At 33.3% G+C, this 243,793-nt stretch overlaps 4 protein-coding genes across 6 annotated transcripts; 2 read left to right on the top strand and 2 right to left on the bottom strand.

Annotated features, from left to right (window-relative positions):
- Nucleotides 1–959: 959 nt before the first annotated feature.
- LOC143923099 (tyrosine-protein phosphatase non-receptor type 13-like) lies at nucleotides 960–198,303 on the bottom strand. 3 transcript variants are annotated; one of them, XM_077446606.1, is made up of 14 exons: nucleotides 198,167–198,303; nucleotides 197,523–197,568; nucleotides 24,998–25,550; nucleotides 16,175–16,276; nucleotides 12,564–12,811; nucleotides 12,278–12,416; nucleotides 12,074–12,169; nucleotides 5,021–5,128; nucleotides 4,661–4,935; nucleotides 4,249–4,584; nucleotides 3,973–4,175; nucleotides 3,682–3,888; nucleotides 3,411–3,599; nucleotides 960–3,332 (listed from the first exon to the last, which is right to left on the bottom strand). In XM_077446606.1, exons 2-14 carry the CDS (start codon nucleotides 197,531–197,533, stop codon nucleotides 2,248–2,250), a joined length of 3,552 nt encoding a protein of 1,183 aa, XP_077302732.1. In that variant the 5' UTR covers nucleotides 197,534–197,568; nucleotides 198,167–198,303; the 3' UTR covers nucleotides 960–2,247. The 3 variants fall into 3 exon arrangements, with proteins under 3 accessions (XP_077302732.1, XP_077302733.1, XP_077302734.1); XM_077446607.1 differs by having other exon boundaries at nucleotides 16,175–16,273; XM_077446608.1 differs by lacking the exon at nucleotides 197,523–197,568 and having other exon boundaries at nucleotides 16,175–16,273; nucleotides 198,167–198,301.
- LOC143923100 (uncharacterized) lies at nucleotides 9,200–11,249 on the top strand. The gene is made up of 4 exons (XM_077446609.1): nucleotides 9,200–9,377; nucleotides 9,672–9,764; nucleotides 9,979–10,169; nucleotides 10,246–11,249. The coding sequence occupies exons 1-4, from the start codon at nucleotides 9,263–9,265 to the stop codon at nucleotides 10,747–10,749; spliced, it is 903 nt and encodes a 300-aa protein (XP_077302735.1). The 5' UTR covers nucleotides 9,200–9,262; the 3' UTR covers nucleotides 10,750–11,249.
- Nucleotides 198,304–200,256: 1,953 nt separating the features above from the next.
- On the top strand, nucleotides 200,257–205,089 carry Rassf (Ras association family member). The gene is made up of 10 exons (XM_077446695.1): nucleotides 200,257–200,401; nucleotides 201,159–201,253; nucleotides 201,331–201,507; nucleotides 201,587–201,793; nucleotides 201,871–202,923; nucleotides 202,997–203,145; nucleotides 203,234–203,448; nucleotides 203,883–203,992; nucleotides 204,072–204,181; nucleotides 204,254–205,089. The coding sequence occupies exons 1-10, from the start codon at nucleotides 200,266–200,268 to the stop codon at nucleotides 204,312–204,314; spliced, it is 2,313 nt and encodes a 770-aa protein (XP_077302821.1). The 5' UTR covers nucleotides 200,257–200,265; the 3' UTR covers nucleotides 204,315–205,089.
- Nucleotides 205,090–206,092: 1,003 nt separating this feature from the next.
- Nucleotides 206,093–222,580, bottom strand: LOC143923182 (hatching enzyme 1.2-like). Its single transcript, XM_077446733.1, has 4 exons — nucleotides 222,087–222,580; nucleotides 220,275–220,495; nucleotides 217,990–218,177; nucleotides 206,093–206,931 (listed from the first exon to the last, which is right to left on the bottom strand). Exons 1-4 carry the CDS (start codon nucleotides 222,348–222,350, stop codon nucleotides 206,531–206,533), a joined length of 1,074 nt encoding a protein of 357 aa, XP_077302859.1. The 5' UTR covers nucleotides 222,351–222,580; the 3' UTR covers nucleotides 206,093–206,530.
- Nucleotides 222,581–243,793: the final 21,213 nt, after the last annotated feature.

Here is a 243,793-nt window from a genome sequence, read left to right as displayed (position 1 = left end):
CATATAATAATCTATATTTAATTGTTAGATGAGAGGATATGTAAACAATATGTTTAAATATAAGATATTATTGTTTTGTATAAATTGTACTTTAGTTGTTTTTTTTCTCCAAAAAAAAATTAATGCAAGTTTAATTATATTTTTTATTGTACATAAATACCATTTTATTTTTTCGAATTAGCTGTAAAGAAAATTTATGAATCATATTTTATTATAGATATAAACTAAATAAAACTTTTATTACTTGAGAACATTTAACAAATCACAAATAATCTACAATTTATTTATATTACGTAGATAATCTATAATAAAATTTATTTATTTAATAAGGAAAATTATTACCAATAAATTTAATATTAACAAAAATATGCCATGTTTCAACATTATTATTTTATCTAACGCATTTAGACATATATTTTTAATGTGACAAATGTCTTTTTTTCTGACATTTAACATCCAGATATTTTCACGAAAATATCTACAACACTAAATACAAATACTGCCTACAGGTTTATACCGATTTCGTTACTATTTCATGAGAATCTATTCATACAGTAAATACATATATGTATGTATGACTAACACACAATTTCCATTTAATTTCCAAAATAAATTTTCCGTATTTATGAATTGCTGAGTATCTGATATTATAATTAAATCGATAATTACGTGAATAAATATTTTTTCATATTAAAGTTACTTATAATGATTCTAAAACAGTAATATGTATAGACAAGATGATGACACACACATTACAATTAATTTTGAGATTAATGAGATTTAGTTATTGTACAGTATAGATATAAAAATGGTAACATTTATTTTTACGACAGTGAATAACAATTTAATAATCAGTAAATTTCAAACAAAAACTTCATCCTGATTAATGTAGCAATTAATCAATGAAGCTGTATGTTGAAAAACGAGAAGAAAAAAATGGAAAGACAAACAAAATTGCTATAATTGCCACTTTAATGCACTATGTGAATGTTTATTTATGCTGATTGTAATTCTAATTATTAAAAATAAGATATAATCAGCCCCTTTCCAGGACAGGATGATGTAATAATTTTAAATTACAATTAAAAGTCACATTATATATTGAAAATTAAATAGGTAGTTATAGCATTTCATATTCACAACAAATTATAAATTTCGTTTATATTATATAAATGCAACAAAAACATATTACAATATAAAATATGAAAAAATATAAAAATGAAAAACATGTACACTATATGTATATGATTATAATAATCGCTATGCATATTTTTAATTGCACCATATAATTAGTTACAATTAATCGTATATAATACAACTATAATACTTAAAACAATTGTTTAAACTAACAAATGTAAAGCACATCTTTGAGACACAATTTTATTTATTCATAATTCATAAGAAATACAAAATGGAAAGGAAATCATAACATTTTTCATTTGTAAGCATTCATTGATGAAAATAATGAATGGACAGACAATATACACACGGTTAGGCTTCAAAATGATGTATTAAACATGTACATATTAATACCGTTGAATATATCTTAATATAATTTTGCATAATGGTAACAAAATCAAAAAAATATGATATATTATACATACAAATGTATATATGTATGTATGTATAACAGTTGAATTGATTTTTCAAAACCATACATACATATTATGAGTAAGTGTACATATAATACAAGTCGTTTATTGAAATAAATTGCCTAAAATTAACTTAACCGATAGTTCTATCTACACATTAAATAACTAAGATGATGCATTTACAACGATGACTTCACATGTTATAAAATGTTTGATTAACTTATTGTATTGGCACTTGAAACATTTTAGAGAAATACTAGGAAGCTCTCAGTTATTGTAATAACACCAAACAGAATACCCTCAGTTTGTTTTAACCATTCCCTAAACTCAATGGCATGTAAAAACATATATTTTAAGTTGGTCCTTGTATTGTCAAATTTTGACAACATTAGCCCTACGTTATAAAATAAAAATACTACAATTTTGCTATGAAAATACAAATCCATCAATAAAAAATTGAAATGCTACAAAAACGTTTTGTTTTTATAAAAATGTTATGTACAACATTATATACTTCATAGCTTCTGTTGTCAAACATTATTTTAGGCCATGTCTTTAGACTAAACTACATAATAAGTATCACAATGTAAGCAATGTTTTAAGAAAAAAATTAATTTAATGCCTATCGATATGATTTATTCAACAATTCATCGCTCTATATAAATATTTGCTCTTCATCTGAAAATGAATTTTCATAAACAAATTGGTTCAATTTATCATTATCATTTTCAGTACTTCTTGTTATATTATTCAAGGCAACTTTTGATGGAGTTACAGGATATTTAACATGCCCAGCCCACTTTCTACTATAGGCTGCAATTTTAGGCAATCCCTGGTTAAGTTTAGATTGAAAGTCATTTGCAGCCGATATGTTTTTCACGGGTGTTAATTTAAGTTGACTGAGAGAATTCGCATTACCGACAATACTCTGATTTGCTTTTAATACGGTGATGTTATCACAAGACCGAGTTCTAAAATTAAAACCATCTTCGACGGAGCTAATAGTGGTGTCCAGTGTGGTGTCAAATATGTTTACGTCGGAAGGTATATGTACACTCAATGGCCTTCGTTTGTAATTTTTCACTTCCCGATGAATCATGCTGAAAGAATTGTGTTTAACTCTATGCTTTTTCGAAGGCGTACTCTCAGTAGAAGAGGAATATTGGTAAGCATCGGGGCTGTCAAGAACTCCATCTGATGTGACATTCAAACTTGATTGGGTCCGTTCCGAATTCATATGTCCACCCTTAACACTAGTGTTCCTTTCAATATTTCGTTTAGTAAGAGCTAAAAGTACGTTTATTGTCTTCAGTGCTTCAACATTCAACATATCATCGTTTAATTCTACATTTATTCTTTGCGGTTTGGATGAGCGATCAGACTTTTCGCTGGTATCGCTCTTTGAAACGTTGCTTTTATTTTTTTGATTATAAAGTGATAGTTTAGAAAATGAATCTCCGTTTAGTAGCTTTGCAACAATATTGGAATCCGACAACGGCAAACTGCTTTTTCGAAAGTTGACAGATGGACTTTTTGATTTCAATTTGTCTCCTGCATTCACAGTCTGCAATAAGATTATTTCTACATTCTTCGGAGCGTTCTGAAGCATGGATAAAGCTCTGTTATAATTCAAATTCAGCAGAGTCTGTCCGTTTACAGATATTATTTGATCACCGGGATAGATTTGTTTCAATTTATATGCAGGACCACCGGCAGTTATCGATTTAACATAAACATTTCCTAAAAACAACAACATACAAAGTTATAAACGATTCAATATAAAAGCAAATAAAGAGATAGTTGAATAAAAATCCTAACCATCAGAACCTTCTGCTACTTGCATACCCAAAGCACCGTTGGTTCCCCTAACAAGAGACACTGTTTTGAAATGTCTCTCCGATTGAACACATCCCATTGAATTCAACCTGTCTTGCAATGATGAGTTCATAAGAGTCTCATCATTGTGAGGTCTATAAGCGAAAGTGTTATTGTTTGACTTTGGAGATTCTAAAATATAAACACATTGCTTACTGTAATTCGGTTGACTTAAAATAAACTATTATATTAACACAATCAAATGTAAATGTACCAATAACATAAGCACTACTGATATTAGCAGCGCTTCTGGTGACGTTAGATGCGTAGTTCCGTTGAGGTAAAATGTTCATTCTATTAACGTTGCACGTGCCGGGTTTTTGGTACCCGGATGGATCATCTGAATCACTGTGCACTGATGTAAGATCAACATCGGATTGAACCAATCGCTCAGGAGAAAATGTAACTTGATTCGAATGATCTTCAAAATATTATATTAAGTACATAATTATTAACAACACTGATTGTTTAATTTAAATAAAGGAATAATTTTATGAAAGCATACCTATATGAGAAGCATCCAAAGAATGAAATTGCTTATGATGGATAGCTGTGGAATGATTAGACCCGTTAAATACTCTCGTTCCCATTTTCACACCCAATCTCCTCGGAAGGCTGCAACTTTCCGGAGATGATAATATTTCAGAACTACTGACATTAGCATAATCAGTGCATTTGAATTCTCGAGAACCACATTGATCTTTTTCACTGCAATAATACGAGATGATTAAATTTATTCATTAAATTTTTATACAAAAAGAAATAGTATTATAATAATTACCAATCAGAACCAACTGTTTTAAGTGGTTTTTCATTTTCTTTGTTCTGAATTTCTTCTATTTTATCATTTTGTTGAAAGTATTCCATTGCATTGTTAGGAACTTTGAATTTTCCTCGTACCGCTAAATTATAACTGTCATGAAAATTACTACAATCGTTCATCCATGCATCTTGAGGTCGTTTTTCTGAATTCAGTTCAATTTCATTTGGCGCTCGTTTACCGCATTCCAAAGGTATACTAAATTCATCAGATATATTCAAAAGAGAGTTTATATCGGCATGCAGTCGCATATAAAACCGATGATGCAAAGAAGCTAGCCAAAAAGTGAAATAACTCCTGTAATAAAAAAAATCATTGTATAGAAACGAAATTAATCAACCAATACAATACATACGAATAATATGAAACGGACTTGTTTGAATCCAACTTCAGCTTAAATTTAGAACCGGATTTGCTTGAGTTGCCAGAACCAGCCTTATTATTTGGCACAACATACAAAGTCCGTTTGTTATAGTATAGAGTGTGTATATGCTGCCAGGCCAAACTTTGTAAAAGAACTCTACTGTTTGTATTACCAATGTAAGTATCTCGGGGTAGAGCCGTGATGCAGGTGTTGCGCGAATACAATATCATTCCTCGTGGCGATATGGAAAGCCACACGTCACGTGTAAAGCCATCACTTGTTGCCTAAAATGATTAAAATTGATTAAAATCATTATTTTTTGATTTGAGCACTATTAAATGATTAAAGGCAAAAAAATGAAGAGGTTACCCAAATGGCTGTATAAAAATGAGAGCCGTAATCTTTGAATGTTTGGACGTATGATATAAATTTTTCTTTTGCTTCATCAATTCTTACATTTTTATGAGATTCGTGAGCCTGAAATAAAGAAAATTGATTTTATTGATTTCATTTGCATAATAAATACAACTAATAAAAATACTGCAAAATTGGAATTCAAGTGGTATGAATAAAGCAGGGCTGTAGAGTCGGAGCATTTCAAACGGAGTCAGAGTCAACTTATTCCAACTCCTTTTTACTACTTTTTTTAAATTCGTAGTATTACAGTAGGTGTCAACTAGAATCTCTAATTTTATTGAAGTAAATCCACAAATAAATTGAATTTTAATAATTTTTTACTTTTTCCAGCTATCTCGCAATCTCTTAGTATGCAACAACATGGTTTTCAGAAAGGACGCTCAGTTACAACAAATTTACTACTATTTAATGATTTCGTTACTAATGCCATGAACGATCGGTCTCAGGTTGATACTATATATACAGATTATAGTAAGGCATTTGACAGGATTGATCACGATATTCTCCTTGAAAAACTTTTACAGATCGGTATTCATGGTGATCTCTATAGATGGTTCACCTCATACATTACACGTCGATCACAGGCTGTCTCATTAAATGGATTTATATCGAAATGGATGAATATTCCTTCTGGTGTTCCACAAGGCTCCCTCTTGGGACCTCTATTATTCAATATTTTCATCTTCGATATTGAAAAATGTTTTCAGAATTCAAATGTACTATTATTTGCTGATGATATGAAGATTTTCAAGAGAATAGACAACCGAAATGATACTTTGGCCCTACAAGATGATTTGTTCAGGCTAGAGGCTTATTGCAGCATAAATAAGTTGGAAATTAATGTAGCAAAATGCTCCTGCATAACCTTCACCAGAAAACTATGTCCAGTTGACTTTCCTCATTCAATCAACGGACATAGACTCACAAGGGTATCGGAAATTAGGGATTTGGGAGTCTTTTTAAACTCTGATCTATCCTTTAGTAAACATATTGACAATGTTGTAGCTCGAGCGTCGAAGGCCCTCGGGTTCGTCATCCGGTCCTCCAAATGCTTTACTTCTATAAAATCATACAAAATACTATATTGTGCATACGTAAGAAGTATTGTTGAGTTTGCATCCCAAGTTTGGAACCCAGAGTACTCTGGTGCAAGAGACAGATTGGAGCGCATTCAGAAGAGATTCTTGAGGTACGTCAGTAGCCGTTTTGGATTAACCTATACTTCCTATGAAGATGCTTGTAGGTGTCAGCATATACTTCCTCTTGTCAAAAGAAGGGAGATAGCTGACATCTCAACAATTTTGAACATCCTTAACGGCTCGATCGACTGTCCTCAATTATTGAGCAGACTATCATTGCGTGTACCAAATAGAATGACTAGATGTAATGAGCTCCTTTACATACCTAATACTTTTTCTAATTATGGAAGAAGCTCATTCATCTGGCGTGCAAGCTCCACCGTCAACACACTAATCTTAACAATTTCTATGTTTGACTTATTTAATATTAATGCTATACAAGCTAGAGTAATTATTGCAAATTTGTTTTTCGATGATTACTTTTAATGAAAATTTACGATTGTGATTATGAATTTTTATTTTGATGTATTTATTTTGTCTTTTTGTTTTTTGTTATATATTATATTTTTTTTATTATTTCATAATTTTTATCATATTATTATTCTTATTATTTTGATATTTTTATTATACTGTTATTTCTATTTTTTTTCTTTTTTTGTTTTCTTTAACTATCTTACTCTATTATCATTTTTGTTTCTTATTTTAAATGTTTGAGCTTTTCTTTTTTTTACCTATATGTGAAAATTATTAATGGTTTACTTAACATAATTATATTTTTTTTACTATCAATCTATGTAACTTAATAAACTGTAAATTTTCCAAATAAATAAATAAATAAATTTCTTTATAAAAAACATATATTTAAATTACATTATAAATAAAATAGTTGAGTTTATATATTTTCATATGTTGTGGCCAAAACCGATTGTTTCTTCTGTCTTATATTTATTTTATTGTAATTTTTTTTATTAAATTGATTTGTTTGTGTCTGAAATTCAAAAAGTATATACATTCATAGAAATGCACACTATGAATACTTTTTGTTTATATTTTGAATAATTAATTAATCAATTGAGACATCTATGTATTTAGACTTGTACATAAATCAAATTCAGATATTTTGGCAATTTGAGGAACCGTTTCAACAATGAAAATCAGATAAATTGGCAAAATCTTATGAGAAAAGATCGACTTGGAGTCGTAAATATCCAAGTCTAACCAGCAGTATTAAAGATTGGCACGGGATCGAGCCCACTAATCTATCGGTGCTAAACATAAACGCAACCACCGAGCCATGCTGCTGACATATATAATGTATCAAAGAATACTTTCCATTCTTGCTGGTTACGTGCAATTGCTTATCTTTGCTGTGCTAATATGAATAGACCAATCGATTCTGATTTTATCAGTTACATCTAAATACTGTTATCAGTGAGTAGACTTTTAACTGGTTTTATGTTTCACTAAAATTTCGAATTGAAGTTGCAGTTAAAACTATGTCTGTGGAATTTGGAGTCGGAGTCGAATCATAAGATAAATTCGTAGTCAAAATCGGTAAATTTTGAAGCGTCTTTTTGAATTTAAAACTGAGTTTTGAAAAAAATTACTAAAATTGACAATTTTTGAACATGAAAAATATTCTACCACAATTTTTGTATGTATTCATTACAAGGTTTTTGAATATGAAAATGGAGGAGTATAATTACTGAAATAGTTACTGCAGTTTTTATATTGAAAATGTATTATCCTTGCCTTCAAGGAAACAAAGTTATCAATAATTCTACATCTAAATCTAAGAATTGTGTTGCATTTCTCTTAATTAAAAATACACATAAATCATTCAATCTATCCTTAGCCTTGAGATCTTAAATAAATTTTGACCATATACAGCAGGGGTGGCCAAAGCGTCGACCGATCGACTGCGTAGCCATTCCTAGTTCCCCATAAGATACAGTATAATCGGTTTCATAAGATACAATATAATTTTTTCCATGGTAAACTTACAAAAGTGTATCCAATTTGTTTCCCTTTCATACAAATTATTTCATTATAGTTTTTTCCATAAGAGATTGCTCGAAGTTTTGCGCTCAAAGATTTTAAATTCAGACGATGTAATGGATGTCGCATTGAAAATAGTTAATTCAATTCGTAGAATAGTTTGCAAATACGGAAATTCAGAGCATTACTAGAAGAATGCGAATCTGATCGTGGGAAATTACTATTGCACACTGATGTAAAGTGGGTGAGCCGTGCTAAGTTTTTAAAGATTCTTGGGTATTTTACCTGAAATAAAGGAGTTTAGCAACAGCTAATAAATTATATACTCAATTGAAAGACGATAAGCGGGTGCATGATCTTGATTTTCTTTCTGACACTACAGGAAAACTAAATCAGTTAAATTCGCAACATCAAGGAAAGAACAAAACATTGACTGACATGACAAGGAGAAAATTTTTCTCCTAGAAGCGTAATTGAGGAGAGGGGATGTAGAACAATTCGAAAATATGGCAGCTAAATCTAAAGATAGAAACTAATCTAAATATATAATCAATATGCTGATAAGATAACTCTGTTACGAAATGAGTTTATTAGAAAATTTAAAGATATTTAAAAATTAGAGGATATGTATAATATGCAAATGCATATTAACATGCAAATAGAAGAAATTTGAATAAAATTAAAATAATTTTTGGATGTGAACCAAATACTGATTGAGGACGAAATCCTACATCATTGATTGCTATTATTGAAATAACTTAATATTGAATTGGTATTGGTATTATCAATGTTTATTTTCAATTTAAACTTATATTTGTGATGACAACCATTACACATTTAATTCTTACATTTACTTGTTTTTGTCTGATCAAATAGCTTGATAGAATACCAGGACAACTGACTGATAAACTGGGACATGAGGCCACAGATTTATAAACCGGGACATAGCCCCACCCTAGTGTTACATCATATGTACGTATTATATACATATAAAAAAATAATGTATGTATGTATGTGCATAGATATGTTATCAGTGTGATAAAAATTCATCTTCAGTCATTGAATTTTACTCAGTATCAATGATATATCCGATTGGGTCTTACAACTTTTCAAAGCAATGGCACCATACGATAAAAAAAAAGATTTAACAAAAAAAATTGAAGAAAATAGTTATATATATAAGGACAATATAAATCAAGGAATAGTGTACATTTTAAACGAGTTAAAAATAGGTAAGCGTGTCCAATGTGCATGAAACAAAGCATTTAATACACAAAGTAAGAATAAATATAAAAAAAATTTTGAATAATTGATTTAAATTTGTCTATAGCACCTAAAATGTAATGTATTTTTTTTTTAATATAAATTTGTATGCCCAAACATGAATACGGCAATCAAATAAAATTATGTAATTATTTTTATAGTCGAATTCTTTTTTATCAAGCAAAAATTCACTGAGACGGAAAATCATTATTGATTTTTTTATCTATTATAAACAAGTATAAAACGAATGCTTATAATTTCAGATATCCAGAGCCTCAAAAAAAACTTAGAAAGTTTCGGTTTCATCATCAAAGAATTCAAAACCCTATTTGATTTTGATCTAAAAATAAAAACAGGTAAAAAATGGAATACCATCCTTGGTTTTGGAATGAGCCAATATGAATCATTGAAACTATTTAATTTAAATAACAAAATCAAAACTGATAAAAACCATTATTTTGGTTTTGTTTGTATATTATAAATATATTATTATTTTTAAGTGCAAAACTGCAGTACTTTAATTTAAATGTTATAATGTTCTAAGCATGTACAATTGTTATTTAATTTTAGACACAAATGATGAAATCAAATTTTATTTTGATTTTTGTACAATTGTAATAACTATTACCGAAAAATTGATATCAAATGAAACAGAAATATATGAAAGCAGAAACTTGGAAGAAATCGAATTGATTACAAAGTTCTATAACAATAATTGTAAAGCTTTGAAATGTAAACCAAAGTTATTCTTTTTCTTAGAGGTAAAATTTATAGTGAATTTTGTAAATATAGGATTAAATAATATTTCTTTTATAAAATACGAAATATAAATTTTAGGTACCACCTAAGCCAAAATACTCTGTACAAGCTAAAACAGAAGAAAAAGAAAGTGACGGTTCGATAAGTTATGAACTTCCCAATCAAACAGACCTTTTTGTTTATAAGCATTCATCTCACAAGGCAGTCGAAGATTTATGTCAGTTGTTCCAACGATTGGGAGATACTAAAAATGCTTATTTTCCAGATGAAGTGATATCCCATCTGTGTACTATGACTAAGAAGCCGACTATATATGACACGCTTATAAGGCGTCTATACCTTGATAAAAAAATAATAACTGTAGTGGATAATAACAACTTGTATCAGAATAAAAAGCTCAAAATAGCGATAGATCATATTGAGGAAGTTATTGGTAATGGGAACAAGGATTTTCAACAATTATTCGATGAGTTAAAATTATCGAAAACCAGAGAAAGTATTAATTCAGATCCAAATTGTGATATCGAAAATAGGGATAAAATCTATAAAAGAGTAGAGGATGCTCTTAATCCAAACTTGTAGTTAATTGAAATGCGAAGTGTTCATACTATGAGTGTTTCTGTCATTGTGTTAGCTTTTCATCCTTTCGCTTTTTGGGATTGGAAGCAAAAGTATGTGATTTGATATACATATGTTTGTCAACGAATCACATAACACAAAATATAGTAAGTTTATAAATATATGTATGTGTGCACTAGGTATGTACGTAAGTACATATATATGTACATACATAGGTGTATGAACAATGGTAATATAGCAAAAATTAAAAAAATATTTTTAATTTTCTGAATGGTTATTATTTAAGAGATTGTATTCTATTAATAAATTGTAAGCAACAAGAATTATGATAATTGTTCTATTAATTATGATAATTATTCTTATTAATTATCTATTATTCTAAGAATTATGATATTTTTTATATGTATCAAAATAATGGTTTTCTCTTAAACCCAGTTATAAGGGAGAAATAAATAATTATAGAATGACTTATTAACAGAGTAAAGATAATAAAAAAGTAGTATAAAAGACTGACATTTTTAAATTTAATTTGGATTTTTAAAATTGTTTGATTTGGTTTTGGTTTTCAGCAAAATCATCAAAACTACATTTTTACTGTGTCTATGTATGTACATATGTACATATACATATGTATATGTTTATAGTAACAATAGATTCAGTTTTGTGCTCATGCAAAAATTCTAACTTGAGATTTTGACTGATTCGAACTCAGTATTGATCACTGATCACATTTTTATGGTCAAAAATATAATGTGTGTGTATGCAGTACCGTTGGTAGTCCCGTGCGGGGAGTGCAATGACACCAAATTGCTCAAATTGAAAAACGCTAATTCGAAATATTTGTAGTATGACGGTTCTCGAGCGGCTACACGCCTCATTGCAATTTCTGTATATATACAGCTTTCTGTATATATACAGCTTCCGTATTTATACAGCTACCGCAAAATCTGTCTGGGGCAGCTATATACCTATATAGCATCAAATATGAGCCATAATTGGCTTTTGTTCAAATTCCAGAGAAATCGGTGTATGTATCTAAAGGTACGAAAGTAAACCGATTCAATCAGACGGAGACGCAATCCAGAAACAACTTGTGAACTTATTTTCTCTTTTGGCGCTTTTCTCTCGTAAGTAATAAAAATTAACAAATATTAATAATTAATAAAAAATATTTTTTAGGTGACACTACCCCTAGCGACGTCACTGATGTATGTCTATGTATTTTGGAGATTTTTTGAATACTATTTTATCGGTACCGGTCGTATCAGTTACTGAAATGCTTATCGATACGATATAATTTTTTTATATAAAACTTGGTTAAATTCACCTGTTTAACAAGAAAACGAACTTGGTTATCTTCATTGGAAAATGATCCTTCAGGTAAGTAGTGTTCCAATATAAAATAATCACCAGAAGCATGTTCCTATAAAAAGTTTAAATATGACGATTAATTACACTCTAGATAAAAAATAAACAGATAAGATTAATTTTTAAATGAAACATTAGAATTTTATATATTTATGTAACTCACTCTGTGTGAATAGTTTCCAAATTCAGCTTGGAGTGCATATCCAGCAAGTTCTACGAGTTGTGGCAACTGCAATGTAATTTGCCCCTCGACAATGGATCGTCGAAGTTGCAAATAGACCCAACTTCTCCATGTACCACCCCTGGAATCAAGTTGACGAAAGTTATGACTTATGATACATTAAAATCTCACACAACTACACTCCATAAATATAAAAACATACCACTACACATGTGCAAGAAACACGTTTATAATAGCGTTTATTTAAACACGTAAATATACAACTTACCTTACGGCCTTTGAAAGATTTGCCGGCATGAAAAATTTAATCCTCAAAAAGAGTGTGAAAGTTGTAATTTCCTCGTTGACATTAAATTTAGCACCGCTTTTCCTTTTGAGCGTGTTATATCCACACCAAAGGTCGGGTGCGACTTTTTTAATTCTGTAATCATCAGGCAAAAATATAAAGTCTCCTCCAATCACCGCCGATATTCCAAGCATAAAATTATGGTCAAAACGCTCTGATTGTATTATGGCCTGAAATCATAAAATAACAATTTAGATACATCACACTTTATACAGTTCAATTTTCACACAATTATGTCTAATAGTGCTTAATTAAATAAAAAACTACAGGAATGTTTAACAAACCAGCAGCAGATCTAGTAAATAGGGGGGGGGGGGGCTCAAAGTGTATTTGAAATTTGAGGCCCCCACTTCAGTAGAAAAAAATGCTATCATCGTTTTTTAACATGCTTTTCAGTATATGGTTTTTCGTTAGAATTTTACAAAACCATATTTTTTTTTATTTATTTACCATATATAATTGAAACACTAACAGTTTTTGGAATAAAATAGGTACTATTTTAAAAGACTATGTAAAATAGGCCTAAATTTCATTTATTATTGGCTTACAAACGTATGGTGGAGAGTTATAATAATTTTTGTAAGTTGTAAATTTTCGTAGCAAAGACCCATATCGGGCCCCTGAGCGAGCGCTTATTTTTTTAATGTATGATAAACCGCCGCTGATACAAACTTTTGGATCTGGTAAAGGTATTTTATTCCTTATATTTTTAAGATTTGCTTCACGATCCATTTTAAGATGTTTTATTAACATCACATTATCTCATAAAAAAATAAGGGCTATTGTTTTGTGTCGATATACAGCTATAGTGTCGTTACTTTCATTGTTTACTGTTGAATTTTTGACATTACATATTCATGATAGTTTCCAGTCATATATGTAATATGGTATATCTTATCGACGTTGATACTGCCATCTGCCCACGTCTCTGTTTCCATATCTTTCTTTCCACTTAGGGGATTTGCGGCTCTACCGGTCGTCAATTTGACACCAGACATTGCTTGCATATACATTTAAGTTTCAAAGCACATGACGATATTTGTATGTAGATTTATTTATTATTACATACATACATTATATTATATGTGCCATGAGAGGAATTACCCCAAGGAGACACATATAGTTAAATTATTTTTTTTACATTAGTACTATGTAACAATTTATCAAACATAACAGTACATGAATACAAATAGAGACATCTATGGACAAGCAAAAAAAAAATTATATACAGCAAATGTTTTATAAGATTCAACAAATTCAAGATGCTAATAATTCGAATTTGCGGGAAACTGATTGGGAGGATACTGATTTTTAATAACCACAAGACCTCACCAGCAACGTATTTGACCGGGACTCAAAACCACGACCTACATATCTACAGGTATTCAATAGCTCTACCAGTGCACTACGCTGAAGATATGTAAAAAATTAAGCATATTCCATCTTCTAGCAGTAGAACGGATCTGACCACTGGGCCTTCTTCCAGTTTGTAGCTGGGAACTATTGAAAAAGAACCCATCCCAAAAAATGATAGTAAAAATACTTACAAAATAGCGTAAAACTACATACCCTGCCCCTAATTAAGAATTTTAGCATATATGATAATGTCAGTATCTATATTTTTGTACTTTAATTTTTGCATAAGTTTCGTACAATACGGCAGACTGATAGCAACCCACTCAACTACTCATTATTGCTACAAAGGGCCGTTCTAATTCTATTCAACAAAATAAATGTTTATACAAACGTTAAACAAATGATACGTAAATTTTTTAAACGTTATAGTATTAAACCAGCATCATGGAGTAATGGCTAGCATATAACGCTTTCAAACAAAGTGGTCACGGGTTCGATTCCCACTGGTTGCTGCTGGCCAGACCTTGGATATGTGACTCCAAGTCGATCGGTTCCTATCAGAGTTTGCCAATTTGTCTGATTTTCATAGAAACGGTTCCTACAAATAGGCATCCCTGTCCAATTTCGCAAAAAAATCGTGTTATTCAGCATCTCGATTGTTCGCTGAGTAAAACAATGCTTCTATACAATGTTTGGACATAGATGTCGTCTTTAACACTATGGCGGCCGCTGACTCATATTTGTATCATGTTGGGTGCACAACGCTTAGTGACCGCTGGTACACATATGTATGTATATGATTTACGACTGCGCGAACTGTTTCAGTCCGCTGATATATACATTTATTTTTTATCACGTTTTCGTCAATCGTTTGTGGTCGATACAATACACGGTTGATACAATTTTGTATCACGTTTTCGTTTATGACGAAAACGTAATACAAAATCAGCGGACTGAAAAATATATTCTGCGCGAAAAATATATTCGCGCAGTTGTGAATTACATATGTATGTATCAGCGGCCAGTAAGCGTTGTGCACCCAACATGATACAAATAAGAGTCAGTGACCGCCATAGTGTGTAAAATATATAACAATTATGTATTAATTGATATTTCTTGATCTGTATAGTACACTCGTCGCATTGGAGCGATCTGTAATGACGAGTGTGCATGTTTTATTAACCACTTTAAGGGTACAACTCGAAATTAATTTTGGTTTTTTCACAGTGAAATTTAAAAATATCCTGTGATACTAATGAAATTGAAAAAAGTCAATATTTTTCGTTAGTTTGTGATATATTCAACAGGTAGTTTCAAGGGTTGGCACTAAACACATGATAAAATAATCGAATCGGTTTTACAAACGAGTGGCGATTAAGTGGTTAAAAAAAAAGTATATACATATGTAAATACATTTATATATTATAAATTTGAAATCATATTCGAATAGTGGTGATATAGTGGGTAGCTGGGTTTTTCCAATGTGGTGAGGAACCGTTTCAACAATTAAATCAGATAAATTGGCAAACTCTGATAGGAAATGATTGGCTTGGAGTTAGGGATCTCAAATATTCGAATATTGAATAGTAAGTAGCTTTAAATTATTTATTTGTAGTTTTAAGAATTTCAAGATATTATTAAAATTGTAAGAGAATCATGATCTGTAACATCAAATATAACTAAATGTACTGTAGATTGAAAATAAAAAAATAATTCCGTATAAAAAGTATTCGTATATTCGGATTTGGGATCCCTACTTGGAGTCACAAATATTCAAATCTGACCAGCAGTACTATAGAAATACTTTCGAATAAATTCTTTCCAAACTAGGTCAACCCAGGGCTTAAACCCGGGGACCTCTCAGTGGTTAGTATTAACGCAACCACCGAGCTATACTGCTGGCTAATGTATCTTATTACGTTACATTCATTATGTATATACATATGTATTCATGTACGAATCACCTCCAAAGCACACTGTTGTGATTTGGGTTCAAAGAGCTATCTATATACGCGCTTTAAAGTAATGAACAACGCTGGTTTAAACTGAGGTTGAAAGGAAAAGCTGGCGATTTCGAGAACGGATGGTGCTTATATCTAAGGATTAAGAGTGAAAGAGGGAAAGGGATTTCAAAAAAAGAGGCTTAGCGTGTGTTTTTCGACCAAATAAATACTTGCCTGAAATACTTCGCCTGCTGTTGCGGTGGCTGGGTCACATGCCACATCGATTTTCTGGCCGTTAAGTAGAATAACAACAACGGTCCGTCTCTCGCTGGGCTGCTGAAACAGACGGTGTTCGGCAATCAGTGGAGGTCGTCACGAGGGAAAACCCCTCTGGGGGATGTTCAAAAGCCGAGGAAAAACGGTTAAGGGGTGAGTGTTGGCACGGCGAAAACGGGGGCACAATAGGCCATTAACGGCCCTAGAATCAACGGATAATTCATTTGCTACCCATCAACGACCGCTGCTTGCACTACACAAATTTTGTTATACATGTATGAAAAAGTATGACGTCACATAATAACCATTATCCAACCGGGGAGTGACTAAAAACGTCTACTGTAACTAGCATATCCATACATGTGTATAAAGGAAAATTTTACAAAGTCCAGTCTCAGTTTCTAACAGATTAAGCAACATTTTCACACCAAAGTATTTGTAATCGTGTGAAGAAAATATCTTGCTATCGTATGATTTGACGTACATATTTATTTTTTGTAACTCAATTTGTCTTGAATTTCTGGAATATTTTATTTTATTTCAAAAAATAAATACTACAGTGACTTGACAGGTAGTCCCAAAGCGTCACTGTGGTTATAATACAAATAAACATATATAACATAAAAAAGCATGTAAGAAATATGTACATATAATAAAAAAAAAAACAAATAAATAATAATGTGAATTATGTATATCGTGCTATGTAAGTAGGATGTGTTCGACCAACTCAACATAACTGGCATTAAAGAGATCCAAGGAATGTGCCAGTAAGTTAAGGAGTTGAACAGCTGTCGAGAGGGGGGAGTTCATGAGCACGTTTGCTCTAGCCCTAATTTGCAACAAGATATCGTGTTTACGTAAAACCCTATGATTTTCCGGGGCCAAAAATTTTAGCTTCTCCAGGATAGCGGGATTGTGAGTCTCTTCTCTTAATAATTTTATGAAATGTTTCACAAGAAATAAATCTCTTCTCTTTGCCAAGGAGTTGAACCTCAAAGATCATAAGACAAAGGCACTAGGGTACAGATATGGATAAAAATATAAAAATAATCTTCAGATATAAAAATATAAAAGAGCCTTGTAAAAATCTGAGGAATTTTCTTTGGATTTGTCCCAACATCAGGGAGTAACGATCTTGATAAGGTGATATATATTATATTATATGTAATATTTTCTTTTTGTTGGGTGAACTTACGTATGTATATATGTATGTTTTCCAAAAAGGTAAACCAATGTATTTAATTGAAAATTAATCTACTTGAGCTCATCTTTGTTGTGAAGCCGCCGCAGTTATCTTCAACGATGAGAACTTTAGCTATTAATGTTTGGTCAACCCTCTCCTGTTGCAAAGTGTTGTTATGTATTATGTACATACATGTATCTATTAACGAATAGAATGGGCAATTAAAAATGGGTAATACAGTATGGGCGGTTAAAATATGCAGTTGTACAAATTCAATTTATTATATATGAGGAGTATCTTAGATGTAAACAGGTATACTATATTACACTAGAGGTAGCAATAAATTAACCATACAATATTATATAAGTAATATTGATGATTTCTGGTAGCTGTAAGGCAACACTTCGGTATGAATATGTAAATAGTTATTTTTATTTCTTGTGTATGTATATGCATGCATGTGTATATATGTATATTAATATATTATTATTTGTATGATTGAATATAATTAGCTATTATGCTACATCTCACATAAATATATTCAATAATAATTCTGAATTGTAAGTGACATTACAGAACGCTAATTTAAATCTGTAGAGAAATTATAAGTAATTTTTAATAGAAAACCCAAATTTTAACTGTTAAAATGAAATTAATATAAAAAGATACTCTCCGTCAAAACGTGTTCAAAGTCAGACTGACAGAAGCAATTCAAAACAGGGAAAATCCCTATATAAACAATAAAGGCGACACGTATAATCCAGCTAAACTCATAACAATACAGATAAGAAACTTGAAAGAGGCTCTGAGCAATCTCTGAATACGGTTTATCCCAAAGATTATTACGAAATCTAGAAAACAACAGAAATATCAACTTAAAATGAAGGGTGTCTTTTCCGGGTCAAAAGTATACATTATTAATTTGATTTTGTCAAAATTGGGGCTCGGCGAAAATTAGTGGACCCAATTAACCAAATAATAAATCCGAAAGATAAATCTAATAAAAATGTGAATAAAGGTAAAATATTCAGCGCGGCATTTTGTAAAAAGATCACATATAGAATTTTCTCCAGCCGGATTCTCGTTATAACGAAGTTCAAGCTTGCATTTTGAAAACCTATATTGTAAGCGAGAAAAGTCTGAAAACTGAACATTGTAAGATGTAAGCGGAAGTGGGGGGAAATCACGCCTTGAGACAGGAAACGGAAAGAGTGCACAAGACTAGTGTAACACGATAGTTGGGTAAAAGGAATAAAGTTAGACAGATATCGTTTACACAGATATTCTGATCGACATTATTATTATATTCGAATGTATAATGAATCAGCGAGATAATAACGCAGTTATTCAACGTCGGAAAAATGAATAATATAACGATCAATTTTCAAGATATAAAACCATTTACTATGATTTAATCAAATAGCTGCATTAATATATGGCGCGTCAGTCATAGTTAAATACGATAATTGACGAGCGGCTAATGAAACTGGATCAACGGTTTTCGTTAATAAAATAATCCATCAAAATGTATAAAACAATCGGGCTCATAATATTTATAATGGTACAAGATTGTTCATTATGATGTAACATATAGTGTTTCAAAAACCCAATTTGAAATCAATATATAGGTGAAATTTTTACTACTAAAAATTTTAGCCACTAGATTCTTTCTCTGAAAACAGCACTTAGCCTCAGTCACTCGCATGATGGCAATGTAAGCCGTATGGAATGCTTCAGAACTGGTCTTATCCACAACTTAACCACTTTATCGCCATAAGCGCATCGGTGCGCGCTCCATCGTATTTAAGGATATGCCTCGAAATTAATTTTGGTTCCTTCACAGTGACATCTAAAAATATCCTGTGATACTAATGAAATTGAAAAAAGTCAATATTTTTCGTTAGTTTGTGATATATTCAAGAGTAAGTGTCAAGGGTTGGCACTAAACACATGTAATAAAATAATTGAATCGGTTTCTACAAATGCGTGGCGATTAAGTGGGTAATGAAGATTTCAATTATTTAATTTTTTACTGACACATTGCCATACATCTTAGATGTTTGCAAAATACCAAGAATTGTGACCTCTATGAACTGGGATGTGGTTTTGGACTCTTAAATTTTCTCTTCAATTGACATTTCGAAATACAATGACGACAGAACAGCCAAAAGCCGACCTGGTTTGATTAGTCCACCGTATAGGAGATACATATTCCACTTCCTCCCTTCCCCCTCTACGGCACCAAATACAAGTAAGTAGCTTTTCCAGGCTACTGTTGTATATTCTCAAAAAAAATCATCACAAACATATTTTTGATGGGTATTCTTTTATCTGCAACAACTTCAGAATTGAAAAGCTGGTTTGTTTTACTGTCCAATAGGTCCTCAACATTCATTTTCAACATTACATTTCGAAAGTTTCAATTTTCTTCCGTTCGGCTGCCTATAAAGGTGCAGACACAGAAAACATATAGGCATATAGAGAAAACAAGGCTTCTTACTAAATGCATTTTTGTAGATGTTTTAATGCTCCTATCTTAATGTAAAAAATGCCTAAATGTAAAAAAATACTAAAGAGTCACCTCTTCTTATGGGTTTCAACAAATAGTGTGTTTCCTACAACCATTGATGGAAAGTTGTGAAAATTTTGCTTGTGCCGCTATCTTGCGAGTAAATAAGGCTAGGGGCTGTTTGTGCTCTGAGACAACTAGTGTAAATCATTTGAAACTAGAAGCTTCACCTTCTCAAGTGCTAAAAGTTTAATTGACGCAGAGATATAACGATTTCGAATCGGGTCTACCTGTTTGAAATACTTTGAATACAGAGTGTAAGAAAATTTGCTTCGTGAATAGAAATTTCAGTGCACTGCGTAGGTAACATGTTGGAAATATTATATATATATATATATCTACTTGGGAAAGGCGGAATAGCCGATGGATTAAATTTTATATTTTAAAATGATATAGTTTCTGTGGTATTAAACTTGTACATATATATATATATATATATATATATATATATATATATATATATATATATATATATATATATATATATATATATATATATATATATATATGTATATTTTTTAAGTCATATGTAAATAGTGCCGACGTGGTGGATAAGACGCAATGGCGGCTCGTGCATATGGGTTGCGAGCTGCAGTCCTCCTAGTACATACATACAAACATGCTATTTTGTTTGCATTTGGTCAATGTTCAACGAGCTACTACAGCCTGAATCATCTTTGTAACCCCCTATTGGGAATTACGCCACGGTTACGATGGTTTTGCCAATGTGACGAGGAACCGTTTCAACAATGAAATCAGATAAATTGGAAAACTTTGATAGGAAATAATCGACTACAGATAAACAGCACTACCGATAATACACGGAATAAATTCCTTTCGATCGAGGTCAACCCACGGGATCGAACCCGGCAACCTCTCGGCGGTTAGCATTAACGAAACCATCAAGCTATGTTGCTGGCTGATATGTGTATGTATTTTTTCACAAAAGGTAGAGCTAATATTGAACTGGTAAAAATATACATTTCATATTGATTGTTAATAACTTATATATAAAACCGAAACGGCGTGTGTAATGCGTTTCTGGTTGGCTGAATTGGTCAAAGACGTTTGTGATTGGTTGGTCGTTAAATAATATTCATTTGTTTACAAGGCTCTTTTATGTTTCACTTCGCAAACGACTGAGCTAAAATTCCTATAGTCTTCCGATCGTTTTGAAACGTAGCCATTTTGGGCGTTTTCGTCAACGATGGAAATTTCAATCGATTTTTATAGTTCGATGGTGAAAAATAATCGTAATAATCTCGTCTAACTTTGTGATATTTTTGGATACGGTGACGTTTAATAGGTAGTTGCCTTATTTGTTTGACTTTCCACCACCCACTCGTTTTGTCGGATTTTAATTGTTTAAAAGCCTATAACTTTATCGTTTTCACACTATATCTTATAAACATTGCATTATAGGTTCTCATTATCTCTCATATATATTTTTACTTCACTCATTGGTTATATAATGAATGTTAAAATGTTTATATTATAATGGTGATTCGATATGCTTGTTATGGCCAAATACGACAGGCTCAACTGTCATTGTGACATTTGTGACTAACATCTCGCCGTACGAATCGGTCGTTGTTTTTTTATTTTGTTTGCAACTCGTTGACATGGAATGTTTTTCGTTAAAGTATGCACGTTAATTTCGATTTAAATAAATTTAATAAAAAAACAAACGAAGACGATAATCTCACTGCCAGACTACATTTCCATTTCAAGTTACTTTTATTATATCGGTGCTAAAACGGAAGAGACCTTCAAAAGTGGAATCGAGCGAAGCTGGGCAGCACCACTAGTATTATATAAAAAAAAACATATTCAAGGAAGGAAATAGTTCGACAGGGGGTGTAAAATTGGTGTAAAATATACAGAAGCTATCAATCTTTGTCGTAGAAACGCCGATAGGATCTTGTTTCACTTTTATTACGCATGTGTTATCTTCTAAGTATCCATAAAAGAGAAATCAATCACTCAATTCAGAAAAAAGCTCTTTTTATTCGTGTACGTACATATGCACATACATACAAACATACATCCGTGGCAAAAGTAAAACGAGTACTAGTTTTGTAATGGTGTTTTGGTTTACGTTTGAAAACTTTTATGATATGCAAATATTACATGGGACATATGTACGTACATATTTCACAACACAAGCGTTTGCTAAGGGAAAACACGCATTAAAGTTGCGAATCTATTTTAATATTACACGGCAATATAAGCGTGAAAGCCTTTTTAAATCTAACGCGGAGCTGTAAACGAGCTTCGGTTGAAATTTCACGCTGTGCATTAACGAGATAAAGTAAAAAGTATAACTTTAAAATCTACACTATAGAGTGGACCGTTAAATTCGAATCGGCGGTCGAGAGCGTAAAAGTTTCACTAATTAAAACATGCAAAAGTTTGCAAAAATTCATCGGAGTTTTACATAAAGGCATATATACCATACATACATGTGATATAGAACATTACACAAAAAATGCACATATTACGGTTTTAAAACAATTATACGACATATATAAAAAGGCGGATGGGGGCTCATCGTTGATCCGAAATTAAAACGTTTATTTAATCGTCCGCGTGCATGAAAATTTCCGCTTATCTTCCGCGTCGTAATCCCTTCTCGCAGCGAAGTAAAAATAATCCCGCCCTTTTATTTATAAAATAAAGCTGTCAGCTTTGCAGGCTCACTGGAAAAGATTAAGGCAATTAAGTAAATTACGCCCGCAAAATAAATAGTATCTGTTTTTTTATGTAACGCTTGAACGCGTCGCTAATGCTTAGAACAGGTGACGTGGTAGATCAACACCGTTTTCTAATGTTACACATTTTTTTGTTCGCGGATCGTTTGACACGATGGTTTTCAATCAGGGACACCATTTGGGGATACGTGAAAAAAGAAAACGGTGAAAATTTTCCTGAATCGATCCCACAAACTTCCCTATTATGTATCTATATTCATTTCCAGGAAGGTCGGCTGGATTGGGCGGATGAATTCATAAAGAAATTTTTTGGTATGTTACGGAAGATAGGAAAAAATGAAAGGGGAGTGGAAATATTTCATATGAAACGCCTCTATGAAAATTCTATGGTATTAAAATGAGCGATTTGATTCGATCATGAAACGATCCCAAAGGATTTTGATGAAATCGATTGGAAAAGGTATCTTCTTTTGGAAACCTCAATTATGTTGTTGTTGTTGTTGTATGTATATATTCCTAGAACCCTATGAAATCTAGGATAATAATTTAATTTAAAATAATTAATTTGCATTGAATTAAAAGTTGAGATAAGTCGAAACATAGTAGAGATAATGGAAAATGTTTCTATGATGATCCTAGTACCAAGTCGACGAGTATAGAAACGGAGAATTCATTTAACACTTTGCAAGCGGGTCACGAGAATTGTCGTGTTTGAGTACCCGACCGTTGACAGCGGGTCCCGAGAAAACCCGTGTTCCAAAAATATATTTAATCAACGACATCTATGTAAACTGGATATATACATGATAAAAAAAGAAATCCGTTTTATATATTTTCTCACGTGGAACCATTTAAAATCGTAACATGTGTTTGACATATGTCACACCTGTATTTTTTATATCTTTCCCGTGTTTCTTCCTATTTCACCCCAAAATGAAATCCAGATGTAGTTTTTCATGAGACGTCCACCTTTTCACTACTTTTGGTTGCTTTCGTGAATTTCAATTTTAATTAATCCCATATGAATTTAAGCGAGTATCAAAAGTAATCCGCGATATCGCGAAAATATGCCTGCATTGGCCTATCAAACGGTCGCGCGACTCACCCGCTTGCAATGTGTTGAGAATTGATGTTTCGCAGAGGACCCCAAATGATGATAGGTTGCCAATTTGTTTGGAACCGTTTCAACAATGAAATCAGAGAAAATTGGCAAACTCTGATAGGAAATGATCGACATGGAGCCTATATATCCACGGTCTGACCAATAGCAACGGGCCAGGGATAGAACCCATGACTCCTCAGTTGATAGAATTATACACTAACCACTGAGCTATGTTGGAGATAGGTGTCCAATTTGTATAGAACCATTTCAACAATGAAATCAGATCAATCGGCAAATTCTGATAGGAAATAGTCGACCAGGAGTCTCATATATACAAGGTCTGGCCAGTAACACTGGGCCAGGGATAGAACCCACCCAAAAGGATAAATGATTCTGTAGTACGCGTACATGACCGGAAGAACAGCGATATCATTGATGATGATATATCGAGAATTGATAAAAGATGGCGATGATTGATAAATCCTGGAACAATTCAGAGTTTTCCTTTCAAGATAATTTATGTGGTATAAATAAATTACCCTGAAAGGAAAAACCTGAATTATTGCAGCATTTACAAACTCGATATTAAAAATTCGATACAAAATCAAAAATGGACATACAATATCTATGCACTAAGGCATCGATATGTAGTCACTTCCATAATACCGTTTTATACTGTACGTAATTGGATGTAAAATAAGTAAGATGGTATACAAAAACTACTCTGCTAATCTGCTAAGTTACAAAATTTTAGAGGGTAAATTGTGAAATGAGATAAGGAAAATATAGGTCTCCGTGACGAGCCAGAATGTTGAATTACAGAAAACACAAATATCGGAAGGCAAAGATCGAAAATCGATAGATCTTAAGTCAAAAGATAAAAAAAGGGTGCATGGTAAACGGCACATACTCACTTAATTTGCGCGAGCAGGATACAACAGGAACAAGAGGAACAGGCTTTTCCTCCCGTATTAATGTGTGTGCGCAGAATACGGGAGGAAAAGCCTGTTCCTCTTGTTCCTGTTGTACTCTGCTCGCGCAAATTAAGTGAGTATGTACCGTTTACCATGCACCCTTTTTTTTTTGATCTTTCGACTTAAGATCTTTCGATTTTCGATCTTTGCCTTCCGATATTTGTGTTTTCTGTAATTTAACATTCTGGCTCGTCACGTAGACCCGGAAAATATGTCTTTGATAAACACTAAAACTAATTTACCGAAATCGTGGTGATATCCAATCGCTTGCTGGGATGGGTAGCTCTCACGATGAACTCAGGTCCCACACATATATCGTCGCTTTTCCCATGGAAACTGTTGACCTTATACAACCTGGAGGCAGCTCTCTGTACCGGTTGTCTCCTGACTTTGAGCCTGGAAGCAGCGCCAGCGCGTCGCACGTTGCAGTCTCGTTTGGGAAAGGCATTAAGAGAATTCGGCTGATACGTCTGTCCTTCAATCTGGGTGCTGGATACGAGATCAATGGTGGAGAAGGCGTTGGTGAGTCCTCCTTTTCGAGGCGCGATGAGGGACGAGCTTGGCTGGTCGTGCAGGTCATGCTGACTGGCTGAGAGTCGTTGCCGGTTAGGAGGAAATATCCTTGCTGGTGAAGGCAATGGCAATGGGACACCATAGTGAGGGGTGCGTGGGTGGGCATGCACCTGTAGGTCCGTGTTGGTGCTGGCTTCTCGGGTAGTTCGCACCCCTGCTACCCCTGTACCGGTCACCCCACTGGAACCTGCCGAGCAAGAGCTGCGACCCGAATCTGCATCGCTGTAACAAAAAATCCAAGTTATAGAAAAATAGATTTCAGTGGAGTAGAAACAATTGGACCAGTGGTTACTAAACTTATTCGGAAACTAAGTATCTGATGATTTGGTATCCAAAATTTTGTAAGAGCGCAGACACATAAATACATATAGTTTTGCACATGAAAAAAACGCGAGCACACCTATGTATCTTATTATCTGTGCCAGACAAAAGATTTTCAGAAAGGAAGTTGAGATATTAGTTCAGTTGTAAATCGCCTGTATGTACATATATGTAGTATCGTTTGCTACGAAAATTATTGTACCAAGCAATTTACTAAGCGATTTATAACTCGATAAATTGCCCGATGAGTAGTTCTTAATTCCGTCAAATTTTATCTTCAAATGGAATTTTTGGTCTGAATTGGGGATTTCAATTTACCGTCAAATTTTATTTACCGGTAAACGGTAAACAATTTTTACAAGGAAAATTACAAATTTTATTCTATGTTTCACTTCGTTTATTGATCTGACACTATGCCTACATTCTTCTGATCGTTTTGTAACTTTGCAATTTTTTCTCACTTCGTTAACCTAAATTGAATAATAAATAATTTTAAATTAATTTCAGGTAAATAAACTCATAAATATGTACATTTAAGTAAATTCGTAATAATAAATAAATTTTATTTTTATCTTTTTGGACATTTAATAGCGAAAATAAACAAATTCCAGACTACCTAATCCAGAGTACGCAATTGTTAACGATTTTTAATTCAAATATGCCTGTATATGTACTCAATTCGCGATAAAAAAAATTACGATAATTACCGGTAAATTTTCCAAACCGGTGTACCGGAATTGCAAAAGCTAGTTTGGATGGGTCTTGAATCCATACAAACTTGTCAATATCATCTCTTTGGGATATTTTTAAAACTACCTACATATACATATTTGACAAGGTGTAATAAATTCTCTTTAATAAAAAAGATTTGGATTAGATGATTAGTATTTTGAAAATTAACCCGACTGAAATTTAAATAAAACTAAACTACATATAAAGGATAATATTTTGTCATTTTTTTATAAGATAATATCTTTCAGGAAAGCTCGGCACGTTGTCGAACATTGTCCCATCACTTTCCTCAAAATAATCTCTGAAATTCGTTGAAATTCCGGTCGGATGTTATCCTTCAACTCCTGGAGAGTTTGAGGTCGGTAAATATACACTTTCTCTTTCAAATAGCCCCACGGGAAGAAATAATACGCTGATAAATGTGACGAGAGTGGAGGTCAGACAACGTCTGACGAAACGAAACATGACATGTTTCGAGAATATTCTCGGATAACCAATGTATGTACATGAATTATTTTGCAGTATGCACCCATCCAAATATAACCATTCTTTTAAATGTTAAATTGTATCAAATGTCTAATCGAATCCGCCCCATACTATGCTACATACATATATTCAATACTACATATAAAATGTTACAACACACGTAGATAAAAATATACATTGAGAAAGTATGGAGATTTTCGCACATCTGTCCACAAAATGAATTGGTTGCATTTTAAATATTTGAATGTACATACCTACACACATCAGCTGATGATTCGTGAAATAAATGTAAAGTAAAGAACAACGATCGAGTTAGCGTATTTGCATGGTGGTTTCGATCAGGGCGTCTCGGTCATAAAACAGCGTAATTGATGGCTTATATAATTACGCAAAATATTTATTATGGCGAAACTCTAGTTACGAGGCGAGGGATTAACAATGTTCAATTTGAATGACAAATTGCACATAACGACTATACAGCGCAAAGTTACTCCAGAAATTGCTTCGGCCGTGAAGGTAACACGGTCGGTATCTAAATTTCCCTTTTTTGCGGCTTCTCCTGATCGCATAAATCTATCGGCTCTTATTATTTGTACTGACGCACGAAAATTTGCAATTCGCACGATCGATGGGCTAATTTATCAGTAAACGAGTTAAAATTGAATAATTGTATTCACAGCAGGTCAAAACTACGAAATTTTCACGGGGTAAATTACAATTTTATCATCCAACCTATAGGATTGGAGTTATCTGTAGATTTTTCATTTCCAATATGCAATTGTCCATATTCAATGCCTGCTTTCTTTATATCTAGAGGATACACGACACAATTCTAATAAGATAATTTGAGTTGGAGATAAAATTAACAGGTTAACACGTTCAAAATGAAATTAACATATTAATTAATATAATTATATTTTATAAGTATATATTTTATATACATATATTTAGCCAGCAGCATAGATTGGTGGTTGCGTTAATGCGAACTACTGAGAGTTTGCCGGATGCAATCCCGTGGTTTGACCTCGATTGAAAATAATTTATGTCGAGTATTATCTGTAGTGCTGCTGGTCAGACTTGAATATTTGTAACTCCTATCTGAGTTTGTCTGATTTATCTGATCTCATTGTTGAAACGGATCTTCATGCACCCATTATGTCACCACTATTTGAATTTGATTGAAATATGTCCATTTTAATACCATATATGTTGCTTAGGGGCAACCTGAATACAGCATCATGGGAAAATATTAAAATTTGCTCCACTGGCTTTCCACCGTTCTTTCCCAAAGTACAAATAAATTTAAAAAAAATAAATGTCAAAATAGTGCTTATTCAGCACTGACCCTCTTGTAAGAGTTGCTGTTTCTACAGATGAATAAAATAAAACCTACCAAAAGGCATCTCTGAATGATTTGGAAATTCGGCGAATTAATTTGCAAAATCGCATTGATTTATACGTTAAGCACGATGCAATATAGTGTGGTATAAGTGAAAGCATTTTAGCCCTGACTCGATTATAATAGAAAATAAGTGATATACGAGTATGTATGTAAGTTCTTCCATTCTTGTTTGCAGTATGACTTATTGATTTCAATTGGTATTTATTTACATTTTATTTTCGGTAAATATCGTTTTAACAACTAAAATAATAGAATATAATACAATATATTAATTAGTTCCATTTTTATAGCTTTGTTTAGTCATTATTGAGACAGCTTTACGCAACAAATAATTTCAACGTCCAATAAACGAGGAACGGGCAATAAAGTTAACTTCACTTTACGACAGGAAAGGGATAGCGGTCACGCGAAAACTTTAATGAACTAAGGCTAGAAATGTCTTAAATGAATTGGAGAACGAAACGGACGCAGGGTGCGACTCGCAAAAGGAGAAAACGAGTGGAAAAGCGTAAGAGAGTTGAGGAAGAGTCGCGATGAACGGAGATAACCGGGTGCGACGCAAGAGCACCATTAGTTTCACTCTCCCTGTGCGAATGGGCAATATCTCCTCTCAATTGATGGACGTTCTCCATATTAAAAGTATAAGTGCAGGGGCGGGAGTCGCTCTGCAAAAAAGGGGGACAAAAGTGTTATTTGAAATTCCTAAAACGCGACAGGGAGCGGCCAAATGAGAGAAACGTCAACCCCTCTCCCATCCACCCAACAGCCCACCCATCCGCCCACTCGCTGTTGCTAGACTTCTCGATGAGAAAACTCCTTAAATAAACATTCTAGCTCCAGATATCTTTTATTCATATTCACGCAATGTCACACTAAACGCTCGCTCCAAAGTGAAACTTACCGCAAATGTAGTCTAACATTACCGCATTAACTTATCGCGAATTGCACTACGACAAATCTATGTATGTATGTATTTCTAGCATAAGAAAAGAGCTCAATACAAAATAAATACCTACATATGTACATATATTTATATATGTCTGTAAAAATTTATCCTTGAGAATTACACCACAAACCTTGATGGTTATTTAGCTGTTATGTGTGTAGATTTTGCGTAAGGAAGTTTCACTTACATAACCAACAGTGTGGACTTATATTATGCTTTCGAGCAGAATGGTCACGGGTTCGAGTCATACTAGTGGCTGCTGGCCAGACTTTGGTTTGTGACTCCAGGTCGATCGTTTCCTGCCAGAGTTTGCCAATTTTTCTGTTTTCCATTGAAACGGTTCCTGAAAAATTGGCATCTTCATTCCTGTCTCTCTCTCTCTCTCTCTTGCAAATTTCAAGTTATTCAGCGTCTTGAGGGTCGCCGGTTTGTATAATAAAATGCTGCAAAAATTTCTCCATAGATGTCACTGTGGATGATGTTCGTATAAATTCGAATTGTATAAATGTTTATATTTGCAATTTACATAATGTAAAAATAGATGTCATATATGTATATATGTATTTATACGAGTATGTAAGTGTTTCTTGATCCGTATAAGTATACTCGTCACTTTGGAGCGATCTGTAAGATGAGTTTACATACATAATCGATTTTATACATGTATCTATGTAGTGTAAAATACACGGTCGAATTATTTGGTGACAAAATTTTATTGCACGAATGTGTAAATGAGAAAAAAAATGAATATTCTAATTAACCGAGATATTTTAAGTAAAACCTGATTTATAAACTCAGCAAATTTAACCATAATAAACTGACAGTTTTTATTGTTGAATACTTGCCTCACTGTGCTATAAAAAATCCGCTAGCCACTGTGCTGGACACCAAGCGTCCATTTAAAAATGTGTGTTTTAAGTTAAAATAATGTAAATTCTGCAAGGTTCCTTATGTAATTAGCTATCGAAGTCGTTTTATCATGTATTCAATGTCGAATAATGTTTAATAAGTGGAAAAAATGAATAAAATAACGGCTGAAACATTCTAAGGCAGATAGCATTCATACGCTGACCGTTGAGCGCGGCGTACTAAATAACCCCCTTTCTCTCGCATTTATAAGGCTGTAAATATTTCTGTAGATATTGATCGATGTTTAATGACATAATTCGAATCATAGAGGTTTTGATGAGAAATAAAACAAAATATTAGTCCTGGTCACTCGCTATCCATAACAGTGCGGCAAGGGTTAATGAAACGGACGAAGTATTTATTATACAGGTATAATGTGAATAGACAAGAGAAGTATTCGAAAGGTACATTATGACGACATTGTGAAGAAGTGAAGTTTAAAACATAATTCCGTAAGTCTGAAGATGACAAAGAGTACACCTAAATACATATATGTATATTGCATCAAGTGGTGAGAATTTAATATTTAACTATCTGAGACTGGCGCGATAATTACTAGTACAATCAATGATGATGATGAATAAGATCCAATTCACCATATTATTGATACATTGGTAGTAAATTGAATTATATTTTTCAAACGATTTCCAATACGTCGACTCTAAAATTAGGCAGGTTAAACTAAGTCAAACAAAATTAAAAATATTTGATTATAATTTGTAGACATCCATCAGGAAGTTGAACGCAACAAAACAAAGCGTTAATAAGTATCGATTAATTGTCCGAAACAAGAAATAATTAAGATTGACTCACTTAACAATATATATAGGGGTATATATTAGGGGTACCGGAAAGAAATCCATTTTTTTGCAGATCAACTTGAACATTCAGTTTTTCATTTTTTTTGCACATTTTACTCCAAAATATAATCTCCTCTAATTTTCATGACTCTTTACCATCTTTTTGTCGATATTTCAATCCTTTTCTTGAAAAATCTTGCTAGTTTTGAATTAATAAATGTTGATAGTTGGTTTACCACATCACTCACGCTGTTGAATTTTTTTCTTCTTAATGTGGCCTCCATGGTAGAAAATCGTAAGAAGGAGCGAGGTTTGGTAAATGAAAAACCATATTATGGTTTGAGGTATAAAAAAGATAGCGTTTTTCCCTGAAAAATGGAAAAAAAAGCCACGTGTTCCATCACTCTTCTATTTAGTGCGTGCAGGACAAAAACCATTGTTTGTTTTTCCGATTCTTTAAAATGTTCCTATATTCTCTTTGATAGTTCTGTGGTAATTTATAAGTTTCTGTGATATTTCTATAATTCGATAATTGTTTGTGGTTATTAAAAACATACATAGAGTAAAAATGGATTTCTTTCCGGTACCCCTAATATATATATGTATATATGTATATGTATATATATATATATATATATATATATATATATATATATATATATATATATATATATATATATATATATATGTGTGTGTGTGTGTGTATATAGAAATAGTAAGTACGGTCTTACTTAAATAGAAACCAAGAAAGCCTATTCAAAAATTTACTTCATCACATTTGCATAATCAAAATTCATAAGCGATGTCAAGATTTATAGAATTCCGATAATTCATAAGATATTACTCCACATATACGAAGTAATAATATGTATACATCGTTTTTCCCACAGTAAAATAGAATCGTAAACATTATTGATTCGCCCCAGAATAACTTTTTTCAAATTAAACGTCTCAAAGATATATGTCAATAAATGCAAATTCAAACATACATACATACAGCAGATTAAAAATATAATTTAATACAGCAACTAATTTCAGATGAACTTTATATTTACTATATATGTATGTATGTATGTATGCAGATGATTTTGTCAGGGACCACAAAGTTCGCCATTGTGTCTCAGTTTGCTGTGAAGAACCTAATTGTGAGAAATAGGAGAACTGCTCAAGAGCACTGTCAAATTAAACAACACTAGCACCAAACGCAATTAAATCCCTTGCTGCGACATTTCGAGTACATTCGAACGTAACAAAAGCAGATATTTGTTTCAAACAAAGACGAAGACTACAGCAAATTGAAAAAAGTTATACAAGTGTATTCCAATCTTTCACAAAAATTAAAGTAAAAATCCAAAGCCGAAGTGGATTAATCCATTGCATTTAAACGTAAAACTACGGAACTTAAGAATAAAGAATATTTTGATTTATTTAAAGAAAAGTTTATAAACAAAGTCTAGAGATTTGTTTCTCATATGGTGTGGTAGCGTCGCTCGCTACAGTGGATTTCGTAGTCGGAGATTTATTATTAGACTTATCTCTATTGACGATTCTAGGTCTATTCATACTATAGCATACGAGGCCCGGCAGCCAGAAGCATGGTTCGTTGGTTGGACTTTTGCCTAGCTCCGAGAGTTCGTCGGGTTTATTGAACGAATTTATTCCGAGTATATTATCTGTAATGCTGCTGGTCAGACTTGGATATTTGTGACTCCAAGTCGATCGTTTCTTATCAGAGTTTGCCAATTTATCTGATGTCATTGTTGAAACGATTCTTCCATTAAATTAACTAAAAAAAAAATCCTATATTTGAGTATGATGTATGAACAATAAAATTTATGTACAATCCTTCCTACCTACTATGTCACCACTATTTGAGTATGATTGATGTACAATTCAATTTATGTACAATTCATAGAATTCAACGATTTGTAATAAAAATGCTGCATTGTTTTTATTGGCCAGGAAGGCGCATTGGGGTTTACCTGTAAGGCCTCCCTGGTATATATGTAAAATAAATAAATATTACGGAACATACATATGAATGTGTCCATATTGAATTTACCAAATTATACTTTTCGTACTCGTTTTATTTTGCAGTTGCCGGTCTGTACTGTGCCAGAATGAATAGACCTGTAAAAGGCGACATCTTTTCGTGTCGTCAATACCATAAATACATAAAATGAGCATTATAAACATTACATTACTCTTAAATAGTGTTAAGAAATTACTTATATGGGTTGGTTGGGTTAGGAAGAACTTCGTCCAATTACACTTACAGAATCGTCCCTCGTATATTTCGGGCCATGTTAAACGAAGCTTGTATACTATAATTGGCTAATGGCATTATAGTCAAACAGCTTGAATCCGAACAATGTAAACAGTGAAGGGTCCTTCTCGCGCCGAGGACCCTTTATGTCCAAAAGTGAGAGAAGTCCCGTTAACACGGAGACGCCATCGATTTTTGTGACAGATGACAGCGAAGTAAGTTTTAATCGGGGAGTTCCAGCGGAGTTCGATTATTATGAAACGCCGAGATGTCTGCAAATATCTCCTAGCGCCAAGTTTAAATCGTTCCTTGGATATCCGTATACGTAGATGGGTATTATTAATAGCTTCGGATTATGTTCGCGTTGAAACTTTCGCCATGGCTGTGTATTGACCCATTCTCGCTTCATGGGGAAACACTGTCCGTAGCTTTGAGTCGTGCATTTCGCTTGAAAGTCTTCACGGGCGAGCTGCTGCGGATTTAAGAGGTGAACTATTGCATATGCATTAATCCGTCGCATTATAAATGAAGTGTGCATAAAATTTTGCTTTGATTTGCGAAACTGCATCTGAAAGGGTTTTGATTTTTTTCAGGGCAAGGACTCCTTTCGAAATTGGAAGAATTAAATTTACATTATTACATACCGTTGATGTTCGGCGTAAATACTGAAATTGTCTGTATTTATTTGGTCAGTAATTTCGTTTGAATTGGTTAGAAAATAATAGATCATGGGTGCTAATTAATTGAACTTTGATTTTAACCATATTCATTTTCATAAAAATAATGTACAAATATATCGCACGATAAACAATTTTTTTCAACATTATTTAAGTGTATTCGACATTAAATAAATTATTCCAACATTCAAAAAATATATTGCACATGAAAAAAATTATTATCACTGGAATTAGTTTATTTAAATTTATAAATCACCAAGTCGTCAGTATTTTTTAACCATGTGGGCATTTTCTATTAAAACTATTTTTTATGATATCTACTTATGCTGTGCTTGTTTTTATTTTTGAAAAAAGTATTTTTTTTGCCTTGTTTACATATATTTCTTCGAATAGAATTAGTATTTATAAGTTAAGGTGAACCTAGTGAATAGTATATATTTTACGGTGTAATATATGTATATGTACATATACATACATACATATGTATATTACATATTATTATTAAATCTTCGTAAGAGCTACTGACCATTTATTTTTAAAATGACCATTTGAATTGTTGCCTACCGAAATTATTTTAAAAAAATGCGCCGCAGTCATCATTCTCAACTGAATTTTAATACGAAATCTTATATATAAAACCGAAACGGCGTCTGTAATTCGTTTCTGATTGGCTGTCATCAAAGTCGTTTCCGATTGGCTGGATTGGTCAAAGACGTTTGTGATTGGTCGGATGTTAAATAATATATTTTTTTCGATTCAAATAAATTTAATAAAAACACAAATGAAGATTTTTTTTTATGGTTCGACGGTATTATCACTACTAGATCATTCCATTTACCGAGTGAAGCCGGGTAGCACCACTAGTGAATAAATAAAAAACGAGAATGTGGAAGGCCGCGCAAGATTAAAGTATTAGATTTTAAGTTAATGTTGAAAAACGGAGGTTGTGTTAAACATATTTTTATACTATTATTTTTAAACTCAACGAGTTATTTTTGTCCCCAGACATTTCTCCTTTCCCTATCCAATTATCTTTCCTTCTTCACCTGGGCGATCGATACGAATACCGAATCAGGTAAAAGTCGAGTATATTCACGGCACGGCAATACTTGAGTACTCGCAAAAAGCAGCCAATCACAGGAAGGAGCGGGTCAACCGAGCCTAGCGGGTCCGCCTCGTCTAGAAACCCGACTTTTACCGTGTCTTTATAGCCTTTTCTTGAATGAATGCTGTATTGCATTCAACACTGTTGGAACGGGTATTGTGAATTACCAAACATATTTATGTATTGCTTGCAACAATCAATAGATTAGCGCTAGCTGGATTTGCGAGAGATGGGAAGGGGTTAGTGCCGATTTTATTGGGATCGTCACAACAATTAAGATAGATAAATTGGCAAACTGTAACAGCAGCGATAAACGTACTCGTAGTCATCGAGAAAGTTAAATATTTTTTTCGATCTCAGCCGGGATTTGAACTCACAACCTCTATACAAGTAAACAACCGCTTAAGCAGTAAGCTAGCTATCAATATGCATTTAAGTATGTATGTATCAATTGACCGGACAAAGGCGGTTAACGCATGAGCATGCGAGGGTCGTCGAGTTTGCGGTCGACTTTTGAATTCGTTCGTCTAGGTTCGCTGCCTAACAATGTGCCGCAATTAAAATATCCAAGGGCGGTTTTTCTAAAATGCAATTTTCACGGTTTGAGGGCGAAGCCGCTTGAATAAGGGCGGTCGGTTTTAATAATCGTAAAAGGAGGGCGCGAAAGGCGGGGCACGCGCGACTGAGCTCCTATCCTCACAATGCGAAAACGCGGTTGCCGGGACAACCCTGAACGTCATCATGCAAAGTGACACTGCATAACCCACCCACCCCCTTCGCTTCATAAGAAAATCCTCGTCACTGAAAAGTGTCCACATGTGTATTGTCTTGCGAGGCTCGATGAGGATTCTCGCATTTTCCTTATTAACGCTCAACTTTTCATGCAAACATATGGAATTGTTAGTAGTGCTTACATACATGCATGTTTGGATTAGGCTGAGAGTCAGATGGTTATTTATTAATTTATTACAATTATGAATGTTGCATTGTATGTCATTTTTTTATTATATGTACATACATACAAAGTCAAAAACTGAACTTAAGTGCTCCCGTTGTCCAACGGGTTTCTCGAATAATCTGATTTATTGGTGAAATTCTGACTCAGCCGTTATGTATTGAGGTTCTGTAGATAAGATGAATGATCAGTTCAAAATATATGTAAATGATTTCGCCACAAATCAAACGATAGCTATGACATGTACATATATATACATGCCTCACGGATGATGTAACATAGTCAATGGTAGATACATATTTATATTTTAACATAAGGAATTAAATTTTAATATCTATAGAAACTATTAAGACAATACAGCCGTGTATAAAATGTATTAAGGGGGTATTCTAGTCTAGAGAGACAAATTTTGGGCGTTTTTTAAAATTCAATAAAACAAAAACTAAAAACAATTTTGGTATGCATTTTTTTATTATATGTTTATTAATATTTCAATAATGCATAACAAAAATGAAAAAACATTAAAAATTACAGGCTGGTAAAGTGGGGGAGGTAAAAAAAGGGTGCCTCCATCTTGACACGATTTCAACCCTTCTAGTCATACGAAAAAAAAAAAAGATTCTTAATTAATAAGAGTGTCGCTATGGTCCGTACCACGGAAAAAAATTTAAAAAATTTTTCGCGAAATGGCAACTGTTTGAAAAAAAATTTCATTTTTGGGCTCAAAGTTTTGAATTTTTTAAAAATATTGAACAACAAATTTTTTACATAATTCTGGTACGGACCATAGAGGGATATATAAAAAAGAACCACAACAAATTTTAAGTTAATTGGTCCATTAGAACTTGAGATATCATGTCAAACTCGTTGGAAAAAGTAGTTTCGAGAAAAACGCGTTTAAAGTTTCGGGTAACGTTACGCGCCGGTTGGATGCCACGTCACTAAAACAGCTATATCTCCGAAAATAATTTGAATTTTGAATTTTGAAAATCCTCTTAAGAACATATTCTTAAAGGTTTAAACTTTGAAAATATGAAACAAAAAAAAAAATAGATTTTTTCAAATTTCTAGACTAGAATACCCCCTTAAGGCACTTGTAAAAAATGCATTTGACCGAAAATATACATTAATTATACATTCTCTTCTTTGAGATTCTAATTATTTAAAAAAAAAACGAAATTGATCCTTTAACGCAAATCAGTGTTGTGATTTCGTAGCGTTGTTTTTATCGTTTCCGTTTCCGTTATTTTTTTTCTTTTAAATGATGTGCATCTTTTTTAACTGAAAAATTCCAAGAATACGGGAATCGAGATTTTTTTATTATCAGATTATGCTAATACAATTTCTAGGGTTCCAGAGAGATAAAAAATTCCAAACCACTTAAATTGTCGCGATGTGCGGTTCATCGACATTATGAATACAGTGAGATTGATTTACTAAAAAAACAATCAAAAACAGGAAGAATAAGGAAGAGGATACTGTGTCACGATCTCATTTTAACGACCATGACTTTCAAAATCTCAATAAACCTTTTAGCTAGCTGTGAAAAGGGAATGAAATATAAAAATTTTCTTTGTAGAACGCAAAAAGCAAAAAGAAGCTGGATTATGGGGTTTCGGAACCAAAAATTAGCCATTGCTCTCTGAGATAGGCATAAATAATAACCAGCTCAAAGAAGAGAAAGTAGGATAGAACAATAGAGGAATTCCTAGTAAGATGAAATGCAGGTAGTGGCTGTTTCAAATAACTGAGTATATTAATGAAACGTAAAGGAGGTATGTAAAAATCAATAACGGTCAAAAGAAAATTTTTACAAGTTCACAAGGCCTTTTTCCACGGTTTTAGTACAATATGTTAGGTATAAGAAGTCCAGAGGTATGTATGTATGTATGAAAATTAGTTTTGTAAGAACGTCATCAAAGTCGGATGTACTTAAAGATAGGTGTATGAAGTTTGAAATTAAAAATCGGATAAAGTTTCCGCTTTTCAAACAAGCCCCCGAAACGGAAAAATTCATTGAAATATTGTTAAAAAATATTAAATTTGAAGGGGACCATTACTCTTGAAAAATATCATCCAGATACTGAAAAGAGGGGAAGAACTTTTCGGTCGAAACTTTCAGCAGTGGTGACGCGAAAAGTCGATCTTGGCAATGTAAAAAGAGAAGCTTTTTCGTAAGCTCTAATGTTCACGGCCGGTAAGTGAGCTTTTCGCAGTTACAAGAACGTGGAAATACCCGGAAATCTAGATTAAAAAAAATGGATGTCAAAACTTATAGGTGCTACATGCGGAATCGAATTTTTTTTTCGGGAATTTAACGAAAGTAATATATAAAAGCGACTTTAGTTGGACGAACAATTTCTTCAAAATTAAATAGAACGAAACCCAAAAATAGAAATCAATTACAAAAGACTTATTCGATTATGCACGCTTCCGAGTGAACGTTTAAAATTCGTTTTTAAAATGATTAATGGGATAAACCGAGGATATACGTAATTGGAAATAATTTGATTTCACGATTAATGAATTTTCCATCTAACCCGTCAGTGAAATAATTATAAATTGACTTCCAAATAGCTAAATTCTTCGGCGAATTGCCGTTCACAAACATTTTCCAGCGATAATGAAAAAAAAACGTCACAAGAAAAAGATTCCCCTTCGACTATACCGACACAAGGTACAAATGAGAAATATAATATGTTAGAATAAATTTGTCTTAAACATGTTGCAATATTTCACAAAAACGATGTGAATGCCACAAAAAGTGAAATGATTAATGAATGCAAACAAGATCACCAAAATGTGTGGGTTGTATGAATAAAACATCGAAGCACGAAACATGCTCATTCTCATTCGTCTCTTGTTCTCCCACCCGCATTTTCAAAATAAGAAATTTTAAATTTGAACCGAAAAGTACCATAATCCATAAGACATTATATATATGTATGTATTTATACATATATGTAAACAGCTTTAGTTTATAAAAAGTCAATAAAAAATAAAATGACAGCATATTTTTAAACAATAAAGTAGGTACATATATATCATATTAGAGTAATGTACGAAGGCGCATTGGGGTTGCCTGTAAGGCCTTCCTGGTATGTGTTGTCATGTTCCAATGAAAAAATTAATAAATATCAATGCAAAGAGAGACGAATAAACATGATTGAATCGTTACATCATAAAATACGAGCAATAGTAAAATGGTACACGTATAAAATATTACGCGTAGATATAACATGTGACAAGAAGTACATACATAAATACATAACATATTTGACATGTGATTTGATTTTCGTTCATATTAATCTTAGCAAACCTTAGCGAGCGCACATCACTCTTTTGACAATATTAGATTACACTACAGAATATTTCCATATTTCCGCACGATTTTTCCGAATAGCGCCGTTAAATGACTAACACGGTCCATAAAGTAAACGTATTGAAAATTGAAAATCTGACACACTCTTAACAGCGTAGAAAAATGATCAAAATGTGAGAATTCAAAACACATCTCGCAAATATACAGGCGATGAGAAGAATCGCACGCACCATATAGCGATACGCGAATGATAAATTCGATACGCGATTTTACAACCTTATATTTGATGTGCAAAACTATAAGTCCGTTGTGATGTATAACGATACACTTTATTTTGATGGCGTATGATATTTCCTTGTCAAAAATGTTAGTGAGAATAGGTAATGTCGCTTTTTACGGTTATAGCAGATCGATTCTGTTTTAAGCGAGAAGAAAACGTCAAAAGAATATTGCTTTGATTAAAATTTTTAACTCTCAATTTTATATCAATTATAAAATAATGTGTAAAATAGGTTATGATCATTGGAGCATTGGCTATTTAGAATAGACTGCAGATGTATTGGGAACATAAATTTAAAATTACACTTAAAACAATATATATATATATAAATAAAAAAAAAGTTTTAAAAAACAATCAATTATATAAACCACTTTTATTTCTATTTAATTATTTGACATATTTTGTTTTAATCTTTTATATGAACTTTTTTGTCAGTTTGTATACAAATTTCGTTGTATGACAAGAATTATTAAAAATATTTAAATTTAATAAATTGAATTTCTGTTTGAAGAAATGGTATTTCGAGCAATGTAACATTCGGTAAATTGATTTTCGAGCAATTGTATCTGAGACATTTATCAGCTACTAATATTATGGTAATACAATTGAATATAACGTTTATACTAGAACTAGTGTTGTACCCGATGAAATATCATCGTATGGGTTTTGGCATATTAAGTTATTAAATTTAAAAAAAAATAAAAGAAATGTGTCGATCCTGTGTTCGATTCGCACGCAGTCGAATTTTTTTCAAATACCTTTTAAATATATTTATTTTAATATTTAATTGTTAAATATGAAAAATAATGGTAAAAACTACCTACCTACCTACATATAAACAATATAAAACACCAATGGAAAAATTAATTAATTAATTAAATAAATTTTCAATACATTGGTAGCAAGCAGTATATATAGAAGTTTTTTCTTTTGTTATTATATTCGTACGTTTTGTTGGAAGTGGTTTAGCTGTGACGTACATATGTATGTATGCCGAATCAAAACGACTATTATAGTACGGCGAGCGTTATCTCAAATACACAGACAGACACAGACAGAATAACGATAATATACATATATGTATGTATGTATATGATAGCTTGTTCATAGCAGTGCATAAAGTTTATTTTGCAATTTTCAAGACGCTACCGGTCATCGTTTGTCCGAGTTCAGATTTAATTAAACAATTTAATCAAAATGTCTACACACAAAAGAATCCCTAGACAATTCACATTTCACCATTTTATATGGCCAAAGTGTTAAAAAATCAATGTGGACCAAAAGAAGTTCTATTAGACTGTCCGTTGTAAGCGGCTTTGTAGACGAATGTGTCCGAATAGTGACCGATCAAAACTACGAGAGTAATTCAAAAGAAAAAAATACAGAAAAAGAATACCGAAGATGTTGAACTTAACAACTTCTACATATTACAGGCGCCTTAAGTGAATATTCGAATACGTATTGGAGTAAGTATTGTGAATATTTCACAAAAGAAATATACACATGTAGAGATACTGGTATTCTTAAAGTCTCATTCGTATTTTAGAATACATATGTTCTCGTACGATGTTAGCTGTTATTATGTACGATGTTAGCTGTTAGATGTTAGTGTTAGTTCGCATACAATATTAATCATTTTTAGTTGATACGATTCGCAGGTTTAAAATCTTCAACGCAGCTTCGGATAATTAATTATAGCAGGAAAGAGCAGACTTCGCAGACAGAAATAGATATGTTGATACCAATTGGTTAGAAATTAGAAATTAATGCGTATACGAATGATATATTTACATATGTATGTATGTAGGCCTTACTGAAACATTTTACGTCTTATGGCCACTTACAAATTAATTTTCCCACACTCTGAAATGCTGGAATTTAATTAGAAAAATAAAATATGTAACACATTTGCGAATTAATTATATTACAAGATTGAACTATCCAGTTTTCGAGACCTTCAGCCATTTTATATGGCAATAAGGATTAGTTGAGGGCAAATTCGATACCGGAATATTCTTAGTATTCTTAATATTGAATTATATGTAGTACATAAATAGCCTTAAATTACACACGTACATTGTATATGCATGAAAGAAGTAATCTGAAATTATACTGCAATCGATCAGTTTTGGCGAATTTTCATCATATGAGCCGTCACATTTGAAAGTGGCTGAAGTCCATTTTCAGTTCCCAAAACACTATTTCTGTTTAACTTAATTCACAAATTGTAATCATTTATTTTAATTCGATATGTTTGAAATCTTGGAAAAGCAGAATATACGTATTACAGGCCACCAGTATTTTTAAATATTGTTAAAAGCAAAACATTATATTAAATGTTTTGCGAGATATTTCTCGAAATGCAGAAAAGTGGACTTATGCCAGTTTCAATTATAACGGTTCATATCATGTTGATCAAATAATCTTAGAGAGAAAGAATTTGAAGGTTAAAGCAGAGGTATCCAATTTACAGACCCCAGGCCACAGTTTGACCAGAAAATTAATCTCAAAAATATTAAAAAAAAACCGTAAATGTAAAATATTGTAACATAGAGATTGTAGCTCTTCAACCACTAGTTTAATAGCACTGATCAGCTGATATCACGTTCGCGCCAAAAAGACCTCGCCGTATGAATAAACCGTGTACAACAACCAATAAGGTCTCATGACCCATCAACTAATGATCTATCTGTGCTGAGAGTACACGTTATGTATAAATATTCGTCGGATTTGTGCCGTGCTTAATTCGGAGCTGGATTGTCAACGGAACAACAATAAACCACCTCTACCACAACTCACTGCGTCTTTCACTCCGATTTCGGAAACCCCTCTTCACGTCCACATTAATATATGTATTTATATGATAAGTCCAGCAATATTTTTGAATAATAAATAGGATCGGCCTTGATTTGGCCATCCTAGTAGTCTCTTGTCTTAAAATGTTTAGAGACCAGGTTGTATGAAATTTCATCAAAGATAAAGAAACCTTCTGTTGATTCGGCATCCCAATTTCGCAATATTGATTATTCAATAGAAAGCTTTTGATCAATGTGTTATTTTAATACGATATACGTACGAATGGATTTGAAACTTCGACTTTGAAGTCATTATAAATAAGTATAATACTTGACATCACAATTCCGGAAACCTGATTATTCAATAGAATGTTTTTGTAAAATGTGTACTTTTAATGACGATATATGTATGTAAGTGCGAATGGATTTGAAACTTCGGCTTTAAAGCCAAGAATGCTAAATAAAATCATATGCATATAAATATATATGTATGTATATGATTAGAATGAAAATAAATCAAAAGAGGAATAATAAGAGTACGACTAGGTATGTGCCTATACATATGTATCTAGCTAGACAAATAAGTTGCTAATGCTTGAATGAGAGCAGGAAAAATGGTGAACCACATGAACCGAAGAAAAAATGTGGGGAGAAAAGAAGATTTAATTGAATTGAAATAATGATTACCATAAGATACATACAGGAGATCGGCCATCAAGGAACAATATAGAAGCAATTACACGAGTTTACACTTCGGAGCTTGTTTAATCAATAAGCGTACGCTTTGTGTATGGATAGCACCTGAAACTGACTGTAGACGGTTAATTACCCGGTGAATAGAGCAGGTGAGTTCGCCCGACATCGAGTGATAATAATATGCGAAGATCATATCACGACAATTTAATTAAAACACCTCATTGCCTCCTACCGGCTAACTCAATATCGGCCATATGTACATATATTCACAGGCATCTCAGGCACGTTTGATAAGTACAAAAGCATGATTAGTTTTCACACCCACGCCTATTTTGCTCAGCACAAGCATCCGCTCGAAGTGCAATCAACATACACACAAAATACCTACATATTATACAATGTGTAATGGAATACACGTCACTTGAATAATTCATATCAAAATAGTGATTTTAATATCGCGTTTTACGTTAGTAGGAAATGTGATTTTGCATATCTAACGTGCGTACGAATTTACGGATTCCTTTTTTTGTGGAATTTCAACGATTTCTTCGGCAAGTATGCGTCCGTTGTATTGTAGAGTGAGTGGAGGGGGGGGGGGAGGAGTGTAGATGCGAAAGACGCTTTTACAATATTATAAATCAAGCTATGTCGATTCTTTTACATATGTATACTATACGAAGGGGTACTCAAAAATAGCCGGAATATCAGTTTTAAGAATCGCGTGTTTAATATATATTTTTTAATCTAATCATCTTCAAAGGACTATGAAAGGCCATCTTTGTCCTAACGTTTGTTCCAGTTCTCAAAGTACTTCTGGAACTCTTCAACTTTATACTATTTCGCGCTTCCATCGTTTTTTAACTTCAATTTTTTTAACTTGGCAGTTTTCTTTTCATTTAAGGGAACAAAATAAAGTAAAATGGTAGCAAATCAGCCGTGATGCGAGACCGAATCATTTGTTTGCTACAATTCCGTACTTTTCCGATGCATAATGATGCACAATTGCTTCAAAACTTTGATATGAAACTATCGGTTGACTGTTTGCCAAAAAGTCATAATTTCAGAATTGCTTTGAGGTCTGGAAAAAAGCACATAATTTTTAGAACGAAAATTCCGGATACAATATGGTACCAATATGTATATATATGTATGAGTTTATGATTTTATGTGAGGTATCTTGTGTATGAGAGGTATGCCTGAAAAACATTAAACTGCTCCAACATAGCGGAACACCTTTTGACACATGTCTAGTGAGCGAACACACGCGTCTCGAACACGAGTGGGTGTAGACGAATAAACAAACTATCAAAGTTACATCACAGACGACAATTACCCGAAGAATTTAATGTCGCAAGTGCTATCGGTGTATTTAATTTGAACTCCGAAATGTTTCTCAATTATTTGTCAAATTAAAATTTCATCCGTGTCTCATACATTATGTTATACACCGCGTGATCACTACGAATTCAAATGACTGAAATGCGATGTTATTTATTAAATCAAAGTGAATAAATTAAACATCTTTCAAATGTATTTATTGTTGCTAAGATTATGGCTTAAGAGTGTGAGTTTCTTCCGAATGTGCGTGCAGATTTGTATGGCTGTTAAGTACCTACATAAATACATAAACGGAATGTGTATTTTTGTATTATACTTTGAGAGAAATCGGATTATTTCATATTAAGTGATATTCAAATACATAAAGGTGAGACTGTTGAAAACAATATTTATTATACATAGGTTTTGATCGTTTCCAATACAAAATATGAACATTTAAAAACAAAACGTTTCCATTATTTTTTTCTACGTCAAATATTGTGTTTTAATTTAAATTACTCAATACTCAGTGGACATAACTAAGATCTAGTTAGTATTTTTGGACAATTGTATTAGCCACACATACTGATATAAATTTTAAGACTCAATTGTGTATGCAGATGTTACATTCCAAGTGAATAAACTAGTAAGCTCGTTCATGAACATACTAGTTTGTTCATACAAGAACCAATATGGCCAAGTATTCTCAATCGTTTGTCCCATCATCTATGTGTGTATAATACATATGTAAGCTTACTCTGGGTTGCAATATTTTTAATATTAGCGGAAACTTATCCTATTTGAATAGGTTTTACCTTCTGAATACGGTGTTTTTCAGCTAAAGGTCTTCTAACACCGTTTGTGAACAAACTAGTATGTTCATGAACGAACCGGGGTGAACACTTCGACTTTAACATATACACATTCTGTATTAACAGAAGTTTCTCCACGTGGCTTTGAATAAACTAAAATTTCTAGGTCAAATATAATATGTATATTTAAATACATCCAAGTATAAAATGAGCGGAATAAGCGACGAGTAAATGAATAAAAAAAATGGAATAAGTTTTTTTATCAATTTATTTGAAGCTCCCAGACGCAACTAAAGCCACATTATCTGTTTCCAGCAATGGATGTCACACCAAAACGCTGGAGTGGCACAAAGCCCTTGAATCTCCTCGTATGAATGCCTCGGATTAAGGTGAGATGAACAACACGTGCCCCGTAAGGATAAAAGAAAGTAAATACGAGTTCTTTTGTAGAAATGAAAACAAAAAGGAAAAAACGAAAAAAAAAAAACATATATAAGAGGACAGATCTTAATTTGTCACGTCACCTAAATTAGATTTCGAAGATTCAAAAGTCACATGCAAAATAAATTAAATAATGATTCAAACAGAAATGAATTTATAAATAAAATCTAGAATTGAGAAAAGGCCCCTAAGGGCAATACAGCCTTTCGTCGTTTGTTCTTTGTCCTCTGAGTAAATGTGATCAAATATTGACATGTATGTTTGTATATGTAAAAAAGAAATGTGCCTCAGATCTGCCTTTGAGGACAATAAAAATTGTTGTATTTTTTAATACGCACTGTAAAGCATTCAAGCATTCCGAATACACATTTGAAGGTTATCGAAGCAAAAATTTAATATGCCATAATTTCGGAAAATATCCCTTTCGATTAAATCGAACGACGAGCATTAATATGTCGTAACAGTAAAAATGATACGATGCAAGAATAAATTTTATCACTTTTGGCACTCAATCACATAGACAACAGGAGAGTGCTTGAATAACATGTGCATAGGTGTGAATAAGGCGACACATAAAATACCTCAACAGAAGTAATAAAAGGCGAAGACATCCATTTCCGCGAGCATGTAGCAGCGTAAATAAAAGTCGTCTCGAAAGAAGAGTATTAAAGAAAAATCCATGGAAAAACACCCACATAATAGGGATAGAACGAGTCGAAACACTGCAACCAGTCCGGAAAATATAATTTGATAACGTAAATTTCAATCGAATATCTACAACACTACGGGAAAACTTTGTGAATGTATTTTCAAAAATATTTTATGTCACGAAGTCTTAGTGGAAAGCAGCACTCGAAAACATACTCATATCCAAGTATACCATAAGGACTTTAATTTATCAAGTTTGTATACTCGCTTAATATTGTAATTATGCCCAAAAATGAAAATAAAATATGATATATCCTTATATGATAAGTCATTTCACAATGGAAAATGGGGGGGGGGGGGGGCGTAATGGAGCGTATATACGTACCTATATATATGTACATGTGTGCGAATTCCGTTTAGGTAGTAAACACTATTGTGTCGCACATCCACTCACAATATTACACAAAAAGCCAACAATATAAGACCGACATCTTTTATTCATTTTGTGGAAAATGCACGCCACACAAATTTTGAGGCTTTCGGTTGAATTTTTATGAATCGTTGAAAAAAATTGACGTCGGTAGCATACGTCGAACGCTTTCATTCTTACTGTCCAAAAATGTACGCACACGCAATAAATAGCACTCCATGAAAACATTCATTTGGAATCAAACTGTGATAAACCGCTTTTGGGTACTGTTCCGACTTTTGTAATGACGTGTGGCAAACAGTCTTATTAACTGATTGTCGATTGGCATTATTGACGAGTTGGCATTAGTGTCGGCCCAAGCGGAAATACGCGACGGTCGACAGAGTTCGAGCAGACGGCGTACGGACAACTTGTGTTCCGTACGCTCCGCTGAACCACCACGTGCAAATTTTACATTTCAATAAACTACATCAAACCATTATCGAAGTCTTTTCCATGATGGTCACTTCGAACCGGACACCAGTAACCTAGGCCACAACACCAAACGGACAAACCAATAGGAAAAAACGTGGTCGAGAAAAAATGGATGTCAATTAAGAAATCGGTATCGTTCCTTTGTTACTATCCATACCTTTCCAATACTAATAACATGTTTGCTTCTATTTCAGCAATATATTGATTGATGTACAGAGGTACATGACCGCGTGATTGACGCAGAAAATATATAAATAAAAACATAACCTACAAAGACGCATGGGACACAGAGGTAATCCAAAATTATCGGAACGATCACATAAACATCGTAAAGGATATTCAAGTAAGTGAATGTATTCAATCTCAGGCAATCTGTTCAAAAGGCAATCATGTGGGTAGGTCAGTTTTTAAAATATGTTTTAAAGTATAACAATTAATTAACGCGATTGTATAAAATAATATCGCGCTACGAAGGAATGTTTCATCGGTCGCATCGAATTTCGTATTAAAAGTGTAAAATCAGATGTAGTGTAAAATTAGCAAAGCACGTGGGGAATTATACTTGTAGCCCCAAAGTGGCTTAAACCAAGTACATACCGGTATATTCATATCGGTAGATCTTTGTTTCTTAATGTGTGTAGAAACACCCTTCCCCCCCCCCCCCCTTCCACGATAAATGTGGAATTATACTTGTAGCCCCAAAGTGGCTTAAACCAAGTACATACCGGTATATTCATATCGGTAGATCTTTGTTTCTTAATGTGTGTAGAAACACCCTCCCCCCCCCCCCCTTCCACGATAAATGTGGAATTATACTTGTAGCCCCAAAGTGGCTTAAACCAAGTACATACCGGTATATTCATATCGGTAGATCTTTGTTTCTTAATGTGTGTAGAAACACCCTCCCCCCCCCCCCCTTCCACGATAAATGTGGAATTACACTTGTAGCCCCAAAGTGGATTAAATCAAGTACATACCGGCATATTCATACATCGGTAGATCTCTTTGTTTCATAATGTGTGATGAAACAGTGGTGATTTAAATTAAATCACAAGACTTGTAGCCCCAAAGTGGTTTAAATCAAGCACCCACCAATTTAGGGTTGTTGTTTCTTCCAAAATATGTTGGATAGATTCTGGTGATAATAGTTAAAGTAGAATATTAAGATTCACGGTTAATCATTGAATATTATTACCTTATCTCTACGAATAGTTCAATTGACAGCTATAGTAGAGAACAACTGTATTTATGAGACGAAATAGTGCAACTTTCTGAAACAAATGTCAAGTGCTGAAAACGAGGAAATAGAAGCTTCGACTTCCAAGTCGCATAAAGGTCGAAATCCAACTAGGGACGTAGAACCTATTAGAGACAGGTCAAGCTCTAGAATACATCAGACTCGAAGTCAGACTCAATCGATAGAAATATTAGCGAAGGAAAATAAAGTAGAAGTTATAATGACGTCAATAGAATTAAGGTATTCAGGCGCGGTACAAAGACTAAAAGGAAAAATAGATAAATCCTCCGAATTAGATGAAGGACAGTATCAAACCATTAAAGAAGCATACGATTATGTCCGAAAACTCCATTACGAATATTTAGATAACCTTACAGACATACCGAAAGCGGCCAAAATAGACGAAGAGTACGATGCAATTACAATAACAGTTAAAAATCTTAAAGCAGCATTAGATTGCCAATCCTTTCAAGATAGTAAACTAAAGGTAGAGCAAGCAACAATTAAATTTGCTAGAGATAAGTTACCGACGTTAACCATTCCCACATTTCAGGGAGATCCATCTGAATGGCAATCGTTTCAACAAGCTTTTAAGAATATAATAGGAAACAAAACGGAATATTCGAATGTCACGAAATTGCAATATTTGCATCAATCCTTAATCGGTCCCGCTTTGGCAGCTGTATCAGGTTTAGATATTAGCTCAGACAATTACGAAATAGCTTGGAGTATTTTAGACAAGCAATATAATTTACCAAGACTTAATCTCAAAACTAGGATTAATTCACTTTGTGACTTAAAATTAATCACAAGAGAATCACATATCGAATTGAGAAATCTATTGAATCAGGTAACAGTGTGTATTAAAAACATTGAATCGTTGGGTTACGCGAGAGAAATTTTAGATCCATGGGTAACATGTTTAGTTCTAAGGAAATTACCTTTTAATATAGTAAGAGACTGGGAAATATCGCTGGTTAGCAGAGAAATGCCACCATATGAAAGTTTAGAGACATTCTTGCAGAATAGATGTAATGTATTACAATCTACTGCATCTGTAACTACGGTGAAGGAATTCCCTCATAGTCGTCAAAGAATCATGAGAACTCATGTCGCGAACAAAAACCCATCAAGTAAGGTAAACGCATGCGCATTCTGTCGAAATAATCATTTCATAGGCAAATGTGATAAATTCAAAGCAAAATCCAGTATGGAAAGAAATGAATTCGTTAAATCTAATAACATGTGTTTTAAATGTTTAAATTCATCGCATAAGATAACAAATTGCAAGTCTAACTATAATTGCTTAAGGTGCAAACAAAACCATCACACTTTGTTGCATCAGGACGATACATTTAGTTCCAATAATACGGGAAGGAAGTCAATTAATGCTCATTCTACTCATTTCTCTCAAAGGGAGATAATTTTACCGACGGTACAAGTAGACATTATAACGTCCAATGGAACGGTCGTTAAGGGTCGCACATTATTAGATTCCGGCTCACAAGTCAACTATGTTACCACATCTTTCGCTAAGAAGAATAACTTCAAATTAGAGAAAATCTCTCAAAAAATTGTAGGTATCGCTAATCAAGAAAGTAGCATTCGTCACATCACCAAGGTGACCATAAGGTCTTCAACCACTAATTACTCAACCAAAGTGTTGTGTTTGGTATTACCAGAAATTACTGGCGAAATTCCAACTGTGAAACTGGATCAACAGTTAATTTCAATACCAGCGGGAATCAAGTTATCAGATCCCCTTTGGAATAAACCGACGCCAATCGATTTCTTGCTCGGCGCCGAGATTTGCGTTCATGCTATGAAAGCAGGAACCATCCAGTTAGGAAAAGGTATGCCTATCTTAAAGGATACCGAATTCGGATGGACAATAGTTGGTCCATATCCCGAAGTAAATAATGCTCCAGGGAAGAGCCACATAGGCTTAAGTCAATTAGACAGTCACATTCAAAACTTTTGGATGATCGACCAGGTTCCTATGGTAAAACATCAATCTCTTGAGGAGAAAAGATGTGAGGAACATTTCCAAGCACACACATCACGAGATAAAAACGGTAGATTTTGTGTAGCTTTACCATATAAAAATTCCCCGGTAGTATTAGGAAGTTCATTGCACATTGCGGAGAAAAGACACAAAACTTTGGAAAGACGTTTTTTAGCCAATAATAATTTAAAAATGGAATACAATAAAGTTTTAGAAGAGTACATAAATTTAGGACATATGTCAGAGTGTGAACCTCCGGAGGCACATGAGGTTCATTGTTATTTACCTCATCACGTCGTGGTTAAGGAGTCTAGCCTTACCACTAAATATCGTGTAGTTTTTGATGCGTCCGCAAAGACAACGTCTAATATCTCACTAAATAATATTTTGATGGTGGGACCTAGTGTCCAATCAGATTTGTTAAGTTTACTACTCAACTTTCGACTCCATAAATACGTGATTACTGCGGATATTAAGCAGATGTACCGACAGATTCAAATAGCAGAGAAAAATAAAAATGTACAACGAATCATTTGGCGAACAGATCCCCAGAGTAAATTCAAGCATTACAAGCTTAATACAGTAACATTCGGAACTGCTTCAGCCCCATTTTTAGCTACTAGATGTCTAAATCAGTTAGCAGAGGAGAATAGAAACAAATATCCCATCGCTAGTAAAGTGATCGAACGTGATTTTTATGTTGATGATTTGCTCACGGGAACTAATACTATTGAAGCTGGTAAATTATTAAAGGTTCAACTGGAAACCATATTATTATCAGCCGGTATGCCCTTAAGCAAATGGACATCGAACAACTCCGATATAATCACGGATGTTAAAGCTGACGATTGTTCAGATTTTAACTTCTCTAACGAATCACACAAAACTTTAGGTTTATTTTGGAAACCGCGGGAAGACGTTTTTGTATTTAAGGTTCAAACCGAAGTCGAGACTGAAAATATAACAAAAAGAAACTTTTTATCAGTAATTAGTCAGATCTTCGACCCATTAGGACTATTATCTCCATTGTTAATTAATTATAAGATATTAATGCAATCTGTCTGGCAACAAACCATTGGTTGGGATGAATTCATTCCTCAGACAATCTTCAAAAAATGGAAAGATTGTCAATTATCCAATACAGTCATGAAACTTTATAAAATTCCTAGATTGATAATACTAAATAATGTCATTAATATACAGGCACACGGATTTTGTGACGCATCCGAGAAAGCTTATGGTGCTTGTATTTATGTAAAATGTACTGATCAATTGGGAAATTCCAAATGTCATCTTGTGTGTTCTCGTTCGAGAGTCGCTCCGCTCAGTTTTGTAACTATTCCGCGTTTAGAGCTGTGCTCCGCTATGTTATTATCAAAGTTAATGAAGTCAACAATAGACCAATTAACAATTCATATTAATGAAAAATATTATTGGACGGATTCAACCGTCGCATTGCATTGGATTAGAGGAGAGTCATGTAAATGGACCACCTTCGTTGCCAATCGAGTGGCCGAAATCCAATCAATATCTCAACCCATTGAGTGGTACCATGTCTCCTCTACAGACAATCCAGCAGATTTAATTTCTCGAGGGACTCAACCATCAGAATTAAATCATAATTCGTTATGGTGGGACGGCCCTAGTTGGTTGAAATTAGACGAATCACGATGGCCTCGAAGACCTCCTGAGATCACAATAGATCTTCCAGAGAGAAGGGTAGTCACTAACGCTACCCTTGTGAGGGAAAATAATTGGATAGATAAACATTCTCATCTTCCAAGACTCCTTCGAGTTTTATCATATGTTCGTCGGCCACTAAGGAATAAACAATTAAACGTTAAAGAAAATAACGAACCGTCCGCTTTAGAATTAAAAGATGCTTTAAATAATTTGATAAGGTTATCGCAAATGGAATCATTTCCATTGGAATATCGTTTGCTGAGCAAGGGACATCCAATTCCCAGTAGCAGTAAATTAGCTAAATTGTCCCCTCTATTCCACGAGAATTTAATTTGTGTTGGAAGTAGACTTCCTCTGGGAACAACTCTATCAACGTCACCCATTATCTTGTCAAATAAGCATAAACTTACACACATGATTGTCCGAGATGCGCACTTGAAATATATTCACTTGGGTACTCAAGCCTTACTGTCGTTATTGCGGCAGACCTATTGGCCATTGGCCGGACATAATACTGTCAAAGGAGTGGTGCGTTCATGTGTCATTTGTTTCAGAAATAAACCACTGTCACACAATAGATTAATGGGATTACTCCCGCTTGAACGTACCACTGCGAATTTTCCTTTCAGTCATGTGGGGATAGATTTCGCAGGACCTTTTCCTGTGAAGAGTGGTTGCAATAAGAATTCTAAGATAATTAAGGGTTACGTTTGTGTCTTTGTGTGTTTTTCCAGTAAGGCAGTTCACTTGGAACTTGTCGGAGACTTAACGAGTTCAAATTTCTTAAATTGTTTAAGAAGATTCGTAGCCAGACGTGGCAGGCCCAATACGATATATTCCGACAATGCTACTAATTTTGTCGGTGCAAGTCGTGAACTCGTTAATTTAGTAAAATTAATTTACGAACGTCCTCATGAGGAGAAGCTACTACGGTATGTAGCCTCCGAAGGGATTCGTTGGAAGTTTAACCCGCCAAGGGCGCCTCACATGGGAGGGCTGTGGGAAGCAGCGGTTAAATCCATGAAGATTCATTTAAACAAGGTGTTAAAGGCCACCACCTTAAATTTCGAATCATTTTGTACGGTATTGACTCAAATAGAAGCTTGCATGAATTCCCGTCCTCTTAGTCCCTTGTCTTCGGATCCACTAGACCTTTTACCCCTCACACCTGGACATTTCTTAATTGGCAGATCCTTACTCGCTCTTCCAATGGAGGTTAAATATAACACTAATGTCCATGCCAATCTGCTTCAGATACAATTGACCACAGCAGCATTTTGGAAACGTTGGTCGGCGGAATATTTACATTCTTTGCAGTTACGACACAAATGGAAGAAGGACTCGAGCAACAATCTGAGTGTGGGTCAAATGGTCCTGTTAAAGGAGGAACACATGCTGCCAACCCGATGGGTCTTGGGTCGAGTCACTAAATTGTATCCCGGACCAGATGGCAGAGTTCGAGTCGTCGACGTCTTTACTGCCAGCGGAGAGTTTCGTCGGTCCAGTCATCTAGTGGCGCCATTGCCGATTCTACCACAAGGACCACTTGACAGGAAGGAAGATCAGCAAGAGGGAGGAGAAACAGCAGCTTCAATTCCGTCAACTTCGGTAGCTTAGTTTAACCCGAAGACACTACCCCCAACTCATATTACTTATTAGATGTAATCATGAGTTTAAATCAGTCAATGTTAATAGTAGTACTCCGTAATTCACTTTAATTGTGTTGTGTGTATAATTTAAGCTATTTTCATTTTAACATTCGGCAGTATATATCTCCGAATTTAATCTAATCATTTTGTCTTTATAATATAAGACTTGTCTCATGTCATCACTCGGAAGGATTATATCCGAGTTTAAAATAAACTGTTCAAATTTGACAGTTAAAATTAGATTCATGATTTGTTAATGTTAGTCTCCAAGCCACACTTAATGGAGCATCTTAAATTATTTCATGTCTACTTAATTATAACCTGCCGGGAGTCATCTGCAGGTCTTATGTTTCTTGTTATGAAAACATAAGTTAACTCTTACTGTTTATAGTATTTATGTGAATCATAGAATAAGTAAATATTATAATACTGAACATTTCGATGTAACGTAGAGACATCTATAATCATAGTTCGCCTTCATTTCCTGCTTGTAGGAATGAATGAATGACTTTCCAATTTACTTTTAATTTAGCAATGTTTGTGCTACTTGTTGATGAAATCAAGTTAACTTAGGAGCATTACACTCACTAATCAAGTTTAGTTGATCGGTAATAGCTGATCTGTCTTGACAACTGTAACAGTGTCAACATTGTATTGTCTAAGTTAACATCAAGATGAGGAATGCTTAAGTTTTAAACCATATACAGTCCACTCTCTCTTCTTTAAAGTAAACTTATCTTGTAATGCTTATTCACAGCTTCAAAGGAGATTTCAAAAATTTTAATGTAAAGAGAAACAACATTCACCAGAGGTATACCTATAAGTTGAAATATTACTGAACCAATAAATTGATTTTATCCTCACACTGGATGAGGCAAAGGTTTCATTATTCACCCTCTATTTAATTATTTTAAGAGCTATGATTTATTGTAAACGACTCGTCAGTAATGCTGTAACTCTGTAGAATAACTGTATTGTTCAACAGTTTTCCTATGTGGGACTATGTTCCGACTTTTGTAATGACGTGTGGCAAACAGTCTTATTAACTGATTGTCGATTGGCATTATTGACGAGTTGGCATTAGTGTCGGCCCAAGCGGAAATACGCGACGGTCGACAGAGTTCGAGCAGACGGCGTACGGACAACTTGTGTTCCGTACGCTCCGCTGAACCACCACGTGCAAATTTTACATTTCAATAAACTACATCAAACCATTATCGAAGTCTTTTCCAGGTACTTCTCGGAATTTCCCCGCACAATTGTATGAGAAGATTAAATAAAACTTCACACACGCAAAACATGATATTATTATATTGTATGTACATATGTACATGTATGCGTTGCTAACAGCGTAATTTCCCATGCTAAAGACCTATTTGTATATTAAACAACAAATTTAGATTTAATTTTAAGACGAAAAGCTGAGCATATGTACATATATACATATATACACGGTATAACAATGTTTATATAAAATATTACCGGCGATGCTCAACGTTGTTCTGGCTGATGAAAGTTGAAAAAAAAGCCTCTAAAAGAGCTTGGATCCCGTCCAAAACGTAAGGTCTAAGTTGAGGCAATACATACCTACTACATCTACCAAATTTGGTATCTCCAAGTCCAAATCTTTGGATTTACCTATACATAACCAAAAATATTCACACAAAATGTTGAAAGAAAATCATGAAATTGAAAAATAGGCTGAATAATTAAAATAAATTTTCGTTAATGAGCAAGCTATACAACTATTAGAAACATATTAATGCGCAAAAACATTGAAGCGGACGGCATACACATGCTCGTGGTTTCCAAATGGGAAGGGCGTTTCTTCAGGTCATTGTTCCGTTATTTTCCGTTATCGATCAAACCTATGTCAATACAAAAGGTAAAAATATCACCGAAAACACTCAAAGGGGTGAGTTTTGGAAAGATCGTTTTTTTATGCACAGACTAAGTGCTATGCCAGTGTTTTTGATGCATGTGCAAAACTATTGTAGCGTGAACGTGTAGAGGGGTTTCCGAGATCGGGGTGAAAGACGCAGCAGTGTGGTAGAGGTGGTTAATTGTTTTTGATATGTCAGCCTGCCACCTCCAACTAAAACACGGTCCAAAACCACCCAATATTTATACTCTTAACACAAAACAAGTCATTCAGCGAGACCTTGTTGGCTGTTGTACACATGTTTATATGTTGGAGCATTTTTGGCACGAATGCGAGATCAGGTGATCAGCGCTAGTAAGCCATTGGTGGACGAGCACCAATCACATAATCTCTACGTTAAGGGGGTATTCTAGTCTAGAGGCATGAATTTTTTTTTTCAGGTACAATAAAAAAAAACAAAAAATAATTTTAGTAGCCATTATTTTACCAAATATTTATTAATGTTTGAAGAATACATAAAAAAAAATCAAAGGAAAAAATTCAAAATTCAAAAAGTTACAGGCTGATGAAGTGAGGGGTCTCAAAAAAATGGTGCGCCCTGGTTGACACGATTCCAACCCTACTAGTAATTTAAAATCAAAAAAACAAATTAATTCTTAATCCAAACAAATGCTGCTATCGCCCGAACTACGGAAAAGTAAAAAAAAATTTTTTCGCGAAATAGCGGCTGTCTTTTTTTATCAGTTTTTTGACTTTTCAGAATTTATTAAAAATAGTAAAAAATTTGTCATAGTCCTAGTTCGTGCGATAGAGGAATGTATAGAGAAGGCTCACACCAAATTTCAAGTAAATTGGTTCAATAGAACTTGAGATATCATGTCAACCATCTCGAAAAAAGTAGTTTCGAGAAAAACGCGTTTAAAGTTTCGGGTAAAGCTACGCGCCGGTTAGATGCCACGTCACTAAAACGGCTATATCTTCGAAAATAATTTGAATTTTGAAAATCCTCCTAAGGACATATTCTTAAAGGCTTTGAAAATACGAAAGAAAAAAAATCGTTTTTTTCAAATTTCTAGACTAGAATACCCCCTTAACCTTTCCACCGCGTACGACTACTATACATGTCCTAGCGAACATGCCCTCAGCGCGCGAGACACGCATAGATGTCTTGGAAGTTCCAACCTGTATAAGAGCCGTCTATTGTGTTAAAATTTTATAACTTGGTTGAAAATATTACTAAATGTATACTTTACCAAATTCAATAGATGGCAGTAGTCAAAAAAAATAAATATAGGTTGTAAAATTCAAAAAAATATTACCACCTATATTTATAGTCGAAAACGCGATAACAAAATCCGCAAAAAAAGCAGCCGCGTACAGGGCATGTTCGCTAAATTTGGTGACGCGGGCAAAGGGTTAAACTATCTAAAAAACATGCCGCGTACGGTTATCTGTATGTCTGCGCCTTTATCCTACTGTTACGTACGCCGTGGATTGAGCGAATTGTATTTAGACCAACGGATATCTGTTATCGGTTAACTAAATGCATGCACTTACTTCCAAAGATTATATCTGGACTCTAAGTGCATTTAGGCTAAACAATGACCATTATTAGTTATTTCTCAGAATCGGTATGGGAAGACCCAATCTCTTGGAAATACATATCCGAATACGTGACTATACAACAGGTAAACAGATTAGGCGTCCTGAGAGATCTACCCTTTATAAGGCGGTACGTAGGCGATATAATTCATTCTGGACTTAGCAGTGACACTGCGTGTATCTCCTGAATCATCAAAAAATGCTGTGAAACGACTGTTGGCCTTTTACTTGGATCCTCCACCCACCCCTACGCAACACTACTATCTACTTTATCATGTCTTTTCGAAATTACAAACATTGATTTATTATATATGTACATACATGCATACCCATACATATTATATTTATATATAGGTGGCATGCATGAAAATCTCCCCGTTTTTGTCGCACAGCCTTACTTACGTGTGCGAGAAAAACAGGAAGAATTCACGGTACGCCACTGGTATACATATATGAATTTATAAATCCAATTAGCCAGCAGTATGGCTCGGTGGTTGGGCTTTTGCCTAGCACCGAGAGGCGTCGGGTTCGATCCCGTGAGTTGGACCTCGATCGAAAAGAATTTATTCCAAGTATATCTGTAATGCTGCTAGTCAGACCTGGATATTTGTGACAGCAGGTCGATCGTTTCCTATCAGAGTTGGCCAATTTTTCGGATTTCATTGTTAAAACGGTTTCTCCATTAAATTGGCTAAAAACCACCCTACCTACTATGTAACCACTATGAGTATATATGTACAATAAAATTTATGTACAAGTAAAAACTTCATAGATGTCTCGTTAATTTCGAATTTTTCAGTGTCTCTTAATTCAGCGACTTGTGTAATAAAAATGCTGCATTGTTTGTAATTGGCCAAAAAGGCACACTGGGGTTTACCTGTTAGGACTTCCTGGTATATGTATGTAGATTCATGTTTTATTTCATTCGGAAAATTTTCACATGTAAACAAAGAAACTATAACTTATTTTATAACGATATTTCATATAATCACAAAAGAGTTGAGAAATTCCAAAACACAAAAAAGGATATTATATTGAATTTCCAAGTTGAAAAAATTCGCACGCTTCAGAATCAGCCGAGTCAGTTAGCTGTGTAGAGAAAGTTACTTGAAAAGTTAAACTCAAACGAAGGATAAAATAATAGGATGAAGAAAGCTTCTATTTTTAGAAACCAGGCAAAAGAATATATTAAAGCAGTTAGGGTATGAGGAATAATTTAACGAAGGGGTTGTTTCGAGTGAGGACGGGTGGGGTCGGGGGTGGTATTTCAGAAGCGGTATCATATAGGCACGCGGATTAACGCAGGTCTAGATATCTAACTGGTGCTGAATGTGATTTACGAGAGGGGCCCGAGTCGGGGTCCTGCCTTCGATAAAATGAAAGGGCTGTTCAGCGAATGCATTGCTTTGGAAAATACTATATAAAACACAAAGAATCGCGAGTATGAAAAAGGATTTTTCACATTTTCACAGCGCGCCCACGCATAGACGGCCGTCACGGTAACGAACGAAGATCGAACGAAAGCTCGCGACAAAATAGAAAAGCTCCATATGTATATGTACATACAAACACTGGCTCTGTATCTATGTATGTATCTATCCGTATATTCATTTTATTTTTCCTTCATTTTCAATTATAATTTTGGAACATCAAAGTACTCCTTTCAAATTCGTATACATATATGCGTAATATTAAATGTGTGTTCCCTATAAGTTTCCACCCCGTTGGCGTTGCGCTTAGCTAATCGGGACAGAACTTTGCAAAGGTACTTTCGTGGGGTGCTTGAAATCGAAATAGTTTCTCTCGGGTGGAGTACAATTCACATTTTCGTTTCGATTTAATTATATTATGTTTATATGTACTGACAAATTTATTTCTGAGTAAAATAGCATTATTTAAAGGGGAATACATAATTGAACTTTATTTTAGATAGTATTTATTGAGTACATTAATTAACAAATTAACAAACATTAATTCGCCTACTTCACACTTAAAATTATATACTATTCACTTGGTACACCTTAACTTTATTTCTAATACTTTAAACTTTAAAATATGTAAATACTGCTAGCTGAACCCGGCATGCGTTGCAATGCCACAATAAGTCATGCAATTCCCGTTCCCGTTTCTCGATGTGTTTCGATAAGTGAATGTTTCAGTTTAAAATTGATACTTAATAATCAAATTAAATTACAGTAATGATAATTTGTCGGAAAATGCAGGCGGCGAATAGCCGTGTCATCATAAACCAACTAGTAACGAGGTTACCAACGAACACATTTTCTTGACTATACAATAGCGCTTTACTTTTGTGTCGGTAAAATCGTAATTACGAATATTATTATTAAGAGGTTTTTCCAAGTTTTTTTTTCACAGTAAGCTTCCCGAACTGCATATCCGGGAAGCTTACAACAAATCCTGAAAGTTCCATCGTAATCGGTTGAGTAGTTTAGGAGCCTATACGAGACAGACAGACAAACAGACATTAATTTTTATATACATATGTGCGATTTGATGTGTGATATGAATAAATGTAATGTTGAGGGGTAATGGCAAACAGTGGTACACATGAGTAAAGAGCGGACCCAGAGCGCGCTGTTCATTGTTCACATGTTGTAAATGCATTGTTAAAGGTTTGCCGAACCTTTTTTACAAAGCATTTACAATAATGGAACAATAGACGGCGCGCTTCCGGTCCTACCTCTACACATGAGTGTACACTGTTAGGAGTTGGCAGAACTGACGCCAACTGACAGTTGTAGGGTGGAGCGGCGGCATTTTCTATTTTACAATGAAATTGTAAAATAGAAAATGATCAGTAGATCAGTAGCTATTAAAATAGATATATAAGATGCATTGTGAACATAATTTAGTAATAATAAAAAGCACTTAAAAATCATATAATAAAATCTGACAAAACGAGTGGGGGGCGGAAGGGCAAATATATGTATTAGGTCACCAGCTATTGGCAAAGGGTTAGCTTTCATCGTCTCCAAATTTTTGGTTTCTTAAACGCGTTTATTACGATTATATTTCACCATCGCACTAGCGCAAGCAATTGATATCTCTAATGGCGGCCAAACCTCGCAAAATGAAAATGAAAAAATAAATAAAACCTCATTTAAAGGCAGTAAACACAGCTTATGTGTTTTTAAATCATCCAAACCTCATACAAAAAAAGTATTATTCAAAAGATTTAGTTCCCAAATTCAATTCATACACAAATCTAAAATATCGATAAATAAATTTGTGTACTACAATCGTTCATTCAAACGAATAACACATTGGTCTACAAGTATAAATAATAAGAAAATATATTGAAATGCATAGGTATATAAATTTTACACAAAATTGAATACAGCAATCAACACAGTTTGATAAATACTGATCGGGTAAAATAAAATAAATGTAAAGAAGCTTTATTCCAATTTTTAATATAATTGATAGAAAGGTTTAGGAGTTGTGATTAATTTAAAAACCTCTCACTTTTACCGTTAATTTAACTATTGTTTCGGAAAAAATGGCAGTTCATAATAAGTTAATATAATATTTAAATAACATAGCCATTGATTTTCAATAATCTTAGAACTAAGCAATTCGAATGCTTCAAATAAGCCAATACGTACGAACAATGAAATTATCTGAATTTTAAACACAAGGTGTAAACAGAATTACAGAAAAAGCTTATTTTTATTACAACTATAAAAAAAAGTTTTTTTTTCATTCAAAAATGCTCCACAGAGCTATGCCCTGGTGCGCTCACACCATCCGGTACTAAGGAAAATCCACCATTGAATGTAACTATTCGAATGGAAAAATTTCAATCGCACTAAGTACTTTACGATACCTGTTTGATTACGGAGAATGACTTTGCAAAGTTTGGCTCAGAGTACATACATATACATATGTATGTATATATTACAGTGAAACTATTATTGGCAGTGCAATTATAATTTTACCATGGAGATTATAATTTCACTTACTCTAGCAGTGAGTACGAATATAACAATATAATTACAAATTCCCTTCTCAATGTCAGTGAATTTGTAATTCGAATTACAACGTACGAATTCGAATTAGAACGTACTACCAACCCTAACAACATAATCTTAAATAAATAAAACCAACCCTAAGTTAACCTCACCTAACCTTGAATAAATAAAACCAATACTAACTTTTAATAAAAAAAAAACCAATCCTAACTTAGCCAAACCTTAAATAAATAAGTAATGGCTGCTAAGATATCATGATGTGTTTGCTTCCGTATCCAGTCCCACACACGCGGCATCAAAAAAAGCCAAATCGAAACAGATAGTGGACCATGAGGAGAGTGGGAATGGACAGGATCGGGGTTGCGGGGAAGGCGATTTCAGCATCGGAGTTGTGACGTGGAGTGGCGACGCACTGTCAAAACTTATAATTTCACTAATAGGGGTCAGTGAAAATGTAACTGGATATGATTTCACTGAACTATATCCAGTAAAAAAGTAACTGGTTAGGATTACACTGAAACGTCAGTGAAATTATAATTTCACCGTGACATATACACAAACATACATACATACATATAAACATATAAGAGTACGTAGTATATTGAGAAATCAAGACGTGCAAATAATCACCAAGCGATAAATTTAAAGTCTGCGACATTACATGCATAATTTGGCCAGTTAATTGAAAAGTTATACACGTGAAACGATCCGATGGCGGAAAAGGGGTGAGGGGAGGGGAGTGGTAGGTGTTGTGTTTGTCTTGTGTGGATTGTGGCCCTCTCCTCTTGGCTACAGAACCCAGCACGTTCCATCAATCAATGTCCAAAGCCTGGCCCGACCAACGGAGATGCTCCGCAGATACCGGGGCGCTGGAGAATGGCGGGGGTACGTAGTCAAGTAATTAATGGGCCGCATTCAACAATAGGGGATTTTGGAACGACGTGAAAATTCGCCAAAGCGGAAAACGACAGGTGTGTGCGTGCGCGTACATAATGGAGACGACTTCAGTTAAAATCCATTAAAGGAGTGTGCGCCAAAGGACCCGCGGTAAATGACGAAATCGACGCGACTCCTGGGTTATCGTCCTTTTACGATGATGCGGCCGAAATATAAAAAGCCTTTTACGCCGTATAAACATAGCTATTACTCAATGATCGTATTTCTGTCCAATTCGAATTTATATAAAAGCTGCGCGAAATGTAAGGGCGAATTTCGCGTTCAATTAGAATTAGCCTGATAGGCATTCGCGTAGGATAATGTTTGCCAAACTTAGATACGCGTATAATAGATAAACTAAAATAAATGTAATTTAATTTAATGCAGTTTATTACTCTTTCATATAATGAACGATTAATAAACACAACTAACGAATTTGATAGCGATGTGTTGCACACTGTTCAGATGGGTTGCCATTCATTAAATTACATCACAACATAAAATTCGAATTAAACAGAAAATAAATGAAATGTTACTATCATGTATAATAAGCACTTTTTTACACTGGCAAAATGGTTGGTGTTCGTCTTGACAATGACGAGTATATCTGTAGTGCTGTTGGTCAGACCTGGATATTTGTGACTCCAGGTCGATCGTTTCATTTCAGAGTTTGCCAATTTCTCTGATTTCATTGTTGAAACGGTTCCCGATTAAATTGGCTAAAATAAAAACCTCCCTAACTACTATGTCACCACTATTTGAGTATGATTAATGTACAATAAAATTTATGTACAATTCATAGATGTCTCGTAATTCAGCGACTTGTGAAGTAAAAATGCTCCATTTTATGTAATTGGCTATTGGGGTTTACCTGTAAGGCCTTCCTGGTATAAAATGTAATATAATAAATAAAATCGCATGGGTGTTAGCATATAAGTTATGAAATAAAAATGTATTCGATCAGCACGCGGTCGAATTTTTTTCAAATAAATTTTAAATATATTTATATTTAATTGTTTTAATATGATAAAAAAATGATAAAAACTACCTACCTACCCACATATAAACAATATAAAACACCGATAGAAAAATTAATTAGTTAATTCATTCATTAAATTAATTTTCAATCCGCATAAGTATTTTTTATTTTGTTTTTATATTTTTTGTTGTTATGGCAGTGGTTTGGCTGTGACGTACATATGTCATATGTCGGATCGAAACGACAATTGTAGAACGGCGAGCGTTATCTCAGAGAGACAGACAAAATAGCGATATTATATATACATATATGACGTACATATTATTTTTTATTCTATTTTATTTTTAATTTTAATTTATACAATGAAGGCCTAACAGGTAACCCCAATGCGCCTTCCTGTCCAGAAACATTGTACATTTGATACTACATTTGAGAAGTATTATACAAAGCAAATACATATCAACGAATACCCACAGAGATATATATGGTCAAATTTGTAAATTTACAGCATTTTTAAACAATTCAGTAAATACATATTAATAAACATTCAGAGAGACATTTATGGTCAAATTTGTAATTTTGAATTCAGCGAAATTCGAGATTTGTGAGAAAACGTGTAAGGTTGCCAATTTGTTGAAACCGTTTCAATGAAATCATATAAATTGGTAAACTCTGATAGGAAACGATCGCCTTAGAGTCACAAATCCAAGGTCTGCCCAGCAGAAATCTGGGATTTGAGCCCGTGACGACTTTATTCAAAGCATTATATTTTAACCACTAATATATTCTGCTGGTTTATGTATCTGCCATGAAAGGAATTATGTATGTATCTGACAAGAGAGGAATTACCCAAGGCGACACATGGTTATATTATATTTGTACACAAGTACTAACAATTTTTCAAACATAACAGAACATACATATGTATGTAGAATACAATAGAGACATCTTGTATGTACATATTATCAACAAAAATTTTGATACACAGCAAATTTGCGAGAAAGACATACTTGAAGGTAGCATATAATATAGAATTTGCAAGGATATCATGTTTTAGGATCCGTCACAACAATTAAACCACGAAAATCGGAAAACTCGCCAGTGACGTATTTGGCCGAGACTTGAACATACGTATCTACTGAGATGTAATAACTAGAGGTAGGATAGTCACAGTGCTATCCATTGTTCGGCAAACCTTTAACAATGCATTTACAACCTTTGAACAATACACGGCCCCCTCAGGCTCCGGTGACAAGTAATAACTCTACCAGTGCACTACATTGTATATTTATAAATAATATCTCATCCCATCCCTAATTTATTTATTTTATTTTTTACATACATATATAAAAATATACCAGGAAGGCTTAACAGGTAAACCCCAAATGCGCCTTCCTGGTCTATATAATTATTACATAGATACATACATGTAAATCTAAACAATATCGGACATCTATGGTCAGATATTACAAACATCGTATTAATACGATAAATAACGATGAATAACTTTCATGTAACACTACGAATTTTATATTCGATAACAATAACTTAAGGTTCGCAACAGAAAAGCATATCCTGATTAGCACTATGCATATCCTGATTAGCACTATGTCCTGATTTCTTTATCCATATATGAATATACATACCAAAAATCACATACATACATACTGTTATGTACCCCGCTTATCACTCTAGTTCCCACAATATCAAATGTACTTTTCACACGCTCATATACGTGAATAATAAAACCATAAAAATTCCTGTAATAGGATATTCAGATAACACAGGAATGTGCCCAGCCCATAAGATAACAAATCATTTATATAGATCGCGATTCGATCGCATTAGTCAGTCTTCACCATCGACTCCGAGAGAGCAGTCATCACCATCGACTCAGAGAGAGACAGTCATCACCATCGACTCAGAGAGCGACAGTCGTCATCATAAATACTCCGAGAACGCGTCCTCACTTAACGATCAGCACAGCAGCAGAATAAAGTGAACGAAAGTTATAGTGAAATAGTTCTACGTGTCTCCTATTATAAATATTATAGTTCCATTATCTATCGGTTTTCGAATATATCTATAATATAAGATAATTGTAACATTTTAATAACAATAAAGAAACTTGGTTGGTTAACCAAGTAGTAATTAAAATTTAAATAAATATTTCCCTGGAACGTGACAATACATACCAAAAATCAATCGATGAAGTTCTGTGATCGTGAGAAAATTTTACCTTGGGATTTTGACTGATTTGACTTCAGTGTCTATCCATAATCATGTTTTCTATTTTTTTTCTATAGAATGTGTTTTTAGAGATAGTTTGAATATGGGTACAAATATGCTGTAGGTTTGAGAAACATTGAAATGAAGCAATTAAAGGTTCGGGATTTTGTATATATGTACATATATACAGTTTTTTGTATATTACGAAGATAGATCTCTGAAATAGTTTTCCTCTTGATTATACATTCGTTCTTAATACATATTTAGTTGGGTCGGAAAAAAATTGTCGGATAATACCAAATTTGGTCCGTAAAAATAATTTTTATATGAAATTATTTCAACATTTCAGATAAAATTATCGTATTCTTATTTAATATCACAGGTAGGTGTAATTACTGCTCATAACCATAAGGAAAATCAGGTATATTTTACTTCCAAAACCTTTTCAATTTTAATCTTTTCAATTAATTATTTATTGTTTCGTAACTATGGAATAATATACGTGTACGTTAAATAGGTATAATATTTATGTATTTGCTTTCATTGAGGCAACAGCTATTGAAATTACAAGTTTATTTATGAAATTTTAAGAGGTATGAAGAGTTCTTCATGCCTCTTAAACTTTATAATATACATAATATATAAGCAATAATAAGATTAAAATCAAAATGTTTTTCGTATTTTGTATAAATAAACGTACAAAGCCATCAAAACAGCGTAGGGCGTGTAATAGTTGAGAGACACTAAAAGTTTAAGATTGATTTGTTAAAAAATATTAACGTTATAAATTTTAATCAGTAAAAAAATCTCATGTATGTTTTTATTCAGGACGAAACATGATTAAAAATTGATCACTTTTAAATAATTTTATCATATCAAATTACAAAAAATCTCGAGTTCGGATTTTCGCATGATCACAAAACTTCATCTATTGTTACTACCTACATAGATAAAAAAAAATCGGATGTGACCAACCCATGACGTTATCTATGTATTTGAGGAATATAAGAAGGTCACAAAACAAAATTCGATATTGAACCGTACTCATTCACACTAATAGCATTCACACGACAGCATTTTCGATACAAATTGAGCGCAAATGTATGGAAACTTGCACAAGACAAAAGTTCTGCTTCCGGTCGTCGAATTTTGTTTAAATTTACTATATTACTTAAAATCAGTATCAGTATTAATATATATGTATACACAATGAATATTAAGAAGATTAAAATAATTTAAAAGGTCAAAATAAAATAATGAAATATTGTTTTAAAAAAAAATACTGACCAAAACCTTATCAGCTCTAAGTTAGTACATAAAGAATTCAAATATAAATTTTCAGCTTGATACGTTCAGGGGTGTGGACATAATCGCGGTCACAACATTTTTGACCTTTCTAAGAGGAAAAAATCTCACTTCCGGTTTATAAAATTTAGAGATTTTTTTTATTTTCATCACATTGAAACAAGAATAATACTTAATTTTTTTCGTGAAGAACACACGTGTTTAAGGGGTCGAAAAAAATAGTGGAAGAAAAATCGAACAAGAGTAAACTGCCACTTTCGGTGGACGGATGCTTACCAAATGTTATACATAACTTGGTATTAAGCTTAAACTTCTAGATATGAAATTTCAGTTCAATAAAATAAAGGTTTCTGAGAAAAACATAAAAAACCTCGATTCTCTAGAGTAAAAGTACGACTTCAACTTAAATAGCAATACAATATGTTATGCACATGTATGTATATGTATATACAAATCCGCGTTACAATATGTATGTATATAAAATTTTTTTCTTTTATGTATTATTGCATATATTATTGCAGATAAAATATATCTTATTTATCTTTCGCAAATTTGAGTTTATGAGCATCTCGAATTTGTTGATATTATAAAATGTTTCCCACTCTGTCTCTATGATACTGTATTGATTTTGATTTTTAAATGCTTTTTATTATTACGAAATTATGTTCACAATACATCTTATATCTATTTTAATAGCTACTGATCTACTGATCATTTTCAGAAGATCATATTTCACAATTTAATTTAATTTGGTTAGTAATCAATTATTATATTATAGTATTATATTATTCATAGTATTATATTATTCTAATGTTAATCTACAGCATAATAGGAAAAAGAGCTCAAAAACCTACATATTTACAATCCTTATAAATGCTCATAATACATCTAATACATAATATTAATTAAAGACTCTCAAAAGTCGATGACCTAAAGCAGATTATGTTTAGGTGACCTGTGTCTATACCTGAAGGATATAGACATTTTGTTGTAATCACCGAGACTCTTCACAAGTGTGTTAGTATGGTTATTAGTGATTCTGTCATAGAATCTACTGGTTAGTTAGTTAGTAATGTCTGTAACAAACGGAATATTATATATGGCATGCAGTTTTTTCAAGTTAGTATATATGGGTGTATTATAAATTATTTTTAGGGATTTATTTTGTATTACTTGGAGCTTGGAAAGGTTAGTATTCGAGGCGTTATTCCATACAGGTGAAGCATAGGTTAATAATTAATTGTAATATGAGCGCGCGATATAATTTTATTTTATTTAGCGTTGATAAAGAACTATGGCGATTAAATATTAGATATATTGAGGATATACCCCGCATCGCCTTGCATTTCGCTCCCTCAATGTGAGGTGCCCATCTCATTCTTTTATCGAACGTTACTCTTAAATATTTTATTACTGACAGCAATTTCAGACTTTCTCCAGAGGGGATTTTCATAGAGAGCCATCAACTGAGCTTAATTTTTTAGACCAAGCTTCATTTTTGATTTCTTTGATTCTAATTTTAATTTGATATGTGAGCTTATTTATTCATGTTTTTAATGCTGGATTTTTTGATATTTGCCAAATTTTACGGAGATTATTTTAACTTTTTATTAGATTTGCTACAAAGTCAGTTATCTCTAGTTTGTGTTCAATGTATTGTGTCTTAGGTATGTGAAGGTGTTTGGATTGAGTTATTGATTCCGTCAGGTGTATTATGGAGCTGTCGATTTCTGTTTTGTTTGTGAGTGTGGTAGATTTTAGAATAGTTTGGTCATTTATGTACGACTTGAACTCTCGCCAGTTAGCTCTCCCGTAATCCCAACTATGCTTGATGATTTCCTCGGGTTTCCCGTCGATTGAGAAGATTATCGGGAGATGATCAGACGACATGGCTTGAAGGGTATTTGGTGTCGATATTTTTGGGCAGTTCTTGACGAGGACAAGATCTAGTGTGGATGGTTGTGAGTTATTTGTGGGATAGTGTGTGTATGTATCCGGATGAAGTAAGATTGTATCTGTTAGTTGAATGTATTTAAAAAGAGTTGTGTCTTGTTGGTCAGTGTTTATGCAATTCCATAACAGATGTTTGGCATTAAAGTCACCAGCTACCACTACCGAACTACCAATGTTAAATATTTTGTTAAGATCGGATACCAAGCGTTTTTGCGGAGGATTGTAAGCAGATGCACTATGTGACGGGTGTTGTTGATTGTTAGTTCGATGGCGGTTAGTTCTAGATTTTTTAGTGGCGGAGTGATTACGCGACAATGTTTAATTGAGGATTTTATAAAATACTGTATAATCGTTTGTAATTGGCCAAGAAAGCGCATTGAGGTTTTACCCATTAGGCTTTCCTGACATACATATATGTATGTATGTATGTATATGAATAAATAAATAATACAAGTTATATAAATATGAATTTGTTAAATTCAAACGAATCGTAAAATCGGAATATTTAATAGCTCATCTAATATATAATTTGGAAAGAGACCTTTTTTTGTGTGTAACCTTCGTTCGTTGTTCGATGGTTCGTATTTCGTTGACAAATTCGATTTATTTTTTTTCAATTCATAGGCACCGATTCGATTTTTTTAGATTCAAAGAATTCGAAATCCCCGGGGGCGCAGCTGCCGGGGGCGACGCCCTAAGGGTCGCAGGCGCCACTGGAGGCGAAGCCTCTGGGGAGCGAAGGCTCCGGGGGCGCAGTCAATTTAGTTAAAAAAAACAAATGAGTATTTAAATAAATTTATATAAAATAAAACTATTCAGATGAATTTAATAACATGTTTACTATTAGATTAGTCATGTTTAAGTGGTTTATAATACGAATACTGAGCGAAGCCGGGTAAAACCTAGTATCTCATAAACGAGAGAAAATCAAAAATATCATATTTCAAACTTAGTAAAGATTGAAAAGTCTCAATTTTTTTTTGTTATTGCTCAGTGTATTAATTGATTTAAACTTAAACTTGTTGAACTGAAAAATCGAATTTGATACACAAACTTCAAAAAATATAAATTACAAAATTTTATTATATATATCTACATATGTACATATATGCATATATGTCATAAAAATGAAATAGTACATACAATACGAATCAACTGTCATATCGTATATTTTTTTCCGGATGAGGAGAGTATCGTATGTATTATGTTTACTCCGGAAGTATTATTATTCGAGTCTACTCGAGAACTATTCATGATAATATCATATTCTCTTGAATGAATGCTTTTCATTGAATACATAATCGAAAACCATACAAAAATATTTTTTCATCTCTTTCATTTATGATACATTTCCTTCAATATGACGCACTACATACATATGTTTGTATGTATGTACATATGTACATAACAGTCGGCGTGCCTATGAAAGAAGGTGTGTTAACTGTTTTTGAAATACGATATAAAGAAAGGGGAAAAAATAATGCAGTTAACTCATCTGTAAAACGGGCTGTTTAGTTGAAAAACCGTCGTAGAAAAAATCTTGACAGCTTTCCCATTTGACAAATAGATCCGGACGTTGGATGTCGTATATAAATGTAATGTTAAAATGTGTCTCATTAAGTTGATATGGGTAAGAAGAAAAACGAGTCCCCCAACTATGTAATATTGTGCACACGCGCTTATTGAAAACATACAATATTTTCTTCATGATGATACTAAAAAGGACCCATTTTCACAAGACAAAAATCTTAATGCGAACATTAAGAAAATCATGATGTTTTATGTTTATCTTGTACGAGGGAAATAGTATTATGTTCCACATTTACCCATCCATTGAATCGATTAATGTTTTGGGTAATATTCCGGTCAATATATTGAGACGATTTGCCTGTCAGTTAAATAGCCGCTTAGTAATAGACGGAGATCAATCAGGTGGCTTAATCTTATTTGATAGTTTAAGAAAATAAAGTGAACGAACGAACTAAGTAATTCAATTTGATATTCATTAAGTTGTGCTTGTACTTAATGAAATTTAAGTACGTTTGAAAAATTACAAAAATAATGAAATTTAAATTAAAAATAATAAATTCAAGGATCGCACTTAATTGTTCGCTTAACGCTCGATTGCTCTGCGAACTTTATAAAACAAAATTAGCCGTCGACACTTTATATCATATTATATTATACTAGTGTTGTGCCCGTTGATTTCAACAGGTGGATTCGGAAAGGAATTGATACACGAATTAAAATAAAGTTCTGTTACATATGTACGTATGTACAATATGTAAATATAATGTAAGGTAATGTATAGGCAGGCGCACGTATTAATAGCTACATTTTGAGTGCGCGCATTACACGCTTGCCGATTCAACCCCTTCACCCTTTAGAAATGATGAATGAATGTGTGTGTGTTTCTTCGTGGATGTGTGTATGTGTGTACGCTCCCGCACAGCACATCTGATGCTGACGTCAACCGTTCCAAGTCAGGTGATCAATATCAGGAGCACATGTCAGAAGCTCAGGTCCCCACTTCTCCACTACCCCGCTTCTCCTCGACAAGTTCGGTCGTCACGCCACATCCCAATAGCGTATGCTTAAAATGCACCCATTGGCCAGAATGTATCGTCGTTGCTCTAATTGGCCGAATATTTTAGTCTACGTGGACCACTTCACGCTGATTGGTTGTGCGCTTCGTTCGGGTGTATTTATATTATTAAATATCTCAAGCACAACATATGTATACTCCCGGCATTCTAAAATTTGTTTTTTTGAAATCTCCATACTTGTTCACGCATCCGCCACATACATCGCATCCGTTTTTATATGTATTATTATATGATACATTTACAGAAAGAAGCTAAACACCGGCGAGTATAACCAATCTTGCCTCCATAAATTTAATTTATCGTCTGGTCGACGTAGGGTTTTCCACAGCGTCCGTGGCAAGGCACGACACATTTTTCGAGTGAGATTCGAGAGACGAAAAAAAATAGCATTTAACCTGAACGGAGCACACATAAATTCGATAAATTAAGGAAATAAATTGTAAAACAATGCCTCGAGAAGCTTATAAAACACGAGAAAACGCTGTAGGTGAAATTATGAGAGGCGTTTAACTTATGAATAATGCGAAGAGTGTGCTTCTCAGTTCCGTTTTTGTTTTGGAACGCGAGCTCTATATTAAATGCATGCAAGTGGCAGGTAACAAACAAACAATGTTTATTCAGTGTTGACTAATGAACGTGAGACACATACCTCGTCTTAAAGAACCGCACAAATTATAAAATGTTCGTCGAGATGTGCAGAATCATACATATACATAAATGCCGTCATCTCGCTCGGAAGAGGAAGCAGTGGGAAGCTTTCCATTAGTGGACGTTTACGGGCTGTCGAGAACGATAATACTCTCGTAGTACAAGTATAATGCCTAGGTATTATATTTGTGTGTGTATACAATAAGAATATTACGTCTCCGTCTTGATATGTAAAGTAGAAGCTTAAAAGGGTCGAGTCGTCTGGTGTTCCACTTAACAAAACTAAAACGATGCTATTTTTAAATATTAAAATTAGCATCAACATAATCGTAGAACGCGTTATCATATATATAATAGCGCTATTCCATCTGTGTCTGTGTGTCTGTCTGTCTGAGATAACGTTCGCCGTAATATAATAGTCGTTTCGATTCGACATACATGTGTACGCAAGCTTCCAACAAAATGACGTACAATGTAATACGAATAATAACAAAAGAAAAAAAGTTCAATATATACTGTTCGATGCGAATGTTTCCGCTGGGAAAATAGACCGAAATAATATACCGCCATATATTGAAAATTTATTTAAATATTTAATTAATCAATTAATTTTTCTATCGGTGTTAAAGAAAATATAAATATTAAATTAAATATATTTACAAGGTATTTGAAAAAAATTGTACCGCGTGGGGGATCAAACTCATGACCGATGAAACATTTCTTTTAATTTTTTTTTTATTTAATAACTTAATATGCCAGCACCCATGCGATGATATGTCATGGTGAAAATTCACACACATGTGACAAATAAAATAGGTGCAAATGTTTGATGTAGGCTTCGCCTAATTAGAACCTGATAAAAATGAGTACAAACAAATTGCATTGTATTGGATGTGAAGTCGCTTTTAATGTTTTTGTGATAAGTACATATGTACTATAATACATATGTAGTTATGAACCAGGAAATTTTCTGTTCTGGTGAATTTTTCATTCTTATATTTTAATTTTCATCGAGGGGATTCATTTTCATGAATTCCTTGAAGCGTATTTTTAGAATTTTTACATTACTTTACGTTTCACATGGTTTTCGTGTAAGTGGTAATTTTTTATATCTCTTATCTTTATTAAATCACTCTGGGATTTATATACATACATATATAGATAGATACATATATGTACGTACATACATACATACATACATACATACGAGAACGTTAATATTATTCGAATAATAATAATAAACGTGAACTAATGTATGTACATATGTACATAATGACTTTCAGTTTTTAAGATTCCACTCTTCAACTTTTTTTTCACCCCGGTCAGAGAGGTGTAACAATTTCTTTTCACAAGTGGCCAGTTTGAAGAATCAATTTCAATGAAAAAAAGTTGTATGAAAAAAAGTGAATTTTCATTAGTAAATTCGTTAAAGGTACATTTGAAACTCGCTTTTTAAAAATGTTTTAAAATAGTCGATCTCTTGTGTTTTATTTTGTAATTTTGAACCTCTTGCAAAATTTTTAAAACGGTTTCCAGCACATCGTTGTATGTATAATACATACATATGTATGTACATATATGTTTAGGTATAATTTTTCAGCTTTATCCATTAAAAACAATTGACCTATGTACATACATACATACATATGTATGTATGTATATGAAAGGTGGGGAGAAAAAAATCGGTACTAATCGATACAATGTTTCAATGTGGCAGGATTAAGGTTGTTCAAATTAACCTCAAAATATATCACCACTCACTGACGTGCCGTGGAAATTTACATACTGTAATCAATTCCTTTCCAAAACTAGCCGTTGAAATGTCAACGGGAACAACAATGGTAGTTATATAAAACTCACTGGTACTATTACACGAATTAAGTTTTAACTCTACCCCATAAGCGGTTTGGGACATCAAAAAATATCCAATTCAAAATTCAAAAATATGATATGTATGAGTGGCGTACCATAAAAATCTGTTTTTATTGGACAGCCTTAAATGTGAATTTGATACAAGTGGACTCAGTATGACGTCACCTAGTCCCCTTATATCCTACTCGTGTACACGTAAGTAAGACTGTTCCAAAAAACCAGGGAGATTTCCACGGCACGCCACTGTCATCACCATCATCACCCATGAAGGCCTCTTCAACACGCTTCCATTCGTCTCTATTTGAGCAGCTCTCATCCATCTTATTCTACACATTTCATTCAGCCATCTCCCTTGTGGCCTTCCTGCGCCCTTTTACATTATCTCGGGTACCATTCGAGCACTTCTTTCGTCCATAGATCGTCCGTTTTACGTGAGTCGCCGTATACAAACACACATCTTCTAAATAACATAAAATCGTAAGCAGGTATCGATGCTGAATACATATCAGAGAAGATTTCTCACGAGCTCAACAGTGTATTGATACGAGTAAGAAATAGTAATAGTGGGAGTTTTAGGGACTACCGTAAGTTTAAATCTATTAAAAGCGAATAATATAATCCAATAAATGGAGTTTAGCCCAAATGTATGTATGTAACAGGATTTCGTCCTCATTTGAAGAAACGTTTCAGTGTAAAATATTTGAACAACTTTTATGTATGTGGACTTTGTCAAAGAAAGTGGGCATTGTCAAAGAATTTAAGTATTTAAGATTCAAAGTAAATTTACTCGAAGGTACTAGTAGGCATAAAAAATGATTAAGATAAGCGGATATTCCAATGAAACTAATTAAACCTTCAACCTATTAAAGTGGGACATTCATGAATTACACGATGAAATGTGAAGACGTAATAATAAGCATACTATTTCTATACCAGGTGGAGGGGGGGGGGGGAGATATTCAATCTTTTTCCATCCATTATGTGCGAAGTAAATGTCGCGTTGCGAAATGAAATCACCGAGTATTTATTAATAGCAGATGAAAACGTTGAAAGAGAATAAACAACTTTCTTTTCAGCCGGTTCAGACACTATCTTTTCATGTAGTTCCCTGCCGCGTAAAATCCATTAAAACATCTTGACACTTGAGAGATCATCTTGTGACCCTCTTCAAACCGGCGAAATTTGTTCAACGTGTTTTTATACATTATTTTCTACGACACCTATATATTTTTTATACTATTTTTTCATTATAAAATATGCACCACTTATCGTCTAAAATACGCAAACTTTACAGACATACATACGATGATAACAATTTTGACAGTTATAATCTTCGACATGTGGGATTACAAAAACGAAGTGGGACGACTTTAAAATGGCTTATAAAATCTAGTATGATAAAATGTTCGTAAAAGATCGCAGTTCAGACGCAATAAGCCCAAAACAAGCCTGAAAGACGAAATCACAAATACAAGATCAATACGAGCTGTCAGAATTTAGCGTTTAAAATTTGGCCGTAACACGTACGTATGTATGTATGTATGTATGTATGTATGTATGTATGTATGTATGTACATATATCAGCATTATATTATAAACATTTTAACATTCATTATATAACCTATTAGTGAAGTAAAAATATATTAAGAGATATTGAGATCCTATAATTAAAATTCTGAAGTGGTACCTTGTCCAACGGAAATCAAGTCAGAAAGTCGAAATCAGAGAGTTGAAAACAAAGATAGACCAATCGAGTAGAGAGACGTCAAATTCAAGAGGCTGCATTTGGCGGTAGCACACATGTTAAACAGCATTATAATATAAAAATGTTTTTATTAATTATATAATCTATTAGTGAAGTAAAAATATATATGAGAGATATTGAGAGCCTATAATGCAAATTTTATAAGATAGTGTGAAAAACATGAAGTTGTAGGCATTCGAACAATTAAAATCTGACAAAACGAGTGGTTGGCTATATAATAGCCAGCAGTGTGGCTTGATGGTAGAGTCTATGTTTAGCACCAAGTGATCAGTGGGTGCGATCCGCTATACTGCTGGTTAGATTTGGGGGTATTTGTGACTCCAAATCGATCGTTTCTTATCAGAGTTTGCCAATTTGATCTGATTATTGTTGAAACGGTTCCTCAAAATTGGCAAAAAATCATCTTCCCTGTTGTCACAAATCTTCTGTATATATTGTGTATAATTTGTAAAAATTATGTACAAAATCTAATCCATAGATGTCTCAATGGATTAATTCTGTGATTAATTAATTGTTATTTCGTGTTCTTCAGCTTCTGGAAATACAGTGATTTATGTAATAATAAAATGCTGCATTGTTTATAATTAATTGTTCAGGAAGGCGCATTGGGGTCTTCATGTCAAGCCTTCCTGGTATATATCTATGTATGTAAAAAAAATAAATTAAATAAGGCTACTGGCCACTAAATGTCATCTTTTCCAAAAATTTTGTATTCTTAAACATGTTTATTACGATAATTTTTTACCATCAAATTATCGGAAGCGGTTCAAATTTCTATCGGTGACCAAACCGCGCAAAATGTCAAAAGTTTCAAATCGATGGGAAGAATGTAGGAATATTGTCTGAACGATTAGCCAAGTATAACATAGAGAATAAATAAAATAGAAATAGTCTTGGAATAATAAATAACGTAATTTTCTGCACAAATTTCATGGAAAACTTTTGCGATTTAGCATGTTTGTGTGTAAAAATAAAATAATATATGTATGTAGATACGTACAAAGGGATATAAAACAGAGAAGAGAATCCAAACAAATTCGCGGTTCATGAAAAGGGTATAACTTTAGCGAATTTAAAATAAATTTAAGCCGTAATGACTGCGTATATTTATACATATGTATATGTAGGTACGTATGTATGTATATGTATATATTTTTATATTGAAACGCGTGAAATGTCGGAAAAAAGGCTTTAGGTCTGTTTGACGCAATCAGATCAAAGAAATTTGGCGTCGGGGCACTGATATGGCATTCCGGAACCTTATTGTTTTTGAAATGAATAAATGGGAAATTCCGGGTGCTGGAAAGCTCGAATTTAAGTGCACCATTATTCATCATAACCGGGGGGACGACAGCCTCCCGTGCTGGCTACCGTCTTTTAATATTCCCGACGTCCCGGTGACATTTCCTGAAGAAGCAAGGAACGCAATTCACCAGCAAATTAAATACGCAATCAAAACTTCCCCGCGGCATTTGTATAGGACTTCCTAAACCAACAAGCGAATCGCAAAAACGAGCGGATATCGAAAACGGTGACCGAAAATAAAACGTTTCTACCACCACTGTTTTACCAACAATATAATGCAGTGTTCTGTCGTCAAAAGTCAATATTTCGAATTATATATTACATGTTACAGTGAAATTGTTATTGTCAGTGAAATTACAATTTGCAGTGAGTACGGATATAACAGTAGAATTACAAATTAACTTCTTCATGTCAGTGAATTTATAATTCGAACGCTAATGCACCATGCGATGGTTCGGTGATTATTCGCACGTCACTAAAATCTCGATCACGGAACATCTGGCACCCAAAAACTCCATTAATCGAAAGTCAGCCACGCGAAATATTATAATAACGAGAACTACAGTGCCAGATATTCAGTATTCGCGATTTTTGTGTCAATGATTTAATTTTAATACCAACCCACCGTGAATTCGAACGCTAACTATCCAGCTGATATGATCAAGAAAGTCGTATACTTCATGAAATACATAATTATTTCGAGGGTAATATGTGTGTTCCATTCAGTTTGGGGTGAATGTAAAAGCCTCATTTGGTCGTCGTAATCAAAAACTTTATTTTCATAGTACGTAATATCAATCAATCATTGAATCTTAAAGCATTCTATAAAATATGCATTTCACTATCATCTAACTGTCAAAAATTATAATTTCACTAAAAGGGGCCAGTGAATATGTAATTTCTGTAGAAAATATGACTATACCCAGTGAAAATGTAATTAGATATGATTTCACTGAAACGTCAGTGTAATTATAATTTCACTGTAACACGTACAATAATATCGTGTATAACCATTTTTTAAATTAGTATATGGTTTTGAATGTATTATTTTCCGCCTATCGACTGTTGGAAAACGGCATGTTCCCACACTTTTTAGAATCAGAAAGAAAATTACGTTTGAGGAGTAAATAGAAGGCACTTATGTTGAGAGTCGTACTTTATCAAGACAAGAGCCGTATGCGGCTCCGGAGTTGCCGGTTCTCGATCTAATTAATTGGTCAAATACAGAATGTTTCGTTTATAGTATAATATTACGAAGATATAGGTATACTGAAAACATTACAAAAAAGTAACAACTCCAAAGATTCGAGATGAATTAAATTTCGTCACAATTTGATGTACGCGCAATTACCGAGGCAACTGGCAGTTTAACGAAAACGGGATAATACGATGTAGTTTGTGTAGGCAAAGTACCGAATATACGAATCGCTTTATCAATATAAATTATATGTATATTAATAAATCTGAAGGTCACTCCTTTCAATAAGCGTGGATTTAATTTTCACGTCGTTTCACTAATCGAGAACAAACTTTACAAACTTTTTTCATGATCCAGTGATTTCAGTGGGATGATTGAATTTTAAAATTATAATTAAGCAACTTAAACTTTGAAATTTCACTCTCAAAACCAATAATATATATTTAAATCATGTTAATGTTATAAAATATCGTATCAAAATCGCTTACTTTAATTTAAATGTAGCTTCTATAACTTTATAATGAACATTTTTACTACTCGTCATATACATATACATATGTACATATGTATGTATGTAGCCACAAAATAGGGCACTGATAAAGCTATTGCATACCAGTAGATAAGTTGTGGGTTCTACTTCCTACGATAAATCGGAAGTTCTACTTCCGATTGTCGGATTTTGTTTGAAAATTTTTTATTACTTAAAATAACTGGAATTATTATACACATTAAATATCAAGAAAATAAAAATAATTTAAAAGGTAAAAATAAAATTTCATTATTGTTTTAAAAAAAATACTACTTCCAGTTTACGAATTCTGACCAAAACCTTATCACCTCTAAGTTCGTACATAAAGAATACAAATATAAATTTTCAGCTTGATAAGTTTAGGGGTGTCGAAAGAATATTGGCCACAACATTTTTGAATTAATTTCTAAGAGGAAAAATCCCACTTCCGGTTTATTAAATTTAATAATTTGTTACTATTTTCATCACATTGTTACAAGAATTATACTTGATTTTTTTCGTAAAGAGCACACATCTTTAAGGGTTCGAAAAAAATAGTCAAAGAAAAATCGAACAAGAGTAAACTGACACTTCCGGTTTGACGGATTCTTACCAAATAATTTTTATTACATGTACAAAAATTTCAGTCCGATTCAGTTAGCGGTTTGGGAGATATTTGAATTCAAAAAGTGAAAAAAAAGAGGATACCTACATACATATAAGGGGAGGTACCATTTCCGGTCAACTTAAAGATTTGAAAAAAAATTACGCCGTGTCAATAACAATTTTAGTAGCCAATACTAAGTAATTAGTCAAAATCTCGAGTTCGAATTTTCGCATGATCACAAAACTTCATCTATTGTTACTACGTACATAGATAAAAGTAAAAATCAGGATTTCAACCAACGATCTTTCAATCGATAATAATACGCTCTACCGATTCGCATGGTAGTATAACATTTTTAATTTTTCGACATATTTCATGATACTTTCAATAAAATCAATTTTCAATATACATATTATAGTTTGAGGTATAATCTATATACATATGTACATCCATAGATTGTTATACATGATTTCTGAACGGCGCCTAGTGCTACACCACCACAGGCCAACCGTGAAAGGATTTCATTGTGGAGACACAACGAAGTGGCGATGGGCTAGAACTTAAGAACAGCGCAAACATTTCATCGGTTTCAAAACAAGCTGTCCAAGTTTGTAGGAGGAAATTTCAGGCGTGAGAACTTAATCCACTTGTTTGTTATGTAAATAGCTGGGGCCTCGGTTAACTGCATAACGGCGTTGGCGGGTTATAGAACCAATTCATTGCACGAAACGGCTTACCAAGATAAACCGGACAAACAGAGCGTACTGATTTTGCCAGAGTTTAAAGAACTCCAATCGCAGCGGCTGCAATATATATGATAATGACTGGAGCTGTACCAGACAGACAGACATACGTAAGAAAAGCTCGAACTTAAATCAAATGTACACGTTTGAACACGTACATATGTTCGGAAATACCAAAATCTTAAAAATATTATATGTATAATTCAAAACATGCCCAATCGTAAGAAACATGTTACGTCTCTTGAAAGGGCTATACATAAAAGGATTTGATTACAACTAAAGCAGATACAATGGTTTCGTAAATAGAATGAATATTAATGAGACCCATTAAGGTGAACACTTATTGCCACGAAGGATGCTTATAGCGTCGTAAATCAAGTTCTAAGTGCAAAAAATTAAAATTATAACACATTGTCTTGTGGGAAGGACCTTTCGGTCGAAAACCGAAACCGATACTCAATTCACAAACAGATAGAGCTCAACGCGTGAGGTAACTGGTATGATCAGCAACATGGGGTAGACCGAATATGTTATATTTTATTTTTCACATATATATATATATATATATATATATATATATATATATATATATATATATATATATATATATATATATATATATATATATATATATATATATATATATACCAGGAAGGCCTGACAGGTACACCCCAATGCGCTTTCCTAGACAATTAATTACAAATATTGCAGAATTTTTATTACATAAATCACTGTATTTCGAGAGGCTGAAGAACACAGAATTAACAATTAATTTATTAATTAACCCATTGAGACATCTATGGATTTAGACTAGTACATACATACATTTTTACATATTGTACATAAATCAAATTCAGATATTTGTGATAGCGGGTAGGATGATTTTTGTCAATTGGAGCAACCGTTTCAACAATGAATATCAGATAAATTGATTCTAGTCTGTTCATACACGAACAGATTAAATAAATCAGATACTAGTCTGTTCATACACGAACCAATCGGGCCAGTTAAATTGTATAAAAAAAATAAATTGACAAACGAAATAGTTTGTTCATGCGTTTAAGTATTCTGAATACTTTGCCCCAAAATAAGTATTTGCCCCAAATTAAGTATTCTGAATACTTTGTTCTAAAAAATTTCTAAAAATCATCGGAAATGGGAATAAACAGCAACGTTGTATGGCGGTTTTCACAGATTTTCCCATTTTAAATACTTTATGATGTTCTGATAGCTAAAAATTTCCTACGATAGCTGGTGGGAATCTATTCCAAGATAGTTATTGACTTTTAATGCTTATACTAAAACCTGTAGTTCGTGTATGAACAAACCAGTATGTTCACCAACGGACCGGAGTGAGCACTCGGACTGTAACATACATATGTATATGTATGTATGTATATTAAATTGCAATATGTACGTACATACGTATAGTAAATTTAAAACAGATACATATGTCATTTTGATTATTTGTATAGTAAGTAGGATCAAAAAGCCGAATCGGCAACAAGTTGCCGTTTTATTAATTCAATTAAACACAAAACTTTAAGTACAGTGTATATATGTATGTCACAGTGATATTATATTTCAAGTGAAAATATATTTTCACTGACGTTACAGTGAAATCATAACCAGTTACATTTTCAGTGTTGTTTTTTTTTCATTTAAGATTAGATTCTTAGGTTTGGTATTATTTAAGGGTTAGGATAGGTTAGATTCAGTAAGGGTTGGCCCTATTCATTTAAGATTGGGTAGTTAGGGTTAAATTTATAGAGTTAAACGTTGTAAATTCATTGTTTGATACATTTTCACTGCTTGAATTGGTGAAAATATATTTTCACTTGAAATATGCTTTCACTTTAACATATATAACTTATACATATGTATGATAATGCTATGTAAATTTGTTCTGAATTAATAAACTGAAAGAGTAGATAGTGACGGATACAATTATATTTTAAAACTTAAATTGCGTATTTTGTTACAAGGATTTAAGGATCCATCCAAGTAGTCGAACATTCAAATCTAATATGTATGTACCTATATTCCAAAAATGTTTTTAATGATACATAAATTTATTATATACATATGTACTATTATATATAGTCCTGGAAAAAGACTCCGCTTTTGATTTATGATCATTAGCTACCCAACAAGTCTCATATCTACTAATGAGGCATTAATGAAAAGTAATAGTACATAGTCATATGTAGAGACCGGAATATGAAGGGGCTGTTTATTGTTCAAAGATTGTAAATGCATTGTTAAAGGTTTACCGAACCTTTTTTACAAAGGATTTACAACAATGGAACAATAGGCGGCGCGTTTCCGGCCCCTTCAGATTCCGACCTCTAGTCATATGCTATATAAAGTTATAATGAAAAATTGTTTCTAGAAAATATTACAGTAAAAGTAAATGGTTATTTTGTTACGACGACATCAAAGTTTTTATCGTATTTTTTTCAATCCTTGCTTTCTGATTTATGTCGTAAGAATTGCGCTTTTTCGCCAAAGAAAAGTTTATAATATCTACTGATGTGATAGAAATGATATCTGTAAGATATAAAATAATAATAAAAAAAAAATTGAAAATGTATGTTGGAAAAAAGCGATAGATCCTTTATTATAATTTGTTATGATACAATCAGCAGTCAGAACACGCAAAGTAAAAGGAAATTTTTAATGGAAAAAAATTCGAAGTGGATATTAGATGGTATTTAGATGTTAAGTGGAATTTAGATGGTATACCATAAAAAAACGGTATACCATCTAAAAAGGAAATAACGTGAAATAAATATCAAAATCAATAGAAGATAACGGAAAATTAAATCAACGCTAAAATCATACGTTAAACGGTTCCAATTAAAAAAGTGTACCATTTTATATGGAGTTCTGATAATTGAAAATATCTGAGTGAAGCAATAAAAATAAAGAAGGTAGTGCTTTTTTTTTTAGGAAAAATCGTAAATAAAAGGTGTACGTTTCCGGGATAAATCACAACGTAAAACAAGATACATACATCTCTCCGTACGCTGTCGTTGTAAATCCCAATATTCGTTCGGATCCCCTACTTTCGGACCGAATATTCGATGTATTATGTGCGCGTACCACGCAAGCCAACAATCGTGCAAATATTATGCGAGGATGAAAAATCCTGTGGGATATTTACATAGAGGTTGTGTGTCGTCGGGGCGCGCAGCATCCCTATACCCGTCAGCTTAATTGGGGAGCACCACACGGTTGGTTAGGGAAATTTGCAATTTGATCCCAAATAGAACGTCTCCAATCAGATTACGCCGGCTCACTTATTGTTGTGTGGGAGGATGCCAAAATATCTCCACGGAAAAGACCTCAAACGCATATTTTCAATTTTATTTATTCTAATTTTGCGCTCCCGCATAAGCTTCATCGGTAATGTGGCTGCATGTATATTCTCTTTCTTTTACTTCATAAAGTACTTATAAACCAGATATATAGAAAACAATTAAAAGTTCGTATATTATACTATAACATTATTTTCCCACGAAGCAAAATCGATTTCGCGTGCTGCTGCTTCATCATGTGTGAAGTCTCTTGGGAACGGTACCTCTCTTTTAGTTTTCTTGAGTTTGCTGGAGAGGAATAAAAATGATATGACTTGAAGGCTTGATTTGAAATTACTTGGTGAGTAGTAGTTTTGTCAGTTGTTGCAAAAAACGGCATCAATAACACTGTTCGACAAATGACGACTTTTTTTTTTGTTCAGAGACGAGATATGACTTCTCTTATAGATATATGCCCAGTGAACACGAATCTGGTAATAAAAAATGTTGATTGGCTCGAGATTCGGAGATATATGTGTTTTTTAAATCGCGCGATTTTTCTATATCTTGGTGTTGTTCGGTCGATGTCTCAAAATCTGTCAATTTCCTGTTCAAAATGAATATTGGAATCTATAGTCGAGTATTTTATCTTTCATTTGTAGTACTTTTCAGCTTTCAAATCTCTGTAAGTAGTCGTCCAGTTCAAATCAAAAGTCATAAGTACGTATTTTCAGTTGGGATTTTTTCCCACTGTTAATACTATTTTATATTGAGTATTTTTTATTGAAACATGTTTATTGAGATAGTGTTCTGGCCATAGTATTTTTTGTTTGCGTTTAAAAGGGTTGATTGGGAGTGTGCTGAATTTTAAATCGGTAAAATTGCGAGCTAAAAGCTTTAAAAGCTTAAAATGGTTTAAATCAATTATGCATATATGCATTTTTTTACATTTCTAGTTAGAGTTCGATTTCTGGATCATTCAGGTTATTATGATCAAATAATTTATTGAAGCTAGAAATATTAAAAACTACTATATCTTTATTGTGTTGTCAAAGCACAAAATATTTTACTATCAACTAGCCGGTAATGCCTGGCATGACCTTGGTGATTAATAACTGAAATGAAAACGATCGGATAAAAACCCAAATTTAGTCACACGACCAAATCGTTTGCAAGCTAGTCTGAGTTAACGCTCGCCGTACTATAATAGTCGTTTCGATTCAACATATGTACATATGTACGTCACAGCTAAACCACTGCCAAAACATACATATATACAATACAGTAACAAAAGAAAAAATGTTTCCTATGCTACTAATGTTACCGCTTGACAGAGAATTTACCGCCATCTATTGAAAGGGTATTTAATTAATTAATTTTTCTATCGGTATTTTATATTGTTTATATGTACATAGATAGGTAGGTAATTTTTACCATTTTAAACAATTAAATATAAACATTAAATGAAATATATTTAAAAAGTATTTGAAAAAAATTCGACCGCGTTGAGGGATCGAACACATAACTGACGACACATTACTTTTATTTTTTACTTTATCTATGTACGTAGGAACAATATATGAAGTTTTGTTTTTATTTAATAACTTAATATGCCAACACCCATGCGATGATATGTCATCGGGTACAACACTAGTTTTACAATATTGTGCGACATTCTTAAACTTTTACGTACATATAATATGTAGTGGCATTTTAGAACGTATCATACATACATACATATATTGTAAAAATATTTGACAGCTTGTAATAACTATAAAAAATAATACGCAATCTTATATTTAAAATGCTAACCTTACGATGGGGCTACCTGTGTAATATGTATGTACATATAATATAAAATTGTAATAGCTCCCTAAGCACGATCCTGATATATTTTCCGATTCGAGGGCCGAAGTACAGACACGTTAGCCAGGTTTAGCCTTCTAGGGTCATCATCCAGAAACGATCTGAAGGGTGCCGCTACCTGTAAGGATAAAGGAATCCGCGCACCTGATCCGCCTACGGACGCTGAATGCTTATGACGAAAATGGATCTCCGTATAGCCCACCGATGGCATTTTTCTCTATTAAATAATAATAATGCGGGCAAAGGCGTAATCCAAATAAATTACACGCCGAATTAAAACTCGAATTCCACACAATTCCGAACTCGGAACTCGGAATCTTCCGCAATTGAATTTACAACGCGCTATAAAAGCTAGGAGATTCGACCGCGCAATATTTACGGATCGCGCAAAATTAGCGCTAATTCAATTTAGCGCAAAGTTGGGACGTCGCAACGGGAGGGGTGTCGAAAGGGTCAAAATTCAGAATCTCGGATATACGGTTCATAATTCGATCAAGAAGCTGCGCCCCCCCCCCCCTCCCGTTTCTAGAGTTAACAACGTCCGAACCGCAACGGGTTAGATGGCAATTTTCACACGATTTCGTCCAATTTACGATTATTGTAAAATTTCATATTTTGCATTTTCATACGAACGGTATGCAAATTTACGCGATTTAGCTGACTTTTCGTTCAATCGATGACGGAATTTATTAACAGTTAAATTAAATGTTACTACGTGACCTAAAAATGTATGTATGTATGTAAATCGTGTATTATATGTACATATGTATAATGTTATTTTGGCTAATTGGATATAAACTTTCCAGTCATTTCTTGTGATTCTGTCAGTCTCATGAGGTCATATTCGAGTAGGATAATATGTTTCTACTAATTACCTAACACAATCGCTAAGGACCATTTATTATAATTATCCAGCCTCTCCATTTATTCAATCTTGTGATTTTATTTTACCAATCTAAATAAAAAAGTGTAATGATTCAACTATGCATGTATGTTTTACATTATATTTATCAGTTTTGTTTTTCGGAAACAAGAATAGACTAACGATTTTGCCCAATTTTTTCAAATCCTCCAATTCTGACCTGAAAATCGTAAATGGACTGACCTTGGAAAAACTCATTTGGAAGTTAAATTAATTTATATTATAATTTATAGTTATTTTATATACGTAGAAACGGTTGTATATGCGTTTATACTAGTGTTGTGCCCGTTGATATTTTAACGGGTGGTTTTGAAAAGGAATCGACACATGAACTAAATTTGTAACCACCGGCAAAATTGTTATAGCTATATACCTAAATATGTACATATGTATGAGTATTCTATTAATTAAAAATTAATAATACATAGTTTTGAAAGGTACATATTGTATCATCATTCACAGATATTCGCAATCCATGCTGGATGAAACCTGTCCAACACGCTTCCATTCTTCTCTCTTTGTTTTGAGCAATTCTCATCCATCCCAGTACACTCACTTTTTTGATAATGTATAAATTTACATATATGTATATTATTATGTTTGTATTTACACATATGTATGTGCACTACGCCACATCGCATTGCACTGGTAAAATATGCCGCTGGCGAAATCTTGTGGTTTAAAATCACACATCGACCGTCTCCTGTTAGAATTTTCCAATTTTGCTAGCTAAATTGTTGTGACAGGTCCAATAAATCAGCATCCTTCCCCTCAGCTTCTCGCAAATTTGAGTTATTAGCATCTCGAAGTTGTTGAATCTTATAAATGTATTTCTCGCAAATTTGCTATGTATCAAAAAAAAATATTGATTATCCATAGATGTCTCTTTTGTATAATATGAACTGTCGTTTGAAAAATTGTTAGTACTCATAATCGAAATAACCTAAAATATTGAATTTTAAATATTCTAAAATTCAATAATAACTTCTATGTACCTAAATAATAAACAGGTTGATTCAGGTGAACTTGCAAAAGGCGACTACCTAAAAGCGGATTATTCTAAGATGAGGCCACGGATCAATTGAAGTCATATACATACATACACAATACACAAAGTGAGTGGCTTCAGTTGGGAAACTTGACTTGTTTTTCGACAAGTCTACAACAAACTGTTTATACTGCCGAGTAGCCGATCGTATAATAATAATATTATTGTTTGTTAGGATGGCTACCATCAAGCGTGTATCCAAATCACAAAATTATATCTACCTGAACTGATACCAGCTTTTAAATAGCATACAAGTTGCCCGAAAAGGAAAATTTCACACGCGGTGACAAGTTTTACAATTAATCATTAATCAAATAAGTTAGCATGTGGTACAATTGAGAAACAACAATTTACGCAACACAATTGACACAGTTAAAACTTACTCTTGTTTGAGAGACGATGAATAGATTCATGCGTTAAAATATTTAACGTTTTATGAATAATTTATGAGAAGACATACATTAGTCATTACCGGGGAAATCTCCGGAGACTACGACGACCCTTCGCTAAAATGGGTTTGTTTTGGTACACCATCAATAAATTTAAATTTAACCCATTCCAAAAGGACTGTATTTACTTTAACATACTTTCTTCGTTAAATATATGTACGTACACCACACGTGTATATGTTTGTATGTAGTAAAGTATGCTTATTTAGCATTTTTTAAATTATGCACGAGCCAAGGGATGCTGTATATTGTGCACCGGTGCTCTGAATACAACAACCACAACACCGGTCAAATACAAACGATCTACTTAACCTGTAATTATCGCAATCAATCTAATGGATGTGACGTCACATGGCGTCGAATGTGTTGGAAACCCCATGCGATATTACCGGCTCCCGTTACCTCCTCTCTCCCCAACTCCCATCTGTGGAATTTGAGCGAAAGAGCCATTCGGTTTGAATATTAATTGATGTCAAAAGTTTATAAATGTCCCAAGTAGAGAAACGCGTGGACTTTATCGACAGGGATGTCTATCGTTACACAAACATAAACACCACGTGTATAACTTACATTGTAGAGATTTTGTTGGACATTCAAAGAATAATGGATAGAAAAAGTTTGAATTGTATTGTATCTATGAGAGTAAACGGACGATAGATGGATGAAAGAAGTACTCGAATGATACCCGAAAGAATGTAAAAGGGTGCAAGGAAGGCCACAGGGGAGATGAGTGGATAAAATCAGAAAAAATGTTTGGAATAAGATGGATAAGGGCGAAAACATACGGCGATGAACGGCACACCGTGTGCATGGCTCCTCGTCATGGGAGTCTCCTACATTTTTTCAAATGTGGGATATACCGCTATCGATCACAGTCAAGCAAGGATAAATACAAGCATACAATTTGACCGAAAAATGTCTAGAGTACATTGTGGGGCGGGGCGTGCCGGGCATTCTATGAATGACTATTGTCTAAAAAAAATTCCATGAATGATAAGATTATTTAAAAAAAAACCACGTGCCATATTCACCGCTGTGTGATTTCTCCCTAAGAATTGCCCAAAGCAGAAACAAATGGAAGCGAAGGAGAGGCCTTCACCCAGCAGTGGATGGCGAATGATGATTTAACGTGGAAATATTTTTATTATTGTATAAAACAAACCTAATTCAAAAGTTTTTAAATTAAAATAAATTTCACACACTATAAATGTAAAATAAAATTTACATACACACCAGGTTAGAAACAGATTAAGTGTGTGAAATAGTTTATAAAGAATAAGGAGGACTTTAGCTAAATGGCACAGGTAAGTGGGGGTGCAACGTTTCGTAACACGTTTAGCGGCACAAATCAAATTTACTCTACCACGTGAAGGAAGTTTTTACTTAAAAAATTACAAATGAAATTATAAGTCGCCTCGATACAAGAAAATTTGTTGAGAAAAATCATTGATAGAATCGATTCATTCATGACAGGTAGGAACACAATGGGGGCGAAAATTTTATACTTACGTCGTTAAAATTGTACGTGGCATAAATCCACTTTTCTTTATTTCAAAGAATATCCCATAATATATCGCAATAATTATATCGAGGAATTTCACGAAACATTAAATATAATATTTTATGAAAAACATATTTATATTTAAAAATACTGGTGGCTTGTAATACGTTAATTCTGCTTTTCCGAGATTCTGAATTGTCTCATATCGAATTAAAATCAGGGATAACAATTTGTGAATAAAGTCAAACAGAAATAGTGTTTTTGGAACTCAAAATTAGACTTCCGCCACTTTCAAATATATGGCTCATATTGTAAATACATAATATGTAGATGGTTTAATGTGATGTCAAGAGTCTAAGAAAAACATTGCGTGAATATGAATAAAAACATTGTATTCTAGTGGCGTGTAATTTAATTTGCACCGACATTTAGACAGGTTCTAATAATGTTCTTTATTTATTTGTAAATTTTACTTTTTAATATAAAATATCAATTCAAAAAGTTGAGACAGTTAGTTAGTCATTACTTTAGATGGTGTACGAGTTTGCATTCAATGTCGTCGTAAAACATTACGTATTCTGCTAATTCGAGATATTTTGAATGCTTTTTCAAAGAGAAAAATGACGTCTGAAAAAGGACAAAACCGTTGTCTGGCAGTCATAAAATATTTTGACACTTCTTTAGGTGTGTTCTTTCAAAAATGTTTCCACTTCTTTGCACACTAGACAATAATAATTTACACACCGTGTAAAAAAGTATATATATATAGTATTTTTTTTCTGTTCAAACTTCAATGCAAAACAAATGATAAACGTGTAGAGATATACATATGTACATAGTAAAATATATGCAAATTTAAAATTGATGGTATTAGAATCGATAATGCGAGTAAAATATTTCGTACCATGAAGACTTCCATTCCATGCCAGCGAGATGATTAGAATAATTTTCCAATTTCCATGAAACCGAAGTGATAGGAAGCCAATGCGGGCTGGTTCTGTGGTATATGGTGGTTTAACCTCTTCTCCCCCATCCCTATATATACATATATATATATATATATATATATATATATATATATATATATATATATATATATATATATATATATATATATATATATATATATATATATATATATATATATATATATAACTAAATGTAAACCACTGCGCTTCAGATCAAATCCCATTAAGATAAATCTTCAATTAACATCTAATAGCATGAAACTGATAAATATTAAAATTCAAAACAATCACAATTTCCTGTTATGTTCAAACAGATCATTATTTCACATAAGAAATTATAAATATGTAGATATGCATGTATTCTTATAAAGAGAATAAAGTTTGCTGAAGTTTATGATGTGTGGGGAATAAATTCATTCGAAAGAATCCGCTGAATCATCAATATGACGCAGAACTTTCGAACAATTTACGACTTCTCATCCTGAATATGGATTTTCACTTTCGCCGACTGAACTCGAAGGAAGTAAAGCGTTTCCCTCCTAAATTTAGCCTATTACAAGTTCAAAGCCGACTTTATACGCAGGTACAAATCGAAAACCTTTACATACCCTCATATATGTATGTAATATATCTGAGTACCTATGTATGTACGTATAAAATAACGAAATTTGTAATACATACAAATACAAGTAATTATTCAGTGTCGATATCGAACATTTTCAATAGAAAGTTAATATATTCTTAAATTATATTTGAACTTGATCCGAATAAGGATAATACAGAAACGTTTAAAAGTCAACGACATCAAATGACTTCGATATCCGAGCCCATTTTTCACAAAGTCGAAAGCATTAGGCTTTCGGCTACAGCTGTGCCAGTGCCGATTAAGGGATTGGCTTATTAACTCTCCCGAGAAAAGTCCTTTCGAGTAAACACGATGTCTTTTAAAACGATCCAAAATATGCTTATTCCACGAAGAACGAATTTCGAAAGGCGAAAGAGAATAATATAAATTAGGCTCCTCGGATGATCGCGAAAAATTGCTATTCATAAGCGCTGTCATTAATATTGGAATTATTAAAAAAGATCTTCTTGCCCCATAAAGGCGGAATTACTCGGAGGAAAATAAGCTTAAGGCGTATTTACAATAAACCCGTAAAATTAATAAAATCAAATTTTAATATTATATATATATATATATATATATATATATATATATATATATATATATATATATATATATATATATATATATATATATATAAATATATATGTATATATATGTGTGTGTGTGTGTGTGTGTGTACAAATGTACATGTAATATAGAATGAACACTTAAAAATCACTTAAATATTTAGTCTAAGGAGAAGATTTTTAAAAGCTCATAAACAGAAATTTAGCCGTGCGAGTTTTCCAACTCGGGAAAAAAATCAACTTTATTTTCTGTCCCATTTCTTTTCCGATTTCCGTCGAGCAAATGGCATCCGTATTAAGGTGAATAGCGTCAGAGTCAAAGGTCGGAGAGTGATGTAGGTTTGGTCCATTTGGATATGGTCCCAATTGCGTGACGGTAATTTATTTCATTCAATTGAAACACTCACATGTGTCATTTAAATAATCTCCATTTAATCATACCTGCATATATTTTTTATTTTTTACATACATATAGGAATGATTTTTAAACGAGCCGTATGTGTGGTTGGCCAAACTGCTAGAGATAAAGTGTGTGTGGTATGCATGGGAGAGACCGGATGAGTGTTGCTATTGTCACTTGTTGGAGAACAAGCCGGACGACATGGTTATAATAAATAGTTCTGACTGAATCTGCGCTTTTCACTTGGAATCCTTCACATCCAGATCCTATATACATATATACAAATATACCAGGAAGGCTTAACAGGTAAACCCCAAATGCGCCTTCCTGGTCCACATAATTATTACATAGATAAATGTAAATCCAAACAATATCTGACATCTATGGTCAGATATTACAAACATCGTATGAATACGATAAATAACGATGAATAACTTTCATGTAACAATACGAAATATTTTATATTTCAATAATCATCCATAGAGACATCTTATGGATGATTGTTAGAGATAATAATAACTCAAGGTTTTTCGCAACATAAAATTGGATAATAAAGCCAATTTTACAGGAATCGTTTCAAATCAGAAAAATTGACAAATTCTGATATGAAACGACCGACCTCGTCAAACCAAGGTCTGGCCAGCAATGAGACTCTACAACTATAGCACGAGAGAATACAACACTTACCACTAGACCACGCTGCTGGTTTACAAATATTATTTATATGTATATAAATAATATTTGTTTGGCAGCGTCAAAGTGATACTCATCTAGAACCGTTTTCCAAAATATGCAAAACACATTAAAAACCAAATATTAATAAATGCATTAAATTTTAATTGAAACCTGAAACAAATTAAATTTGTATATATACATACATACATACATACAAACATATAATATATACGACATTTAAAAACGGAATCGTGTTACGAAAAATGTTGACTGGTCGATTACAAAGTATGTACTATTTTGTATACATACATACAAATGTTGTTATGAAGAACGAAGAAGAAAATTCTAGGAAAAAAACCAGGTTACTGAATCGCTTTTTGAAAATATGTACACGACTCAACGGACTTATTATAATTTGAGACAATCTATTCGTCCTACGTGTCCCTCTACACATTTCTGGTCATGAATGATCTCTTCTACCAGTCATCATTAAATATCCGAGTTGTATGTAATTCAATTCACACCCTACATGTGACAATACTCTATGTCAACAAAATTGAATCCACCACAGCTCAATCATTATATTGATTTTACCTTTGGATTCGCACTAGTAAAAGAATCTCAATATATGGTGAAGAATTTTACAATTACGAGTCATCAATACATACATTAAAACAGTTTCCATCTCACGAAACCAATGCGTTCACATTAATACTATATTAGTGACCAATAATTACAAGATATCTTATACATATTGTGAATATGTCAAGTACTATTTCGAGTGAAAATTAAAGGTGCAGACGTAAAACAAAAAAAACGCCAGCACGCCTGATCTATACATGTATACTGTTACGATCCAGGCCAAAACTCACCCCTGGAGTGTTTTCGGTGATATTTTATCCTTATATTGACGTAGGTTTGACAGTGGTTGATTCCCAAAATTTTTGACATCATCCTTCACCGTTTGATTCTTGCGCAGTTTAAAAGATTATTGTGTGATGAGCAACATGGTTTTACACCCTGTCGTTCCACTACCACTAATCTCGCCTGCTTCACACATTTGATCATGTCTAAAGTTGACGTTGGTCAGCAAGTTGATGTAGCCTACTTTGACTTTCGTAAAGCCTTTGATCAAGTCAATAATGACGCTCTTTTGATCAGGTTAGCTGAAGTGGGTTTTTCAACGCGTCTTCTTAAACTCTTTGCTTCTTATCTTAGTGATAGGAAGCAATTTGTTAGATATGGTCTTTATGAATCTCCTTCATTTTTTACTCGATCTGGTGTTACTCAGGGGTCCACTTTAGGCCCATTACTATTTACAATTCTTATTAATAACCTCCCTAGAGTTTTATGTAATGCATCATGTCTCTTGTTTGCTGACGACGTTAAATTATTTTTTGCTGTCAAGGATGAGAGGCAAGCCTCTCTCCTTCAAGCTGATATTAACGCTGTCTTGGAGTTCAGTTCTAGTTTAGGCCTTGAACTTAATTTAAACAAATGTGCAATTATGAGCTATGGACGTGCACATTCACTCTATTGTCACGGATATTCCATTAGATCCGTCTTGTTGAAGCGTGTGGAATCTATTGTCGATTTGGGTATCACTTTTGATCCTCAGCTCACCTTTCACAACCATATCAAAAAAGTCGCTGACGTTTCCTTTCGTCGACTTGGATTTGTTTTGAGATATGCAAGATTATTCTCCAATCCTTTGTCTTCTCGCTTGCTTTTCAATTCGCTTGTGAGAAGTAAGCTAGAGTATAATGCGATTGTGTGGAATCCGCATGAAGCAAATTACTCTCTGATGATTGAGAAAGTGCAAAAAGCATTTCTTCGTTTCCTATATAGGAAAGAATATGGGTATTACCCATATCTCTACCCCACTCCTTTCCTTTTGGGCATGCTTGGGTATAATTCCCTTGAACTTCGGAGAAACTTCTCATTAATTCGTTTCGTTCTCCTGCTCTTACGTGGTAATACGTCATGCCCGTTGTTGCTGGAGCAGTTGGGGCTTTATGTCCCTATTCACTATGTGCGTGGTAGACATCATCATTTGCTGGCTGTACCTCCTGCCCGCACAGTCCTTTTTCGAATGGCTCCTATTCCAAGAGCTATCCGACTTCTTAATGAAATCGTTGCTGCCGAGACTGTATGTGATATTTTCCACCTTAGTGAGCGTAAATTGTCGGAAATTACTCTAACCCATTTATCTGGTAGTCTGCGCTCATCATTGTTTTCATGATTGATTGTGATTTATGAGTGAAATTTTGATTAACTCTCTTCCATTTGGGCCTTACAGGGATGTTTTGTATTTGTAGTTGTTTCTTACATATTTATTGAAACTGGCTGTAGGTGCAAGGCATTCCTTATGCTATATTTTATTTGATATTTTTACTTTATCTGTTATTATAAATGCTATTTTTTATGTATGTATGGATGTATTTATGTTTATGTTAATTGTTATTTTGTTTTTTTTTCTTTTTTGTGTTATATTTTTTGACCATTGTGGCGCTTTAGGAATTCCTGTTATGCCACAATGGTCTGTTTAAAATAAATAAATAAATAAATAACGATGATTCCAATATTTTAAGAAATTTAGGAGAAACTTGACGAAATAGAAAAATCGTACGAATTAACAGTGACATGAGAATACGCCCATCACAGCAGGAAATCACGAGCGCGACTCATGTCTCACTTTTGAGTGTGTTCCAACCGTTAAATAATGTGCTTCATGTAGTTCTACGATTTAACTTACATATAATAATCGACCTAAATAATATTGGGCGTTTTTTTTTAATAGATTCAAAAAAATATATACTTTTGAGAAATTTTTGTCGAGATAATTCGATTGGTTGGAGGCACAAGGCACTGTTTAAAATAAATGATTTTTATTTATTTAACTTTCCTTTGATACGACGAAAGTTACACTGGATTACATTTTTTAAAAGCTTGATATTATTTGAACATAACAAAAAATGTTCGGCAACAAAAACAAAATTTGGGAAATCATCTAATATGTATAAACATAAAAATGGATGAAAAATATATTAGCTCGTATATTTTCAAACTTGTTCGTACACATACATACATACAATATTTACATGCCGATATTGTGTCTATCAGCATGATGTTATGTGAACTACCTACATACAAACATACCCATGTACATACATACGTCTTTCAGCTTTTTTTAATAAAAAAAAAATGAATGTTCCGGTACATTGAGCCTGCAGGCAAACGGGTATATCACCGTCCATTAGAATAATACACATTTGAAGAGCGAAAAAGATACACATGTAAGCATATTCATACACAGGTATACATAAATTGAAAATCCTCTCCGGCATTGTATGCGTAAGGATTCGCTGCCAGAATATACCCCTTTTTTCAGATAATAACGTGCCTTTAAAAAACCGTATATGGCGGCTTCAAATCCAGCATCCGCTCGAATGTGGAGCCGCGTAAGCTCTACTAATACGCGCGACGCTTTTCGCGATATGCACGCCGTACTTTGTTCGCCGTTAAAATTAGTTTCTTTGAGCTGACAATGAGATCCAGCCAACCGCGAGCACTTGCACGTGTTTGACACGTGTCAACGTCACACTTTATCGCGAATTACGAGCGAAAAAACCGCGCAAGAACAATGGGATAATAACGATAATGCCGCCAGATCAACCCGCTCGAAAAGAGAGTAAAAAAAAAGTGAAACTATAATACGAATGATATATGAAATAATTCTCAACCCCCATTTTGATTTGTTTTTTAGACGCTTTTAATTATTATTTTATTTACAATTTCGCCTTACAGAATTGCTTCAGAAAAAAATTATATGGGTTCATCTAAAAAATAATAAAAATAAGACGTAAGCCAAAACGTACCCAGTCATCTAAACGAAAATGGTCTACTGCAGCGTTTCCCAACCTGTGGTACGCGTACCACTTGGTGGTACGCGGTTGAAGGTTGGTGGTACGCGAAAAAAAATCAGTAATGGCGGACATGCAGGAATGAATGATTTACAATCATAAAAATAGAAATATTTTTTATATTCTAATATATAATTTGAAAAGAGACTTTGTAATTTTTTATCTTTGCTTGGAAACTTCGAAAAAAAATTTTTTTACATGACGACAATTCAATTGGTTGAATATTATATTTTTTCAATTCAAAATAAATTTAATAAAAAAACAAATGAATATTTACTATTAGATTCGCCATGTTTAAGCTGTTAAAATATATACTGTCAAATACTGAGCGAAGCCGGGTAAAACAACTAGTAATTAATAAACATTATCTTAATTAGTTATCGTCGACGTCAATATGTACAGTCAATGATCGAAAATCTGGCAATCGATACGTTTTCCTCAGATCCGGCATGGATTTTGGAGTGCATTTTTAAATTTACCGCGTCCACGTTCCAATAAATAAATAACTTGAATTTGACACTTGAGAACAGTTCGGTAATAATCTTTAATGTTGCAGATAAAATTGAAAGTACATATGATTAGAAAATTAGATTTTTGGCATTTATTTATCGAAAATGATCAAATTGAAGTATTTGAAACTTTACATAATTTCTTATCTGCAAACAAGAGTCGTATGTCTCGGGATATACGTGAAAAAATAATTGAATATTTAATAGGGCTGAAATCGTATTTTACGCAGTGCTTCCCCAAACCTTAAGAAGCAAACAATTTGATTTCAAACCTCTTTGATAATGAACATTTTCGGACAGCTACCAAGGAAAAGGAGAACTTGATTGAACTTTCAAATTATTGCATTTAAAAACTGAATTCGAAATTAATAATCTTATTAATTTTTGGCTAAGTATTAGTGAAGAATATGAACAGCATTATGACATAGCGCTTAAATTTCTGTAGCCGTTTACTAGCACTGAACTGGTTGAGAGAGCTTTCTCTTCATATGTTTTAATAAGACAAATATAGAAATTGATTGAATCCAGCTCCAGACTTAAGGGTAAATCTCGCATCATTTGAACCAAATTTAAAAAAACTAAGTACAAAAATCTCATTAAATTTATTTTGTAAGGAGATTTAATGAAAAGAAAACATATTATATGTACTTTGTAATTTTGTGTTTTTATTAAAACCATTTATCGATAATAGAAGTATGTATGAGAAAATAGTAGATAAATATATATAACTTTTTTTCCACAAAATTTCTTACCAAAAGAGATCTACATATGCTACATATCCTGTCTTCACATTCCTTACCATGCAAATACTATATATATAATAATTACACTTGCAAAAACAAATTTCATGAAATAAAATCATTTTTATACGGTGGTACAATTTAGCGTTATGTACTACCAAGTGGTACGCGAGTCAAAAAAGGTTGGGAAACGCTGATCTACTGGATTGCTGCGACTTCGTGATGGCGTTTTGGCCCTAGATCTGGTCTTTTTACTCCCTAGATAACATTTTATTCTACAGCTGGTAAATTTCTTCACAAACCGAGATGAATTGTATAAAGGAATCGGGCGAAATGAATAGCCATAGGAAATTTTATATAGTTCGATAATACATAGACGTCGAAGTGAAGAAAAAAATTGAACGTCAAAGAAAATAAAATATAATGTTTTTGAATTATTTTATTATTGAATTAAATTTGTTTGAAATACATACATACAATATACATTGTACGTATTTAGAAATGCACGTTCTTCTCTAGTAATACAACCAGATTTGTCAATGGCGTTCTATGCAAGTATTTTTATGTACTTTATCTATATACATAGTAATAATATAATAGATGAAATTTTGTGATCATGCGAAAATTCGACTTCGCATGATCACGAAATTTTGAATGATCAATAACTGGTCACGTTTTCGTGGTTTAGAAAAATGTGTGTATGTGTATTAGTAGATATGTGTTATACTATCTAAATGAAACGTAATATCAAACGCAGTTAATAAAATGCTAATTGTTGTCGTATTTTTTTTAATCTTAGGTTGACTAGAAGTGGTACCTTTCCTTATAGGTCTCCTCGTTTTTTTAATTTTTTGATTTAATTATCTTTTAAGCTGTCCAACGGATTGCACTGAAACTTTTAACGTGAAAGTTTATATCGTTTATATTAGAAAAACACAAATCGGCAACTGTACGTAAAAAGCAGTACAAAAAAATATTCTTTGGTACATTACCTATATATTTTATTTATTTATGTATACCAGAAAGGCCTCACAGGTAACCCCAATGCGCCTCCCTGGTCAGAAACAAAGTACATTTGGTACAAGTATAATTATACAAATTAAATACATATAAATTACCATGTATAGAGACACCTACCTATGGTCAAATTTGCAAATCTGTAGCATTTTTTAAACAATTCAGTGAAATTCAGTAATTAAAGTCACCCAAGATCATAAAACATTTTGATAATAGATAGACAAGGACTCACAAAGGCGCGACGGTTTCTTTCGAGTCTTGTGAAAAAGAGGGAATTGCAGCTTTTGATTTCCGAAAAAGCCATATCCCGACTCCAAGCGGTCAGCTTTACAGACTCTTATTTTAAAGGAAGTGTAACTGCCCTTAGACGAGAGTGATTCTACTGTGCTCTCCGTCCCAACTTCCTCCATATATATTCTCTGACCCGAGTAGCCGTAGACTCACGTTGCAAATAGAATATATGAATATATTTTAAACGGAGACAGCTTTTAAATGGTCATCAGCAATACCCGAGCAACGGATGAAAGACTGTATTTGAGACCGAGGACACTGAAGCTTGAGACGTCGTAGAAACTGCATTGTTCCGAGTAGCCGTCGGTGGTGCTGGAATTGGCGCAGGTGATGGAGAAAGTATTGGTGTTTTAATTGGAATTGGTCGTGATAGAGATAACGGTGGCGATGGCGAAGACAACGAGTGTTGGAGACGCACCAAACGAGTGAATTGCTGAAACCAGCCGTGTTGTTGTAACAGGCCAAGGTATATGTATAACTGTAGAATGGGGTGAGCATAGAAGTAGAATGCATAGAATCGCTCTCAGCCTCCAAAAATGTTGCTACAAAAACTCTGCGCGGCAGAGTTTGTTCATTGTTTGCTAAACTTCGTCTCTCTCTCTCTCTTGTCTCTCTTCTGACTTTCCGTCTTTCTCTTCGATGGCTCGCTTTTAGACGATACTTTTGTTAACAATGACCATTCTATGCATTCTACTTCTATGGGGGTGAGAGAGAATCTTCTTAACCTCAAACATTTCAGTCTGCAATTCAGCAACTCTCTTGAACTCTTCTTCGCCAGTGCGAGTGATCAACATCATCTTCGAGTCTGACAAAAGTAATTCAACGATCTTATGGATACATTCCTATTATACAGCAGTACATGTCGCCAAAAATTCTCAAGTAGAATTGGTTTTATGTACCAGCGAATGTGCTGCCATGTGCATATGAATATTTTCGGAAACGTCATATTGTGATAATATTGACTCAACGATACAACGCAAGCAATATTGCGACATATCGTTGTGTATATACTGTTATGTCCTGACGGACCGGAGACACAAAAAAATGATATCTGATTCACAAGCAGATCAATGTTTGATCTACGAGCAAACCAGATAAACACTTTTTTGTTTCCGTAATAAAAGTCACTTGTTTTTCTTATTAGTTAGAATTTATTATATTCTTTAATAATGTTTACAGTATTAGCCTAAGAGATATTTATAGGCACCCTTTTATAAAAAGGTCCAGATCACTTCGATGTTTTAAGTTTGAGTTGAAGTTAAAGTTTATAAATGCTAGTTTTAAACAAAGGAATTTCACAAGGTTTTTTCTAGGCTTTTCACAAGAGTTCACAAGGGTTTTCACAAGAGTTTTCACAAGGGTTTTCACAAGGGTTTTCACAAGAGTTTTCACTAGAGTTTTCACTAGTAGAGTAGAGTAGTTATACGTGGTGTTGTCTGAGGTAATCTGCCTTATCGGGGTTTGTGTATCCCTTTTTATACAAAAGAGATGACGCCATTTCTTGTGTTATCTAAAGAATGTGGAATCCGTTTTCATTGCTTTGACGGTTCGCACGGTTCGTAATCTAATTCGTCTGATGCGACCGTATGTGGTTATCTTTGGTGGGAAGCAGATAAGGCTTCCGTTATAAATATCAATGCTATGAGGTCATAACAATACATATACGCTGATTTGAACGTATCAAGCTGAAAATTTATATTTGTATTCTTTATGTACTAACTTAGAGCTGCTAAGGTTTTGGTCAGAAACTGTAAGCCGGAAGTAGTATTTGTTTTCAAAACAATAGTTCATCATTTTTTCATTGTTATTTTAACCTTTTAAATTATTTTAATCTTCTTGATATTTATTGTGTATAATAAAGATGGTGTTTTTAAGTAAAAAAAAATAAAAAATCACTAAATTTAATGAACCGGAAATATAATTTTTTCCTCTTAGAAAGGTCAAAAATGTTGTGCCCACTACTCGGTCCACACCCCTGCACGTATCAAGCAGAAAATTTATATTTGTATTTTTTATGTACTACCTTAGAGCTGATAAGGTTTTGGTCAAAATTCGTAAACCGGAAGTAGTATTTTTTTTAAATAATATTAATTTTTTTTTTTACTTTTAAAATGATTTAAATAGTATTGATATTTATTGTGTATAATACTGATAGTGATTTTAAGTAATAAAAAAAAAATTGAACAAAATCCGACAACCGGAAGTAGAAATTTTATCTTGTGCAATTTTCCATACATTTGCGCTCAATTTGTATCGAAAATGCTGCCATATGCTGCCGGTATGTGTGCATAATGCTGCCGGTATTTGTGAATGTGTCTGTTCGGTTCAATATAGAATTTTGTTTTGTGACTTTCTTATATTCCTCAAATACATAGATAAAGTCATGGGTTGGTTACACCCGAATTTTATTTTTTAAATATTTTTATCTTTACTAGTTTTTTTTTGAACGAATGTATATTTTTATGCCACTTTTATTTTATCAAAGGAATTATATAGATCGATTTTATATGTATCAAAACAATTACTAGGATAATATGACTTAATGATTATACATATACATACAATTAAAATATCAAAACTGAAATATAAAGTCAAATTACGTAATGGATTAGCAACAGTTGAAAAGGGATGGTCAAAGTTCAACTAGCAAAAAAAGCAAACTGTAGATGTAGGCCTGATACGGAAAGCCATTGTAAAAGAGTAGATGGTTAAGTTTTCCCGCTTTCCATAGATTTAGGGTTAAGGGATTAGGGTCACAAACCTCAAAAGATTGTCGATAAATTATCGCTTGACAAGGAAGTGGGAGGGGAAGAGGTTTAGCCAAAATCACGTTCCATTGAAAGATAATTTATGCTCGGTCTGTATTGAAGTTTCGCGAATAACGAATATCAAAGAAATATTTTCGGACGGTTTTATTAAGACGAATCATTTTGAGCACTTGTCGGATTTGGAAAATTCGAGCAAAACAATAAACAAAACAACGAAATAACGGATCTGCCTCCGCCAAAAAAGTTTTCCAAGATTCTCTTTGAACTTAGGGCTAATTATAAATTTACAAAGAAATTTTAATGTTCAATCAATATTTAAGTTGCGTACAAAAAAAAAAATTCTACGAATAGTTATTATACGAAGACGTTGGGATGTTTTGTGAAGAAAATTTGATAGATTTGAACTATCTCCTAAAACTTCTAATACACCCCCATCCAGACAAAGAAATAGTATACTTTCCAAACTCCATATCCCGTCTATAGAAATTCTTTCAAAATAAATTTGAGCAATAAAAGTTTTGAAATTTCAAACATATGGGGAATTTCCTTTTGTAATGTATTGTATATGTACAAGATAATCTTATTAATAAATAGTAATAAACAAAATTGATATACCAATTCAAGAAATTGCTATTTGAAATATACATATATTATTTACACAAACGATTTATTGCGATGGTAATATTTGGGTGAAATATCCGGTGAAAACTTTGCTCATTTGAAACGATTGCGGACAGGTAGCGTTGAACTCTGTACAGGAAAAGTTACAACGGAAATGGGAGCCAACACACCCTTCTATATTTTCCCACGTTATTTTGAACTTTTTGCCAGAATATGATGAACTTTTTATCCATGAATAATATTAACGTTATGGGAAATTGGATGAAATTATCACAAATTCAATATAAAATGATCGCATTATACATATTAGACATGTATGTACATATGTACAAACCTATTTACATATGTATTTACATATGTGCGTCGAAAACCTATAATATTATCAAAACCAAAAGCATAGATCAGTGGTTAGTGTGTAATGCTTTCAATTGTGTGGTCACCGGATCAATTCCTGGCTTTGTGCTGCTGGCTAGACCTTGGATATGTGACTCCAAGGTCGATCGTTTCCAATAAGAGTTTCAAGAGTTCCATTTCAATCTCTTGACTGTCTTCATGTTATCAACTACCGTTGTCATACTTCTTACCCATGTATTCCTCATTATACCGAGTATTACATTATGTTAATAAAAAAAATTGAACGATCAATATATTCACCCCAAACGATATATCTTCTTGTATTTTATATATAAAATGACTCAAGTTGAAGTTAATTAAAAAGTTCAAGAAAAATTCAAGATTTATGCCTGAAGAGAGAAAGATAATTTTTATTACGCAAATGATTGGATACGGAATTTAAAAGTTCTCGGAAAGGTGGGAGGGTAAAATTGAAACGGAAATTATAAATTAAGAACATTTCCGAACAGAAAAGCGCATTTTCCAATAAAGTCTACTTTTTAATGCAGAATTTTTTTTATGAAAATACAATGCTATAATCTATGTATAATGTATATAAAATACACAAAGTATTTTCAGTGAATTACTTTAAACGACTCAACCATTACAAATCAAAGTATGACGAAAATAGAAATATATTTTTACGTCAAGGCTGGGTATATTTAATTTTTTTCAACAATGAGAAATGTTATTAAACGGCACTGCGAATGAAAATCTAACTTCAACAGGATGATAATCGCTCCTTTTGCAAAAAGCGTCAACGGTTAAGCACGACGAAAAGTTCCCTAACAAAGACTTAATCTTTGCAATATATACCGCAGCTTAGGCTTTCGAGCAGGCCCGGAGATTAATTTAAAAGTTGAAGTATTTAAACCAATTTTCCGAATAAACTTATAATTTCCTATTATTTGCAAAACAAAATAATGACGAAACTTCATTGTCGCAGAGTACGCCGAAGACGAATATCTCCGACGAAAATTTTATTATTCCATTAAAGCGTCTTCGAGGAAATAGTAAATCGAATGATAAATAATTTGTGTAAACGTGCTATATACGTATGTTTATGTATGTAGATAGATGTGTGTGTAGAGTGCTCTATTTCAATTACGTAGATGAGCGAGATTTCTATTTGCTAAAACATCTGAAATTCATACAACATAAGTTTGATGCAAACGCACGTTGCCAACTCAGCTCTGGAGCTTTCAACACTATCGTTGGCTGAAGAGCTTTCCTCATCAAAGAAACTCTACTGTTTATCAAAAGCCTAGTGGATGACATAAAATGGATTCCTTTTTGAAGTTCGTAATAGGTAATAGAAATACATAAAAAATACACTTTTTATTTATAAATAATTTGTATCATCTGAAACAATGCTCAGTTGTTTTACGGCATATTGTTAATCATGCTTTTACATAAAGTTTAAAGTATGTGAATTAGGCTTCGTTATATATGTATGTAATATAATATTTTAACTGTGGCAATAAAACAAATATTGAGCAACTAAAAATTCTCCTGGCCAATCCCTAAGAGGATTAAAATAATTAAATTATTATTATTTTACGAAGCTGTCTACAAAATATGTATATGTGTGTATACATTCAATAATTACTTACGATGTGTACAAAATTAAAAAAGAGAGAAGAATGTAATAAGAAGGCATAATTTTCCTCTGGACTTTCCTTAATGGCTGTTCCAATCTCAAAGAATTTTAGTGAGAGCCTTCTACATAATAGTTTACAAGAAAAAAGATAATCACAGGATCTTTCGAAATGTAAAACTACATTTTGGTACGGAACGGAACGAATTTTTGATACGAAATAAAATTCAATAAATTTCATTGTAACATAAAATGGTTAATACACGAAATTCTTTAATGATATTGTAGATTTGTAGCACGGGGGTGTAGGGGGGGGGGGGGTAGAGGGGGTATAGAGGGAGTGAAAGACTTAGTAAGTAGTGGTAGTTTAATGTCGATCCGTCAACCAGCCAGCTCCCATTGGAGCACGGAACAAATCCACCGAATATTTATACACAGCGTGTACTCCCAGCACAGAGATATTACTGGTCGATGAGTCGTGAGACCTTATTGGCCGTTGAATACAGCATACTACAGGGAACGCGCTATTATTCGATTAGTGATTACCACCAATTAATTATTTTATCGCCACGTTACAATATTTTAGGCCTGTATTTGACTAGTCAACTATGGTCAGTAAATAAAACAAACAATCAATTGGTCAGTATATTATATTTATTTAACGGTCAGTACTAGCAAAAACTGGTTTTTTTTGACAATTGGTTCGTAATTTGTGACATATGAATTTATATGAGCTGTTTGTACGCATAATGTACATATTTTTTTGATATGAAAATACGTGAGTGATAATATAATTTTGTATTAATATTTCAATCAAACATTTTTGTACATTCGCCTTTACAGATTGCTACAAAACGACGAGTATACTAATACAGACACAATACAATAATACAATGAAACATTTTTATATTATACAATGCGAATTCATACAACCATCATCTATGTACAGTGACAGGATATGGATAAATTATTGCAGCATTATACATATTATAGAAATTGGCGAACCTCAAAACGCTGAATAACGTGGGGTTTTAAAGAGAAATTGGAAATGAAATGCCAATTTACAGGAACAATTTCAATGAACATCAGAACAATTGTCAAAGTACTAAAGAAAATGAACGACCTGGAGTCACAAAACAAGGTTTGGCCAACAGCTACTAGTGGGAATCAAACCGTGACCACTCCGCTCGAAAGCATAATATGCTAACCACTAGTCCACGCTGCTTGTTATATTAGCTGAACGAATCAACATTTAATTAAAAAAAATGCTGAACAACCGTAATTAATAACAGACCAAAATTGTGCTGACGAGATTTTAAGCCAAAATTCTTTTAATAAAAAAAAATTGTATAAATTTATAATAAATATAAGATATTAAGAACGCAAAAAAGAGACTTAAACTTTTTAATAAATTAAATTTTACATGGAATTTCAATCCTTTAATCCAATCCGAATACGAAATTTTAACAATTTTTTTAACATTATCAACGAAAATCGTACGTACGTAAAAAATTGGTAAAAGACATCGAATAGCAGAAAATATATTGTATATGTATGTACATACATATGTATTGCATATTCATAGTTGCACAAGTTCCAACGATATATTCCGACTAGCAAGCGCGCATGCAAACAATCTGAAGAAGAAAAAAAAACCTTGTCCAGAATGGCGAGGTTCTTCTTCGTTAACGATTTTCAAGATTGAAACGCGTTTGAAAACAATCAAAAAACATTGTTTGGAGTCTGTATATTGATCTGGCAGTTCAAATATTTGAAAAGGCGACGTGGACGCGCAAAGACGAGGCCATATTGATAACCATCGATATCGGTTATTACGAACGACGAACAATGCACCCCCGGCTCGTTCAATATATCCGAGTAATAACGGCACAATGGGATACCTAACGCCCGTTATAACGACCCGAAACTGGCTTAAACTTCGGAACGCTTTTGCTCGTAAACCGCCTGCACACTAATCACGGTGCATTCTTCGTTAGAAATTCGCGCGCAAACTGCATTCAAATGCCCCGCACAATGTGCATTCACGCGCTTTGATTAATTGCCGGACTTCGAATTCGGCCCGTTTATGCATAAATAGATTTATATGTCGTTCGTTTAATTTGAATGGTAAACAATGGAGAGAATGGACGAGAGGGTGCGAAAACATTATTCGGTCTTGTTGTCTATGCGACGGCTCCGTGATGAAAATTAAACGGCCGAGTACAACGGCTTAATACAGAATTTCCAATGATGAATATTCAACGGGAAAATGTCAAGTTTGGAATTTATTCGCCTAATTGTTTGTTCAAAAAATGAGGATGATTAAAGAGGCCGCAAACTCTTCGCTTTTCAATAATGCATTACAAAAAGTCTTCAAATATGAACAATTATTACATAAATGTATACATTTTTTTTATTTAGCCGACATACATTTATTTAAATTTGGATCATTGTGGCAATACAAGATCCCTAATGGTCAAAAATATAATAAAGAGAAAAAAAAACTATACAGCCAAAAATACATCATTAAAATAATAAATAAGCATAAACACTTCATCGCCATAAGCCCCGCCCCGGTGCGCGCTCCGTATTTAAGACATCTAAAATCATTCTAAGACATCTAAAAATATCCTGTGATACTAATACAATTAAAAAAAGTAAATATTTTTCGTTAGTTTGTGATACATATATTCAAGAGGTAGGTCAAAGGTTGACACTAAACATATAATAAAATAAACAAATCGGTTTCTACAAACGCTTTTCTACAAAAATAATAGATACAAAAAAAAAATCAAATAAACAGAATACAAAGTATGGAATGTCTTGCATTTACAGCAATCATCAATATACATATGTACAAATAAGAACCAGCCGTAAATACAATACATCCCTGCGAAGCCCAAATGGAAGAGAGAAGATCAAAATTCCAGTAAAACAGTGCATACAATTATAAAAATAAGGATGAACGTAGGCTAACTGTTCAGAGGTGAAAAATATCATATTCAGGCTGAGGAGCAACGATTTAATTGAGAAGTCTTGGAATAATAGCCATTAGATAAAGAACTGTGCGAGCAGGAGATGCAACCATCAATGATGATAACTGTACACATATTCATTCAAATGTAATGATTTTAGGCGGGTCAAGTAGCTATAATAATGGACGATAGATGGACGAAATAAGTGCTCGAATGGTACCCGAGAGAATGTAAAAGGGAGAAAGAAAGGCCATAGGGAAGATGGGTGAATGAAATTAGAAAAATGTTTGAAGTGAATGAGTTGCTCTAAACAGAGACGAATGGAATCGTGTTGGAGAGGCCTTCATCCAGCAAGTGGGTGGAAAATAGCTTAAAATAATGATGATGATATGTATGTATAAGTATGTACATTATTATTGTTGTTTGTTGGATCGATTAGGGATAGGGACTTTGATACACAGAATATCTCTATTATACATATACGTACATATGTATATAATGGTTAGTAATATTAAATACATATCGATCGGTCAGAACTTTAATTAATATTCAGTTTATTGTCAGTGAGTTTTTAATTTGACATGCGAAAGTTCTATTTTGAAATGACACACGATTAAAAGACTTTGAAAGCCGAAAACACGTGAGTGATTTTGTAATATTATAGAACGGATTATTTTCTTTTATTTGTTTAAAGTTTAAGCCACTGTGGGATTATAATTAAAATAATTAATAACGATGTACCCATTAAAAGTTTACCGAATTCATATATACTAGTTATTCAACAATCGTAAATAATATTTGAACAAAAATCTAGGTGCCTTGTATTATAAATATAAATTAATAATATATAAGAACCGTAATATAAATATAAATTAATAAGGGAACAGTATTATATTCTATTGTATTATAAAAGATGTGAAATTCACTTCTTTTTTTCACTTTCACTTCACTTCCTTATTTTTTATTCGTCGACTGAATAAAAAATAATCGACCCAAATTCAAATTAATTGCGTAAAATTTTTCTTCTTTAAATAGTCCTAATAAACGAAAAATTATTACTTCTTATAGTACAAACGGTGTGTTTGCAATTATACGAGCTCGTTTATTTTAACGAGAATCCGTTACATAGAAATTATATTTTCAACGTTACGGTCGAATTGTATTCAATTTTCAGCACGAATAATAACAGACGTGCGAAAAATTTAGGTTTTTCGTTAAACATATTATGAATGAAAAAATATATAATATAATGCATATATACTAATAGATGTACATATGTATATGAATGAATAACCTGCATATTATACTTTTGGCATAAAAAACAAAAGTATGTATGTATGTCCTCCAAAGTTTTACTTTTCTTTTTGCAAATCATAATTGTTTGAACTGAGAGCTTTCCTTGGCCGACTTACGAAAAATGAAAACGGGCCACACAAAGTTTATTCAAACATATCTTTCATCGCAGAAGTCCCAACGAAGATATTGAAAATCGCAGAAAATGCCCGTAGGCAATATTAGGAAAATGCGCTTACTCAATAGTCTTGATGCGGATAACATGAAAAGTTAATATGAACAGTTTTCAATCGCTTTTTTCAGCCATACGAAAAGACATCCAACATATCTATAAATACATACATATAACAAAAATATAGCCCAATTAGATTCAATACATACTTATGAAAGTATTATAAACATAAAAAAAAGTATTTTCATTGGCATTGATTTATATATATATTAAATTTAACGATATTAATATACATATATTTATATGTAAAAATTAATGTTAAAAACCATTAACTCCAAGTCGTTCCAAAACAACACTTATGTATTTCATTTCCCAACAACCCGTTCGTTCTATGTGGTAGAACGCCCACATGAAAATTTAGCGTATCTGATCGAGTTAACGATATGTATACATATACAGTATTATAATACATTATATATGTCCATGTGTATTTTACGGGAAATTCATTTTTTCATTTTATTTACGAAAAACTCGTGGTAAAATATCCTTTATTCGAGGCGAAACGTGTCGTAGCATTTAATAAGGAGGACCCATATAAAAGGTAAAGTCAACATCAACACGAAAGGTAGTCAGTCATCGATGTCATCGTTGTTTACCGAAAGCTTAACAATGGCAATAAACAAACAACAAATATCCCTTTACACGTGATTAAATTACGTTTAAAATTTTGTGAAACCTTATAATATGCATGTGTATGGAAAAAATTGAATTTTTATGCGGTACACTTTATATTTATTTATTTATTTATTTATTTTAATATACAAGTATACCACAGAGTCTTTACAGGTCATATGTAATTAAAAGTGAAGTTCAGATGTTGTGATTCTTAATTTACTTTGCAAAAATTGTATCTGAAATGCAAATTCACTCGCACTTCAAAAAATTATAATATGGCTACATCAAAGAAAATTGAAAAGTTATGTATTCCAAGTTATTTCAAAGAAAAGTAATTCTACGAAATCAAAACAGTCAAAGGGTTACGACATGGAAAAAAGAGAAGCGATGGAATTAAAAATTGAGATAGCTATCAAATAAAATGTAATATTTCTTATATAATATAATTTTAATAAATACATATTTACGTGCATACATGGTTTAAAAACATTACTCATTATTATGAGAAATCATTTATTTATTAAGGTTTTTTGATTATTTTAATAAAATAATCATAAAACGTTACAAGACTGATGCCTTTCCAAATAATTTAAGTGTGAAATATACGAAATCTTCGCTTTCTTAAGCTTGATTATACATATGTATTTCAAGTTTACGGTTACCAAGATACCCATCAAGGCAAACCAAAACTAAGTGCTAATGCTTGTTAAACTTAAATTTGCTCAAAAACCTTTTCACCTATAAGCCGATATTGAATAATCAAAATAGGCTTAAAATAAATTCTTTTTATGTATATATGTATATGTACTATAACATTAAGAGTGTTTCTCGAACTAAGCAATATTCAAAACGAATCGTATCGAAAAGCGCATATATGTATAAGTACGTATATTTTAATTGTCCTTGAATTTATTCAAAGTATTTCACGGGAAAGTAATTCTATTTACGAGATTTCACTGAAACTTCGAAGTATCGAAATGCGGCAGAGAAAAGCCTCTATAGAATTTGTTTGGCGAAAAGAGCAAATAAATACCGACTCGAGCCCAAGAAAACTCAGACTCGAACAATAATAAAAGATTTTTTCAAGCGTCCAACGAAAATACAAAAGAATGCAATATAATACATTTTTTACATTAAAAAATCAATTATTATGTTTTACTATGTAAGTATAAGTACATACATATGTATATTTGGAGGTAATATGTAGTATGTTATTTACATGTAGAACATATAAAGCAAAAATATATATATGTACAATAAATATACTGTATGTTTTTTACTCAAAATTCAATATTTTACAAATCAAATTTTATATTTTTCATTTAAAATTAAATATTTCAAAAATTGAATAGTTTTTTAATAAATGTATTTTCATGTTTACATGTAATCATTACTATGAAATTCGATGACTGGAAAATACATAAAACAGAAAAAGAGAACATTAAATATATACATATAACATAACACTTTTAAAATACATAATTTATTAATTTTATACATAATTTAATTTGAAATGAAAAATATTGAATTTAGAGTGAAAAACATACAGTATATTTATTGTACATATATATATTCCGCAACAAAAAAAATTCCGGAGCAGAAATTTATCAATCTTTACTAAGTTTGACCCACTAAAATCAAATATGAAAATGAGTTTTGCTGGCTTTTTCTCGTTTAAGAGACATGTGCGTTGAAAAAAATGGGTAATTTATACAGATTTTTGGCTTTTACAGTCTTTAATTCAAAATCAAAAGTGAGTATTGGTATCAATAGTCAGATGTTTTTTTATTGATTGTAATTTTTTATGGCTTTATAAAATACTTTAAAAGTCAAATATGCTTTTTTCTATATTTTTTTCAGTATAGAAAAATCTATAGCAAAAACATCTGACAAAAGTATTGATTTCAATATTTTTGGCGCAACAATACTAGATTTTAGATGACTGCAAAAAAGAAAAATTTGTAAAGATTGCACATATTTTTAAGCTCTCATATCGTTATAAGCATGGATTTAATATTTTTATAAATAATGAATAAGTCTTAATATAGTATGTATGTATGTACATACGCTAAATATTCCTTAATTAATACATTACGAGTACATTTTCATGGGATGAAAAATCACACATTTCAGGACATTCAAACATGGCGTATGTCCTAGTAGCGAACGAGAATGCTCGGTTCGTAGGGATAATACAGGTGAGAGAGTTGATGGGAAACAAGTATAGAACAATACACGCCTACGTGCAGAATTATGCGTTTATTTTAATTAAGTTTCACGGTTAATTACGAGTGATTTCACCCACTCTTCAGAGTCGGTATTGCGCGACAATGGACTTTCAGATATACGGCCTCCCCCGCCTTAAGGCTTTTGTTGTGCTTTCGAATTAATTCGATGACAATCAAAGGCAACACGGGTTACGAAACGAGCACAATGAGCAATGCGAAACGTTTGCCAAATTGCAGGGCCGGATTAATATATACGCTGCGGATCGAAGCGCGACAGCATTATTGTTAGAGAAGTAAATATTCGACAACAACTGTGCAAAATAGTCGTACTAAACGCGTGCGGAATGCAAATTCCAGTCGAATTTGTGTAATAAACACATAAAGCAAATGCGTCCTGGTCAAAATAGTTGCGAAAGAATGCGGGCCAAGCTTCGCAGAGCAAATTCAAATGGAATTACTAGAACATTGTACTTATTTTTCTAGAAAGCTTGTATAATATGTGTGTATATATAATATGCTTGTATAATATAATATGAAAATATTATAAAGGATCGACAGAACGATCCTGTCAAACTATCATTTATAATATAAATACTATTAAATATTTTCGTAGATTGCCTGATTTTCAAAATATGTACATCAAATTTCACGAAGCGATTTATATAATTGAAAATAAAACAATCCGACGTCAAAAAGGCTCCTTTTACCCACGGGTATTATTCCATATACGAAAAACCTGTATTAAATATTGCCCAAAGGGAGAAAAACCGATCAATTCACTCCGATTCTCTTTTGCCTTGTTATTTTTGAAGTCCATAAAATACGTTATGTTTAATAATGTCAATAATAATTCAAATCAAAATTATTTGTATAACATTGAAATTTTCAAGAAACGTTTTATATTTAAATGGAATATAAAATGTTTCAAAAAAAATTAATGACATATCTTACAAACTAGCGACTTCCTAAAGTTATAGTTTGGGGGTTTTATTGCTTGGTAAATATAATTGTATTTTATTATAATAATTATAATATATATGTATATGTAATGTTGAATGTACTCAAAGAAGCATGGATCGCTATATTCTATAACGAGGCATAACGAGGAGATGCGTGGATGAGACGCATGACAAGGGAAGTTGATAAAACGGAGAGAATAGAGATTGGGCGGGTCACATAGCTAGAAGAGCGGGCGAAAGAAGTGTTCGAATTGTACCCGAGAGAATTTAAAAGAGTTTAAGGAAGGCCCAAGGGAAGATGGGTGGATGAAATTAGAAAGACGTGTGGAATGAGATGGATGAAGGCGCAAACACACAGAGTCATACGGCACGACATGCTAAGGTAGACTCAAGCTGTGAATGGGCGTGTCTTATGTCATTGTTAATTCGTACGATCTTATGATCTCCACAAGTTTGGTATACATTTCTTCAAATATGGGAGTCCCCGTTATCGATCACTGTCTAAAGTATGTCAAAGGAAAATATATTACCGAAAACATTACGGGGGGGTGAGTTTTCTGGTGAGATCAGGCGTGCTAGCGTTTTTTACGGGTGCAAAAGTATCTAAAAATAAAACACGTGCCGCGAACGATTTTGACAGTTGCCCAAAACAGAGACGAATGGAAGCGTGTTGGAGAGGCTTACATACAACAGTGGATAGCGAATAATGATGGTGATGATGACATATAATATTTTAAGCCTCCCTGAACATTAGTACTTTGTGATTTCCCTTGGAAACTGTGTACGTGTACATTTTGAATGTTTTAGAACACAAAATATAAAATTAAAAATACCAAAGTTTCAAAACGATCGGATAAGAAGCCAAACTTTGTCACACGACCAAATCGTTTGCAAGCTAAGAAGAGGTAAGTAAAAAATAGATAAATCGAATTTTGATTTCAAAAGGCTGATTACATTAAACATATGTACATACCTACATTACATCGGTATAAAATTAATTTTACTAAGAAGAATATTGATAAGTTTTCCAACAACAACTATTTGCTTAATAAATAATTTATTTTATATGATTTAAGTGAGTAAGAAATAAAATTATAAGAAATTATTGAGCATGATTTTATTTGCAAAGAACGAAATACGTACATATGTATAATATGTACATATAAATAAAATGGAATTTACATTTAAGATCAATTATCCGGATATATATGTATACATGTATGTACATATGTATGTATGTATGTATATGTGCATACATGGGTAATTGAAGTAAACCTAGATTTTCTGCCGTAAACCTATTTTATATACTGTTTTGAACACATTAGATTATTGCCTATGCGTTTTAATTATAATTTTATTTCATGAAATATTTATTTAAAAAAATATTTATTGCTTGGATATGTTACATAAAATTTCAAGTAACAAAGGATTGCCGGAAATTGATCTAGACGTCATTACATTTATTAAATAATCTTTTCAATTAAAACCCCAGTCCTGACACGAATTCAGTACATTTTATTATAATAATAAATAAATAAAATATTTCACACAGCCATACATAATTTAGAATTCAAGAAAACGTATCATTAGTAAATATTCATATCACACAATGCTAAATCAATAGGGTAGGTTTCATCGTATTGTATTGTAGATAGAGAATACATACATATATGGTCGACGCTTTATTTCCAACTGATGCGGGAAAAGGCCTCAGGCTTGAATAGCACTGACGATATGTTGAATAGAAAAAAAATCGAGAAAAGGTTTCATAGTGTTAGCACGTTGTCTCTCGCCAGAGAAAATTCACAATATTCTTACTGCGACTAACGGTATTAGTTTTTTTTTTTAGCTTCGGTTCTTGTAAACAAATTGCCAGCACGTTTTCATTTAACAGTGATCCGTGGTAGCCTTCGTGTGGAAAAGCGTCGAGAAACAATTTCGCATGCAGGTACTGATCCGCACCATTCAATTCCCAGTTGATAGATGAGCTCTCGATATATGGATGTTTCCACCGCAATATAAAGTGCACGCTGACAGAGATGTGTTTCACACTCATCTCCGATGCAATTTAAATACATTTTAGGTATACATATAAGATTAAATTGTGGAACAAAATTTATTTGAATTTATCGACCGTAAAATGGAGAGCTGTCAGTCATTACGCCAACTAGTTTGTGAATTATAGCGAATTTCACACTATTTGGATATTTTTGAATTGTTAATATACACACGCAAGAATAGACTTAGTTTGACGTCAAAAACAATAATAACATTTATTTATTTATTTTAATATACAAGTATACCACAGTGTCTTTACAGGTCACCCCAACATATAAAGTATGAACATTTTACTAAAATAAATTTGAATTCAACAAAATTTAGATTTTTATTAGTCCATGTATAAAGTCGTCTGATTGAAAATCGTGGAAGAGAATATGTTGACAAACATATTCTAAATGTAAGCCTACCTCAATAAATACTGCAAATATTTATAAAGACAATAGTTGAATTTGACTTAACCAAAATTTATGTATGGTACCGTCAAGGCATATTACCATTTGTATTATATTTTATTTAGCGTTTTAGATCATACAAATTAACTAGTAGTTATATGTTTCTACAGACGAAAATACAGTTCGCTAGTGCACAAGTAATTATATGTACATATATTAATTTCGACAGTTCAGATTTTTTACAGATTGCTTTAGGATTCAACCATGCGTTAATATTACTTATGGAAGAGAGTTTAATATTACGGTAGCTTTAAGAATGTACTCAAAGCAAAAAAAATGTGACTTCCCGACTAAAATTCTTACAAAAATCAGTAATGTGAATAAAATACATCAAAAATAAAATAAAATCAAAATCAAATAGCATAGAAAACCGAGGTCCCGTGAATCATATTCAAAAAGTGGATAAAAGAAACGAATACAATGAAGAACGGAATACATATTGACTGATTCTGACCAGTCAGATTGTAAATCCATTGAGTCATATGAAATTCAAATCTACATGATGAAACAAATTTAAACTATTTAAAATGTATTAGAATATGGGAACCCTGCATATGGGCTTTAATATGGAAACCCTTCGATTCAGAGCATTTCCCAAATTTGAATAAAGTACCTAAAGCTATTATACCAAAGTTCATGATGTCAAAAATTGTGCCATTAAATCGCTTATGCATATAATATATAAGGTATTTTATCTTTTGCGTATTTTCTAATATTATATTATAATTCGTTTGAATAAATGTATGTACTTATAATAAATGTAGCACATAAATTTCATCATTAATATTCACATAATTATCGCTAAACTAAATATATAAATTTGGAAATAGCTAATGTAAACATATAAAATGAAAATTGAGAGCTTAAAAATAGTCGTCGAAAAAAGCGTAGAACCGTTTAGTAAAACCCCTTAATTTGCTCAAAAATTAGTGCCAATTTGCTCGTCAAGAGCAACCATTAAAACTAACGAGGGAAAATTACACAAATATTATTCTACACCTCTAAAAATATGTTCCGGGAATAAAAAAGAAACGCGTCGAATAAAAATAATATTTGAACTCACGTTCCCGATAATGGGATTCAAAAACGATACAGTCCGTAGGCACGAGTGGTCGAAATTACATTCACATATATAACAATTTTTTTCTTCAGAAACGAAATCCGATAAACAAAACCTGCCATCGTGAAAAATTGAAGCAATCATATTTCTTGTACGAGATACTTCACGACGGGGGATACTGAGAAAGTTGCCGTATTTGTAACTGTCTAGTGATCTTACACATACATACATACATACATATACGCGAAGGGAAAAAATAATAAAGAAAAGAAAAGCGACGAGGATTCTTATGAGACAAAAATTGATTTGGTACATGACATTATACACTGGAGATGAAACCCGAAACAGAGAGATTCAAATTGGTACTAACAATATGCGAACGAAAATATTTCCATTAATAATGAGAAGGGCGGATTTTGTAACGTAAGCAAATGAGGACCTCGTGGAAAATTTAATGCTATTAAAATATGTCATCTTACATAATTAAGGGTCGTGTTGTGAAAATATTTAGCCGAACTTACTGACGTTATAAATAATGAGCGAGCTCCTTAAATGCCGGAAAGGGGCTTTATATAAGAAGTCGACCCCTCCTCCCTCCAAACTGAATCTAACCCATCCCTTCTACGCCCTAGAGTCGAGCGAGAAGATATTTTTCGTTTAATTAATTGGATAGGATAATTGTAAGAAGCCGGTTCACGCTTACATTTGAGGAATTACGGGCCGAAAGACAGAACAATCTCAACCTTAGCCATTATCTGGCGAAACCGACATTAATTAATTAAAAATTTATTTTTAGCAGAAACACTTCTGAATACGCCACAATTAGATAATCCGGGCAAACCTAAGCAGCGCGATATCCTCAAAATTAACCATAAACAAAGGATAATATTAACATTGCAAAGTTTAAACAAATCGGATTTAACGCTCTCCTCAACACTGGAGTGCGTAATTTAACCGAATTAATCGCGGCGTAAGAAACTTTGCATTGTGTTCATTTCCAAACTCAAGGAGGAAGAATATTAAAATGTATAAAATGATGATTCATAAACCAATATCAATCTACAAATCTCACGTGAATACTTGGCAACGTTTGAATGCATACGCCATTATGGATCGCGCTGTAAGAGCATATTGTCTTCTAAGAGTAAGGATTGTGTACATCTCCATAATAGTAAATTACTCAGAAGAGCAGTTATAATATTTGAAATTATTATAAATTTACACCAAGTAATATTTGAACATATTTTTATTCAAAAAAAATAAAAAAGTACATATGTATGTTACTTGAAATGAAAGACAATCAAATACGGCATTTTTTTACTTTTTTGGTTCTACGAAAACTTCAAATAAAGATTTTTATATACATAAAAATAAAAAAGCTATGTTGAAAATAAAGTAAGCGAAATACTGTTGTTGTTGTTTTTATTTTGAACATTAAACTTTGATGTGGTATTTGACAAGGCAATACGCAAGTCATGTTAGACATCTAACCGGTTTTCATTGTTGCGTGTTCAAAATCCTATTTGCAAATGGCATTAAAACTTCTACATGTAGCTCGCTTTAGAAAACGAATTTCAATTAAACATACATACATACATACATAGTACTAATTATTTGTCCACTCAACAGAAAAGTTAATTTTCTCATATCACTGACACCCCTAAAGAATGTTCACGGACACTAAAGGGGTACATGAAGGTTCATGGACATTTAATCGCAGCCGATTAATCGCGAACAACTTCATGGTGGTGAAATTTCATCGCACGAAGTTTTCATCGCGGAAGCATTTCATCGTACAGACATTTAATCACGGGGATAAATGACCGAGAGATTTCATGCAAGCATTTTTTAATAATAACATACATATGTACGTGAATAAAAATTTTAAAAATTAAAAACAAAATATTTTAATTTATTCTGTTTTGTTGATAAAAACAAGCTTAAAAGTTTTCAATTGATTTAAATAAATAAAACAACTATCATCCCAAGCAACAGTGCTCCAAATATTTTTATTATATAACTGTGAGAAGTTCTCCACATTTTATTGAAATAAGAATTTTTTAACATTTTTGTTTTACATTTCACAAAGTGTGTACATCCGGCAATGAAATGTCACAACGATGAAATGCCACCGAGATGAAAAGTTCGTACGATGAAATATCCTTGCGATGAAATGCCACTGGCAAATTTGTCCCACGATGAAATGAAAGTCGATTCTGATTGGCTGGATTGGTCAAAGACGTTTGTGATTGGTCGGTCGTTAAATAATATTATTTTTTTACAATTCAAATAAATTTAATAAAAAAAAAATCAAGATTATTTTCGTGGTTTTCATTTCATTTCCATTTTCCGAGCGAAGCCGGGTAGCACCAGTAGAAACCAATAAAATTCTGTCTATATCTGTTCTCTCGAGTACGGTCATTAAGGTTGGTGGAAATATTTAGCATTCTTACACTACAACGAATAAAAATTTACTCAAACCCAAAACGAAGAAAATCAAACACAATTCATCGCTTGAAATCAAATCTACATATAATTAATCATTCGAATTCGATTCATAGCATTTTGAAAATAGCGAAAAACCCATTAAACAAAATTGAATGATACATCGCAACCGATTTGAAAGAAAGTCAAGTTGCCGATGGGCTATGTATCACTCTCTGCGTATCGGAAAACTGCGGAGAAAATATCGAGAGATGAAAATTAAATAATTTTAAACTGCATTTTCCAACTGAAGGTACATATCTGTCTGTAAAATACCATACATAGGTGTTTTACATTGAGTCTATCTGAATACATTTACAATCAATCTTACAAAATCTAAACATGTAATCAGGATTGTGGAGTGAGTCTGATTCGTCAAAACTCATACCACCCCGTCTCCTATTTCGAGTTTAAACTAATTTATAATATTTGAACGTGGGAACATGAGAGAGAGCATCCACTGTCTAAGTGCATTTGTGGGTGTACAATAGAGACCGCCGATTAGGCTAACGGAACTCATTAAATGTCCGAACAAAGGATACGCTGGGGCTCTCACAGAACGCGACGAGTTTGAGTTGATCCTACGTGCCTTAATACGTGCCAACTGATCGGGGACGCTATGCTGGGCAACTTGTCCTTTATAAGGAGGTACACGCGGTAGATCAAGTATTCTGGGGTGAACAATGGTTCTTTGTGGACCTTTGGAATCGTTGAATAAATGCTGTGAAGCGACTTAGGCCATTCATTTGGATCCTGAACCCAACCCTACGCAAAAATATGTAGATAGTAGACGTTGTTTCTTTATTTGTATTTTATTAATACTATTTAGCCCTGTATGTATGTAAAGCAAAAATATTTGCGAGACTTAAATATTTTTCCATCAATTCAAGTGGTATTCTTGACAATGTCCCTTTTCGATGTCAAATGATATCTGTGACGTGGGATGACGTCAACGGGGATGATACGCGTTAGTACACAAAGAGACGGTCGCTTTAACACCGCTAAGCCTGCCGAAATAAACCGGGGATGGTTTAAGAGCTTCTCTGGATAAGAAACGAGAGGCTGAGTGGACCGAGAAAACGTATTGGATTGCTCTTGACACGCAATCGCGAAGAATACGCTTTATTTGTGACTTATTTACTCGGTGCACGGAACGAAATAAAGCGTTGCTGAAAGGAACGTTACAGTAATTACTACTGTCGTGGCCGGGTAATACTTCAGCGCCGTTATTATATACAATGACTTTATTCAATTTTGCCTTGTGTACAGATTACAAATAAATAGAGAACGTACGTTAAGATGAGCTTCTTATAATGAATTCTCCCTTGCCGCTCTTTCCGAGTGTCATCGCGAATAAATAAGGTGCGCACGCTGCAACCAGTCACAGTTGGTTTAAAATACTTGCCATTTTGAATAATGCTACATAACTTGGTAATATTACTATATACGGTAGGTATCGATCGGAGGAATTGCTACAGGATGGATCACAAATAGCGGGAAGAACTACTATCGATGTTTACTCAGCAGCAAGCAAACTCTAGGTAAGATCTTTTTGGGTCACAGCAATGCAAAAGTTTTAAACTATAGATTTTCATAGCGTATAAAGAAACAAACACATATAGTTTTATATACACACATACATAGAAAATGAGTTTTTTTGTAACACCAAAAATTAAAATCAAGATTTTTTGACCTCAAAAGCGTACAAGGCTTCACCTTGTACGATCAATGTCCTTTGCAAAGATCGATGTCGTAATAGAAACGAAAAGGAAAATGCAAAAACTTGATAAGAATATAAAGATAAAATATATGATATGTTGGTCTGCTTCATCATCATTATCATTTAAAGCCATTCATCATCCACTGCTGGATGATGCCTCTCCAAAACGCTACCACAATTTTGCGCAACTCTCATTCATCTCGCCACACAATTTTTCCTAATTTCGTATACCCATTTTCCTTGCGGTCTTCCTTTTACATTCGCTCGGGTACCATTCTAGCACTTTTTTGTCCACCTTTCGTCCATTCTTAAGAATCTTCTATAAAATTAGTACATTTTTTCAGCATTTTTATTGTATTACAAAAAGATAGTTACCCAAGGAATTTATCAACAACTTAAACAATACAAATAACGAAGATATGATGAAAGAATGAACCATTTCCTAAAAAACCCCCTTTGGCCATACAAATGACAGTGACTTTGGATTCTCAAATATCAATCAATTATTCTCAATTAGTTTTTTTTATTATTATCTTATTTTATATTTGTATTTCTGTACTATAGTATGTATTATTAAACCCCTTGAGTCCATCGGCTTTGCCGCCGTTCCAAGTATTCTTAAATAAATAAATGAATTAAATTACAATACTAATGTGTAGGTAGGTACTATTTAACACCAATGATTGGAGGCACAGGACATTGTTTTAAATCGATGAAATATTTTATTCAGTGTTCCTTTTCTAAGGACGCAAGTTTTTTATTACGTCCATTGTGGGAAAAACCAAAATTTTTCATTTTTAGCTACGACATGTAACATAACATACGTATGTATATTGAATCAGAGTTTCAAAAAACGATTTTTTTTTCAAAGCAAAACACGTTCATGTGCATGTTCAATTTGAATTCAAAGGCATTTTTGTAACCGGTGAAAGTTTCATATCCGTTCAAACAATTACTAATGAAACTACATACATACGTGGAAAACTGACGGCGGTTAAAAATTCTAGTTTTTTTCTTTCAGTGAAACAAATCCTGCGGCATTTGCGGACCAACTGTATGTGCACATACGAGAGCACACTCGCCATCTAAGACGCGGAAAATCACGTTTACGCAGTTGCGATACAGCAATGATGTTCGCCCGCTTTCCCTTACCCCAAAAGTGTCCTAGTTTGTATGTGAACTCGTCTCGCATGGGTGAGAGAGAGGATAGGAATTTTTATTGAATACATTTGGAGATATCACGCGGCGGACGGGGAGTCACGCGGAAATTGAAACTGACACAAATCCCGGACTTTTCAGATTTAAGTGGTGAGCGAAGCGACTGAAAATTCGTTATTGGTTTCGTCCGTGACGCCTGAAACGACGCTTCAGGTGAACGAAGAAGGGTGTGTACTTAACGGGAGAAGAACTCGATATCCGCTTACCGCGCGCTTGGACAGGCGAGAGCTTAAAATGTGTCAGCTCTCCGAAAGCTCTAATAAACGTCAACCAGACACGGTGCACCGTAAAAGCACACCCTGTCCAGCTATGCACGGTTTTGTGTTAATATTTTATTTATTTAAGACATTGAACGTCAACTCAGGAAGGAAAACTCTTAAGTCTTTTAAGTATAGAGAAAGTTCAGCAAATCCTACTTACTACATACATATATTACTTTCGAGAGTAATAAAATTATTTCGTACGGTATATGAATTAAGTACATACAAGCCATACGTTTTCTGAAATACAAATTTTCATAATGTTTTAGTTTGGGAATTTTTGAACAATTATTAAGCAAATATATATGTTTAGTAAGTATATAAAGTACTGCGCTATGAATTTCGTTTTTTTACTAGCCTCTTCTTACTTCACTTTAGATTTTTTCGTCTGACGAAATTTGGTTTCTTTTCCACACTCGTCCGATCGTTTTCAAACTCTGCTATTTTGCTCGGTTTGGTCATCAATATATATGGAAATCAAGTCCACCATTACGATGGTGACACTAATAACCATACTAACACACTTGTGAAGAGTCTCGGTGATTACAATAAAATGTCTATACCCTTCAGGTATAAACACAGATTACCTAAACACAATCTGCTTTAGGTCATCGACTTTAGAGAGTCTTTAATTAATATTGTGTATTATATGTTTTATGAGCATTTATAAGAATTGTACATAATTAGGTTTTTGAGCTCTTTTCCCGAATATGCCGCACATTAACATTAGAATAATATAATAGTATGATTACTAACCAAATTAAATAAAATTGTAAAATAGAAAATGATCAGTAGATCAGAAGCTATTAAAATAGATATAAAATGTATTGTGAACATAATTTCGTAATAATAAAAAGCATTTAAAAATCAAATTACGATGGTGAAAAATAATCGTAATAGACACGTTTGAAAATACTCCATAATCTCGGTGACGTTTGTTGTCCACATTTCCACATTTGTCCACAATGTTTCGATCGTTTATTCCCTTTTCGCCACCCCTCTCGCTGTGTTAGATTTTAATTGTTTAAACGCCTATAACTTTTTCTATTTTCACTGTATATTTTTTACTTCATCTATGTACATACAACATATGCCGAATGCTTCGGCGGTTGCTTTGATACTATGCATCGAGTGGTCACCGGGTTCGATCCCGTGAGATGACCTCGATTGAAAATAATTTATTCTGAGTATAATATTTAATGCTGCTAGTCAGACTTGGATATTTGTGACTCCAAGTCGATCGTTTCCTATCAGAGTTTGCCAATTTATCTGGTTTCATTGTTGAAGCGGTTGCTCCATCAAATTGGCAAAAACCATCCTTCCAACTATGTCACCAATATTTGAATATGATTTCAAAAATGTATTATCTTGTAAAACATAGATGTCTCGCTAATTTTCTTATATGTAGTATTTGTATTATGCTTATATGTATATATATCTGGTCACAGTGACGCGTAATAGTATTCTGTAATCTCACTGTGGCCAATATGTACATATGTAAATAAAAAATATGTATATACATACATATGTACATAGATAGTGGCAATATATAGATAAGGCTTTGTAATCATGACAAAATTCAACTTCGAGACTTTGACTGATTTTTATCTAGTATTGTTACCTCATCGTGTTTTAATGATTGTAAAAACGTGTATGTGTTTCTTTACATTTTTGGAGATAATTCGAAAATCCGATCGAACTCAGACCTAATATCGAATGTTACCCGAGAGAATGTAAAAGGATGAGAGTTGAGCAAAACTGAGACGAATAGAAGGCTTCCATCCAACAATGGATGGTGACGAATGAAATTTTTAACGTTAGGTAGTAATTTTTTTATAATTCTTATGTATTTATTAGAATACTGAAACTACATAGAATGAGACGAAATCTAACCATCTTGAAAATTACTTAAGAAATCAAATTCGTTTCTTATATACTCGTATTGTGTACATTTTGCGTAAAGAAGCTCAACTTATGTAATGTGTAATTTAGATTTTTTAATCGCCATTTTAAATAAACATAAGTGATTTTTCTATATTTTTACTCAGTGGGCGGAAATTCATACGAATTTATAATTCATTGATATTCTTTTGCTCTCCAGTTAATTGGAAAAAAATAATTAGTAATATTTAAGATTGTATCCCACAAATGTACGTACAAATTTAACATAAAAAAACATTACAAATAATATATACACAGAAAAGGAATATATTATTTGTGGAAATTCAGTACAACTTTCAATTAGACTCAACCATAAGATATTCCTTGTAATTATAATTTCTTCAATATATTCAAATGGGTACTCAAAATTTACCACTACACCAAAGACACAACAAAATACAATCATTTAAATATTCATACATAATTTTAGCTTGACTGTATAATGTACATATCTAAAAAAAATACCCGTATGAGATTTGGGTGAAAATAAGACTGCCAAAATCCATTCCTGCATAAGATTAGACACTACGAAATCGGCAATCTCGATCGAAGTATAACATTTAACACTATCACAGTTCATATATCAAAAACAATTCAACGATAATTAAAAAAGAACGCACACTTTAGTTGAAAATTACGAAAAATAATCTCGTTGATTGATGCCGTGTGTGACTCTCTCGTGTCGGGGCGAAACGAAAATTATAGTGAAATTTTCCGGCGGACGTCATCGCTCGCGCGGAAAATATTTTCCGTCCGTAATGTAGACAGAATTTTTCGCGTTAATTAAAAAACACCAGCCCCTAATGAAAACGCACGACAAAATTAATTGTTTTTTTACGTGAGAGCTTTTTCCGAGCAGTGAAGTGCTGTCGACAACAATACGCCAAGAAATAACCCATCAGCCGGGGACAATGCGCACCACCGTTTAATAATAACCGGACCAATATTATTAACGTTTCCGTTCGTGTCACCCCAATGTGCCACTGTCACTGTGTCACTAAAACACACGCGTAAGATGTACCGTGTCTGCAATAAATATCATTTACGAATCGTTTTCAGTAAAGGTATCATCATATCTTGATATTAAAATTATTTGTATGTACATATGTATGTATTATATTAAAGATCTTGATATTAAAGAGTTCGAAAAAAGTTTCTTAGACGCCTTTATATGAGGAAATATAAATGTTACCCCTATTTATTTCCCACTGTCTTTTTTCAAGGTGTGCTAGGCTTTGACTCACTATCTTCGAGAAGAATTATTGCCTGTATATATTGGACCTGTACAATTGTCATGTTGATGAGCTGGTCAGTTTCATGACATTCATAAGTGGGTTTCAGAAAACAGTTTTTATTTGAAATATTATATTTTCAACCGAAGTTAACATTTTTACTCTCGAGTTCCGAGGTTTTTCATATTTTTCTTTAATTTTTTTATATTATATTATTCTAGTTGAAACGATTACAGCAATAGCGTCAAATTAAAAATTAAACGCGGCCTGAATAATATAAGTTGATATTATGAAGTTCGATAGAGGCAAAGTTAAAATAATTGAATCGTGAGAAAAATTAATATTTTTTATTCAATACAGTACAATAGACAAATTGTCTAAGATTGTATTTGTACATATGTACATACATATATGAAAGATTGAAACATTTTTCAAGTACAATATTTCGCAATAAGATTTTTCGCAATCCCTACTCCGAATAGCGTTCTAATCCTTAATTCGATTTCGGTGTCGCAAAAAAATATTTACAAAAATGCTTTACTATAAATAAATGTGACAAAGTTTGTAGCGATATCTATCCTAACCAAAAATCCAAGGATTTTCTTTTGGAAAACACGAATGAATTTTTCGAATTTTCCTCCACTTCATTGACACGAAAAATTATCATTTCAAATCTTAATTTCTACTTATAAACAGATCATCGATTTTTGCAAAAAGAGAAGAAAAAAAACAATAATTGACTTAAGCACAATTATATACACTCGAATTGGTGCACAAACAGTTCATCGAGACTTCGCCTTCCGCATCCGTTTTCCGCTTGTTCGATGCTCGCGAAATCGACGAAAGTTACGGCTGATTCGCAGAAGAGAAGAGAGAGACTCGTTATATTACATTATATAATGCATAAATTCAAAAAGCATTTATCGCGCAATAAAAATCGCAATGTCTTTCGGAAAAAGGCGAAGATAAAAAAAAAGAAATTGTTGCGAAGGGCGGTTATCGTATTTTGCGCCTTTTCCGTTTTCGGTTCGAATCGACCATGCACGAAAAACCGGTCCCTATTTAATTTGCAATCTTGTGTGAAATTTGCAGGTTTCGTGCGCGAAGGCGTAAACCGCGAGTTTATTTCGCCACCACGCTTCCTGTATATATTTCGGTAGGGGTACAAATAAAACGAAACCGCCCCCTTTTTTGTGCGAAATACCACCTTCTGGCCATATTTCATGTCCACGCTTCTCATAATTCCCGAATTAATCATAATCTGACTTCCTGACACCATTGCAGACACAATATACGACCCTTTTTCCCCCACATACGAAAATCACGTGTACAGCGTGTCACACGTACGATATTTTACTGCATACATATAAATATTTAAATATGCTTCTTGAACGGGCAAAGACGCGTGACAAGCGAACGCTCACTACTCGCACATTCGCAATGAAAAGTCTCTAGAAATGCAATAAAACGAGAGTGATACTTTGGGAAGTGTATGTGTAATTTGAATACTTTAATTTCGTCGCAGGTAGAAACAGGTGTGAGTAAATTATGGTGTATTTTATCCGAAACCTTCAAGCCATAAAAGCGGAATCAAAATTTTACGATAGTGCGTTAAAATGAAATCATTAAACTAGATAGATATACATATAAAATAAAATATGTACGGTATAATATGACACATAAGAAGATGAAAGTATTTTCGTAATGGTCGCAATCTTTTGAGTGCTTATTGAGGTGCTCCTTCGTTGACCCAACCTTCGTCATTTTATTTTCAATGTTTTTATTTATTCATTCTTTCCCATAGTGACATGACGAGTAGTCCTTAAGCGTAATAAAATCAAATCTCTTGCCAAATATATTTATATATTTAAGAAATCTAATTATACAAATAATAACATATTCATATACATATGTATATTCGTTATTGGTATCGAAGCTGTAAAATTTTTGTCACACGCTTAAAATTCACATCGAGATTTTTTTACCCGAAAAGCGACGTAATGAAAACTCTCCTTGCAAACTTTAATTGTCTAAACCACGGAAAAGCTTTCAAATAAAATGCTTACATCAAACTTTCGAACAATAGTCCATTCAAAAAATATATCGAGAAATTCGAAATAGGTTATACACAGAAAAAAAACACGAGGCGAAAAGAACGTCACCAACTGTATTGAAATACAATAGCTGAAGACTGTATTCATTTGCCGACTTTAATTTGAAAAAATATCACAGTATTGTTAACAAGATTGCGTAAAAAGTTAAAAAGCGTTACAATCACTACAACGAGTCGTATTAATTAGCCTATTATATCTTAATTACGTCCCTAAGTTGTCCTAAACTTGTACGTATACAAATTTATGGCTTATAAATTTGAAATCATATTCAAATGGTAGATAGGATGGTTTTGTCAATTTGATGAGGAATCATTTCAAAGATAAATTGGCAAAATCTGGTGGGAAACGATCGACTTGAAGCTACAATTATCCAAGTCTGATCAACAGCACTGCAAAATTACTCCGAATAAATTATTTTCAATCAATCTCAACCCAGGGCTCAAACCCGGGAACCTCTCGGTGGTTAGCATTGACACAACCACTGAGCTACATATACTGCTGGCTGGAAATTTAAAATTACATATACATATCAAATACCAAAGATTTAATCTAAGTTAGGCTCCATTTTTTAAACTGACAGTATTGCAAGAAGTTGTGGGTAGTGGAAGATGTCTGAATTTGAAGCGTCAAAATGACCGAAAAATTGTTTTGAAAAGAAAATTATCTGAAAATGGTACGGATTTCCGATACGTATCGCAATATTTTGAGATTATTTAAAGTGTAAATTTCAGCAGCACGTGACAACCCCTTTGACCAAAACGTGACGTGGATACGAACATTCATACATTTACTGACAAAAAATCAAAATAAAGATTTTCAAATTTTTCTATAAATATGTAGCTCCTTATAAAATTTTTCGCAATAAGAATAATTGATTGGTATCATTCACTCAAGAAAAGCCGGGCCACACCTTACGACTTGCGAGCGACTGGGTTGAGGGCGACCAGACCAAGGTATGGAGTTAGATGGGGCATTCCACACCCGTCAACTTCTTTGTCGTTCACATTTCCATACATTTTTTCTGGTCGCGCAACTTGCCGACCGACAAAGTTGCACGGTGTGGCCCGGGTCTAAGTGTATAAATATGTTTTTGATGATCTTTGGATTACGTGTAAAGTAAAGATTTCTTAAGAATTTCAAATTCAATTTATAAATTTTCATTTAATATTTAACAATGAAGTTAAAAGTTTCCGGGATCGCTTCTGGGAAATTAATCTTTTCCTGGGAAAAGTTAAAGAAATGTCACTCACTCTTACGCCTACAATTATACAGGGAAAGTATTTATTTAAAAAAACAAGATTAATTCAGACGATTACTTTCTTTTAATATAAAAGTAGGTATCGTATAATGTCATTTACATTGAGTACTGCTTGAGGAAATCATTACCGCAAGTAGTCTCCATTTTCGGTTAATTACACATTAATGTTGGTTTTTTGTTTCCTTTTTAGCATGATTCGCATTTTTATTTCATAGAATTTTCCATTTCTGCGAAACATCGTTTGGCAAACACTTTTAAAATGCGGCAATGAAAGTGTGCGTCGCGCATTTGCAGCACATGCTTAAAATAAAGTTGAAAATATAATAAAAACGAGAATTTAAATAAACAAAGGAAAAATTGCGCGGCATACATACAAATGTCCATATAATTGTTCATTCACCACATATGCTACTCGAAAAGATATTTTAAAAGCCTAACCTAAAAAAAGAACAAAAACAGCTCAAATGGCATTTACCGAAACTGTTGCCCAGGTATGATATATGTATGTACATACTGACATATGTACAAGAAAAAGTAAATTCAAAATGTAAATATGCACGTTCAAAGGAACACAAATAAATGATTCAATAACAAATCAGATACGAAATGAAGATGTTATCAAATTTGTATGTGTTTTCAACGAAAAAAGCGTCAAAGAGAATAGAAACTAAATATTCAGATTTGCACAAAAGATACTCCTTTACGAGATTTTGACAAATCAAAAGAAAATGATGCGTGTACATCTGAAAATAAAATAATCGAACTTTTACATTATTAATTTTATTTTCCAGAAATGGTAACTTATTTATGACGTACAATTCAATTAAATACATTTAGAAAACGAAAATAATAAAACCCAAGAGTATATGCATATGTACAAATGTATGCGCGAGATGACTTTTTGAAATGAATATTTTCAGTACATAATACCGAATGCGAAGTCTTCTTCTTTTACTATACATATGTACATATGTACATACGTATCATTTACCGTAATTCTCGTTTACCAGTAATCCGATATTTTTCTAAAAATTACCGGATTATCAATTTTCAAAAATAAACTTTTTTTGTACTAAATATATTTAAGCAAACGCTAAACGCTAATGATTTTTTTTTATATATTGATATAGTATATATTTACTAAATATTTTTTTTATTCATCATTGAACAAAAGAACAGCGAAGAAAACATTGTATTCACAATATTATCCGAAAGTTTTGATCCAATTTTTCAAGTAATTTTTAAGTTACATTTCATTTCATCAAAAAAGGCATTTCTTTTCTCACAATTTCTTTATTTTATTTTGGGTAGGTTCCTTTTCCAAACTGACTTCAGTTTTATTTTTCTAATATACATTTAACTGGAGCCTTTCTTTTACTGATAACACACATTTATTCGTAGATGGAACTACTGCAATATCATCATCGGAATACATACATATATTTTGTTGATTTACCGGTAAAAATAATAACACTGAGCAACAAAAAATAAATATTCTAAATAACAAGAGTTAAATATTTTAAATAACAATTAATACCATGTTTTAATGAAAATAATTAGGATGCACTCACTTAGAGCAGTTGAAAATGGCGGTCCATTATTGATTGACAAATTATTTATAATAAAAAAACAACAAAACGGAGTATACTATTTAGAATTACAATTATTTTTTATATATTTTCGACTTCAGTTTGCCACTCCTCAAAATATAGCGCCCTTAGGTATTTGCCTATGTCCACGGAACGTCCCTATATATGACCCAAGTTTTAAATGTTTAAAAAGCTCTAATAAACTAAACAAAAATTAATATTTGTAAATCTACAGCTTTTAATTTAGTACCACCGAATTTGGTATTTTTTTCACCCCATTCGAGCAAAATTAAACAATGCGACTACATTACATACATGTATAGTATCAAATTTATTATTGAAATTGGTGCACTGTGAGCTGGACGCACGATGAAACCTTCTCAGTGGTAATTAGTCTGATAAATATTCAATTGCATAGTTCAGCAGACATGTAAATCTGCATACGGCATGTCGTGGCTGCATTCTAAAATCGAATATCCACGACTGCTGAACCGAGCAAAGATTACATTTAGCAGATGGCATAGCGCCAACATTAAATTATCGAGAGAGTCTGTGGCCACGCATCGCTATGAGTATTCAGAATCCCACCCGCCCCTCCCCACGAACAGGACGAGTGTATAGTATAGTATTGTGACGGAGACCAGGGGGCTGCGAGGCTAGGATTCAAGTCATGTTCAGCTGTGGTGCTTTGTGTATGAAACCGGCGAAAATTTATTTGCTCTCAAATCGCGAACGAAACGTACAAAAGAGCGGATGGGAGGGCCAATGGAACATAATAAATGCGTCGACACTGAAACACCTACTTCTTTTACGTATCGTTAAATACCGAACAATTCGAGCGAACGCGAATGGAAAGAAAATCTTCGAGCACTTGATAAAGACAGAACAGAGGGAGTGGGGAGCGTTTGGGCAGAATCGTTAAATATTGGATAATTTAATTTTTTATTGCTTTCTAGAGCAATGAATTTCAGGTTAATTGCCCTGTAATATACATACAAGTGTAGTTAAATAAAATGTAGTTCTTTTTCTTTATGGGAATGGCCTTATTATAGGAATGCCTTATACCAAGGGTACCCAATATTTTTGAGGCTGGGATAAACTTTTCATCTAAATTTTCATGGCAATCTTATAAGAATTTTCGTAGTTGTTTATTTATATTTTTTTAAATAAAATTCATTTTAAAAAGCAAAATATCGTCGAATAACTGCAGAAATATATTTTTTTAATATTTATATCTTATAATTACTACCGAATTATAACCGCAAAGCCGTCAGTCATTCGTTTCTGATTGGCTGTCGTCAAACTCGTTTCTGATTGGCTGTGGTTGGTCGGTTGTTAAATAATGTTAATTTTTTTCGATTCAAATAAATTTAATAAAAAAAGAAATGAAGATTTTCTCATGGTTTTAATGCATTTTCATTTATCGAGCGAAGCCGAGTGGCACTAATAGTTCTTTTTATAAATAATTTTTATAAAGTACCTTTAAATATGAGTATTTTTCTAGATTCGATGCATTTCAATTGTATATATCAACGTAAGGCCATTTTTCAATTCAATCAACTGTAATTCTAAATTTCCCACATCCATTGAAAAAATCATTGCGATGGTTTTTGCTATACATTTATTTAGATATAATTTTCATTCATATTTAAATGTAATGATAAGAAACTGCAAAATTTATGGAGCTCATAAAAGCCTTTTGTAAAACTTTTGTTAAATTGATCCAATATTTCTTGTTTTAAAAGCCATTCCTTGTTTTGCAGATAGTAGGTTGCATTATTATTTCAAACAATAACTCTCAAAACCTAACAAAAACATATACTTTGTTTAACCAACTTACTTCATGGTGAATCGTCAAATATTTATGTCTCAACTGCTTTGAAACGTCTAATAAAATTGATTACATTTTATATTTTATTTTAAAATATGGAAACCATTATTATTTTCAAAATTCGCAATATTGAGATCGACCAAATGTTGCTTCGCGATCGACCGGTTGGGAACCTTTTCCTTAAAAGATGAGACGTGTATCGTTATATACATTTTACGTTTATGTGCGTCTCGATAATATTTAAATGACTAAATACATATAATGTAGAGTATACATTGTAGACAATTTCTACATCTTGGTTTTGTATTTACATGGTAAAGAATTAATAAAATAAACTGTATGAAAATATAAGTATCAATATTTACTATGAATATGATAATGAAAAACGTTATAGACAAACTCAATTATAATGTTCAACTCAGTATGTTTGAATGTAAAGAAAATGAAGTATTTACTCCGTAATGTTTTCTTTGTGTAATTAATTGAATGAATTAAAAAAACATCGCGAGAATTTTATACCATTACACGGTTGAAAATATATTCATTTTGAAAAAATATATAATAAGAACACAGTTGCAATGACGAATAAAGAGAATCAAAAGGGATCTTTTCACTGCTGGTGATAAAACGACGAGAGAAAAAATCGGAGTAAACAAGACTCTCGAAGATTCTCAGCGGGAAACGAGCCATTGAAAAGACAAGGGCTTATAGAAATTGAAAAATAATACCAGAACAACTTCAAAATATATTTTAGATGTTTGAGATAATCCACGAAAGTGCTCTTTTACAGCAATGCGGTTTCGGAATGGAAAATTTAAGAATTTAAGCGGTGAGCATTTTTCGCTCAATACGACGGAAATTCAACTGTTAAACATTTTTCTCGATGAAATAATATTTTTAACACACACGTGAAATAGTCACTATCGAATTGCGAATATTCGCAACTACAATTATATTATACATACATATGTAGATACATACGAACTACAGCGCATCGATGCCAAAACGTGTAGTGTTCTAATTGATGAAGTGACCGTAAAGGAAATTGTCAGTCAAATGGTCATAGTTCTGCTCCACAGATCTGCCACTGGCAATTCGCTACAGTTCAAATATTTGCAGATACGAAAATTGCATCAATAGAAACACTGTTTCGGAAATGAAAATGTGCTATCGCGGAATGAATTGAATTCAACATATCAACATACATACATATTGTTAGAATGAAACACCATTCGCATTTTTCAGGCAATCTTACAATTTAATATGAAAAGAAAACATTAAAAGTACGTTTGGTTCTCCTTATTACGATTTCTTTGAATAATCGTTCGACAAGATAAATTTGAGTCCGCAAAATTAATGTCCATAGAATTTTTCATAGAAAATTCTACCTCGGACAAAAAAATATCTCGCAGCCGTATTTTTTATCGCAAATTTATCATTGCCAAATTGAGCACAATGTCCAGTTAGTGTGATATGTCACAGACAAATCCTCATCAATTCATATGTGAATTAATCAAAAAAAATGCATTTTTTTCGCAATATTACGATTACGTCAACGTCCATTTTGAATATGTTATGATTTTTACAAGTGAACAAATTTAAATAATGGACAAAATATAGAGTTCCGGCACCGATTAAACGCAAACCATCTGAGGAAGGCAGCAACTTCCGCAAGCTGGAGGTAGAAGGTAATTGCTTTCAGACAATTAAAGCTCAGTCTATAACTATACAGCTGAAGTTTAAGTGGATTTGCTGAATAAGAATTCAATTATCGCTAAGGAGAAATAAATACCGGTTCGATTTTCTATCAAATGGAAATAGTTCACTTAAAAATTTACATTATTTAGATTTTGTTTCAACAAAGGTTACCTATAATGATGTAAATAAAATAAGCGAAGCGATATAAAATTCTAAAGTGGCTGTATGCACATACATTCTGTTTCAAAATGTAAGTACGAATAAATTAAGGTGTATATATAGGTACATATGTATGCACGGATGTATCGCTGCTTGGGGAGTAGCGGCTTGAGAAAAACGATTATGTTTGTTTAGGAAAATGGCTTTGAAAATGTGTAGTCGTATAATAACACGACTCTTGGGAAAGCTTATAAATCTATAGGGTATATTTGCGCGAATAAAAAAGAAATACTGTACGGTCAGTTTAACATCATCGTAGGAAGGCCGATAAATAACACGCTTTTTGCTAAAAACATACGCAATTCCAGATGTAAGATAAATTTCGACCGAACATATATTTGAATAAACGAGGAACGAATTTCAAACGTTACGTCGTTACTATTTTAACATATATATGTATGTATCGGTAGGAGTTAAGAAAAGCTTTCAACGACAAAAGTTGCATCGCAGACTGCAGTGAACTTTCACAGTTCGACGGTGAAAATTCGTAAAATACCGTTACAAATCTGGTAAAAGGAAAGTTTGCCGAACTTGACGTCTAACGACAATAGTTTTCGATTAAAATTCAACACTTTCGGCAGTTTGGTAACATACGGTCGTTCCACCGAACTGTTTTAAACGACGTCTTTATCAAAACTGAAAATTAAATATACATATTACAAACTATGTCACCTGGGCTTCAACCATTAAGTAACATAAAACTCATAGGTCCTTATAATTGAATCTATAAATTTGTTCGTCCCATTTTTTTTAATCTATTTGATATAAAGTCCCAGTCTCCGTTAGGTTAAGAAGAAGAACGGAACAAATTACGATGGAGAATGTAGGCTATTCTTAATTCTCAGTATGTTTATGGATGCATCTGAAATAAGAAGAGGTATGTAAAAAATTATTAAATATTACGATTAATTTTATTGTAACTCAATTAGAAGTATTATATTTTAATTTTCAGTTATGAAGCTCAAGATTGAAAGTTTTGATATTTTAAATAAAGATTGAAAACAAATAACTTTTATTCACATTTAAAATAAAAAGATACGAATACTGGGTTATTAACAAAAATACGGCTTCTTAAAAAAAAAGAACTAATTGAGGTTAAACAATGTCCTGGTGGCTTGGATTTTTACTTATATTTTATAAATATCAAAAAATAAGAGACCAGCAATCATCTGTATTATATGTAGTTACAATGAGTCGATTCTGATTGATTTTGTGAACTCACACATGCAATTTTATATAGGTACACATTTTATTTATTTATGCAGGCCTACACCCATTTTATTTATTTTTACATATATAGTCAAATATTGTACTGTAAGTATGTACATATATTACAAACATCTATAAACAATAATAATGTTTATACAATATCATAGAGACATGTATGTATGTACAAATTCGATAATACTAATATTTCGATAAATACATACATACATTTAATAGAGTGGGTAGCATATTTTTATGTTTTATTCAACAAATTCGAGATGCTATAAACTAAAATTTGCTAGAGACGGGAAAAGATTTTGGCAATTTGTTGGAACCGTTTCAATAAAATCAGATAAATTGGAAACTCTAATAGGAAACGATCGACCTGGAGTCACATCAAGAAGCAGCATGGACTAGTGGATAACATATAATTCTTTCGAACAAAGTGGTCACGAGTTCGATTCCCATTGGTTGCTGGTGGCCAGACCTTGGATATGTGACTCTAGGTCGATCGTTTCCTATCAGAGTTTTGTCAATTTATCTGATTTTCATTGAATCGGTTACTACAAATCGGCATCTCCTGTTCAATCTCGCAAAAAATCAAGTTATAAAGCATCTGGATTTTTCGCTGATATGTTGCAAATTTATCCATATATGTCTCTGTGGATGTTGATTGTATTTACCTCGTAAAATATTTGCAATGCTTCTACATATATGTATGTAGATTTCATATTAAAATCATGTACTTGAAATTAATATTTCTTGATCTGTATACTACACTCGTCGCATTGGAGCGATTTATAATGACGAGTGTGCATGATTGATTAAAAAAAGATAAATGAAATATATACAAGGTCTGGCCAGCAAAACCGGGCCAGGAAATCAGCCCATGACCACTCAGTTGAAAGCATTACACGCTAACCACTAAGCTATGTTGCTGGTTACATACGTATGTATAAAATAGTAAACCGATTATTGCGCAAATTTTGATTGCGCGCACGATAGTCGTTGCCACAAAAATCGTGAATATGGAATATCTGGCACTCGAGTTCTCGTTAGTACAATATTTTGCGTGGGTAGCTTTCGATTGATGGAAGTTTTTGGGTGCCAGATGTTCCGTGATCGAGAGTTTAGGTACGTGTGCGAGATCGCTTTTTGCACAAAAATCAATAGAATAAATTAAAATTATTATTCACTAAATTGAAAGCATTACACGCTAACCACTGAGCTATGTTGCTGGTTACATATGTATGTATAATATGTATAAAATATCAATAGAATAAATTTAAATTATTATACATTTAATATACGTGTGTTTAATGTTTAAAAAGTAACGTAAAATTTTAGGCATAGCCGATTTAAAATGTTGGGTATTTATTTAGGTGGATTTATTTCCAAAAACTTCTTCGAATATGAAAAACTAATTATATAATAAATGGAGATAAACGAGCGGCGAACGATTCGCTATAAGCCGTTCACACGCGTTTCGCGCGCGAAAAGGACGCACGTAATTAAACTTTTGATTCGATTCTCTTTGTAACGGTGTTGACAAAGGTCGAGATATGAAAAGGATCGGATATTGCAAAATTTGTGCGAGTTAATTAAACTCTGCCCAACAGCGGCCAGACGTCAAAGCGTAATAATGTTTCATCCGCCGCCGGACTGTTAGTGTAATTTCGCAAACAAGTTAAAAACAAGTTAAATGAATTTGCATTTATTTACCCGTGTAGCTAAACATCGTGAACGGGTCCCCGCTCTCTTCTGTCCTTGTCGAAGGCCGACGGGATGCTGATGTAGGCTGTCCTGCAGGGCTTGAACGAGGGCCTCTCCACGGGCTGAGGGCTGTCGTTGCAGTCGAAGGGCGGAGGAGGAGGTATCAGATCAGATTCGTTGTTCTCAACCACCATTGGTCTCCTGACGTTTCCTGGCATATAGTAGACGAAGCAGGTCACACCGACCAGGAACAGGAAGAATACGAACACTATGTCGAACATGATAAGCGAGTTCAGTACCAGTAGGCGCATCACGCCTCAAACGTTGTTTCTCGAGTGAGCTTTTGCCCTTCACACATCCACGCTAATTGCACGCACACACCTTTTAGATTTGATTTTTTGTGGACCAAAAACGAACTTTTGACCTTTTCAAAGTACTTCTTTTCAACAGCATATTATCCGGTAGTGGTTTCCTAAAGCCTAGATTGAGTAAACTGTGTGACTCACATACGTACACATATACATAGATAGCATTTACGTAGAGATTTCTCTGCAGACGAGTCTCTAGAGATGTGTCGGTCTCAGGTGTTTTTTTCACAACACAATGAATGTTAATGGCTCCGAATTTAAAAGAATTGTACCTACTATTATTAAAAAACTATTGAAATAATAATTTTTACGATTTTTGAATAGTAGATTAATTTGGATGAAGTATTTCTGTGAAGTTGCTGTTCAGATTTGGATATTTCGATTGATCGACATTTCGACGTTAGGCCGATTGAAAAATTTAATTGCTATAATTTATTTCTACTCAGCAGTGGGTGGCGAATGGCTATGAATGATGATGATGATGATGAAAAAGGGGATAAATAAAATAAAAAGAAAATATCATTGCAGATTATAATTTTATTTTAATTAAAATGTAATTGCTTTATTAAAAATGCTATGAAACTAAAAAAGAAACAAAATTCAATAATGACACACACATTTGTGTACTTTTGCTAGTTGCCGACAGCTCAATAAGTGGCTTAGATACCGTTTTTATCGTCTACTATTTACTGAATAAAATATTTTGATCGATTTTTAAAATAAAAGCGCATTTTTTATATAAAACGATAATTGTGTACCGAAATTATTTAAAACTCACTAAAAATAGATTAACATTTTCAGAAATCACTTCGACGTATAGTAAAAATGATATTTTTGTTGAATTTAAGCAATTAAAAATTTCATTCTGCCAAATGTCCGTCGGCCTAGTGTCCGTTCGGCCAAACGTTCGACGGCCTAATGTCCTTTGGCCAAGTGTCCGTTCGACCAATAATCCGTCAACCGTCGATTTATCTGACGGTATAATTTTAAAAAGCATTCCTCAGAAATTGGCTTACATTTCTACATGCCACATAAAGGAATAGAAATAAAATCGTTCAACACCATAGCATCATGTCACTATGAAGAAAATACATTTTTTTTTCTTTCTTTTCAGAAAAAAAGATTTGTCTTTCGTCAGATAAAATACGAAAGAATTGTTTGCAGAGAAATTTTTACGTCAACGGATACCATTAGTGTATGAATACATATGTACAATGCACGTTACAAAACGTTCTGTTGTTTGAGAGTTTAGGATTAAATAAAATATTTATAATTAAGAAGAGAGTATATAATGAAGTTTTAATTGGTATAATTTGACTGAAACACTGCATTGTTTTCTGAAATTCGGTCGGGTAATCCTCAAAATAAAATAATTCTATTAATTTTGAACAGGCTGTCAGAAGTAAAATGTTTCCATAGATCTAAGACCCATAATATGTATATTATTAGTTTGTAAAGGGGGAGATAATGATGTAGGCGAACCTCTTCTACGGATTTTTGCCCAAAGCACCCTTAAACTCTTCTTGAATATAATTAGGATGCTTGATTTTTGCATCACGTAACGTAATTCTCTCCAGAAGTGTTTGAATATGAACTTATTGCAAATGCTAGGTTCATTGTTTTATATTAACTATTTATGTATACTTGAATTACGGAGAGTTTTGATTGAAGGCTCCTATGCTATGGAAATAATTTACCTACCCACAACCTCCCAGACAGATTGTTTTGCACTGTATAAAGGGAGTAAGAGAGGGTGGCCACGCCTATCTACGTAAAAAAGTATGTTTAAAATGCATTTGTGTGTAAATAAATAACAGCGTAAATGTGCTCCGTATATGTTCAGTGATTTTGAAATCGTTCAAATGAAAAAAATAAAATAGCCTGCCGTTGAAACCTGCGCTAAATTATGCAACCGGTCATTACAGATAAATGGATTCCAAGTGCATTCGCCATATACTATGTGGGTTAATGGAGGACATTAATGTCAAAACCAAACCATGGTGTCGTATGACTGCGGTTGAATTCCAAAACGCGCCCAACCAACTGCACCAGAGCATAGTTCTCTAATTTAAGGTTTTGGAAAGTTTTCAGTCATTAAACACTTTCAGTGTTCTAATTCAATATAAAAGGCGCAATAAATTTACGGAACATTATTTTAATTCGCTGAAGAACAATTTTCAATTAAACTTTAAGATGAAAGTTATTGAAACGATTATTTTTATTACTATAAATATATGTACATATGTATGTTGACAAACACTATATAATATGCATGTCTTTTTTTTTTCAAAATAATAGATATCTATTAAATTTTTCTCTTCCAAAAATAGAATCTCCCTATTTGTATGTCAAAATGGGACGTATTTCGATGGTTGAATAATAATGGATGAAAGGTTCAAAGAAAAAATATATTTCGTAGGAAAAAAAATAATATAAAAGAAAACGAACAAAGATTCTATAGACACGATTAAAGAGTTGGTTAAAAATTCAACACCTTTGTGTTATTCAAAAAAAAAGTTTCTTTGAAAGAAAGCGTCGACTAAGAACAATTAAGTCTAGCGACAGTGAAGCGTACAGTAAATGAATAATATCATTTGATATCGAGCAAACATTATAAGCGCTCAAATTACCACATAAAATGAGTGCAAATTTGCAAACGCGCTATTCAAATAACGCGTGTTTATATTTGCACGTTCGATATGTCAATAAGAGGTTAATCCGTGAAATTCCACGCCGAAGATAAAGATACAGTGACAGGAAAACGTGCGATAATTCCGCAATCGAACAGAAACACTCAACTGTCACAAATAGGATATAGAGTGGATTTCTATGTAAGCTCCATAATATATTATCATACATACATAGGTACGTAGTACGTCTATAAAACGTGGGCACACATATACGTAAAATTCCATAGAATTCTACACCGATTTTGATCGCATCAATTCATCAAAATTGACAATAATCCGCAGGCGTAAGTCTTCGACCGACATAGAGTAAAAAGTAATTGCTCGACAAACGTCATCAAATAATAATATCAGTCGGGAGTTTGAAATACATACAACGATTCTATCATATCGAGAGTATCGAATGTTTGAATGAATGCAAAGGAAATCTACTATGAAGAATGCAGATAAAGCAAAAAGTTAGTGAAACGAAATGCCGATAACTACGGAAGAATAAAATTTCGTACAAATAGTTTAAAGACGATACGTGTATGTGTGCAAAAAAAGGAACAAAGCGCGCAAAAAATATTAAAAGGTCCGTAAAAAGCCGAAACATAAAACAGTCATAAAAGTTACACCACAAGATGTGCAGTAAAACGAATGTGTATTCCTACGAAAGCAGCATAAATAAAAACCGAACAGCCACAAATATCTACCCTTCCACCTACTTCATTTCAATAATGCATGTAAAAGATACCGATATGTACATTCAAAATTGAAAACAGTCAAAATGTTTTTGAAATCCTGTCCCAAACTATTAAACGACCTAATCTTACATATGTAGATAACTATTTGTCAAAACTTTATTTCCCCTATTTCTAGCTTGAATTTCTATTTCTATGTCTCGACCTTGGAAAAACATATATATATATATATATATATATATATATATATATATACATACATCTATATTTTTTTTTTTTTTTTTTTTTTTTTTATTTTTTACATATATACCAGGAAGGCCTTACAGGTAAATCCCAATGCGCCTTCCTGGCCAATTACAAATACAAATGCAGCATTTTTATTATAAGTCGTTGAATTGCGAGACACTGAAAAAACTCGCAAATTAACGAGACATCTATGAATTGTACATAAATTTTTATTGTACATCAATCAAATTTCAAATAGTGGTGACATAGTAGGTAGGAAGGATTTTTAGCCAATTTTTTTTTCCGGGAACCGTTTCAACAATGAAATCAGAGAAAATTGGCAAACTCTGATAGGAAACGATCAACCTGGAGTCACAAATCCAGGTCTGACCAACAGCATACTATATGTATATATTGTTTTCGGCGTTTATCTATGTATGTATCTTTCGCATTCAACGTTTGTTCGATTAGAGGGAATGCAAAATGGGAGGGTTAATTGATGGAACCATGTGAGAAAAAGCTAAAGATAACATAGGCTGAGCTAAGTGAAGTGAGGTATATATTTTATTTTAACAACACTATATTTTAAATAAAATAAAAAATTCTATGATGACGACGATAATGTATTAATTATGACTACAATATAATAATATATGCGTAGGTAGTAAGGGGGTCAAATTAAACGTCATTTTTATTTAATAGTTCAATATTCAATATTAAAAAAAAATTAATAGATAAGAATTTCGTTTTTCGTTTTTCCACGACATATGTATGTACATATGTACTTACATGCATAATTTCTAGACAAAACATTTAAAGTTAAAAAATCAAATAAAATAATGAAAACATGAATTTGGGACATGGACTATATACATACAATGGAAAACAAATTTGATTTCCAGATTTTTTTAAATTTGCAAAAGCTATCTGCGTTTGGTGGAAAGAGGATTTTATTAAGAATATAAGTTAGTAAGGATTGACGAAAATCCATCGTCAGTTTTTATAAATACTTAAATTATAATGTTGTAATCTAATATATCTAATACAAAGTTGATACATATCGAAATAAATTCGCATGCACCGCAATTTATGTACATTTTGACGTATAATAAAAAAATAAAAATAAATAATATATATATATATATATATATATATATATATATATATATATATATATATATATATATATATATATATATATATATATTATAAGTTTTGTATGTACGTATAAATATTTTTAAAAGTAATATTATGATGAAATACGCAAGGGTGTTTTTTAATTTTTTTATTTAAATATTACATACCTTCATATTAAATATTACAAAAGCACGCTGTATGCATATATTTTCAATAAAAAATAAAATTAATAAAAAATCGGTGTATTTAATTGAATTGTTTTTATTCTAAAGTTATTGAATCGTAGTAAATACATATGTAAATGAATATGTAAATATAATTATGTAAATGTTACGACTGAAGAAAATTAGCATGAATAAAAAAAATTCTCTTTAATAGAGATCACTTTGCAAATTGAATTATTTTGCAAATTTACAAGCATTTGATTTTATTTTTATGAAAAAAATAGAATTCGTTCGCATGTAAAAAACTTGATTATTTTAATGCAGCCGAAAGATTGAAAACGCCGGTCTTCGGCAAACACATTTCAAAATGTAATTTAAACGTGAAAACACGAAAGCGACATTACGAAGTAGTCCGTTCAGAAGTGGATGTTAATCAGTAGCGGCGCATTTTTCAGCGAAGTTATACTATTCCAAAACGCTATTATAGGATTTCGACGTGAAATATGGACTGAAATAAAACACGGCTGAAATGAAAGGAGCTCGTTGAAAAGAAAAGACAGTCACCTCGGCCTACATTCAGCCAGTTTTCCATATAGGCCTCGTCGTCGTCGTCGTCGTACTGAGCGATGAATAATTAAACCGTAATGAGTCGGTTAATTCAACGACAGTTTGCTTAATCCGTAATCTTTTTGTTGGCTCATCTTAACCGCCTCATTTACCTATAGTTTAAACTGCGCAAGTTCGTCAGCGATTCCCAGCGCGACATTTGAAATTTAATTACGATTGAAACTAGGTCGTACATTATCGGTCAAAAGTTTGGGTATATCTACTTATGCTTTTGTCCCCAACTGGGGAAATTAAACCCTGGAGTTCCAGAATAAATAGTAAATTACAAGAATTAAAAAAATCTAATATAATATTTATGTTCCTATATTCAAAATCCGAAATAGCAACGTTTCTATTATATACTGTTATATATGTATACTTATTTCTATTGTTCGATCATTTTTACATATACATATCATGTACACATGTATGTATGTACATACATACAATATCCCATATCTACCATTATTCAATATCTTTCTTCTTTGTTTTTTTTCATTGTTGTTATTAATGTTTAGAAACTTTTTTGGCGTCAATGTCCGTTAAATAAATATCTATCGGTATATTACTTATGTAGAAGTTTATTATAACGATATATGATTATATAATATATAGAACGATATTATACATGTCTTCGATAATTTGTAAGTTAAGACAGCCGTTCGCCATCCACTGCTTCCAACATGTTTCCATTTGTTTTGGGCAACTCTCGCTCATCTTATCCCATACATTTTTCTAATTTTAACCTTCCATCTTCTCCGTGACCTACCCTGCATACTTTTATACACTCTCTCGGGTACCATTCGAGCACTTCATTCATCTATCGTCCGTTCTTCTAGCTTAAAAATATATGTAATAAAAAAATGTCACACTTCAGTGACCTTGCTTTTTATTTATATTAATTTTCAATATAATCATTAAAATTTTATTGAGATAACGATTACAAATTTCTAGAGATTTCAAATCAGTATATATGTATACCGCTCGAATTAGTACGTTTATATGTAAATAAAAAGTATATGTTAAAAACAATCGTTATAAACGTAGTAAAATTAAAAACTGGCGAAATGAGTGCATAATATCATGGGAAAAATGTGAAAAAAATTTTGAGTTATAATTCTGTAGATAATTAATTACAAGTATTTTAAACCAGTAAAAAATCACAATCAATAGAAACATCAGACTATTGACTGCAATACACACAGCAATACTAGATTGTGAATTGAAGACCGCAAAAGCCAAAAAAATGTAAAAATTGCGCATCTAGTTCACACGCTTATATGTATCTCATAAACTACATACATACATACATAGAACGAACATACACAGAACGAACGTACATAGAACGAACCAACAAAAATCATTATCGCCAGAGATCGGCGGACAAGTTGATTTTGCCCATAAAAAATGGTTCACTATTGTCAATTACTATTGTTTTACAAAGCAAAAGGGAAAAAAAGGTTGACAATAGTAACTGACAATAGTGAACCATGTGGTCAAAAGCAACTTGTCCGCCGATTTTCGATTATCACATTTCAATTAAATGGGCCAAACTTAGGAAAAATTGTTGTCTTCGCTTTTGTAACTCAAAAACGTGATTTTTTTTTGATCAGTGCTATTAATGAAAAATTTAAAAATATGTTTAATCAAATATACAACGTTTATAAGTAATAATGTGCGCTTTTATTTATAAAAGAAATCCTGTTTGATTAAAATTCAATTTAAAAAAATAGGACGTAAAGACAATTACTTTTTAATGTTAATAGAGCGATTAAACAGCAGTGAATGAAGCAGCTTTAATTATGCATTCAAATAGAAAGTGAATTAAAGGAAACGCCTTAGTAGCCATAATTGATGACAGCAAGGATTCTATGTATACAAATCTTCCGAGCAATTAATATGATAATTTATTTAAAATATTCTCAAAGAATAAGAAACGGAAGGGGCGTTCGAACAGAGGGGATACGTCCGCCAAAGTAACTGGCGAAATGAATAAAACACAAACATGAACCATTTGCGAATCTGCCCGGAGCTACTAGTCGGAAAACTCTCCTACGGGGATGGAACACGGCGACCCGAATAGATTATCACAGTAAATTATTCAAAAATACGCAATAATAACGACGCATAAACGGTTCAAGATTTTTACTACAGCTCGTAACGATATCGTCGTCAGCAAATACTACGATCAATTCACGTTAAGCCCAATATTAGTAGCCGGGCCACGTCCCCCTAATATTGTCAACATTTTAACGGAATCGTTTCCAGAGACTTTAGCATATACAATTTTAATATGAAGAAATTCCGATAAGTATCTGCGCATATTAAAATGGATGTAAAAAATGTAATAATGGAATTAGAGTAAATAATTTCTACTTGAAAAATTCACATCCCTCAAACAAACATATGTATAATACATATAATGCAAGGCATTGACGCTTTTTCTTTTAAATCAATATTCATCCACCATTCTATTATACAAATTAAAAATCATATTTGAAAATAACTTGAAACGAAAGACGTAATTTTGTTATACGACGTAAAAATTCACCTCTACTCGGCTGGATTATAAGGGGAATTTTTTCACTCGGCAAGCTGGTTTTTCCATTTCCTCGCAGCATAATCAGAATCCGTTTACAGAGCGACAGATTATTTACTTACGTCAGATAAATAAGGAGATTACCGATGAGTCGCCGAAAATAATATGAAATCAAATATTGAAACGTTGTTCACGGAATTGTTGTACCTATTATAGTATTTGTGCGGCACGATTCCGCTTTGTGTTTGTTTGCCTCCGAGGGTCGATTTCGTAAGAAACAACCTACAGACAAACGCTCTGTGGATGAAATTATCAAAACATAGTAGGCATTACCATCGTGTTAAATGTCAAGGAATAATTCGGATGAATTATCTCGGTACATAAAGTTCAATTCTGAAATTGTATAGTCCCGCCACCCGTGGAGTATAGTCGCAAAGAACATTTTGCGAATTGATCGTAAAAATTATTCATACATAAATACAGGTATGAAATATAATATACGAAATATTATTTTAAAGGCGATAATTATGTAAGGAAATTTTAAAAATAAACATAAAAAACAATATAATAGTAATATAAGCTAATCAAAATACAGATACATGCCTATAATTTGACGGCCTCATATATTTTGCAATGCAATAATTTTTCCAAACATAATAATTCAAATTAAAAAAATATATATATATTGTATATACATATATATAAACATATATTACGAGATATTATAATCATCATCATTTACTTCCATTCCCCATCCACTGCTGGATGATGGCTTCTCCAACACGCTTCCACTCGTCTATGTTTTCGACGACTCTCATCCATCTCATCCCACACGTGTTTCTAATTTCATCCACCTATGGGCCTTCCTTGCACCTTTCTACATTCTGTCAAATACCATTCGAGCAGTTTTTTCGTATATCTATCGTCCATTTATCTATCTAAGTCACTCACCCATTGCCATATTTTTCCTCTCTCCATTATAGCAACTATCCTTGTCATATTTATCACCCACATATTCCATTTTCAACCTGTCCTAGTTATGCCGAACATTTGTACAGCGTTTCATGCATTGAAATTTTTGCAAAGCTTCGCTTCCATACATCATTATTTGCAAAGCACATTAATCGAAGATCTTTTCTTTCATGTTTTGAGATATACTTACATACATATGTACATATGTATGTATTTTTAATTTAATTAAAAATATATATTTTACCATGATGCCAGTACGGTTTATCCCTGAGCAACACATATTGTATTAAACTTGTACACCTATGGTAATACATTTATAGATTATATATTTAAAGTCATATTCAATTAGTGGTGACAAATATTAGGAAGGATGGTTTTTACCAATTTGATGAGGAACCGTTTCAACAATCAAATCATTTAAATTGGAAAACTCTGATAGTAAACGATCGACTTGGAGTCATAAATATCCAAATATGACCAGTAGAACTGTTGAAATACTCCGAATAAATTCTTTCAATTGTGGGTAACCCAGGGCTTTAACCCGGGAACCTCTCGGTGGTTTATATATTAATGCAACAACCGGGAAATTCTTATAACATATTAATATTATGATTCAACTATCTGACTTTTAGATGTTCTTTTCACTTGAAGCACTCCTTAAAAACATTAAGATGGAATTTACAATTACTCTATTTTAGAATGATTCTAATTTAGAATTTCAAAAAGGCACAAATATTGTCTCGAAACATTTTCCTGTCCATAAGAGCCAGGACGAATGTTCTTATAAACTCGCCTGTATACATATATTGTTATCAATCTTCTGAACATATAGGCAGTGCATATTGATATCTTTACTAGTCTTTTGTGTTTTTTTTAAAGATTTTTTGTAAAAAATAACATTTATCAATTCAAAAATAAAATATTACGTTATTTCAAATTATATTTGAACGACTTTTATACATAAATAAAAAAAAACGATAAACTGACGGTAATGCAATTCCAAAGACTGTAATTGGAAAAATATAATTTGCTCGAGAAAAATTGTACATTTTTAAATTCATTACGTAGTATGTACATAAATACAAAAATAGTACTTGATAACAGAAGCAGTTAAGAACGTTTGCGCAAAATTCGAATATTCTCGGAAAGTTGTAATGTGCCAGTCATTACAAATTAATTTGAAATATTAGGGGGGGGAGGGGTTGTCGAGTCGGTCCCTTTGTAATGTGCAAAGTTGACTGGACACCCGGCGTACAGTTACAGTAACAACTGATAAATTAAGTTATTGGCACATCGGTACAACAATTGAGGTAACCGCCTGATAAAGGCTTAAAAGGACATTGAAACTATATTCATATGTAGGTGGTCAACTCGGCTGGATCCCGACGCGAATTTACATATTGTTAACGAAACAAAGAAGTACTCTGGCTCAGAGTTTACCACAGCGATGATAACAATGCCAGCCGAAATGCGAACGAAGGGCATAATCCACATATGCACAAATTTCATTTAAATTCTCTTATCAATTGAAACCGGTTGAAATTCAAAAAGGCGAAAGTTAATTATTTGTCCTATCACGATATTGAAGCTGGGGATGCTTTGCGGCGTAAATAAAATGGCTCCCACGCAATCATCCCAGATCTGACCCAAAGCCGTTAACTTTGCCCGCCAAGGTTGATGTTAACTAAACCTAATCGCAACTTTATACAAGCTACATGTTACAAGTAACAAAATTATGTAATTTGATTGGTAATTTGAGTGAATGTGCAGAGCTAATACTACGGCTAATGCTTGAAACTTGCGTAAATCAAAATATGGGTTTATTTATATCGCAGAGCTTATGAAATATTTTCAATGATGATAATAATAATAATAATAATACGGACGAAAACTTTATAAAAGATTAATAAATATTGCGAAAGGTAAATATAACGGAGGAAAATTAATCAATGGAAAATACGCTGTAATGATAAAAGTTTTCCTCTGTGAGCTATTAAAGCGCGATAACGGTGAAATTTGCCTATGTACTATGTATTGTGTAATTTACAAATCGTAAATTTAATGAATTGCTTTTTGATTAATTATTAAAAAAAAACAGCGAACTAAATATAAATGGCGTAATAATAGGGAAAAGTATCTGAAATTTGGAAATATTTTTCCTGGTTTGGTATGAAATGTAGAATAAAGGGAAAGATGGATAATAAAGGTCAAAGAGTGAAAATGGAAAAATGATAAGTGCCTTTGTATAGTTATATCTAAATAAATAGATAAAGGAAAAGGTGAGAATTGTAACATCAAAAAGATATACAATATATTATAACAAAAAAATTGTTTTATACAAGTATTATATACAAAAAATCGAATTGTAATAAGTCAATTATTTCATCAAATTTATTTAACATTTAAATATGTTTTTACATACATACAAATGTTGTCCATGAATAATTTATAAATAAAACAGAATGCAACATTGAAATTAAAAAAAATGTGGATTCAAAAAATTAGATACATGAATGTACATACATATGTATTTTATGTATAAAAATAGCAAAATATGAAAACTACCTCTGTTAAATTGTACATAAGCCGTGTACAATTTCTCTGATTTCATTGTAGAAACGGTTCCAAACAAATTGACAACCTGTTCTCATTTGTCACCATTATTTGAATGTAATTTAAAATTTATAATAAGAATTTTATACATTTATATGCATTGCAGAAGTACAAATTTGGCCATAGGTAACCATAGTAAACATATATTTTCAAATAATTAAAATATTCAAAAATATATATAAGAATATAGAAATATAGTAAATATGTGGCGGCGCGGCTCGCTTATAGGTACTGCAGTACTGCAACACACCAATCAAACTGGTTTTTGTATCAAGAAACTACATACATACATAACTTAGATACATGAAATACCCTCAAAAACATTTCTATATACATAGTATATATTATAATAGTTCATTATATGAGCCGTTATATTTGAAAGTGGCAAAAGTCCACTTTTTATATGTATGAATTTGTAATATTTAAATAATTTTATGAATTGTACATATGTATGTATGAATTTGGTCATAAGTACATATATGTCGTCTAAGACGACATATACTATGTACATATGACCTAAGACGACACGTCTTGGGACAAAACCCATAATGGCACAATGGAAAATACAAATTTACTTGTATTTTTAATAAAGGATTCTAGTTCTTTAAATATTTTATACACACATATGTATGCAAGTGTATAATATAAATTGACTATTTTGTAAAAAAAAAAATGTTTTTAAGCTCAAAACAAAATTGTTACGTGACACTAAACGTGGAAGAAAAGTTAAGATGGAAATAAGTTGCGCGGGGAATAAGTCGAGAATGAACTCGTATAGAACTTTCCATAAAGTTTAATATAGTCAAAATTCGGGACTGAGTCGATATCGAAAATTTTTACCACAAGCAATACAAGTTAACGTGTAAAGGATGCAATTTATTTATATATAATACACCGAACTCGCAATAAAAAGAACCGTATAATAAATCAAAATTATCGGAGCCTAGACACATTTGAAACTTATCTGACGTGCAATCAATCAATCAAAAAATATTCACAATGGTTGCTAGGTTACTAACTCGTTCGCGAAAAACTTTCCACACAGTATAAAACAAAAGTAAAACAAAGATAATACATATGTATGTATGTAAATGTAATTCAACAGTATATGTACATACATATATGTAAATAAATAAAAAATGTGATTTCGATAATCCACTAATAATTTCAACGGCGGTTATCCTGTAAGTCTCCCGTTTAATTAAAGACGATTCGGGGCCTCGCGAGACTTCGCCCGAGTTTTATTCGATTAATAAAATAAAGATGAAATTCAAACCGAGCGCCAAACCCAATTCGTTCAAATTTAATACAAATTGAAATCTCGTTCGTTAAAGAATCCGCCACCGATTCAAACTGTAAAGCGGCGAATTAAAAAAAAAAACAAATAGAAACGAGCAATTTCAAAATCAATCTCAGCGGTTTTGAAAATACCTGCCGTCTATTAATAAGAAAAATATTCAACCATTAATACAGCGCAGCGTACTCGATAAAGAAGAAATGCCAACGTGAAAAACGCTTTATCCTCAACGCGAGCGAAGGTGCTAGTAATTAATTACTAGTGGGATAAAGGGGTTTCTTAGCAAACAATGTACTTAATGGTAATGGTGGGCAAAAAACGATTACTTACAAAACTGATAATCAACGGTATAACACGACTACAAATTCAAACCAAAGAGCAATCTACAAATACACTATTTAATTATCTCACACACACAAACATACGTATATTTTGTGACACTGGAAAATATACGTATGTACATACATACATATGTAACTACTATACATTTTGAATTAAATCTTAATATAATTCTCAGCATGATTGGAAGTATTTCTGTAATACTGTTGGTCGGATTTATTACGTCCAAGCCGATCGTTTCCTATCACAGTTTGCCAATTTATTTCATGTATCGAAATAGTTCCTCAGAAATCGGATACCTATCCTTAATTATCACATATGTTTGAAGCCATAATCACAACTGTGATTATGAGTTAAAAATTAATATATAAATATGTATATTAGGCCATAAGAGTCAATTTGGGAATTACATGGCGACACTTATTATCCAACTTAAAGTGGCTTAAAGTCTATTTTACTTCATTTAGAGAAATATCCCGCAAAACATTAAATATTATGTTTTGCGTTTAACAATATTTAAAAATACTAGTGGCCTGTAATACGTTGATTCTGCTTTCCCGAGATTCTGGACATATCGAATTAAAATAAATGATAACAATTTGTGAATTAAGTCAAACAGAAAGTGTTTTTGTGAAACTGAAAATTGGACTTCAGCCACTTTTGAATATATCGGCTCTTATGTCATATTTAGACAGTGGTGGTGATTAAGGGTGGGTAGCCAATTTCCGAGGAACTGTTTCAACAATTAAATCAAATAAATTGGCAAATTGTGATAAAAAAAAATGATGGATTTGGACGTAACAAATCTGACCACTAGCATCACCGAAACATTTCAAATCAAATTGAGAATTATATTCGACGTATAGAAATTCCATGGGAATATCAAGACAAGGTAAAAATTAAATATAACAAAAGACATAGTAGAGCTGTAAGCGTTTAAATAGCAGAAACTTGAAATCGGATCAAGCAAAGCTTGACTATACGTATTAAATTCTATTCGATTTCATTTTCAGCTCAAAAATATTTAAACAAAAAATAATTTCATTTAAAATACAAAAGTACTTTTGAACTGAATACAAAACCACTTTATTATATTTTTTTTATTTTCACATACATGTGAAACTTACCCTTATAATACTAAACATATAAAGAGCACATATACGCAAGAGTCTTAAAAAAAGTGAACAACGATGAAAATTTTCAAATGCAACTATTGCATCGATACAAATCAACGGGGATTGATTTAAAATTGTATCAATTGAGTCGAATTTTCATTGATAGGTTGAAATCAAACGGGGTTGATTAAAAAAAAAATAATTTGAAAAGTGTGACAAACGAGATTTGGTCCACGCACGGAACGACGCGAAGCAACAAGCGAAAGACAGCGGTGCCGAAGAGTGACGCGCGAGCCCGTCGACGAGCAGGGGTGCACTGGACCCTATGGGGCCCTCGAGCCGGCGCGGCACCCCCCCATCTCACCCCCGCGCACGCCCCTGGACCCCCCCTACCATGGGCTATATCAGGAACCCTCTCAAGAGGATTGCAAAGCCCCCTACACGTAAAAATAGAATTCGATTTTTAATTTCGTTACATAAATAATTTATAGACGCGATGCTTTATTATGACTGTGTTTACGTATGGCCATTATTGTCGGGATGCTGTGCGAATTGGGTGTATGCTGGGAAAGTTTCGAAGATTTACGCACGGTGATGGCTGGTAAGAGGGTTTCCAAAACTTCAGTGCGCTTGAATTTCAAGAGATATGTGGGATGCCTTATTCGATAGGAAAAAATATTCAAAAACGTACTCGCAAGTTTTTGTTCGAAATAATTTAATGAAAGACTTTCACTAACAAACTTAAAAGTATGAAAAACTTTTTTACAAAAATATTTCATAAACTACATGTAATATTTCCATGAATCAAATAACTTTTATATGGATAAAGAATCCGTTGAGGTGATTAGGGTGAGGATGATCTATTTGCAACAAGGTCCTACTATCGAGTTTTGTGGTTTTAATACCGACAGGGTTGCTGTGAGTGGCTTTCATCTTGCTTCTCGCTCGCACACACGCAATTACACTACACAGTTGCATATTTGTAGATTTGCTTCCGTATGCTCAATCGGGATAAGCTATTATTAAAGTGAAAATATATATGTATATATATATATATATATTTATTTTATTTATTTATTTATTTTAAACAGACCATTGTGGCATAACAGGAATTCCTAAAGCGCCACAATGGTCAAAAAATATAACACAAAAAAGAAAAAAAAAAACAAAATAACAATTAAACATAAACATAAATACATCCATACATAAACATAAAAAATAGCATTTAATAATAACAGATAAAGTAAAAATATCAAATAAAATATAGCATAAGGAATGCCTTGCACCTACAGCCAGTTTCAATAAATATGTAAGAAACAACTACAAATACAAAACATCCCTGTAAGGCCCAAATGGAAGAGAGTTAATCAAAATTTCACTCATAAATCACAATCAATCATGAAAACAATGATGAGCGCAGACTACCAGATAAATGGGTCACAGTAATTTCCGACAATTTACGCTCACTAAGGTGGAAAATATCACATTCAGTCTCGACATATATATATATATATATATATATATATATATATATATATATATATATATATATATATATATATATATATAAATATATACACATGTATATGAGAGATAATGAGAGCCTATAATGCAAATTTTATAATATATAGTGTGAAAATGATGAAGTTTAAACAATTAAAATCTGACAGCACAAGTGCGTGGCGGAAAGTCAAACATATAAGGCTACTGACCACTAAACGTCAAGTTTCCAAAAATTTCGCAATCTGAGACGTGTTTATTACGATTTTTTTCACAATCGAACTATCTGAATCGATTTAAATTTCTATCGGTGACCAAACTGCGCAAAATGGCAAAGTTTCAAACCGATCGGAAGAATGTTGGAATTTTGCCCGAATCATTAGGAACGTGAAACATAGAATAGCCTTGTAAAAACATAAAAGAGGCTTGTAAAATATCGATAATCCAACATGTAAAAAAATTAACAGAATAAGGCAGAAGTAATTTAACCAGCGAAATGAGTTTCCAAAAGATAAATGTATCCATTTCATTGCGATGTTTAGGCCAAAATTAGGGGATATGAAAATATTCGGGAAAATGTGTATACAATTATAAAAGATTAAATCGTTTAATAAAATACATTTACATACATATATAGATAGAATAAAGGTTTTTCTTTAAAGAAAATTTGAACATGATAAGCCGACCTTTTGAATTTGTTTTAAATACTCTTTGCTTTGCTTTGATCTTAAATAAAAGCAAGAAGAACGTCGAAAATCGAACTGTAGAAATTTTAAACATGTAATTGAATATTTGTAGAACTTGAATTTTTATCTCTTTTATTATTGGACACTTTTCCTTTACACATGAAAAATTTTTCTCTCGTTTTCATGTTACCAGGTGAAAGACAATTACAAACCCATCTGTTGTTGTTATTTATTATGTCAAAAAAAATGGAAGAATATTTGCCAATTTCACATTATGAAGATCAATAAGAGAACAAGGGTCAAGATCAATAAGAGAACAACATATGTACATTTGTCTAAAATAAGCACCAAATTCACAAACTAATTAAGTCATAAGTATTGTCTTGTCATCTCCAATAGACGATTAACATCCAAGACATTCTTCCGAAGACACTTAAAATATATTACGAAGCTGCATCGCTCGAAATCTAATATGCGTTTCATATTATGGACGAAAGCAATAAATGCGTAGTAAAGATTCATATAGCATAGGAAAACTCAGAATATCTAAATAATCACACCTCACGGGAAACATTTGCTAACGTTAAGAGTCGGTAAAAAGGGTTAAAATTCGTTGTAAATAAGAGAAACGTTAATTATTATGATACACTTTTAAGGTGATTAAAAAGCCTTCCATTCACCTGATGCTCCTTTACAATGTAACCAATTGAAATTTCAAACAGATGCAATATTACACAGATAGAATAATAGGAACCCAAAATTACGACTAATACATACATATGTACATACATATATAGTATGTTTTCGTATTTGTTAAAAACACAGTCTACATGAATAATGGGGGAAAAAATTCCTATTAAAGTGACAAGTAGTCCCAAAGTTAAGCACGATCATAGTAGCTATTTTCGAACATAAAAGAGGATATGTTATTACCCAAAGAACGTAAAATAAATTGTGAAATAATATGTATGTTGTCAATCAATAGAAGTGGTTAAGTCATATCGTCGTCTCAATTTTAATATTAAAATTAATAAACAGAGCAGACAAGATCATGTATAGAAAGTCGGCAAATAACAAATATCTTTAAAAAATGACCACAATAATAAAGCGTCAAAGATACTAGTTTAATATACATACATACATATATGTAAATACCGTTAAGATGAATACGCGTTTCATACATATATTCTTATAAGCAAATGCTTGTATAAGATTTGACAGTAAAATGTTCAACGGATATATCATTATCGCTATTTTGATTCGATTACAATTTAGAATGACAACCGTCGACCACAATTTAGGTATTATGTACTTAAATTAGCCTTTTCACAGCTATGGTATACGATGATGACATTTTATCTAGCACACAAACGAATCTCTACAAAAACCATAAATGGTAAATAAAAAACGAATAATCTGCCAATACTTCAAATATTCCTATCTGGTCATCGCCCTGAAAACTTAAATCCCTGGTTTTAAACCATTGTCTATTTACACTTTTCAAAATAATCACCTACAGCTTTCAAAATAATCATTTTTTATATATTTATAATAATTATTTTTTATATATTTTTTATATATATTTTTTCATGGAACCCTGACATGTTTCATGGTGCCGACAAAACCGCGCGAAGAAATAGAGCGCGGTGACAAAATCAGGCCACGAATATGTGAAAAAAGAATGCGTTTTTAAATGATAATCATAGATATTCTATGAATAAAATTTGAAAACGCATCATTACTATTGATATTCTATTTTTTTCATTGTTACGTGGCGCGCTTTTGTCGTCGCGATATTTTTACTCGCGCGGTTTCGTCGGCGCACTCTATTGTCGCTTTGCGGTTTTGGCAACACGCTCTTATGTCGGAGCGATTTTATACCGCATGGTTCACTCGTCTCTCGACGCTCCGTGAGAACGGACGTGCCGAAGACGTACTCTCTGTGCGAGCGCTCATAATACAGCGATACGCCATACCGTCAAAAAACCCACACCTTTTAACATACACCACAAACACCCCCCACAAAACGAACACATGTTGGCACCATGCGAGGATCCAACCTGAAAAAGCGAATTAAGAAGACACTGATAACTACAACCGAAGCTCCTCAACCAGGCTGCTCTCAGACCGCTCAGATGGAGACCGAGTGGCAGTTTCCAAAACATACGGCAAAGAACGTGAAAGATGTTGCTCCTGAATTTAAAATTCAGGAGAAAAACAAATTTGAAGGGCTCTTGGAAGTTTCCGATGTCCCCAGAAGCGGTGGAAGAATCCCGCCCATCATCATGACAGCTACTGGCACTCACGGCAGCATGATCGAGTCGATCAAGAAGTTTATAAAAGACTTCACAATGACTTACATTGGTCAAAATAATGTCAAGATACAATGTAAAAGTCTTGAAGACTTTAAAAAACTTCGGGATGGATTGACACCAGACCGACAATTCCATACCTTTTCCAGGAAGGAGGAAAAGGAAATAAAAAGTGTCGTACGTGGCTTGCCGAAATTGCCGGAAGCTGATATTAAAGATGACATCATCAGGCAGGGATTCCCTGTAACCAAAGTCATACAGATGAAGACGAAGGAGCCTAGGAGCAACGCCACCGAGCTGTACTTGGTGTTCTTCGAGCCATCGGTATCGGCAAAGAAGATTAAAGAAATCCGGTACATCTGTTACACAAAGGTCAGTGTCGTTAAATATACTAGTAAATCACAAAATATTACTCAATGTTTCAGATGCCAAGAATATGGACACGCTGCGAAAAACTGCAATCGGCAGGCCAAGTGCGTCAAATGTGCCGGCACTCACCTCACCGCACAATGCAATCAAGGAATAGTTACCCCTGCTGTCTGCTCAGGCTGTTCAGGATCTCACCCCGCTAACTTCAAAGACTGTCCAAAAAGACAGAGCTATCTGAAAATGCTGGAATCGAGGAAGAATCGAGCATCAATTGTCAAAGCCAACCCTTGGAAACTCCCGGTGGCGCAGCCACAAAATATCCCGGTCGTTAACGATCATAACTTCCCAAAGCTACCGACCATTAAAACTCCTTCACCAAATATCCCAAATATCCCTAAAAAACCCCACCAACCAACCAATCCCAACATTCAACCAACAACAGACCTAACTTCCATGGCGTCTATGACGAAGATGTTGAAGATCCTCCAGGAGATTCGTGCCAAGGCCAGCGGTTGCACCGACAAACTAGAGCTGGCACTCATGCTTGTCGAATATCTCGATGTCTTTGATTAACGGGAGGCGCCTGAACATTCTAGCTTGGAATGCTCGTGGACTTAAGAATAAGATTGACGAACTAGAGTCGGCGATCGGTGAGTACTGTGTTGACATAGTTTTAATCTCCGAGACCTTCTTAAAACCTCATATCCGTATTAACCTACCTAACTTTAACTGCTATCGCGAAGACCGAGAACAGCATGGAGGGGGAGTTGCCATTTTTATAAAATCGTCAATTAAACATTGTCGCGTAATAACCCCGCCACTAAAAAATTTAGAACTAACCGCCATCGAACTAACAATTAACAACACCCGTCACATAGTAGCATCCGCTTACAATCCTCCCCAAAAACGATTATTGGCATCCGATCTTAACAAAATATTTAACATTGGTAGTTCGGTAGTGGTAGCTGGTGACTTTAATGCCAAACATTCGTTATGGAGTTGCGTAAACACTGACCAACAAGGCACAACTCTTTTTAAATACATTCAACTAACAAATACAATCTTACTTCATCCGGATACATACACACACTATCCCACAAATAACTCACAACCATCCACACTAGATCTTGTCCTCGTCAAGAACTGCCCAAAAATATCGACACCAAATGCCCTTCAAACCCTGTCGTCTGATCATCTCCCGATAATCTTCTCAATCGACGGGAAACCCGAGGAAATCATCAAGCATAGTTGGGATTACGGGAGAGCTAACTGGCGAGAGTTCAAGTCATACATAAATGACCAAACCATTCTAACTTCAACCACACTCACAAACAAAACCGAAATCGACAGCTCCATAATACACCTAACGGAATCAATAACTCGATCCAAACACCTTCACATACCTAAGACACAATACATTGAACACAAATTAGAGATAACTGACTTTGTTGCAAATCTAATTAAAAGTAAAAATAAACTCCGTAAAATTTGGCAAACATCAAAAAATCCAGCATTGAAAACATTAATTAATAAGCTCACATATCAAATTAAAATTAGAATCAAAGAAATCAAAAATGAAGCTTGGTCTAAAAAATTAGAAAAATTGAGCTCAGTTGATGGCTCTCTATGGAAATTAGCTAAAGCGATTCGCAGGACAAAAAACTCGATTCCTCCATTAGATGATGCAGGAATCTCAGTGACGCGTGATTGCGACAAAGCAGAACTATTATCAAAATCCTTCCAAAAACATCACACACTCACACAACATTACAATCACATACCAACGCATAATAAAGTCAACCGGTCCATTAAAATCATCACAAAAACTCCCACTAACAGTACTAAAAATATAAAATTGGTGCATCCGTGTGAAATCCAAAATATAATACGTAATTTAAAAAATAAAAAGGCACCTGGGCGAGATTCAATAGATAACATCACAATCAAACAACTTCCATTTAAAGCTTTAGTCTCACTATCTAAAATATTCAACGCATGTTTACTCACCGGGTATTTCCCAGAATACTGGAAAACAGCCAACGTAATTCCCATACTTAAGCCCGATAAAAGCTCAAAAAACCCGGCCAATTATCGACCCATTAGCTTACTTTGCACGCTTTCAAAAATTCTGGAAAAAATAATCTACACACGTTTACTTAAAGTCGTAAATAAGAAATTAATAAATGAACAATTTGGATTTCGCACTGGACATTCCACGACCCAACAACTAACAAGACTAACTGAACACGTGACGAAGAACTTTAATATGAAGAGAAGTACCGGAATGGTATGTCTCGACATAGAAAAGGCCTTCGACACGGTTTGGCACGATGGACTCATTCATAAGCTCCTTATTAACAAAATACCAAACTACCTAATTCTCATCATCAAATCGTACTTAACTCGTAGAAAGCTAGTGGTTAGCGTAAATAATGAATTATCGTCTCCAAAAATAATCGCAGCTGGCGTTCCGCAGGGGAGCTTGCTTGGCCCACTCTTGTTCTCCATATATATAAATGACATACCTATTCCAAAAAACTGTCACATAGCCCTATATGCAGATGATACAGCTTGCTTCACAAGTAGCAAAAAACCAGACACTATTCTTAAAAATCTTGAATTTGCAATTAAAACAATGACTGAACACTTCACTAAGTGGAAAATTCAAATTAATCAAACCAAAACAGACGCCATATTCTTTAGTGTTAGAAAACATAAGCCAAGTTCAGATCTGAAAATCCCCTCTGGAGAAAGTCTGAAATGGCAGTCAGTAATAAAATATTTAGGAGTAACGTTTGATAAAAGAATGAGATGGGCACCTCACATTGAGGCAGCGAAATGCAAGGCGATGCGGGGTATATCCTCAATATATCCAATATTTAATCGCCATAGTTCTTTATCAACGCTAAATAAAATAAAATTATATCGCGCGCTCATATTACCATTATTAACCTATGCTTCACCTGTATGGAATAACGCCTCGAATACTAACCTTTCCAAGCTCCAAGTAATACAAAATAAATCCCTTAAAATAATTTATAATACACCCATATATACTAACCTGAAAAAACTGCATGCTATATATAATATTCCGTTTGTTACAGACATTACTAACAAACTAACCAGTAGATTCTATGAAAGAATCACTAATAACCATACTAACACACTTGTGAAGAGTCTCGGTGATTACAATAAAATGTCTATACCCTTCAGGTATAAACACAGATTACCTAAACACAATCTGCTTTAGGTCATCGACTTTAGATAGTCTTTAATTAATATTATGTACTAGATGTATTATGAACATTTATAAGGATTGTAAATAGGTTTTTGAGCTCTTTTTCCTATTATGCTTTAGATTAACATTAGAATAATATAATACTGTGATTACTAACCAAATTAAATTAAAATTGTAAAATAGAAAATGATCAGTAGATCAGTAGCTATTAAAATAGATATAAGATGTATTGTGAACATAATTTCGTAATAATAAAAAGCATTTAAAAATCAAAAAATACCGCATGGTTTTGACTGAACACCATTTTTTACATACCTCCTTTACGTTTCATTTATTCATAACAATTAGACCTAGTTTTTCTACGAAATTCAAATTACATACAAGGTCATGAAATTATTTTCAAAAATGTGAATTTATTTAAGATTTTACGGGACTAAAAAGATATCGTTTTAGTACCTTTGCTTGCACTCTAGCTTTGTAAATAGACCCAAAACGCACTGATTCCTGGAAAAAGCACGCTTCCGGTCCGCCTTTTAATCATCACCATCTACTGTATCCATTTATTTAGCCATTTATTGTATCCATCCATCCAGCCATCCATTGTTGTATGAAAGCCTCTCCAATACGCTTCTACTCGTCTCCGTTTTGCACAACTCTCATTACACATTTTCCTAATTTCGTCTACCCATCTTCCATTCGTTCATATTATTACCCTTTTGCTTTCTTTTCCATGCGTTCATATATTTACTATAATATATCCACTATCCTTGTCATGCTTCTCACCCACGTATTCCGCTTCCTGTCTTTCCTCCTTAAGTCGTTATGCTAATTAGGCAAATTGACGTTCAATTTCCAAATTTCACATCCAAACGTTGTCACTGGCAAAACACATATTTCTTCAGGCAAAGAGGCATTTTTGATTAAAAAGCGGCGTTCATTCGTCCAAATGCACTTCATACGTCTCTTTATGTCTATTATTTGTCCAAAATATAAATAATTATTAACTACTACTATTTTATCATCTAATGAAATGCTATACTGGACTAAAATGCATTAAACGATTAGCTAATATACTATATATAAAAACGGACTGTCGCTAAATATATTTGTATATATGTGACGGACGATCAACCGTCAACCAGTATGGGGAACCAATTTTTTTTTTTTCATATTTTTCATATTTTTCATTTTCTTCATATTTTTCATATTTTCATTTTCTTCATATTTTTCATTTTTGTGCTACGGGCGCCGGAGGCGTCCGGAGCACTGGGGGCGAAGGCCCCGGGGCGTCAGGGGCGCCGGGGTGCCGGAGGCATCGGGGACGTTGGGGGCTCCGGGGGCGAAGCCCCCGGGGTGTCGAAGGCATCGCGGGCGTCGGAGGCGTTGGCGGCGCTGGGGGCGCCGGAGGCGTCAGCGCCGCTGGGGGCGAAGACCCCAGTGCCGAAGGCATCGGGGGCGCTAGGGGCGCTGGAGGCGTCGGCGCCGCTGGGGGCTAAGGCCCCAGTGCCGAAGGCATCGGGGGCGCTAGGGGCGCTGGAGGCGTCGGCGCCGCTGGGGGCGAAGGCCCCGGGGCGTCAGGGGCGCCGGGGTGCCGGAGGCATCGGGGACGTTGGGGGCTCCGGGGGCGAAGCCCCCGGGGTGCCGAAGGCATCGCGGGCGTCGGAGGCGTTGGCGGCGCTGGGGGCGCCGGAGGCGTCAGCGCCGCTGGGGGCGAAGACCCCAGTGCCGAAGGCATCGGGGGCGCTAGGGGCGCTGGAAGCGTCGGCGCCGCTGGGGGCTAAGGCCCCAGTGCCGAAGGCATCGGGGGCGCTAGGGGCGCTGGAGGCGTCGGCGCCGCTTGGGGCGAAGGCCCCGGTGTCGAAGGCATCGGGGCCGCTGGGGGGCGAAGGCCCCGGGGTGCCAAAGGCATCGGGGGCGCTGGGGGCAAAGGCGTCGGGGCGTCGGCGATGCACAAAACGTAATTCGTAATTCGTATTCAATTCGTAATTTGTCATTTGTAATTTCTAATTCGTGCATCAATTTCTTTCCGAAACCAGTCGATTCAATATCTTTAACTTTATTTTTAGTCGAGTTTCAATTTCTTTTCGAAACCACCCGTTTAAATCAACGGGTCCAACACTAGTTTTTCATATTGTGCATAATAGGTAGTGTTGTAAAATTCTCAGTAATAGACTTTTGGAGAATATTCTCGGGAATATTCTCGAGAATATTCTCCAAACCGAGAATTTTCAAGAATATATTTTTTTAGAGCATCCGAAGGGCTTTTATACTATTCCGTTGCAATTGAAAAAAAATGGATAAATTCATGTGAACGGTAAGATGAGGGAAGAATTAACTAATTCAAAAAAACTAATTAATAATAATTTTTAATATTTTGCATTTCATACGTACAGAGAGACGGTAAGCAAGTGTGACTTTTGAGCAGTTGGCGAAACACAAAAGAAATTTCACGCCTATTTTGCAGTTTGTGTTAAAAGATTTAACGATTTCGGAGAAAAACTCAAAGCTTTATTTATATGTAGATCTGGAAGCAAAAAAAACCAACAGACATTTTAGTGTTAATGGTAACTCGCATTGTTTATTTACCATTTTTTATCGTTTCTAAACTTAATAAATTTACGTTTTCATATTATGTAATGTGTTTTAAAAGTACGCACTGATGTGAAACAATTAAAATACCCAAACTCATACAAAATTTGTGTTAAAAAAGTATGTATAATTTATTGCTTGCAGAGTTAATAAGCATTGCATTACTTTGAGGATTTCGCGGAAAACGTTCATCGTGGTAGTGCGCGTATGTTAAAATGACGAAATGACCCATTCAGTGTCGTCAGAATGAAAAAATGTCATTTAAAATATTCTCAGACATTCTAGAAAATCATATTACTCCTATTAGGTCTTGAAAATATCCTAGAATCATCTAAAAAGCTAATAAACTATCTAGAGATGTTTTATAACCAAGAAAAAAGAAAATTCTCGGCGAATAATCTTTTGGATAATATTCTCGTTCTCCGAGAATATTCTCGACTTACAACACTAATAATTTGTACAAATATATCAATGAAACAAAATACATAATTTTTAATACTGTTTTTACTACAGTATTTATCTGTAGTAAAAACAGTTTGAGGTACTGCATAATTTACATACACTTAAACAACAATAAATGAATTAACAAAGCACGAAATATTCTGTCATTGTTTGTTTGCGAGTACATATGTAAATAAATTTACCAGGCAGCACACGCTTTTCCTAACTGTTGCAGTTATTTAATTTACAATCGTAGGCGCTTTCCCGGGAAAATACAAACGTGCAGGGGTGGATAGCTTTTCTCAGAAGGAATTGCAAATATTTAAATGTTCATCACAACGTAAATACTTAACGAGTTTCATTCAAAGTGGTGTACAATGTTGGTATTGGTGTGCGGCAAGATTCGCGCGTACCAAGACCATAAAACCTTAAACTATCACAGGGATATTTGTTTATTCGGGAGATTGGCGAGTGGGTGGGGAGGAGAAAAGTGGGTTCGGAACACGAAACCGTTTGGGTTCCCGTTATTTGATTATCTAAATCTAGATCTGAAGGGAACCTTTCAGGACGAGCTGTAAACATACGTGCACAGTCAACCTAATGTCTGTGAATGGAGCTGGAGCGTGCGTACGATCGATACTATTCAATTGTCGGAACGATCCGTCTAATTCGCACCTGAAAAATTTATCGCAAATTCATTATTTAGGCCGAGTTTGAATTCATTGAGACGTCTCCAGCCGCCCCACCCTCTCACTCTCCATCCCACCTAAGGTGGCATCCGATGAAGGCTTTCAGCAGTAAAACCATTCCAGATGATGCGATAATGGTATAATGGAATAATAATAACCCGAATTAAGGTAGATAGACGTTCGACCCTGATATCGGCAACTGGGGTGTTTTGGCGATCAATTTAATGCTTCTAGATTGATAGTAAAAACTGAAGCGAAAAAGATTTAATTTATCTTCATAATTCCATATTATAAATTAAGATTGTGTCCAAAATGAAATATTGAGAATTTAAAGAAAAATTCTATCTGCACTTTAACGCACATATTAACGTAAATGTGTGTAATGGAATAATTCAAAATTCGTGCCGGTCATAATCCCATCAGGCATAATCCCGATAAGCCACAATTCAGACGAACCGCAATACCAACACGCAGAAATCCCATAAAATCCAAAGAATACACGTTACACATACGCACCATACCTATTGTAATTGCATATAAATATGTATGTGTGAAAGTAAATCTGGAAACATTTGAGCTTATTAAAATTGTAATATTCATATTGTAACAATTTTCAAATTTCACATTCTCCCAATTATATTTACTTTATCTATGTTTTTATTATACATCAAATTCGTACGTATTATATATTATCATCATCATTTACAGGCCATTCTGCTTGATGAAAGCTTCTCCAAAACGCTTTCATTCGTCTCTGTTTTGGGCAACTCTCATAAAATTTTCCACCCATCTCCCCTGTGCCCATCCTTGCACCCTTTCACATTCTCTCGGGTACCATTCGAGCAATTATTCTAACTACGTGACCCACACATTACCATTTCAATCTCTTCACTCTCTCCCTTATATAATATTGTAGCGTGGACGTGAAATTCGCAGCGGGTGGTGGTAGAGGTAGTTTATCATTGTTCCGTCGACGAGCCAGCTCTGAATGAAGCACGGAACAAAACCGACGAATATTTATACCCGGCGCGTACTCTCAGCACAGAGAGGTCATTGGTCGATGGGTCGCCAGACCTTATTCGTTGCTGTATAAAGCTTTTCTATACGCCGAGGCCGTTTTGGCATCAACTCGCGATCTGATGATCAGTTTTAGTATGGTGGTCTACTACTTCTGCGTTACAATACATACTAACCACCTTTGTCATACTTCTAACCGCGTCTTCCATTTTATATATCTCCTTATTATGGCTATCATTCAGCGTTCCATATTTATTTGAGTTCATTAGACTTTATGCAGCATTCAGGCGTTCAATACCCATGTTTCATATGTATTCTTATTTAATATTACATCATAAAGTAACAAAAAAAGCACAATTTCAGGCCGTTATACATACATATGTATATATTTGATGAATCAAACCTTATTATTTATATTCTTATAGATAATATTTTCATTTTAAATCGCATAACTGGCTATGTTTTTTTTTTGTTAACAGATTTTATAGATTCTATAAAATTTCAAATATTATATAATTGTTTTACGATTATAAAAATACTTAAATTATTCAATGCATAAAATTTTTTATTGTTGATACGAATACTCATCCATAAAGAAAAAATATTAAAACGACGAATATGTGTATGCATGTATGTATGTACCTACTGTCAATATATGTATGTACGTGAAAATTAGATCGTGGAATATTCGAAGAAAATATGAATTCGAACAGAAAGTTCAGTGAGCGAGTTCAATTATGACTTGAGCATTTCGGCGCTGCTTCGATTGAACACATTGAATACCAACAGAGTTCTAACTCAAGCTTAAAAGCGAAGTTTAAATTATTGTAGTACCTCTCATAATACAATTTCAAAATATAAACCCAGCGCATGAAATTCACATTCAATTTTTAGAAATATAATACATATACAAATATACGTAGATATGTATTGTCCGTTGATATGATATAATCATCCGTATTGATATTTCGAAAATATATATTTTATTGAAACACTCGTGTACAACAATGACATCTAATGAGTCAAAATAAACGTTCGGCACGTCTTTGTACGTCTATCGGATTATATCTCCAATTACAAGGCAAATTTTAGGGGATTTACCACTTACAATAATCGAATGTTCCCCGGAACGGCCAAATAATCCTTTTATGATCTTTCGCCAGCAAATCAATTAACGGCATTACGCTAAAATGCTTTCGTCGCATGTTGAAAGAGGAATTTCGCGTGCGTCATAGTAAGATCAATTTACATATTACACTCGTAGAAAATTTAATTTAAAACTTTTAGCATTTCGAAAATTCAGCATAGGAAATGAAATACAAATTTTTACCTCATCAGCAAACCGATACAGATCAAAAACGACCTCTAGTAGTATTTTTTTCACAAACCTGAAACAAAAAAAAATAGATTTTAAAATATTGTAGTACAAAAATTAATACATGAAATTAACACTAAAAATATAGACTGCTCGCCACGTATATAATAAAAAAGCTAATGGAAAAGCAACTTGATATTCAAAGTAAGTAAAGTGATTGAAGTAGGTAAGGTTGCCTTAGGTGTAACAGGAGATCGCTCCAAAACAACTGTCAATGAGCTTTCAAAACACATCCCAGAAGCACCGCCAGCGAAAACAAGATGAACTCTAATATTAAAAATTCGGGTGTGACCAACCCATGACTTTATCTATGTATTTGAGGAATATAAGAAGGTTACAAAACAAATTTCGATATTGAACCGTACAGACAGATTATGAAATACTAATAACTATGACAGAATTTTCGATACAAATTGAGCGCAAATGTATGGAAACTTGCACAAGAATAAGTTAGTACATAAAGAATAGAAATATAAATTTTCAGCTTAATACGTTCAGGGGTGTGGACAGAGTAGTGGGCACAACATTTTTGACATTTCTAAGAGGAAAAAATTTCACTTCCGGTTCATTAAATTTAGTGATTTATTTTATTTTTACTTAAAATGGCTATCTTTATTTTACACAAAAATATCAAGAAGATTACAATAATTTAAAAGGTCAAAATAAAATAATTAAAAAATAATGAAAAATTGTTTTACAAAAAAATACTACTTCCGATTTACGAATTCTGACCAAAAACTTAGCAGCTCTAAGTTAGTACATAAAGAATAAAAATATGAATTTTCAGCTTAATACGTTCAGGGGTATGGACACAGTAGTGGGCACAACATTTTTGGCCTTTCTAAGAGGAAAAAATCCCACTTCCGGTTTATAAATTTTAATGATTTTTTTTTATTTTCATCACATTGATACAAGAATTATACTTGATGTTTTTCGTGACGAGCACAAAAGTGGTCGAAAAAATAGTGGAAGAAAAATCGAACAAGAGTAAACTACCATTTCCGGTTGACGGATGCTTACCAAATTGGTATTAAGCTTAAACTTGGTATTAAATAAGTAAATAACTTGGTATTAAGCTTAAACTTTTAGATATTAAATTTCAGTTGAATTAACCAAACGGTTTCTGAGAAAAACATAAAAAACCTCGATTATCTAGAGTAAAAGTAGTACTTCCGGTTCAGATAAAAACATTTAAAAAATACAAGGTTATAAAGATTATTATTACTATTACATGTAAAAAAATTTCAGTCCAATTCAGTCAACGGTTTGGGAGATAATTGAATTCAAAAACTTAAAAAAAAGAGGACACCTGTGAGGGGAGGTACCATTTCCGGTCAGCCAAAAATTGGAAAAAAATTTACGTCGTGTCGATAAGAATTTCAGAAACCGATACTAAGTTTCAGTTCGATAGGACTAACGGTGTTCAAAAAGTCCCCAAAATACACAGACACACACACATTTTTTTCTAGATCATGAAAACGTGATCAGTAATCGATTTTGAGTTCGAATCAGTCAAAATCTCGAGTTCGAATTTTCGCATGATCACAAAACTTCATCTATTGTTGCTACGTAAAAAAAAAAAGTAAAAACATCCTTAGTTGAAAGTCACGATTCTTTCCTTTCCTAAGAAAAGTATACGTATTGTTGTAAGTGTGTGTAATCTAGAATATGTCTGTATTTGTCATATCATTTATGCTCCGATGACATGTGAATCTTTCGATTTTTCAGATAAATACGAAACGCAAAATTCCGCTTCCATTTTCCAAAGGAGGAGCATCGCAACTCAAACACGACACAGCGAGACTTTATCGTGCTTTTTGCTCGGCCGAAGCTTGCAAAGCTTCGGCATTGATCTCTCCGTGTAAACAGGGCGTGTCCAATCGAGAAACTGGGAAAAATCAAATCGAATCCTTAAGAGCACACATACGACCCTACTTGCGTGGCGTAAATGGATTTCACTGCACTTACATAATACATTGTAACATATCCATTGTAAGACAGCCTCAGACGATCCAATTGAAATTATTCGACAGTCAACAGTAATCTGAAGATGTAAATCCAACTAATTCGATAGAGCAAACAATCTCTTCAATTCGCAAATACATACACATGTGTATATATGTACATATTAATTAAACGAGATTCCAATTTATGTAAGTTTTTAATTTAAAGATAAGTCATATCTATTGTTGAACATTCATGGCATTCAATCCCTATCCAAGTTTTCAACATCTTGATGAGGTTACAAGGTTCTTCATATCTTGACCAGGTTTCATTCGGATGAATCAGCCTTGAACTATTCTTTCTCGCTTGCTCAATGCCGAGCGAAGTGATCATTGGTGTCATCTTGGATAATATTGACAATCCGCCTCCAATCCTCCCGATTCTTTGCTAAGTTAGGGGGGTATTCTAGTCTAGAGGCATTAGGTATTTTTTCAGGTGCAATAAAAAAAAATACTTTTAGTAGCCATGATTTTACCAAATATTTATTAATGTTTGAAGAATACATAAAAAAATTCAAAATCCAAAAAGTTATAGGCTGATGAAGTGAGGGGCTCAAAAAAATGGCGCGCCCTGGTTGACACGATTGCAACCCTCCTAGTAATCTGATATAAAAAAAAAACAAATTAATTCTTAATCCAAACAAATGCTGCAATCGCCCGAACTACGGAAAAGTTAGCCGCTATTTTTTTAAATAAAAAGGACATTTTTTACCAGTTTTTACTAGACTAGAATATCCCCTTAAAGACAGCGTTAAGGGACGATCCCTCCAGTTCCTTGATTTGGTCAGACCATCTCTTGGGAAACCGTCTTCTCGTTCGCTTTCCCTCTAGCGTTCCGGTGACTACCAGCCCCTCCAGACTCTCCACATTCTTCCTGACCATACGGCTAAAGTATGAAAGAGCCCTTTTGCTTAATAATGTGGAGAGTCTCTCTGAGACTGCCAGCTCTTTGAGGATGGAGATGTTCGTACGTTTTGCGGTCCCTAGTATTCACAGCATCCGTTTCCAGCATCACATTTAGAATGCATCTAGATTCTAGATGCATCCACAGTATGAGGTGCCAGTATGTTTTTTTTATGAGGGCAGTTGCTTTCGTTCTTGCCAGAAATTGTTAACTCGCAATTTTGGAATCGTGATACATAACGGAATTAAGCTTCGATGTAGAATCTAATGAATTGAATGTCTGATGATGCTTAACATTTTTTTATGCGATTGTTAATTCCGCAGCAAATATCAAAAGATCTTCTTGGGAATTTTGCTTAAATCAAATAAGAAGAAATATTTTTTGGCGGACGATACAGATACCAATCTTGAATTATGAGTTTCGGATTCAATTTGATCTTTTATGCTGAATTTTCCACTATGTTGAATTAATATAATAGTATTGCAAATTGAGTAGTGTGCTTCGTATTCGTTCCTTCCTTTTTTAATACATGACCACTCCTTTGTGTAGCCGTCAGAAAAATAACTTTCTTCTTAAAAAAATTTAAAAAATTTTTCAAGTTTAAGGAATCCCCTATATTATGAAATGAATAAGTAGGTAACCTGGTGACTTGAAGAGAAAATTGGAAAAACCTACTTGTCTTCCCGAATCTCAACGCAAATAGGTGAAAACACCGAGCTCCCGTCCGACTTTGACAAAAAGGAAAATTATGATGCAATCCACGTCTGAAGAATGGGCGGGCTAGTGACTACAGTGTTACCATTTGACAAATATATCCACTAGCCGTGTGTTACCATTGTGCAAACCCACTTAATTATATATTATCGGAAAGATATATTTTTAAATAATATCTATGGAAAACTGGGACAAATATCCTTCTGAAGGGGACACTGGGACGCAAGCCTCAAAACGGGGACATGTCCCCTTTCTCTCTTTTTCAGGTTCCATGTCTTGACTCCATACAATGCAATATATGGCATCAGACGGGTTTTCGTTCTTTTCATAATAGAGCGGTTCTTCCATATTTTTACTAGACTGGCCATCGCCGTTTTCGCCATTAATTAGTATCCTCGTTCCCTTGAGATCAAGGCATCATGGTAGATAAAGTCGTCGACTTTCTCATAGACTTTTCGATACAAACTGAGCGCATATGTAGGGAAACTTACACGAGACAAAAGTTCTACTTCCGGTTGTCGGATTTTGTTCGAAATTTTTTATGACTTAAAATCACTATAATTATTAAACACATATATCAAGAAAATAAAAATAATTTAAAAGGTCAAAATAAAATAATGAAATATTGTTTTAAAAAAATTACTACTTTCGGTTTACGAATTCTGACCAAAACCTTATCAACTATCAGTATGTACATAAAAAATACAAATATAAATTTTCAGCTAGATACGTTCAGGGGTGTGGAAAAAACGTGGTCACAACATTTTTGACTTTTCCAGGAGGAAAAAATCCCATTTCCGGTTTATTAAATTCGGTGATTTTTATTTTCATCACATTGATACAATAATACTGGATTTTTTTCGTGAAGAGCACACATGTTTAATGGGTCGAAAAAAATAGTGGAAGTAAAATCGAACAACAGTAAACTGCCACTTCCGGTTGGCGGATGCTTCCTCATTTTATAAATAATTTCGTATTAAGCTTAAAAAATATAAAAGGATTACGGTTGTGTGATCGAATAATATTATTTAGCAGTGCTTGTTGAAAAAAAAAGGAGTGTAGTTGCAGATTTGTGTAATTGATCAAATTAATGAAAAACTCGGGTTGGATATTTGAAAAGATTGCTTTTCTCGTTAGCGTTGGTGGAAATAAAAGAAAATCGTCCAGTCACCACTCAGAAACATTGCGAACAACGAAATTTACATCGTAATTCAGAAAATAGTCCGACGTGCGCGCCCAGGCTGGCATTACATCACATTTTCATATAAGATTGATTGTGAGCTTTGTTTCAACACATTCAAAGTTAAGCGCAAATTGTTTAAAACGTATGTAATTAAAACATACCAAAATTTGAATTCGCAATGAATAATATATTTTTCTTTTAAAATAAAATCTAGGTCGAATATTTCACGATAGGTAAGAAAAAATCCATCAACGAAAGTAAACAAGCAAGTTAAACAGAACTATGGCTAACGAAGTGGACGATTCTAGCCGTTGAACAGTTTCGTACTACAATAGTACGTACGTATGTAACGATTTTTTTGTGAAAATTTTCGATTTCGTAGTGTCTGTTGAGATTTTAACTAACGTGAAAAAATAATTCAATTTACCTAGGATTCGAGTCAACAACTTATATTTAATTTCGAAAATTTTTAATCGAAGCATGTCATCGATTCAATTCCAAACTAGATTTTAATTGCACTCAAAACCATCTCTGAAGTATGTATATATATATATATATATATATATATATATATATATATATATATATATATATATATATATATATATATATATATATATATATATATATATATATTTATTCACTGTACTCGTAATGGGATTTCATATTAGATTAGATTATTTATTCCAGTTCTACGTATTCAAAACTTACATAATGATATGATATAGATACATGAAAGTAATGGAGCGATAAAATTTCAAATGAAATTATTTTAAAGTTTATAAATTCACAGACCTTAATATATAAAAAACATTGCGATAAAAATAGCTATGTATAGCATTTACATAATAGGAATGATCGAGTAGCATGTTTCTTATCAAATTACACTTCAATTCGCGCGTAATTGTGCAATTAAACGTGAAATTGCAGACTTATTGGGTGCTGAAGAGTCAAGAAACTGTTCACAGAAGTCAAATTATATACGGAATAATTTGCATTTAAATAGCGTTGGACTTGTATAAAATTTTGATTCGAAAAAATTTCATCAAGTACCGGAATTTCCAACTAAACGATCAAACAACCTTCATGTTTTATTTTAAAGGTATAGAGCTTTAAAATTAAATAAAACACATAAAAGTTGTAGTAATGGCCATGCTATTGGCTTTATTGGAAGATAATGCTATCCCATTAATGTCTAAATATGATATCAGGCATATAGGCGCCGAGGCTGGTTCGAGTATAGCCCAAATTTCGACCAATTTTTCGAGCAGCTGGGGCCGCATATCGCCAATAATGCGGCGAAGGCTTCCAAGTCGTCCATCGCCTCTAGTTCATCGGCGTAGACTAGCGACTTCACATATCCCCACAGATAATAATCTAAATGTGATATATCATACGATTTTGAAGGTCAATTCACGATCGTAAACGGACATAGCACGCGGTAAGTTCCGCGAACTGAACCACGATTTTTTAAATAAATTTTCACAATTTGCAAGCGTGCAAATTTTTTGGCCAATTCGAAAAAAAACCTGTAAAAAACACTCTTAACTTATGCACAGTATAAAAATAGTCTAACCATATATATCTACTTGGGGGTAATTCCTTCATGGCACATATGATTTTATTTTATTTCACAGAACATGAAAACTCGTCATTACATATCACTTCAAAGCGAAGAGATCACTTGAACAGATACAATATAATCAATCAATACAATTTTATTCAATATGAATCCATACAAACATCCATAGTGACATCTATGGAGAAATTTTTGTAGTATTTTATAATCAAATTGGCGATCTCTTAGACGCTGAATAACTTGAAATTAGCTAGAGAGATACGAAAGGAAATGCCAAAATCAGAAAAATTGGCAAACTGTGATAAGAAACGATCGACATGGAGTCACAAACCAAGGTATTGCCAGCAGCGGGACTGTAGTGGGATTCGAACTCGTGACCACTCTTCTCGAAAGCATAATAACCACTATTCATACATTACATACATACATGATGTATGTATGTAATAAAAAAATAAATAAAATATCGTATATATGTAGGTAATAGTAAGCTTTGCAGTACATCGTTAGCAGGTACGGTGTATCGATCGCGCGGATTATTTACTGTTATCAGTAGCCATAAAGCGCAGAGATCTGTAAGTAATGATCGGACGCGATGATGATCATTGTCGCACAAACATTCCAAATTTGCAACGAGGGAATATTTCAAACGTACATTTTTTCATTCGAAAGCCTTTCAGCCCTCAGATATTTATATTCCTATAAAGCCGCCAGTGAAAAATATATAATATGAAGGAGGGGGAGTAAAAATCAGCGTCGAGCATACGATGCGCGAATTTCCAACTATGTGGTCCCGTCAAAAAGACCCATTATGGAAATAATGATGTCACCGCATCCATTAAGTGGATGTGCGTGGAAAACACGCGCTTCTCGATGGCGATAGCGTCGGTAATGGCGACCATTACCGACGCACGCGCTTTCTCTATGAATAAAATATCAAATAAACGGAGGGGGTTTATCACACGAAACTCACGGAAAGTATTTCCCCGGTTACGGAGACATCGAATGGAATCAAAGACGGAAGCGCTCATTAATTTTAGAAGTTAATCAGTCGTAACTAAGGATACTTGCGTTTGCATAGAGGAATTTTCGTCTGTGTGATGCAATTCGGCGTCGTTATTTATTTGTACATAAGGATGCTGTATGATATAGCCGCATCTTCTTGTATCTTGCGCGTGCATCTTTAACAATGACAGCAAGATACTCCTAACACAGCTAGAAACCATAAGCCCGTCCCGTAACGCACTTTTGAGTGTGTTACGGGACTATATTAATACTATCCACCGCCAAGTTCCCGGATTCAAGCCCTGAGTTGACCTCGATTGAAAATAACTTATTCTCTAGTACTGCAAGTCGAGCGTTGCTTATCAGAGTTTGCCAATTTATCTCATTTCATTGTTGAAACGAATCCTCATAAAATTGGCAAAAACACATTTTCCGTCTATGTAACCACTATTTTAAAATGATTTCAAATTTATAATCACTTCTCAGTTATCTGATATAACATAACTGTGTATGAATTCATACGTTTCAGAAATAAATGAGAAATTTAAAATCACAAAGCTACTAAAATATAAATTACTTACATAAATATATCCGTTGATAATAATCTATTGAATAAAAATCCGATATTTCATAAGCACTAACTTTTGGGAGCTACACGTATTCGAAAGAACGGTATAAATCCCGTGGATAAACATACAAATTATAATTTTCATATAACTACCCTACTTATTTAGATGACCGACATTATTTAGAAAAAGCTTCATTGTTAACGGTTAGCGAGGCTATTCTTTAGGTATATTGTGATTTTCAGGATTACATTCTTTATACCGACACATACGATCATATGTAAATATTTGAATAAAATTATTTTGTATTATTCCTTAATTTGAAAAGAAAAATGTTATAATTCCCTATTAAAATAGTTAAGTTTAATTATTGCACAACAAAATAAAATATTCACGCCAGATACTCGACTTTCAAAATAACAATATACCTACATATAATACGTAAATATTTTATATAACAACTATTAAAATTTAAATCTCATTACTAAACCAAAATGCGAAACTGACCGTAAATATTTTAAACCTTTAAAGGTAAACGGAGCCACAGGTGCACTTCGGATGAACTAATTTGGCGCCATATAATTACTTAAAGCGAAATTTTACCCGCCGATATTGTTTCAACCCTATAAGGCCGTTTAACTTTTATCAATTAAAAATAAAATAAAAATCAAAATAATATTTACTTATGTACATACATATTTACTACAAAGGAATTTCCAACGTTCATATTTTAATCGAGCGTGTAATTGAAAACTTCAATAATAATATACGGCCTAAATTTCAAATGCAAATCGAAGGGAAAGTGGTCAAAGGGCCCCAACGACGATAGATCCGAAATCTATTTATGGAAACTGACCCACAACAATTTTCAATTTACCCGTATAGTATTACACGCATTTTCCTGATCGAAATCAATTACAACTTTAAATGTATCAATCTATTCATGCATTTAAACTGGGTCGGGTCACTTTGATAACACTGTTCGACACGAAAAATGTTTCAGAGACGAGATATGACTTTTCTTATAGATCTATGCCCAGTGAACACGAATCTGGTAATAAAAAGTGTTGATTGGCTCGAGATTCGGAGATATATGTGTTTTTTAAATCGCGTGATTTTTCTATATCTTGGTGTTGTTAACTTGATAACTGGCTTACCTCGATAAAATAAACGAATTTTTGTTATTAATCCACAAGAATAGTCGAAATATGATTTTTCTAACTGGAATTTTATTTAATTCTCTTATAAAGATAATTCAATATATTATCCCTATTAATTCAATTCAGATTCGTGTAAATACGAGTAAACACTAGTACAAGCTTTTTGCTCGCAATTTTACCGATTTAAAATTCAGCACACTTCCAGTTAACCCTTTTAAACAAAATCAAAAAATAGTGTGGCCAGAACACTATCCTAATAAACATGTTTCAATAGAAAATACTCAATATAATGTAGTATTAACAGTGGGAAAAAGTCCCAAGTGAAAATACGTAATTTTGACTTTTGATTTTAACTGGACGACTACTTAGAGAGATTTGAAAGCTGAAAAGTACTACAAATGAAAGATAAAATACCCGACTGTAGATTCCAATATTCATTTTGAACAGAAAATTAACAGATTTTGAGAAATCGACCGAACAACACCAAGATATAGAAAAATCGCGCGATTTAAAAAACACATATATCTCCGAATCTCGAGCCAATCAACACTTTTTATTACCAGATTCGTGTTCACTGGGCATAGATCTATAAGAAAAGTCATATCCCGTCTCTGAAACATTTTAAAAGTCGTCATTTGTCGAACAGTGTAATTACTTAATAGAGTAATATAGGCGATTTTTCAGCAATGCAGAAATCAATTCTTAATTAACGTTTCACGTACAGAGAAAGGGTCACGAGCAATTAATTACACGTGTTGTGAATATTGGACCAGAATCAAAGAGGCGATATTGCTAAATCAATTATCCTGTTTGTTCGACTATGAAAAGCAAACGAATTTGTACGCACACAATTCAAAAACCAATAATCGACACATGCCACTCGTAAATAAATACGCAAAGTAATTTTTTTTTTACATTATAATATGACTGCAGTTTTTATTTTATTTTTGAAAACAGGAAACCTGACAAGATACAAATTCGTCACCACGCAATTAATTAGAGTTGTATTTATCTGAGATGACGTACATCAAGCCGTTTTATGTCGTCGCTGTAAAAGCAATAGAAAATGAGTGGGAAATTCCCCCTCGCAGCGGCTAGAAAAGTGAGAAAATGCGCTTTTCCCGACGATATTAAAGCACGGGAGATTTATTCAATTAGTGAAAGGGTCTCATTTGTGCTCGAATTTATGAGCAAACTGTATTTCAGAGATTAAACACTTTACGGCGGCAATATAAATATGGCAGTTAGCCAAATTTTTAACGATTTTTATCATAAAGTTTACGACCAATTATTCATTTACGGTCATTTATTATTTGCAACATCTATGAATGATTGACATAACGTGGGGTATAACGTTCATAATTGTATTTGCATAATGAAATGAGTGTGGCGAGTCAAAAACAGACGGACGAAAAAAGTTCTCGAAAAATGATGAAAAGATGAAAAATGTTCAAGATGAAAAATGTCAACTTAGATAAATAAATTGTATGCAAGATATATGTACAATATTGAAAAACATGCAGCAGTACATGATAATATATTTATTTACTTTTTATATAATACTTTTTATATGAACTTAATTTTTTATTTTCAATCTACGGCACATTTGATTATATCCGATGTTTCAGATTAGGGTTCTTTTAAAATTTAATAATATCTTTACCTTTTTAAAACTTAATCTAAATAATTTAAAGCTACTATTTGATATTCAATATTATAATATATTCGAATATAACCCTAAACCAAATATATAGCTCGGTGGTTGCTTAAATGCTAACCACCGATACGTTCCCGGATTCAAGCCCTAGGTTGACCTCGATTGAAAAGAATGTATCCGGAAGTATTTCTGTAGTACTATTGGTCAGACTTAGATATTTGTAACTCCAAGTATATCGTTCCCTATCAGAGTTTGCCAATTTATCTGATTTCATTGTAAAAACGGTTCCTCAAAAAACAACTTACTCACTATGTCACCACTATTTGAATATGATTTCAAATTTATACATATACAAGTTTAATAACATGTGTCACTCAGGGACAATCCGTAATGGCATCAGGGGAAAATATAATTATAAAATAGATTTACTACCTGTAAATCTAGCCTCAGTATTTGTTCTAAACGTTTGATATTCATCAATCCAATAGTCTGATGCACATTTATGCACATATGCATATATCATATGCATAACCAACAGCATGGACATATGCATATATCATATGCATAACAACAGCATGGTTAGCATACATATAATGCTTTCTAACAAAGTTGTGACTAATAGCATACACTGGTTGTTACTCGGCAGACCTTAGATATGTGCCTCCAAGTCGAATTGAAACGGTTCCTGCAAAATTGGCATCCCTGTCCTATCTCTCTCGCAAAATTCGAGCTTTTCAGCATCACGATTTTTCGCTGGTTTACTTAAGTGCTGCAAATTTAGTGATCTATATAGTACAGCCGTCGGACTGGGGCGATCTGTAAGACAAATGTGCATGATTGATTGAATAAACGTGGATGAAAAAATTGCTAGTTTTATATTTAAAACAGCTAATAATAAATAAACAATTTTTTTTATATTTGACACTGCTTTAGTTTCACACTACAAAAGGGTCCGAAGTTTGACTAATCAATTTGGAGACCTTTGACCTATAACAATACTAGCAAGTATAAATTAACTCGACTTTCAGCAAGATTTTAATCAGCGATTTCAGTCCTGAATCTCAAAGTTCAACCGACTGGGCTCTCGGGCTTAAATGAATGCAAACAATTAAAACATCTATGTAGACGAAAAAATAAATAAAACTTTGAAGTTTAAAATAAAAAGCACATCCAGTTGAATCTTTCGCGCAAATAAAACTTTAATATTGTTTAACCGAAGCCGACACCCTGAAACTTGGCACAAGTTGCTTCGAAGATAAATCACCGCGTGATTAATGATTTGGACAGACGTTTGTGTTATTGCGTGATGCTCAAACCAACTAACACGGGGAAGCGATAGACTATGAAGCGTGTCGCGGTAATGTTATTATGTACATCAAGTTTACCCTGTATACATGATAGTTACAGATCCACATCCACGAGATTAACAAATCCTTCGTCGAGAATTTGTTCCACTACAAGTATTTTTATTTTAGTAAAAAAAAATCCAACGGTTAATTTTTTTTTCGATTTGGTATCTTCGGGTTACGGCACGCGTGGATACGACAGATCCGATAAAGTGAGTATTTTTTATGGGAATCCGTGTGCACGAGTATTGAACGGTGGGTTCTAAAGCCACCCCACACTTGTCAGTCTGGACCGAAGGTAAATTGTTAAGCCGCTGTAGCATCCCCCAGCCGCACATTCATCTTGTGTAGCGGATGGATCGCGTTAAACATAAATTCCACGCAAAGCCAGAAAAGCAGACAGCAACTCGTCATAAATTAAGAGACCAGTGTCCAAGACTCGGCCGACGCTGCAAACTCTCGACGTCAAAATACCTCAAGAGAATTCAACATTTTGGGTGAAATTTAGAGCTATTGTTCTTACGCCCTCCCTCCCACTCAATTTAACGATGTGCGAGAGAAAATCTGATAGAATCCCTAAATGTTGAAACGAAGCGAACTCGTACAATATCAATTGATTCGCAAGCATGAGTGAGTTCGTGAGCGCAATTATTCATTAGGCTGGTTGGAGCAAACTGTGCGCATGTATTACATATACATATGTTCTCTGTACACACCTAGGCCCTAATTGCCCCTTGTAAATAGACGGTTTTGAATCTCTCTGCGAATTAAAAATATTCATCTCGCATTGTATTTGCATCGGGGCAAAACTTCGACTCAAATAATTTGATTAAATAAGTTTAAATTGATTGAGAGTGGAAATAATTCGACATGGAGGTTATCAATATTAAAACCTACGTATCTCCAAGTGTAAGCAATTGTATTAATAAAAAGCTTGTCAAAATCAATGCATCTATATATGTAGCTATCCGTATTCCTAAGATGCGAAAATTTATAACGTTCTTGGCCTTAATTCGGAACTTAAACCAAAATCGTACTCGCACTGTGATGGATTGCGAGTGACCAGGACAGGACAGCGAGTGACAGTTTTATTTTATTTCCCCAAATATAGGGGAAACACAGGGTCTTCATATTTTATGTATTCCTCATCAACACCTCTATGATTCGAATTATGCCATTATGAAATAAAAACATTGATCATTAATTTCGTGGGAAGCTCCTTGTACACGTGCCTCAGAGATCCGAGAAAGGGGGGAATTCAGTACACGGTGCGGTTAACGGTCGGTGTGAGAATGATATCCGCCTTGGAATGGCGGGCCTGCTTCAGTCGTCATTTTTTTTCATTTCTTGAACTTATGTTATATTATCCGACGTTTAAATGATTTTTACAGATAATTACAATAATCAATCTCACAAAAGCGCACATTTATAACTGGACTCTTGGAATCTAGCACAGTGGTTAGCGGATTTTTTGACGAAAATTTATTTAAAAGTGTGGCAAAACCGACTTAACGTTCGGGATAGCATATCTTGCACGTCAGAATTGGTTATTTACCCAAAAAAATTAGCCAGCAGTATAGCTCGGTGGTTACGTTAATGCTAACCACCGAGAGGTTCCGGAGTTGATGCCCTGGGTTGGCCTCGATTGAAACGAATTTATTTCTGCGGTGCTTCTGGTCAGGATATGTGTGACTCCAAGTCCATCCAAGTGATCCATGAGTTATTAATTATTATATACTAGTTGTTTTACCCGGCTTCGCTCAGTATTTGTAATATAAACAGCGTAAACATGGCGAATTTAACAGTAAATATTCATTTGTTTTTTTATTAAATTTATTTAAATCGAAAAAAAAATCGACTCGTCATAGAAATTTTGACTTTTTACAGGAACCATTTCAATGAAAATCAGAAAAATTGGCAAACTGATAAGAAACGATCGACCTCGAGTCACAAACCAAGGTCTGGCCAACAACGGGACTCTAGTGGGAATCGAACCTGTGACACTCTGGATGCTAAACACTAGTGTACGCCACTGGTTAATTAATAAATTATTTATTGTTTATATGTAGGTAGGTAGGTAGTTTTTACTTATAATACACCAGATGAAAGTTCCGTCGGTTCTATCACTAACTAGTATTAAATAAAAGAATTCCACAAAATATTTTCATCAAAAAATATAGTCATTTATTTTTATTTTTCATATAAAAATTTAGGACTGAAGAGGTAAGATATTATTTTAGCACTTAGTTATCTAGTGTTAGCCATCTAATGAAGAAGACATGCACTGACCTCATAAAATATTCAATACCGATATAATAATGTATGCCTATGTTTTTATAAGTAAAATTATGAAAAAAAAATCAATTGTTTATTATTAAAAAAAAAAATCTAATTTTACGGTGGTGACTGATGCTCGAATTTCGATGTTGGAATTGAAGCGAAACGTCCGCGATGCAAATCAACCAAATTTGTAATTGCTCTATTGATTTATATGTCATGCGGATCGTATGACAAAACCGTTGGACGTGACTGAAATATAGCGAGGCTGCGGAATTTAATAATTTTTATTCAAAATGTGATCGCATAACACGGAGAATAACCGTAATTCTCTTAGACGTACAGAACGACCCAATAGTCCGGAACGCGCACCAAAATTCGCATTATTCCTCAAAATACATACATACAAGCGCAAGTACCCACTCAATACGCACATTCAAAAGGAAAATAAAAGTGTCCGTAAAAGAATACGAATCGAGTAATTTCCCGTAATGAAACTGTTATTTATCGATATGGAGCGGCATTCTATGTACACGCCGGATTAAGTTCTCGCGAGATGAACTTGTACATAATAGAGGCTTATGTGTGTATGTGCACGATATTGCGAATACATTTTGAAACGTATAAAAAGTTGGATGAGAAACCAAGCCGCCATTGTCTTATCAATAGAAAGTTCACTTCGCAAGTGCCCTCCAGAGAGACATTAAACGTTACAAGTGAAATCTCAAGGGAGCAAGACGCCCTATGTAAGTTGTATCTTCTGTTTTCGATGGGATATCACTATTGAATCCAAACGTACACACACAAAACACATCACGGCAAAAACTAGACCTTTTAGGATATAAAATAATCGAGAGACGTTCGCTGCTTATGAGTTTGGATTCATACTAGGTGGAATTGAGAGCTATTGTCAATTCACAAGTATGTAGAGGAATTGTATCGCATTTCGAAAACTAATTGCATTCAACGTGTTCCGACACAATATGCGGAGGAATTAATTAATCCTGCACAGTACCTAACATACATATCTATGTATGTGCATATGTATGTTGCGATTTCCGAAATCGGAATACTGTACAGTCTCAATTTATTAATATGAGGCTGGATGTATCCGATTGGACGGCCACTCGTGAACGTTTCAGGAAAACCTACAAGGAATTCGAGCAATTCGCTGTCGGCTAAAATTAATAGATGTTAAATTGAGTTGTGGCAGCGCACGCCAGTTATAACCCTTTGTTATATCAAAAATTTCGGATTTCGGATTTTCAAATTTGGAATATTGCATTTTGCAATTTCCAATTAAAATTTTCCTCATTCAAAACGGTTGGCTATATTACCCAACGATCACCATCGAGTTTTGGTCCTTAGAAATTATTAATTTTATGACCCCCACCACCTTTGCCAGTCGCCTATATTAGAAAATTTAACATACCATATTACATCAATTCTATATTTTTCCTATTTTGATGACTTAGAATTCGGGGTGAATCTAAAGATTTGTCCAAATTACAGCCGGGCCACACTGGGCGACTTGTGAGTAGGGCTGCTATAATTGTCAAGATGCCGACCGGGACGTTTGGAAATTGAATAATAGAATGTAGCATTGAAAAACTCAAGATCTCAACTAAAATCAACAAACTTGCAGTCTTTTTATAATATTTTTAGATCGCGAGTTATTTAGACAAAGCTATGAGAGCACTTTCGTATTTTCATTTTGGTATCATAGGAAAAGGTGGACAAAGGGAGTGCTGGAATGGTACCCGAGAAAGTGTAAATGGATGGACAAAATTATAATAAAAATGTGTGAGGTGCGATGGATGATTTGTGCAAATGTGTGATGACGATTTTGGCACCCATGGATTTCGAAGCCCAGGATCGTCGCTCCTTTCGCACCGCTCTGTGTACAATTAAGTAAAGATTACACGGTGAAATGACCGTGAAACGAGGATGAGATTAGCTCTGGCAACTAGCATTTGCACTTGTTCTTTGCTCCCTGCCGCCCTTACACCCTTCAGTCTCACATTTACTTGCTTTTCTTTAGTGATTTTGTCTGACTAACTGACTGCTAAATAGAAAACCGGGAAAACTGACTTGTGAACCGGGAGATCTCCCAATCTACCGGAACGTGTAGCTACTCTACTTGTGAGGGACTTGGTTTCCCAAATGCAGTTGCTCGTGGTCACTCTTGGTCTTTCAATACCAAAAGCAATCAAGAATCCGCTCACCATATTAATATGTAACGATACATTCACACGTGTTCATAGTTTTCCACTGTGTAATCCCCGGCGACTAATCACCGAGTGTGGCACCCCCCAATACGTTATATTAGCTCCCCACACAATACTAAATATTTTGAGGGTTCGTGCTGGTCACTCAAACAATAACATCATCGTGTCCTGACCAAACGCCAGCAACCGATCTCGCTGGTAGACCAATTTTATTACTTGGGCAACCAGTGAGTTTCCTGGTGTAGTATGATGCATACATTTGATCTGGTCGCGCAACAAAGTCACCAGCCAAGTTCTTAGGATACAGGGAGACGCAAGGAGTGTGCGTTTATATGTATATGTGAGCTTGTTGTGTCTTCGTGAGCACTGTGTCTCAGTTTGCTAGTCTGAAAATCGGGATACAAGGTGTGCATCTTAATGTGTCTCAAATGTGTTCAAATTTAAACGGGTCATTATAATCGTTGACGTCTTGAAGTCTCATTGAAATTTGCGATTAAAATGTCTTATTGATTACATGCATTATTGCTGGATTGAAATGAAAACGTAGTGTTTGTGTGTAGCAGACCTCGAATCAGAAGATTCGGTAAGTACTTGCTGAAAATAATTGCCTAATTTAATTATTATGCAATAATTCGGGAGTTCAAATACATAGATAAAGTAAAAATTTCAGTATTTATTTGACAAAATTTATAATTATCACCGTGAGAAAATGCTCATGCAATGATGACAAGTGTAGAAGAAGGCCGTTGAACAAAGAAGACCTCAAATGACACTTCAGAGACTACGGAAGGTTTGACGAGATCAACTATGTATGTATGTACATATGTACATACATATATATACTAAGGAACTCAAGTAGTGGAAATGTAAGATCATATCCAAGGTACGATACTATTTAAGGTTGTTTAAAAATATATCGAGTTAAAATACGGCGTACGATGTTTTCTATAAAATCGCTTGTTAATAAAAATAAATATCCCGATCGGAAATAAAAGTGTGGTGTAAGCAGTTCGTAATGGAAAGTAATAGGTTGGCAACATTCAATTTTATATACATAAATATATGTTCAAATGTTACTCTGCTGATAAATATGATAAGCGCAGATGCCGAAGTGGAAAAAGGCAAAAAGGAAGCGAACGCCAATAGGAATGATGATAATAGGATCTATAAAGACTATTTGGTCCTATTTTATCAAAGGGAAAAACGGTACACCACCATCGGAAAAAAATTATAACTAAGAGCATTGACGAACGTGATTCCATCATATGGGAAATAACACAAAAATCTAATTTGAACTGTGAAAAAAAATCACAAACAAAAAAAAAATATCTATTATGATTTTTTTCATATCTGATTTTACATTTCTTAGTAAAACATATTTGGATACATCAAAATATTTTTATATATAATTAAATCTTTTTGTTTTGCTTTTAAAGCTAAATTTTTATTTTGCTTAAAAATCACTGACAGTACAAAACTGCAAAACGATAATAATTCCGTTCCGAACGGAACACATAGATACATACTCTTACTCTGCAATGAAATCACTCGCAACGGTTTCTCATCTGTGATTCGTACATATGCAAATGCACATTCGAGAGCTTAAATATTACAAGGGATTTGTTTGAATACTCCGATGCGCAAATCCCAGCATATATGTATGTATGTATGTACGTAGTTTGTGGATTTGGGACTACATACATATGTACATACATTCAAAATGCAACACCCGTAGATGGGCAAAACAGTCGTAAGGATGCTGAAATAGATAAGGTTAGTCGTACATACATACATACATACATATGTATGTACATCGATTTACGAACCCACGAAAACCGCACTTTTGATGTGTTAGCAAAAGGCTTTAGCTAATCAGAAACCAAGCCTTGTTGATGAAAAAAGTTTTAATAGCAAAATAGCCACTCGATATATCCATATTGTGTGTATAGAAATCTACATATGTATCAAGACACTTTAAGCCATATGTACATATGTATATAGAATAAAAAAAAGTACATCGTGTGAAGACTCAAGCAACTTGAAACAAAGTGAATTTGAATATGAAATTCAAATGTGAAGCGGGCGCTAAAATCCGCAGCGACGACGTTAATTATATTATATTTTCTCCTGAATTACGAATACAGACAAAAAGTGTACTATACTACACACAAACACATTCATAATTAAACAATTCACTCTTAATTAATTCATAGAAATTTAAAAAAGTCTAGAGGTTGAATTTTTACATGATTCCAAAACATACTAAAACTAAAAAACCCAATAATGCTCACGTTTTAAAAATTGATGTTGATAATATGTCGTTTTCGACCTTACTTTCATTTTATTATGCAAATCTAGTATGTACATACATATCCGTGATGTTAAATTTAATAAAAAAAACAACTGAATATTCAAATAAATTTAATAAAATGTTACTATTAGATTAGCCATGTTTAAGCGGGTTATATTACAAATACCGAGCGAAGCCGGGTAAAACCACTAGTATACAATGATTATGAGAACATTGTTCATACGTTATTTTCTTAAATGGCACTTATTAACTGAGAATACCCACACACAAAATCGTACGGCACGGCATGCATGATAGGTTAACTCCATCTGTGAATGGGCGTGTCTTTTATCATTGTTAATTCGTACGGTCTTATTATTTCGACAAGTTTCTCTTACATTTCTTAAAATATGGTAATCACCGTTATCGATCACTGTCAAACCTACATATGTAGATACAAGGAAAATATATTACCGAAAACACTCCACTTCACTGATTTTGGCCTGGCATAGATCAGGCGTGTTAACATTTTTTAGCACGTGCAAAACACGGAGCACGTACCACTTTGAATATCAGCGCCCTTAGATAAATCCATCCCAAAAAGTTAAGAGTTGAAAAAAATATGACCTATGACCAGGGTGGTCGATAAAAAAAACCCTTTTTGTGGAATATCGAAAATTTTATTTCGGAATTTAAAAATATTTTTGTATGCACAATTAAGATATTATTAAAATTTCAAAAGAGAGCTTTTTCATTACAAAACCTTTCTAAAATTAAATGTATTTAAATGTGGGATACCCAGCGAGTGTAGAATCGTTATTTGCAGTCAGTTTCAAATTGGTTTTTTTTTTAATATACATACATATGTACATATTCTTGTTTTTAATATATTCCAGAATTAAAGGACCTTCAAATAGCACAGACGCCGAGAATTCGTCCCATCTCCCCCCACCTCCCATCAGCTCTGCATGTGACCGTGGCCTCTTATAGTAATGGATACGTGACATGCACCCTGCATCCTGCTCGTACACACCCCAGTAAGGCACACAACATACATCATGTTCGCACGTCTTATTCATATATTAAAATATCAAAATTTAACCAATTACAACGGTTTAATTAGTTTTTTTCAAAACCCAGTCCCATTCCATTCGAAATGTCAGGCCATAAATTGAAAAAATGCAACAAAATCTGGTTTTTGAGAATAAAAATTGAAAAAAATATACACGGGTTGTAACCCGTGCTAATCTTTAATACTGCTGGTCAGACTTGGATATTTGTGGCTCAAAGTAGATCGTTTCTTATCAGAGTTTGCCAATTTATCAGATTACATTATTGAAACGGTTCCTCCATCAAATTGGCAAAAATCATCCTACCCGCTGTCACAAATATCTGAATTTGATTTATGTACAATATGTAAAAATTTATGCACAAGTCTAAATCCGTAATGTATCTATGGATTAATTATTGACTTAATTGTTTATTTCGTGTTCTTCAGCCTTTTATGCCTTTCAGCCTTAAAATAGCCATTCAGTCTTTTATGAAATACATACAGCGATTTATGTAATACAAATGCTACAATGTTTGTAATTTATTGTCTAGGAAGGCGCATTGGGGTCTACATGTTAAGCCTTCATTAGTATAGGATGAGATTTCAGTTTTATATATGTAATATTGGAAATAATAAAAATCATTAATAAGGAACATTCAAATTAGAAATTCAAACAGCAAAGAACATGCGTATTATCCGCTTTATGTAATGTAATGAAACCTACCTTCCATATACTTACATAACAGGCGGGATTTTCGTTCTATGGAAGCCTTAGAAATATAATGACCCGACCGCGTTTCGCAAACTATTGTAATGTATATATATATATTCCGAACATATGTAATTAAAATTTTCATTACAAATGACATCCGTACAAGGGAGGGGGTCAAAAAAAATAAGATAACTCTTCGATAAAATAAGATAATTGACACCACAAAGACACTGACGAAAATGAATTCTCCCGTTCGCTAAACTTTTCCTAGTTGAAAAGAAAACACAAGTAAATACAGGTTGAAAGCGGTCCAACGAAGGCATACATAATGCATGCGACTGACGAGGAAAATATATTAAGCGTGAAAAAGACGTGCGAAAAATATACGATAAAAATGTACGCGGTAAAGTGGACTCCCGCCATGCGGAGAAAGCGCAACAATCTCATCTCGAATTATGTGCATAACTAACACCCAATTATCTATTATTAATTAAAGGGACACGCACTTTGAGAGCCAGCGGGGATCAGACGTACGTCGAATGAGTTCGCATCGACGGTCGTCATTAATTTCTGCAGTGGAGCGTGCGAGGACGCACGAAAATCGTTCGCATTTCCATTTGCGAAATAAGTCACATTTTCGAATTCGTCGGAAAAGGTCAAATACATATGTACATATTCAGAATGGTATGTAACAAACTAATACGTAATTTTATCGATATTTGAATTTGTTCAGAATGAAACTGTGCTATTTGGAGCGAGAGTGCATTTCGCAGCTCGTTTATTCGTCATACAATTGTGCCTTAGCTGACATTTAATTCGCGATATCACCCATGCAGATAATAGTCAGTATATTTTTGCAACAAGGACCATTTATATCTATACAGAAAATTGTCAGTACATTGTCTATGGACGTGTTCCATATACATGAAATGTAAATGTATCCATAGTAAATGCACACAAATCACAATACATATAAAACGAATCATTGGCGTGAAGTGACTTTTAAAACAGAGGACTAGGTATGGACATATTGTGGATTATTTTATGTAAATTAAAATAAATATTTCTAATTTTTTAATGTCTCTCAGATTGTATTCGTTGGGAGGTGGCCTCATGTTGAGGGCTTTTAGGGTCGAATTATTTGACCTTTAAAGCGGGCTTTAAATTTTTGAATTATAATAATCTGTCTTGAATTTTTGAACTAGCAGGAATAACCCAAGCAGCCTGCCTACATTTCTTAATAACATCTTGTTTGTATTCAAATCTAAATCTTTGAATGATTTGTCGAACAACTGATCGAGAATGTAACATTCTAAGGTTGTTTGTTTCCGCGCGCTCTACACTGGTTTATTCTGACGGAATCGTTTCGCGAGTCGAGTCCCTTGCCATATTTGTACTCAAACACTCTATCTATATACATAGTATATAAAAATGAATGTCTGTATGTGTGCCTCGAATAGGCTCCTAAACCACTGAACTGATTACGATGGAACTTTCAGGATTTGTTGTATGCATGTCCGGGAAGATTACTGTGAAAAAAAATCGCCCAAAAACGGGAATGAGTGTCATTGCAACGCTATAATTTCAAGTGTTTTCGCGTCGCGATCAACGTTTTCGCTGCCTGCGTTTTTATTCCAACAAATGGGAACGGGAACGAGAACGGGAACGGGAACGGAAATTCCATGCGTTATTGTGGCATTGCAACGCATGCCAGGTTCAGCTATTTGTATATAAATGTGTTATTTTAACAACAAAAAAATAGTTCATAATAATGTTTGGTAGACACAAATCGGAATATTTTTAGTGAAAATTCTATAAATGCTTGAAGAGACGTGTAAATTAAAAAACGACGTCGTATTGTTGAAGTAGATATTTCACGTTTTCGTCCTTTAATTGTTGTTGAATATTTTTTTTTATAATAAATCGATTCTTGGAAACAAGCCTGGCGATTTTTCGATCCACACGAGGGCCAATTTTTTTTTAGTACCACTACTAGCTCGCCGATTGAGTGTGGGGACGCAATCAGTCTCCAGATTTTGTTTTATTTTTCTAATAGACGCCCTACTAACACCCTCCATTGTCGCGATTTTGTTTGGAGAAAACTTTCCTGTATTTAATAATGATGTAATGCTTGCAATTTTTTCTTTAGAAAGATCTGATTTTCTACCCATCTAAAAAAATCCAATAAAAGTTTTACAAGCAATTTAAATCATAAAACAAAGTAAAATTTCGAGATATTAAATACCAACTTACCTTAGAAATATGATAAAGTTGCAGTAAAAGAGAAAAAAACACAGTGCTTTTCACAAAATAATGAATGATTTTAACGGAAACGCACGTCAATATTGAACAAAATTCAGACGCAAACCGATTTCAAACATCTTTCTTTTGTTTTTGAAGACCTTTTGAGGGATAATCCACCGATATTTTTTGCAAGTGAATAGAGTTGCATTTAAGGATAAGATCACAAAAAAAATGAGGCCAAAAGTTCCCATAATGAGTTATTTACGACTGTGACAAATTTACCCAAACGCATCTCGAGAGGGGTGGCGTAATATTCTGGTCAGGGACTGTAGTTGTTTTCGCCACTGTCCTCTAAGAACTAAAAATATCATTAAATAATGGACAGGACGTTTTAACTTTATTACAGATGACCCCTTTTGTCCGACAAAAGATTCCCAAATACAGTCTCTCTCAATTTGACGTAGGAAAATCTACGCAGCTACGATATGAATGCCGTAGCTACGACAGACACAATGACGTTTAAAAATAAAAGAATGCTTCAAGTCTCGCCATTTATTTGCACAACTCCGATATACATACTACATACATATACTGTTTATACCTAGTGGAGGCGTATTTTACATCACGATTCGCACCAGTTATAATAAAAGGGCGTATTTTCATCCGACAAAAAATAATCCATAAATTTTATTTACTATTTCTTTATTTAAAAGTTATTTATTGGTCACAAATACAGTTTCCAATGATTTTAAAAAAAGTGTGTTCAAAAAACATATTTACATAGCATTCATTATATATTAATCTATAAGTGAAGTAAAAATATATATATATGAGAGATAATGAGAGCCTATAATGCAAATAGTGTGGCCAAAACACTATCCCAATAAACATGTTTCAATAGAAAATACTCAATATAAAATAGTATTAACAGTGGGAAAAAAGTCATATCTCGTCTCTGAACCATTTTTCGTGTCGAACAGTGTAAGTTCTGGCTAATAAGTTCAAATATGAACTTCGGTTTATGTACTTCAAGTTAGGTTTTGTTTGAAAACTATGTATGTACATATGTATCATGTATGTGTGTATTCGATCGACAATTCACTTTTTAAGTGTCCGCAATTCTCTATGTACGCAACTTTCTGAACTCAATTTTCATATTTGGATTTTTCGTGATCGATCTTATCCGACCAATGTTACGGTGTACACATATTTTTACTTTTTCTATATACCAATAGATGAAGATTTGTGTCATGCGAAAATTCGAACTCGAGATTTTGACTGATTCGAACTCAAGCGATCACTGATCAATTTTTCATGATCTAGTTTTTTCTTACAATATACAACATATTATTAAGCCAGCAGACTTGAATCCCTATAATAACATGTTATACATTTTTAATGCAGATATATAAGCCAGCAGCATAGCTCGCTGATTACGCAAATACTAACCACCGAGAGGTTCCCGGGGTTAATCCCAATTAAACAGAGTTTATTCGGAGTATTTCTGCAGTGCTGCTGGTCAGGCTTTGATATTAGTGACTCTAAGTCGATCGTTTCCTATCACAGTTTGCCAATTTTTCTGATTCCATTGTTGAAACGGTTCCTCATCGTAATGACTAACCCACCATGTCACCGCTATATGAAAATGATCTCAAATTCATCTATGTAATATATAATTTCGAAAGAGACTTTATATGTAAGTATTTTTGGTTGGGAGCATCGAAAACAAGTCAAAGTTTCTATGACGACGATTCGATTGGTTGAATATTTTTTTATTTTTTTATCAGATTCGCCATGTTTAAGCTGTTTATATAACAAATACTGAGCGAAGCCGGGTAAAACAACTAGTAATCTATAAAGTTACAAGTTTAATGCCATAGGCGTCGCTCGGGGCCAACCTGTAATAGCATCACGGTGAAATATAAATTTTTAATTAATAACATATTAATAATTTTTTGTCTATTGCGTACAATTCGGATCACTGACAGTAGAATTTAAGCCTACCTTTAAGTATAACTGAATTTCAAAGACAATACCAGTGAGGTTGGTTATAAATATGTTATCAAATTTCACAAAACACGGCAAATCAAGCTGGTGCGACTAAGCTTTTCAACAAATATACATACATACATAGATATATATTCTCTGCGTAGTACGCAATTCTTGGAATCAAATCGGAAGCACAGGCCTCCGCATACAAATCGCATTAATGGCGCTGGAATATGATATGAACTATGAACTAACTAAATTGTACGGTGACAATGGGAGAGATACGTCCCAGTTACAACGCATTGTCACCGAGGGTTTACAGGATGACAACTTTGAGTTGATGTTTCTTACTTGGGCACAATACGCTTTTATCGCACGGAAACACACATGACTGTGTGAAAATTAACCACGTCATAATCGATTTAATTCGCGTCTCCCGTCTCTCGTCATCGAATAATTACATCACGTCAATACTAACGGTTAAATTAATTAACGCGACATGGAATATGTATTAAAATTAGACGCCTAATTGGTATTCAAAAACTGTAGCGAACTCGGCTTCTAAAATTCGCCCGACGAGGGCGTGTTAACTTTCGCACGGCGAGAGATGGCTTCCGATCGGCAATCGGAACGTGTTCGAGATGTAATTGGCAAAGCCCGAACTTAACAAATAAAATATACACGTGTATATATTTTATTTCGGAAATAAAATATCCCTAAACAAGTGAAAATATAGGAACCAGGTGCAAACAGGGATGGATTGTCGTTGTGAATAATTGGGGAGCAGTTGCACAGCGGGGGTCGGGTATGTAATTACGCACTAATTTAGCATTCGGACAATGCAATTACACATCCGACGTTTCAAATTGCCCTAAAAAAAGACCAAAATAAAACGTTAGCCACGCGTGCTATGGAAAATAAAATATTCAAAGTGTGTGAAAATATTTTGAAAACAGCCACAGCATCCGAAAACGCGTACTCTTTCAGCGTAACGTGACCGGGTGGTTTAACTCCACATTTGATTTCAGTTTTATTTGGCGACATTTATGCATTATTATTCAAGTTAAAATTTCATTAGATGATAAAACAGTAGAATTAATTATTAAGTATATAAAATTAGGACAAATTGAATACATGTCCGGTAGCAAATAAGAGGAAATATAGAGACGTGTGAAATTAAGATGGAACGCACTTGGGCGAATGAACGCCGATTTAAAATGAAAAATGCCACTTTGACTGAAGAAAAAGATCTTTGATCAATGTTGTTTTCCAGTGATGACGTATGGATCGTTACCCAAAGTCCAATGCAGTAAAATAAGTATGGAACGCTGTATGCTCGGCATAACGAAGGGAGATAGGAAACGAAATACGTGGGTGAGAAGTATGACAAGGGTAGTTGATATAGTGGAGAGGGTGAAGAGATTGAAGGGCGACTCACATATGTAGCTTGAAGAATGAACTTCAAGGTATACAAAATACATAAGCGCTTGAATGGTTCCCGAGAGAGTATAAAAGGTGAAAGAAGACCACAAATAAGATGAGTGGATGAAACTATAAAAAAATGTATGGGGTGAGATGGATGAGAGTTGCGCAAAACAAAGAGTGGAAACATGTAGGAGACCTACATCCAGCAGTGGATGGTGAACGGTTGTAAATGAGATGATGATTCAAGTTAAATGTTTTTACATGATTCAAGTTAAATTATATAATTTTAAGATTTGCATTGAAAAAAAATTCAGATTAAAATGAAAAAAATCCTGAAATATTTAAAAGTATTTTATGCACACACAATTTAAGTCAATCGTAGTACGTATCCTATATTATTAAATGAGCTAATGTCGTGATTGTATATTTGTCAATTTTTATCGAAAGCCGGAATAACGATTTCGGCAATATTTTTCACATCCCCTAATTTTGGCTTAAAATCACAATGGAATGGGTATCGACTTTGGTAAAACTCAGTTGACAAAAAAGTCCTATCGGTTTTAATACTCGTAAAACATGAAACTCAATCATATATAACCCCAATTATCTCTCATTATATACATATTATGTCTACGGCCGTATGTTGTAAATAAATTATTTTTCGGTTTTCACAATATTTACTATCGAACAAAACACTTTTAGGTTACATGGTTAATATAAAAATTCATCTTTCAAATTAAATATGGCATTGTGATCAGTAGTCACCGGAGCCTGAGGGGGCCGTGTATTGTTCAAAGGTTGTAAATACATTGTTAAAGGTTTGCCGAACAATGGATAGCACTGTGACTATCCTACCTCTAGTGATCAGAAATCCGAATTCAAAAATTGACTCGATATAAGCGGGTCAAAAATTGATAACACGAATCTTACTCCAACTTCGCCAAGATAATCGTCAATAAAACCACGAAAAAAACTATTTTAAAGATGGACCCCACATATACACAAATACAGGATATGTAAAGGATTCCTACATATAGGCATTTGGGTCTCGCATATCAGATATGGTACAATCGAAGTGGATATTAATTTCCAGCATTCCACAGCAGAACGGACGAAAACGGCCCAGAGCTCGCTATTGATAGTTTATTGAATATATTTTTCATAATGGGTTAGCGTTAAAACGCACACACATACACACACACACACACACACACATTGGTGAATATCGGGGCAATGAGAGACCGAAGGGGAGCACAATTCGACCGCAGGGACACTATTGTACGTGACTTTTGAATGGCGGCGTATTGTTGGAAAAAGAAGCTGTTAAATTATTGAAATGGGTCTACATATCTCCGCCGAAACCGTAGAAATATGTTAAAAGGCCGCAACTTTCCTATACGCATACGTCATGTAAAGTACGCACTGTCAAAACCATCCCCTAACGCGCCGCAATGCCAAAACATTCAAAACGCACAAATGTTTTATCGCGATGTGTATCGTCGCTGTCGTAAATATCGAGTATTCATTTCGCATCCGAAATGTGTGTACTTATATAAGTATACAAATTCGATGCCGTTCGAAGTCGACGAAGGCATATTTTTAAAAATGCTCGTTGCAACGCTCTGAAGAATTTTTATTGCGGCCGGATTTCCCGACAGCCAGCTTAGCGAAAGCGCGACGAAATGAAAATAGAAAAAATCCCATGGAAAATAATCTTAAAAAAGTCCCCGAGACGAAAAGCTAGTATATTTGAGTGATATTGGGGAAACTAGACGATGTTTAACTTTATACAGACTCTTGGTAATATTGATAAGTTGCATACAATCAGTTACATTTCTTCTTCTACGCCGGATTCTGGTATACATATAATTTTTTATAAGAGACTTACTATGTATGTTTGTTTGTTCGTGACAGTCAATTTAATAAAAAAAAAACAAATGAGTATTCAAATAAATTTATATAAAATAAAAGTATTCAAATAAATTTAATAAAATATTAACTGTTAGATTAGTCATATTTAAGCGGTTTATATTACAAATACCAAGCGAAGCCGGGTAATACAGCTAGTTCTGAATATTGACTAGTTACAAAACAAAACAAAAAATATTGAATCATAAATAATACACATGTAGATTGTGACCGGAAAAATGCACGAGATATCCAAACTTTCAAAGATGCTCAAGGAGAATTAACGCAATAGAACTCCATAAAAAAGCGTCAAGGGGGTGTTTGGATGTTATCTGAGGGTGCTAACCTTTTTTTTGTGGAATTCCATTGCGTAAGTTATTTTTGAGTGCCTTTGAAAATTATGACTTCTCGAAACTGCGCTACTATTCAGTGCAATTTAGTCCATCTTTCCGGGAACCATGTAGATACGATTTAGTTTACTATTGTGGCTCATTGGGGATTACATATCAGCAAAATAAATCGGCGGTTGCGTTAACCCTTTGAATGCTGACCAGCGCCGATTGGCGTTTTCCCAACAAGTCCATGGGCCTGAAAAACGCCGACAGTCGTTGTATTTTGAGCGTGTACAAAGTAAATAAGAATACTACCCCACTAAGCCTTTCCAGGTAGCATTGAAAATAATTGCATTGAACATGGGTCATGTATTCCATGTCATTTATTTGTCAACGTTTACAAAGACTGGTTTACACCGGAATTTCTGAATTTATAACGATAGCAGAATTTTTCGATGGAAATCCCTAACTGCTGAGTATTTTCGATTGTGGCTTGGCATTTAGATTGTGAGCATTACATTTTAACAATAATGAAGAAGATGGAACTAGTTTTGGGAAAATACATTCATTTATAGACTTCTTTTGTTTATTTTATGTTGTTGCAAGATAAATTTGTCTAGAAACAGACCTTTACAAAACTCAAAATCCTCGGCGGTAGTTATCTAGGGTTTGGATTAACTACAATTTTTATATTTGCTTTCTATTGGATATCTAAATAATTCTAGTTGGAAATGTTGGCGAAATTTTCAGCGTGGCGGGCTTTCAACAGAACAACAGAAAAGACGTCAGCACTCAAAGGGTTAATGCTAACCACCGAGATGTTCCTGGGTTCGAGCCCTGTGTTGTTTTCAATTGAAAGGAATTTATTACAATTATTTTTGCAATGCTGCTGGTCGGACTTTGATTTTTGAGCTCCAAGTCGATCGTTTCCTACCAGAGTTTGCTATTATATTTGATGTCATTGTTGAAACGGTTCCTCATCAAATTAGCAAAACCAACCTACACATTATGTCATCACTATTTGAATATGATTTTAAATTTATAATCTATAAATTTATATATCTACAATTTTAATAACATAGTTGTCGCTCAGGGAGAACCCGTAATGGCATCATGGGAAAATATATATTTTTTTAAATAAAATAAAAATTTAATGCCATAATACTACATACAAAATTAAAAATAATTAATAAAAATTCATTACCGAAAGGAATGTAAGTATGTTTGTTTTTTGCATGTACTAGTACGGAAATTTCAAAAATAATCAGAAAGTCAAAAGAATGCAGGAGATCGCGCCGTATCAACTGACGAAGACGTGTACACTGATACAGACGTTTGGGTAGATAGTGGAGTGAGGGGGCGATGCGAATTGACCTCAAGAGCTGTGCATGCTGAAACCGTAGCGACAATATCATCAATCAATTCCTTTCCAAAACCACCCGTTGAAATATCAACGGGCCCAACACTAGTCGTTATATGTATAAAACTCACTGAAACTATTAAAGTTTTAACTCAATCCCTTCAGTGGTTTAGGAGATAAAAAAATCTATATCAAAATTAAAAACATTATGTATATCTGATATGTATGTATGTACATATGTATGCACATGTAATATAAGAAGTATGACTTTGGGTTAACGATAAAAATTCTGCGCGCGCACATTAATACGGGAGGAAAAGCCTGTTCCTCTTGTTCCTGTTGTATCCTGCTCGCCCAAATTAAGTGAGTATGTACCGTTTACCATGCACCCTTTTTTTTGATCTTTCGATTTTCGATCTTTGCCTTCCGATATTAGCGTTTTCGGGCGTTTCACATTCGGGCACGTGACGGAGACCGACTATGTATGTACTAGTGGTTTTACCCGGCTTCGCTCGGTATTTGTAATATAAACAGCTTAAACATGACTTGTCTAATATTAAACATTTTATTAAGCGAAGCCGGGTAAGACCACTAGTATATAATATATTATGAAGCAATTCCATAAATTTGTTTAAAATATTAAATCCACATATGAAATATTTTTTCTTAAATTACATAAACCGCAACCCAAAAAAAATAGTTTTCACAATAACTAGTTTATTTCAAAATGTCAAAAAGTTCTCCAGAAAAAAATTTTAAAAACTTATTTATACTTAGGAAAAGCGGCAGAGCCAATGGACTCAATTTTTAAATTTTAGGATGCCGTTATCGGGTTGCTCCTGATCGACAAATATGGTTACTAAGCTTGTAATTTATTTACATATGAACATAAATTTTGTAGATTATAAATTTGAAATCACATTCGAATAGTGTTGACATAGTGGGTAGGATGGTTTTTGACAATTTGATGAGGAACCGTTTCAACAATGAAATCAGATAAATTGACAAACTCTGATAGGAAACGATCGACATGGAATCATAAATATCCAAGAATAGCCAGCAGCAGTACGGATAATACTCCAAATAAATTCTTTCCAATCAAGGTCAATCCACGGGATCGAACACGGCAACCTCTCAGTGGTTAGCATTAACGCAACCACGAAGCTATGCCGCTGGATAAAAAAATATTTGAAAAAAAATCAAAGATTTAATATTAATATTTATAATACGAATAGTTTTAAATGTCACTTTGAATTACCATTATTAATAAAAAATAATTTCATAATACATAGTAATTAAACTGAAACCTTTTAGGAACAATTACACTGCCAATAATTAAACCATAGTTATAAATTATTTATATACTAAAAATATAAATATATCTACATATTTCTACATCATGCATTTGTTTATATGTTATATAAGCAAAATAGTTAAAATCAAAATTATTTGCAAACTTAGTACAATGTTAGATACTACATAATACATTATTAATTTAATTTTTTTTTATTATTATTTTAGGTTTAAATATGAAGAAGAATAAATCAAAATCTGTAAAAGGAAGTACAGGTAAGAAGCGTGTGGCAATATCTAATAAAACTTCTGAGACAAAAAATCCAAAAGGAGACTTTATAGATTTAGACGACGAAGAAGGAGGATTTGGTAACTGGTTGAAATCTGGTGACGGAGTTGAATGGATGCGTCTATTTGTAATAGGAAATAGTCTCATAGTGTTTCTTACAATGACATGGCCGCAATTTCAAAAAGCAATTAGTATTATTAAAGAATTTATATACGGTGAAGAAGACCTTTAAAATAAATCAAAATGTTCATAGCGTTGTTCAGAGGATTTTTATTTATCGGCATAGTGTTTTGGTACACCGTAGGAGTTTGGAAACTGATTGACGGATACTTCAAAGAACAATTCACAGAGTACATTTCAAATGAATTTGAAAAGGACGATAATTCAAAACTAGATTTTGACAAACTAAAATCTCCACCAGAAGAGACTAATAATAAAATAGAAACACATATAGAGAGCGATATTATTAAGAAAGAAGATCATGAAGAGTCTATTTACAATCCAGACTATTCAATATCGGATGAAATTTTAGAACAAGAAGATAATAACCATTGCAATGCAAACGGAGACATGTTTACATTGCAGAAATGTACAAGAAATTAATCAAATAACTATACATATACCTACAACCGAATCGACCCATGCTCGGTAAAAAATTGCATACCTTTTCAACATTACGAATGAAGATTTATCAGCTCTCCATAATTCATCTGTCAACATATTAATAATATTGATTAGGATAAGAGTTAATTTTATTTGTTAGTCAAAATCCATAATGTTTCATCACATAAAAAATAATAATAAATAATAAACAAATAAAATAAAGTAAAAATAATTTCATTCAATACCCTCACCTATCTACATATATATATATTCAAACATGAATTCATACCCCAACATTCAGTAAATAAAAGTTATATTTTCAAAGAAGGATTTATTATGTATTTAAATAAAATTTTGAAGAAATTATTTTATAAAACATTTATTTTCATGTAAAAATCACAAGAATCCTATTACAAACAGAATGTATCAATTTCAATATTGAGTTCACAGTGTCAAATCAGAGGTTACATGTTGAAACTTCAAACATATAAAGAAAACTTTAGAAACACTCGAAATACAACTTGGCGCACAAACGGTTAAATAACGATCGAACAATAAATACACAGGTGAGTCATAAAGAGCAAAGGTGAACGAGATTTAACAAAAGTTAGGGAAAGTTGGTGGTTAAGTTGTGAGAACAGTGGATGTATGCAGATGTAGACGAAGAAGTGGAGGTGGTGACGGTTGACGACAAATGACACCAACCTAGCGAGGAACCCTCGGGAGGAGCCGGAGATGACGGAGACGACGGTTAGAGTCGGCTGATCTGCGACGCCAAACGCCAAACGCCAAACGTCAACGGCACGGCCTCGGCACGTTCAAAACAACCACACGCCGTCTGCGCATGCGCCATCTACGACCTCCACACTATTTCAAATTCAAATCTCAACTTACTTCTCAAAACCCAACCGATTCAAAACAAATGAAAATATCACTGTCAATCGGGGATGCAAAGTCGTTTTAATATATCATATATCATGAGTCTGACTCTGACTCGTTTTAAAATTTTATTTGTAACATTAAATCTTTAAACATTTTTTCTATCGATATTTTTTTAATCTATCTCAATTTTATCTAAACAAGAGAAAAAGACAAAGATAGAATCATTGCGTTTCAGATCTGCACACTTTTTATCAATTCAAATCGCATTGCACAACTGTAAGAGAGTAATGATTTTTTTAATGATTACGCACAATCTACTTGGTTTAAAAAAATGCATTAAATTTAATTGGCGATAAATTAATAAATGGCTATTTAATATTTTAAAAATGGTAAACGGATAATTTCGCAAAATGCGATCTCGCGCAAGTCGATTGATGGAATTTTGGGTGCCAAATGTTCCATGATTGAGATTTTAGTGACTTGCGCGAGATCGCTTTTTACAAACCTCCTTTACATTTTTGCGGAATAATCACCGAACCTTTTTTCGACCATTGTGGCGCATTAACAATTCCTGTAATACCACAATAGTCTGAACTTTAAAATAAATAAATAAAAATATGTGCCACTCTTAGGCAATAATCAAAATGCCGCCTATTCTAAAATTGATACAAACGAACAGTTTTTCATAATTATAATATTGTTGCGTGGACGTGAAGAGGGGGCTTCCAGAATCGGAGAGAAAGACGCAGGAGGTTGTAGAGGTCGTTTTTCGTCCGCTTTCGTCGGCGCACTAGGTCGGAATCGTTTCCAGGCCGAGAGCGCCCCATATTTATACCCGTTGGGCACAACACACATACATAAACTATTGGTCGATGAGTAAGACGACCCCATTGGTCGTTGCATACGGCTCAATCATACGTAGAGGCCATTTTGGTGGGAACGAGAGATCAGGTGATCTGCGCTAGTAAACCATCGGTCCACGAGCGCCACTCACCTAATCTCTACGTTACAATATTATAACGTAGAGATTATGTGATTGGCGCTCGTCAACCACTGGTTTTCAACTGCTGATCCCCTAATTTTGCGTTCTCGCAACCAATTAGATCTCGTAATCCATCGACCAATGATCTTTCTATGCGGAGAGTACCTCATGGGTATAAATATTAGGCGGTTTTAAATTGTATGTCATGCTAAGCTGACGGGCCGATGGGTGAACAGCAGTAAACTTCCATTACTAATGCAAATTTTACTCCGATCTCAGAAACCCCTCCACACGTCCGTGCTACAATATTATAGTTGGACTAAATTTTTAAATCGTAAATTTATTTCAAAGCACAAATGTTTTAATTTTTTCATACAGTGTTGTCTAAATTGACATTAGTAGTTCTAAACTAAAATATAAATGGAATATAATTACTAAACTTTTGATTTCTTTTATTCTTCGATTTGTCGCTCCTCAAAATGTGCTGCCCTACGGCATCATCGTACTTGCCTTTATTTACAACATATATTTATAGCTATCAATTAATTATAAATAAGAAAATTGTTGAGGGCATAAAATATATTCAATAATGTCACAAGCCTCTTATTATTTTACTTTAAAATGCAAGTCGCTATGGCTACGTCCACACTACCAATATCTACACCCGATATTTACAAATTTTTCCATAACCAGTTTCTAAATAGCAGCCACAGGTAGTAAAAAAATGCCACAGTCATTGATCATACAAAAACCATCGACCGTATGAATTTAAAAATTTAAATATTTAAAAATTAATTAACACAGTGGAATTATTTAATAGTTACTTTATGAGTTCATTTACCGCCAATTTATTCCAAGTGGCTAATGATAATTGCACGACGAACTTTATGGTGCTTCTCCCAATTCGTCGAAGTTCGCAGTAAAAATACTTGTCCTGTAGATGGTCGTAGTGTGTGTTGTTAAGGCTGTTAGTGAGCTGTCAAAAGCGGTTGCGGGTGCGGCTACTAGGCTGGTGCTCCTTCGAAGATCAGTGGAGATGTGGCGCTGCCACAAATGCGATAAACCGGTCTTTTTCGGTTAGAACTGATCAAATTTCCAACCCAGAAGTTATAACTACGAACCCTTCAGCCCCCACAGCTTAGCCTAACTGTTTTTAACATTCTTGCTATCCTGCCTACCTACAGGTCAACCTCGTCATTCTCACTACCTTTTCCTTAAAAGCTCATTAGCTTCCCTATACCGGCCACTGACTTATCTATTTTCATATATGTTAGATATTCATTTACCGAATTCTACTATTTTAGTGTTATTGTTCAATACATTGAAAATTATTAAAGCCTGCACGACAAAGACTAAATAAAAATACATGAGATATCTGTTTTCGTAATTTTATTGTTAATACAAGTTGTGCCATATAAAAAATTTCATATTATCGATTATCGATTGTTTTATTAAGATTTTCAATATCATATTCTCATACGAAATATTTAGTAATATCAAATTTTCTATTGATTTGTATGATTATATCATAATTGAAATTATGTTTACATGTGTAGAATTTCATATTTTCTATGAAAATTATCAGTTGAGATTTTACCAGTTGCGTACAGTTGTGTTGATGTTGGGTGTGCTGTGGTATGAAAAATTAAAAAAGTGATATTTGTTAAAATGAATTTTATTATTATTTATACATTTATTCGATTCTTCGCTCTTTATACATGAATTTTTCAATTACGCTTTCGTAAAATTAATTTTTCATACACCACTGGATTATACCATCCTGTAATTTCATCTCTGAGAATCTTCACTATATCATTTTTATATTTTTTACAGCTGAAAGAAAGCAATCGTTAGGTTATGACTGGCATCCAGAGTGTTTACGATGTGAAGAATGCGGAAAACGGTTGAATCCTGGACAACACGCTGAAGTAATTATTTAATTGAACAAACTTTTATTGTTTCCATTGTTTTCCAGTAGATTATGTAACCATAATTTCATTTATAGCATAAAGGTGTACCATATTGTCATGTTCCGTGTTATGGTGCGTTGTTTGGACCACAGCTGTTCGGCCATGGAACAAGAGTGGAATCACATAAGAGTTTTGGACGAAAGGGTACTACCGTGAAAAGTGCAACTCCTGGCTCTGCTCTGCCGCGTTCACATTTGGAAGCAAAACTCAAGGTAATTCAAATCAGTTTAAAGTGACTATTCTATGTTTGATTACAAACAGTATAAAGATATATATTTAAAATTATTATAGATTTTTAACCAATACTTCGATGGCCGAAGTGGAGAGATTAGATCTCGCGAAGTTAACGGAAGACTGGTATTGGAAGGTGCCTTAAGAATTCATTGGGGTGTGAAAGGTGTTATTCATTTAAAAGAAAACGATGATCAGAGAACTGTAGTTACCGTTCGTAAGAGGAACTCATGTAGATATTCAATTGACCGGGGCAATGCTGGTGATGTTAGTCTTTTTCTTATATTATCTTTGATTTACAGTTATTCTGCAGTTATTGATACAGTATTTCCATTTTTTTTTAGTTATCTCCTCAAGATATCTCCAACGTCAGTTCGGATACAGGAATTTCCGTAGATCAAACAGAAAAGGGTGATAATGTAGAGATTTCGTCGCAGTGTAGTGCAGACAGTGGTCATCAGTCTGCCGATAGTGTTCCTATTACGTTAACTCCTCCCCCATCTCCTGCTGTTGCTCCAGGAGTAAACTCTTCAACTTTGCCACCAAAGCTAAATTTTCATCAAAAAAATTGGGATGAATTAGATGATCTGTTACAAGTTGAAAGAGTTTTTGACGAATCAGATAAAATGTTTCAAACCATGCCTATATGCCTCCCTTCTCAATCTAGTATAGAATCCACAGACTCTATATCTCTAAGTAATTCAGAAAGCACACCGGAAACTTCTAATAGTAATAGTCAGTCAAGTATGGATTCACCGCAAGAAACGAAGTCTGAAACACTTCCCAATGATGACTCCCCATTAGCTTCCTACTCTACTCTAAAGTCAAGTCCTAGTAAAAAATCTCTTATTAGTGATAGTAGTTACTTAGAGGATATCGGTGACTATGATGATCAAACACTAAAACCGTCTTCTGATGTCGATTTGAAAAAACTGATAAATAGAAATAATTTCATGCCGCTTGATAAAGAAGCTATGAGCCGTTCATTAAACGATGACACGCTTAAAGCAAATTCGCCTATAGATCCCAAAAAAATTAACGATTCTTTAAAATTATACGGTGATATGGTTCGAAGCATAAATGTATGTGATGTTTCCAACAATCCAGACAATTTTAGTATAAACTGTGAAAAGAAGCTGGAAGAAATTTGTACTGACAGCTATTTCAATGAAGATCATCATCCTAGAGGTACTTTAAGAAGAGTTAGAAATTATGAAGAAAATATTAATAAAAGAAACCAAAATCAGCCGCCTAAAAATAATTCAAGTGCCTATAATAGAGCTATATCTATGGACAATAGTTGGATTGGTGCACTTTTGAATACGTCTGGTAATGAAAACTATGAATTGAGTAGATCTATTTCAGGTCCTGAACATTTTAACAGAACTGCTCCCGAAGTACGTCACATTATTTACTATTATATACTTTTAAATCAACATATATGTAACATACCTCAATTTGAAATTTTAGGATAGTGCCTCTGATAATGAAACTATCAACTATGCTCATCCTGTTGATGATTATATTGTGATACCTAATGAAGGAAAAGTAGTAGTTAGACGAGTACCTCATTCACGCACTGGATCCACTGCTATTAAACGGAGAACTGGTAAACGTAGGTAAGAATTCGAGGTGTTTTTTGTCCGCTGAACAGTTGTATTTGTGGAAATGATCATAACTATATTCATTGTGTTACTGATTTTTCAGGCAAAGGGCTGCTGCATTAAAAAGACGTTGCTCTATCAATGGGCATTTCTACAATCGCGAAACATCCTTTTTCACTCCACCTTTTGGCAGTCTTATGTCTGTGTGGGTTACATCTCTCGTCTCTACTCAAGAGGTGATAAATCTGATGTTGGACAAGTATAAAGTGGACTCCAATGCTCAAAGATTTGCACTGTTTATAGTTAGAGATAATGGAGGTGATTATTTTTTTGCAATATTTTTCGTTTATTTCAAATAATTTCAATATTTTTATTTTATTTTTACTATGTTTCACTTTGCTGATCGTTCAGGCAATATACCTACATTCTTCCGATCGGTTTGAAACTTTGCCATTTTGCGCAGTTTGGTCACCGATAGAAATTTAAATCGATTCTGATAGTTTGATGGTGAAAAAGAATCGTCTAAGATTGCGAAAATTTTGAAGACGTTGACGTGTGGTAGCTTTATGTGTTTGAATTTCCGCCACCCACTCATTTTGTCAGACTAATTGTTTAAACGCTTATAACTTTATCTTTTTCACACTATATCTTATAAAATTTGCATTATAGGCTCTCATTATCTCTCATATATAATTTTACTTCACTAATTGGTTATATAATGAAAGTTATTCCATTTGAATTGTATTTTTCAGAACAACGCCGTCTTCGAGATGATGAATATCCACTATTAGTTAGAGTTACTTTAGGTCCACATGAAGAAATCACACGATTGTTTCTAATGGATGCTGATAAAACTGGCGAAGTATGACTATTTCTATTCTTGAGCTTAAATTTGTATCGTATTTTACTATCTTACATATTATGTACTTATGTTTTTTTAGGTTTCCTCGGAAGTAGCTCAATTTTTAAATTTGTCTTTGCATGAATGTGAAGCTATACTGCAAATGTACCACAAGGAAGAAGAGCGCGAGGCTGCGAGAATTCAACAAAGGTATTTTCATTCATTTATACATGTACGATATGTTTAAAATTTATAATGCTAATTTATATTCCAAAAACACAGGTATGCAGATCTTCGCTATCACATAAAACAAAGAATGGAGAGTTTAAAAGTTCGTTTGTAATGATTTTGTTCATAGCAAATGTGAATTAGTCGTGAATCGTCGTAGTGTATTCGATATTGCTCGTATTGTATTGCCATAATCTGCCATCGACGACTACGATGAAATTTTTCTATTTTCATCTCTGAGCACTTCCTGGACACTTCCTTCTTATCTGATACACATAGACTGATTTTAATCTACTTTAGATGTTAAGAGGTATTATGGTGCATTAGATTCATTTAGCTTTAGACAGTGAAGTATATCTTTGTACTTTTATATAGCAATTGGAATTGTCAAGAATTTGATACTGTTCTCTATTTTGTAATATGTTACATTATATTGCAAATTGAAATTCTCATCAACAATATCAAATTTCGTACAGGGTAGGTGACGCTAATTACTGTTTGCCATCACAATAATTTTCACTAGATGTCTTGCATTATCTATACTTTTTCAAATTTGTGCACAATTTAAACACAATATCTATTAGGGAAAACAAATGAAATCTTTAAATTGGCACTACTTTTTATATGAACTTATTTCAAAATTGTTGTAAAGTAGGCCTAATAGAAGACATTTTCACATTATTTTTAAAGTGACAATGAAATTTGAGTCTCACAATAAATGTTTTTGTAATGCCTATGTCATAAGTTGTTATTAATAATTACTTGTATGAAATTTTATACCATAAGAATAAGGTTTGATTTGGCCAATAAATAAATGCCATTGATTCCTTTGTTGATATCGCACAACTATGTAAAATTAAAACTTAAAATATGCAAAAATTTCGTAATTTAATAAAGAAAAAAATTACACGATGAATACTCAAGTCTGTATTCAATCTTTTATATGTATTATATTATATTATAAATGTATCTATAATAGTAGATATTTTGTTTGTATCTTTACCATACTGAATATTTTGCATTTTTCGTGTTACGTGTGATTTTATCATTATTTAATCTTGCTATTTACATAAAATAGGTGCTAGTTTTTACAACCCTTTTTGTTCATCAAGAAACCCTCTGCTGTCTTCAAGTATTATTAAAATGCTCTCTATTTTTTCCCCCGACATTTTTGATCGCTAATATTCCAATCTAAAATAAATATTTTGCATTTATTATGTGTTACTGTGTTGCAAAGTGAATGTTACATTATATATGTATCGTACGTATAAAATATTCATTAGGTGTACCCAAATATTTTTAAGAAGTTAATTGAATCGTTTGGAAATCAATGAAATTTCATTCCAACATATTGGTTAAAAATTATGTTTATATGTATAACAAATTTGATCTTTAAATTCTGTTATTTATTATTGTTCAAATACGAATATTTACGAATTGTTTTGCACTTTGAAATTGTTTTGTGTATAATTTTACAGTAAGCTTTAGAATAATCACAACGTCAGGGATATAATCCTCGTGGAAGTGAAATGGTATGCTTCTTTATTATTGTTTATATAAAAGAATTTATGTATACTCTTCACTGCGAATAAAACGCAGGATCTCTCATCCTTAGTTAAATTTGACAACATTATGCTAAATATTAAATGTGATATTGTCGTTTTAATAAATACATACTGCTTTTTAAATATTCAGTTTCTTCCTGTTATAATATATATATATATATATATATATATATATATATATATATATATATATATATATATATATATATATATATATTATGTGTGCATTATTATTAATAGATAAATGCAATGATCAAATTAAGAAATATACTGTGTCCGATGTACTCATGATCGCACAATACACTGATAATTATTTTGATGTTATCTTGGCTGAAAGTTGACTAACAAAATCAATCACAGAATGGTTTTTAATATAATATCTTAATGTGTTAGAAAGAACTATTCTTGAAGATATTATTCTTGAAGCTATTGATTTCCCCATTAAATTAAGAACTATACTATATTATATAAAAGTAAATAATCTGATAATAGAATGAATTAAATAATTAAATACAAAAATATATTTGAAGAGAACATAATTCACCGGCAAACTGCGGTTTAGTAATATAAATAAATTACATATCAAAATGAATACAATAATTGTGTGTTAAAAATGTATAATATTTCAACCAGATAGAGAATTCCAGCCACAAACTGATTATTATCGCTTATAACAATTTGTTAAATGTAAATGTAAGACATATTTGTTACTACTGTATTCTGCTTTGTAATAAAATTACTGGTCATATTGAAAATTTTATTTCTCCTATCTTTTTGTATCGTTGAAACCTGTATATAAAAATTTATTTTCTTCAAATTCTAAAGGTTCCGGCTCCGGAAGCTTATTAAAATAAACGGGCCTTTCGTTTAGGAACACTTCCCTAAACAAGTCCCAATGTATTGCTCCCGGTATGGTATTGCCCATATCGTAAATGTTTTTATCACAACGGTACAATCTGTTTAATTTAGCAATATCAGACTTTGAAATCCTGATCCTCTGGCCCATCATCACCCTGATGGAAGGATTGCGTGGTAATATAGTCGGCTTGCGTCTTTTGTCTCTTGAAAAGGAATTGTTTTTGTAATGCATCACACTTTCAAAATCGTAAGGTATTCCTAAAGTTGTGGATTCATTAGCCATACGAACTCTGAAGTTTTTTTCACGACCTGTAAAAATTTTAAAAATACTGTTGATTAAAAAAATATAAATATATATATATAAACATGTACATGTATAAATAATTAGGTTTGGCATGCGTGAGTTGAAGAATGGGTACGTTGTCATCCTGTAACATATAATGCGGCGAAAAATTAGTTCATTATAGCACTCTGAAATTAACAATGTTGTAGACTGCCCAAAGAATCTCATTTATTATTATTATTTTTACAAGGCTATTCTATGTTTCACTTCGCTAATGATTCAGGCGAAATTCCTACATTATTCCGATCGGCTTGAAACCTTGCCATTTCGCGCGGTTTGGTCACCTATGGAAATTGAAATGGATTCTGATAGTTTGATGGTGATAAATAAACGTAATAAACACATCTCAGATTGCGAAATTTTTGGAGATATGTAGATATGTTTGACTTTCCAAAACCCACTCGTGTTGTCTGATTTTGATTGTTTAATCGCCTATAACATTATCTTTTTCACACTACATATATATTATAAAATTTGCAATATAGGCTCTCATTATCTCTCTTATATATTTTTACTTCACTAATGGATTATTTTAATCTACCGCCTATGTCTTCTGACAACCAGATGCTACACATATTTATGTAATTACAAAAGTATCCTGATTCACCGACTTTTCATATTGAGGCAATTAAAGTTTGTTTGTTTTTGCTAAACAAAATGATAATTTACTAAATTTAAATAAATTGGTTAAAGCTTATTTCATAATTTTGCATGAAATAGTTATATGTATATATAATATATACATATACAGTATATGAATTTGTTACTGTACAAGTGGACATTTCGTTCGTTCATGAACAAACATATTTCATACACGAACCAATCTCGCTAGTTATAGTGTACACAAAAGAACAAATTGACAAACGAACTACTTTGTTCATGCACAAACTATTAAGCATAAGTTTATTCTCAATCGTTTGTTACATACTCTGTGTTTTCCCTGGGTTGGAATGTTTTAAAAATTAACGGAAATTATAGCAACGTCGTAATGTGGTTATCATGGAATTTCCCTTTTAAATACTTGATGTTTTGACAACTCAAAGGTTTTGATAGTTAAAAGTTTCATTCGGCACTTGGTGAGTCTATTTGAAGATAGGTTTTGACTGTTAGCACTTAGCTAAAACCAATAGTTAGCGTATGAACAAACTAGTATGTTCATGAACGAACCCGAGTGAATACTTGGACTGCAACATATGTATATGTATACTGATATAAGATACATATATTCTACATATTATGTATATAGTTCCGACCACCAAACCGTTTCACTTGCATGAGATAAATCTGTATGGTTTAAAAAATACAAATACAAGATGTATTGGAAGAGTTTTATTTTGCCTTTGAATGGAAACTACTACAGTCGTAATATCGGCTATCAGCTTGGAGTGGAAAATAACACCAAAATAACCAATCGTTCACTTTCAGTATGTGTATATGTATGTAAGTATAATCTGGCATCATTGGCCATTACAGTGGGATAATGCTTCTGACCCTTGCAACCCAACCGGTGAATAGTTAGAAGATCGTGTGATTATTTTCCACCTGCAGGTCAAAACTGTTAATGGAACCTTATAATTGTTGAACGTTATGCGTGAACTTTGCTATATAAATTAAGAATACGAGCAACTTTCGAGCTAATGTTATGGTTACGTATGTAATTTCATACAACTGATCTTTCAAGAACGAACGTGCCAATTATTTGACGTGTTCGGTATGCAAATTCCATATTAAATAATCTTTTACCGTGATACATTTACATATGGCAATGTATGCTGCCAGTAAAAACTTTTAATGATTGCATTCCGAGTCTGGCGCATGATAAATGTTAATCAACAGCATGCGTACAACTCCAGGAGTGTAAATTGCTCACACTTCTGCTAACCCGTTAATAGATATTATTTATTTTGTGTACTCATGCGATGGTGTATGTAGATATAGTATGTTACCGAGAGACCGAGATTTACAAGCTTACACCATAAATATATGACTAGGTAAGTATGGTAAATTGCATCGGTCCAATGTGTATAAAATTTTATTGCAACGTATCCCATGATTTTCAATCGTAATATCGTTTAACCTTTAATACATTTTATGTTCTTGTAGACTCGTTTATTGTACAAAGTTAGAATAATGAATATGAAATTTTTAATATGTACATATATATCTATATCAAAAAATAAATACTTAATATTTCGTAATAAATTATTCATTGGACTATGTATGTATGTATGTGCATATGAGCCGTTATATTTGAAAGTGGCATAAGTGCAAATTTCAATTACAAAAAAAACTGATTACAAATTACAATTGACTGATCACCAGAGATCGGCGCCGAAATGCGCCAGCACAGAAAAAATGGGATCTTTTTGTCAATTTCTATTGCTAAACTCTCTAGAGAGCAAAAAAGGTTAACAATAGAAATTTACAAAAGGATCCCATTTTTTTCTTGCTGGCGCATTTCCGCGCCGATCTCTGCTGATTACTAGAGGTAGGACCGGAAGCGTGCCGTTCTTTGTTTATTGTTCGTTGTGCATTGTTCATTTTTATGATGAACCTTTGTTAAAGGTTCGCTGAACCTTTTTTTTGCAATCTAGCTTTGTGAATAGACCCAAAACGCCGTGATTCATGGAAAAAGCACGCTCTCTATCCGCCCTTTACTGATTACAGTCCTCACCGTGCCACTGATTGAATACGGGATACTGAAATCTTAATCGAACAAAAACTATATACCCTATACGTTCACAGCGAAAGACTGTGATTACAGATTACAATTGACTGATTACAGTCCTCACAGAGCCACTCATTGAATGCGAGAGACTGGAATCTTCATTGCACAAAAACTATACATTAAGAGGGCTGTATATCGGAAACCTTAATTTTGTTGCCATTCCTTTCTTCGATATATATATTGAGTGAATGTGACAATATATATCAATATATATATATTGAGTGAATGCGACAGTTTCGCTTCGACCAGATAATACGTATTTTAAATCGACAAAATCGAGGTTTCGTATTCTCCAATTTTCTCCTCCGAAACTGGACCAATTTTTAAAAAAATTTCATCGGTATGAGAAAGATATTTTTTATGCAACTGCGCATATATTTTTTTAAATCGACCGTTAGATAAGCACGCTGGACTCTTTTCGTGGGTGTAAAAAAGAGGCGATTTTATAGATGTTTGACGGCTCCTAGCTCCTATAAAAAATAACTAATCAAAAAAATAAAAGCACAGATGCATGCCAATGGTAGATATCCATAGCATATTAAAAACTAATTTTTCTAGTGACATAATTGAGGAAGGGAGAAGTGTAATACGTTTGTGTGGACAAGGACCAGCCCTCTTAATAGTGAGAGACTGTTACTACAGTCCTGTTATGGCGTTATATCTATTGATTAATGAAGATAATACATAATTTTAAACATTGCGAATCGTGATATAAAATATGTCTTCACGTAATTAGAAATGAAATATGTAATATGTACAGTTGAGATTTCGCAGTTGGGATGTTTTTTTTTATTTGTATTTGATATATGAGTTACGAGACTGCCGAGAGGCACTTATTTTTATCAGTATTCCCATCTCTCTCTTTTGAGTGCGACGAGTGAGACGACGAACACCGTTGCCGTACGAACACCGTACATTGCCACCGGTTGCGCTTGCTGCGCTCCTGGTGACGAGGGCCGAGTGCGTCGACTCACTCGACGTTTCGCTGACTACGAAGTCGTGCGACGGGTGACGGAGTCGCGCGATCGCACGCGACTGGCGACGAGAGCGCACCGAGCGACAGCACTCGACTCGCGCGACTCTCACGACTCTCGCGCTCACCTCCTCGCCCTCATGCGACTCTAGTGTAAGAAGGAAATTCATTTCGATACTTTGAATGCGAAATGCAAATTCGGCGCGTTCGTTTCGTAACCGAAACTGTGTCAACGGAGCGAGGAAATGGAGTTTCGACGAAAACCCCACGTGCGAGCGCCGAGTAAACCAACTGGCGAGCCGCTTCGGCGATACACTTTGGGAGTCCACAATCATGTGTGCCGTGCCTTACCGATCGCGTTTCGCTCGGCCCACGCTTTTTCGTCTCTTCGGCAAATTTTCCGTCTCATTTATTTCATTATTTTTCAGGTTTATTTTCGTTTCGACGTTATAATTGTATTTTCTAACCACTAAAGGATGCTTGGAAGGAATATAATTGATCTGGGTCTGGACGGACAAATCAAATCATGTCATTTACCTCCTAATCAAATTTTCAGATTCAGCACAAATTGTTGTTTAAAATCAAAAATTTCCAGAAACCAGTTGTTCAAAATCAAAAATGTCGGAAAACCCGATATTATTTTTGTTAAGAATTGAATATTTTGAAATGATTTTCGACGGTTGCAATTTTAAAAACGAATAATAGTAGAAATCTGTTAATCTCATACATGAATAGTTTGGATGTGACCAACCCATGACTTTATCTATGTGTTTGAGGAATTTAATAAGTATTGTATAACAGCAATCGATATAACATCACTAAGGGACGGAGGTTGGTTTCTGTTTGGACAAAAAAATGGGTTCACCATTGTAAATTTCTATTGTCAACCTTGTTTTCTCTTTAGCTTTGTAGGACAATAGTAATTAGTAGAGGTAGGATAGTCACAGTGCTATCTATTGTTCCATTGTTGTAAATCCTTTGTAAAAAAGGTTCGGCAAACCTTTAACAATACATTTACAACCTTTGAACAATACGCGGCACCTTCTGGGTCCGGTGACTAGTAATTAGCAATAGTCAACCCTCTTTCCTGGGAAATGGAAAAGCCACCGCCAATCTCTAGTGATCAGTGATCACTAGTCACCGGAGCCTGAGGGGGCCGTGTATTGTTCAAAGGTTGTAAATGCATTGTTAAAGGTTTGCCGAACAATGGATAGCACTGTGACTATCCTACTTCTAGTGATCACATTCTCCCGTTGTTAAGGTATAGTATTTGTTCAATAGAGATTAGTCTCCCACATTTAGTGAGTAGCTTGGCGAGTACTGTAATCGCTAATCTACTACGAATTTTCGATTGCATTATTTCAATTATAATTGCCTGATTTACATCTCGATTCGAAATGAATAAATAGGTATATTTTCTTCATTAACCAATAGATGGTAGAATGAAAACGCTATAACGGGACTTTAATGACTAGACTTAAACATTGGCTTGGTGCTTTTCAAATAAAAATAGAGCCCCTCCATTAGTTAACAAAGCATGGTTGACCAAAGTATTTGACGATAGTGTATAATTTTTGTGCCAAAATCAAGCATCGTTCTATCGCCGATATTTGGTAATCAGTCTCCTGCTGTTAACGTGTAGTTTTTGTTCAATAGAGATTAGTCTCCTGCATACAAATTTTAAATAAAATTCGAATATAACCAAACCCATGACGTTATCTACATATATATTTACGGAATATAAATAGTTTCAAAATCAAAAGTTGCTAATTACAAATACATACCCGCTATGAGAGCGTTCTCGGTATACACTTTTGCACTTACCGTTTCGACTACTCGACCATTTTGGATTTTCAGTAAAACAAAAGTTCTTCCGGTAGTCGAATTTCGTTCAAAATCAAGAAGATAGAAATAATTTAAAAGGTCAAAATAAAATAATGAAACATGTATATAGTTCAAAAGAAAATTACTACTCCCGGTATAATGATTAGGGTTTTACGCTGCGGATTTATAAATATTGCAAATTGCAAATGTGAATGACGTTTTCGTAGCGATACAATCCTGATCGCGATCGGCCATGTGGCACGCTGGCTCTGTATCAGACAGCAGATATCCACGATCTTGGCGGGTCAATAGCGTAACAAACCGCCCTGGGAGATTTCTCGTCCACTATGGAGATTTTTCCTTCCGCCAACTCCTGACCTCCTGGTAAATTTTTGTCCCTTTGTACGCTAGCGAGCCACCCGTGAGCATACGCCGTCAGCATGCACGCACGGCCCGGTCACATTTTGTCCTGCCTGTCAAACGAACGGTTATTGTGATTCAAATTTCAAACCACATCTTATTTCGCAAAGTGTGTAGTGTCATTTTATGGCTATGCTATTTTACTATTAAACAGGTTTTCTTGAAAATGTCCTCCAAACTTAATTCTTCTTTTTCATGACTATTTTCACACGTGTTGACGGGTAACTGGCGGTTCCGTCGTGGCTAATTCAATAAAAGAATTGAAAAATTACATATACAAAATTTAAACTGTTTCACAATACCCATATGTACGAGTACATATGTAACCTTTATATGTGTATCTATGCATCTATGTAATGACGTGTGATCATTTCCGCGAGGGCGATAAACATACGCTGCAACAAGTATACTATGTACATATATTCAATTTCAATAAATATATGTGTGTATGCTTTACTTCTGCCGCATTGCTATTATCCGATTAAACTATAGGTATATATGTAAGACGTGTCTCTTTATATTTATTCTGGAATTTATATTTAATTTTATTGTCAGTTTTATATCCAATTTGTTGCACCCAACATTATGTACGATACATAAAATGTACGTACATACATACATACCAGTAGCGTGCTGTGGAAATCTCCCTGCTTTTACAAGGTTTTACTTATTATTGCACAGCCTTACTTAATTTGTGATACATCACTATCAAGTTCATTAGTCGAGTTGAAAAATCACTAATTTCATTACAATTGTCAAGCAGAAACAACAAAAATTATGCATATATTATACATATATGAACAATGGTATATAAAATTTAGTTGTCAATTTGATATTGACATGCATATTTTAATTGAATTTTCCGGTTTTTCGAAAGTGGTTCCAGCAGCATTACGTATAGGATACAAGGGGACTAGGGGACGTCATACCGAGTTTCCTTGTTTCCTTGAAATTTTCAAGGTACGCCACCGATGCATATGTACATATGTACGTGTGTATGTATGTATTAAATGATTGCATAAATTCGTGCCCGTTCACCGTTGAAAAACGCTTACCGCCATGTATGAAAATCGGACACGAACTTATGCAATCATCAAATTTCACTCCGCTTCATCGTTTATTTATTTGATTTTTCAAATTAATTCAAGGTTTTCAAATTAATTATCTTTGAATGAATTTACGATTCCATTCATACTATCGAGCACTTCAAGACAACACCCCGGCACAACAGTGCACGGAAAAGACAACTTAAATTTTTACTATACAGCAGCGCACTCTCCGACTTGTTTGTGCAAGTGCAAGGTAAAATATATTGAATATTGATTCAAGTAAATTTAATAAATAAGAGGTAAGTAAAAACAAATGAAGGTTTACTTATTAGATTATCCATGTTTACGCGGTTTATATTACGGCAATTTTGGAACAACGGGTTTCCAACTTTCTTTAAATTTATTTATAGGTATATATATATATATATATATATATATATTTATATATATATATATATATACATACATATATAATATATAATTTCGAAAGAGACTTTGTATGTAAGAAAATATTGTTGGGTGGGATTTGGTTGGGAACTTCTAAAACAAGTCAAAATTTTCATGATGACATGGGGACGGTGGACGGGGGGTGCCGGGGGTGAAGGCCCCCAGGAGGCGCCGATGACGAAGCCCTGGGGGACCGCATTCGCCGGAGGGGAACTTCGTAAAGAAAAGAGTTTCTATGACGATTCGATGTATATTTTTTTCGATTCAAATAAATTTAATAAAAAAAAAAAGAATATTTACTATTATATTCGCCATGTTTAAGCTGTTTATATGTTTACAAAGACTGAGCGAAGCCGGGTAAAACAACTAGTATATTATATTTACATATGTTTATATATATTTTGAAAAAATATTTTTTTATTTACTTGCTTTATAATCGAACTACGACCTTTTCGAAGATGTAACTGTCGAAAACAATAATTTTTGACAAAAATTATATGAATTTTTAGATTTTTAACGGGTTTCCGGAATCCCATTGAAACCATTAGGGTGACACCTCTAATTATATTACAAATACCGAGTGAAGCCGGGTGAAATCACTAGTGATAAATTTAGTATACATTTGATTTAATATTACTACTAAGTTTAATTTACAATTACTAGTAATCTACACGTCATCACTGGTAAGACACATTGATCGAAGATCTTTTTCATACTTCTGAAACTTTTTCACACCTTCATCTGAAAATTCGCACTACGGCCTAGCACATTTGGTATGTATGGATATACGTCGTAATATATGCTAGTGCGAAATGGCACATTACTGTTAGATATGGTACTTTACTAACGATCGCCCTTAAAATATACGCAATCTCCATTTGAATCATTCTCCGTGCGACGAGCTTGATTGCCGTGAAATTCTGTTAGTCCTTTTTTGCATAACACGCAACGGAGAATGTGCACGTGTATGACGAACGTGCCATGACGTGGGCAGACCAAAGCGCGCTTTGTTCGCGTCTATAAATTACGTTCAGCACTCGTTCTGGTTTGTCACAATGGAGGAATCATAAGTCACAAGAATTGAGATTTATGGCGCATTGACATCGTATGTAAGGGACTGATAGGTCGCATTTGAAATTGCATTACCGATTGTTGCATCGAAATGCAATTTGCATCGGCGACGGTCTTAGTGCGATCGAAAGAGGGAAGGGGAGGAGTTGCAACTGAAATATGACACGAGAGACGTCCGTGTAATACCCCTGGAAATGGTGACTGGAACAGGATAATCCGATTAAACCAAATCATCATAAATCTATCATAAAAATAAACCACCATCTTTCGTTTCTTCGACATAGGTACTGACTTTCCAGAATGAGGCTTAACCTTGGGTTAAAATCTACAAACATACATACATGTATATGTACATATATACAAACTAAATTCGCAGTTGTAAAACTGTTTTATAACATGTTTTCCAATCAACATTACATAAAATAAACATAAAATTTCTATTAACGTTAATGGTTAATTTGATTAACAATAAAGTTTTATGGATCGTATTAGCGTTCATCGTTTTAGAGACAGAGCTTGCGTAAAGAATTTTCAAATGAGTTGTTCAAAGAAATGACTTATTGAAAGTAAGGAAAGAAAATATTCATAATGGAAATAACACACTCACAAGTATGGCACGGAACGCCTAGGTGGACTCCAGCTGTGATAGACTTTTATTCATGTGATTATTAATTCGGTCGATCTTATTATTACGACCAATTTCTCCTATATTTCTTCCAGTATGGGAATTACCGTTATCGACCACTGTCAAACCGATGTCAATACTAGGATAATATATCACCGAAAACACTCCAGTGGTGAGGATTGCGATGGCATAGATTTGGTGTGTTCCACGGAAATTTTTATATATCTATCGCACAGATTAGCTTGCGTGTATGCGAGTAAGATGAAAGGTTATTCAAATACTTCAATTTAGATCACAAAAGAAGTATGTATACTGTGTACAAAATTACATATGCACCACGGCCGTAGACAGGGGCAGGAGGGAGGTGCACTATGGGGGCGCCAACCCCCCCCCCCCTCCTAAATTAAAAAAAATATATACATATTTAAAAGATTTTTTCACTTTAATTCAACGCCTCGGGTGAAATTTTTTCAATAAATAAAAGTATGAAAACGTGGACTTTTTGATAATTTGCAATACGATTCAAATTTTTTTTTGTATAAAACCGTATTAAAATGCTGCAAGAATAATTTTTTTTCGAAACAGCATGATCAATAAATTTGAAAGTTTGGTCCAAAAAAGTCACAAAAATATAACGAAAAGTTGATTATTCTATTCAAAACGATATTATAGTAATATGAATTCACTGGATACATATTTATTTTACATGCGCCGAAGAATAGGTACCTGATATTTATATATATGTAAATGTTACAGTTCGAGTGTATCTTCCAGTTGTAATATAATATATTTTGACTAGTTGAATTATATGCCATCTTAACCCGGTACCAACTACCATTATAGTTGAAGTGTATTTTCAGTTATAATATATTTTGATTAGTAAGGATATATTCCGTCAAACCCCCGTTATTTTATTCATATGGCGAATTACGTACATTCCAACTGGTTTAAATATATTACAACTGAAAATACTGTTCAACTATAAGTTGGTACCAGGTAAGATGGAAAGGTTAGGTTTTCGCGAAAACGTCACTTGACTAGTAAATTGAGTTGGAAAGTTACAATTTTGTTTTGAACACATTCTTAGAGTGATCGTAGTACGATACTCATTACCGTAATTCGTAATACCTAGTAAATATTAACGCATTATTTAATTCTTACAACATCAGAGCTGTCAAAACTCAAATGTTATATTACAACTGGCGCACATCGTTGAAAGTGTATTTGCACTTGTAGAGATATAATTTACTATTTGAATTGTATTCGAATATGAATGTCCTAAAACGCCAGTTGAACAACAACTGAAAATAGACTTCGACTGTACATAACTTATAAATTCAAATTTTCCGCAAATTCTAGGAACGAAAAAAAACTTATTAAGAGTTTTGTTTTTTTTTTCTTCTGAAAAACGCTTGAGGGAAGATTTCGCCCGCTCCCCCCCATAAAAATATGTATACATACATACATATACGACACGAAATCAACGACAGTGTGTAAAACTGCACACGCCGGTACAAGAAATAAAACAAGAAAGTCACATCCTTCTGCATTCAACATTGAATGTTGATCCTATCAAGTAATTGTTAATCAGACATCGACGGCGACATTCCGAAAGCTGTCCAACAGCTTGTCGGCTGTTTTCGTCTTTGAACTCGGTGAATTGAATTCGACGGAATTTTTTTCAAATCGATTTTCGCTCGGAATTCAAATCGTTTGTTTGCCTTAATTAATAGCACGTACATATTTGAGCAAACGCTCGTATCCATTCAAGAACGCGGTGCGTCCTCGCGTTTTTGTCGAGTCTGTGCAATAATTCTCGAGGCAGGTATCATTAATGGTACGCAAGAGATATTGGCGTGGTGTTAGGACGCTTGTTTATGAACTTACCACTTAATATATTATCCCATTGGATAAGAATATTCAAGTCTCTGTCTGTGCGCGAATGCTCGTGCCAAAACCCAAGTGCATGCAACAACTCATGCTGCACAGTGCCACGTCGTGATAGACAATTGCGACCACCTAAGGACACGTCTATTCGTCCTCTTTCAGGTTTCCAACCCACAGGAGCTGCGCATCTGCAAAACAGTAAATCAACGATTAAAATCTCATAGGTATTTACATAAAATAAACCGCCGAACGCGGTGGAATTGCTATAATATTGATGATATTAGAAGTAGTCGGTTTTTTTACTATCAATCTATGTAACATAATAAACTGTAAATTTTCCAAATAAATAATAAATAAATAATATATGTACATGTCCAGTAGTCAAGAATAGGCAATAAAGAGACGTATGAAATGAAAAAATTGACAATGAAAAAGATCTTTGATCAATTTGTCTTGACAGTGATTACATATGGATGTGAAACTTGGACATTGAACGCCAAGATGTTACACAAAGTCCAATACATTCAAAGGAGTATGGTATGCTGTATGCTTGGCATAACAAGGAGAAATAGGAAATGGAATACGTATGATAAGGTATGATAAGGGTATGATAAGGGTAGTTGGATATAGTGGAGAGTTAAAATATTGAAATGGCTATAGGGGGGTCACGTTACTAGAAGAATGGACGAAAGTTGAGAGGGGAATAGGAGCGCCTTGGATAGGCCTTCATCCAATAGTGGATGGTGAATGACTGATGATTTGCGAGAAAAATTTTATGAAATCAGTATAATTTTTAATGTAATAAGTTGATATTGTTGAAATATCAACTTATTACAACATTTTAAGATGAATTAGAGTTGCACAAAACAGACGAATGGAAGTGTGCTAGAAAGACTTTCATCCAATGAATGGCGAATGGCTGTAAATGATGATTTCATATAGGGAATCTTCACAGTAGTAGAAAAATTCTAAATATCGACTCTTATTGTTTGGAAAAAATCTTAATATACGCAAACATCAAAATGCGCGATTCTTATTGGTCAAAATATTTTAGCTGACCTCCACTTCCAACAGCCGTGAAATGAACTATAGTGAGTAGCTGAATACATTATAAAGGATCTAAAACGAGTAAAGCTTTTTAGAAAAGTAAGCTATTTAAATAAAAACAGTGCCTCGGAATTTGTTGGCTAATGAACAAATTCAAATATTTAATAATGAAATTAAGAAGCAATCCTGTTGAATAACGCAAACATATGTTCATTGAAAAAATAATTTTTATTTGACAAATATGTACATATGTACATACATATATATATTGTGTCGCACCGGTTCAATATTTATACACTGAATCGACACCTTTTAAAAAATGTATTTGTTCCTGAAGTTGTTTGCCCTTTGTTGTTTGTTAACAGCAAACAACGAATTCTCAAAACGGCTACGCAAATAAAATGTTCAAATATTAAAATTTTACAAATAAAAACGTTTGCCATTCATAAACTGTTTCTAATATGATTTATTTTTGAAAAAAAAATATATTATACAAATTTTACTTTAAAGAAAGGAGGAAAATGTGTTATAGCTTTCTAACAAAACAAAACGGTTTGAATGTACATATATGCATACTATACAAATATAATTTTCTCATATTAAAGTTAAATATGTGATTTTTTAATTAAAAAAATTAGCATAATTAATACTTGTTGAATTGAAAAATCGCTTGGATTCTTTTAGTTTTCTTTCTACGATATAATCTCAAATTTTAACTAAAATTTTCTTGTTATAATATAATTTCAAATAATCTTCCAGCCTTAATCTAAAAAGGTAATTGCAAATTGATGTTTATTGGAGCACTTCGATATGCATTATCTGTTCAAAATGACTTTTCGTATACAAACTTTCCGTATAAGGAACAACGGGCCCGACTCGGAATGTGTGTAACCTGGAGCCGCACAATTCGTGGGATCAAAAGCAAGCAAACCCTTTATCGGCAAGAAGAAAAATGTTCCCTTGTTTCAAAAGATTTCGGTGGAAGCAGAGAGCACTGACACAAAGCAATGAAAGCTTATTACGATACGGGATGCATTATCTAAAATATTAATGCATCGATGATGCAAACGTCGAAGGATCGTTTATGCCTTATCTACGCGCACGCTGACAGCGGGGTGAAAAAACGTCAAAAAATATTAATTGACCCTTTCTACAGATAAACAGTGCTCGAAATCACTTAAAATTAGACGATAAGTTTGACACTTTTACTATGTAATGCAATTAAGGACACAACTCACGCTTTTTTCTTGTTTCTGAAGAAGAGATAGGTGTGTTGATTCGTTCTAGGCACAAATTTGATACAACTGACGTTGTGCATATCGGCGATTGCATCTTCTACCACCTTTCGTTGAGTGCTGTTAAATTCAGAACTAAAATTAAAATATACAATTTTATCTGGCCACGTTCGACTGTCTTTCAATACTATATTCTTGAATTCTTCACTATCTTCATTGTATTCCTGAAACAATTTAAATATTTTATTTTTCATATTAGGTCATAGCGACATTACGCCTATCACTAATCCATAGCTTTGACCAAAAAATTAACTGTACAAATTTATTTTTTATATAATTGGTTAAGAAAAAAGCACAAAAGGCAAGTAAATATATCAATATGAACTGCCAATGGATTATAATATTAAAAACAATATATGAGCTGTTATATTTGAAAGTCCACTCATCTTCATTTCGAGAAACATTTCACAAAACATTAAATGTAATGTTTTGCGTTTAATAATATTTAACAATACTGGTGGCCTGTAATACGTTCATTCTGCTTTTCCGAGTTTCTGGACATATCGAATTAAAATAAGTGGTAACAATTTCTCCATTACTTAAGTCAAACAGAAATAGTGTTTTTGGAACTGAAAATTGGACTTCCGCCACATTCAAATATAACGGCTCATTTGTATAGGTATATAAGCGAGTTTATAAGAAAACTAGTGTTCGCATATTAAGTTGTTAAATTAAAAGAAATGTGTTGGTTCCGTGTTCGATCCGACTATTATAGTACGGCGAGCGTTATCTTAAACAGACACACAGACTGACAGACACACAATAGCGATATTATATATATGATGGATCTTGGTTATGATGGACTATATGTAGACGTATGGAACGAGACCTTTGAAACCTTTTTAGAATTCATAATTAGAATAAAATAGAGGAATTTTAAATTCCACTTCAAAATCTTTAAATGAGAGCTTCAAATGATCATAAAAAACCTCTACATACACATAAGTCAGATAGTTGAGTCCCAATAATAGCATGTTAAACATTAGTAATGCAAGTATAATATGTACATATGTATGTAAGCCAGCAGTATAGCTCGGTGTTTGTGTTAATACTAGCCACTGAATGTTTTCCGGGTTCAAGCCCTGGGTTGAACTCAATTGAAAATAATTTATTCAGAGTATTTGTGCAGTGTTGCTTGATCAGACTTGGATATTTGTGACTCCAAGTCGATCGTTCCCAATCAGACTTTTCCAATTGATCTGATATCATTGTTGCAACAGCTCAACATTAAAATCATAGCAAAACCATCCTACCCACTATGTCACCACTATTTTAATATGCTTTCAAATTCATAATCTACCTTTATAAATTTATATATGTATGTACAAGTTTAATACCATAGGTGTCACTTTGGTAATGGCATCATAGGAAAATATAAATAAGCAATTGTATTACAAATGTAACTTCTTGTAATTTAAAAATATGTTGAAGTTGAAAGTATTCGAATGATATAAAACCAAAAAAAAACCGTTGGCGAATTGGCGACGGGGTAGCCTAGCTCTGATCCAAAACTATTTGAAGCATGTCTATCTATTCGAGTGTATTTCAATAGGATCCTTTTATTTCCTAATGAATCGTGATTCTTAAGTTATGACCACTTGATTGCAATATTGAATGGACGGCAAACAAAAAAAAAAAAAGTAAAAATGTATCGACCCATCATCACAATGAGATATTAATAACGACTACAAATACTCGGGCGTCTTCCTTCGGAGATAAAGGTGTCAAAGATTAATGAATGTGAATTCGTCTCACCGTCGGATTCAGAACGTATTCATCTCCAAGTACGATATCTCCCTCGAAGTAGTCACCCTCCTCTCCTACGTCCTCCTCGTCGTTTTCTTCATCAATCACCGATTTATCTGCGATACGCTCCTCCTCCTCCCCAGCACACTTATCCCCACAATGTTTCACAAAATTACCTCCATTGTCCTCGGAAGGCCTGTCGGTCGGCATCGAAGGACACAGCACGAGAACATGGCAAAGCACCAGCAAGCACAAGCGAGCCTCCAGATGCATTTCGTCCAGGAAGTGCACTTATTTTTACACCATCTCAGGAATTTAAATGAGGTGTTCTTCGCGAGGATCCTGCCGCTAGATAAGACGCCTCGGAGCAGTTAGCCAGTGGATTAGTCGCGAGCAAATAAACCGCGGACGCGGCCGTCGTTGATGTCTTTTCGCTTCTATCTGTCTTCGGAGGAGAAACGAGCCCAACACAGCCGACTAATGGGGTCAATATCAGTGCAACTGGTCGCCGTGTACGAAATCCTGTTTTTCATTACAATCAGTTTTCTGTTTCGCCCCGAAAAAACCAGTCTGACTGGATGTCTTCTTCAAAGTTCTAGAGCATTCTCTCCGAAGATAGATTGTTTTGAGCTCGACTCTTCGCTGAAAAGTGTAAGTGGAGTATGTATGATACACAGAAACGAGAGCTTCAAACTGTTTCACATGATGAACATGCTTCACTTTAGCATGTACTATAGGAGTGCCAATTTTAAAACCTGAATAACAGCTACCGACACCAGAAACTCAATCGATTGGATACTTTTCCAATTTGCAAGTTGGCTGATAGTTTATAATTCTATGATGTCAATCACTTACACAAAGATAACAATTTGTTTGTTCTACAATCTACAGATTCGGATTTCTAACCATCAAATTTAAGTTACATACATCGACTTTTGGAAGGGATAAAACAAAACTTGTCATCAAGAGATAAATTCTTATAAAATTCAACTCTTGTCGAACCAAGCAACGCTGGGTAATAAATTCTGTATAATTCTTACAATAATAAAATCAATTGGGCGTCTAATACTAAAAAATTGTCAAATTCTAAATTTGATTATATTTAGCTAGATTTTTAAGCTTTTTTCCCATTATTATGTTGTACACATTAACATTAAATAAAATAGACAATTATCATGGAAGCAGTAGCTATTACAATATAAATAAGATGTATTATGAATACTTCAAATCATTTAAAAAATAAATAAATTTAGCAAATCGACAAATTTAAAATATCGTGCTCATGATGAGTGTTCTAAATTATTGAAAAAATAAAGGTTTTAGTTGAGATTTATAAACAACAACTTGTTGTTCAGTACCAACATTGACCTATGTACGAACGCTCGTAGACAATTTAACAAATGTTTTTTTATGAATGACGAAATGAGAATTTGTACTGACGTATTTATTATTATTTTTAAATTTCTCTGGCACTTTCTCTGCTGATTTTCCTATTGCATGTTGGCCACCCATAAATCCAATGCTCTGCCAGCTTGACCCGAAAAACAATGAGTAATTAAGCGGTATGACCGTGAAAGTTGTGACTGTCCTGACGTAGAGTGACAATTGTCAGGTGACACACATACGCTAAGGTCGACGTATCATCGTATGCTAGGTAGGATGAGCTTCAATTTCGCTTGTTCCAGTTCCATCTCAAGTGCACTAGATAATTTCACTAATCGACCAGTTCAGTGATTGCCAAAGTGGTACTCGTAAACATGTCTAAATGTATATTATATGCTTGAATTGCTCCAATCAACAGTTTCGACAGGCGCTAAGGATCGAATAATCAACACGCTATGCAAATTATAACTCCGATTTAAATTATATCTTATATGTATAATACATTAGCAGATAATAATAAATTTCTTTAAATCGTGAATTGAATTGCATTTCGAATCATTCAATGTGATCAAATCTAACTATCAAACTATTGACGTTCGAGTATACATATGTACATAGATAAGGTGAGCATCAATTGATGCAAAGAATTTTTGAATGACTAATATTATTATATACCTATATATAATATATTGGATGACTGCATAAGTTCATGCTCGATTTTCATAAATGGCAGTACCAAAGTGTTTTTTAACGGTGAGTAGGTAAGAAATGCAATCATCCAATACATATCTAATGTTATAGGAAGCAACAAAATGTATAATTACTGAAAAATAGCAACTTTTATTTTGAATTGGGACAGTCTGTTAAATTCGGAGACTAATAAACCGATTTACGTTTATTTTATCTGGATATTCTAATGGTGAAAGAAAATCGTCGAAAGATACATTTTAGTCGTAAACAAAAGTATTTAATATTTAATATAAGAAAAAAAACAAGGTTTTTTTATTTTAAATTATTGTAACTAAAATTGAAATATTATTGTTTATATTAATATTTATTTATTGAAAATATTAGTTTGTTGATATTTTAGTATTTTGATTATTATCAACTTATATACTGTAAATATCACAAATATCAAAATTATCTGCTATTTTATATAATACTAAAACAAACATTGAATCATCGAAATTGCAAACATAAATACATTAATAAATGACATTAAAATAAAAACATAAATTTTTTAAATAATCTAAATACATAATGCATACATGCCGTAATTTGAGATAAAAGTACAAAGTTTGCATTTTTATACATCATTTTGTAAGTTTTTATACTCAAATGACTAATCAGAATGCATATATTATATGTGCATACATATGTATACACCTATACATATATGTATATGTCTGTAGATACCTAATTTTTTTTAGTATCATTGTTATAGTCGAACTATGTATATTTCCAACTAGCATTTTAAGTTATTCATATTTAAATACATTCAACTACTAAATTATAACTCTACAAGTGCAAATATACTTTCAACAATGTGCGACAGTTGCAATATAACAGTCGAGTTTTAATAGTTCTGATTTTTTTACGAATGCTTTAGAATTAAATAATGCATTAATATTTACAAATAAAGGTTTTACAAATAATGATAATGAGTATCGTATTACAATAACTCTAGAAATGTGTTCAAAACGAAAATGTGACTCTGCAACCAATTTACTAGTCGATTGACGTTTTCATGAAAACTTAACCTTTCCATCTAAGCTGGTACCAATTTATGGTTGGAGTGTATTTTCAGTTATAATATGTTTTGACCAGTTGGAATGTAGTTCGCCATGTGAATCAACTTAGAGAAAATAAATTCCAATATTTGGGTTACACAAAATATATTCCAACTGGTCAAAATTTTTACAACTGAAAATACACTTCAACTATAACGGTAGTTGGTACCAGGTTCGATGGAATATATTCCAACTAGTCAGAATATATTACAACTGGAAGATACACTTCAAGTGTAAAATCATCTCTAATGAATACTAAAATGACTTCGTTCAGTTTAAACAATGTTTATTTCAATGACACGGATCGATCTCTCTAAGCATAATGCCTACTGACCTGTTGGTAGTCCACGAAGAATGGTGAGTGTTTGTTTTCCACGATTTCTAGCACCGACTTCAAGCTTGCTTAATTGAGGCCTACACAATCTCGGCTTTTCATATTTTCTCGTAATCGAGTTTCCCGGAAAATAAGCCCCACATTATGCGAAATTTAATGGCGTCAGTCTGAAAGCGATTCAGCGGGTGCCTCTAATCTAATCTAGCCTGATTGGGAACGTCTAACCGGATGCGTCGCGTGGCTCGAGGCCCTCAACTTGGATTTATAAGAGCCAACATTCCACTATAGCCACTTCCTTTTTGCCCCTTTGGGGTCACGATCGAAACCCCAGATAGTCGTGAAAAAATGTTCAATATCGTTGTCAGTGAAAGTTCATTTACCTGAGTTACATTTAAATATCGGTTTGTTGACCAGTCGCCATTTAACATGTCGCGTTATATTTATAGGCGTTAATTTTCAAAATAATATTCAAATGTTCGTCTCTCACGTTTAATAATAAATTCGTAGCAGTTTTTAGATTTTTCAAAAATCGAAAACAGCGTTATACTCCATTAACTTTGAAAAATTTGGGTTGAACCGTTTGTGTGAGTTTTCGGTCGTGTGGTAATTTACCGCATTTAATATTATACTTTTAGTTTGCTTTTCCGCATCGCTGTTCTTATTATGAAAACAAAACGACGATAAGAAATAACCCAATTTTTCAGTAAATACGCGTGTAAGAAAATTTTTCATTTGGATAATCTGTCTTATAAATCATATCGCAGATACTATTGAAAATGCTATCAGCTATTTAATAATCACGCATAATATTTTTGTATCAATATATACATAAATACATACATCATAACTTGAAAACGAATGTTCCATTTTTTATAAAGTAATATTTGCACACTCGATACCTTTTGGAAGAATTTTTTTTCCAATTGTACATACATATATATGTACATACATATGTACATACAACATAAAGCGGAACGAAAAAAAATGGATTAATACTAGCGTCAGGAAAAAACTATTCCGGTAAACGAGAAATATAAAAAATACATATTAATTTCACTCGCAAGGCTTCAATTAAGGTCAGTTTTAAGTTGGATTGAAATGACAATAAATTTTTTATTTTAAATAACAGTTCGCAAGTTCATTTCACAGATTTTATTATATTATACTATACGTATGTATTGTTCGTAAGTATATACATATGTATGCACGTAGTCGTGTCGATAGAGATATTACAACGTTGGATGGATGATGGTGATAAACGATTCGATGATTTATAAGGCGATTGTAAACGATAGCTTGTGTTTTGACGCACGATGACAAAAAACGTCAAATTTTACGATTTGAATTTGCACGATACCTGTGTTCGAAACGTATTTATGGTCATTCAAAAAAAAAAAAAAACAACGAAACGGAATAACAGCATTGGCTATTGGTGCTAGAGTCATAGGTCATCGCTTTTCACAGCATGATCGCCACAGATGATTTCTTCTCACAAAGAAGTAGGTATCAGAATGACCCCAGGTTGCGACAATGAACTTGCGAATGGTACAACGCCGCGTGACAAAGGCTTTCTGACCCATGCAGATGCTGACTCCAATGCAGTTGTATGTAATTTACTACAATTCCATGTGATATATTCTAAATACATTTATATGTATGAAGTTTTTATCGGCGAGCTATAATTGTTTTTATTTAAAATCGTTAATTGAAAATATTTATGGCTCGTAAAAATGTATAATAACATGGAAACTAAGTAGGCATGGGGAAGGTTCTCAGTATAGCCTTGTGTCTCGTCGCATCCAGTATATATTTGACCCCATGGGTTGACCCCCGTCGTTGCACCCTGGACCTCGTTGTCTTGCCAATAACGACTGTCCATTGTTGCAACTACTTTATTTATTTTTTTCATCTCGAAAGAAAATTCCGTATTCTCTTCAATATAACGTGAACATCGTACGCATAATGAGGCACGATCTCCTCACAAAATCCGTGTATTCTTCGAACGCGAATCGAAATTTGAATAAGCAAATATGCATTTGTCAGCTTCTTTTAATAATATATTGCGCTGAAAATTATTTTAATTTTCACGCGAAATTTGCATAGAATGTTGCCAGTTTGGTTATACCACCATTTGTTAATCGTGTGATAAATGATTACTTATTTTTTTGCTACTCAAACAATCTTCTCAATTATTAATAAGAACATGTTTTAAAACATTTTAGAATTTTAATAGCACATATTTGACGTTTGTTTATAAGTTTATAAATTATAGAGATTCATCAAATAAAATATGAAAATGAATGCTACAAAAACTTTCAGGCCATCCACTTAATCATTCAATGGAAGTCATTTTGAAATGTTTGGTTTGATTTAAAAAAATAAAATAAAACATACTGTCACTGACGTGTTAAGATATTCAATGTGAGAGAATTGAACATTTGTATAGGCAAATAAAAAACCTAACAGGTAAAGATTTAAAATAAGTTTTTATGTGTAAATAACATTCATTGATTTTTAATGTATATACATAAATACAACGAGAGAAGCCAAAATTGGCACAAAAAATGCGGACCACTAACATTGCTATTTTCTATTTAGGACAATTTACAAAAAATCTTTACAAAAAAAAAAAACTAAATTTTCAATTTTATTTTACTTAAACTATTTATGAACTATGTATATGAAATTAGTGATAAATTATTAATGTATATTTCGATTTATTTTTTTATTTACTTACCCGTATCGAAAGTATCGAAAAAAATTTCATTTGCATTCAAAATTTACAGGGACACTCATAAATTTTTCTATTAACAAAAGCGATTTTTTTTGCTGCATCCCACAAAATATGAATTAGAGGAAATAATTCAAAAATTATTAATTAATATTAATTTATTTTTATTTATTCATTGTCTTTTAAAAATACCATAATTCACGTGTAATGCTAGTGAAGCTTTTCACTTTGCACGGAGTTTACATTAAATTAAAGTAGAATATTACATACATATTTTACATATGTATTAGAGACTTGAAATGGCAATGGGCAGGTCATATAGCTAAAAGAGCGGAGGATAGACGAAGTGGTCGAATGGTACCTGAGAGAATTTAAAAGAGTGCAAGAAATGGCACAGGGGAGATAGTGGATCAAATTAGAAAAATGTATGGGATGAGATTTTCCCAAAACAGAGACGAATAGAAATGTGTTGTAGAGATCTTCACCCGGCAGGTGATGGCGAATATCATTATATGATGATTAGAGACTGTAAAATATTCATCGCTAATTACATCTATATATATTTTTGACTACGAAGATGTTCTGCAAATTAAGCTTGGAATAAAGCCCAAAGTTCGTCCATTCTCATACATACATATGTAAAATTGCCGTTTTTTTTCTAAATCACGCTACTCAGCGGTCATTGTCCACAAGCTTGAAGATCATTTCTGATGTAATCGGTTTTCGGGGTCACAGTGAGGGTCAGGTGATGAGGAGATGTTGCTGCAGGGATTGCATTGTGTTGCCTTTTCTCCGCAACCGCTATCTTAATTAATCAAATGATGTTAGGTACCACCATCACAGCGGTAAGTACAGACCGGGGGAAAAATTAATATGGGATTCAAAGCATCACGACATAGCCGACCAAATTGGTCATTACAGTTTATATTTCGTACGTATTGTGTATTCGATTCGTATGAGAACATATCTCTGTAATTCCCCATAATGCTATATATGTATGTAAGTACATTTGATCGGTCGATTTTCAATCTCAGATTTATTTAAATCGTTAAGATTTAAGTTACAAATTATACAATACGTACCTTCGTACGCATGTTACCATAAAAACACACGTGTACACACGCAAGCTTGCTTATAACGAAAATTTATTGCGTTTTATTTGCATATTGATTTATCTCCGATTCCTCGGAATAAAATCTTCAGGCTCATGTCCACACTTCAACTGCCGCGTTAGATAATCAACAGCTGGTACATTCTTGTGTTTCTTCCAACCGAAAGCCGCTCATTAATATTCCAAATGAGAAACTGATTGGAAAAATTACAAAAATTCACGTTTTCCTCCGACGAGCTTTCGTAAAGTCTAAATTTAAAGACGTCATTTTCTATCTAAACTGAGATTTTAATTGATTTTAGTCTGAGCTTATGTGTATTGCAGGTAATGTTCCTATCATGGAAATACATGGAAATTTAAGCACCGTTCCGAACATACGTATGCAAATGTACCAGTAGGTGACGACTGTTCAAGATCGAAGAAGTCTTCATGGACGGATTTACGCTCGAAATGGAGATTTTCACTCTTAGATATGAAAACTAAGTTCAATAGAGTCTCAGAGAGAACTTAAATGCAATCAATGGTTCACAATACACGTTTCAAAAACTGTTTACTTCTTAAAAAAGTTTAAAAAATAACTTCAATACTAATTCAAACACATTAAGTAAGAATATAATAAGTACTTGGAAAGAGTAATAAACTTGTATGAAAGTTGAAAATTGCTTTCCCAGTGAAATCATCTGTCGATGTCTAATAACCCATCTGTGATTAACTACATACATAATTTGATCCCAAGATATAATTATATTTATAATAAGAAAAACATTGAGATTTTCCAAATATTGTACTCTTTATTGTTGATTATAATTAGGGATTCCAATATCGGTACTACAGAAATCGATTATAATTTTTAGTCAAAACACGACTTTCAGTACTACCGTTAATACCTAAATATGTATAATAATTTAAATTTTTTTGTTAGTCAGAAAGGATGTCGTGTAAACACTCGACATCCTTTTTGACCTGCTATTCAAAGCTCTATGTGTATCATAAATTTTAAATAATAAATAAAGTATGCCGAAAATATCGTACTTATATCTGAGACTATTTCCGAATACATATGCATTTTGATTTATAATTGATTGCTAATAGTAGGAAGGCTTGTCCGCCTTTTGATTTTTTCGGAAACCTAATTTGTTCATTTAACATTATTAAAATACGTATGTGGGATTTAATTTCCTAACCTAGAATGTATGATTTATTAGGTTGCCATGCATGAGTTGAATGAATGATGAGGTTGGAAACGTGTAATGCGGCGAACGAATTAGTTCGTTGTGGCGCTCCGTCAAATAAACAATGTTGTATTCCGCCTATCGAGTCTCATTTACAATACTGCGTATGTATCCTGACAACCAGATCACACACATGTTGTATTTAAAAGCTAAAACCATTCCTTCCACACAAAAACTCTTTAAAGCAAGGAGCACGAAGTTGTTTTTTTTCTAACTCACTGATTGGTAATTCGCGCGATTTTCTTTGTAATTTGAAAGTAATCAATTTAGGTAATTGATTAAAATAATTAATGATTAATGGAAAATCAACTTGCAATTGATTAATTCATATTGTGTTATTTAATAATCAAATTTTATTGCACCAAATGCTATAAAAAAAACAAAACCGGTATATACCGATACTGAGAAGATTTCCTAGGTACTATCGGTTGTGAAAAATGTCGGTATTTTTGGAATCCTTAATTAAAATAAACAATCATACCTACATCATTATTTAGCAATGTAAGAAATTCTACATTAATTTATTTTTTATAGTCGTTATTTAATCACATATGTATGTATATATCTTCGGTCACTTTTGTACCGTGAAATCTGTTAAAAAATCAATTTATTTTGACATCAATTTGAATTACCACTTCTAAACCGCAATTCCGATCTAAAAATAATCAACACCACAATTTGAAAAGTGCTGATCTTGGAAAAGCTCATTATGACTGGAATCAGTATTCGCAGTCGGGGGGCGTGCGAAATACCAGATCCGCGCGTTCAGAGGTGATCTTGTAAGACTAAAGGTTTAACATGGACAGTTAATTGAATGTGATTGAACTCGTTCAACTGCCCGTTTAACAATTGAATCGATCTCACCTGGCTGTCCAGCAACCGCTTCAAGAACAGAACGACAATTACCCATCAATCGGAACCCGTCTACCTTTTCAATTTACTGACCAGATATCATATTATATAATACCGCATTATTATACAGGGATTGAAACACGGCTGTGCGTACATATGTGTGGATATTGCGAATTTTTTCATTGGCACGTTGAACTGGATTTAGCATCCGAATAGTTTACTACCACGAAACGAGATCTGTCGTTGATTTATGTGATGCAATATCCAAGTTGTTCGAATTGCACGAATTAAGACATGCGCTTGTATTTATGCATGTAGTATGTCCAGACAACTTGAGACATACGCAAGTTCGCAGATTGCACCATAGTGGCGCCAAGCTTTGTGCGACGGGAGATCGTCGGTCACATATTTCAGTGTTAAATGGTAAATGCTGGAAACGGGCACCCACACGAGCAATTTCATTAAAATGTTCATTATATGTGTGTTAATTCGATTTGAGCGTCGTCGTAATCAACCGGCAAATTTATTAACCATTGGAAGAATGCGTGAATGTGATTGAATCGTAAGATTCAGCGTACATACATTCAAAGCTAAGGTAATAAACGCGTAATTAATTGCACGAAGGAACATTGTCAATGTTATGAATTTTCAATTGAAAATTCTCGTACAAAACCTTATCAAGCTAAAATTCGTTTGATGTGTTCGAATTGGACTTGATGGAACTAGGGTTGCCGTCATGCCACCATGAATAAAATTGTTCCGATTTTTCTATGTACATACATACTTACATGTTACAATTTAAATATTCACTCCGATGCGTTCATGAACACACTAGTTTGTTCATACACGAACTATTGGTTTAAGTTTAAGTGCTTTAACAGTCAAAAGCTTCAAATATACTCACCAGGTGTCGTTTGAAACTTTTGAGCTGTCAAAACCTATGAGATACCAAAACGCCAGGTACGTATATTTAATTGGAAAATTATATGGAAACTACATTACAGCGTCGCTTTAATTCCAGTTTCCGCTAATTTTTTAAATATTGCAACCCAGGGTAATACATGGAATAAACGATATGAGAAAGCATTCATGAGAATATTTTATCTTATGCCTAATACTTTGTGCATGAACAGACTAGTTCGTTTGTCAATTTTTCTTTATAAGCCAGTTATAGTGTACACTATAACTGGCCAGATTGGTTCATGTATAAACAAAATAGTATGTTCATTAACGAACGAAATGGGCACTTGGACTGTAACATATACATATATATGTACTTGGTTTAAAAAATAATTTGATGAATTTATCATTGAGAATGGTTCAGCTTTAGTACGTTACTGTTATGACTACCAGGTATATTATAAGAAAAAATAAAAGTAAGATATTAAAATGACCAAAATCATTTCTTATTGACTGAAATATAAGTTAAAATTCGCATAAAAGTTAAATCATTTTGAATTTTTATAAAAATACATTTGAATGTAGATATTTAGGTTTTTCAAGATAAATTAAGTCTATATTGACCACTTCCGAATAGCGATACTAATTCTTGGGTTATTGCTTCAAGTGAATATTCGAATATATGTATGTATTGTGTTTGAAGAGGATTATAATAGATATGGACATACATATATAGATATACGCGATATAACTCAGAGAGGGGAATATCTGGACTTCATGATGAGTTTCTTCATAGAGTAGCATCATAGTTGGAGTAAAACTCTTAATAAGCTAAACCAAAAATAAAAATCTCTAAATAAGTTAGACTAGCCAAATCTGTTATATTTTTGTTCAAGATTTTTTTGACATATGAATGATTAAATTTGAATCAATTGCATTTTTATCCATATTAATTTTCATTGTCAGTTTTCAATTTGAGAATGTTTTACAATTAGCCCTTCCTTGAAAACTCACATTATTGGCAACCCTATGTGATTATGTAAATATAATGATATTCCTATATTTGTATACATATTTAATTTAGTTGCAGTAACACCTTATTAGGTAAACGACGATCTTGAGTGACTAAAAAATGCAAAACTCGAATTCCGTTTTCAATTGAATTCGTGTGGAAGACAACATGCGTCGAAATGTGCCTTTCATTTATGGTAGCTTTTCCGAGAATCTGCGGTTTCTTACGGTAAATTCAAATAGAGTTTTCGGTTTCGTCAGATTAGACACCCGAGTGTCTCTTTTACCACAACAACGTGTCGTGATGACTGCCATACGTGTTACACAAGGGATCAAACGCGATATAATGGCATGTTGATGTTTTTTTTACAATGCGCTTGTAAAACCGGAAAATTAATTGAATCACTAGATTTCTATGTGATCCTTTGTAGAGCTCGAGGATGTCACGGAATTGAGTCGTGATTTTATGTAAATTCGTTGGAATCGTCAAATAAAGAGAACACGTAAAAGGATCGAATCGTTTCTGAATCAAGGAAGCTGTTAAGAAGTTGTGCGGATCGTAATTTATATGGTGGGATGTTACATAAAGCCGATCTTGCTATTTATTAAATTTAGTTGGCATTTTAAACATTTTGAATCCGATGCAAAGAGAAATCATCGGAAAATTAATATTTCATTGGCGATAAAATATTAAAACCATTTCGACAAACGACTTACAACAGCTCATATTAAATCCTCGACACGCTATTTATTACCTCTTTCTGTTTACATTGCATACTTTGACATTGTAAACTTACGATGAACATTTTATAGAAAACCGTATTTAAATTTAGTAAGATATGATTGTATTTTGAATATTTAATTTGTTATAAAAATTTTGTAGAATATGTATGTACATATATAAAAAGAAATAAAGTAAAAACGAATGCACCTTCATATGTATACTGACATTGTATCAAAAGGAATTCTTTTATATGAATGATTGACGATGAGGAATCCATATCGATTCCCGAGATGAATTATTATTAGTCTCTTGACATTTATTTGTATAATTGAGTGCCGAATAAAATTCCACAGCCTCGTTCACAATGATATTTATTGAGGATCAAAGGATCTTATTCGAAGGGATGGGTTACCTAAGAACGTTCTCAACGATCACCGCGTGTGATCGCATCGTTCAGTGATTCAAAACATTCGTCTACGTGTTTATTTATCACCAGGATGTGGACAGCAAATTTTATTAACACGTGTGAGATTAGTAGTATTGATTCAAAAAATCACTATTGATGATTACACACAACATGTTGACGGTTTTCATAATTCAAATATGTAAGTTTTACGCACGATATAAATCATTGAAACGCAATAAATTTGCAAAGCTCGTACGGTTCGACAAGAATTTTTAAATCTGGATTTTTCCAAGTCGATAAATCACAAGCTTATTTGTTACATAAAGAAAATTGCCATTAGGCCTACACCATTTACAAACAAGTTTAGGAATGAATGTTTTGCGTCACGTTGCTATTCAGTTTATTATTGTAATTTCACACATTCGATTATGATTAAGGTGGAAATTACTCAACAACGTATCGTCCAGTATCCGATTAAAATAATTCATGAATTTTTTTACCTCGGTCAATAACATATGGACAATTGGCTAATCTTCATTGAAATTGAATAGCCTGGGGTTAAATTTTGTATTTGAACATTGAAAGAAGAACGACAACGTTGATGCTGCTTGAAAAGTTAAAAGATAATAAAAATAGCGTCACTACTATTTTTTCAAAATAAAAATACCTCAAAGACATGAATTCAATTGGGCTCAATTTTATTTTGATACATGTTCATAACCAATTGCCATGTGCACGAAAATTCGTGGTTGTAGTTTGTAGTTGTATGCAAAACATTTAGCGCTCTTCACACAAAACACGGACGGACGGCTTGGCTTGGCCTTTTATAATATATAATATTATATTATATTTATTTATTAAGGATATTTGAGAGAGGCGGGGTAGCTACTGGACCCAAAATATTTTTGATGAAATTAAAAATGGATTTTTAATTCACAATATGTAACTATTTATTAACCACATAGCGTACGTTATGATTTAAATTTTAATGGAGATAAAAAATATTTGGCGTTTCTTGGAATAAATATTAAAAAGGTTGCAGTCGATATTAAAAATTAATATAAAACATTTAAAAATAAAAACTGCAAAATCATAATACGATGATTTCTTGTTGCTACGTCTACACATAGGCATATTCTTGAATTTGCCTCAATTATCTGGTCACCTTTTTATTTATCCCATATTAATTGTATTAAGAAAGTTCAACTTAAATTTATTAAATCCTTACGCTACCTTTTTCCTACCTATACCCATTCTACTGTTTCCGACATTTTAAAAATCCTTTCTTTTAACAATCTTTCTGTCAGGCGACGACATTCTGATGCTATATTCTTCTTTAAGCTCATAAATGGTTTTCTTGATTGTTCTGATTTACTGAATAAGGTTAATTTCAGAATCCCAGTTCGATACTCTAGACGCGTTGCACTCTTTTCACTTGATCCTTTCAATACTAATTCCCAAAAATATTTTTATCTGCAGCGCGTTTATCGTATGTTTAACGGAGAGCTGAATGAGGTTGATCTGTTTGGTATTTCCCTACATCAATTCAGGTCTAACATCAAGAGAATCTTGACCGATTGATTCATTTTTTTTCCTATTCTATTTTTTCAATATTTCCATTATTTTTATACTTTAGTTTAGTTATGTAATGTGCTATTTAATCATATTATAGCTTTCATTCTTTTCCTTTTCATTTGTTTATTTTGTATTTACCTTTTTCATTTGTTTTTTATATTTGTAAATTTCAATTTCTTCTTATATTCTATCTTATAACCTTTTCCAAATATTTTAATACTATAGTTTAATTATGCAATGTACTACATATTTTGTCATGCCTTTATTCTTTACTTTTTAATTTGTTTTCCTTATATTTATCTTTTTCATTTTTGTAAAAATCTATTATTGGACTCGGATGTTACATATATTATTTATTTACTTTTTGTTTTTTTTATACCTATCTCTGTACATCCTGTCTGTTGATTTTTCAATTAATAAAATAAAAATAAAATAAAATAAAATAAAAAATATTCTATTCATGGATGGAACTATTCATTGATCGCTATAAATTATTGTATTTAATTATTTATATTTTTAATTATTATTATTATACATATGTATGTACTTTATTTATTTAAGAATATTTGGGAAAGCCGGTATGGCTGATGGACCCAAGGGGTTTGTTGATACAAAAATAAATAAGTTATAATACAAAAATAAAATTATCAAATAATATTATAGAAAAACCGAAAATAAATATAATGATCTCAAAATAGAGGAAATGAAATATACATATACAATTACAAAAATAATTGAAAATACAAAAAATAAACTGGAAAAAAGAAGAAGTACAAAAATCCATTTATTTTAAGGAAATCATCAAGTTTGTTTATAAAAAGGTTTAAGTTACTAATTCATTGGATGAACTATTCCAAACTTTAACTACTATATTTGAAAAGAAGAATTCTCTAATTATTTTGAAGTAAATACGTATGTGTGAGTAAGTCTGAGACTATGACCTCACAGATGAATGGTATTGTTATCACAGGGCATTTAATCTCATGATTGATGAAACCTATTTTTGTCTGAGTTAAAAAAAATCACGAGCATTTTGAATGCTTTATAAAAGGTTGACTATAGCTGATCCATCCCCCAACAGTTGATGACCAGTAAAATATACAATATGACTGATGATACAAGGATTTTATTTTGAACTAACGAATACCAAAGTATAGACACCTTCGAGACGAAATTAAATTGTAACTAATATGTATAATCGTTTATCTATGTACATATGAGACTGGGTGAAAAGGTGTTAATGTTTGGTACACTTATTAATAAATTAACATTCATGTTTTCCCAATAGCTTTGCTTCTTTGCATTCACTCATTTCTTGGCGGTTTGACTATCGCGCTGTTGTACATCGGCAATGCTATCTAATTTTACCTATGTACTCCTAGTAAAATATTCGATTCGGCAATATGAAATTTATAATTTTAAATATAATCGAGGAGAAACTCTTTTCAAACAGTCTGACTAAACCAACCCATTAACGACCGCGAATATAATTTTTAAAAAGGCACATAGCACTGAACAATGATTTGAAATATAACAAACATAAGACGAACGACCACATATATAAATTACGACAACACTTCCAATAAAATATGTTAAATAGCTCGACATATATCATATGCGGAACGTGTTATTTAATTTATTCCGGTTGATTTCTCATTATTCATATTAGAAGAATGGCCGTTCTCTTTGTTGTGTAAAAAAGCTGTAGCTCTACGCATATCATTATAGTTATATTATTAGTTGAGGTGCGTTGATTTGGTAAGGGCGCGTAGGCAGGGGGCATTGTTATCTAGAAGGGACTCAGCGGGACACGTGGGCGTCCAGGACCCTAAGATCCCGAGGCTGTAACTATCTAAATCCTTTGAACTCGCTGAAATCGATACTCACTCATGTAAAAGCTAAATTTATATAATATACATATGTACATACAAATGTATGTATATTTACAACATTTTTGCCTTTTCTAATTTGAAAAAATCCCATTTCCGATCTACCAAATATTTATTTTTTTTTATATTTGTATGGCATTAATACAAGGACTATAGTGAATTATTTTCATACATGTATTTCATTTGATTAAAGTGTTGACAAAAATAATAACAGAAAAAGTGAACAAGAGTAAACTGCCACTTCTAAATGACGGATTGTCACCAAATTTATTATTGTACTGGATATTAAACTAAAACTTATATGTGTATACGAAATTTCAGTTCAATAAGTTGCAAGGATTCGGAGATAAACATGAAAAATCTAAATTTTCTAGAATAATTATTAATAATTAATTACTTATTTCGGTTGAGTTAAAAATATTTAAAAAATACTTGCGTGTAATTAATTCATCATACCTATCACGTGTTAAAAAAATTCAGCTCAATCTGCTGAGTAACTTGGGAGAAAATTGCATTCAAAAACTTGTAAAAGGAGAATCAGAATAAGAGGAGAATCCTAAAATTTGGGAAAAATTCAAAACCTAACGTTTCAACAACATTTCAACAACGTTTCAATAAATGGTATAAACGGTATAAAATTTATAATTTCTACTACACGTAAAAAAAATCAATGTTGGATTGGCTTAGCGGTTTGGAAGATAGTTGAATTCAAAAACTTAAAAAAAGAGAACACCTACAAGGGGAGGTACTATTTCCGGTCAACTTAAAAATTTGAAAAAAATTTACGTCGCATCGATAAGAATTTGGGTAACTGATACTATGCTTCAGTTTGATAAGACTAGTGGATAATATTCCGTTATTTATAGACATTACTAACAAACTATCCAGTAGATTCTATGACAGAATCACTAATAACCATACTAACACACTTGTGAAGAGTCTCGGTGATTATAACAAAATGTCTATACCCTTCAGGTATTAAAATAGGTATTAGTAGATCAGTAGCTATTAAAATAGGTATAAGATGAATTGTGAACATAATTTAGTAATAATAAAAAGCATTTAAAAATCAAATAAAACTAACGGCGTTCAAATTATCTTCAAAATACACCATTTAAAATAAATTAAAACGTAATCAATGACCGATTTTGAGTTCATGCTGGTCAAAATCTCGAGCTCGAATTTTTACATGATCACAAATCTTCATCTGTTGTTACTACGAACATACATAGACATAGTAATAAAACGCTGTGTAATATATAATATATAAGTATGTAAAAAAAATTATATTGTATATTTAAATTGAAATTCATACGGCCAATGGTCAAAAGAGTTCACGCTCCTCAGTCATGAGCTATCTCAGGCAGTCGATCGGCAATTTGAAATTGATTTTTTTTCACGTGGTCGAGAATCTTCACCACAACAGTATATTCAATTAAAATGCGCGTGATGTACGCGTTTGCGCGCGTGCGCCAGATTAATAAATAATCCTGTCGGAGTCAAATCTCCTTCAACGGGTAATAATGGTATTCAACCACCTCGGATAGGATATTGCACTGTATGCAGTAAATTTCACACAATTTCGACGTGGCACGTCATCAGTGCCATCAATCAAAAATGATGTTATAATAAAAACATTTACCTCGCATACATATGTACATACAATATATAATACATAGTACATAGGTACATAGAATGTCAGAATGTAGTATGACTCAATCGAACAGACAGTACTAGGAAATCCTAAAGGATTCAAACAAGTTAGAAATGTATTACACGTATCATAACCGATTAAAGAATAACAATTAACTCACTGCCCAAAACTATACATTAATTATAATAACGTGTACGAAAGTGATGGAACACTCATTTCAAAGATTTCCAAGTAATGATTCCAAGCATGTTCTTCGTCCATTCTAACATGCAAGTTCGTAAGTACATACATACATATGTACTGACTATTTTTATATACATGTACATAGGTAGAACACATGTGAATATATAATACATTTTTTCCAAAGTCAATTAACCCCCCGACGAGTTCTGGTTATCCACCGGCCGTGTAAAAGGCTTCGCGTACCAAAATCAAAAAGAAAAAGAGTAAAATAACACGTAATGGTTAATGGAAGGAATGCGTTTCGCTTTAGTTTAACACTTACCTTAATTCGTTATTTATCGTTCTATAATTATCGAATTATTTATACCTTATAATTCTGACATGTGCAACATCAAGTCGTTCAAAGAAAGATCGATGCTTTGATTCAATTAAAAAATAAAAATGTTTATATACGGCTATCTATGTACATTTATATTATTTCCTACTTGATATAGTTTCCCATTTGCCTTACAGAGACGTAAAGAAGAATATTTTATTTTTATTATAATAAACATATACAGGTTACAGGTCTTTACAGGTTACCCAATATGACATGTGGCCAGATAATACATAAATAACACACATTTTACATAAACATAGAATATAACACACATTTTACAGATAGAAAATATATAAAAATATATTTAATTTTAACACATGCTACCAAATAAATTTAAATAAAATATTAAAAATTAAAAATTAAATATAGAGAACAATGTTTCAATTAAAGTAAGCGATTGATCTGGAAAGTGGCCCTTCACTTCAATATAACACTTATCACGATGAAACGGCAAAGTTCAACACTGAATTCATATTATATCATCATCATCATTTGTGCCATCCACTGCGGGATGAAAGCCTCTATTCTGAACAACACTCATCCACCTAACTTCACACATTTTCATTACATCGTGATGAAAATGTGTGAAGCCACCTAATCACCTAGCCACCTGACATGTGATGTTCTTTGAACCCTCTGAGCGCTTATTTTATGCAATTTTCGTCACTTCTTCTAGACTATTGGTCGGGAAGCGTTTTCGAAGAAAAAAAGAATAAAAGATTTTTTTTAGAAGAAATTAATTAAGGTGAATCATATGTGCATATGTACATATGTATATCGACACAGCGCAGTGCACTGATAGAGCTATTGGATACCAGTAGATAGATCGTGATTTCTAGTCCCGGCTTAGTGCTGGCGACATCTTGGGACTAATTATAACCAGGGATCGGCGTCGAAGTTGCTTTCGTGCACAAAAAATGGTTCACTATTGTCAATTACTATTCTCCTACAAAGCAAGAGAGAGAAAAAAAATGTTGAAACTAGTGAATCTTTTGTTGTGCATGAAAGCTCTGATTATAACCAAAGATTGGCGTTGGATGGATGCTTTTCGCACAAAAAATGGTTCCCTATTGTCAATTTCTTAGAAAAACCATGCTTTTAAGTTTCTTTCGTTTTGAACACTAACGGAGCGGGCTATTGCTATTTGAAAAGTATCCGCGCATAGTATTTCTTGTTCACAGATCGAACGTCTCCTTTCCGATTTTTCTAGCCTAATTGTTGTGACGGATCCTATAAATGAGATTCCTCTCCCTCAGTTTCTCGTGAATTCGGGCTATTAGCATCTCGGATTTGTCTGAATCTTATAAATGCCACCTACATAATGTATTCCTCGTAATTTTGCTATGTATCAATCTTTTTTTTGTATTCTCCATAGATATCTCTGTTGTATTACATATATGTACATATGTACTTGTTATGTTTGAAAAATTGTTGGTACTTACGCATACGTATGTACAAAAATAATCGAACCATACGTTTCATCTTGGAGTAATACCTGTCGTGGAACATATGATGTACATGTGTATGTAATAAAATAAATAAATATAAATGATAATTGCATAAATAAAAACAATACAAATGTACTTGTATTTTGAAGCTGAAACCAAAGTTTTTATCTTAAATATTATGAAAAGGGCCGCATGCGGCTCTGGAGCTGTCGGTTTCCGATCACTGTTCTAAGCACATTGCCATTTCAATTTCTTCAAATGCTCCATTATATGAGCCGTTATATTTAAATGTGGCATAACTGCACTTTTCTTAATTTTGAGAAATTTCTCGCACAACATTTCTCGCATATAATGTTTTGAGTTTGATAATATTTAAAAATACTGGTGGTCTGTAATACGTTTTTACTGCTTTTCCAATATTCTGGACATAACGAAATAAAAGACGTGATTGCAATGTGTGAATTAAGTCAAACAGAAATAGTGTTTTTGGAACTGAAAATTGGATTTCCACCATTTTCAAATATAACGGCCCATATGTATTTATATTGTATATAAACATATGGGTAAAAGTGAGAACGCTCGACAGGAAAAAAGGGGCTAGATCAGTGGTTCTCAAGTGCGGCCACTAGTGGATTTTACTGCGGCCACCAGCGACTTAATAGTAAATAATACTAATATTTAAAAAAAAATAAATATATTTTAAAAATTACAAAAAAGTAACTTAACAATAATATTATAGAAACCATGCTCATCATTGACAAACTAAAATTATAGCGAAAAGCCTTGTGACAGAAGTTGAAAATGACAATTTATCTTCTGTTAGTGATTTCATAGATAAGATGACAGAAACAACAAATTAAAATTAAAACTTAAAATAATAGAGTGTCTTAAATCTCTGAATCTGGAACTTGATAAAAGGTTCGAAGAATTGAATATTTTTAAAACTGTTTCTTTTGTATTTCCCTTTTATTATGATGACAAATGAAAATTTCATAGTACTACAAAATAGATTAAAATCATTTTCAGTATTGAGATTAATTAACTGGGCTAACGTAAAATATGCATTATTAGAAATTAGTCATGATCAAGTACTTAATAACCATTTTAATAATATTTCGGTTCAAAAATTTTGGTCGGAAATATATGTACGTTGACAATGAAACAAACCAATATAAAGATTTGGCAACAATTGCTTTGTTAATATTGTCTATTTTTTCCACTACCGTATATTGCGAAAGATAATTCAGTGTAATGTACTTTATTAAAAACAAATTTAGAAACCAGCTGACACACGCAAACTTAGAAGCAGCAATGCGGCTTGCATTAGAAGAAAGGAGTATTGAGCAATTTCCATTTGCATTATTATTAAATAAATAGATATCAAAATGTTAAAATTTCTTTTATTTTATGAATAAATTGATCCACTTTTTTTGTAACTTTTATTTATTTGATTAAATTTGGTGCGGCCACCAGACATTTCCATGGGATCACTATTATCACCTGTGCGGCCACGGTAAAATTTCGCCTGAGAACCACTGGGCTAGATGTTGGTTGCCATTATGCCGGCGCCAGACATGTGTTCAAAGATGTGATCAAATAAGTGTTCACATGTGTGGCACGGGCATTTGATACTATTGTCACATATTTGATCACTTAAGTGCGCTTTGCCGTTCTGTGTCAGTTTTTTAGCGCACATCAAAGGGATAAAAGTCCAAATGTTTGTGTGCCTGCCACACTGCGCGAAGCCCAGTTCTAATCTTCCAAATCTTTGAACACATATCAGGCAGATACAACAATATGTGACCAAATGTGTGAGCAAAGTCTTCAAAGAAGTGATCACTTCTTTGAACTCATGTCTGGCACCGGCATAATGGCAACAAACATCTAGCCCCGCTTTTCCTGTCGAGCGTTCTCACTTTTACCAACATATGTGTCTTTTATTATTTATTTATCACCCTAAATTGAAAAATTGAGTTCGAGTCACACTGCTTGCTGCTAGCCAGTTTTTTGCCAATTTTTCTGATTTTCATTGAAACGGTACTTGCAAAATTGGCTTTCCCTCCCCATTTCTCTCGCAAAATCTTGAGGTATTCTGTTATATCTCAAGGTTCGCC

Source organism: Arctopsyche grandis, chromosome 3 (assembly GCF_051622035.1).
Source record: "Arctopsyche grandis isolate Sample6627 chromosome 3, ASM5162203v2, whole genome shotgun sequence".
NCBI classification, from domain to species: Eukaryota; Metazoa; Arthropoda; class Insecta; order Trichoptera; family Hydropsychidae; genus Arctopsyche; species Arctopsyche grandis.
Note: the sequence above shows the minus strand (reverse complement) of the source record. Positions and strands in the feature narration are given on the sequence as shown.

Coding starts and splice junctions, on each gene's coding strand:
- LOC143923182 (XM_077446733.1), bottom strand. CDS start 222,350: ATGCATCTGGAGGCTCGCTTGTGCTTGCTGGTGCTTTGCCATGTTCTC. Junction 220,496..222,086: donor AATACGTTCTGAATCCGACG/GTGAGACGAATT, acceptor AAATTGTTTCAG/GAATACAATGAAGATAGTGA. Junction 218,178..220,274: donor TTCAGAAACAAGAAAAAAGC/GTGAGTTGTGTC, acceptor ACTGTTTTGCAG/ATGCGCAGCTCCTGTGGGTT.
- LOC143923099 (XM_077446606.1), bottom strand. Junction 4,936..5,020: donor ATTTTTATACAGCCATTTGG/GTAACCTCTTCA, acceptor TAATCATTTTAG/GCAACAAGTGATGGCTTTAC. Junction 4,585..4,660: donor CTGAAGTTGGATTCAAACAA/GTCCGTTTCATA, acceptor TTTTTATTACAG/GAGTTATTTCACTTTTTGGC.
- Rassf (XM_077446695.1), top strand. CDS start 200,266: ATGGTCGTAGTGTGTGTTGTTAAGGCTGTTAGTGAGCTGTCAAAAGCG. Junction 202,924..202,996: donor TTAACAGAACTGCTCCCGAA/GTACGTCACATT, acceptor TTGAAATTTTAG/GATAGTGCCTCTGATAATGA. Junction 204,182..204,253: donor GCTGCGAGAATTCAACAAAG/GTATTTTCATTC, acceptor CCAAAAACACAG/GTATGCAGATCTTCGCTATC.
- LOC143923100 (XM_077446609.1), top strand. CDS start 9,263: ATGGCACCATACGATAAAAAAAAAGATTTAACAAAAAAAATTGAAGAA. Junction 9,765..9,978: donor TGATCTAAAAATAAAAACAG/GTAAAAAATGGA, acceptor ATTTAATTTTAG/ACACAAATGATGAAATCAAA. Junction 10,170..10,245: donor AGTTATTCTTTTTCTTAGAG/GTAAAATTTATA, acceptor TATAAATTTTAG/GTACCACCTAAGCCAAAATA.